The following is a 246,558-nucleotide window of genomic DNA, read 5'->3' on the forward strand; positions in this document are numbered from 1 at the left end:
CAGTTGAGCGTCCGACTTCGGCTCAGGTCACGATCTCACGGTCCGTGAGTTCGAGCCCCGCGTCGGGCTCTGTGCTGACAGCTCAGAGCCCGGAGCCTGTTTCGGATTCTGTGTCTCCCTCTCTCTCTGCCCCTCCCCTGTTCATGCTCTGTCTCTCTCTGTCTCAAAAATAAATAAACGTTAAAAAAAAAATACAAGTAAGTAACCTTTAGTATGTTCATAATGTGCAAACATCACTATCTACTTCGAGAACCATTTCGTCACCCCAGAAGGAAACTATACACACTAATCAGTCACACTCCGTTCCACCTCTCCCCCAGTTCCTGGCAACCACTAATCTGCTTTCTCTCTCTATGGATTTCCCTATTCTGAATATTTCATGTAAATGGGATCGTATAACATGTGGCATTTTTTTCCTAGCTCTTTTCACCTAGTGTGATGTTTTCAAGGTTCATCTATGTCATATAATTGATCAGTACTCCATTCCTTTCTACAGTTGAGTAATATACCACTGTAGGGATAGACCACATTTTGTTTTTTCATTCATTAGATGATGGACATAGATAATGGGCATTTGGGTTGTTTCTTCCTTTAGAATGTTGTGAATAGTGCTATGAACATTCACATAGAAGGGTTTTTTTTTTGGACACCTGTTTTCAATTCTTTGGGGTGTATATAATTGTCTTAGCCTGCTCAAGCTGCCATAACAAAATACCACAGGTGAGATGGCTTAAACAAGAGAAATGAACTTTCCAGCAGTCCTGAAGGCTGGGAGTCTGAGGTCAAGGTGCCAGCATAGTCAGTTTCTGGTGAGAGCTCTCTTCCTGGCTTGTCGATGGCTACCTTCTTGCTATATCATCATATGGCCTTTCCTCAGTGCATGCATATGGAAAGAGAGAGAGGGTGAGCTCTCTGGGTATCTCTTCCTATAAGGACACTAATTCTGTCAGACCCACCCTTGTGACCTCATTGAATGTTAATTACTTTCTTAGAGGTCTCATCTCCAAATACAGTGACACGGTGGTGGGGGAGGGCTTCAACATATTCATTGATGGGGGGAGGTGGGACACAAACATTCAGTTCAAAACAATACTCAAGAGTAGAATTGCTGGGTCATATGGTAATTTTATGTTTAACCTATTGAGGAGTCACCAGACTATTTTTCACCGCAGCTATAACATTTTACATTCCACCAACAACCTAGGAGTCTGAGTTTCTCCACATCCTCACCAACACTTTATATTTTATGTTTAAAAAAACTATTAGCCGTCCTAGTGGGTGCTAAGTGGTATCTCACGGTGGTATTTATTTGCACGTCCCTAATGACTAATCATGTTGACATCTATTCAATTGCTTATTGGCAATTCATATATCTTCTTTGAGATACACCTGTTCAAGTCCTTTGCCCATTTTTAATTGACTTTTCTTTTTTTGTAAAGTTGTAAGAGTTTTTTATATACTTATTACTATATATTGATAATAAAATAATAAATATATATTTAATAATTTATAATTATGGTTTATTATTTATTACAATACTTTATTATACTAAGAATTTATTATTTAATAATAAAACATATAAATATATACATATTTATATATATTATGGATAGGAGAACTTTATTAGGCATATGATTTGAAATATTTTCTCCCATTCTGTGGGTTGTCTTTTCACTTTCTTAATTGTGCCCTTTGATGCATGAGAGTTTTAAATTTTGGTGAAGTCCAATTTATTTTTTTTAATTTGTTACTGTGCTTTGGTGTCATACCTAAGAAACCATTGCCAAATTGTCGTGAGGATTTACCTCTATGTTTACTTCTAAGAGTTTTATGATTTTAGCTCTAATATTTAGGGTTGTTATCCATTTTGAGTTAGTTTTGTATATTGTGTGAGGTAGACGTACAGTTTCATTCTTTTGCATGTGAATATCCAGTTGTCCGAACACTATTGTTGAAAAGCCTATTCTTTCCCCCATTGAGTGGTCTTGACGCACTTGTCAAAAATCAATTGGCCATTGATGTCCATATATTGGAGTCTCAATTTTATTCTGTTGATCTGTATGACTATCCTTAGCCACATTGTTTTCTTAATTTTTTTAAGTTTATTTATTTATGAGAGAGAAAGCACGAGTGGGAGAGGGGCAGAGAGAGAGGGAGACACAGGATCGGAAGCAGGCTCCAGGCTCTGAGCTGTCAGCACAGAGCCCAACGCGGGGCTCGAACTCACGAACCGTGAGACCATGACCTGAGCCAAAGTCGGATGCTTAACTGACTGAGCCACCCAGGTTCCCCTATCCGCATTGTTTTTATTACTATGGCAGGTTTTGTTATCAGGAAATGTTAATCCTCCTATTTTGTTCCTCTTTTTCAAGACTTGGCTACTCATGGTCCCTTGAATTCTGTAAGAATTCCATAAGAATTTTAGGATCAGCTTTCTTATTTCTGCAAAATTAGAAAGGCCATTGGGATTTTGATAGGGATTGTATTATATCTATAAATTTAACTACTGGCTCTTAGCAATATTAAGTCTTTCAAGCCATGGACATGAGATAGTTTTCCTTTTAGGTCTTTAATTTCTTTCAATGTTTTGTTGTTTTCAATGTACAAGATTTAACCTTTTTGATTAAATTGATTCCTAAGTATTTTATTCTTTTGATGCTACTGTAAATGGAATCCTTTAACTTCCTTTTTGGATTTTTCATTGCTAGTATAAAAACTACAACGGATTTTTGCATGTTGATAATATGTTCTGCAACTTTGCTGATTTTGTGTATTAGCTCCAATAGCTTTTTTTGTATGGGGATTCTTTAGGATTTTCTCTATTATAGAAAGATGTCATCTGTGATTAGAGATAATTATACTCTTTCCTTTCCAATTTAGATGCCTTTATTTCTTTTTCTTGCCTAATTGCTTGGGCTAGAACTGCCAGGACAATGTTGAATTTCAGTGACAAAAACAGACATCTTTGTCTGGTTCCTGATCTTAGACGGAAAGTTTCACCATTTAGTTTGATGTTTTTTATTATGTTAAGGAAATTTTTTTCTATTCCTGGTTTACTGATTTTTTTTTTTTTATCATAAAAGGGTGTTAGGTAATGTCAAATGCTTTTCGCTTTTCTGAAGCCATTGAGATTATTATGTGGTTTTTCCTTCATTCTATTAAGGTGTTATATTACATGGATTGATTTTCGTATCTTGAATCATCCTTACATCCCCGAGATAAATCCCATTTAGTTATGGTGTGCAACCCTTTTAATATGTTGCTGGATTTGGTTTGCAAGTATTTTGTTGAGAACTTTTTTTTAAAATTTTTTTTAATGTTTATTTATTTTTGAGACAGAGAGAGACAGAGCATGAACGGGGGAGGGTCAGAGAGAGGGAGACACAGAATCTGAAACAGGCTCCAGGCTCTGAGCTGTCAGCACAGAGCCCGACGCAGGGCTTGAACTCACGGACCGGGAGATCGTGACCTGAGCCGAAGTCGGCCACTTAACCGACTGAGCCACCCAGGCACCCCTGTTGAGAACTTTTTTAAGATTTTAAAATTTTATTTATTTATTTTGAGAGAGAGAAAGAGAGAGAGAGAAAGAGAGGGAGAGAGAGAGAGAGGACCCCAAGCAAGCTCTGCACTGTCAGCATGGAGCCTGATGTGGGGCTTGAACTCATGATCCATGAGATCATGACCTGAGCCCAAATTGAGAGTCAGATGCTTCACCAATTTAGCTACCCAGGCACCCTGATTTAGTTGAGAATTTTAAATCTATATCGCTAAAGGGTAATAGGTTGCAATTTTTTTTTCTTGGCGTTTCTTTGCCTGGGTTGGGTATCAGAGTGTTACTTCCTCTTTTGTCTTTGGAATAGTTGGAGAAGGATTAGTATTAATTCTTTAAATGTTTGGTAGCCCTCATCAATGATGCCATCTTGTCTTCAAATTTTCTTTGATGGAAGTTTTTTGATTACTGATTCAGTCACCTTACTTGTTATACATCTGTTTAGATTTTTTTCATTTCTTCTTGAAACAGTTTTGTTAATTTGTGTGACACTAGGGATTTGTGCATTTCATCTAATTTGTCTAATTTTTTGGTACCATTGTTTATAGTATTGTTTTATAAAACTTTTTATTTCTGTATGGTCAGTAGTAATGTCCTCATTTTCATTTGTCATTGCAGTTATTTTCATCTTTTCCCTTTTTTTCTTAAAGTCTAGTTAAAGGTTCGTTAATCTTGTTATTCTCAATGAATCAATTTTTAGTTTAGTTGATTTTCCTTATTGTTTTCTATTCTTTATTTCATTTACCTCTGCTCTAATTTTTATTCTTTATTTTCTTCTGCTAGTTTTGGATCTCACTTTTTTTTTTAAGTTTTTACTTACATTCCAGGTAGCTAACATACAGTGTGATATTCGTTTCAGGTGTACAATTTAGTGATTCAACACTTCCATACATCACCCAGTGCTCATCACAAGTGCACTCCTTAATCCCCATCACCTGTTTCACCCAATCCACTGACCCAAGTCCCCTCTGGTAACCATGTGTTTGTTCTCTATAGTTAAGAGTGTTTCTTGGTTTGCCTCTCTCTCTTTCCCATACGCTCATTTGTTTTGTTTCTTAAATTCCACATATGAGTGCAATCACATGCTATTTGTCTTTCTCTGACTTACTTCATTTAGCATAATACTCTCTAGCTCCATTTTTGTCCTTGTGAATGGTTAAGATTTCATTTTTTATGGCTCAGTAATATTCCTATATATATATATATATATATATACACCACACCTTCCTTATCCATTCATTAGTCAATGGGCACTTGAACTGTTTCCATAGTTTGGCTATCGTTGATAATGCTGCTATAAACATTGGGCTGCGTATATCATTTTCAAGGAGTATTTTTGTATTCTTTGGGTAGCTACCTAGTAGTGCAATTGCGGGGTCGTAGGGTAGTTCTATTTTGAACTTTTCGAGGGAACTCCATACTGTTTTCCAGAGTGGCTACACCAGTTTGCATTCCCACCAACAGTGCAAGAAGTTTCCCCTTCCCCTCCATTCTTCACCAACACCTGTTGTTTCTTGTGCTGTTGATGTTAGCCATTCTGACACATGTGCGGTGGTATTTCATTGTAGTTTTGATTTGTATTTCCCTGATGATCAGTGATGTTGAGCAACTTTTCATGTGTCTATCGACCATCTGGATGTCTTCTTGGGAAAATGTCTATTCATGTATTCTGTCCATTTTTATTTTTATTAAAAAATTGCTTTTAATTTTTTTAATCTTTATTTTTGAGACAGATGGAGTGCAAGCGGGGGAGAGACAGAGAGAGAGGGAGACACAGGGGTGCCTGGGTGGCTCAGTCGGTTAAGCGTCCGACTTCAGCTCAGGTCATGATCTCACGGTCTGTGAGTTCGAGCCCCACGTCGGGCTCTGTGCTGACAGCTCAGAGCCTGGAGCCTGTTTCAGATTCTGTGTCTCCCTCTCTCTCTGACCCTCCCCCATTCATGCTCTGTCTCTCTCTGTCTCAAAAATAAATAAACGTTAAAAAAATTAAAAAAAAAAAAAGAGAGAGAGGAAGACACAGAATCTGAAGCAGGTTCCAGGCTCTCAGCTGTCAGCACAGCAGGGCTGGAACTCATGAGCTGTGAGATCATGACCCGAGCCGAAGTTGGACACCTAACCAACTGAGCCACCCAGGCACCCTTTTTCTGCCCATTTTTAATTGGATTGTTTTTTGGGTGTTTAGTTTTATAAGTTCTTTACATATTTTGGGTACTAACTCTTTATCAGATGTGTCATTTGCAAATATCTTCTCCCATTCCACAGACTGCTTCTTAGTTTTGTTGATTGTTTCCTTTGCTGTGCAGAAGCTTGCAAATAGGCAAGGAAGAAGTAAAAATTTCACTATTTGCAACATATAGTCTATATATAAAACACAAAAGACTCCACCAAAAAATTGCTACAACTGATACACTAATTCAGTAAAGTCACAGGAAACAAAATCAATGTACAGAAATCTGTCGCATTTCTATACACCAATCATGAATCAGCAGAAAGAGAAATTAGGGAATTAATCCCATTTACAACTGCACCAAAAACCATAAGATACCTAGGACTAAACCTAACGAAAGAGGTGAAAGATCTGTACCCTAAGAAGAGGACATAAAGAATTGGAAAGACATTCCATGCTCATGGATCAGAAGAATAAATATCGGAGAGCCCGGGCGGCTCAGTCGGTTAAGTGTCCGACTTCGGCTCAGGTCATGATCTCACGGGTTGTGATTTCAAGCCCCGTGTCAGGCTCTGTCTCCCTCTGTCTCTCAAAAATGAATAAATGTTTAAAAGAATTTTAAAAAAGAAGAGCAAATATTGTTGGGTTGGAGGGATGGGCTAGATGGGTGATGGGTATTAAGGAGGGCACTTGTTGTGATGAGCACTGGGGGTTATATGTAAGTGACGAATCACTAAATTCTACCCCTGAAACTAATATCTAATATAACACTATATGTTAACTAACTACAATTTGAATAAAAACTTGACACAAAAGAAGAAAAGATAGTCTTAAAATGTTTATATTACCCAAAGCCATCTACACAGTTAATGCAACCCCTATCAAAATACCAACAGCATTCGTCATGGAGCTAGAAGAAACAACCCTAAAATTTGTGTGGAACCCCAAAAGACCCTGAATTAGCCAAAGCAACCTTGAAAAAGAAAAGCAGAGCTGGAGGCATCACAATTCCAGACTTCAAGTTATAGTGAGCTGTAGTGAGCAAAGTAGTGTTGTACTGACACAAAAATAGACACATAGATCAACAGAACAGACTAGAAAACCTGGAAATGAACGCACAGCTATATGGCCAATTAATCTTCCACAAAGCAGGAAAGACCATCCAATGGGAAAAAGTCTTTTCAACCGATGGTGTTGGGAAAACTGGACAGCTACCTGCAAAAGAATGACACTGGACCACTTTCTTACATCATACACAACAAATACATTGGAAGAGGATTAAAGACCTAAATGTGAGACCTGAAACCATGAAAATGCTAGAGGAGAACACAGGCAGTAACTTCTTTGACACTGGCCGCAGCAACTTCTCACTAGACAGGTCTCCTGAGGCAAGGGAAACAAAAGCAAAAATTAACTATTGAGACTTGATCGATTGCTTTTCTTCTTCTGGTTTGTTAAAGTGTGAAGTTTGGTTGTTGATTTGAGGTCTATCATTTTTAAAAGTTTTTTTTTTAACATTTATTTATATTTGAGAGACAAAGAGTGTGAGGAGGGGAGGGGCAGAGAGAGAGGGAGACACAGAATCCAAAGCAAGTTCCAGGCTCCCAGCCATCAGCACAGAGCTCAACGCGGGGCTCGAACTCACGAACTGGAGATCACGACCTGAGCCGAAGTCGGACGCTCAACCGACTGAACCACCCAGGCGCCCCTTTTTTTATTATTATTTTTTTAATGTTTATTTTTTTTGTAACAATTTCTTTTTTTTTTTTAATTTTTTTTTTTAACGCTTATTTATTTTTGAGACAGAGAGAGACAGAGCATGAACAGGGGAGGGGCAGAGAGAGAGGGAGACACAGAATCTGAAACGGGCTCCAGGCTCTGAGCTGTCAGCACAGAGCCTGACGCGGGGCTCGAACTCACGGACCGCGAGATCGTGACCTGGCTGAAGTCGGACGCTTAACAGACTGCGCCACCCAGGCGCCCCATGTAACAATTTCTTTAAATGTTTATTTGTCTTTGAGAGAGAGAGAGCAGGGGAGGGACAGAGGGGGGGGCATGGGCAGACAATCTGAAGCAGGCTCTGCACTGTCAGCACAAAGCCTGATGCAGGGCTCGAACTCATGAACCGTGAGATCATGACCTCAGCCAAGATCAAGAGTCGGATGCTCGACCAACCGAATCATCCAGGCACCCCCTTTGCAACAGTTTTTTACGCAAAGTGTATGCTGTGTGAGATTAACATAGCCATCTCGTATCTTTTGGTTACTTTTGCACAGGATATCATTTCCTACCCTTTCACTTCCCCCCACATGTAGGGTTTTTTTTTGTTTTTTTTTTTTTTAATCTAAATGGATTATCTTGTAGACACATATTGTTGGGTCATGTTGGGTTTTTTAAAAATACATTCTGCCAATGTTTACCTTTTAATTGGATAGTTCAATCCACTTATATCTGAAATGATTACTCCTGAGGAAAAACTTCCTTCTGTCACTTTACCATTTGTCTTCTATATGTCATTTTCATTCATCAGTTCCTTCACTACTGCCTTCTTTCATATTTCATTGATGTTTTTTCTCCTAGTGTACTGTTTCGATTACTTATTCACTCCCCTTTCTGTATATTTAAAAAAAATTTAATGTTTCCCCCACTTGTGTTCTGTCTCTCTCTCCTCTCTCTCAAAAATAAATAAAAATGTAAAAAAAATTTTAAAAAGAAAAGGGGGCGCCTGGGTGGCTCAGTCAGTTAAGCGTCTGACTTCAGCTCAGGTCATGATCTCACGGTCTGTGAGTTCGAGCCCCATGTCAGGCTCTGTGCTGACAGCTTGGAGGTTGGAGCCTGCTTCAGATTCTGTGTCTCCCTCTCTCTCTGCCCCTCCCCCACTTGTGCTCTGTCTCTCTCTCAAAAATAAATAAAAATGTAAAAAAAATTTTTTTTAATTTAAATGTTTATTTATTTTTGAGAGAGAGAGAGACAGAGTCGAGCAAGAGAGGGGCAGAGACAGAGGGAGACACAGAATCCGAAGGAGGCTCCAGGCTCCGAGCCATCAGCACAGAGCCCGACGCGGGGCTCGAACCCACGGACCGCGAGATCGTGACCTGAGCGGAAGTCGGACGCTTAACCGACTGAGCCACCCAGGTGCCCCTTATGCATTTGTCTTTTCAATCATTTTGGGAAAAATAAGAAAAGTTCCAAACCAAAGATACAATCATACTGGCTTTTATAATTATATATGTAGTTGCAGTTACCGTCACTGGTGTTCTTTATTTCTTATATGGCTTCAAGTTACTGTCTAGTGTTCTTTCGTTTCATCCCAAAGGACTCCCTTTAACATTTCTCACAGAGCAGATCCACTAGTGGCAAACTTCCTCAGCTTTTGTTTAACTTACTTTCTCTTTCATTTTTGAAGGATACTTTTGCCAGATTTGGAACTCTTGGTTGACAGGGGTTGAGTACTTTAAATATGTCGTCCCACTGCATTCTGGCCTCCAGAGTTTTTGATGAGAAATTGGTTTTGATTTGAGGTGAAATCAAGAGTTCAACCCTCAACTGACTGAGCCACCCAGGTGCCCCTGAAATGTTTTATTTCTGCCCCTCTTTCTTTTTCCTCTCCTTCTAGTCAGTTTCCACAGTCCCCAAATGGTTGTTTTTGCAACTTTGTTAGTTTTATCATTGCCTTTTGATGAAGGACTCTGTTGAGTTTCTCACTAAGCCATGTTGGAAGTCCCACCTCTGAAGTAGCTGGTTTTTTTTTTTTTTTTAATTTCTTTCAACGTTTATTTATTTTTGGGACAGAGAGAGACAGAGCATGAACGGGGGAGGGGCAGAGTGAGAGGGAGACACAGAATCGGAAACAGGCTCCAGGCTCCGAGCCATCAGCCCAGAGCCTGACGCGGGGCTCGAACTCACAGACCGCGAGATCGTGACCTGGCTGAAGTCGGACGCTTAACCGACTGCGCCACCCAGGCGCCCCTGAAGTAGCTGATTTTAATACCTAATACTTCCACGTTAAATGCTAACCACCAACCGCAGAAAATAGAAGGCCAGTGGTCCTTGGAAACTGCTGCTTGTTAAAACATTTTAAAGGACACTTGGTCTGAATTGCCCATTGAAAAAAGTGTCTCTTCAAATAAAGTGGTAATATTTGCCTAGGTGATCCGGTAATCCTTCACTGGCTGAGCTAATGTCATCATCTTGCTAAAAGTTATATAGTTCGAAGTAGGTAATCATGTTGACTAGAAACAATATTCACACAACAAAGTTGAATTGTACATATTTTCTTCCTCCAGCAGATGGTGATATTTTATAGACTATGGATAAATTGTCCAGAGGAGCCAGCAAGCTGAGTGACTAGAATAAAATTGCCTCTATTTCATTTTTCCTTTGTCGATTTCTTGAACCCCTTTACAAAAAGGAGGATTCATCAAGAAGTTATATCTGTAAAAGGAAACTAAGAACAATAAAAAATTATGATTAATACAGACAGTAAAAATCTTCAACTTCTTCAATGCCTAGCTGCATAGTGTTTTTACCTGATATTTTCTCATTTGGCATTAGGTCACAAAAATAGGGGCGCCTGGGTGGCTCAGTTGGGCATCTGACTTCAGCTCAGGTCATGATCTCACGGTTCGTGGGTTCGAGCCCCGCGTCGGGCTCTCTGCTGACTCTCAGAGCCTGGAGCCTACTTCGGATCCTGTGTCTCCCTCCCTCTCTGCCCCTCTCCTGCACATTCTCTGTCTCTCTCTGTCTCTCAAAAATAAACAAACGTTAAAAAAAAAGTTTTAATAAAAAAAAATAAAACAGTGGGGTGCCTGGGTGGCTCAGTCGGTTAGGCATCTGACTTCAGCTCAGGTCATGATCTCATGGTTTGTGAGTTCAAGCCCCGTGCCAGGCTCACTGCTGTCAGTGCAGAGTCTGCTTTGGATCCTCTGTCTCCCTCTCTGCCCCTTCCCCACTCACTCTCTCTTTCAAAAATGAATCAACATGTATAAAAAAAATAGAACAGCAATAACAGAATGCTAACGGGGGGTACTCTGTGTTTAAATAATGTTCACTTTTTTTTTTTCAACGTTTTTTATTTATTTTTGGGACAGAGCGAGACAGAGCATGAATGGGGGAGGGGCAGAGAGAGAAGGAGACACAGAATCGGAAACAGGCTCCAGGCTCCAAGCCATCAGCCCAGAGCCTGACGCGGGGCTCGAACTCACGGACCGTGTGATCGTGACCTGGCTGAAGTCGGACGCTTAACCGACTGCGCCACCCAGGCGCCCCAAATAATGTTCACTTTTGATTTCTCTTCATTTCTTTCTTCTATGCAAGCCCCTCCTTCCTTTCTTTCCCAAATTAGTTCCTCAGAATTATTTCTCCCTTCCTTGAAGCTCAACACATTGATGTCTTCCCTAGTTTCTAACTTAGCCTACAGCACCTAATTTAAATTCATTCTTTGGTGTATGTAATTAGTAGTCTCAATTTAATGTGCTAACTATACATTAGGGATAGGCAATTCACAAGTCGGAACCAAACATCAATTGAACATCTATTATGTTTTGGAGTTTAGTTGCAGAGTTCAGCGTCTATCCAGTAAAGGAAACAAAGTCACACAGTAAGCCGCTTTCCAGGTCAGGTTTGCGCAAGATTCCGTGAGAACCCAGGAAATGAATTATCAATTCTGTTGAAGGGACTCCACAGGTGAACTCCAACTCTGAGTGGGATATCACAGACCGAGCTGTGTACACAAGGCATGTCAGGTAGGAAGAACAACTTGAGCTCAGACTGAGAAGCAGGCATTTTTGCTGAACTGAGAATAGCTTGGATAGAACCTACAGCATAAATCACACAGCGTGCCAACACAACTAGAACGGAGGATGAAAGAGAAAGAATCAGGAAGTGGTGGGAAGTGAGAACATAGAGGTTGGCTGGGGCCAGACTGCGAACCCCTTAGAAAGCATGCTAAGGAGCAAGGACAGCACTATGAAACCCTTTATGGGGTGTGCTGAGTCTGGAATCGATCTTGTAGGCCTCAGAGAGCTGTCTTATAAAGGTACGGAGTCACTAATAAGAGATGATGGATCACACAAAGCTAGAGAGGAAAAACACAGTGTGGATTGACGAATGCGGGGTCAGAGGGGGGAAGGCTAAGGATGAGGCCTATTTAAGAGAAATTCACATGGTAGACTTTATGGGTCAAGGTGAATGGCTGGATGTGGCGCCTGAGACTATGAGGTGTCTAATTCTGGCATCTTGGTGTATAAAGATTGGATTGTTCAAAACAGGAAATCCACCAAGAATAGTAGATTTGTGGAGGGTTGTAGAGAATTTGGTGGCGGGGAGGGGTGAAAGAAATCTGAGGTGCCTGGCAGGCGTCCAGGTGAAGGTGCTGAGACCGAAGTGGAAATACGAGCCTAACTGGAGTTCAAGAAAGAAATCTGAGAGTGATACTGGAGCGAACAATGTGAACTCGTTGGAAGAGACCATCGTGAACGAGCCTCAAGGGGTTGAGCACAATGAGAAGAGGGGCCCAGGGATTGGGTTTTGGGGATTTCCAGTATTTTAGGTTAGGTGGAAGATATAAGGAGATTAAGAAGGAGCAGCTTGGGAGGTAGCAAGGGAACCACAGGGAATGGAGTCACGTTTTGTTTTGTTGGGTTTTTTTCAACATTTATTTATTTTTGGGACAGAGAGAGACAGAGCATGAACGCGGGAGGGGCAGAGAGAGAGGGAGACACAGAATCGGAAACAGGCTCCAGGCTCTGAGCCATCAGCCCAGAGCCCGACGCGGGGCTCGAACTCACGGACCGCGAGATCGTGACCTGAGCTGAAGTCGGACGCTTAACCGACTGCGCCACCCAGGCGCCCCTGGAGTCACGTTTGAAGCACAAAGACGGTAGGTAACCCTCCTCTCACAGCGCAACCTCCATATTTGTGCGAAATGGATTGCTATACGCTGATATCCTCCCAATCTTTCTGGAATACTCCCTGCCTCATTTTGGCCGTGGGAAGCCTGTCCAGGCCTCACCATGCTAGACCGTCAACATCCTAAGGATGCGGAGAAGTCAGCGTATTATGAAAGACGTCCTGACCTACCGCACGTAACGAATGTTTCCTCTGTGATGAGAAAAAAAGTTGAAACTAACAAACTTCGCTAAGTCTGTTCCGCTAAAATGTATGCCTTCTTCCCCCCCCCCCAAATATACACATAACAAGATAAGGAGGGAAAATGTGCAAAATCGGAAGAATTCCTGTGAAAAGACACTCTTTGCCCAGAAAATGTTTGCAGATTTGTGTTTCTATTAGAAAATACCAAGGGGTCTGGTAACTGAGTCGTAATTGGATTTTGACAGGGAATCGCCATTCCTGCTGCCTGGATGCTGTTGCCCTCCCCTGCCCCATGTCTTTGGGGTCCGTTTGTCTGTCTTTTCATTGTTTATATATATATATATATATATATATATATATATATAGTAAAGTACCTTGCCCAGGGCCCACCCTCCGTCCCCACACTGGGGTTAATTTATCTGTCATTAAAAACGAGGCTCGGGGCGCCTGGGTGGCGCAGTCGGTTAAGCGTCCGACTTCAGCCAGGTCACGATCTCACGGTCCATGAGTTCGAGCCCCGCATCAGGCTCTGGGCTGATGGCTCCGAGCCTGGAGCCTGTTTCCGATTCTGTGTCTCCCTCTCTCTCTCTGCCCCTCCCCCGTTCATGCTCTGTCTCTCTCTGTCCCAAAAATAAATAAACGTTGAAAAAAAAAAATTAAAAAAAAAAAAAAAACGAGGCTGTTCTGTTCTAGCCTCTTCTTCTGCCGTATCCCTAATAAAATGTGGAGGACCCTCCTTGAGAAAAAAAAAATCTTAGAAAATGTCGGAGTGTGGTGGATACCGTCCAGCTTCTCCTTCGGGAATAAAGGAAATGTTCCCCAGCTGCTGGGAGTGGTGCCCACAGAAAGCCCTCAGCTGTCAGCCTCCTCAGGGACTAAGCTGCATCCTTCGATGGGCCAGCCTGCATCTAATAACCGAATGTCATGGGGCCTGTTCCCTCAACTTGGGACAACACTGAATAGCCGTTACAGCTGCAAAGGTCCCCATGCGGTAAAACCACAGGTGTTGCTGGGGTCCTCCGGCCACCCAGCCTTACCCTCTGTCCAGCCCTGCACCCTTCCCTTCAACAGGTGTCGATCTCAGCTCTCTCTCTCAAGAACTCTCTCGACTACATATCCTGGGGGCTAATCTCCCTCTCAGAGGCTGCTTCAACAGAGAAGTCAGTCTCTAGCGGAAGAAAAAAAGGGGCATTCCCTCAGCGTCTCTTCAGCCAACAGACGCACCGGACTTTGCGATATGTGTGGGGAAAAAAATCGTCCCTAGACCTAAGCAAGACACAGTGCAAACAGCCACTCTCTGCTCTGGTCTTTGGCAATGGCAATACAGTTTGCCTGGGACAACTGCTCTAAGGGTTGAGGATTGGCTTGAACATTTAATTTGTTTTTAATTTTTTTAAAGTGTTCATTTTATTTTGAGAGAGAGCGCGCACGCACGAGCAGGGACGGGGCAGAGAGAGAGAGGGAGAAAGAGAATCCCAAGCAGGTTCCATGCTGTCTGCACAGGGCCTGACACGGGGCTTGAACTCACAAACCGTGAGATCGCGACCTGAGTGGAAATCAAGAGTCGGACTCTTAACTGTCCGAGCCACCCAGGTGCCCCTTCAGTATTTAATTTCTAAAGGTAGTGATGAGGGGCCAGGGCTGTGATAATTCTATGCATTACTTATTAGCCCTTTGGACTCTTTAAAAAAATTTTTTTTAATGTTTATTCATTTTTGAGAGACAGAGACAGAGCGCTAGCAGGGCGGGGTGGGGGGAGCAGAGAGAGGGAGACACAGAATCTGAAGCGGGCTCCAGGGTCCCAGCTGTCAGCACAGAGCCCGACGCGGGGCTCGAACCCATGAACTGTGAGATCATGACCTGGGCCAAAGTCAGATGCTTAACCGAATGATCCACCCAGGTGCCCCTATCTCCAGTTTAATGTTAATTGTGGAGATAATGGATTTCTTTACCTTGTTCTTGATCTTAGCAGAAATTTGTCTAGTGTTTCAAGAATAAAAAGGGTAGCAGACATATATACAAGATTAGAAATTACATGGGGGAAATAATCATTGACACAAAAGAAAAATTTTAAGTCATGAGACCTTTTGTAGCCTTCTCTGCAAATAAATTTGAAAAACATAGATAAAACGGATAACTCCCTAGGAAAACACATGTGCTAAAATTGACACCGTTAGAGAAACAAAGACTAAACAAATCCATTTCTTTAAAGTTATAGGAGAACTACTTCACAAAACAGCAGTTGGCCCATATGATTTTACAGGAGAAATTTGCCAGACATTTAAAGATAAGATGCAAAATTAAGGAAAATCTTTATTTTCTTTTTTAGGAAACAAGTATAATCTTGATACCTAAACCTTATAAAGACAGCACAACAAAGAAAATTACAAACTAAATCACTTCTGAATATCGGTGCAAAAATAGTAAATGAAAAGTAAGCAGACAGAATCCAACATGACGTTAAGTAAATAATACTCCATGTCTAATTGGAATTTGCATTCAATATTATGAAATTCATTAACATAATATCCTATATTAATACATCTAAGGAGAAAATTCATATGATTATCTCTTCTTTGAAAATTTTTTAATGGTTTTATTTATTTTTAAGAGAAAGAGAAACAGAGTGAGCAAGGGAGGGGAAGAGAGAGAGGGAGACACAGAATCAGAAGTAGGCTCCAGGCTCTGGGCTGTCAGCACAGAGCCCGATGTGGGGCTCAAACTCACGAGGTGTGGGATCATGACCTGAGCCGAAGTCAGACGCTCAACTGACTGAGCCACCCAGTGCCCCATGATTATCTCTTCTTAAAAAAAAATATCTTCATAATTAGGCTTCATGCCCAGTGAAGAACCCAACACAGGACCCGAACTCACGACCCTGAGATCAAGATCTGAGCTGAGATCAAGAGTCAGACACAGAGGCTCCTGGGTGGCTCAGTCCGTTAAGCGGCAGGTCAGGACCTCATGGCTTGTGAGGTTGAGCCCCGCCTCCCCCTCTGTGAGGACAGCTCAGAGCCTGGAGCCTGCTTCCCATTCTGTGTCTTCCTCTCTCTCTGCCCCTCCCCTGCTTGTGCTTGCTATCTGTCTCTCTCTGTGTCAAAAATAAATAAACATTAAAAAAAAATAGTCAGACACTTAACCAACTGAGCCACCCAGCCACTCCTGGTTACTTCTTTTGATGCTAAAAAAAGCCTTTGACAAAATTTAACTTTCTTTCCTGATTTTAAAAACACTCAAGAAAATAGAAATTGATGGATACTTCTTTCACATGATGTCACATGTATGCATGTGTGAGTGCACACACCTTATCCTAAATCCAGCATCTTGCATAATGAGAATCACTAGAGGAATTTTGGCTAAGATCAGGAACAAGGTAAGGATACTTATTACCTCCATGAGTATTTACCATTAAACTGAAAGTAATAGCCAATAGAAGTAGACAAAAGAAATTAATTAGTGACATAAGAATTTGAAAAACAAGTAAAGCCATTTCTATTTGCAGATGACATAATACACGTGGAGACCCTTCCCGAATCAGTAATAAGAACTAACTCAAACAATGAAAGAATTCGGTAAGTTAGCAGGATATGAAATTAACATATAGGGAGGTACCTTGGTGGCTCAGTCGATTAAGCCTCCGACTCTTGATTTCAGCTCAGGTCACTTTCTCACGGTTCGTGGGTTCGAGCCCCGTGTTGGGCTCTGTGCTGACGGTGCAGAGATTCTCTGTCTCCTTCTCTCTCTGCCCCTCCCCAAAATAAATAAACATTTTTAAAATTAAAATAAAATTAACATATAGGAATCAAGTGCTTTATGTACACAATAACCAAGCAGCAGACATAATCTTAGAGAAAAATCCATTTGCAATAGCAACCAAGAAGATAGAATACTTAAGAATAAATTGAACAAGAAATATGCTCATTCTCACCATGAAAATTTTAAAACGCTCCTGAAAGGCACAAAAATAGTCTTAAACAAATGGAAAGACATGCCTTCATCTTGGATAGGACAAGCCAATATCTTAAAGATAATTTTCTTTCCTAAGTTATTTTAAAAATTTACCACACTCTTGGTAAAAATACCTCTAAGCTTCTATTCGGGACCTCGATAAGTTGATACTAAATTTTACATGGAAACATTAATTTGCAAGAATAGCTAAATGGCCCAAGTTTCTTGAACTGGCTATATTCTCTTCTTTTGTTCCATTCTCACCTCAGTTATTTTTTTAATGTTTATTTATTTATTTTTGAGAAAGACAGCCCACAAGTAGCGGAAGGGGCAGAGAGAGAGGGAGAGAGAGAGAATCCCAAGCAGGCTCCTGTCAGTGTGAATCCTGATGTGGGGCTCGAACCCACCAACCGTGAGATCGTGACCTGAGCTGAAATCAAGAGTCGGACGCTTCCCCGACTGAGCCACCCAGCTGCCCCATGCATACTTTTGAATAAATATCAAGATGTGAGAAAAACCATGAATGGAAGCTGCAGCCATTTTTGAGGAAGTTTGGTCTCCAGGCTCAGGGTTTTTAAAGCTTTAAAGAAGATGGTTTTGGGAAAGTCATTGCTGTTAATATGACTTCCCCCCTCCTCCATAAAAATAGTGGTCGGGGCGCCCCGGGGGGGCGCAGTTGGTCAGGCGTCCAACTCGGCTCAGGTCATGATCTCGAGGTTCATGAGTTCGAGCCCTTCGTAGGGCTCTGTGCTCAGAGCCTGGAGCCTGCTTCAGATTCTGTGTCTCCCTCTCTCTCTGCCCCTCCCCTGTTCATGCTCTGTGTCTGTCTCTCTCAAAAATAAATAAACATTTAAAAAAAATTTTAAATAGTCAGTGGTTTGCTTTCAAAGACCAAAGGTAAAAAAAAAAAAATGCTTCCTCTCAGCTGTCAAGCGGACAAAAGGAACCTATTGAACATCTGCTATATACTGGACACCCTCGTAAGCTCTTGCACTCAAGACCCCTCATGACTCACTTTACAAGTCTTAATGATTATCTTTTTTTAAATGTTTATTTACTTATTTTGAGAGGAAGAGCCAGAGCAGGGGAGGAGCAGAGAGAGAGGGAGACAGAATCCCAGGCGGGCTCCACGAACCGTGAGATCATGACCTGAGCCGAAATCAAGAGTCAGACGCTTGACCAGCAGAGCCACCCAGGCGCCCCAACCAATTGATTATCTTTAAGACCCCAAATCAGAGGAAGGCAGAGTGGACACAGAGACAGGCTAGGCAGTTGGTAGAGACTCACCTGGGCTAGGGTGTTAGTACTGGCAATGGAGACACATGAATGGATTGAAGGTAAAACCAACCTGACTTGGTGATGGGTTGCCTTGAGGGAAGGGGGCTGACGAAGAGGCAGGTGCTATAAATCAACTTCTTCCTACATTTCCGATTGCATAATAGGAGATGATTCCCCCATTCACACATTAACCTCGAAATGCCCTTGAGGCGACCAAGAAGGAACATCAAGGAGGCAGCAAGGAGGCAGCTGGATTTCTAAGTTCGGAGCTCCAAGGAGAAGTCTGGGCAGGAAATGTCAGTCTGGGCTTATTGAAGACACCATAGAGTGAAAAGGGATAGGGCCTAGGGCTGAAGCTGAAAGATTTTTTTTAATTTTATTTGTTTTGAGAGAAAGAGAGAGAGAGAGCAGGGGAGGGGCAGAGATAAGGGGAGAGAGAGAATCCCAAGCAGACTCCAGGCTGTCAGCACAGAGCCCAACGTGGGGATGGAACCCACCAACCCTGAGACCATGACCTGAACGGAAACCAAGAGTCGGACGCTTAACGGACTGAGCCGCCCAGGCGCCCCTGAAGCTGAAAGAATACAAACATCCTAACATCGAATGGCCGGGTGGAAGAGGATGAGCTTCCCACAACAGCGACAACAAAGACTGGAACTCATACTTGATGCTTTATTTCATCTCATGCACTGTTGTATCCTTCTATCTATCTGTCTTGGAAAATTTAATTCTTCCAATAACCCTGCAATAACCCTACTAGCAGTAGCATCCCTGTTTTACAGAGCCTGGTCTCCCAAACGCTTTGCTCTGAAGGTGCAGCTATGAAACGACAGGAGAACTGGGCAAGCGTGATGTCCTAGAAACGGAAAGAAGACAGTTTGGAGGCGGGAGCTGTCAAGGGTTAAATGCTACTTATTGAAAGGTCAACCAAGATGGGACATGAAATTGTCCTCTGGATTCAATAACGCGGAAGCCACGGAGAAGCTTAGAATGAGCTGTTTATGCAGCAATACGGGGCCGGAATCCAGATTGGAGTGTGCTGAGGAATGAGTAGGAGAGAACAAGTACAAAACAACTCCAGCGAGAAGCTGGGCTGTGAGGCTCGGGTGGAGGAACCCGCGGCAGGCCGGACAGGGGCGCGGCTAAGGGCGTGGCTAAGGGCGTGGCCAAGGGCGGGGCTGAAGGACGCAGATCCAGGCTGGAAGCCAGCCGAGCTCTGAATTTGAGCTTTGGCTTGGGGCCAAAGGAAGGGGTACCTTTTTCAAGGTGCTCGGTCCCATTTTTGCAATTCATCTGCCTGGTGAGGGCACCTTCTGATTCCCATAAGTCTCTGCGGCAGTTGTGCTAGGGGAGGGTGTGAATCAATGGGATTTCTTTTTTTCCAAAGAGAGAGACATTTGACTATGTTTAATTCTCACGTTGGTGAGAACACTCTGGTTGAGAGCCTGTGGTTGAACGAACAGGAAAGAGAGGTGGTGATTGAGAGCAGGGACTAGGCATATGCGATTGTCCCAGAAAGGAAAAAAAAGGGGGGGGGGAGTACCAGGTCTACTAAATTAGGTGTGCTAGAAGTCACTTTACAGAAAACCACTTTTTCTTTTCTTTTCTTCAATTGAACTATAGGTGACACACAATGTTACATTAGTTTCAGGTGTATGGCATAGTGACTGACAGTGCTATCCATTATGCTGTGGTCACCACAAGGGTAACTACCAGCTGTCACCATACAATGCTATTACGATACCATTGACTATATTCCCCACGCTGTGCCTTTCATCCCCGTGACTTATTCATTCCATAACTGGAAGCCGGTACCTCCCAGAAAACAACTTGATTTCTTAAAAAAAAAAAAAAATCTTTTAAATGTTTATTTTTGAGATAGCACAAGCGGGGAAGGGGCAGAGAGAGGGGGACAGAGGATCCGAAGCAGGCTCTGTGCTGACAGCCAGCAAGCCCAATGTGGGGCTCGAACCCACCAACCACAAGATCGTGACCTGAGCTGAAGTCAGACACCCAATCGACTGAGCTACCCAGGCACCCCAGAAAACAACTATATTTCTGATTGAGCTTTCTGCTGGGCAATTTGCCTTGGTAATTCCTAGGGTTTCCCTACTCCTACGGTTGTGCCATAGACCTGGGGTCTTAGGATCATTGGGTCTTGGTCCACATAGGTGCCTCTGAAATGTCACCTACACTGTCTCTGCGACCCTTCTGCTGCCTCCAAGTTGCATCTGGGGCCCAGGAACGTTTGGGATAGTGCCTCCGGTCATCTGTCGAGATGAACCATACAGATACTCCATGAGTTCTGCTCTTCCCTGACTCAGTGTCAGGAAGAAGAGCTCAGGTGCTTTTTGCCGTGGGGTCCAGAGACTTCTCTCTCCCTTCACCCACCCCCAACCCAGGGGAAGAGCCAGTAGAGTTCTGCTCTTTCCCCAGAGTCAGTGTAGACAGACACTGCCAAAGGGCGCAGTGAGAGGAGGGGGAAAATTTGTGGCTATTTTAAAAACCGACCACACCCTCCGCGCCTGAAGTTTAGGCTTTTGGAAAAAAAATACCAGAGACTTTTTGCATTTTGCCCAGCCACATCCCTCCCTTCAGGTGAGCAGGGAGCCATCCAGTTGCTTAAAAGAGGAGAGGAGGGAAAAGTAAAAATATAGGGAAGGAAAAAGTTATACTTTAATATTGGAAAATAATATCCCTGCCACCAAAGAGAAGATGGGGACAGAGGTAAGTGGATATATGGCTCTATAGTGGAAAGTGAGAGACCATCTAATAGTTTCATTTTCTCTATGTAGTAGGAGGGAAGTTCATTTGTTGAAAACAGGGGAGAGGGTGCAAAGAGCGATATCAGAGGTCTGAGGTGAGCAGACCAGGTTTGAAATAGTCATAATGGAACCCAAGACTGGGAATTGACATGGAAAGTATAGGATTTCAGGGATCACTTGAGGTTGACGATTATGACTTATCTGCCCCGTGGGGAAACTTCTTGCAACAGTGTTTGCAGGCACAGAGAAAGCCCAAGGCAGGGTTTAAACGGGGCGGGGTGGGGGTGGGGAGCTGTTGCCAAATGAGTAATGAAAAGCCAGAAGGTCAGGGAGTTTAGGTTATTGGCAGAAGCATTATTAAAACAATGGTCTGGGGTCTCTTTGCCCAATACGAAAAACTGAGACCAAGGTGGACGCAGTGGTCAATGAGGCTGGGGAACAGAGAGGATTTGAACGAATGGCTAGGGAGAGGCAAAGTGTGGGCAGACAGCAGGATGCTTCAGCTAATGATTTCAGAGGTGAAATAGTTTCCGTGATGAAAAAGACCAGAGATCTTTGGCGATGTTCTCACTTTTCCAACTGGAACACCTTCCCCAGATGGAGGTGAGTAGATTTGCTTTCTATCTTCCATTAACCTTACAACAGCTTCCTCCAAGGGGGTGTTCACTATCCTGCTGAAACAGAGCAAAATTATCCTTTTTAGTTCTCTTGTAGATTTCAGGAACTTCAATCTGCTTCTCGGACTTCCTGTCACGTTTTCATCCATCCTTGAGTACATATCCCTGCTTATGGGTCCTTTTAAACACTGATCTCCCGAGACAGTCCACCATCGTACCACTCTAGTTCTGTAAATGTCTTTCGCTCACGCGTCAGAACGGGCTAGGTTATGCAGGGGTAACAGGTGCCCCCCCCCCCATCTCACAAGGTGAGGACGTACAGGGGTGCTAAAAATCATCTGCATTTTACAAATGAGTAAACTGATCTTTGGTGTCTGAAAAGGTGCATAGCCCTCAGCGGGCAACACCCTAAGGAACACAACACTTCACAAAGGCTCCTCCTGACCAATTAATTGCGCTACGTGAATACGCAGCCTCCAATTCCTCCGGTCCACCATGCAGCGTGCAATTGCGTATCTTTATCTTAGCGGAGAAGTTTTCCCATCCAGAACTCAGGAACACCCACCCCGGGGGCCGACGGGGACGCTGGATGTGGATAGTGACCAGGAGCCCCGCTCTAAATAGTGTGGGGGCGAGTCTGCCTACGACAGAGACGACCAGGCGGGGGACATAAAACAGAAGAGTCGGTGGAGTTCTCCGGGTGGGGTCCACGTCCCGTCACTGGGTACATTCTGTACACACGAGCCCCTCCCTTGCCTGAAGTCGATTCCTGAAGACTTGACTTCACTACGGAGGAGTTGGGGAAAGGTGGGGTCTGGCTCGGTGCGCCCCAACCACGGTCCCCACCCCGCAGCAACCCCGCCCAGATCTGGCAGAGCCCTGGGCGATCCCGGGCGGGTGAGGAGGCGGGGAGAAGCTGCGAGGTCGAAGGCGGGGCGGGCGGCTGCCAAACCAGCCAATAGGCGGCTCTCCAGCGGCTGAGCCGAGAGAGGGCAGGGGCGCCGACACCAGCACCATCGCCTCCTAAGTTTCCCCTTGTGGATGCAGGGCGCGGGTGGCTCCGCTCCTCCCGGCGCAGAGGGCCCCGAAGAGGCCGGAGGAGAGGGCTCGGGACGGGATTTGTGAGGAAGGGGAGAGGACGGGCGCCCCACCCGCTCGCAGGGTGGGGGGCTCGGTGAACGATGAAGGGCCGGCGGCGGCGGCGCCGGGAGTACTGCAAGTTTGCGCTGCTGTTGGTGCTCTACACGCTGGTGCTGCTGCTCGTCCCCTCCGTACTGGACGGCGGCCGCGACGGCGACAAGGGCGCGGGGCACTGCCCGGGCCTGCAGCACAGCCTGGGAGTGTGGAGCTTGGAGGCGGCGGCGGCGGACGAGCGCGAGCAGGGCGCCGAGGGGCGGCCGGCTGCCTCGGGGGGCGCGGGCCTGTCCCCCCCGTCCCCGGGCAACCTCAGCGGCGATGTCGCGGAGGCGGTGTCTCGCGAGAAGCAGCACATCTACGTGCATGCCACCTGGCGCACCGGCTCGTCGTTCTTGGGCGAGCTCTTTAACCAGCACCCGGACGTTTTCTACTTGTACGAGCCCATGTGGCATCTCTGGCAGGCGCTGTATCCGGGCGACGCCGAGAGCCTGCAGGGCGCGCTGCGCGACATGCTGCGCTCCCTCTTCCGCTGCGACTTCTCGGTGCTGCGGCTGTATTCGCCGCCCGGGGACCCCGCCGCGCGCGCCCCGGGCGCGGCCAATCTCACCACGGCCGCCCTCTTCCGCTGGCGGACCAACAAGGTCATCTGCTCGCCGCCGCTTTGCCCCGGCGCGCCCCGTGCCCGCGCCGAGGTCGGCCTCGTCGAAGATGCCGCCTGCGAGCGCAGCTGCCCGCCTGTGGCTCTACGCGCCCTGGAGGCCGAGTGCCGCAAGTATCCGGTGGTGGTCATCAAGGACGTGCGCCTCCTCGACCTGGGTGTGCTGGTGCCTCTGTTGCGTGACCCCGGCCTCAACCTGAAGGTGGTGCAGCTTTTCCGTGATCCACGGGCCGTGCACAACTCGCGCCTCAAGTCCAGGCAGGGGCTGCTGCGTGAGAGCATCCAGGTGCTGCGCACCCGCCAGCGGGGCGACCGCTTCCACCGCGTGCTGCTGGCGCACGGCGTGGGCGCTCGGCCCGGGGGCCAGTCCCGCGCCCTGCCCGCCGCACCGCGCGCCGACTTCTTCCTGACGGGCGCGCTCGAGGTCATCTGCGAAGCCTGGCTGCGCGATCTCTTGTTCGCGCGCGGAGCTCCCGCCTGGCTGCGGCGCCGCTACCTGAGGCTGCGCTACGAGGACCTGGTGCGGCAGCCGCGCACCCAGCTGCGCCGCCTGCTGCGCTTCTCCGGGCTACGCGCGCTCGCCGCCCTCGAAGCCTTCGCGCTCAACATGACGCGGGGCGCGGCCTACGGCGCAGACAGACCCTTCCACCTGTCGGCGCGCGATGCCCGCGAGGCCGTGCACGCCTGGAGGGAGCGCCTGAGCCGAGAGCAGGTGCGCCAGGTGGAGGCGGCCTGCGCTCCAGCGATGCGTCTGCTGGCCTATCCTCGCAGCGGAGAGGACGACGACCTGGAGCCGCCTGTGGATGAGGAGAAGCCGCTGGAGACCGAGGCCGACGGCGCCACGTAGCCCCCCGTCGTGCGCCCCCGGGACGGATCCGGGTAAGGTTCGGGCTAGGGAAGGGCCTCTGGGGAGCTCAGACCAGCCTGCGGGGGGGGGGGGGAATGGGGGTGGGTGTCATCCCAGATCTCACCCTGTCTGAATAGATTCGAGCGGGTGGGAAAGCGCTGCTGGTAGAATTTGGAAGAGAGTGTCGGGATCTCCAGCTTAGCCACTTGCCCCCTCCGAGGAGGGCCCTGCGGCGAGAAGGAGGGGGTTAAGTTTGGCTGAGGCGGAACATAGGTCCCCTCTATGAAGTAGGAGGGGTCGGTCACCTGTTGAGCACCTGTTGAGCATGGGGCAGGAGAGGGAGGGGGAAGAGAGGGAGAGGAGGGAAGAGGTCTGAAGAGAGCAAAGATTTGAAACAGTCATAATGGAACTTGAGACTGAAAATTGACATGAAAAGTATCGGATTTCGGGGACTATTTGAAGCTGGTTTTGTTGTTGTTGTTTTTTAACCTTGACACCGCTCTGTCCTGTGGGGAAACTTGGCAACACGGAGAAAGCCCAAAGCCGGGTTTGGTGCACAGTTATGGGCTCCTCTCCTCCCTACCCCTAATCTGTTTCATACTTCTTCTCTGTCTCTCTCTAATGCTCAGCTCCAGGGCTTTCCTTCTAAGTTACCAAGCATACAGGTGCACAAAGGCCTCTCTTGAAACGGTTTTTGCACGTGTGTGTGTCTCAGGGTCTGGTATGGTCGCAGAGAATGGACTCTGCTTTCTCCTGACTCCTGTAGCATTTTCCTTCCCCCCGCCCCCCAAAGGCTGGCGTTTGCAGGATATTTGACCACATCCCATTCACATCAGGTCACAAAAGCTGCCTGGTCAGCTTCCTCTAGCGCCCACGAGACCTTAGCGCCGGGCTTCCCGCATTCTGCCGCATCCCTTTGAGAGATGGAACCTTTAGAGGGACAGTAGCACCTTTGGCTGTGAAAAGACAGCCCCCACCCTCGATTTTTTGTTCTTTATAAGGCATGTGTCGTAAGACGCTAAGATGGGTCATAAATGACCTCAAAACGTGTTCAGTGTCCGTACATGGTTGGGCTGAGGGAAGAGTTTGTTCTGCATGATGCTGACCTTAGGGGTCTAGTTAGTGGCATGGGAACGTGTTTCCCCAAACTGAGTGCGACTCTGTGCCTTGGGAGGGTGCAGCCTTCTGCACTGTGCAGTCCGGAGGAGGAGGAAAAGCCAAGCCTCGAGGGCGGAAGTGACTTAAGTTTCCATTCATTATTTTATGGTGTAATTCAGTATTCCCCTGGGATGAAGCTCTGAGGACAAAGTGGAAGATGTTAATAAAGACGGATTTTGTTGTTCTTTAATAGACCAGGGTTGCAGAGCGATTTTGCTCCCAGCAATCAAGTGGTTTTCTGGGTCAGTTTCTGTAATTGCTAGGAAGTCTGTGTTCTTTCCTGATTTCCAGAGCAGAGGAAGGTAAGGCACAGTGTGACTTGTCACGTCTTAACAAAAACATCCTTTCATCTGCTAATCCTGTTTTTGCAGATGTAAGTAATGAACCAGCCCCTCACCCTCTCTCACAGGCCTGAGGGAAGAAAGCCTCTCCAGGACGAATTCTGCAGCATTTTATGACTTTAAGAAGGTGGGGGGGGGGCCTGGGTGGCTCAGTCTTTTAAGTGATGGCTCAGGTTATGATCGCACAGTTTGTGGGTTCGAGCCCCACATTGGGCTCTGTGCTGACAGCTCAGGGCCTGCTTGGGATTCTCTTTCTCTCTCTGCCTCTCTCTTGCTTTCTCTCCCTGTCCCTTCCTGGCTCGCATGCTCTCTTTCTCTCTCTCTCAAAATAAATAAACTTTAAAAAAGAAAAGAACTATCTCCCAGACACCTTTATGGTTTTTATTTTTACTATCAGTTATTCAGCTCTGGCTGGGGCAAGGTAAGAAAGAGAACAGAGAGGAGGACAGAGTGTATAATCTTCACCCTCTAGGAAGTTAGAATCCGTGTTGGTAACAGTGATTATGGAGCAGATGCTGGTGCTGCTGTTTGGAAGGCCAACGAGGCTCCCTTTGCAGGGACATTTGGGAGCAAGCCTCAGGCTCTTCCGTACGTTAGTGACTGAGCCCTCCTTCCCACACTTCTGCCGAAATTATCGGCCGCTACCATGTCACCCCCAACGAACCAGTGGATTTGTTAAAATGCATGTATTCCTGGTTCCTAGAAAGGTAACGTCGCTGGCCAGGACTTTCCAAAAACCTGTCACGCCCTGCTCTAGGGACACATGCATCGAGCTAAGCACTGTACACGTGCCATTACTTTGGTCTATCATCAGTTTTACGGATGACGAATCCAGGACTCAGAGAAGCCAGGTGACCTGCCCAAAGTCACACCAGGGCTGGGGAGGGTGGGGTAGCCTTGGTGTTAGACCCCAGAGCTCAGAATCTCTCCTTCTCTGGGCCCCTTGGCTTCCCCTGGCCGTACCTTTGGCACCCCGGCCAGGCTGGAGTGGGAAACACAATTAGCTTTATTGTTAGTGAGTTCCAGCCACTGGACAAATCCATAAAACGTCCCCGGGCTGCCCACGGCACCTATTCACCTTCCCCCTGGCTGTCCTTCACATGGGACGTCATCGCGTGCCCTGTGACCCGACCAAGAACCGAGGGGGGTTTGCTCCTTGCTGAGTCGCAAACACACCGGGTGGAGTTGTTGCACAAGGGAAGCTTTATTTGCATCAAGTAAGGAGAGCACGGGAATAACTTCCAAAACCATGACTCCCCAAGGGTCAGGACGAATATTTAGATGGGGGAGCCTGGTTGGGGGGGGGCGGGTGTCGCTGTGCACGGCTTCGCCTGCGCCTTAAGGAAACATGCGTATCCATGCTCGGTTATGTCAATGAGGCTTATGCGGAGACTTTATATTACAATGAGGTACTGACAGTTGTAGGTCATTTTAGAGGTCGCTCCGGGGTCCACAGGTGCGAGTGGGGAGGGGTTAGGCTCAAACTGGTCAGGGTGGTTTTGGTTCCCATTTGCCTAAGAGAGAAGCTGGAAAGAAGAGTTTAAGGGAAAATGTGGAACAAAGGTCAGTGAGTACATGCAGGTGGCAGTAAAAGTCAGGCATCGGGGTCTAGCTGGTGACACCCCTAGCTCAGCAGGGAAGGGGGAAGGGTGCACCCGAGTACCTTCTGGATGGTCCATCCCGGACAGCCAGGATCTGGTAGGGAGGGAGGGAGTGCACTTTTTTTCCGGGCTGGGTGGGGACCAGAGCGCCATCCACCCGAGTCCCCAGGGACTCTTCCATCTTTTCCACCTTCTCGGCTTTCACTTACCAGCTTATCCTCCCAAGGATAAGGCTACAAGATCATAGCCTCGGCAACGACCATCACTTCCTCACACAAGGACGCTGCAGCGTTGTTAAAATGCAGGAAGGAAGCTGGTTAGCGGGTAAGGAAGGGGTGGAGGAGTTTTCCCTCGCCTGTCTCTCCTTCAATCTGGTTATAAAACCTTCCCAGAACCCCCACCCCCAGCCGACTTCCTTTGACCTCTCACTGGCTAGCACTTGGTCACATGACCGGCACTAGCCCATTAATTGGGGAAAAGGAGGGGGCTCCTTGTGATCGGCTTAGACCCGAGATTCTCAGCCCCCCCGAACAGTACATTCACCTGAGGAGCTTGATTGATTGATTGATTGATTTTCAAATGCTAGTACCTGAACTCCACTCCCAGATATTCTGATTTAACGGGTGTGGGGTGGGGTCCAGGTACTGGAATGTTTTATTTACTTATTTTTTTTAATGTTTATTTATAGTTGAGACAGAAAGAGACAGACAGATCGCGAGTTGGGGAGGGGCAGAGAGAGGGGGAGACACAGAATCTGAAGCAGGCTCCAGGCTCCGAGCCTGCAGCACGGAGCCCAATGCGGGGTTCAAACTCACAAACCATGAGATCGCAACTTGAGGCAAAGTCAGATGCCCAACTGACTGAGCCACCCAGGGGCCCCGAGGCACTGGGGCGTTTTAAAAGCTCCCCAGGGGATTGTACTGTGCGGCCAAAGTTGAGAACCACGGTGGGACCTGGACTGGTCATGGGTCATCGCCCAGGCGGTGCTCTTGCCCCTGGAACAAGATCCAGATAGGGACTGAAGGGCTGTTGATGAGCAGAGAACTGTGGGCCACAGCAATTTAAGTAAAGGCACTTGGAGCTCTGAGGTTCCAAGAAGCTGGAGGGTGTTAATATGGAAAGGGAAAAACATCTTCAATTATTCATGGCCCCGTTTATCACTCTCTTCCATTCCTTCGAATGCTTTGTTGTCTCTAGCTTCTTACTTAATAATCCATCATTGTGCCCGCGATCCGGTGCTGTTCCAAACAGACCCATGCGCTGTCCTGTCCTTTTCAGCGTGTGTCCCTTTGATTTCTGCCCTTGGGAAGCCCCAAGATGTCATTCCTGTAGGCATTTAAGAGGCCTTGGTCTTAGGGTGCTTGGGTGGCTCAGTCGGTTAAGCGTCCAACTCTTGGTTTTGGCTGGGGTCATGATCTCATCGTTCCGAGTTTGAGTCCTCATTTGGCTGCCAGTGTGGAGCCTGCTTGGGATTCTCTCTCTCCCTCTCTCTCTCTGCCCCTTCCCATGCACACACACACACTCTCTCTCTCTCTCTCTCTCTCTCTCAAAATAAATAAAAAAAAAGACACCCTGGTCTTTGTTCTTGACAAGATATAGATGGGCCCTTTGAATGAATTTAGAAAAGGAAGTAAGCGCACTGTAAACTAATAACCCAACGATCAGAAAGCTTTCTAAGGACACTATCCAGACAGAAAAAGAAATGACCAGCCACCACCAAATCCCCAACAAAGCATTTTTTTAAAGATTTTTTTTTTTTTGAGAGAGAGGGAGATGGAGAGAGAGAGCACACGCTAGGGAGGGGAAGACAGGAAGTCAGAGCATCCGAAGCAGGTTCCTGCCCATTGTGGGGCTCCAACTCAAGAACGATGAGATCATGACCCCGGCCCACGTTGGATGCGTAACCAGCTGAGCCACCCAGGCACTGAAAAGTGAAACAGGTTTTTAAAACGCGTCCACATCCAAATCCTTAATGTCCCCTTGTGAGGTTAGTGCTGCCTCTGATCAAGACATTCTCCGAGCTCCCCTGTGGGTGGGGCTGCCTTCCCAAGCAGGACCCCCTCAGTTGGTGGATTTGGTGTTTAGGAAAAATCCAGACTCGTCAAGCGTGGCAGGTGAGGCAGGGGAAGAGGCTGCTCCTGCGAAGTGAGGTGTGGCCATAAGGTAGTAACCAAGTCATTTCTTGGCACATATGAAAATCCATTTTTGTGTTAAGGTGCAGGAACCCAGGATTTTCAGCCTGGCCCTTCTGGTTACCTCTTTTTTTTTAAATGTTTATTTATTTTTGTGAGAGAGAGTCGGCGGGGGGTGGGTGGTGGCAGAGGATCCAAAGTGGGCAGAGAGCCGATGCGGGGCTTCAACTCACGAACTGTGAGATCATGACCTGAGCCAAAACTGAGAATCAGATGCTTAACCGATTGAGCCACCCAGGCACCCCTCTCCTGGTTACTTCTTTTTAAAAAAAAAAAAAATTTAATGTTTATTTTTGAGACAGAGAGAGAGAGGGGGGCAGAGAGAGAGGGAGACAGAATCTGAAGCAGGCTCCAGGCTTTGAGCTGTCAGCACAGAACCTGACACGGGGCTCAAACTCACAAACCGTGAGATCATGACCTGAGCTGAAGTCGGACGATTAATCTACTGAGCCACCCAGGTGCTCCCTGGTTACTTCTTGACTGACCTTGGGCAAGTCCCTAAACCTTTTTTGGCTTTAGTGTTCTTACCAGTAAGAAGAGGAGGTCAAGAGGATTTTCAGGGCTTCTTGGAGCTGAGGGGAGGCGACATTTATTGTGTGCCTAGTTTGTGCACTGTTACATGCTTAATGCGTGTTGTCTGTGTCTTCACCTCAGCCTTATGAAGTACACAGTATGCCCATTTTTGGATGGTGAAACCAGCCCAGAGAGGTTGGGTAACTGTCAAGGATAACACAGCCGGAGGATTGCAATCAGGTGCTATCTTGAAACTAGCATCTAAAATTATTTTAGAAATAACATAAGCACACGGTGGAGAAAGAGCTTAAAACTTAAAATAACCCGCCAGTCTTACTTCCCAGAAGCAACCACATGTGTTTCCTAGAAGACAGACATGTCTTGGGGTATCTGTCTAGAAACGTTTTATGTGAAATCAAGCATAGTTAGCCTTTGCAGTCTAGTTCAGTCTTCTTATTTTTATTTCCTTAAAACATTTCTAATTGAGAGATAATTGACATAGGACACCGTGTTAGTTTCAGGTGAACGACGTACTGATTCAATATTCGCGTACATCATGAAGCGATCACAGTCTAGTTAACGTCTGCCTCCGCTTGTAGTTAATTTGTTTTCTTCTGATGAGAACTTTTAAGATCTACTCTTACCAACTTTCAAGGGTACCATACTGCATGTCCACGACTTATTTATTTCATACCTGGAAGTTTGTGCGTTTTGACCCCTTTCGCCCATTTCGCCCGCCTGGCTCTGGAAAGTACCAACCTGCTCTCTCTCTGAGTGTGTTTGTTTTTTGGATTCCCCACATAAGTAAGATCATACAGTATTTGTCTTTTTTCCATCTGACTTATTTCATAAGCATGATGTTCTCAAGGGCCATCCATATTCTCGCAAATGACGAGATTCCCTTGTGGTTTGTGGCTGAATAATCCTCCATCGTGTATATCTAAGCCGTAGTTTCTTTATCCATTCCTCTATTGTAAATAATGCCGCAGTGAACACGGAGGTGCAGGTATCTTTTTGAGTTAGTGTTTTTGTTTCCTCTGGAGAAATACCCAGAAGCAGGCTTCCCCGATCACGTGGCGGTTGTGGGTTTACCTTTTTCAAGGAACTGCCATACTGGTTTCCGTAGTGGCTGCACCAATTTCCATGCTATCATGCATTTTTGCTTCCATCTGCTTAAGTCCAGAAACATGACGGCTCTGATGAGACTAATCAAGAACGTGAGTCTGAAGAAGAGGGTGGAGAGAAGTCACAAGTTCCAGATTCTAAATCGCTATTTTGGGCAAGTCCTCGAAGTCCGGCGCTGGACAGAACACCCCCGGGGAATTCGTCGGCTGCTGTACATTCTCTCTCCGCCAGCCCCTGGCCACCAGCCGAGGGCACGGATGTCACCTGTGTTTTGGAGAGTCTCAGTAGTGATTGCATTTAATAAATATGAGGGCAGGGCCCCTGGGTGGCTCAGTCAGTGAAGTGTCTGACTTCGGCTTAAGTCTTGATCCCGTGGTTCGTGGGTTCGAGCTCCACGTCCGGCTCTGTGCGGACAGCTCAGAGCCTGGAGCCTGCTTCGGATTCTGTGTCTCCCTCTGTCTCTGCCCCTCCCACACTCACATGCACACTCGCTCACTCTCTCTCAAAAAATAAACATTTAAAAAGTTTTCAAAAATAAATACAAAGCCATATTTTTCTTTCCATAGGCTATTTAGGGACATTTTTAGGAACTCTTTCAGTATCTCTGTGCTGGGGAAAAGACGGGAGGGGAGGTTGCTTTTCATTCTGAAAGCTGGGTTTTTAAAAAATGTTGACTGTTTCGAGACTAAAATTGTATATGCTTTCAGGAATTTGAAAGTCTGAGAATACTGGCTGCTGATGGTTGCCATTATGTTCTTACAAAATTATTTTCTGTTTTTCTGTGGAATGTTCCAGCAGCTATCCGTGTCATAAAGTACTGCTGAGTTCATGCACTTATCCTTTAGAGGATCAGTAACGTTTAGGGAAAGATTTATGGGCTTAAGCAAGCAACTTAGTACCAGCTCGCTGTAATAAGTTTTTACCTGTTCAGATTAAACTTCACAATTCTTTAGCTTTTGTTTAGGGGTTTTTCTGATGATCTTTTACGAAGAATCTTTTCTAAGGCACTGTTCTCTTACCTTTTTTGTGCCAGTGTTTCAGAAAATCACGAACTGCATTCCTCTGCTTCCACTAATCCAGTTGTGACAAAATCTAATGTGTGAGGTATGATACAAAGGGTACAGGAATCGGGGCACCTGGATGGCTCAGGTCATGATCTCACGGTTTGGTTCACGAGATCCACCCCGTCACTGGGCTTGTGCTGTCAGCGTGGAGCCCGCTTTGGATGCGCTGTCCCCACCTCTCTCTCTGCCCGTCCCCTGCGTGCACGCTCTCTCTCTCAAAAATAAATTAAAAACCAGTAAAGGTTACAGAACTAAAATAATGAAACTTGGTAAAACATTATAGAAGTGTACTTTAACATATTTCATTAGTTCCCAGTCCCAACGTGACATTGCTACGTTTTTTCATGTTTATTTATTTGGGGAGACAGAGAGAGGCAGAGAAAGAGGGAGAGAGAGAATCCCAAGCAGGCTCTGTGCTGTCAGTGCAGAACCTGACGCGGGGCTCAATCTCGTGAACTGTGAGATCGTGACCTGAGCTGAAATCAAGAGTTGGGACGCTTAACTGACTCAGCCACCCAGGCGCCCCTCATTGCTACGTTTGTAATCGTGCGTAAGTGTTAAGTATGTGTCTAAGAAAAACGCTACAGTAGGATGGCTTAACAGGTGACCTTGCATAGCAAAGGGTGCACACTTTTTACATTTTGAGAGGTAAAGTTCTTTGAAGTTGCTCTAGTGTTCACTCCCAGCGTTTCTGGGAGTGTCTGTTTCCCAGACTTTCAACAACGTGGATTTTCCCTACTTTTTTCATCTTGGCTAGTGCGATGGGTGGAAAAACGCTTCCCCCCAGAGCCCGGGCTCTCTCTGATCCCACAGCGCCTCTCAGACCGTAAATAATTGCCTACATGTCCAGTTGTGGTGACCAGGATGCCCCGACGAAATCGCCTTCTTCGCCTCCTGGACTCCACGTGTATTTGGCAGGTGTCGTTCCCATGATCCCTTCTGAAGGACTGGGTACGCTGTGAAATCAAAATGATCATCTTGATATAAAACCAGGCAGACACGTGACCGCCGGCTTAGGACTGGCCTTGTGGTGCTGTTGCAGTGGGTTCTACCTATTGACTTTGAACTTCCACTATTTCGGGACGCTATCACTGGGGGGATTTGGCTGATTTTAAATAAGGTTTAACCCGTTGTGCATGGTCTCGGTGCTCCTGAGAGCCCTCTTTGTTGTCTGGGGCAGCGGGAGGGCACAAATGCCCCTTTGCAGTTGTTGAGGAAGGATTCAGAGGGTTTTCAAAGAAGTTTTTTTCAGTCTGGGCAGAGATTTTCTTCCCATGAATACAAATGTCATATAAATAGTCCGAGCGATGCTTTTAAAAAACATTTATAAGCAGCTGGCTTAAAATTCCTCAGTATGCCTTTTCTCAGGCTGCTGGCAGCACGAACAGCCCGGAGAAGACCAGAAACTGAAAAACGCACAACCGGTCTTTTATGGGTCTGAGTTCCAGCTGAACAAAGTGACTTAGAAATGAACCTCTCTCCAGGCACCTGGGTGGCTCAGTCGGTTAAGTATCTGGCTCTCAATTTTGGCTCAGGCCATTGTCTTGTGGTTTGTGAGTTCGAGCCCTGCGTGGAGCGTGCTTAGGATTCTCTCTCCCTCTCTCCCTGCCCCTTCCCCACTCTCTCTCAATAAACTTTAAAAAAAATTTTTTTTAATTTTTTACTTATTTTTGAGACAGAGAGAGACAGAGCATGAGTGGGGGAGGGGCAGAGAGAGAGAGGGAGACACAGAATCCGAAGCAGGCTCCAGGCTCTGAGCTGTCAGCACAGAGCCCGACGCGGGGCTCGAACTCACAAACCGTGAGATCGTGACCTGAGCCGAAGTCGGATGCCCAACCGACTGAGCCACCCAGGCGCCCCTAAATAAACATTTTTTTAAAGTAAAGAGAAAAGAAATGAACTTCTCTCTTTTTCTTTCTCTCTCTCTCCCTCCCCCTCTCTCTCTCTCTCTCTCTCTCTCTCTCTCTCAGAGGTCTCCTGGCTCGTCATTCTCTTGCTTTGTAGTGGAACTGAAGGAATTGGCTCTATTGAGAGAAACATTTCTGCCTAGGTGCGGTATAGAGTAAGAACAGTAAGGACTAAGAGATAGCCCTGGCCCAAGTTCAAGAACATGGGGAAGTGGAGAACCCTTTGGGAGCCGAACAGGAAGCAGTTTCAATTGGAGAAAAGTTGCAGAGCTCAGGGATGTCTTCATGAGAATTGGAACACTTCAGCTTTGCTCCCTGCCTACCCCCCCCTCCGCCCCCGGCCCCGCAGGCACCACGCCAGCATCCGGGTGTGACAGCTTCTGCAGCTGCCCTCGTTCACATTAAAGACCGTCGTGCTGGATGCTGATAGCGGATATTTCTCAGTGAGGGGGTTAAGGGGCTGTGAAGGGCGACCACCACGTCTGACTTCAAGGATGACCGCGTTCAGAGTGAACAGACTGCCCTCCCCTGAAATCAACATGAGTAGCAAGGAGCTTTGCTGTAGGGCGACATTCTGGAAACAGCCACTGAGGCAGAACGTGTGTTTGTGCGTGCAATGGAAGCCCTTTCTGTTAAGCCTTTCTTTCGGACAGCAGTGCTAAAAGGAGCCCCAGAAGGCACCGGGCGAGCCGTGAGGACGCAGGGCAGTCCCTGGGCCCTGCTGGCCAGATGCCGCAAATCCGGCCGGAAATGAGATTGTCTAGAAGGCCAGCTTGGAGAGATTCATATGGTGTGATTCATGTCATTTGGTCGTGGCAACCAGCAGGCCAGAAGCAGAGGAACCAGCCTACCTGAAAAGTCAGAAATGGAACATGACAGAAACGTTTGTTAAGGTGTAGGGAGCAGGTGGGGGCTCGGGACCGTGAGTTCTTTTGTAAAGGTGGCAAACTGAGGGAAGTCGGGAGCAGGTGCCAGCGTGAACTTGGGAGGAGGCCAACCGAAGCAGTTTTTACATACCAGACAGATCAGGTGAGCTGCAGGGAGAAAGACCCCAGAGCTTTTGAGGTCACTCTCCCCATGGCTGAGACCAGACTTTACGAGAAAGGACTCGTCACCGTTTCAGAGAGATCATGGGAACAGTAAGCCAAAACTACTAAAATCAAGAGTGTTTTAAAAATAGGACTTCCTTTCAGACAGCCTAGAGCTGGCATATGTGAAATGTACGGATTTTAGAAGCAATGAAAGTAGATGGCCCTTTCTTGCTCTAATGAAGCATATCACCAACGTGGATGTAATAAAGGAAAATAATACATTTCTTCAGGTTCTGCAAACAATAAAAAAGGTTACCCTTTGTTGTCTTTCTGTGCCCTCTCCCCCCCACTCACCCACCCCACCCCCAGCTAGGGATGGCAAAGGGGACTATCTCGCAAAAAAGGAGGTGGTTGGCTGAAAAAAAACCCACACAAGCACACCCTCCCAAAGATAACAGCATTCCCAGCACTACTGAATTCCTTTTACATTTCTTTTCTTTTCTTTTTATTTCCCAACAAAGGGAAAGAGAAATAGTTTTGAACTCAGGAAAAATTCACATCCGGCTCCTAAATATGGCAATTTCCGGCAGTCCTATGAGCCCAGGGGAAGAGTGGTTTCCCCACGCCGACACCCTGTGCCAACGTGAACCTGCTCTTGGCCATGGGGCCATTTTATCCCCCACTGAACTCTGGACAGGGCTAGATCCGGGTAGAGCTGACACGGTGCCTCATTCTACAGGAGGAGATGGGCACGGACGCCATATACTGGCTAGACATCCTAACCTGTGAACCCTAAAGTTGATCGGGGGGGGGGCACCCCAGGGACCCCGTCCCCCACCTGCAGCCAACTCCACGGACCAGTAGCCCCAGTGGGGGCCAAAGGGCTGCCTGAATGACAGATCCAAGCTCCCTCACTTCCTAGCCACACCAACCCGAGCCGCCCCCCACTTGGTAGATGACAAACATGTGCAGGTGGGCGATCAAATCTATGTTCTAAGATCCTGACTCCGTTCCTTTACTTGAGTCGGGAACAAGTTTACTCACAAAAGCAATTATGTATGCCAATTAAAACTAGACCTCGGAGCAGCTCAATGAAAGGAAAAAACAAAAGCCAACTTAGGCAGACTTAGCGGTTTCCAAGTTTTATAAATACTGGTTTGGAGTACATTTTCATTTTGTTCTCAAGCGAGCTCAGAAACTTGGGACATTTTTCGCTGGGGGTGGGCATGATAAAACTAGAAACATGCCATTATTTGATCCCGTTCTATTGGGGAAGTATAATGGCCATTTAATTTGGGCTCCGGCTGACTCTGGAGCTTGACCAAATGACTCGCATGGGTTGAGGTTTTCCTTGGAATTCTGGAGTGGAGAGGTGAGTCCTTTTCTCGCACCGTGAGCAGGGAGGGGGGCGGGGGGGGCAGTTCAGCTCCTGGAGGGCTGCCAGCAAGTGGCTTCTCCCCTAGTTTGTCCCCCTACTCCCTAGGCACGCGTTTTTGTGTGTTTTTTTTAATTTATTAATTTATTTTTTATTTACAAAAACTTTTTGGGGGGCACCTGGGTGGCTCAGTCAGTTAAGTGCCTGATTTCGGCTCAGGTCATGATCTCAGGGTCTGTGAGTTCGAGCCCCGCATCGGGCTCTGTGCTGACAGCTCAGAGCCTTGGAGCCTGTTTCAGATTCTGTGTCTCCCGCTCTCTGCCCCTTCCCCGCTTGTGCTCTGTCTCAAAAATAAACACTAAAAAAATTAAAAATAAATAAAAATAGAAAATATTTTTTTTTTAACATTTGTTTATTTTTGAGAGACAGAGCACGAGCGGGGGAGGGGCAGAGAGAGAGGGAGACACAGAATGGGAAGCAGGCTCCAGGCTCCGAGCTGTCAGCACAGAGCCCAGTGCCGGACTTGAACTCATGAAGGGTGAGATCAGGACCTGAGCCCAAGTCCAATGCTTAACCCACTGCCCCACCCAGGCACCCCTGTGGGGTTGTTTTTTTTTTTTTTTTAATTCAGTCCCTGTTTTCAACTTAAGCGAGAGTTGCTTCAAGGATTAAATCCCACTAGTGCAAATATAGTGGCAACACCCCTCCCCCTCCGCCCTGCCACTTGATTTGTCAGACGGAAAGTCTGGAAATAATTTATAACGTTTATGCTATTTAAGTACATTTCTAGCTATTTGGGGGGTGCGGTTGTATTAGCAAACTAAATGTTTCCTATTACATTTCGCTTTAGAGTCACAGTGAGGGAATGCTTGCCCTTTGACATTTCTGGGGTTTCAAGTATTATTTTAACATCATCCCCAAGCATCTTCCTTAAAAAAAAAAAAAAATCTTAATGGCCCTATTGTCGTAAACACTGTCAGTCATTTCCGTTTTCCTTAGCGCCGCATTTCACCCATTGAGGGTTAAAACAGGAGGGTTAAGAAAACTTAAAAACGGGTTGACAGATAATGTCAGGAACACCGTCCACAGAGGGTGAGGCCGGGCTGGGATGTTGGGAGAAGACCCCACGAGCACCCGTGGCCACTGAAAAGGAGCCTAACGCCCGTCCTCAGCCCATCTGCCCTGGAGGGGATCCAGGAGGAAGGCTGTTACAATGGGCTGGAAAGTAATTCACCCGTGACAGCGGGGCCCTGCTGAATACCCGGAAATCTCAGCCCCCCCCCCCCCCCCCCCGCCCAAGCACCACGTCGTCGCACCGAATCATAGCATCTGGGAAGCAGCTTTCGGGGTGATCAAGCCGGGGTGCCTCACCTGGCACAACTGTGTGGGCCGGGACACGTGCGTACCTCCGGAGGTGAAACGAAGAAAAACTTGGAAAAGGGCTGGGTGGGGGCGGGGGGAGGAGGGGGCGGCGATCTACAAATGCAGTGGGAGGGGGAAGTGAGCTGTCCCGTGCCCCTGGGGGAGGCCGTACCTGACTCCAGCCGGGCCAAGAAGGCCACCGAGAGCGGCAGGGCTGCAAGTTCATTTGGTGTGGCCGTTCTGTCGTCAAACTTGCAAGCCAGCAGGAAGTTGATTTTCCCCCCTCCCCCATGCCAGCTTCGAAGGTTGGCAGAAGTGTGATTAAAATGCTAAGCGTGTGCCTCCCAGAGTTATTCTACCGGAGGGCAGGGAGCCTCGGCCAAGCCAACTGCACGCAATCGCAGGGAGGCTCCGTTCCCTTTGATGGCACCGAGGCTAGCCAACCAGCTGCGTTTAGGGCCCGGCTGCTCATTTAAATAATCAGGGAAACTGCCGCACAGGAGGAAAAATACACGCAACTCTTGGGAGTATGACTTTGAACCTGTAAGTAAACGATCGTTTCTTTAAATACATTTTTTAAGTTTATTTATTTTAAGACACGGAGAGGGAGAGTGCGCACAAGCGGGGGAGGGCCAGAGAGAGGGGACAGAGGATCTGAAGTGCTGACCAGAGAGTCCCATGGGGGGACTCAAACGCATCAACCCCCACGACCTGAGCTGAAGTCGGATGCTTAAACCAACTGAGCCACCCAGGCGCCCCAACAATCCTTTTCCTAAAAGCGCAAGGTGGGGGCGCCTGAGTGGCTCAGTCAAGCCTGACTTCGGTTCAGGTCATGATCTCTCAGTTTGTGGGTTTGAGCCCCAGGTAGGGCTCTGTCCTGAGAACTCAGAGCCTGGATCCTGCTTCGAATTGGGTGTCTCCTTCTCTCTCTGCCCCTCCCCCACTCGCAGTCTGTCTCTCAAAAATGTTTAAAACATTTTTAAAGAAGTAAAAGTGCAAGCAAATTTGTGAATTGAGCATGAAGGAAAGACTTCACACTTCAAGGCCACATTTTCTTAAAACAAACCTTTTCCACATGCTTCACAAAACAGTAATGTACTGAAATCTCTATACTTCTGGAAATTAGTTGCACTAACTTTTTCAAATTATCTCTTTTCAGGGCCCCTTGGTGGCTCAGTCAGTTAAGCGTCCAACTCTTGGTCTCAGCTCAGGTCATGATCTCATGGTTTTGCCGGTTCGAGTCCCACATCCGGCTCTGCACTGTTAAGTGCGGCGCCTGCTTGCGATTCTCTCCCCCTCTCTCTGCCCCTCTCCCACATGTGCTGTCTCTCTGAAATTAAATAAATAAATAAATAAAATCATCTCCTTCCTGTTATCATACAGAGTAGGTCTTTTTTTAAATTGAAGTCTTAGGTTCCAGTATTGAGTCCACATTTATATACATTACAAAGTGATCTCCATGATAAGTATAGTCACCATCTGTCACCATGCAGCGTTATTACAAAATATTATTGACTACGTTCCCTATGCTGTACTTTGCATGCCTGTGACTTAGTTATTTTATCACTGGAAATTCAGTGTCCTTAGTCCCCTTCACCTATGTCACCGATTCCCCCACCCCACCCCCTTTCCTCTGATAACCACCTGTTTGGTCTCAATATGAATGTGTTTTGTTTGTTCCTTTACTTTTTTAGATTACACAGTATTTGTCTTTCTCTGTCTGACTTACCTCACTTAGCAATAATACCCTTTAGGTCCATCCATGTTGTCACATATGGCAAGATCTCATTTCTTCTGGTTAATATTCCATTGTGTGTGTATGTTTGTGTGTGTATCTATATATGTGTATCTATATATGTGTATAGATACATATATGTATACACACATATACACATGTATGTATATATACACACATACACGCACAAAAAAAATACACACACACACATATACACAACATATCTTAAAAAAAAATTTTTTTTAATCTAGGGGCGCCTGGGTGGCTCAGTTGGTTGAGCGTCCGACTTCGGCTCGGGTCGTGATCTCACGGTTCGTGAGTTCGAGCCCCGCATTGGGCTCTGTGCTGACAGCTCAGAGCCTGGAGCCTGCTTCGGATTCCGTGTCTCCCTCTCTCTCTGCCCCTCCCCTGTTCATGCTCTGTCTCTGTCTCAAAAATAAATAAATATTTTAAAAAAGTTAAAAAATTTTTTAATGTTTATTTTTGAGAGAAAGAGGGGATGGAAGGGCACAGAGAGGGAGACAGGATCCCATGCTACAACAGAGAGCCCGATGCAGGGCTCAAACTCACAAACCTTGAGATCATGACCTGAGCCAAAGTCAGACACTTAACCGACTGAGCCACCCAGGAACCCCAAGATTTAATTTTTAATCTTTTCAAAGAACCAGCTTTGTTTCATGGATTTTCTCTAATGTTTTTCTGTTTTCAGTTTTACTGATTTCTTGTATTTATTTTCATCTTGTTTTTTGAGGTGGGTGTTGATCATCCATCTGAGACCTTACATCATTTCTAGTAAGCATCTAATACTATAAATTTCCTTCTCAGCACTACATTGTCTGTGTCTCACAAATTTTGATATATTGCGTATTCATTTTAATTCAATATATTGGTGTTGTTTAATATTCCAAGGATTATTTACAAGTGTGTTCTTTAATTTCCAAGGGTCTAGAGAATTTCTTGCTCTTTTTCTACTATAGAGTCTTAGTTTGATTCATCATTAGAGAACACATTCTGTATTATCATTTCAATTCTGTGAAATTTGTTCAGGTTTGTCTTATGAACCAGGATATGGTCTAGGTGGTGAATGTTCCATGCGTGCTCAAAAAGAATGTGTTTCTATTGTTATTAGGTGGAATGTTGCATGTCAATTCAGTCTTGCTTGGTTGATGGTATTATTTCGTTCTTCTATATCATTGTTGATTTTCTGTCTAGTGAATTGTATCACTTGTTAGAGAGGTACTGATGTGTCCAACTATAGATGTGAGCATGTCAATTTCTCCTTTCTGTTCTTTCAGGTTTTGCTTTTAAAAAATTGAAGTTCTGTTGTTTGCTGCATATATACACATTTAGGATTGCTATCTTGTTGGTGGGTTGAACCTTTTACCATTACATACTGTTCTTTGCTGCCCCTGGTAATTTTCTTTGCTCCAAGGTTTATTTTACCAGATATTAATATAACCATTCTTCCTTTTTTCTGATTTTTAAAAATTGAGATGGAATTCACATACCACAGTTCACCCTTGAAAGTGTTCGATTCAATGGCTTTTAGCACATTCGGAAGGCTGTACATTGATCACCACTATCGAATTCCTGTTTGTCTGATTATTATTTAAAAGTAGCAATTTATTGGGGCACCTGGGTGGCTCAGTCGGTTGAGCGTCCGACTCTTGGTTTCAGCTCAGGTCAGGATCTCACGGTTTCGTGAGTTCGAGCCCCACATCGGGCGCCCAGCAGAGCCCGCTTGGGATTCTCAGTCTCCCTCTCGCTCTGCCCCTCCCCCGCCTGCGCGCGCGCGCGCGCGCGCTCTCTCTCTCTCTCTCTCTCTCTCTCTCAAAGTAAAACTTAGGGGCGCCTGGGTGGCGCAGTCGGTTAAACGTCCGGCTTCAGCCAGGTCACGATCTCGCGGTCCGTGAGTTCGAGCCCCGCGTCAGGCTCTGGGCTGATGGCTCAGAGCCTGGAGCCTGTTTCCGATTCTGTGTCTCCCTCTCTCTCTGCCCCTCCCCCGTTCATGCTCTGTCTCTCTCTGTCCCAAAAATAAATAAACGTTGAAAAAAAAATAAACTTAAAACAAAATTTATTTAAAAAGTAGCAATTTATCAACCAAGTCATCAGTTTTCACACGATTTCAATAACTGTAGCAATTTCCTCCAACCACCTGTAGAAATTCTGAAATGATGGCATTGTTGTTTCAAAGCACTTGTTCTTTACTTGACCTGAATGATCCCCCACTTTTAGCACTGCTGCAACCTGTAAAACCTGTAAGCTGCTTGGTGACCTTGGACTTGGCTATGGCAGCAGCTCACTAGACCCCTCTGTGGCAAGTGTCTGGGTCTCGCACCACCGATTCCCCTCTCAATTAATGTTTGTATGGTTTAATCCTTTTCATTCTTTGACTTTTCGACCTACCTATAAGGTATTTGAAATGACTTCCTTGTAGACAGCATATAGTTGGGTCATGTTTTTAAAACCATTCTACTGGTCTCTTTTTGGTTTTGTTTTTGTTCTTTTTGAGAGAGAGAGAGAGCAAGAGCACACACACTGGAGAATTGGGGAGGGGCAGAGGGAGAGGGACAGAGAGAGTCTTAGGCTCCACACCCAGCTTGGAGCCTGACTCGGGCTCGATCTCACAACTGTGAGATCACGACCCGAGCCAAAATCAAGAGTTGGATACTTAACCCACAGAGCCACCCAGGCGCCGCAGCTCATCTCTTTTTGTGTATCTGTGAACTTAGACCACTGATACTTAATGTTATTATTGATATTATAGGGCTTCAATTTGCCATTTATAAAACTTAATTACTGTTTGTTCCCTGTTTTTTGTTCCCATTTCCCTTTTTGTGCCTTCCTGTTAGTTACTTGAATATTTAAAAAAAAATTCATCTTTGGGGCGCCTGGGTGGCTCAGTCGGTTGAGCGTTTGACTTCAGCTCAGGTCATGATCTCAGGGTTTGTGATTTCGAGCCCCGCATCGGGCTCTGTGCTGACAGCTCGGGGCCTGGAGCCTGCTTCGGATTCTGTGTCTCCCCCTCTCTCTGACCCTCCCCTGTTCATGCTCTGTCTCTGTCTCAAAAATAAACGTTAAAAAAAATTTAAAAAAATTCATCTTATTTGCAGTTGTTTTTTTTAAGTTTATTTATTTTTGAGAGAGAAAGAGTATAAGCCAGGGAGGGGCAGACAGAGGGGGAGACACAGAATCTGAAGCAGGCTCCGGGCTCCAGGCTCCGGGCTGTCGCCGCCACAGAGCCCGACATGGGGCTCGAACGCACGAGCTGTGAGATCATGACCTGAGCCGAAGTCGGACGCTCAACCGAATGAGCCACCCAGGTGCCCCTGCAGTGTTTTTTTTAATGTCTATGTTGAGAGACAGAGTGCGTGTGTGAGCAAGCACGAGTCGGGGACGGGCAGAGAGAGAGGGAGAGAATCCTAAGCAGGCTCTGAGCTGTCAGCACAGAGTCCAACTTGGTCACAAACTGTGAGATCATGACCTGAGCCAAAATCGAGAGTCAGACATTTAACCGACTGAGCCTCCCAGGTGCCCCCCATCTAGTAGGCTTTTACAATTTTGGTTATTGTACTTGACAGCTCTAAACTTTCCATTTGGTTCTTTTTTTAAAAATATTTTCCTGCCAAGAATTTCTATTTTTAAATTTGTATCAAGTGTGTTCCTGATGGCTAACTAAAGCATAGTTATGAGAGTGGCTTAACATCATTTGCAGATAATTCCAGAGTCTGTGTTGGTTCAGTGTTGGCACCTATCACTTACCTTTTCTCATTCAAGTTGAAATTTCCCTGGTTCTTGGCTCGATAAGTGATTTTTTTAATGTTTATTTGTTTTTGAGAGAGAGGGGGAGGACAGAGAGAGAGAAAGAGCATGAGTGGGGGAGGGGCATACAGAGAGGGGGAACAGAGGATCCCAAGTGGGCTCTGACATGGGGTTCGAACCCACAAACCATGAGACCATGACCTGAGCCGAAGTTGGACACTTAAGAGTGACTGAGCCACCCAGGCACCCCTGCAGTGTATTTTTTCCCCTCATGTTTATTTATTTTGAGAGAGCAAGCAAACAAGTGTGAGCAGGGGGGAAGGCAGAGAGAGAGAGAGGGAGAGAGAATCCCAAGCAGGCTCCAAGTTGTCAGCACAGAGCCTAAGTGGGGGCTCAAACCCATGAGCCACGAGATCATGACCTGAGCCGAAGGTGGACGCTTAACTCAGCCACCCAGGCGCCTGGACAAGTGGTTTTTAAATTGTATCCTATTTGGGATACATTTGAATCTCTGAATTTTATTTAGATCTATTTTAGCAGGTCTCCACGGACACTGCTGGGGGAGGAAGGGGTGCACCACCTGGTTCCTGGCAGGTGGGGGCGGTAATCTAGAAGTGTGTGTGTATGTGTGTGTGTGTGTGTGTGTGTGTGTATGTATGTGTGTGACCATTTACGTTTCCGGCCTGCTGGCATCTTCAGCGTCTATTCCGGGACACAGGGGAAACAGAAAGGCAACCCAGGGAACTCATGGCTCCGTCGTCCCTTATTGTCTGTGGTCGCTCCACCTTCTTTCCCCCACCCTTTAGAGTTTTATCTCTGTCTTACATATCATGTGGGGGGATTGTAGTTACACTTTGTACAAGGAATAAGGAGAAGGGTGTTTACTCTAGCTTATCTGGAACTAGCGCTAACCCTTCTGGAAACAATTTTTTTTTAAATATTTATTGATTTTTTGAGAGAGAGAATCCCAAGCAGGCTGTGAGCGGTCCGCGCACAGCCTGACTCGGGGCTTGAACTCACAAATCCGTGAGATCACGACCTGAGCCAAAACCAAAGAGTCAGACGCTGAACCGACTGAGCCAGCCAGGCGCCCCGAAATTACCTTGTCCATGTGAATCTTTAGGGCACACGTTTCATCATCTTGAAGACGCTTCTTTCCCCAGGCTCGGCGTCACTAGTTGGCATGATTTATCGTGCACGTGTGAAGGATGGAGGGTGCCGTGGTCAGTGCCTGAAGGTATCGCTCTGATCCCAGGCCTTCCCCCGCTCTGCGCAGCTGGTCTCAGAAAGTTCTCTTCTCGGGGCGCCTGGGTGGCTCAGTCGGTTGAAGGTCTGACTTCGGCTCAGGTCACGATCTCACCGCGTCGGGCTCTGTGCTGACAGCTCGGAGCCTGGAGCCTGCTTCGGATTCCCCGTCTCCCTTTCTCTCTGCCCCTCCCCTGCTTGTGCTCTCTCTGTCTCAAAAATAAACATTAAAGAAAAAAAAAAGAACGTTCTCTTCCCAACAGGTGCCCCCTCCAGCAGCAGTTGTAGAAAGCGCAGTCATGCGGACGGGGGTGCCCATCGTTCTCCTATCTTCATCCTCACCAAACACCTCTTGGGACACATTTTCTCCTGGCCTGTCCTCACAAAGCAGAAATGACAGTTACTGCCTCGGTGTGGATTCCCAGCACTGGATGATGCAGCTTCCATACGGAAGGTCACAGGCTTCATGTTTAAGAGGACTTTACGCCGTCAGGGTTCAACAGGCTTTTCTGTCTGTGGATTTCTGTGTCCTGAAGTTCAAACGTCCTTTGTTCCTTCCCTTCCAGGTCAGTCACCATGAACCGGGGCGCTCAGCATGTTGCCCCAGCACCGGAGAAGCCACACTGTGGAGGCGGTGTCTCACGCTGTCACAGGCTGCGACTTGGCTTGGTACCCACGGCTGTGCAATTCTGCAGCGCGGGGATATCGTGAGCTCTTAGATAATGACCGATGCGTTGGTTGCAACGCAGTTGTCAGTAAGGAAGTGACCGCACATTGTGGATAATTATGCCCATAAAATAGGAAGAGCTTGAGTTCCCAGCCCGAACCTGCCTCTCCTGGAGCCGATGCAACAGCACGTTCTCAGGACAAAGAAGAGATGCGATTTGGTTTAAAGTGGACTCATTCGGCTTTTCTTCAACTAGCCCCCCCCCTTACACCTGCCCCCAAACCAGTTTTTGAAAAGTAATTTCTCTCCTTGGGGTGGGAGAACCCCACGGACCCGAAACAAGATTTTGCTTTCAAGTTTTTCTGTCTGGTGGTGTTGTTTTTGTGCTATTAAATGACCCCGGGGTCGTTGTTAACGACAAGATTTGTTTTGTTTTGTTTTGCTAGGATGCAGATTTCATGATGAAGTTCAGTTGCGTGGTTGGGGGGGTAGGGTGGGAGGGAGAAGCTAGTCTACATGCAAAGGAATATGAAGGAAACTATACTGAGTTCAAGAACCTTAGCAGTTATCCAACACTCAAAGCCTGTTAACAACTGTTGTAGGCCAGAAGTTACAACACAGACCAGATTTAAAGTGTTTCTCTTAATCCTAAGGCACATTTCAAAAAAATCTCCGAAATCTGTTGCTGTGATTAAAAAAATATTTTTTTGGGCGCCTGGGTGGCGCAGTCGGTTAAGCGTCCGACTTCAGCCAGGTCACGATCTCACGGTCCGTGAGTTCGAGCCCCGCGTCAGGCTCTGGGCTGATGGCTCAGAGCCTGGAGCCTGTTTCCGATTCTGTGTCTCCCTCTCTCTCTGCCCCTCCCCCGTTCATGCTCTGTCTCTCTCTGTCCCAAAAAATAAATAAACGTTAAAAAAAAATACATTTTTTTAATGTTTATTTTTGAGCCAGAAAGAGACAGAGCTTGAGTGGGGGAGGGGCAGAGAGAGAGGGAGACACAGAATCCAAAGCAGGCTCCGGGCTCCGAGCTGTCAGCATAGAACCCGACGCGGGGCTTGAACCCACGAACCATGAGACCATGACCTGAGCCAAAGTCAGAAGGCTCAACCGACTGAGCCACCCAGGCACCCCAGTTGCTGTGATTTTTTAGACCCTGTTTTAAAACTTAAGGTTTAAAGCACCTGAATTGGGGGGTTGGCAAAAATCCTTTTCCGTAGAAAGTCAGATAGTAAATGGTCTGGGCTTTATGCACAAATACCTGCTCACTTCTGTCACAGCTACCCAGCTCTGCATGAAAGCACTCACAGACATTGTGCAAATGAAGGCGCCTAGGGCATTCCAATAAAACTTTATTTACAAAAATAGGTGGTGGGCCGGATTGGGTCCAGAGGGGCTGGCTAGTGTCTTAGAAACACACTGAGAAAAGGATCACACAGCATTCTTCTACTAACTGACGATACTTATAAAATGCAAACACAAGATGAGCTCAGCCAGTTAATCTTTTTATTTTGAGTTTTGTAAAAAAAAAAAAAAAAAAAAGCTTTGAGAAAAACGTGTTAACTACCAGTCAAAGGCCAGAAGACGTGTGGCTAGATTTACAATACCAATCTAAACATATACACAAAGGCAAACGTTAAGTAAAATGCTAGGGAAAGTTAGCACTTTGGGGGCCTAACCTCGGTTTTCCTTATTGCACATAAAGGTTGCTGACAACTCCAAGTCCTCACCTTTTCACAGTTAAACATACTTTTATTTCATGGACATGTTTATTTATATAACATACTATACTGTTAATTTTATAAAACCACCGGTTTGCTACTGATGAATGGAAACAGAAGATAACATTCTCCCCAGTTACATTATGGAAGTGCTTTATAAAAAGTGCCCCCACCCCCACCCCGGACAGTCCTGTCGTCCCACGGTAAATCCATCCTATTCTATTTTTAAAAATTGCTTTGCAGCTATTAAATGAATCTTGGTGGCCTTCCCATTCGATCATTTTATTGGACACAGTGAAACTTCCTAAGTAAAAAAATAAAAAGACAACCTAGGAGGAGGTGATCCTGAAGTCACAGGCTTTGAAGCAGTGATTTCAGTGCTGAATTCCGAATCCATAGACTTCTCACCCATACGACTGGAAATCATTCCTCTGCTTCCCCGAAGCCCACAGCTGGAATCATCGCAACAGAAGTCCACCCCCAAATGTCCAAGCCGTCGGACGGTCACCCAGTAGCATGGGGGTCTCAAATTTTCAGTGCTTTAGACAGCAGATGCGGAGTTCCTCCAACGTACGTACACGCCCAGTCGTTTTCCACTGACCCTGGCAACTGGCAATTCTGTGTAACCTGTTTTAAAAGGCGGCCATCCGAAAGAGAAGACGGCCCCTGCCGGGTGCTCTGATGTGCATTTCGGGGCTTTTCAAAATGCGGCAGAAAAGTGGCTGCCTGTGTGCTCCATGTGGGCCATGGTTATAACCCTGCTTACAAAAATAAAACTAACATCAAAAGCTTTGGTTTTGCTTTTCACGATTGCTGCTAGCACTGGGTGACGAGACGTGTTAGTATATATATATATAAAAAAAAAGCTCTCCTTATGAAAATCGAAAGAGGGAAAAGGCGTTGATTTCTAGGTGTGGTTTTGAAAAAGATTGTCAAAGAGAAGAGCCCTACTTGCTTTTCCTAGTGAGAGACTAGCAGAGCTTTCTAGAGTATGTCTCTGCGTATTGTCCTTATTGGGTTTTAGAAAGGGGAAGGTCTCTTCAGCTACTATGAAAGCACATTCAGATTAGAAAGCTTGTTTCTAACTCTTGGCCACTAGGTTCCTTCGACTGACTGTGTCGGAGCGCACAGCACCGGACATGGGCAGGGCCAGAGTTTCACTTAAAAACCAACGTAAGAGATCAGAAGTCAGCGATACCACTTTCATAGCATGTGACAGACTCGCTCCTACACGAACTCATCTTCAGAATCAATGTCAAGAGGCAGGCGTGAAACGTGAAACGTGTCAAGTTCCCCGTTTTTCCAAAGTGGAACGGGAAGCCACATGCTTATTGGATCAGCAAGCTGACCTTCCAGAAGCCCTCGTTCCAGATTCCATCTTACAACAGATGGCACGGTCGGCTTTGTGATGTGCCTCTTAGGACTCACAGTGGGGACCAAGCTAGGTGTCTGAGAGGATGATCCCCCCCCCCACATTGGCCCCGCCACCAGTCTCCCCTAAGGGCATCAGTGGTGTTTCTACCTTTAGAAATCATCCTGTTCGTATTGAATATCTGACATGGTGACATTAACTGCCCCTGTGGACAAAGAAAGGGGGAGGGAGAGATGACTGGGGGTGGGAGGATGTCATGAAACAGCCCTCTACTTTGGAAGGAGATCGCCCTAGACTGAAATGTACATGGACAGCTCAGCTAACACTTTTCACGTTTTCCAGAGAGACTTCATTTGTCAACCAAACCACAGAGGGCATTTTCGGGGCCGGAGAACACAGCCTGAAAGCTCCTTGCAGTCTGCTTGATGAGACATTTGATGTCGCAGTGTGGTTTTCGGCTGCAAGGCGTCAGTGCTGTTTGGCCGCCCCAGGGAGTACCCTGCATGGGCAGAGACCGTGTAGTCACGTACTCGCTCTTCCTAGATTGGCTTCCTAGGAGGAAACGCAGCCTCGTTTAAAGTCCAAATTGCCCTCCGGGGGAGACAAAGTTCGGGTCGCCTTGTAGTGCTCGAAAAGAGTATTAAAAGGGACAGCCGGGCTTCATGCCTCCCCTCTGGCAACGCCGGTGCCTCGTGAGCGTGAGCGCGAAGGGGTCACAAGCTTCCACTAACCGCAGGCCCGACCTCTACCCTGAGGTCTCCAGCGTGGATGCAGGCAAGTGGGGGGGGGGGGGCGGGGCAAGCTGAGTGTGGCCAGAAAGAAAGCTGACTTGGCCGCAAAGGGGACCCCGTTTAGTCACACGTTGAGTGGAACAGCCAGCTTCTCCCAAACCTTCCACCTGAGAGTTGGCTGCTCGGTTAAGACAGAACCCCTTTTCTTTACACAAGCGGGGGCAAAGAGGAGAGGTGTTGCATCCCGCCCCCCACCCCGCCCGAATACATCCCCTCACATCACCCTTCTCTCCCTTTCACGCACTAAGGTTTTCAAATGTGACGCCGTCAGTTGTACTTTAGGGAGAAAGTTCTGGAGTTCTGCCAAGAGTGTCTACACGAAACTCTTTGACGGCCGTCAAGGCTGGGTTACTGGTCAACCCTCAGGGTGGTCCACGTGACTTGCAACTAAAGAAACTTAATTTGCTAGGCCATCCTTTAAGGTTCCAAATAGGGTCCACTGCAAGGTGTAGGCTATAAGGCTCTTAACTCTGGTTGTGCATTAGAATCCCTGAAGATCCAAAACAAAGCACGGAAGCCAGGCCCCACTCCAAGCCTCCCGAATATGAATCTCTGAGGATAGGGCCCTTGCACTGATATTTAAAAAAAAAAAAAAACAAAAAAACTAGCCAGGTAATCCTAATGGGCAGCCATGGTTGAGAACTTGTGTGCTAGAATTATCCAGCTCTGCTGAACTGTCACCCGCCCCCCCCCCGCCTCCAACCTGGAACAAATATGTTTATAAGATGTTAAACGTGTTAAAAAGACGTGAAATTGGATGCATTCAGCCGTTTCAACCTGATTTAGGCCAGGCTGGCTGCAGATAGTTGGCCTTGTGTTAGTTGGTTTCTGGGCTTCGTGGCATGCACTTTCCCCCACTCAGCATAGGCATAGTACTTCTAGAAACACGGAAGCGTTTCAATGAATGGACTCATTTCCCAGGACCTCTAGTAAGGTCAGGATTATTCCGCACATCTTGCAAACAAAAATTAGAACCATAGGTCAGTGACTTACTCCTATCCACTGAAGAAAAAAATCCAACCAAGTAACTACAACCCTAGCAAAATTTTGGTCTTGGCAAATCTCCACTTGCTTATATTTAAGTAGGTCCAAATAAAAGGTTTGCAGTCAAGACTACAAGACCCTTTTGGGGAAAACACAACAATCTGTGGATCGACGTAGGCCTCGGATGGAGAACTCTGGTTATTTTTCCTCCTTGATTTCTTATTAAGTTGCCGAAAGCTTCCTGGAAAACCATTAATGACAACATAGCCTTGACGTTAATTAAGACGGGGGGGGGGGTCCCTAAACAGCCAGGGTGGCTATTTTCATGAATCATATCAGGGTTTTTCCGGTAGTTTCTCTCCTCCAAAATTAAACAAGTAAGCGACATAAGAGATAAACAAGGCTTTATAAAGACCCAACCAAAGAGCCGGCCAGCCTATCCATCTCTGCAAATACCCAACACACACACAAGCCTCACCTTTATAGGCTTGACTGGTCATTACTGAGAGAACTCCACCGAATAAAACTTCTGCCGGTTCTGGGCGCGGGCACATATGCACATCTCCAGCCTGGCAAGCTGCTCTCTGCACTCTGACACAACACCCACGACACAATGACCTCCCATCCAGGGGCTCTCTAAAAAAGCGGTTTCTCTGGCTGTGGCTCGTAGGTCTTCTTAAGTCCTTCACTAGCCTAGGTAATTCTGAGCCTCATGGGGTTAGATATGTGGTTTAGCTTGTTTTTCAAGCTTACAAATCCCACGGGTGCCCCTGATAAAGTCAAAATGGACTTTAGGGTAGACAGAAAGGAAAGGGGGGGGGATAAAAAGCATCTAATTATATCAAACCATATGAAACTGCCATTTGTTTTTTTCTTTTTAATGGTTCAATATCAGCAATTTCATATGGCTCAACCTAGTAATAATTTTTGCCTGGTTTGCACAAACTATCACAAACTATGTTGTCTGCCACAATAAGAAAAATGCCCACATTTTATGAAAGCGTTTTTTTTTTAATAAATCGGGTTTTCAAATAACCTAAATTTCAAACCACGCTCACGCATTCAGCTGGTGCAAGCCTCCCCGGATACCAAGAGGACGACCCTTCTTCCATGGCACTCAAGTGTCAAGACATCCGGAGACTTAACCTTACAGTAGACAGAACGTTCCACCGGACTGAATAATGCTTAATTTTCTAGGGACTTGCCTCTAATTTCTCACGTGGCCGCTGAAATCTCATGCATTCGTTGGCTCAAGGTTTGGAATTCTACTCGGGCCTTTAGAACAGTATCCTGTATTTCGTTTTTGCAGTTAATTTTGTTCGCAGTGTGATTCCCACCCCCGCCCCCCAATACTAGCCTACTGCCTCCTAGGCTTGTTTTTGCTTTCTCGTCCCCAGATAAAAGCATCCCAACCAATTTTGGTGTTGTTCCTAAACCCACAGTAGGTATCTCGGCCCTCGGAATCATTTGCCAGGCAGTCAGCTTGTACGGTGGCCCTGAAGAATTGACTGATTTTTCATCATCCGTTTCTAACCAGTTTCTGCTGTTCCCAGAATGTGAAAACCCCAACAGTGTAACACGATTTTTGCCTTTGGTTTTGCTTTTGGTAGCTTCTTCTGGATGGAGGCTTCCAGAGAAGGAATTCTAATTCTTTCCCCATGTCAAAATGTTCACGGATAGATTTCCATTCTTCAGTCTAGAGGAAACCCGGGTTGCAAAAAGAGTCCAGAAGCCTGACGTGAGGTCACAGTCCCGCAGCCCTCGGTGCCAGAAGCGCCCGCCCCAATTGCTTCTTCGTGAGTTCCGTCCCATTTACCACCGGCTTCCCGTCATCCGTGGAGGTCCGGTCTCAGCTGCCTTCCTTCTCGATCGTTCTTCTAGCCTGCTCTCCTCCACCTTGCTATTCCTGCAGCCAGCCAGGCTTGCACTGCTGTGTACGGATCTGAAGCCTCTCCTGGGGGGACTCCAACCCCCCCCCACCCGCCCCACACCTTGTTCAGATACTGCAGGTGAATGAGTTAGACCATTAAAGCATGCTATTTGTTTGTTTGTTTGTTTAACTCTGAACAGCACACTACTATGTGAAAAAGTGGGAATAGGTCTGCATCTGTCTTGATTTAGAGACACTTTAGCCCCACCATCTTGGGTTAAATTGTAAAGGTTATTAAGATAGCTTCAGACCCCAATAAAACAGAAGCATTAGTTCCACTCAGTCAGTGCCCCGCCTCAAACAACCCTGGGGCTTGCAGCCGTCCTCACCCTGCCGGTGGGCCGCCCCCGCCCCTCAGCCCCTCATCGCTGCAGGCTCTGGGGTGGGGGGAGGGGGGAGTCACGCATTGTCCTCCAGGGGGAACACTAGGCGCGTGCCCCGGCTCGAAACCGGCTGGTCTCCCATCCCCAGGGCTCGGTCCAGCACCTCCTCGGAGCTGCTCTTGGTTCTCCGACTGCCCTCGAGACTCGTGGAGGCCGTGTGGGAGCCTGAGGAGCCGTTTGCAGTCACTGTGCTGTCCCCATAGGTCAAGGTGAGGTCGCCCTCGGTCAGGATGAAGTCGGAGTCTTCCTCTCTCAGCGGCTCTTGGTTCTGAAAAGTGCAACGAACGACAACGACAAATGGGAGACCGGCATCTTCTAAGGGCTGGGGCCAACCCCCGACCTCAGCTCCTCGTCTGAAAACCCGGGGCCCGTGAAACTTGCCTGCCTGGAGCCTCTGGTGTGCATGAAGGTTGCAAACTGTAGTGTGCTATTCAAGGCAAGGTGCTGCTGCCGGAAACCAAGCCTTTGAACCCCAGGAAGCAGTTCTGATTTCAAATGCCTGACAGCTGAGGTTAGTGACACAAGGGGAGAAAGGGAGGCCAGCTGGGGCTTTCAGGTTCCCAGCCCACAAGGGAAGGCAGGGCAAGGTCACTGGGTGAACTTACAGATAGGTTTCAGGGCCCCCCTTCCCTGGGCAGGAGGCCCCATAAACCACCCTGAACCCACCTGATTTACATCTGAGCCGCTCTTTGTCCCAGTGAGCGATTGAGGGAAGGGGTCAAAGCATAATTACGATATCCTTCCTGTCCCCACAGAAACCCCCCCTGATGGGAAATATCCTGTCCGCACAGAAAACCCCCCTGATGGGAAGCCCGGCGGCACAGATGCGGCGGGGCATCCAGAAGGAGGGTCTGTTTTCTCAAACAATCTGTTCTATGCCTGCCGGGAAGGTCAGGGAAGGGCTCACTTGATCCTTACCCCTCCCTGCCTGTGAAGGGCGGGAACACTCCAGTCACAGAGAAGAAAGCCTGGGCTAAGACAACCTCGGAAATGTGCCCGAGGTTTCCCCAGCTGGTGGGAAGCAGAGTTAGGATTTATGCTGGTCGGACCCAGGTAAAGGATGTGAAAAAATCACCCCATCGGGAGGAGGATGGACAAAAGCCGCAGTGAGAGTAAAAAAAAACCAGGCAAGGCGGAGCAAGGCAGGCGTTCGTTCTAGCCAGAGTGGCAGCCTCCGCAAATGACCACACCGTGGGGGAGAGCTCAGGAAGCAGCCCCGGGGTCAGACACAAACCTTTCACCCTCTAATGGGTTTAACCAGCAAAACAAGGGGCGGTTCGCTCCCCTGCCGTCCCCACTGCACACAGGGTCAAACGCCGCGAGCGCCTCTCTTGAATGGCAAACACGTTTTCAAAATGCTCCGGCACACCGCTCTTGCTCTCCTATCTGCCATCTGTTCTTCAAAAGGCACCTGCATCCTCTACGCGTCAGGGTGTCCTCGGGGCAGGACGCGGGAACCTGCCTCCCTGACAGCCTCCTGCTCCCTCCTCCCCTGTCCGCACCAGTCACCCTGCTGCCCAAGGCCACGGGCAGATTCTCCCCAACCATGCCTGAATTCCCATCTAGGTGAGAAACCGGCACAGCACGTGACCGCATCCTCTTGGCACCCTTCCTCGAGATGCTTAAGTCACAGGAGGTGCCAGAGGAGTACCTATTCAATGCCCCGGCCTAGGAAGGGCTTCTGGGTCTGCCTAGCTCCTTCTCCTGTCCCAGCCTGTCTGGGTGCACTCGCTGGTAACAAGCTCGAGCTTGTTTTCTGCGTTGCTTCTCAGTGATGACGGCTGCTCCACGCTTCACAGCATGACTCCACTTAGCCAGTGCTCCCCGGCTTTTTTGGATAGGCAAGCCCGCGCCTCCTCTCGCTTGCTGCCTCAAACCCTCGCGGAATGAGGCAGGGCGCACACGTGCAACTAAATAACAATCCTGCACTCAGGCAGAGCGTTCATTCCAAAACTCACTCCAAACTCCCCAGATTCCTACTCTCCACCAGTGTTGAGAAAGGCCTGAAATTCGATCTGTTCTGTGATAGTTTTCTTAACAACAAATGAGATCACGTTCCCTGGTTTAGCGTTAACCGTGTCTCCGTTCGCAGGCGGTGTCTGCAAATGGGGCCACGCCCTCTACAGCAGCGCAGAGGAGGCCCCCAGACACCAGCCCCTGGGTGACCCTCGCTGACCCCTGGCAGGGGAAAGCAGGGCTGAAATTCACCGGCAGGAGGAAACGGGACTGGATGTTGACCCGTTCCATTACGAAACTCACAAGCCCGGACAAAGAGTACCCAAGGAAAGGTCATTCCGAAACAAGGACCTAGTAAAACCCAGTGGAGAGGGATTTCCAAGTCAGAGCCTCCAATTCTAGATGACAAGATCAACAAAAGTTTTGTTAAGCTGGAGGCTTGTAATAATTATGTAACGGGCTGTCCACTGAAGGCTGCTAGGAAAATGCTGTGGAATAACCTTGCAAACGCGCGTGTTGCAGGAACGTGGGCGTTTGAAATAACCAGAAGTCACACTTTCCTCAATGGAAGGACACGGTTTCCTAGGTGCCTGCAAACAGTGAATAATGAACATCTTCAAGATCTCCTAAATAAACCGGAAGTCCAAACGCCCTCTAGGTGATGGGTGAGGTCAACAGTGCGTCAAACAGCCACGAGAGCCGCCCAGCCCAAGACCCTCACCAGGCTCAAAAGCCTGCAGGGAGCCCCTCCACTCTCTCACCTGTGGCTTCCTCAATTAATTTTTCAAAGACCCTTTGCTCCTCCTCTCTCAACAATAGCAACCCTCACCGTGTCTGGAGCAGACTGAGACCCTGGTAGGGACCCCAGCCCAGCTACAGTGTCTACTTTCCCCTCCGTACCATCCGAATGCAACGGTTTCCAAGCCCGCTGCCCTGCCCCGTTACCTGATCAGGACCCTTCTGGCTCAGACCTGGGCTTTGCCTTCTGCTTTCTCAACACTAACCAAGTAAATTGCAGGTTATTTACTAATACTCTGAAACCTGCCTTAGGGTCACAGCTCTGTCAATTACCAATCCTGGGACCTTGGCAGTTTCTTCCTCTGTAAGATGGTAGTTATCTGCCTATTTACGGTATGGCCGAGAGAGCCATTTGTGAGCTGGAAAGCTCTACATAAATATAAGGAGTTCTTTTCTCCCGGGTATAATGGTTATGTAGGATGGTGGAGGAGAGAGAGGAAGAAGGGCCTTTCCCCTCTCCTCCAGTCCTTCTATGGAGGTAGGTTCTTGCTTTCTCCACAACCCCTCTGCCCAGCAACCCCCGTGAAGAGCTCACGAGTCAGCCCCAAAGCTCAGATGTCCACCGGTGTGGATATTCTTTTCGTACTGTGCTGAGTCTGAATCGGAAAACGGAAAGGACCTAACCATCTCAACATAAAGACACCATTTGCAAAAGGAATCTTCACGTTTGCTAAACACTTTGTGATTCACCATATGTTTCCATACTTTAGCCTTTAATCTCACAGCCAAGCCCAGGCGACGAGGCCCACTTTACAGACAAGAAAACTAAGGCTGCTAAGAACACTTAGATGGCCTCAGGGCTTGGATTTGAATGCAGCTGTTCTGTTTCCAAATCCAGAATTCCTACACCATGGCTGCAGACACCGCAGGGCCCCACAGCCCAGGTACAAGGTTTCTCCATTACTGTGCAAAATACACAAACATATGTTAACTTGGCCATTTCTAATCATCTTATTTAGAAAAGCAAAACTTGTGGGTTTGGAGGCTTGCGTGCAACACGTTTCCTCTTCCTGGGGAAGACAGTACCCTGGCTCTGTGATCAGGAACACAACCCTGACGTGCTGTACTTACGTCGTACACCTGGGGACTGGTCAGACACCGAGCGAGCAGGCCACACCAGGCGGGCAGCGTGGTGGTTAAGGGGGGGCCGGTGTGTGTGAGGATGGGCTTCAAGTAACTTTGAAAAGAGGATTAAGGAAAATGCCTGCAAAGAGAACACACACCCAACGAAACATGTTCAGAAATCCCAAAGAGTAGGGGTGCCTGAGTGGCTCAGTCGGTCAAGTGTCCAACTTCGGCTCAGGTCACGATCCCATGGTCTGTCAGTTCGAGCCCTGCGTCGGGCTCTGGGCTGACAGCTCAGAACCTGGAGCCTGCTTCGGCCCCAATGGCAACCACCAATCTGTTCGCTGTTATCTGTGAATCTGGGTTTTATTCTGTTTTGTTTTGGTTTTTAGACTCCACATGTAAGTGAAATCATGTATCACGGAGCATTTGTCTTTGTCCGATTTATGTCACTTCGCACGATAGCTTCAAGGTCAATCCATGTTGTCGCAAATGGCAAGATTTCATTCTTTTTAATGGCTGAGTAGTATTCCACTGCATGTGTGTGTATGTGTGTCTTCCTATTTATTTATTCTTTCTTTCTTTATTTTTTCTTCCTATTTATTGATGTATAAACTTTAGTCAGAGGTTTTTAAACCCCTCCTGTGAAAGACGGTACATTTAATTCATTTATACTCCAGCTTTTCTTTAAAAAAATTTTTTTATGTTTATTTATTTTTGAGACAGAGAGAAACAGAGCATGAGGAGCATGGGGAGGGGCAGAGAGCGAGGAAGACACAGAATCCCAAGCAGGCTCCAGGCTCTGAACTGTCAGCACACAGCCCGATGCGGAGCTTGAACTCACGAACCGTGAGATCATGACCTGAGCTGAAGTTGGACGCTTAACCGACTGAGCCACCCAGGCGCCCCTATACTCTGGCTTTTCCATTTTTTCCTGATTTTTATTATACTTAATTTTATACTATAGACATGTAACATTTGCATTCTATTCTATAAGTCAGAAGTAAAGCTTCTGTGCTTTGTCTACGGATTGAGTCTAAATGTTAAAAGCCAGTAACTAGCATTGGTAATATTATTAACGAATACTATTCGCTAGTAACCCAGCCGAGTGGTTAGAACACTATTAAAGGAAATGTGATACAATGTCATTTAAACTTTGTTCCTGAGAAGAGAACATGAGCTAAATACAGGCTCTTCTTTGAATTTCCTTTTGCTCTTGTACATTTCTTGTGGGTTATAACAAATCATTTCTTCTTCAATGTTGTCTCCTTAGCTGGGTCTGATTTTGATTGTGTTTGATCCTTGTGTTGTTGGTGGTTTTTTCCCCCCCTTCTACTAGAGTCTGCACAGTGCCAAACTTTTGTGAATTCCTGGGTGTCTGAAAGCCACCTGTCTTTTTTTTTCTAGGCTCAGAGTTTTTTCTTTTCATCCTAGAACTCTGGCAATGCTAGATGGTATTCTAACATTCAAGTTTGCTGATGCCACATTGGGTTCTTCTCTTTATTTTTATTTAATTAATTAATTTTAATGCTTATTTTTGAGTGAGAAAGAGAGAGAGACAGACAAAGTGTGAGTGGGAAAGGGGCAGCGAGAGAGGAAGACACAGAAGCCGAAGCAGGCTCCAGGTTCCGAACTGTTAGCACAGAACCCGACGTGGGGCTTGGACCCACAAACTGTGACATCATGACCTGAACCGAAGTCGGATGCTTAACTGACTGAGCCGCTCAGGTGCCCCTGGTTCGTTCTCTTTAGAGGATGCCAGTTTTTCTCTTTGGAAGCCTTGAAGAGCCCCGCTTTTCTTCCTTAGTTTTGGAATGTTCTTTCATTCTTTCTTTGCTTCTTTTTTTCCTCCATGGTTTCTATCTTCTCCTTTCATATTCTGTTCAAGGACTGTGGGCCTTCTGGCTCTAACCTCCCTGTCTTGCAACCCTTTCTTGCACATCTCTGACTTTGTGCTTGAATTCTTACAGATTCTCTTCCTCAACTTCATCTTCCAGATCAACAGTTTGGTCTCCACCATGTAATTAAACTATCCATTACACTTTGGGGTTCATTTCAGAAACTTTAATTTCTAAGAGCTTCTTCTCATCTGAGTGCTTTTTCTTTTTCTTTTTAATTTTTTTAATGTTTGTTTATTTTTGAGAGCGAGCGAGCAAGCAAGCGAGGGAGTGGGAGGGGCAGAGAGAGAGAGAGAGAGAGGAAGACACAGAATCTGAAGCAGGCTCCGGGCTCTGAGCTGTCAGCACAGAGCCCAATGCGGGGCTCGAACCCATGAACCACGAGATCATGACCTGAGCAGAAGACAGACGCTTAACCTACTGAGCCACTCAGGTGCCCTGAGTGCTTTTCCTAATAACCCGTTCTTACATCGTGACTGGAAAAGCCTCTCAACTCCAAGGCTTTTATTAGAACAATTAAAAAAATAGGGGTGCCTGGGTGGCTCAGTTGGTTAAGTGTCTGGCTCTTGATTTGGGCTCAGATCATGATCTCACGGTTGGTGGGTTCAAGCCCTGCTTCGGGCTCTGCGCTGACAGCTCGGAGCCTGCTTGGGATTCTCTCTCTGCCCCTTCCCTGCTTGTGTTCTCTCTCTCTCAAAAATAAACAAACAGACATTAAAAAATTTTAAAAAAGAAAAATTAAAAAATAACTATCTGGTAGGGTGCCTGGCTGGCTCAGTCAGTAGGGCATGCAACTCTTGATCTGAGGGTCATGAGTTTGAGCCCTGCATTGGGCATAGAGTTTACTTAGTGAAAAAATATACATATGTAAGTACACACACACACACACACACACGCACACACGCTTGGAATTAATTCCTTTGGCATGCCCCCCTCCCATGTCTTTACTCAGTTTCTCAGTTCATCAAGCAGGTGCGGAAGTCTACCACTCCAAAGTTGGATGGTGGGGAGGTTACTCTAGGGAGAAAAATCTTTGGTGGCCTCAAGATCTGTTTCTCTACCAATCCCTCCCCAGGCAGGAGCTCTCCTTTCTTTAGAGAGCTATGGCCCGAGGAGAAAATTAACAGCTATCAGCCGATCTGCTGACACAGAAAGTACTGGTTGCAGTCGTCACTAAACAACATTCTTTAATAAATCAGCTAGACAAACTGGCTCAAGACTCGAAGACAGATGGAGTCGGAGCAGAGAAAACTACAGCTTTGGTCTTGCAAGCAGTCACGAAGAGCTCTTCTGTGATTTCCAGGAGCCCCGGGAGAGCTGTATGTGCGCACTGAGCCTCTCATCTTACATCGGAAGGCCATCGATTCCATTTTCAGGCTTGTTCCGGGAAGGAGGTACCACGCTTCCTCTTGCCGGCTTGTGGGGATCATTCCCGCCCAGCTGAATCCTCTTCTGTTGTAGCCAAAGCCAAGCCTTCTCATTTAATCATCTCTGGAGCTATAGAATGAATCGTGGGCACCTTGCTGGTATAATTCCTCAGACGCTTTCCGTTCTTGGTCTCCCACCTCCAAACTAAACAAGTAGAAATCCCAGTCACTAAACTTTACATTCAGAGACTTCAGAGATCACTCCTGTTGCCCCGCAAAGAGTCAGTTTCTTCCGCACTCAGCTTCACTGAAGTACGACTGACAAACACTGAATGCATGAAAGGTGTACAAGATGTTTAGATACGCGTATATTGTGAAATGATTGCTACAATCAAGCTAATTAACATATCCATCACTTCACATGTTACCATCTTTCTGGCTATGTGTGGTGCAAACGCTTAAGATCTACCTTCTCAGAAAATGTTAAAATTTCCAGCATACAATACAGTGTTGGTAACACTCAAGTTGTTGCCATATCTTCATTACTGTGCCATATCTTCATTACTTCATTGCTGTGAACATGGGAGTGCGGATTTCTCTTGGAGAAATTTTTTGAGGAACCTCCATACTGTTTTTCCACCGTGGCTGCACCAATTTACATCCCATCGACAGTGTAGAAGGGTCTCCTTTTCTCCACATCTTCCCAACTTGGCTTGTTATTTTTTTCCCATTTTGATAACAGCCATCCTAACAGATGTGAGGAGAGATCTCATTGTGGTTTTGATATGCATTTCCCTGGTGATGAGTGATGTTGAGCAACTTTTCACATATCTGTTGGCCAAGTGTATGTCTTCTTTGGAAAAATGTCTATTCAGGTCCTTTGCCCCTCTTTGAATTGGGGTATTTGGAGTTTGGCTGTTGAGCTATAGGAACTCCTTATATATTTTGAATATTAACCCCTTATCAGATATATGGATTGCAAATATTTTCTTCCATTATACAGGTTGTCTTCTCATACTACTGATGGTTTCCTATGCTGTGCAGAAATCTTCTAGTTTGATGTAGTCCCATTTGTCTATTTTTGCTTCTGCTGCCTACGCTTGTGGAGTAAAGTCCAAAAACGCACTGTCAAGACCAATGTCAAGGAGCTTTCCCCTGTGTTTTTTTTTTTCTAGGAGTTTTATGGTTCCAGGTCTCGCACTTAAGTCTTTAAACATTTTGAGTTTCTTTTTGTGAGTGGTGCAAGATAAGTTCCAGTTTCATTCCATTGCATGTGGATATCCAGTTTTCCTGACACCATTTACCAAGGAGACTGCCCTTTCCCTATTACATATTCTCAGCGCCTTGGTTGAAGATTAGTCGATCCAACATGTGAGGGTACATTTCTGGGCTCCCTCTTCTGTTCCACTGGTCTGTATATCTGTTTTTATTTTTTAACGTTCATTTGTTTCGGAGAGAGAGAGAGTGCGAGTGGGGAGGAGCAGAGAGAGAGGGAGACACAGAATCTAGGCTCCAGGCTCTGAGTCGTCAGTACAGAGCTTGGCATGGGGCTCAAACTCACGGACCAGGAAATCATGACCTGAGTCGCAGTGGGATGCTTAACTGACTGAGCCACCCAGGTGCCCCTGTTTATCTGTTTTAATGCTAATACCATTTTGATTACAATGCCTTTGTAATATAATTTGAAATCACGAAGTGTGGCACCTCAGCTCCGTTCATTTTGCCCTAGATTGCGTTAGCTATTCACAGTATTTTGTGGCTCCATACAAAGTTTAGGATTGTTTCTTATTTTCTGTGAAAAAAAACAAAACACCATTAGAATTTTGATAGAGATTTCATTGAATCCATAGATTGCTTTGTGTAGTATGGATATGTTAACAATATTAATTCTTCTAATCGATGAACACAGGTATCTTTCCATGTATTTGTGTCCTCTTCAATTTCTTTCATCAATGTTTTTCAGTTTTCAGTGTACAGATATTCACCTACCTGGTTAAATTTATTCCTAAGTGGTTTACTGTTTTTGACGGTATCATAAGGAGACTGTTTTCTTACTATCTTTTTTGGATAGCTCATTGTCAGTGTATAGAAATGCAACTCATTAGTTTTAAAACAGTTTTCTGGTGGAGTCTTTAGGGGTTTCTATATATAAGATCATGTGATCTGCAGAGATAATTTTAATTCTTCCCTTCTGATTTGGAGGCCTTTTATTTCTTTTTCTTGCCTAATTGCTCTGGCTAGGACTTCTAATACTGTATTGAATAGAAGTGGCAAGAGTGGGTGTCCTTGCCTTGTTCTGGACCTTAGAGGAAAAGTTTTCAGCTTTTTGCCCTTGAGTATGATGTTGGCTGTGGGCTTGTCATATAATGGACTTTATTATGCTGACATACATTCCATCTGTATCTACTTTGTTTATTTTTTATCATGAAAGGCTGTTGGATTTTGTCAAGAGATGCTTTTTCTGCATCTATTGAGACCATATAATTTTATTTTTTATTTTGTTAATGTGGTGTATGTATCACATTTATCAATTTGCTTATGTTGGACCACCCTTGCATCCCAGGGATAAATCTCACTTCGTGTATGATCCTTTTAATGTGCCACTGAATTCAGTTTGTTAGTGTTTTTTTAATGTTTATTTATTAGAGAGAGAGACAGCATGAGTGGGGGTGGGAGAGGGAGGGAGAGAGAGAGGGGAAGGGGGGGGAGAGAGAGAGAGACAGAGAGACAGAGAGAGAAAGGGAGAGAATATATCTGAACTGTGAGATCATGACCTGAGCGGAAATCAAGAATCTGACACTTAACCCACCAAGCTACCCAGGTGCCCTAGTTTGTTAGTATTTTGTTGGGGGTTTTTACATCTATGTTCATCAGGGAGACTGGCCTGTAAATTTCTTTTCTTGTAGTGTCCTTGGGCTTTGATATCAGGGCAATGCTGGCCTCATAAAATGAAGTTGGGAGTGTCCCCAACTTTTCAATTTTTTGGAAGAGTTTGAGAAGGTATTAATTTTTTGAATGTTTGGTGGAATTCACCAATGAAGCCAACTTCATTATGGTGACATACATTCCGTCTATATCTAATTTGTTGAGAGTTCTTCCTTTTATCATGAAAGGAGGTTGGATCTTGGAAGCTTTTATTTGTTGGGGGTTTTTGATTACTGATTCAATCTCCTGCTTGTTATTGGGCTATTCAGATTTTCTATTCCTTCTTCATTCAGTCTTGGTTAAGCTGTAGGTTTCTAGAAATTTATCCATTTTTTCTAGGTTATCCAATTTTTAGTGTATAATTGTTCATAGGAGTCTCTTATGACTCCTTGTATTTATGTGCTATCAGTTGTTATGTTTCCTCTTCCATTTCTGATATTTATTTATTTATTTATTTATTTTTATTTTTCTCTTAGTCTAACAAAAGGTTTGTCCATTCTGTTTATCTTTTCAGTAAAATAACTCTTACTTTCATTGATCTTCTCTATTGTTTTTCTAGACTCTATTTCTGCTCTGACCTTTGTTACTTCCTTCCTTCTGGTAACTTTTGGCTTACTTTCTCCTTCTTTTTCTAGTTCCTTGAGGAGTTAGTTTGTTTAGTTGAGATCTTTCTTTCTCCTTAATGTAGGCATTTATCACTATAAGCTTCCCTCTTAGAACTGCTTTCACTGCCTCCCATAAGTCATATGTCTGTTAGGTCCGTTTGGTCTACAATGTAGTTCAAGTCCAATGTTTCCGTACTGATTTTATGTCTGAACAATCCACCCGTTGTTGAAAGTGCAGGACTAAACGCCCATAAGAATCAATTTCTTATCACGTTCGCAGTTTGTCACTCTTCTGTGAACTCTCTCCAATTTTCTCCATGTCCTTTCCAAGCCCGGGGAGTAACATGCATTCTGAATCATGATGTAGATAAAGTACATATGGCTTTTTAAAATCCCTGGGTGTTCTATTTCAGTTAATAGCAAACAAGATAATTTGAACCACTGTTTCCACTGAGAGCAACTACAAGAGCTGGGCAAAAGATAAAAACATAAAATAAAACACAACAAAATCGGCTGCTTAATGGCATCAGATAGATGCCATGGCAGTGACGAGGGCCAGAATCTGGTGGAAGACATCCAAGAGGTGAGCCTGGTACTTGGTGAGCCGCATTCCCCCAAAAGGCACCCGAGAAGCTGAGTAGAGCATCTGACAGACTGACAAAGATAGAGTGAATCTGACAAAAACTGGAGTCCTATCCTTCTGAGGAAGACTATGGAAACGCCTTAGGCTCTGCATTAGAACCTTAGGGAAAAAAAAGGCCACCAGAAAACAGACTAATCCTCACAGGAATTGATTCCTGGCTTCAAATCACCTTTACTCCTGACTGGGCTACAGTGACCTGGAACTGCTAATGCCCTTGCCTAGCCACTGACCAGATGTAAGTTCATCAGCTCTGAAGGATGACAGCCTCCTCAAGAGCATCTCAAATGATCTCTACACTTTTTTGTTGCCTGTGTCCATCACTCAGTAAAAAAAAAAAAATAGATGCGCAGAAGATAAACAATAAAGTTTCTAGAAGATAAGAGAGGAAACTGGTTTCGTGACTTTGGCGTAGAGAAAGATTTTCACAACAGGACACAAAAACTACTAACCAGAAAAGATCAATAAATTGGATGAAGGCTTTTTGTTTATCAAAAGATTCTATTTAGAAATGAAAAGGCAAGTCACAAGGAGAGATTTTGGTATCACATATAATTAGCAAAGTACTCACATCCAGAATACCTAAGGAATGCTTACAAAATGGTAAGGAAAAGGTAGGCAGCCCAAAAGAAAAATGGGCAAGAGACTTGAACAGGTGCTTCATAAAGGACCACACCAAATGGCCAGTAAATATATGGAAAGATGGTCAACCTTATTAGTCATCAGATAAATGCAAATTAAAACTATAATAAAATACCACTATAAACTCAATACAATTGCTAAAATTAGCAAGACTGACAACACCAACAGTCAGTGGGGATGTGGAGCGACTAGAACTCTCATACCCTAGAGGTGAGTGTGTAACGTGGTACTACCATTTTGTAAAACTGTTTGGCACTATCTTTTAAAGTTGAACCAATGCATGTCCTATTACCCAGCCATTTCACTCCTGGGTATATTCCCAACAAAAAAATATATGTATACGTGCACCAGAAGACATGGACAAAAATGCTCATAAATAGTATTCTTTTTTGAGATGGGGGGGAGGGGCAGAGGGAGAGGGAGAGGGAGAGAATCCCAAGCAGGTTCCATGTCAGCCTGACGCGGGGCTCCATCTCATGAACTGTGAGTTCATGACCTGAGCCAGAATCAATAGTCAGACGCTTAGCCGAATGAACCACCCAGGCGCCCCTGTAGCTGTGTTTTTCATACTAGCTCTAAACTAGAAACAATCTACGTGTTCATCAACTATCAATGGTAAGTAAATGGTGGTATACTCATACAGTGAAATACTATACGGCAATGAAAACAGGTGAACTAGAGCTACACGTGACAACATGGATGAGTCACACAAATGATGTCAAGCGAAATAAACCAGACACTAGGATATATATAGTCTGTAGTCCCATTCATACAGAGTTCAAGAATTTTTTTTATGTTTTCCAAGACTGTATGCGAACTACCTACCCATTAGATCATGATGTCAAGTTAAACTATGAGAATGAACTTTCGGGTTTTTAAGTTTCACCTGAGGGCCAAGCGAATCTCCTAGTGTAGAGTTGGCCATGCAGGCGGCCCACAGAAGTGACCTTCCCCACACGGATAAACTGCTCAGGTTCTACTTTCCTTCCCGACCGCGGCACCTTTCATCGTGTGATTTTAACTAATTCACCTACATAGGCTTATTTCCCTTGGTCATAAGAGCCACCCAAGTCTACCAGGCTGTGGGGTAGCTACCCTAATGATGTACTAATGATTCCTCTTGGCCAGAGAGATGTTTGCCGGGACTACCTATGGTTGAACGATCATTGCCTGTGGCCCAAGAGAGGCATGACTGCACCTTATAGCACGCACACAGCCTTCCTTACTCGTCAGAAGTTGTTCACGGATGACTCAACAAGAGAATTTCATCACCGCTGTTTCACGAGTACAGGGAGGTCACTGAAAAGGATACTTGTGGTCAAAGCTGTACCACAGCCTGAAGAGCCACGCACTCTCCTGCTTCGTCCGGTTCCCTCTGGCAGAATCTGGACCATCCTAGGAACAGACAAGAGGACAGACGCTTAGTTGGAGAAAAGGGAATGAAATGGGGTGTGGGGAGGGGGGCGGAAGCTTCTTTTTTAACCGTAAGTTTTAGAGATTTTGAGCTCAGAGTCAAACATCCTATATCACCAAAGTTTTAGATACACTAGGAGGTAATGCCATTTTTAAAATTTAAATTCAAGTTAGTTAACATATAGTAGAGTATTGGTTTCAGGTAGAATTTAGTGATTCATCACTTACATATAACACCCAGTACTCATCACGAGTGCCGTCCTTAACGCCCATTGCCCATCTAGCCCATCCTAACCTCTCGCCAAACCCAATGCGTTACCATCACCTGGAACGCTGCAGCTCTTGTCGAGGAGACTCGGGTAGGTCCCAAGAAGGACCATTACAATGAGTAAAGCAAAGGAAAGCTTTCTTTCTTTTTTTATTTTTTTTTATTTTTTTTCAACGTTTTTATTTATTTTTGAGACAGAGAGAGACAGAGCATGAACGGGGGAGGGGCAGAGAGAGAGGGAGACACAGAATCGGAAACAGGCTCCAGGCTCTGAGCCATCAGCCCAGAGCCTGACGCGGGACTCGAACTCACAGACCGTGAGATCGTGACCTGGCTGAAGTCGGACGCTTAACCGACTACGCCACCCAGGCGCCCCGGAAAGCTTTCTTTCTGAAGACAAAGTAACAAAAGGTCTTCAGAGAGCTCTGCCTGCCGTCCACAAGGAAGATAAACGGACCTTGAATGCAAGAAACTAAGAGACACCTTGTAGCCCTGAAATGTTACGAGTTGTAAGTTCCGAGCAAATATCAGGTACGACTTTGTAACAGGGGTGCCTAACAACTTCTCGTTCTGAGAGATGGTGCCAGAAGCAGGACTAGGTACAGGAAGAATGTGGATAAATCCACGTATGGTGGCTTTGGAGAAATCAGGGGAAGTGTCTGCCCACAGACAAAGCGGGGACCTGCTCTCTCACCATGCCCCCTCCCCAAACCTGCATTCCCACGGGAGGGTTTACACCCCATGTCGTCAGCGCAACATCCTTTCGTACGGTCACCTTCTCCCACTGACAACACCTTGCCGGGGCGATCCCTATTCATCCTTCAGGGCTGGGTACGAGGCTGGGCTCTCTGAGAAATGTTTCAAAGGCAACACAGCAGTCCAAGGGGTATACGTAATGAGTGTCACAGGCTTCCTCAACCAACTATGGGGGTCCAGATCCTAATTCTACCCCTGGCTGTGCCATTGTCTTGTTGTGTGACCCTGTTGTATGATTACCACTGTAGCATTAGCGAACATCTATTTCTTGTCACATAATTATCAGTTGTTTTTTTTTGTTTTTTTTTTGGCGACACAGTGCTGTTGATTGTACTTCTTATGTTGGGCATGAGATCTGCAGCACATATTTATCTATTAGCTGCAGATCTGTCCGCTTAAACATCCCCCCAATTCTCTCGCCCCCGAACTCCTGGTCACTCCCATTCTACCCTCTGTTCTTGTGACTTACACATGGGATTTATTCTTAAACTTTGTATTGACCTTACTGAGAGAGAAGCCCCTTGAAGAAAATACCGCTGGCTCTCCTTATCACCAATTTTCAGGGATATAACAATGAGTGTATTTTTTTTCCTGCATACGTTAAGCACCTACTGTGTGCCAGGCACCATGATGGGTACTGGAGACAAAAAGGAATGATGTTAGCGCTTGCCCCTCAAGGAGCACGTTTCTGAGGTGGGGGGGCGGGGCGGGGGAGAGCGGGGGAAGACAGACAGATATGTATACAGTGACAAGTGTGATGAAGAAAAAGAAAGCAGATTAAAGAACTGAGTTGTTACTGTTAAAAGATAGGAAAGTTTAACCTTAAGGTCCGTAGAGTAGTGAGAACAGCTTATGGTTTTTTTCAGAGGTAGAGCAGTACACTGCCCCCCTCCCCTGCAAAGATTTCTATCTCCGAATCCCTGGAGCCTGTAAGTTATGATACCCGGCAAAAGGGGCTTTGTAGATGGACTTACAGTTTTCTAGGAGGCCCAGTGCAATCACACAGGTCCTTAAAAATAGACAAAGAGGGCAAAAGAGAGAGTTGTGGTGGAAGAAGGGGCAGGAAGGATTCGAAGTGTGACAGGGACGCACCCTGCTGTTGCTGACTTTGAAGACAGAGGGGGCCACAGAGCAGGAAATGCACGTGCTTCTAGGACATGAGCTTGACCCTGGGCCAATGGTCAGCAAGGAAATAGGACTGTAGTCCTATAACCACATGGAACTGAATTCTGCCAGTAATCTGAATGAGTTTGGCAGGGGGTTCTTGCCCAGAGCCCAACCCCACCCAACGCCTTCATTTTGGCCTTGAAATGGAGAAACCAGCGGAGTCCACCAGACTTTTAACCTACAGAATATAAGACTGTTGGTTGAAGCCACTGAGTTTGTGGGGATCCTTTACGGTGGCTCTAGAAGTCTAATGCAGAACAAAAGAGTAAAATAAGTGATATGACCCAGTTTGGGCCTTTTTCATGTCCCTGGGATGGTGGGGCCAACGCTTCTCTGAAGGGAGTATAACAGGTTTTAAAAATGCGGGTTCAGGTTCAGTGGGTCTAGATGGGTCCTGACAGTCTGCATTTTTACAAGCTCTCTGATGATGCCCAGGCTTCTGGTCCATGGGGACACTCGGGGCGGCAAGGACACATCTACTGATCTCACATCTGGCAGTCGCCACTCTTACCCTTCACCACATTGTCACCACACCCTTAAGGATGCGGATTCATGTGTCCCCTTTGCAGATGTATCCCCAGAGCCTGAAAGAATGTCTGAAATAGAACAGGTGCTCGGTACGCATTTGTCAAATGAGTGAATTAATGTCAATTGTGAACTTCGAGGAAAAAAAAAAAAAGAATAGCCAAAAGGGAAATTAGGGACCAAGGGAGGCAATCAGAACAAAAAGAAAAGTGTGGTGGGGGTGGGGGAGTCAAAGAGTAGGAATTTGAAGAAAAAAAAAAGGCACTACAGCAACTGTTTGAAATCAAAGATTTAAGTGACTGGGTATCAGATATCTGCCTGGAGGAAAGCTGGAGAAGGGCCCAGAAGAGTTATAGGTCAATAACAGCTGATTTTCTGCTCGAGGGTGTGCGCGCACCCGCACGGTGCTGTCCTTTCCTCCACATTCCATTAATATCCTGCTTGTGATCTTGCCCTGCTGAGATGAGAAAGCCAGGATAAATTCAGAGTCAAAGTGCTCCTAGCTACTCCAAAGCGGCCCCATCGACGAGTGCTCTTCTGTAAACTTGGGGAAGGAAGTGAATGGTTTGTCTGCACGTCCGGCCAACGGCCAACGTCAATCTCAGCTCTGTCTGGCAGGAACAGCTCCCCCCTTGAATGGGGTGAGAGGCCACCCCCAGGCCCAGGCAGCTTGCCTCCAGCTGGGCTTGTTTTTGTTTTGGTTGCAAAGTCACCAAGACCTCCGGAGAAACAAAGCAACTGCGGTTTTTGTTTTGTTTTGTTCTAATGAGTCAAACTTGCCAGGGAGGTGAAGCCGAAGTCTGCCCACGATATTCTTATGCTTCCCTCACAGAAAAGCCAAAAGTCCTAGCCAGAAGCCCCTTTCCCTCGCTCACATGAGCTAACATTCTGGGCTTCTAGCTCCAGTGAGGAAAACCGCACTGTCATAACAAATTCGCTCCCGTCAGATGTCACTTTCCTGTTTGTTTTTCAGAAGATCATTTGGAACATGCGGTGAAGAAAGCTGCCCTTTCTTTGCTAATGGGGAACAAACATCTGGACTTCCCCCATTTAGGATTTCAGTTTCATGACATCACTGAGCGTGTGACCTGGATCCCTTTCAGGGGAAACTGCAAGAACCCAGGATTTCACCCAAAAATGAGGAGCCCATTTATTTCTCTGTTTTCCTGTTGCTCGTGACCACTGAGTGCTCCCAGCCCTGCTGTTAGCGCCTCGCTGGACCGAGAAGGTCAGGCCAGGAGGACTGAGAGAAATAAGGCCCTTGAGATACAAGGGCATGAGTCACCTTTAAGAAGGTGCCCCGGGAAACCAAACTTGAAGTTCGCCTTTTCCCCCCCTAGTCTGACAGCAATCTTCAAAGACTTTCAAAATGCCAGTGGAACTCATTTTGACGGCCCTCTGCATGACTGTGTGAGAGGCTTGGGAGGAGGGAGGTCAAGGGGCTGATGTGACAGCAGATCCTGGTTAGAGGCAGCCAACGGGTGACACTGGGAGTTCAGCAGAAGTCACCAATGCCTGCCCATTCACAATTGGCCCAAAGGGCCCTCCAGGGAGCCATCGGGAACACCGATGACCCCTCCGGACCCATCTAGGGAGGCTCCTGAAACTCACCCCGCCTGGGGCAGGGTGCATTATCTTAGCTGTCACTGCATGGGCTGAATGCAGTGCCAGAACACTTAGCACTTGGGACCCACAGCTTTCTCAAACATTTGCATGGAGAAGTGACAAGCCAGTTTGTTTCTAAGTCTCGTTACAAGCCAAGCGTTGCCATGTGAATTTCTTCTGAGATGAACAGTAGGTTCCGCCACATGAAACCAACCAAACCATTTCAGGTGCTTCCTTTCAGACATGCTTAAATCCAGAGGCAGGGGCAATTAAAACAACAACAACAACAACAACAACAACAACAACAGCAAAAGGGCTGGGAAAGTTTGACTCATCTGGAACTTACAAGCTGAAATCTCTCCAAACCCTGGCTATCCAGCTAGAATTGGCCTGTTTTTCTCACAAAATTCATCTTGACCAGCCGCGGTCCTGGAGAGGAGGCTTTGGAATAGGGCAGTCATATCCCACCAGAGCCATTATTTTCCATTGAGTGAAATAAAGACACTTCACCCAGGGTTTTCTTATAGTGAGTTTCAAGATCTCCCTAAGGGTTATACACTAAAGTTTATTTATTTATTTTTGAGGCGGGGGGAGGAGGAGGGGGGAGAGAGGGAGACACAGAATCCGAAGCAGGCTCCAGGCTCTGAGCTGTCAGCACAGAGCCTGACGCGGGGCTCCAACTCACAAACCGTGAGATCGTGACCTGAGCCGAAGTCGGACGCTCAACCGACTGAGCCACCTGGGCACCCCTAAGTGTTATACTCTAAATTAGCTTCTAGGTGCACAAGTCCCGAACGCTTGTTTTCCAAACTCCTCAATCAAAACTAGAGTCCAATGGCAACTTTTCACAAAGAATTTCTCATTGAAACTTCAAGCTCCCAACACAACGGCCAGTTCTAATAGAACCTCTTCTAAAAATGTCCAGGTCTTTCAGAGGTCGTGGTTTTGTGTCCCTGAAGGAGCATCACCACCAAGATGTGACCACCCCTGAGAAGGAGATCCAAAAAAAAGCCGCAGCGGCACCTCCCGGCCCGGCACAGCACAACACTTTGCAACACTTGCTAAATCGGGTGTGCAGGATGGAGCCGTTTAGAAGATCCCCTGGAATCTTCAATATGTAGCCTGGATTTAGGATTCGGTGCAATTCCAAGCTGACTGGAAAAGAGGGAAATGCCCGCCATGGCTTCACGCACAACACACACGAGGGGTCGGGAACTTTGCCGGCGGTACTGTTAACTCCTGCCGTCCCCCCATCTGCCCATCAAATAACCACCGAGAACACCCCACCCCACCCCCCACCCTCGTTGCCAGGCACTGTGCTCAGCGCTGGAGATTCCATCCCAAATAAAAGACTTCCTGATGCCTAAGGCCAAGTAATAGCATTTTGTAACAAATGTCTGCTCCTGTCATAACCCTTCTTCCCCCAACCTTGCCTGCTCGGGAAATGCCAGCCTCGGGAAGGGGCGAACCTGAACACACGACAAGGGTGTCGCGGCGGCTCAGAATCACGTCTGCCCCTTTGTTGACGCTCCTCCCATAAAGAGGTGACAGTCCCTCTCCCCTCCCCCTTGAATCTGGGCTGGCTCGAGCAGCTCACTGTGACCGCCAGAAAGTCACAGATGTGACGCCGGGAGACATCCAGGGTCAGGAATGGCCATGTAGCTTCCACCTTGCCTGCTGGGACGCTGGCTTTCGGAACCCTGAGCCATCGCGTAAGAAGTCCGATACCCCGAGGCCACGTGGCGGAGCCAGGCGCAGGCATTCCGGCCGGCTGCCCTAGTCTTTGGGGTTCTCCCAAGCCCAGGTGCCAGATACAGGAGTGAATGAGTCTTTGGATGATGCCAGCCCCCAGCTTTCTACTCGGAGCAAAGGCAAGCAGCCCGTATTCTGCCCTTTCCGACTTCCTGGCCTCGAGAATCCATGAGCCAGAGGATCTGCTGCTCACTTTCCTATGCCTGGTGCGGTTTGTTATATGCAGCAACAGTAACCGGGGCAGATTCTCTGCAGCAGCGGGGACGACTCTTCCCTGCCAGTCACACTCGATGCTGCCACGGGGCTCCTCTGCTGGCAGCCTCGACAGCTGCCCTCCCTGGCACTCTGTCCCAGGCCGTCCCGGCTGGCACCACCCCGCCTAAGCCTTAACCATTATGACCTTCAGCCCCTACGGTGGGAGGTGGGGGGTATGAGTCTTGTTCTCTGCCGTTAGCGGGCTCGAGGGGAACTCAGTTGTAGAGGATTCCAGCCCCTGGAGAACAGGACGGCCTGTGATCAGCCACATCCTTCTTCTCTTCCTCAGATTCCCTGCACTGGAGAGTCAGACCCCAGCCCTCTCCTTCCCCTGTGTGGGCACCACTGACGGACTCTGACCCAGTGACGGCGAGCCCACCACCAGCGTATTCAAATACCCATGCTCGGAAAGTAGGCAGTCAGGGACTTAGCTTGAATGCTCTTCCTGGCCGGCCTACCCCTCAATATGTTGTTTAAGAACGTTGACTCCACGGTCAAGTCCCGCCTTCTTGACTTTCTAATTCTCCAACTGTAGACGACTCACTTAGACTCTCAAACTCCAGCTTCTAATCTGTAAAATGGGGATAACGGTACCTACCTCTTGAGGTTGGTATCATGCTCACAGTGAGGGAATCCATGTAAAGATGCCTGGCATGTAGTAAATGCTCAATACCTTGTAGCTATTTCAAAAAAAGTTTACTTATTTTGAGAGAGAGAGCAAACATGCATGTGTAAGCAAGGGAAGGGCAGAGAGAGAGGGAGAGAGAACATGAGCAGGGGAGGGGCGCAGAGACAGGGAGAGAGAGAATCCCAAGCAGGCTCTGCGCTGTCAGCACAGAGCCCAACGCAGGGCTAGAACCCATGAACCGCGAGATCATGACCCGAGCTCAAGCCGAGCTGGATGCTCAACCGACTGAGCCACCCAGGCGCCCCAACTTTAGCTGTTTTTAACAATGTCTTCCCCTGGAAGGCGCATCTCTTGTGACTTACCCCTTGTAAGACTTGAAAGCTGTCATTGTTGGGTGGTGGGTCTTGATCTGGGTCAACACCGACTCTAGAAGCCGCCAGGGAGAAAGACAAGGAGAAAAACGGAGAGTGTTAGCTTGGACCGTGGCGGCCATGCTGGCGGCAAGTAGCCAAGAGGACTGACCATCTCCCGGAAGCGGAAGGAGTAGTTAGCTAAAAGAAGAGGAAGGCCGCCATGCAAAAGTCGTGAGAAAGAGGTCACGTACCATGCCAGAGCCCAGGGGGCAGAAGAGGTAAGAAGTCCCGTGTGCTCACACCCTACCCTGGCCTCTGGGGAACGGCACCAGATGGTCCGAGTTATCCGAGGGGGGATCCCGCTGCCCCCCACCTTTTCCTTTCTGCTGCTTCCTCCCCTCTGCCCTGACCTTTGAATTCCCCAAACATCTGGTACGGGATGTTTCACATGTCCAGGGCAGTGCTGGAGGAATTCATAGTGAACACCTAGACGCCACCGTTGATATTTTGCTGGAGTTTCTTTATCGCATATCTAGCCATGTCTCTATCGGCTAATTTTTCAGAGGCGTTCAAATAAAGTTGCAGCCGTCCGTACACGTCGCCTCAATACCCGAGCGTGCACATTAACGTTTTGTCCTGGTGGCCCCCGCGTCCTCCTGCAGCAGAGACGACCTGAGAACTGGCACATTCGAGATCAACAACTGAAGGCAGACGGAAAAGGCCAAGTGGCGAGATCCGCTCACAGCAAATCCCATGCGTCTACTGGGGTTGAGCTGCCCTGTACCTTCCTCACTCGGAGGCAGAAAGCTGTGATGCCCATGACACGGAGAGCATGGGGAAATGGGGGAGAAAACAAAGAGGCCAGGAACATTCTCTGTCTTCCCTCGCTCCCTTGGGTGCTGCAAAGAACTGTAAACTGAGAACGCGGCTTTTTTTGTTTTTTGGGGTTTTTTTTGGGGGGGGCAGGTGTAACTTGAGCTTAAAGGGAGGTACCAAGTGGCCTCAACCAAGGGTCTCTGCAGCCCCGTGTGCACACCTTACTTTTCTCCCTCTCCCTCCCTCTTTCCCACCTGTGAGGCCACGTCACGTCTTGAAAAAAGAGACGAATGGAAAAGGGAAATAGAAGACAACCTCCTCACAAAGCCAACCTCCGCCCTGTCTCATTCCAGGTCTGTCCGGCACTCACCCAAGGCGTGGAGCCCTGGAAAGGGGCGCTCTGGAGGGAAAAGGGGACAGATCTCCCAGATGTCGCGGAAGGCGGAGTTGAAAACCACAGGATGAATGCACACATCTGGCAAATATTTGCTGAGTGCCTACTCTTCTAGCTAAAACCTAGTGTACCTGACACAAGAGTTCCTCCCTACGGGCCTGGGGCTTGGGAGGACCTTTGCAGGGAGTTAGATGGACTTTGCTCTGTGTCTAGGAGCTGCCTCCAGGCAGGAGGTTCTGAGGCTTGGAGGCTTGTCGTCATCACCGGACGTTATCCGGGGGACCTCCACGCAACAAATCTCACAGAGATTTTCTGACCGGAAATCCGTCCAATTCAGGGGCCTCAGGGCTGCCCCTTAAAAACGTCACACCAGGGCCTCCATGTACCCGATGTGTCTAACGCATCAGAGTGCTAGAGGAGGGGTCGCATATGGGCTTCCTCGCTCTTGATTTTGAGCCCTCACCTGTTACAGAGACTCTGAACGAATGAACATACAGTTCGCAGAGAAAAGTCCTCTGTATGGTGAGTTTGTCAGCGTTTGTAAGATCAACGGCTAGGAATCCAGTATGAGGCCTTGCTCTTTGGATTCTACAGCAGCACGAAGCCACTTAATGGCAGGCTAGTTCACTTGGATGAGCTCCCCCATGCAGACTCAGAGGGGCGGAGCAGCGGTTACCCCGGCATTTCTCAGACGGCCTTTCACAATGCCAGGTGACACAGCTGTCCTTGGCCTAACCAAAAGGCCTAACCATACCGTGGGGCAGGAGCAATGAGATTATGGGATCTGAAGGGCATGGAATGCAGTATGGCCAAGGGCATGGAATGCAGTATGGCCAAGGACATGGCGGCCCAGACCTGCCACTCATAATCTCTCCTTTCTGTACTGTGAATTTCGAAACAGGTGTAATGAGCCTTCATAAGTGGCTTCTATGTCAGCAAAGACGAAACAAATGGACTTTGCTGGCCTAGATGAAATAGGAAGGCGACGGGTAAGAGAAAAGGTCACGTATGCCCTGTATTACGATAACGAAAACAAAACCAAATACAATAAAAGCTGCCACATGAAATTTAGCCCCCTCTATTCTTTTAACGAATCTCTATTAAGAGGAAAACAACTTGTTTCACATGAATCAAATTCTGTGGAACAAGAGCTGCTTAGAAAGACTAGGTGGTGACTATTCTCACTCGAGTCCTGGCAATGTCAGTGGAACTCTTTCTCCTGGGCCCGCCGTGGCCAGGCCGGAATGCAAAACAACAACGCACAACACGTTGAAAGGACTTGATAAACTCACAAAAGTAGGGCCACCTTAACCTCATCTCAAACCCGTAATGTTCAATATTTTGTTTGGGGGAACCTGGGAATGATTCCAGATCCACGCTGTCCAGCAGAACTTTCTCCAACGATGGTAGTGGTCTAGATCTGCGCTGTCCAATGTGCTAGCCACGGGCCACATGGGGCCGGCTGCTGAGCAGTTGAAATTTCACTCAGTTTCACACCAAAAGAGAAAACAAAGCAAGCAAACGAGTGTGCTCATTCTGGAATGAATAAATACAGAAAGAAGGTGAATAATTTCCCTTCTGGTCTAAGTACCTTGGGATCAGCTGCTGTATAAAATGCCATGAAATGCCAGGAATTTTAGAAGTGTTCCACTTTAATCGATAACTTTTCAAAAATTTGAATGGCTGAGGTCCTAAATAATTGGAGGACCATGAGACACATACTTTCATGCAAAACCCTGAACACCAGATCATAGTCGGAATTCTCGAACGTCCCAAGGGTAATAACTTGTACTTTGCCCAAAGGACCTTCCTTCCTGAAGGTGGGATATTTCAAAAGAAAGGGTTTCCTCTGCAACTTAACTGGTACCTAGAGTCAGGTCTCCAAAAGTTAACGTGTGTGTGTGTGTGTGTGTGTGTGTGTGTGCGTGTGTTTGCGCACGCATGTGTATTTTAAACAGTAGAGAAAAATGTGAACCCAGGGAATTTAACAGCTTCCTTTAATTATATGCACATCATTACAGTATATCTGGAGCCCGGTGATATCGTGATGAACATGCCTGATGACAGGCATCGCTATTCTCTCTGCTGCCCTCAGTGACGTACTTTCACAGTGGCGAGAACAGAGTTCAAGCCTATTCTGCGCTGGTTTATCTACCAGCATTGAGAATCAGATCAGGAAGGAAAAAAAGAAACATTCAAGTCTTTGCTCTGCTTGCTCAACACTGCCACTCTTAAGCCTAATCCAATCGTAAACTTGGATGAACACGGAGAAACAAACCGCATTAAAAGAGTCTTTATCTTCTGGTTTAAAAAACAACTCTTTTTTTAAACCAGAAGATAAAGACCTTTTGGGATGAGCACTGGGTGTTGTATGGAAACCAATTTGACAATAAATTTCATATAGTGAAAAATAAATAAATAAAATAAAATAAAATAAAAAACAGCTCTTTTTGTATCTTCTGATTCACCATAAGGTACAAGTACACAAATACAGACTTAAAAATCTAAGAGAGTGTTGGTGCCTGATTAAGACTGATTCTCCAGTCACGGCGGAAATATCAAATGCTAGTTCTCTTGGGGCGCCTGGGTGGCTCAGTCACTTAAGTGTCGGACTTCGGCTCAGGTCATGATCTCCTGAGTTCGAGCCCCGGGTTGGGCTCTGTGCTGACAGCTCGGAGCCCGGAGCCTGCTTCTGATTCTGTGTCTCCCCCACTCTCTCTCTCTCTGCGCCTCCCCCATTCGCACCCTGTCTGTCTCTCTGTCTCAAAAATAAATAACCATTAAAAAACAATTCTAGCTGTCTTTAGGAGTTAAAAGCCTTGTCTACTAGACCAGAAACAAGACTTTGTGGGAAAAGATCCGTGGCTCTGAAAATGGACTGCTCTCAACGCTAAGCTCAGTGGTAAAAGAAGGGAGAGACACTTGCCATCTCCGGCCTTGGTGTTGACACACGTTGTCCAATATGCAGGGCAAGGGGACAGAATCTCAGGAACACCGACACATCAATCAACCCAGAGAAAGGGCGGGAAAAAGGGTTAGACGTGACCCGACCTCTTGCCCTTTTGCTGGAAGGGGCAGGGGGTGGCACACACAGGGAGGAAGAAAGAGACAAAACAGCATGGAGAGAAACATCTCAGGTTAGGAGGAGGAGAGAAGCCAGGCCCGGTTAATTGGTTTCTGAGGACGCCCTTGTGTCACCTGAAGTACTGTGAGCGGCGTTCGTTCTGGTCCTCTTCGGAGGGCTCCTCGACGCCAACTCTGGGCAGCAGAAAAAGGGAGTGTGAGTGTGACAGGGACACGGGGGAGCCAGGAGCTACGGACACGGGACCGGGACCACGCCCATCAGAGAACAGGCTGGCTCACCTTGAATATAAATCTGGACCCTCTCTTCAGCTGTCCCCATTGGCTTAAATCCGGAGAGGCCGAGGGGCCACCAAACTTGGATTCAAAGCAACAATGGTAGGAGCTAGCTCAAATGAGGATCGACTCGGAAGGAAGACGAGCCTCTCAAGATATAACGGAAGGACATCAGAGGACTAAGTGCAACGCACAGGTGATGAGTTCCTACTTTTCAGGAATTCATCTGTTTCATAAAGCAAGATCCATCCGTAGGAAAACCGGGAGACAAAGTTATCACTAAACACACACTTGAAGTGTTTACACGTATTTTGACACATATTGGACAGAAAGAGCAAAAAGTAAACCATGTTGTCCACAGGTTTGACCTGAAGGTCAGGAGCCCAACTGCTGCTATTCTCTTTGTCTTGTGCCTTAGAGCTGGCACGGCCCATCTGCACCTTCCTTAACAATTTCTGGGTTATTCAGGGTTCATTTGAACTTTGCCATCGTGCTCTAGGAGCAGGGTTTCACCATCTTGGCGCTGTTGACATTCTGGGCCCTGGCCTCTGCCTACGAGATATCAGTAGCATCCCCCCTGCCCCGTTGAGGCAACCAAAAATATCTCCAGACATTGACAAATGTCCCCTGGGAGGCAACCTGCCCTTGGTGGAGAACCACTGCGCTAAATCATGTGCAATACCAATTAGGGGTGCTATTGCCCCCACGGGTGTGAAAATTGGTTCTTAGGAGACAAAAAAAAACCCCTTTAGATAGTACAGTGGTTTCTAGCCCTCTGGAGCGTGATAGCACATAAACAGGTACATAGCAGATCTGTGGTATTAAGTTTTCGCTGGAAGAGGTCTTTGGGAAAAAGACATTTTTGAAGGACTCCTTGTGGGGGGGGGTGTGGGGGGGGCAATAATGAAAACCAGAAGGGCAAAGACAATGACCAAACTCTCATGCTACTAACATCCCCTGAAATATATGAGTGAGAATGTGATGCTTCTTCAGGTGCTACTTTTAACTAGTCACACGTTCAGAACGTGACTTAAACCAGACTCTGTATTTTACGGGAGCATTGAAAAAGCGTAACAAATTCCAGAAAAGCGAGCCGGACTCCACCAGTGTAAGAGTCACTAATGACCAGAACAACAGCAAGCGTAGCAGTACTAACGGTGATAGAAGAGCTAAAATACAACAAATGCTTACCCTGTGCCAGACGGTACGTTTAATGAGCAAATTCTTTATCACATTTATTTGTCATCCCATTTTGGCCTCACGCTAGTGTCCCCATCGAAACCGGTGAGGGAGAGTGAGTTGACGAGCCTCAATAAGTTGCCCAAGGTCACAAAGGTAGAAAAATGGTGGAATCGCGATGGCGGCGTAGGAGGACGCTGGGCTCACCGCGCATCCTGCTGATCACTTAGATTCCACCTACACCTGCCTAAATAACCCAGAAAACCGCCAGAAGACTAGCAGAACGGAGTCTCCGGAGCCAAGCGCAGACGAGAGGCCCACGGAAGAGGGTGGGAAGGGCAGAGAGGCGGTGCGCGCTCCATGGACTGGCGGGAGGGAGCCGGGGCGGAGGGGCGGCTCGCCGGCCAAGCAGAGCCCCGAGTCTGGCTGGCAAAAGCGCAGGGGCCGGACGGAGTGTGTTCCGACAGCAAGCGGGACTTGAAACCTAGAAGGTTATAAGCTAATAGCTCTGCTCGGAGGGCGGGAAGGCTGGACGACAATGGGAGGGAGAGTTGTGGAGCCCCGGACGACACAGCTCAGCTTGGCGGGGAACAAAGGCGCTCGCCAGCGCCATCTCCCCCGCCCATCCCCCAGCCAAAATCCCAAAGGGAACCAGTTCCTGCCAGGGAACTTGCTGGCACCGCGCAAACACCCAACGCTGTGCTTCTGCGGAGCCATCCCTCCGGTGGGTCTGACTCCCTCCCGGTGCCGCAGGGCCCCTCCTGAAGTGGATCTCTGAAGGAAAAGCAAGCTGAGCCTGCCCCTCCCACCCCTGTGCACCTTGCCGATCCACCCCAGCAAATATGCCAGATCCCCAGCACCACAAGCCTGGCAGTGTGCAAGTAGCCCAGACGGGCCACGCCACCCCACGGTGAATCCCGCCCCTAGGAGAGGGGAAGAGAAGGCACACACCAGTCTGACTGTGGCCCCAGCGGTGGGCTGGGGACAGACATCGGGTCTGACTGTGGCCCCACCCACCAATGCAAGTTATTCAAGACAGCACAGGGGAAGTGCCCTGCAGGTCCGCACCACTCCAGGAACTATCCAAAATGACCAAATGGAAGAATTCCCCTCGAAAGAATCTCCAGGAAATAACAACAGCTAACGAACTTATCAAAAAGGATTTAAACAATATAACAGAAAGTGAATTTAGAATAATAGTCATAAAATTAATCGCTGGGCTTGAAAACAGTATAGAGGACAGCAGAGAATCTCTTGCTACAGAGATCAAGGGACTAAGGAGCAGTCACGAGGAGCTGAAAAACACTTTAAATGAAATGCAAAACAAAATTGAAACCACCACGGCTCGGCTTGAAGAGGCAGAGGAGAGAATAGGTGAACTAGAAGATAAAGTTATGGAAAAAGAGGAAGCTGAGAAAAAGAGAGATAAAAAAATCCAGGAGTATGAGGGGAAAATTAGAGAACTAAGTGATACACTAAAAAGAAATAATATACGCATAAGTGGTATCCCAGAGGAGGAAGAGAGAGGGAAAGGTGCTGAAGGGGTACTTGAAGAAATCATAGCTGAGAACTTCCCTGAACTGGGGAAGGAAAACGGCATTGAAATCCAAGAGGCACAGAGAACTCCCTTCAGACGTAACTTGAATCGATCTTCTGCACGACATATCATAGTGAAACTGGCAAAATACAAGGATAGAGAGAAAATTCTGAAAGCAGCGAGGGATAAACGTGCTCTAACATATAAAGGGAGACCTATAAGACTCGTGACCGATCTCTCTACTGAACCTTGGCAGGCCAGAAAGGAATGGCAGGAGATCTTCCATGTGATGAACAGGAAAAATATGCAGCCGAGAATCCTTTATCCAGCAAGTCTGTCATTTAGAATAGAAGGAGAGATAAAGGTCTTCCCAAACAAACAAAAACTGAAGGAATCCGTCACCACTAAACCAGCCCTACAAGAGATCCTAAGGGGGATCCTGTGAGACAAAGTACCAGAGACATCACTGCAAGCATGAAACCTATGGACATCACAATGACTCTAAACCCATATCTTTGTATAATAACACTGAATGTAAATGGACTAAATGCGCCAACCAAAAGACATAGGGTATCAGAATGGATAAAAAAACAAGACCCATCTATTTGCTGTCTACAAGAGACTCATTTTAGACCTGAGGACACCTTCAGATTGAGAGTGAGGGGATGGAGAACTATTTATCATGTGACTGGAAGCCAAAAGAAAGCTGGAGTAGCCATACTTATATCAGACAAACTAGACTTTAAATTAAAGGCTGTAACAAGAGATGAAGAAGGGCATTATATAATAATTACAGGGTCTATCCATCAGGAAGAGCTAACAATTATAAATGTCTATGCGCTGAATACTGGAGCCCCCAAATATATAAAACAACTACTCACAAACATAAGCAACCTTATTGATAAGAATGTGGTAATTGCAGGGGACTTTAACACTCCACTAACAACAATGGGTAGATCATCTAGACACAGGATCAATAAAGAAACAAGGGCCCTGAATGACACATTGGATCAGATGGACTTGACAGATATATTTAGAACTCTGCATCCCAAAGCAACAGAATATACTTTCTTCTCGAGTGCACGTGGAACAAATCAGAAGACTATAGATGCCGGCGAGGATGTGGAGAAACGGGAACCCTCTTGCACTGTTGGTGGGAACGCAAATTGGTGCAGCCACTCTGGAAAACAGTGTGGAGGTTCCCCACAAAATTAAAAATAGATCTACCCTATGACCCAGCAATAGCACTGCTAGGAATTTATCCAAGGGATACAGGAGTACTGATGCATAGGGCCACTTGTACCCCAATGTTCATAGCAGCACTCTCAACAATAGCCAAATTATGGAAAGAGCCTAAATGTCCATCAACTGATGAACGGATAAAGAAATTGTGGTTTATATACACAATGGAGTACTACGTGGCAATGAGAAAGAATGAAATATGGCCCTGTGTAGCCACGTGGATGGAACTGGAGAGTGTGATGCTAAGTGAAATAAGCCATACAGAGAAAGACAGATACCATATGGTTTCACTCTTATGTGGATCCTGAGAAACTTAACAGAAGCCCATGGGGGAGGGGAAGGAAAAAAAAAAAACAGGTTAGAGTGGGAGAGAGCCAAAGCATGAGACTCTTAAAAACTGAGAACAAACTGAGGGTTGATGGGGGGTGGGAGGGAGGGAAGGGTGGGTGATGGGTATTTAGGAGGGCACCTTTTGGGATGAGCACTGGGTGTTGTATGGAAACCAATTTGACAATAAATTTCATATATTGAAAAACAAAAAGCCAGAAGACAAAGCTGAAAATGAACGTAAATGCTAATTTACTACATGCTATAAAATAGTCTAAAAAGAGAAAAAAAAGAAAAAGAAAAAGAAAAAGAAAAAGAAAAGAAAAGAAAAGAAAAGAAAAGAAAAGAAAAGAAAAGAAAAGAAAAGAAAAGAAAAATGGTGGAATCAACGCTGCGACACCGAGGCTCTTAGACCCAGGAGCCCAATTCCCTCACCTCACAGAATCTGCCCTTTGATTACATGCTGGCGTCCTTAAACTCTCTTAAAATAATCCAGTTACAAATGCTATTACATAAAGAGCTCAGGGCTTTTCTCTGCCTTTATTCTTCAAGTTATCTCGCAAAGAGCTTTATCGTAAATTCTCTGTCTCACAGGATTACCCTTACTTGTCCTTGAGCGTTTGCGTTCCTGCACACTGGGCTGTGAAGGGCAACTGCTCATTGGACTGTGTCACTTGAAGCGGGGGCTCCAAAGAGAACAGCCACCATGCCGCCAAAATGTGCTCTGGGCACATACGAGACTCCTCTGCTGAAGCAGTCCTGTGGTCACTTTTTTTTTTTAATTGCCAAAATTATGTCCTTTGTGAATAACAACACCTGCTCAAGAGACTGAGAAAAATATGCAGTCTGTGCATTAACAGAAAACCACTGGAGCATTTTTGCTATTATGTTTTAAAATATCAATCACGACCTACCACTTTAGAAAGGTAAGCTGGATTTCTGGAAAGCAGCCACCTGCCTGTGGGTTTGTGTTGTATTCGTTTTTATGTTATGGACAGATGAGAATTTAGCCATGGTTAAAAATCACAACTAACTCCCAAGGGGCCCTTGGGTGGCTCAGTCGGTTGAGCATCCGACTTCAGCTCAGCTCATGATCTGGCGGTTCGTGGGTTCGAGCCCTGTGTTGGGCTCTGTGCTGACAGCTCAGATCCCGGAGCCTGCTTCGGAGTCTCTGTCTCCCCCTCTCTCTTTCTGCCCCTCCCCCGCTCTGCTCCACTCTCTCTCGCTCTCTCTCAAAAATAAATAAGCATTCAAAAAATTTAAAAGCAAATCACAACTAACTCCTAATTATTTATGGTGGAACTCTGAGACCCACCCTGGGCTTCTGATGTTGAGCAGCCACTTACCACCTCATCAGGGCCTCTGTCAGCAGCCTAGAGAAGTAAGGGACAAGTAGGTATTAAGTTTACCGAGGTCGCGGAGGTCAAAACCCCACACTGAACTTCACAGGGTTTCTGAATCAATTTAGAATAAGAACCTGGTTCACATAAATGATTCATGGCCATCAGGTAACATCACAAGCCACAGGCCAGAAAAACCAATCAATCTCATTAGTTTCTTTGTGAGGGAATGTCTTTCCGTGTAATCTCTACATATGTCAGTTTCCACACTTACGTAATCACTATTTATACACATCAGGAAAATGCAATGAACTAATGCCATGTGTATTTTTCACCAATTTGCTTCATGACGCTGTCTGGGTGGAGTTGGTCAGAAAGAAGGAAAGAATAAAGATAGGGGCAGAAACCGGAAAACGATACAGAAAATCAAGGCAATGAAAAGCTAGCTCTTTGAAAAGATCCACAAAGTTGACAAACCTCTGGCAAGACTGAAAGAAAAAAAGAGAAAGATACAAATTACCAATATCAGCAGCGAAACAAGGGATATCACCGTAGAGCTCACAGACATCAACAGTTTCACAAACTACCATAATTCACCCAGAAGGAAACAGATCATCTTAATAGCCCTATAAGTATTTTTTTTTAAATGTTTATTTATCTTTGAGACAGAGAGAGACAGAGCATGAACGGGGGAGGGTCAGAGAGAGGGAGACACAGAATCTGAAGCAGGCTCCAGGCTCTGAGCTGTCAGCACAGAGCCCGACGTGGGGCTTGAACTCACAGACCGCGAGATCATGACCTGAGCCGAAGTCAGACGCTTAACCGACTGAGCCACCCAGGCGCCCCAAATAGCCCTATAAGTATTAAAGAAATTGCCTTCACAATTTAAAAGCTCCTGAAAAAGAAGTCTCCAGGACCGGACGATTTTATACGAGAATTCCATTAAACTTCCAAAAAGAACTAACACCAATTCTACACAATCTCTTTCAGAAAACAGAAGAGCAGGGAACATGTCCCAGCTCATTTTGTGAGGCCAGATTACTCAGATACCAAAAACAGACAAAGGTACTACAAAACAAGAGAAAACTACAGACCAATATCCCTCATGAACACAGACCACAAAAATCCTTAACAAAATAACAGCTAATAGAATTCAGCAGTGTATTAAAAACTCATACACCACGACCAAGTGGGGTTTGTCTTAGGGAAGTATTTTACTTAATTGATGTAACCCACCATATTAACAGGCTAAACAAGAAAAATCATATGATTATATCAGTAGATACAGGAAAAGCATTTGAGAAACTTCAGCATCCGCTCATGATTAAAAAAAAAACAACCAACAAAACCTCAAAAATCTAACAATAGATAGAAACTCCCTCAACTTGATGAGGAACATCTACAAAAACCCTACAGCTAATATTATACTTATTGGTCAAAGACTGAATATTTTCCCCTTACGACTGGAAACAAGATCAGGATGTCAGCTCATGTCACTGTTACTCGACATCATATTGAAAGTCCTAGCCAGAACAGTAAGTCAAGAAAGGGAAATACAACGTACACTGATTGCAAAGGAAGAAATAAAACTGTCTCTGTTTGCAAATGATGTGATGGTCTATGTAGGAAATCCCAAAGAATTTATAAACAAAACCAAACAAAAGCCTCCCAGAGCTAACAAACGAGTCCAGCAAGGTCACAGGATACGAGATCAACATACAAAAACCCACTGTATTTCTATATCCTAGCAATGAACACATGGAGCCTGAAACTGAAGACAGAGTAACATTTATAATTGCTCAGAAGAGAAGAAGTACTTAGATACAAATCTCACAAACCCTGAATAAATGAAGAAACGTGCCGCGTTCATGAATTGGAAGACAGAAAACGAGATGGCAGTTCTCCCCAAACTTACTATAGGCTTAACGCAATCCCTGTGAAAATTCCAGCCAGGTTTTTTTCTTATTTTTTAGAGATGGACAGGCTTCTTCTAAAATATATATGGAAAGCAACGAGAACAGCTACGAGAGTTTTGAAAAAGAATAACGTGGGAGGGCTCCCTCTACCTGATGCTACAGCTTATTACATAACTATAGTTATCAGGACAGTGTGGAGGGGTGACCACATTCATCAGTGGGGCAGAATACACACAAACCCACGTGCATCGAGCCAACTGATTTTTGGCAAAGGAGCAAAAGTAATCCAACAGGGTAAGACTTGTCTTTTTAACACATTGTGCCAGAACTACCGGATGGCCAATAGGCAAATAAAAAAGATAATAAAACCTAAACCTGAGCCTCGCAGCTTATATAAAAATTAACCCCAAATGGACCACAGACTCAAATGTCAAGCATAGAACTAAAAAAACTTTTAGAAGATAACGTAGAAGAGGGGCGCCTGGGTGGCTCAGTCGGTTGAGCGTCCGACTTCAGCTCAGGTCATGATCTCGTCATCCGTGAGTTCAAGCCCCGTGTTGGGCTCTGTGCTGACAGCTCAGAGCCCGGAGCCTGCTTCGGATTCTGTGTCTCCCTCTCTCTCTGCCCCTCCCCCGTTCATGCACTTGCTCTCTCTCAAAAATAAACATTTAAAAAAAGAAGATAACACAGAAGGAAATCTTCACGGCCTAGGGCTTGACGGAGAGTCCTTACATATAACACCAAAGGCACGATGTGTAAAAGGGAAAAAAAAAGATAAACTGCACTCCCTCAAAACTAAAACCTCTGTTCTTCGATGACTCTACTAGAAGGATTAAAAGACAAGCTACAGACTGGGAGAAAATATTTGCAAACCACATCTCTGAGAAAAGACTAGTATCTATAATAAATAAAGAACACTCAGAACTCAATAAAAAAAAAAAACCCAAACAATCTGATTAGAAAATAGATGAAAAGTGTGAACAGGTGTTTCACCGAGGAAGACAGATGAATGGCAAATGGGCACATGAAGAGATGTTCAACAGCATCGGTCATTAGAGGAGTGCACATGAAGGCCACGGGGAGGTATCCCCACCCACCTGTTAGAACAACTACAATGACAAATGGTGGTTAACACCAAATGCTGGCGAGGAGGCGGGGGAACTAGATCTCTCGTACACCCGGTCACACACACACTCATTTCCGGGCCCCTCAGTGTGTGCTATGTTCTGGGTGCTATCTATATGTTACATCAGTATTTCCACAACACAACAGTGATTATATTTGTACACGTACGGCTCGTGTGCCTCATGGAAAGCTGCCCACACTCTCAGCTCTGGGTAGGGCAGTTTTGATGGCCAGATTTAGAAAAGGGTTACCAGAACTGCAAAATGTCCCCAGTCACCTCTCTACTCTCAGTGGAAAAGTATTCAGTCGTATCTGTGTGGGGTGGGGGAGGGTGGCTCTGAGCATCCAGGGTACCCACGGAGTGCCCCAACAGGAGCAGAACGTCACCTCGGAGGTCACCGAATGCAAAGGTCCTCAAGTGTGTGCGGGGGACAAGCCTCCTCTCTTGCGCTTATTCTTACACAGAACAAAGATGGTACCGTCTTAGGTCTCAGAGTTAGCGCCAAAAATCTGTCCATTTTCTTCTTTAGGTTTGTATTCCCACAATGAATTATTTTCCCTAGAGACTCGTGCCAGGAGATCGAAATTCTCATCACCCCCCATTTCACGACGCGGCGGCAGTCCCTAACACAGCCGACCTTCTTAAGGTTAAGGCTGTGGACTGTGTGGCAAGACTGCCCGGGTTCAAGTCCCAGCTCATCCACCAAAAGCTCTGTGACCCGGGCAAGTTATTGCCAGCATCGCAAGTGTTAGCTATGATACGACTGTCTCTGACCCCCCCCCCTCCCGCTAGGTTCTGCAGACCCACCAGGATGCGAGGCTGAGACTCGCTAGCCCAGAAATGGTGGGGCTGGCAGGCGCCAAGCCCAGGAACCCCTGCCCGCCATCGATACAAAAGTCCCTGATGGTGGGGGAGACTGTTCTCTCAAATTCCAGCTTTCTCCCAAGTTCCACGTGTCCCCCTCACCCTAAGGATGACTACGAGATCTTTGTAGGTCCTCTCTCCTCCAAAGGTAGGTATGCTGGACACCGTTAGGCCAGTGCGCTCTGTATTCCAGAGAAGGGAGTAGGGATGAAAGGCCAGGAGAGAAAGGAAGAAACAGTGCCACCTTGTGGCTTTTCGGAGGATCCTTCACACCTAAGCACTCAACCTCTGCAGACCCAAAACTGAGGGGCGCGGTGGGAGCCCCTCTGGGGAGGCAGAACTTCACGTCCAGGAGAACCGAGGCCCAAAGACGTGAAGGGCTTGCCTTGAACCAGAGCCGGGGTTAGGCTCTGGGGCTCTTGACCCCTGCTCCAGGCTCCTCTGTCCCCTAAGGAGCTGGGGGCGCAGAAGCACACTCTGGAATCCAAACCCTCTTTGAAACAAAATCAAATTTAGGTCAGTTGCTCTCTCTCCCGACACAGCTGCCAAACCACAGGCAGGGGACATCCATGAGGCTGCAACAAATAAGGGTTACGCAGGAAATGCCACACCTCTTTTGTGCACTCAAGCGAGAGGAGACACGGTTTCCTCTGAAAAACAAAACCCTAATTGCCTCTTTTTATTTCTTCTTATCATCTGAAGCGGATGAGCTTCTTTTGAAGGCCACAGGTTTGGTTTCAGAGGAATGTCAAATGCCAGACTCTGCCAGCAGCTTTGAGGCTTTTGAATTCTGGCCCTGTCGCTGTTCCAGCAAGGTCCAGGTGTCTCTAATGCCCCGTGCGTCTGTACTCACAAACATTTTACACGGCAACCCTTTTTCTCATGGAAAACTCAATACTCTGACTTTTCAGTTATTGCTTTTTATTTTTAAGCCCTCCCGCAAACCCACAACAACAACAACAACAACAACAACAAACATAAAAACCTTCCATGCACTGAGCTGTCTCCCCCTGTGTGTGAGCACAGGGACATAGTTAAGACGCAAAACTGGCCGTGCTTTCAAACTGACCTTATGTTAAGCCACGACAGCATGGGTGTTGTGCCTCCGCCAATGATCCAGACAGTGAAGAAGACGATGAGGAGGGTGGTCGTGAACATCATCTGGCGAGCGTAGGATGCCGTGTCACGGATGGCCAGCGCAAATGCCATCGCGCCCCTGAGGCCTGCGGGGACCAGAGAGGAAGATCTGGTTATAAGGGCGGATGACAATGTGTCCTCAGATCCGTTGCTGCCACTCAGGGCTAATAAACTATAACATCCACATATGTTTCGGGAGTCAAACTGTCTTATTCAGAAAGAAGGACCTTAAGGGAATGTGGTTTTCTCTTGTTTGAAGTCGTCTTTTGCAAAATGCCCAAATGCGATGAGAAAAACACTGCACTACTTTGTCCGGCACATTCTAGAACAATAACACTCTTATTACGGAGATCATTCTCCTGCTAGTAACATGAAATAAAAAGAAAGATAAATAAGAACTAATGAATATAAGCTCTCTAGGTCTGTGATTCGTTATAAACTGAAGTAACAGGCTAGGTCTGAATACATCAAATACATATTTGTGATCTGTGTCCCAGGACCCACAGAGCAGCCTAGCATTTCCTTAGCAAAGCTATACAGAGAAGTAACAATACAACCTGATCTACGTCAAGCGTTGGCAATTTTTTTCTGTAAAGGGTCAGATAATACATATTTTAGGCTGTGGGGGTCAAGAGGAAAAATCAAGGCTATTTTGTAGGTACTTACATAGAAGAGAAAAGCAAAAAAACCCAAACAAACCCAAATTTCTACCAAATCTTATGGGCAAAAACCAAAAAGAGAATAATTAACAACACAGTATAATGTACTGTGATATAGGTGAATTCTTTTGGAGGACTATATTTCACTTAATTGGATTTCAAAGTTAGTGTCCTCTATCGTCAAATAGATTTTAAATGTCCATCTGTAAAAGCCACTCTTAGCCGTGGAGTATATGAAAATACGCAACAGCCAGATTTGGCCCAGGGGATGTAGTCTGTTGGCCCTTTTTCTACATTAATGGGTATTAAGACTAAGCGCCAAACACACGGTGAGTACAGCATAGCCTGGAACGAAGTTGAGTCATGATATTGGACATCTGAAACTAATATAACACTATGTGTCAGCTATCCTAAAAAAACAACCCGGGGAGATAGAAATTAAATGTACGCAGTTAAGTATATTCATCTTTGCGTTTAAATTTCAGAGCAGATGCTGTGACCTACAGAGTGCAACACTCACAAAGGAACTGAAACAGCAGTGAATTTTTTTAAATGTTTTATTATTTATTTTTGAGAGAGAGAGAGAGAGAGAGAGAGAGCACGAGCGAGTGGGGGAGGGGCAGAGAGAGAGGGAGACACAGACTTCGAAGCAGGCTCCGAGCTGTCAGCACAGAGCCCGACGTGGGGCTCGAACTCACAAGCCTGGAGATCATGACCTGAGCCAAGGTCAGACACTTAACTGACTGAGCCACCCGGGTTAATATATATTCACAAATATTTGTTCTCCTTTTATGCGAGTTCTCATATTTTCATCTTATGCTAGATTTTAATTACATTTAATAAAATGCTGTTTGCTTAAAAGATTAAGCTCCCACATTTTAATGTTTACCTTTCTAAGTTCTTTTGTTCCTTCTTCATACCATGCTCACCATTTGTTTTACGGTAAAGGCCGAATCCGTGGTCTTTAATAGACATCTGGTATAAGTTCCTATTCACCTTTGGCCAGACTGTGTATATTATATGAGAGAATAAAAAGCAATACCCACTGTATCTGTTTGCATATTCTCCCGCCTTTCCTAACAGTTAGGTAAATTCCCTCATCTGCGAACTTCACAATTCACTAAAACATGATTCAAAAAAGTTACATCAAAGGGGCACTTGTGTGGCTCAGTTGGTTAAGCAAGCATTTGACTCTCGCTTTCAGCTCAGGTCATGATCTCGTGGTTCGTGAGTTCGAGCCCCGCCCTGGGCTCTGCTCAGGTAGTGCGGAGCCTGCTTGGGATTCCCTCTCCCTCTCTCACTGCCCCTCCCCTGCTTGCTCTCTCTCTCTCTTTCTCTCTCTCGAGATAAATAAATAAACTTTAAAAAAGAGTTACGTTAAAAAACAGAGCCAAGTTAATGTTTTCTATTAATCCGTACTTGGGAAATAACACACACATCTAGATTGCCCTATAGCCAGCTTCGTCACCGATGAATACTTCGGCCTCTAAAGGGATGTTGTCTCAAAGAAGAAAAGTTAGGGGTCAGGGAGAGACAACGTGTGCTGCATTGTCTGGAGTTCCTTTTGATGGCGACATTGTTCCCAGCAGGAAATAATCTTTATAGGAGATGCCTTTAAACAGCACTGTGTACTGCCTTTTAGCCCAGAAAATAGTGGACATATTTTAAGTTTATCTTGGTGAATGAGTTCTCTCCAACTCATCTTGCTCTTCTCCACTAGAACTTTCTCTTTTAGGGGGGAAGGGGGTGCCTGGGTGGCTCAGTCGGTTAAGTGTCTGACTTTGGCTCAGGTCATGATCTCGCCGTTCGTGAGTTTGAGCCCCACGCCAGGCTCTGTGCTGGCAGTCAGCTCAGAGCCTGGAGCCTGCTTCGGATTCTGTGTCTCCCTCTCTCTGCCCCTCTGCCCCCCCCCCCCAAAATAAATAAACGTTAAAAATTTTTTAAAAGAACTTTCTTTTTTCTAATATTTATTTTTGAGGGAGAGAGCACAAGCAGGGGAGGGGCAAACAGAGAGAGAGAGAGGCAGGCAGACAGACAGACAGACAGCTCTGGTGGAGAAGAGCAAGATGAGTTGGAGAGAACTCATTCACCAAGATAAACTTAAAATATGTCCACTATTTTCTGTCCTTTCTCGCCTCAGCGGCTTCTGCACACTTCTCAGCTTTAGAGTGGAGAGGGGGGCATCTGGGAGACAGTATAAATCAAGCAGAATTATCACGGCCATTAACTTCCGGTTTGGGGCTCATCTTTGCTTACTCAAGTGAATTTTATTTTTTGCCTCACGGGAAGTTGGAGCTAGGAGGAAGCTCAACAATTAGCTCAATTTCATTATTTTCCAAGAGTGGATACTGCAGCTGGGAGGTACTTAGTGATGTGGCCTGTGTTCTTTCTCATTAAAGGCCCATTTCCCGGGGCACCCGGGTGGCTCAGTTAGTTAAGCGTCTGACTTCGGCTCAGGTCATGATCTCACGGTCCGTGAGTTCGAGCCCCGCGTTGGGCTCTGTGCTGACAGCTCAGAGCCTGGAGCCTGTTTCAGATTCTGTGTCTCCCTCTCTCTCCGCCCCTCCCCTGTTCATGCTCTGTCTCTGTTTCTCTCTCTCTCTCTCTCTCTCTCTCTCTCTCTCAAAAATAAATAAACATTAAAAAAGATTTTTTTTAAACAGACCTATCTCCCTTCTAAGTTTAGGTCTGAATAAACATTAAAAAAGATTTTTTTTAAACAGACCTATCTCCCTTCTAAGTTTAGGTCTGGAGCCCTTCTGGAAGATTAAGGGTTATGCACATCAACTAGAAAACAATCAAGCACTTTAAATACTCCTGTATCGCCAGGCCCCGTGGGCGGTAGATAAACATGAAGACGCGGCTGTTTTAGGGGAGAATGTTCACATTTGGTAGTATGGTTCGCAAAATCGATATTACCTCTGTGTGACGCATAGGTTGGTCTACTCAGCACTGTGGGAGAAGCCAAAAAGAACCAGGAATTTTAACTTCTTTTTACGAACCTTATCCATCATAGTTTAGTCACGCTGACACGCCTGCTGAAGAAAGCTCATTTTCTTTACGTTCCCGGGGCTTTTACCTGAAAACATCATCATGTGTTGAAAGTTCCAGCCAATCTTATGCCTTCTGCCCAAGTTGAGGAAGAAGGAGAGCGGGTAGATGTGTGCAGCTCGGCCCAGGAAGATGGCAACCTGACCACCAGGTGGAGGTTAAGGGCCCAACAGGTTTCTAGAACGGCAGCTTCGCCCGGCCTCTGGTGGAGCAGAGAATTTTAGGAATGCTGGGACACCCTGTGACCAGGAGCTAACCGCACCATGATCAGGAGGGATGCGCAAGGCAGCCGGGCTAGACCCGGTGCCCTCGGACCGCGTGTCAGCTACAAGCAGGACGCAGGTGGCCACCTTTCCCGACCTCCTGGCTCACAGAGGTAATGCCTGGCCTGCTAGACGCACTGTTGGAACTTCTTGATTTAATTAAGCAGGTGTGGACCAAGTCTCCCCCCTATCTACACCTAAGCCGAGGAGCCCTGGCAGGGGTGGGGAGTTGAGAGGAGCAAACAGTGGCTTGGGCTCCGTTAGAAGAAGGAAAGTCATGGGGCGCCTGGGTGGCTCAGTCGGTTAAGCGTCTGACTTCAGCTCAGGTCATGATCTCGCGGTCTGTGAGTTCGAGCCCTGCGTCAGGCTCTGGGCTGATGCTCAGAGCCTGGAGGCTGCTTCCAATTCTGTGTCTCCCTCTCTCTCTGCCCCTCCCGCGTTCATGCTCTGTCTCTCTCTGTCTCAAAAATAAATAAAACATTAAAAAAAATTTTATAAAAAAATAAAAAAAAAAAGAAGGAAAGTCACGAGAAGAACAAATCTCTAACCCGTGGGTCAAGAGCTCATAAGCTTTAGTTGGAAGTAAACAGGAGGGACTCAAAATGACCAGGAAGATGCTACGGCTAAGAGGTGGGGAACCTTGGGAGCACTTGGGACACTTCAGATGCATTCATGTCCTTCTCAAGACTCAAGAGTGGATAGATGTCTCTACCCGGGTGGCTCAGATATCTTTTTGGAGGTGTGAGCCCATGGAGGCAGAGGAGTGTGGCAAGCAAAAAATTCAGGGAAACGGGCCATTCGTCACTCGCTGAGTGGACAACAGAGCCCGGCAGGGAGCCACATGCTGTCGTGGTTACAGGAGGAAACTGCCATGGGACCCGAGGGGACCGGGAGCTTCCGTTCCAGCTGAGTGCCAGCTGCCCAGGGCCGCAGCTGTTTCAGACAGAAGCCAGGGCGGAACTGTCCTCTGCCTTCTCCAGGGTAAAGGACGGGCTGTTTTTCTGCTTTTAGCTTTTTTTTTGTTTTGTTTTCTCCTTTGGTGTTGTGTTGTGTTGTGTTGTGTTGTGTTGTGTTGTTTAGAACGGCAGGAAAGCAGGTAGCGCTCGGAAAGCTCGATTCCATCCCAGAAGCCAGGCAACCATCCTCCAGTGGGAAGTGGCCTTTGAGATTCCCAGGGGACCCGTCTTGCCCCCCCCCCCCCCCCCCCCCCCCCCCGCCGCGAGGCCCTCATCTGCAAACAAGGGCGGTGCTCTCACTATCCCTTGCAGGATGCCGTGCCAGGAATACAAATCCAGGAGGCATGTGAGGAGGTCTTTCTGAATCGAGAATAAAAACACTGATCCCCTTAGATTTGCAGCTGTCACTCTGGTGATAAACCCGAGAAAGGAGCCCCGGTGGAAGCCGATTAACACTCTAACTGGAAGGCCTCCACGTGGCATTGGGCCACTTATCGCTAGCTAGCTGCTTGGTGACGGTCAGCTATGCCTGCACCATAAACGAAAAGCCCAGAAGAGAAAAACACTCCTTTTTTTTTTTTAAGGTTACCCACGAGGCCTCAGAAAAGGCAAGAGTATGGGCGTCTGGGTGGCTCAGTCGGTTGAGCGTCCGACTTCGGCTCGGCTCATGATCCCGCGGTTCGCGGGTTCGAGCCCCGCGCCGGGCTCTCCGCTGATGGGGCAGAGCCCAGAGCCTGCTTTGGATTCTCTCTCAAAATAAATGATAAACATTAAAAACTTTCTTACAAAAGGAAAAGGCAAGTGCAAATGCCCAGCAATAGGGGACTCCAGCTCCAGGCTGAGCTAGATCACTCCAGTTCCAAGGCCCTCCTGACTTGAGAGAAGCCAATCCGCTAAACTGTGTCTCTCTCCCAAAAACTGTGCTCACAGTGGAACTGAGTCAGGGAAATGAGTATTTTTCTATTTCGTGGTCTCTTCCTTTCCTTTTTTTTTCCCCCCTTGGGGTGGGGGAAACGTCTTTTCCACAGTGAGCTGTCACGGTAGGGATGCTCCCATGAAAGCGTGCTTATAACGCCTGCGGGCTTCTCTGGGCAGCCAGAGGAAAGGCTGCTCGCTCCCATGTGCGGCTGGGAGCAAGACTAACAGAACCTTCGGGTCTTTGGAACTGGAACCTCCTGGATTGGGATTCGTGCAGCACTGAAGTAAAAATGATTCGGGGACTGATGCAGATCCTGAAATACGTTTAGGTCTACGAACCCACGTAAGCCTTCTTTTTTCTCATCATGAAAACACCACGAACTAGCTTCCCCAGCGGCGGTCGCCTGTCCACGCAGAAAACAGCAGAACCACACACACACACACAAAAGGATACAAAAGCTCCAATGATGAAAACGGGGCTGAAGACATGCTTCTGGAAGGTAAAGAGAGCCAGGCCCATGTAGGAGAAGATGAAGTTCTCTGCCAGGAAGTGTAACACCTCAAAGAGCTGCACAGAAAGGGAAAAGGAAGCCGTAAGTCGTGTGGGCCCCCTCCCTGCTAGTCACAGGGCACTCGTGAGGACCCAGGGCCCGCTCTCACCTGCTTCGTTCGACTTCTTGATTCCACCGACAGATTGTTGTAGGTGTAATGAGCCTGCGTGATGCCACAGAAAAGGACAGCCACAACGCCTGGGGCGGGGTTGTTAAAAAAGAAAAAAAAAAATCAATGATGAAATAAAAAAGGAAGCAGGAAAAAAATCCCCGCTGAAACAAAAAAGTTAGGGTAGGCCCAACATATCCAGCTACTGGAACAGTTTGGAAAAGTTTCCTATTCCTGAAGGTTCCCCCTGCCCCCACCACTCCTACCAACCTTTCCTTCTTCTCATTCTGCCCGCCTTCAAAGCCAAGGTCCTTGACTTCCCTTCTTGCTACAGTTTTAAGGGCATTGTCTCCCCCTCCTCTAAACTGCTCCCGAATTTGGCATTTAGCGTTCATTTCTTCAAAGAGGCCATGAGGGCCCATCATGCCCTTTTGTCCTGTTCCTCTCGGTTCTCAGAAGCCAGGGATTTTCATTCCAGGCAAACGCTTTCTGTTTTTGCCTCGTCTAGGGCTTGAGACCAAATGGATCCAGAGTACCGTTCCATTTATCCAAGCCTTCATTACCTCGATTTCTGATTAATGGTAACCATTTTGTTGTGCAAGACAGCTGACACGGGGGCCTTTGCCTATACATTTACAGATAACTGTCAAGTTTTAAAGAACTGGGATATTTTACAATGCTGCCTATAAATGCATGTTGCACTATTTTGAAAAGAGGATAAAAGGGCTCCCCCAACTACCTGGCTCATGTATACTAATTGTACTTGATTTTCTAGTGGAAAATTTCATGGATTTAATAAAAATGTTTATTTATTTTTGAGAGTGAGCGAGCAGCGGAGGGCCAGAGAGAGAGGGGGACAAAGGATCCGAAGTGGGCTTTGTGCTGTCAGCAGAGAGCTGACGTGGGGCTCGAACCCACAAACTGTGAGATCACGACCTGAGCTGAAGTCACACGCTTAACCGACTGAGCTACTCAGGTGCTCCTGTGATATTCATTCATTCTTTCTTTCTTTCTTTCTTTCTTTCTTTCTTTCTTTCTTTCTTTCTTTCTTTCTTTCTTTCTTTGTTTTCTCTTTCTTCCTTCCTTTCTTCTTTCCTTCTTTCTTTTCTTTCTTTTGTTTCCTTCCTTCCTTCCTTCCTTCCTTCCTTCCTTCCTTCCCTCCCTCCCTTCCTTCCTTCTTTCCTTTTCTTTTCTTTTTTGACGAGAGATTGTGAGGTGCTAAAACCACACAGTTACTTACACTAATAATTCATGAAACTGGCATCATAAAAACACAGCACTGAAACACAGCCCCCGCTACAGTAAGGGGAAGGGCAGCCCAAGGGTAGTGTGAACCCACCTGTAAAGCCACAGGCTTCCGCCAAAAGGAACGTGCTCCAGGACATCAGGAAGAAGAGTGCCGTCTCCAGGAGGGGGAAGCAGTGCAGCTTGGTGAACTTGGTCACGTGGGCCCCCCCGTCAAGGAACTCGGCTCCAGGAACAAGTTATCAGGGCCACCAAGAACCACGCTCCATCAGCCCGGGACTCCCCTCCCCCTCCCTAAGGGCTATCCTTTCCCTCCAACGCTCCTTTTGGGGGCCCCACAGCTGCTGCTCGGTTCTTAAAGTCATAAAAACTGAGTTCTTTCTAGCAGGAAAGAGGTTACTGAGGGCTGGGAGAGAGGAGAAAGCGGGATACCGTTTCTTGGGTCCACGGTTTCTGTCTGGGATGATGCAAAGGTTCCGAAAAGAGACAGAGGGGATGCTTACACAATGTGGATGCACGTAATGCCACCGAGGTGGACACTGAAAAGTGGTTACAGGGGCAAACTGTGTTATAGGTATTTTATCGCAATTAAAAAAAAACCAAACAAACCGATAATGTAGCATACCGAAAACCAAATGGGGTGAATGGCACGCTATGTGAATTTTATCTTAATAAAGCTGTCTTTAGAAACTGAACTTTCTAAGGAAACCAGAAAGAGGTCTTCTGTGGTCTTTGCAATACCCCCTGGCTCTGAGGGGCACGATCTTGGCCTGAGGGGTGACTGGCAGGTCAGTCTTAGCAGTGCCGGGGGGGGGGGGGCGGGTACCACAGGCAGGCCAGGGGAGAGTAGGCCAGTGAGACTCTGACCTCTGTGGGCCACCAAGACCAGAGTTCACAGCAGGTGTCTCATGAAGGCATGACACACTAAAAAAAAAAAGAAAAAGAAAGAAAAAAAAAAAGAAAGCACACCCCCAGGGGCAACTACAAGGTGCTTGTGTCACTTTCTGGGACCAGAGATTGCCCTCATAGCACTGCCCTTCCACAGTGGTCCAGCACGGAACTATCTCACGAGTGCTTTCACCGAACAGTGGAAGTCCCCGGGGCATCTAAAGGGCCTCTGTGAAGAAAGCAACTGGATCCGCGCCATCCAATATGGCAGCCGCTAGCCACACGTGGCTGCTGAACGCGTGGCGTGTGGCTAGTCCGAACTGAGATACGCGGGAAGCGCAAAATATGTGCCGCGTCTCAAAGATTTAATATACAAATGAATGTATAAAGTCTCACTGATAATTTGTACAAGATCGGAGGCTGAGACGATGCGGCCGGCACGTGCGACTCCCGTTACCTTGTACTGGGCAGTGGCGCCGTCGAAAGATATGACGAAGGACTCAGCACACCTGCCCGGGGGCCGCCTGCTCATTCCACACTGTGCTTTTACGTCACTTGGTCGGCGTTTAACTCAAGATGATACCATCCTTCGCTTGAGGGGGGCCACCTTGCAGTAATTCCCACCAATGGCTGCAGGTGGTTGCGGCCACAGTAGCCGGCGTGACCCGTAACAGTAGGTGGCAGTGGCGAGCTGGAATCTAAAGTACTTCCCAGCCTGCTCCCTCCCGGCCTCCTGTGTGGTGGTCCCTGACCCCCTGCCTCCTCCTGGCTCTTTTCACCACCGCCCCCTAAAGCCAATGTTTTCTCTGAACTCGCATCCCCAACTGGTTCACAGCAGGGAGCCAATGCAAAGGGGGGGCACCGAGCTTCGGCCAGAGTCACACTCCGCAACCTTTTCTCGGACTCTTAGCTACACGCTCGACGGTCACGTTTGACCAAAGGGACCCATTTCGGGAGCCTCCAGAAAAAAAAAAATCCACCTCTGAAAGGGAGAACCGAGACCTTGTTGTCGCGAGCGCGACAGCACACGATCCCACCCGGGGCGGGCACGATGACCACAAAAAGGATATTAGAGCCGTCACGACGCCAGTTACGGCTCCCATGGTAAAAGAGCCACTGAATATACCTAGGAAGATGCCCACCGATTTAAAAAAGGCAGCAGCATCAAAGGCATGAGTGTTCAGCCCCGCTGGCTGGTAGGCAACAATAGACCTGGGGTTTAAACAGAAGAGAGAGTTAAAACGGAGCGCACTGTCTTTACACCACGGTCCCCCAAAATACCCACAAACATAGGCATCTACACTCTGGTATCAGCATTCAGATCGCTGCCAAGCGGACAAAGCAACATAACTTTTATCGACCAAGCTGATAAAACCTCATTTAAAAAAAACCCAGCCAGTTCAATGTTGAACGCTTTTAAGATAAGCCTCTGAATTTGGCCCAGAGCATTCAGGAAGCCAGACTCTCTCTTCGTCGGGGAAGAAATGCTGTTACTTACGAGGACAGGACGATGGCAACAGCATCATTGAGGACGCTTTCTCCAAACAGGAGTGCGTAGAGGTCCACGTCTGCGTGCAGTTCGTTAAATATCGCCAGTACGGTCACTAAAAATGAGCACAAAGCAAATAAATTCGTTTCAGTTTCTGACGTTAAGCCACTGATGACAAATGCAGAGAGGCAATTCCTGCCTTTGGCGGGACAGGGTGGTTTGGGAGACAGTAAGGGAGTCACGGACAGGTTGTGTATCTGCAGGATAAATGAAAATGACAGTCTTCCTGGTCTGGATGAGGTCTCATGTGGTGCTTGATTCTAGTAACACTGCACTGCGACTCTGCGCTTTCTACCGCAATCCCATCATGCTTTGAAAATACCGCTATTCCAGAACTTAAGAAAAATAACCACAGTTCATGGGATCTGGCTCCACTGGTGGGTTGAAATCTCTTTGAAGGCAAAAACCTTGTTTCATTGACCACCGCGTCTCCAGAACCCAGTATAGGTACGGAGAAGGCTTTAGTAAAGGTCTGTGAGATAATGGAAGTCTTCTTTTATGACAGAGCAGATGTCTGTCATAGCTCATAGTCTTGACATGTCTTAGACATTTAAAAAACAGCTATTCTCCAGGGGTGCCTGGGTGGCTCAGTTGGTTAAGCACCAGACTTCGGCTCAGGTCATGATCTCATGGTTCATAAGTTTGAGCCCAGCGTCGGGCTCTGTGCTGACAGCTCGGAGCCTGGAGCCTGCTCTGGATTCTGTGTCTCCCTCGCTCTCTGCCCCTACCCCATTCATGCTCTATCTCTCTCTCAAAAACAAATAAACATTGGGGCGCCTGGGTGGTGCAGTCGGTTAAGCGTCCGACTTCAGCCAGGTCACGATCTCGCGGTCCGGGAGTTCGAGCCCCGCGTCAGGCTCTGGGCTGATGGCTCAGAGCCTGGAGCCTGTTTCCGATTCTGTGTCTCCCTCTCTCTCTGCCCCTCCCCCGTTCATGCTCTGTCTCTCTCTGTCCCAAAAATAAATAAACGTTGAAAAAAAAATTAAAAAAAAACCAAATAAACATTAAAAAAAAATTTTTAGGGGCACCTGGGTGGTTCAGTGGTTGGGTGTCCGACTTTAGCTTGGGTCACAATCTTGTGGTCCATGGGTTCGGGCCCTGCGTCGGGACCTGTGTTGACAGCTTGGAGCCTGGAGCCTGCTTTGGATTCCACATCTCCCTCTCTCTGTACCCCTCCCCCATTCACTGATTCATTCATTCATTCATTCATTCATTCATTCATTCATTCTCTCTCTCTCTCCAGAAAATAAACATTAAAAAAAATTAAAAAAAAATTTAATGAATAAAAAGCAGCTATTCTCCAGATGAGCAGTTCTCAAACTTTTGGTCTCAGGACTCCTTTATACTCTTAAGGATTATTGAGGCGCCTGACAACCTTTAGTTTTGTGGGCTATAACTATCGATAGTTACTGTATTAAACAAAAATTTAAATACTTCTGCACTTAAAATTACTAACGAACCCATCATATGTTAACGTCCATGTGTGTAACGAAAAACAATTATATTTTCCAAAACAAAACAAACTTAGTGAGAAGAGAACCACTGTTCTACAGTTTTTCAAATCTCTTTACTATCCAGATTAACGGGAGACAGATGGTTCTCTTATGGTTCTGTGTCCGATCAATAGATAGTCAGCACTACATGTTATGTAGCCTCTGGGAAACTCCACAATACTGCACGCTCATGAAAAAAATGGACGTTAAGAAAGACAAATAACGTATTACTATTATTAAATCAGCTTGGAACTTATGCAGACCCCCTGAAAGCTTCTCAACATTCACACCCAACTACCTTCTGCTTTTTTTTAATTTTATTTTAGAGAGAGCACAAGTGAGTGGGGGGCAGAGAGAGGGAGACAGAGGATCTGCGCTGACAGCAGAGGGCTCGACGTGGGGCTTGAACCCATGAAACGTGAGATCATGGCCTGAGCTGAAGTTGGACGTTTAACCGACAGAACCACCCAGGTGCCCCTTATTATTATTATTTTTATTTGAGAGAGAGAGAGAGAAAAAAAAAAACACGCGTGAGCCGGGGAGAGGGCAGAGGGAGAAAGAGGGAATCCCAAGCCGGCTCCACGCTCAGTATGGGGCCGAATGCCGGGCTCGATCCCATGACCCTGGGATCATGACCTGAGCCGAAATCAAGAGTTGGATGCTCAACTGACAGCCACCCAGGTTCCCCTAAATTTATTTTTTTTAATGCTTTTTTACATCTCGTTTACTGCCCAGGTTCCTTGTCTGTTTCTTCCTGTCAACTCTTTCCATAATGCTCCAGTGTTTTACCCCTCTAATTTCTGAATTTTCCAATCCTGAGATATACAGTTCTTTCATAACCTCTATTGCTTTCTCAATTTCCTTTAGCTTCTATTGGAATATTAGTCTTCGTGTGCTTTGGTACCCGATTTTGCTGATACGACTTAATTATCTGCAACTTTATTATTCAGAAGGGCGATCTTCATTTTTTTCTTACAACATGCTTGCGTCCGATTCACCAATCTGTGTCTGCTGCTCCCTGTTAGGTGAGATGGGAAGACCCAGAATAGCTTTTCTCCTTTCATGGCTCTAGGGCTCCCTCTGCTGGTTTTACATTGAAGTATTGAAAATATGGCCCCTGAGGGTAGCCACACTCTCAATAATTTTCTTAAAGTGTTTATTTTTTGATAGAGAGAGAGACAGAGCGCAAGCAGGGGAGGGGCAGAGAGAGAGGGAGACACAGAGTCCGAAGCAGGCTCCAGGCTCCGAGCTGTCTGCACAGAGCCCGACGTGGGGCTCGAACCCACGAATGCGAGATCATGACCTGAGCTGGGAGTCGGACGCTTAATCAACTGAGCCACCCAGGCGCCCCGCCACCTCCTCAATATTCAATGAAATCTACTTCCTCTGTGTTCTATTGGCATCTGAGCTTGCTTTCTCCTTTAATGCCCTGTCAAGCAGGGTCCATGGTCCCAGCCGTTCATTTTTAGGGAGTGGCTCTGTCCTTCCAGAGAGATTTTCACCAGGTGTTTTTTTGAGAGCCCTGAGGGCTCAGGTCTCTCTAGCAGCCTCACACCTCCTCCAGTGTCCTCGCCCGTTGTCAGCCACAAATCAGAGCCTGTAAAGCACCTCCCAGTTGTAACGGTTGTTATCCGATATGCCTACAAAGTTCTTTACTCCAGGCGGGGACCCCTCCTTTTGAGGGTGAATACTTGTAGGAACGTTCCCTCCTCTTCTCACCTCTGCTTCCTCCTGCACAGCTGCCGTTAAATACAGTTTACTGGGTGACACATTAGGAAAAAATCTTTAGGGATTTGACTGAAAACATTTTATTTTCTGGATTATCTATCTATCTATCTATCTATCTACTATAAGAGTACGAGTTGGGGAGGGGCAGAGGGAGAGGGAGAGAGAGGATCCCATGCAGGCTCCACGCCCAGCACACAGCCCGACCGAGGGCTAGATCTCACGACTGTGAGATCATGCCCTGAGCCGAAATCAAGAGTCGGACCCTCAACCAACCGACTAAGCCACCCGGGCGCCCCTGGATTATTTACTGCATGAACAGTATCTGTGGCTCCTTAGAGAAAATCCGTGCTGGTTAATTTTATGGGCCAACCTGACTGGGCCATGGGGACCTCAGATATTTGATTAAACATTATTCTGGGTTTGTCTGTGAGGTTTGGGATGAGATTAACACTTGAGTTGAAGGCAGAAGTCTCCTGCCTTTGGACTCGGCGTGGGACTATGCCATTGGCTTTCCTGGTTCTCAGGCCTCTGGACAGCAGATGTGGGGACTTCTCAGCCTCCATAATCACAGGAGCCAATTCTTTATAACCAATAAATCTCTTTTCTCTCTCTCTCTCTCTCTCTCTCTCTCTCTCTCCACATACACACATACACACACACACACCTATATATTCTGTTTCTGTGAAGAACTCTAACACAAAACCTTTATTCTAGTACCTCATCACTCTGTGACAAGAACTCTCTTTTTAAAAAAAAGTTTGTTCATTTTGACAAAGAAAGAGAGAGAGAGAGCAGGAGAGGGGCAGAAAGATAGGGAGAGACAGAATCCCAAGCAGGCTCTGCCATGTCGGTGCAGAGCCAGACGCAGGGCTCGATCTCATGAACCGTGAGATTGTGACATGCGCTGAAATCAAGAGGTAGACACTTAACCAACGGAGCCACCCAGGCGCCCCAAGAATTATCTTGTTTTAACCCAATACGAAAGAAAAATTAACAATGCTAATAATAATAACCACAATTACTAAGGGCTTACCATGAAGCAGGCACTATGCTAAACATTATTTTTAATGCTTATTTTTGAGAGAGCAAGAGTGGGGGAGGGGCAGAGAGAATGGGGGACAGGGGACCCAAAGCGGGCTCTGCACTGACAGCAGAGAGCCCAACGTGGGGCCGGAACTCACGAACTGCGAGATCGTGACCTGAGCCGAAGCCGGATGCTCAACCGACTGAGTCACCCAGGCGCCCCTCTGCTGAACACTGGACAGTGTCATTTAGGCCTCACAAAACCCTAGGTGGGCAGTACTATCATTTCCGCTAATTCAGAGATGAGAAAACGGGTCTGATGGGCTGCTTTCTGCTACAGCATCCAAACTCCTAAAATCTCAGTGGTCGAACCCAGGAGAAGTTCTATCTGTCATTCCTATGACACGTCCACTGGGGGGCTGGCACCGGAGGCCTGTGGTCACACCAGTCACTCAGGGACGCAACACTGCTAGAGGACTGGGCGGCCCAGGAGACCTGGGGCCCAGGACTTTATCAATCAGGGTCCTGGCAGGAAACAGCACCCTTGAACTGAGCAACTTGAGAAGCATTTGATAAAGGGATTATTTACAGAAGTGTGGGCAGACTATGGGGAAACCACAAGAGAGAGAGGACAGCACGTGTGGGTGAAAACGGGGAGCTTTTATACCATCCCTCGGCCTGGAGGGTCCAGAGGAGGCGTGACTCTGCCGAACCAGGAGCTGGTCTGTGTCTCCACCCTCCTTCTGGTCTCCCACTGGTGGTCCCCTGTGGACACATCCCAGGGGAAACCAGCAGGCAAAGGGACTTTGAAATCTTCCACACAAACCAGCGTCTTGGTGCCAAAAGGTGAGTAAATCTGGAGGGGCAAAGAGGAGCCATCCCACGTAGCCGCCAACTGGCTATGAGAGCTTAGCACACAGCAAAGTCCAAAGATTTAGTGAAGTGGGGGGTTTAAGCTCTGTGATTTTCCAGAGCCCCCGTGACTTTATTTTCTTTTTAGGAATGTTTTTTTTTTCTTTTTTTACAGTTTATTTTGAGAGAGAGAGGGAGAGGGCGCACACATGAGGAAGGGGCAGAGAGAAAGAGGGAGAGAGAGAGAATCCCAAGCAGGCTCCGTACCACCAGCGTGGAGCCTGATGTGGGGCTCGAACCCACGAACTAGGAGATCATGACCTGAGCTGAAGTCAGATGCTTAACCACCTGAGCCACCCAGGTGCCCCCCTTTTGACTTTAAACACTATTTTCCTAAAATACTAGTTACTGGAAGTAAAAAAAAAAAAAAAAAAAAAAAAAAAAAAACAGTTAACTCACCCATAACCATAAAGGCTAGCTTGCGTGATTAATACTAATCACAATGAACATTTACACAGCCCTGCTCTGAATGTGGCTGCTCTGGTTTTCAGTCTCTCATCCTCCCCGCCCATCACTTTATAAAACAAGGCACGAACCCCGCAAGCCTGTGCACGGCCAAGAGGAAGGAGCACTGTGGGTATGGACCACCAGAAGATGATGGGGCGGGGGTGACCTACTTGGTGAGTGGCTTCTCAAGGCGGGGAGTAAACAGACTGCTCCCCTGTACAGTGGGACCCCCGAAATCAGGGACAGCAGGATCACAACAGCTGTTTCTAACCGGGCGCGGACTAAGGAATGACAAGTAGTTGACCGAAGGCCTCTGGTACGGGTATCTAAAAAGTAGCGGGGGTAAAAGAAGAGAGCAGACAGAGGAAGAAGGGAAAACCAAGAACCGGGATTTGTTACCTCGACTAACTTGGCCTGAACACTTCACGTGTGTACTAAAGGGCACTTAGCACTTGCGAACCCTCAGTACACAGTGGTGAGTAGCGTTAAGTACAAAATAGGCTCGACTCAAGAGCCGTGGGCGCGAGTCACTGGAGGAGGTAGGGGAGTGCGTGTAGGCAGGTGGCAGATGGGACCTGAGCCTCAAAAGACAAGCAAGAGACTGACTGAGCAGCCCGGGTGATGCGACTAGAAAATTACTGGCGCCACCGATCACCGATCACCGATTTGGAAACCTGTGTCGACATTTCAGAAAGATTTCCATTAAAAAGCAGTTAAAGTTAATGTCCTAGGGGTGCCTGGGTGGCTCAGTCGGTTAAGCGTCCGACTTCGGCTCAGGTCATGATCTCACGGTCCGTGAGTTCAAGCCCCGTGTCGGGCTCTGTGCCGACAGCTCAGAGCCTGGAGCCTGTTTCAGATTCTGTGTCTCCCTCTCTCTCTGACCCTCTCCCATTCATGCTCTGTCTCTCTCTGTCCCAAAAATAAACGTTAAAAAAAAATCAATCAATCAATAAATAAATAAATAAAAACATAGAGGGGGGCGCCTGGCTGGCTTGGTCGGTAGAGCACGCAACTTTTGATCTCAGGGTCATGAGTTCGAGTCCCATGTTGGGTGTAGAGATGGCTACAAAAAGAAATAAGCTTAAAAACAAAACAAAACCAAACAGAACTGGGATAGCGAAACCAAAAGGAGAGACCATTTTTTTTTAAAAATGGGGAAAACAAAGAAATTTCTGCCTGAGCCAGATGTGGATAGAGACCAACGTGATTAGCAGATGCTATGGTCAGTGCTTTATACCTGTTAGTTCATTTACTATTCGCAACAGCCCTGGGAAATAGATATCATTACTCTTAGTTCATGAATGCAGCAACTGACATGGAGCAGAGAAAGTGTGCCCAGGCCACCCTGGTCAGTGACTGGCAGGGCTGGAGCTCAAACTTACCCCTGTAACTCCACACCCCGTGCTCTTTCTCAAAAACCAGGGTGCTTCAACCAGCCGAGCCTTCGATATCAATTTGCTTAGTGCTTTTAATAAGTTATGGGGCTAAGAGAGGTCAATGGTTTTTGGAACAGTGACGTTTTTCAGACCCATACGACTGTCTAGGGCCGTGCCATCCAATGTGGTAGCCAGTGGGCACAGGTAGCTATTTAAGTTGCTTAACATGAAATAAAATTTTAAAATCGGTTCTTCAGTTGCATTACCCCATATTTTAAGTGCTCAACAGCCACACGTGGCTACTGGCTACCATACTGGACTGGGCACAGAACATAGAACATTTCCACCATCGCACTGACCTAGGGGACTCCCCCGAGAGGTGGTGCAGTTGTGTGGTGGGGAGAATCTTAGTAGCTTTAAAATCATCGCTGTCCAGAAGGTTAGCGGGCCTTTCCACCGCCACTCTTGGGCCTCCACCATGTCTCTGCAAATTCTTCGCCTACGATGTACTCTCGGTGGTTGACATTATAGGAAGGAATAGCTGTGACTACTTTATGCGAACTGATTTAATTGTAGGTTCCACCTTTGAGAGGAGAGGGTTTCTGTTTGTTTTTGAGCTGCGGAGGAAGGGGGGGCATATAATAATTCCACTTTTAAGAACTGGCTCAACTAACGCTTGAAAAATACAAGGTAAGAGATTTATTCATAGGAACCAGGTGACAGTATGCAGTCATTGCAGGAACACGGAGCAAAGGAGTTTACAAATAACATTACATTCACTCCAGTGGTACCAGAGTACATTTCCACTACAAAAAGGGCTTATTTATTTTTCATTTTATTTTAGAGAGAGAGAGTGCCAGTGGGGGAGAGGGCAGAGAGAGACAGAGAGAGAGAGAGAGAGAGAGAGAGAGAGAGAGAGAGAGAGAATCCTAAGCGGGACCCACGCTCAGCACAGAGCCCGACATGATCCTGAGCCGAAATCAAGAGTCGGACCCTCAACCGACTGAGCCACCCAGGCGCCCCAAGAAAAGGCCTTATTTAAATGAAATGATGTATTTCCGGGGCGCCTGGGTGGCTCAGTCAGTTGAGGGTCCGACTTTGGCTCAGGTCATGATCTCACGGTTCGTGAGTTCGAGCCCCGCGTCGGGCTCTGTGCTGACAGCTCAGAGCCTGGAGCCAGCTTCGGATTCTGTGTCTCCTCTCTCTCTGGCCCTCCCCTGCTTGTGCGTTCTCTCTCTCTCTGTCTCTCAAAAATAAATAAATAAACATTAAAAAAAAAAAAGAAATGATGTATTTCCTAAATGAGGCCAAAGGCAAGGCACGGAGGAAGAAGACAGTCTTTGTGCGGAAATTATGACCAAATTAGACATTCTGAGATGAAAGACAAAAGGGAAAGAAATACAGGTGGAAGCAACCCAAGTGTCCCGTTGCCGATGGACGGATAAACAAAACGTGGTATATATGCACAGTGGAATATTATTCAGCTTTGACACCTGCGACCACAGAAATGAACCTTGAAGATGTTACGCTGAGTGAGATAAGCCCGGCACAAGAAGACAAGCGCTGTACGATTCCACTTCTCTAACACATCTACGGTAGTCGAAGTCACAGGGACAGAAAGCAGGATGGTCGGCTACCAGGGACTGGAGGCAGGTGCAAACGGGGGAGTCACTGTTTAACGGGTACAGAGTTCCAGCGGTGCAAAATGACAGCCGGCAGCCTGCTTGGGATGCTCTCTCTCTGCCCCGTCCCCTACTCCCACGTACCCAACCTCGTAACAAATAAACTTTAAAAAATTAAAAAAAAAAGAAATAAAAGGGAAACGCACACCCTTCTTAGAAAAGCCATCTACCTCTGTTAGACCACTTCCGGTCTCTTCCTCCACCATTCCGTGCTACTTCTATTTAGTCTCTGTACCGCAACCAGAGTTAATGATCGCTCTGTACGTTTTAAGATGTAACTACTGGAATATCGGGATGACGAAGCCAATATGCGCAAAATACCTGGGTCAGTGGCAGAGATGATGGCTCCGAAAAAGAGACAGTCTGTGTAGTAAAACTTATCCGAGAGCTGCCCCACGACCTTCATGAGCTTCACTACACCGTACATGAGATTCCTGTAAGAAGGGAAGGTAAACTGCGTCAGAAGAGGAAACGAGACCCCGCCTGGGTAGCCCAGCCGACACGCGAACCGAGCAGCACCGGAATACCGCAGTTCGAGAGTGATCTGTGAAAACATCGGGCAGCTGTTGTGGTTGGACACTCTCGCCAGGAACACGTGCGGATAAGGCTTTGGCACCAACAAATGGTTTGCTATAAAGCGCGGGCCTCGGTTAGCAACGACTTTAAGGCATCTTAAGCAGCTGGGTAACGGAGAAGAAAGGAAGAGGAAGCACGCTGCATCGTGGGTGACAGATTGCCACGAAACTCACAGGGTTCTAAGACAGTGTGTGTAACGCTGTGGAAATGAGTGCATGGGGCGAAGCTGGAGAGAGAGAGAGAAAAACCGGGTGGGCCACAAAGGTCTAAGTGTTCCACCTTCTCGGCTGGGACGGGTTTCCAAATTCTCTAAATGTGGTAGTGAAATACCAGTGCACCCATCGACACATGCGGCCTCTCCTTCTCTGCGTGGCTTGGGCAGGCCAGCCACGGCTCTTCCTGTACCGTGCAGGATGCGCCATGGCCCGAGACAGGCCACCAAATTAAACATTTCAACTTGGCTACAGCACACTTCCTACAGGAGAGCTCACAAAATGGGAGGAGTGAGGAGTGTTCAAAGGCCTAGTACATGTCACTAAGGGTGTGTGTGTGTGTGTGTGTGTGTGTGTGGTGATGGCAGCTGCAGGGGTTAGGGGAGTAAAAATAACCACAGAATAGACTCATTGTACGCTACAGCTAACACTCTCATGATACTCTTGCTGGTAAGGGCCACGTCGTGGCTCCTCTCCTTTGCACCCCGGGTGCCCAGAACGATACACTGTTCAATTTTAATTCCCAGTAACTCTGAGATACACGTTTGATTTGCCTTGTGTTGCTTGTCAATTACCTTTCAAGCATTTCCTGAGAACCACACGTGCCTCTCCCTTTCCTTCTCCCCCAGACTTAAGACTCGGGCGCTAGGCTTCTCTCTGGCAGCCTTTTCCCATCTGGCCACCCATGCCAGTCATCTAAGCTGTCACTCTTCCATGGTTCGTCTCTCTCAAAAAGGACAAAGCCCGAGCCCCTTCTATTCTGGCCACATGGAAAGCCCTGGCCTTGTATCTCCAGCTTTCCGGCTAAGTTTTTAAAAATTAACTAAGGTCCACACTTTCTTCAGATTTTCTTAGCTTTTACCTAACGTCCCTTTTCTGTTTCAGGATCCCAGCCAGGATACCACACGACACTGAGCCCTCACGTCTCTTTAGTCTCCTCCTGGCTGTGACAATCTCTCAGACCTCGTGTGGTTTTTGATGACCTTGGCAGTTTTGAGGAGCACTGGTCAGGCGCTCTGTAGAATGTCCCTCAGCTGGGACGTGTTGGACTTTTTTCTCATGACTACACCGAGGTAATGTGTTTGGCGGGGGGCGGGGGGTAAAGTGCCACTGTCATCACAAACATCAAGGGAGCAGAGTATCAGTGCGATTTACCACTACTGCCTGCAAACCCCCCTCCCTGTACTCCATGGAAGGAAGGAAATCACTGCGAACAGCCTGCAAATGGAGCAGGAGGGGAGGTACATTCCTTCACCTGCGGGGTGGGGGTGGGGATCGACATACCTTATTTGGAACTCTTCTGCACAGGAGATCCGTCACCTCTCCCCCATTTATTTAGTCTCCCAATCATTTATTTATTTTTTTATTTTATTTAAATGTTTAATGTTTATTTATTCTTGAGAGAGACAGAGCATGAGCAGGGGAAGGGCAGAGAGAGAGAGGGAGACACAGAATCCGAAGCAGGGTCCAGGCTCCGAGGTTTCAGCACAGAGCCCGACACAGGGCTTGAACCCACAAGCCGCGAGATCATGACCTGAGCCGAAGTCGGACGCCCAACCGACTGAGCCACCCAGGCGCCCCTCGCCCAATCAGCAGTGTCTACATCAGTAGACACTCAGAGGTTTGCTTCATGGTTTGGGACCAGTACGATGTTATTTTGTTGTTCTTTGGCCATTGGCCTTGGGGAACTTTCAGGTTGGCTCTGTGTCTCTTTGACATGCTCTAAGTTCTTCCATGTGTCTGTTTTCTGGGCGCTTTCTTGCTTTTTTGGCACTGTGCTATGCCCTGTTCTTATCTCATGTATTTGCTGCCCTAGCCCTAGAATCTGCGATTTCGGCAAGGTGTCCTGCTTCTTTTTATTGGAGAATGTTATCAGGAATCAAGATTGGGGGACTAGGTGTAATTTTATTTCATTTTAATTAAGCCTAGTCTTAATTTAAATAGCTACGTGTCATAAACATCAAAACATCATCATAAACATCAAAATCCTGGGCTCTGCTGGTGTTCAGGGGCTGGGGTGGGGGTCAGGGGACACGGGGAGATATTGCTCAAAGGGAACAAACTTCCGGTTAGATGATTAACAAGTTTGGGGATCTAACGTACAACGTGGTGATTATAGCTAATAATACTGTATTGCATACTTGAATTTTGCTAAGAGAGTAGGTCTCAAATGTTCTCATCACAAGAAAGAAATGGTAACGATGTGACAGGCTGAAGGTGGTAGCGAATACTATGGTGGTAATGACTGTGCAATTTCTAAATGTATCAAATCAACGCACTGTCCACTTGAAGCTCCCAGGATGGAATGTGTCAAGTGTATTTCAGTACAGCTGGGGAAAACACCAACTCTGTGGACCCATGTGGATCTCATCTCTTTGGGAATGTTAATTTGGTTAATGACAAAGAGTAACTTACCCAATAATGAAGCAGGAAACGGCAGTCCCCAAGAAAGCATAAGCCAGAATAGACCCGAGATTTCTGAAAAAGTGTCTCTACAGAAAACAAAAGGCAGGAATCACATTGTGATTTTTGATACTGAGCATGAGAAACACAGTAAAAGTCTCTTGAAAGTGAGACTTTACTTACTGCCTCCATTATAACAAGAAGTGAAATTACTCCTGAATAAAGCTGTTTAGCTATAAACATTGTGGTTTTAAAATATCCCTTGTCCCACTAATCACTGAGGAAACAAGCAAGGGCTTGGTAAATTTCAGACAAAAGTCCCCTGATTATATTAAAGTACACGGAGAGAGAGAAAGTGTATGTGAGAGAGTGAGTGAGTGAGTGTAAGTAGACCAATCATTTTCATAGATTTAGCCCAATCTGTTTACTGGTAACTTCTGGTGGTGGTGTACCTTAGATCATTACAGACATAAGTTTCAAACTGATAAAGTATGAAAGTGCTGTCTAAGGAGCTTTCTGCTTAATTCAGTATCAGAAAACAGTGTCCTCAGTATCCGCCTCATGGCATCGGAAATATCTCCTGATATTCTTCTGGATTTATCTTTGCAGCCTGGGAAAGAGGGCCAATAAAAACAGAAGTGGAGAACTGAAACATAGGTAGCTCCGTTTAATCTGGGCCCATTTGTAAGTTTATATATATATGTGTATAAGTTTATATGCTTATACCAATGTAAGATCTAGCAATTATTCAGAAATAGATGGCAAAATTGTAATGCTCTCAATGCTTCTGTACATTCACTGGTTACCTTCACACACACACACACACACACACACACACACACACACACACACGGCTTTAGTTCTTATAAGTTATTATGCCCATGGGACATTCTGATGTGGAAAGTCCCTGTCCTTGGGGTTCTTAGGACCCTGAGCCATGGTTCTTACTCGTCAAGGCATAAGCTGCTCTCATCGGACAATGAGAACTATTTAACAAAACCAGACGAACCCTAAACCCCCAAACACCCTAATTCGATAGGGGCCAGGAAGACTTCATCTAAGAATTTTAAAAGGCAGGAGAGTCCCAGTGTACCAGCTGAGCGACATCAGGGAAAGACAGGGCTTGGGAAGAACTCAGCATGATCAAAGGAGCCACCACGAAGTGCCCAGTGCTTGGCCCTCTCTGAAGCTGTGAAGAAGGTGTCAAGGAAGGCCTAGGGCCCCTAAGCCACCTGCTCAAAAGAGAATCCTCCAAGGGCTTGCCACACCAGCAGTCACCAAATGGGGGTGCTGCCTGTATATATTATGCACACATTATGTCTGCCTTTTAAATCAGTCACTGTCTCAAGTCTTTTTTTTGTTTGTTTGTTTTCTTCTGGGTAACCATCCCTAGGGTTACTTTGAATATGTTAAGTAAATTCATGTCCGTGATTATTTGCCCAAACAAAACATTAGGAATATAAATCTGCCACCCCAAACACCCCCATGACATATCCTAAAATCTCACACACACACACACACACACACACACACACACACACACACACACACACAACTACCCGTCTCTGTTCGTATTTGCTGATATGAATTGGCATACCTGAAAAGAAAGGTATGCCAGGCCACTTATTTGTGTCTCATTACACCCAATACTTAATTATGTGCCTCACAGCTTCCAAAGTGCTTTCACATACAGTGTAGATGCAAGACGTCGAAGGGCTCCAGAACCACATCCTCGTAGGGAAGAAAGCGCAGCACCTCCTGGCCCTAGGACCGGATTCTGGTGGAATCCTCTGTCTTTCACCCTGTTCTCATTTGGCCAGTCATGTGTGGCTCCCCATGGCCGGGACCGAATCAAAGCTAATTCCAATGATCGTTTGTTCAGGTTAGGGGAAAAAAAAAAAAAGGCCCACGTCCCCCTGACAACTATATGTGTGCATAGGTCAAAGGGTCTGAATATCTGTCTCCGTAGCTGCCGTTAACTGGTGAGTTATTACACATTTAACTGATAACAGGTTTAATCACAGGTGGCAAAACCAGACAAAAACCAGCTATTTCAGTGCCTTTATAAGGACTATCTAAAAAGGAAAGTGACTGAATGAACAGCGGGCAGCCTGAAAGACTGCCATCTTAAAAACTTAGGCTCAGGTGGTTGACTGTTGCTTTCGGCTCAGGTCGTGATCTCACAGTTCATGAGTTCGAGCCCCGCGTCGGGCTCTGTGCTGCCAGCTCGGAGCCTGGAGCCTGCCTCGGATTCTGTGTCTCCCTCTCTCTCTCTGCCCCTCCCCCGCTCGTGCTCTGTCTCTCTCTCTCTCTCTCTCTCAAAAATAAACGTTTAAAACATGTTTGAAAAATAAAATAAAATTAAAAAAAATAAAAACAACTTAAATTGGTAACTGGCAAAGCCTGTTATTTGTTCTCCTTCTGAGGAAATAAGTCTGATACAGGGAAGGCTCTGCAGAACCCAAAGTGTTTTTCAGCCATTAGAGCAGCTCTCACAATCAGTGATTTGTATTTATTTATTTATTTATTTATTTATTTATTTATTTATTTATTTATTTATTTATTTATTTAGAGAGACAGACACAGAGTGTGCAAGTGGGGGAGGGACAAAGAGAGAGGAACAGACACAATCTGCCACGGGGCTCGAACTCAGGAACCATGAGATCACAACCTGAGCCGAAATCACAAATTGGGCGCTTAACTGCTTAACTCACTGAGCCATCCAGGTGCCATACCTTATGTAACTGTAGTACAATATCAAAACCAGGAAACTGGGGGCACCTGGGTGGCTCAGTCAGTTAAGCATCTGATTTTGGCTCAGCTCATGATCTCGTGGTTCGTGGGTTCGAGTCCCGCGTCTGGCTCTGTGCTGACAGCTCGGAGCCTGGAGCCTGCTGTGGATTTTGTGTCTCCCTCTCTCTCTCTCTGCCCCTCCCCTGCTCAGGCTCTGTCTCTGTCTCTCTCTCAAAAACAAATAAACGTTAAAAAAATAGTTCTATGTCATTTTATGACGTGTAGACTTGCGTATCCATTGCTGTATCAGGATATAGAACTTTTATAGTCACACTCCCTACCTCTACCATCCCGAGCCCGAGGCAGCCACTAATTTGTTCCCCGTCCCTATACTTTTGTCATTTCTAGAATGCTATTACATGAAATCATACAGTCTGTGATCTTTTGAGGTTGGATTTTTTTTCCCACTCACCATAATGCCTGTGAGATCCATCCAAATTATTGCATGTATCAATAGCCTGTTCTATTTTATTGCCGAATAGTATTCCATGGTATGGGTGTTTGATTAACCGTTCACGTATTGCAAGATATTTTGGTTGTTTCCAGTTTGGGGCTGTTACAAATAAAATTGCTACGGAGAATCGTGCACAGGTTTTTGTGTGAACGTAAGTTTTCATCTCTCTGGGATAAACCCTCGGGAATAAAATAGCTGGATCGTATGGTGATTGCAACTTTGGTTTTATAGGAAACTGAAACTGTTTTCCTGAGAGGCTACACCATTTTATATTCCTACCGGCAATGTGGGAGCACTCCAGATTTTAAAAGAGAAACCAATCACTGATGATGAGACAAATATAGTCTCTGAGTGGGTGCAGAACACAGTGATAAGCAATCTGGGAGAAGGGAAAAACTAGAAAATTGTGTAGGTACATGAACGCAGAGACTCCCATGCTTTAAGAAATACTGGCAAAAATCTCTTACCTTCTTTAAACTGTAGCCGGCATGGAAAATAATCGGAGGCAGGAGAATGTTGAAAAAGACCTCTGGATCAAACGTTACCTGAAAGTTTAAAAAGAAAAAAAGTCAATTTCCAGTTTAGTACCAGTTGGTGCTATAATATTTGCTTAATATTTTAAGCCACTGACTAAAGTTTCAATGTTTAAAGCAAATAAGACAGATGTGAAAAATCATGGACTCATCACAACAGAGAAGCCACTCCTGCTCTTGGTATGTTGTTTAATACATATTAAGAAACAACAGTTTGGGGCACCTGGGTGGCTCAGTCGGTTAAACGTCGGACTTTGGCTCAGGTCATGATCACACAGTTCGTGGGTTCGAGCCCCCGCGTCGGGCTCTGTGCTGACGGCTCAGAGCCTGGAGCCTGCTTTAGATTCTGTGTCTCCTTCTCTCTCTCTCTGCCCCTCTGCCACTCATGCTCTGTCTCTCTCTCCCTCAAAAATAAATAATCATTTAAAAAATTAAAAAAAAAACAGTTCAGTGCGATCTGAGATTTCCCAGAAAGCTTCGGGCCAATGGTTTGGGGGTTTTTTTGGCCAATGTTTTTATTTATTTTTTATTTTTTTATTTTAACGTTTATTTATTTTTGGGACAGAGAGAGACAGAGCATGAACGGGGGAGGGGCAGAGAGAGAGGGAGACACAGAATCGGAAACAGGCTCCAGGCTCTGAGCGGTCAGTCCAGAGCCTGACGCAGGGCTCGAACTCACGGACCGCGAGATCGTGACCTGGCTGAAGTCGGACGCTTAACCGACTGCGCCACCCAGGCGCCCCTGGCCAATGTTTTTAAACAAGAAATAAAAAGTTTGATTTTTATCAAACCTTTATTCAAGGTTCCACTGCAATAGAAGATGCTGTCAGGGTTCTTTATTAATTTTCTGGATCCTCCCACAGATTCATTTATAGACATAATTCTACTGAATTTAAGTCTCTTTTGAGGACCAGCCTTTTGTGAGACTTGATGTTGCCTGGATCAAAGTCTACAATGACACTAGAGGCTTTCTGAACATCAACATAAAAATTCAACAGCTCTAGGGCAACTGAAATTACCTTCTAGGCTTGATACGGGGAAATCACCCTGAAACTATTATAAAAGAGCAAAATCTTATCACATCTAGAGAAGAATGAAGCAGTCTATAAACCTCCCAAACTTCAAGAATTTGTTCATGTTGGCAGATGGACGGGCTCTTACTGAAATTAACCTTAAAGCTTCACTTTAATTATTAAAAGCCAAGTTAGCATGTCTCTTTAGAAACTGGAAATGTTAAGCAGCCTAATTAAAACTGCAATGCTTCTGGGCACCTGGGTGGCTCAGACGGTGAAGCATCCAACTTCGGCTCAGGTCATGATCTCGCAGTTCGGGGGTTCGAGCCCCGCGTCGGGCTCTGTGCTGACAGCTCGGGAGCCCGGAGCCTCCTTCGGATTCTGTGTCTCCCTCTCTCTCTGCCCCTCCCCTGCTCTCACTCTGTCTCTTTCTCTCTCCAAAATAAAATAATCATAAAAAAAAAAGCTTCCTAAGCCAAACTGAGAGCCAGGAATGTTACCAATGCTCCAGGAGTCTGAAAGGATTTCTCTCGCCAAGGTCGACATGGAGTCGGAAAGTCAAACACCCCTGGCAGGGCAGCAGTGGCTGAGCGTCCCCAGCTCACCTTCCTCAATATGTCATTCTGCTCTACGCTGTTGATCTTGCCAGGGCCGATTTCTCCTTTCAGGGTGTATTCGAAGAACTTCCCACTGACGTTCACTAATAAGGTGCTGAAGGCCCTGTCTTCCTGAGTACAGCTCACTGACTTGTCATGACCACCGGTGGCGGGGGTGCCATACCTCAGGATCACGCCCACGATGAGCCCTGCAACAGAGTGGGAGAAAAAACAAAAAACCACATCAGGCCTGGGGAAAGACAGACAGAGAGCAGGGAAAGAGAGACACGGTCGACCGGCAACAACGAAGAAGCCCAGGAGTCATCTCGGAGCCCAGGGACAAGGTGTGTATTTAAGAGCGGCGGCGTAATCCTTCCGAAGGGTTAACATCCTCTCGTACAAGTCCCTCGGCCACCGGGAGGACGAGGTAGGGCAGTACCTTCCCTGGTTATTACGGCGCCGAGTAATTTTCACGAGTGATCACATCTCACTCCTCGGGCTTTTGGCGGAGGAACATGCAATGATAAGGAGCACAGTGTTTTTCTGCCAAGGACAGCACAAAGCACAGCCTCTGAGCTTTGATCTGGTCCGGCAACCTTCAGGCCAGTCCTGCTGCCGTCTGCCAGCACGGACTGGGCCACAGGAATTTCTAGCTCTTCCAAATGTAACGTTGCTTTGCCACACACCAGAGGGAGGGGGAAGGGGGTATAAAAAAAAAGAATGAAAGAAAAGAAATGCTTTGGTTTAGGTCGCTTCAAGTACTGGGTGGAGGAAGTCATTACGTCCCTTGGGGAGCTGCACAGCACAGTGCAAATGCTTGCAATCATGACTCAAAGGGTGTAGAGCTGGCTTCTTGGACCTGTGGCTCTAATACAGCTCAGATAATTAGCTGCAAGTCTTATTTTTTTTAATGTGTATTTATTTTTGAGAGAGAGAGACAGAGCGCGAGCAGAGGAGGGGCAGAGAGAGAGGGAGACCCAGAACCCGAAGCAGGCTCTAGGCTCTGAGCTGTCAGCACAGAGCCGGACGAGGGGCTCGAACTCACGAACCGTGAGATCATGACCTGAGCCGAAGTCAGACACTTAACGAACTGAGCCGCCCAGGCGCCCCCTAGCTGCAAGTCTTTAAGTCTCATACCGTTCTTAGGAGGGGTTTCCCATTAGGAAAAAACAAAAACAAAAACAAACCCCAGCAAAATCGTGTATAAGCATCTGATTCCACAGTGAAGGAATGTTGTCCCCCTGGTCCTGGACATGTGACATGTGAAGAAAACATAAATCACCACGAGACACTTTCTATGATTCTCTTTTAGGAGGAAACCTTCAGATCTCTCTCCGTATTCCATTCTTTGCTAGCAGTGTTAAAAGACAGAATGGTAAAATGCTCTGCCATCTCATTTGGCCATTAATGGAGAAAGTTCTGTGAGCACAATGTTTACTGTATTCTGTGCATAATGTTCTATAACGTCTCTTATCACCAAGACATAGGAGAACCCACAAGACATTGCTGAAGAATAATATATGAAATCTAGAAAAAACACAGGTCCTTTAGCCAAACTCTGTCTGTACTGCATTATTAATTATTATTATTATTGGGGCACCCGGGTGGTGCCCCAAGCGTCTGACTTCGGCTCAGGTCATGATCTCGCGGTTTGTGGGTTCGAGCCCCGCGTCGGGCTCTGTGCTGACAGCTCAGAACCTGAAGCCTGCTTTGGATTCTGTCTCTCCCTCTCTCTCTGCCCCTCCCCTGCTCACGCTCTGTCTCTCTCTCTCGCTCAAAAATAAATAAACATTTATTATTATTTTTTTCCTTCCCCTCCCCATGGCCTTCTGTTAAGTTTCTCAGGATCCACATAAGAGTGAAAACATATGGTATCTGTCTTTCTCTGTATGGCTTATTTTGCTTAGCATCACACTCTCCAGTTCCATCCACGTTGCTACAAAGGGCCATATTTCGTTCTTTCTCATTGCCACGTAGTACTCCATTGTGTATATAAACCACAATTTCTTTATCCATTCATCAGTTGATGGACATTTAGGCTCTTTCCATAATTTGGCTACTGTTGAAAGTGCTGCTATAAACAAAGAGGTTAGAGAGGGAGGGAGCCAAAACATAAGAGACTCTTAAAAACTGAGAACTGAGGGTTGATGGGGGGGTGGGGGGGGAGGGTGGGTGATGGGTATTGAGGAGGGCACCTGTTGGGATGAGCACTGGGTGTTGTATGGAAACCAATTTGACAATAAATTTCATATAAGAAAGAAAGAAAGAAAGAAAGAAAGAAAGAAAGAAAGAAAATAAACATTTAAAAAAATCTTTAAAAACATGTCAGCTGGTGAAGAAAGAATCCCTGACTTCACAGGCATAGGACTAATATCAGGGAAGAATTTCGTTTTAAACTTTTAAAGGAAGCAAACATGGATGAAATTCCTTTGACATTTAATAAGCTTTAAACAAGATGGCGAGGGGCACCTGGATGGCTCAGTCAGTCAAATGTCTGACTTTATAGCTTATGATCTCATGCTTCATGAGCTCGAGCCCCACTCTGTGCGGACAGCTTGGAGCCTGGAGCCTGCTGCAGATTCTGTGTCTCCCTCTCTCTCTGCCCCTCTCCTGTTCTCTCTCTCTCTCTCTCTCAAAAATAAATAAAACATTTAAAAAACTTTGTAAAGAAAAAATACCAACTTCCTTCACAACTGCCAACTTTTCTAATTTTTAAAAGAAAGACATAACAACAACAACAACAACAACAACAGCAGCAGCAAAATAACCGCTCTCTACAGTTTATATATATGCCCATCCAAAAACTGATGGTATGAGGAAGGAATTTAATTATGGACAAAGTGTGGCTCAAAAACCCCATGAGGCCATTAAAGAAGTTGGCCTCCATTAGTCTGGTGCCAGTTCCTGCTTTTGTGATTGAAGTTGTTGGGAAGAGAGTTGAGCAAGTCAACACTCAGCTGTAATTCGAGACAGCCATCCACCTGCTGTGATATTTAGATGTCTCTATTAATAAAAGCCTTTGTTAAGGAGCTGGCGAACAGGTGCATGGATACACTGTTCTCCTCTAATGAGATTTCACTTCCATCCTATGAGCCACTGGGAGTAGATGATTGCCAGTTCTGTCTGGCTACCACTGTGGGCTTGTTTGCGGCACCCTCAGAGTTGTTCTCAGCTTGAAAGCTTCATCTAACATGCTGAGAAGAGAAAGCACTTCATTCCACACCCAGTTACACGGTGTGCGAAGAAAGCGAATACAATCTTGAAACGTCTCCATTTGTAATCACTCTCTATTTCCTGCTCTCCGCCTCAGGCAATTACTGATCTACTTTCCTATCTCTCTAGATTGGACGTTCCATATAAATGGAATCATAGGGGCGCCTGGGTGGCTCAGTCGGTTAAGCGTCCGACTTCGGCTCAGGTCACGATCTCGCGGTCTGTGAGTTCGAGCCCTGCGTCGGGCTCTGTGCTGACAGCTCAGAGCCTGGAGCCCGTTTCAGATTCTGTATCTCCCTCTCTCTCTGCCCCTCCCCTGTTCATGCTCTGTCTCTCTCTGTCTCAAAAGTAAGTAAACGTTAAAAAAAATTAGAAAAAAATAAATGGAATCATAAAATAGGGAGCCTTTTGTGTCTGGCTTCTTTCACGGAGCATCATGTTTTCAAGGTTCACCTGTGTGTAAGGAAGGTCATAGTACTTCATTAGTTTTGATTGCTGAGTAGTATTCCATTGTAAGGATATGCCATATTTTGCTTATCCATTCACCAGTTGATAAGCATCTGGGTTGTTTCACTTTTCTGCTATTATGAATAATGCTGCTGTGGATATTTGCATACAAGTCTCTGTGGACATAGGTTTTCATGTCTCTAAGGCAGATACCCAGATGCCATTTTGCGACAATCCCTTTCCCCCCGGGGCAATGAATGAGAGTTCTAGTTGCTCCCCACCTGGTAAGTCTTGATAATACACCAGAAAAGCTGTGAATCGCCACACGGCCAGCCTGGGAGTAATACTTCCCTGCCAGAGGATGACTTTGATGAAAGAAGTAAAGTGAGCCCATAGCTCTTTAAGACCCAAGTTCTGTCTTGTCCCGACCAGTATATGAAACACTAAAATAGTGAAAATCAAGCCCGTCGGTCAAGCGTTCGGCCTCCAATCCAATGCCCCTCTTCTTTAGCATCTGACATTTCTGAGGTTTGATTAAGACCAAGATGGAACACGTTTTTGTGACTCGAAGCCACTATCCGTTATAAGTAGTGTCCCCAAATATGGAATGTCACAGTCAGGAATAAGAAGAAGAAGATTTTAGGTCTTAGAGATCTGCTTAACAAAAGCAGACACGGAGAAACCGTTACACTGTCCCATGAAGTTCTTGGAAGAGGTTTTTATTTTTTTTTAAGTCTATTCATTTATTTTGAGAGAGACCGAGACAGCACGAGTTGGGGAGAGGGAGAAAGAGAGGGAGAGAGAGAATCCCAAGCAGGCTCTGAGCTGCCAGCACACAGCCCGACATGGGGCTCGAACCCACGAAACCACGAGATCATGACCTGAGCAGAAAGTAAGAGACGCACACCTGACTGAGCCACCCAGGAGCCCCATTTGGAACAGGTTTTTATTGGAAACTAGGCCCAGGGAGGTAGACACGGCTTGATGGCTGGACTTTTTTAAATTTTTTAATTAAAAAAAATTTGTTTAATGTTTTTATTTATTTTTGAGACAGAGAGAGACAGAGCACGAGCGGGGGGGGGGGGGGCAGAGAGAGAGGGAGACACAGAATCCAAAGTGGGCTCCAGGCTCAGAGCCCGACGTGGGGCTTGAACTCACGGACCGCGAGATCATGACCTGAGCCGAAATCGGACACTTAACCGACGGAGCCACCCAGGCGCCCCAAGAACTTGATGGCCGAACTTTTAACTAGAGGAGTCCAATATGGTACCCACATGTAGGCTGAGAGCCTGGAGCCTGCTTCGGATTCTGGGTCTCCCTCTCTCTCTGCCCCTCCCTTGCTCATTCTCTGTCTCTGTCTCTCCCTCAAAAACAAATAAACATTAAAAAAATATTTGAATGCTTTTAAAATAAAATTCACAGATAGGTTTGAGCGGAAGATAATGGGAGGTCAGCAAATCCCTGGATTAGGTCTGAGGACCTTTCAAACTACGGTGCTGGCTTTCTGCTTTAGATCAGGTATATGATTTATTGGCTTCTGCTTCATACTCTGACATTTCCCAAAATCAAGGACAGCACCCGTGGGCTAAGTCGTCCCTCAACACATTTTAATTGCTGTGCTGTATATCTCTCCTTCGATTAAACACATCAATCAAATCCACGTCAACTGCCAAGGGACTAGACTACAAAGGTTACCACAGCAGATTATCACACACTTCCCTGACCTGTCTGCCACTCTTTGAAGGCCCAGCCGAGACTTGCAGATGAGCATCAACTGCCCTTTGAAATAAATTAATCAATCTTTCCTCTGAGCGTCTGCCTGGAAGTCTCTCCCCCACTCTGTCTTTCCCTAGTCATCCCCCACGGGGTTTACTCCGACTTTTCCTTCAAGTCACAATATAGTCCTCACTTCTTGCAGGCAGGGAAGCCCTTCGTGACACCTCAGGACGGGGCACAGTCCACAACCAGGGCTGTCGTCACAGCATTCGACATGAAAGATGCTCCTTGGAATTGTTCAAGGCACACGTACACAACCATATGTGGCCGCCCTCTTCATGAAGCATCTCTAGAACACGGTCCCTCCTGCGCTCCGAATGCCTTTTACCTGCGTGTCCCCCAGCCCCGGGACTAATTTTCCCGAGGGCAATGCTCAGTGAGTGCTCGCCAGCCATTCCTGCACCTGACCCACCATGGCCACGCAATAAATGACGGCAGAACGATGGGGCCGTCCGTCAGTAGCCATCTGTTCACCAAGAATTACCTCATGTGAGTTATAGAAAAAGATACTTAGTTCTGAACTCTAAGAAAGCAACTACAATTAGTTTCAACCTCTTAGCTGCCATAAAAATCCAAGAACGCCCACACTGATCAGCCTTTAGAATTGGGCCCAAATTAATGACCACAAGTCGAGTACTCTCATGGGTTAAAAACCTTCCAACGGTCTTATGAGGCGTATCATGGAATCCACCTTCCTAGAGGCTCTGAAGTTAAGTAACGTTGCAAATAAACAGATGCGCTGATCGTAGTTACCTTAGACAGCCATGAAACTGGGACACACAACAGCAACCACATTTGCCGCTCATGTTACTGGAATCACTGAGGGACGGCCGAGTCTTCAACGGAAAGAAATGCAAACATATGGACACACACGAGTGAGGAGGTAGGGTTTTTGATAGCACCGGGGAAAAGAAAGGAACAAAATAGAGCTTGTACTTACCTACGTTTTAACTGAGGATGGTCTATTTTTGAAAATTAAAGAAAACAAAACCCATTTAAGAATTCACCTGAATTCAAAGGCTAGCAACCAAAAAAAGTTGTCTGCTGTGGAATGAACTGTGTTCTCTCGAACTTCGTATGCTGAAGCCCGAACCTCCCCGTGGGACTGTATTTGGAGATAAGGCTTTCAAGGAGGAAATAAAGGTTAAATGAGGTCATAAGCGCGGCTCTGCTCTGACAGGACTGGTGGCCTTATAAGAAGAGGAAGGGACACCTGCTCCCTCTTCCCGTGCACACGTACACAGAGGAAAGGCCACAGAGGACACAGTGAGAAGGTGGCCGTCTGCAAGCCAGGAAGACAGGCCTCACCAGAACCCAACTGGGCCGGCACCATGATCTTAGGACTTCCAGCCCTCAGAATTGTGGGAAATAAATTTCTCTTGTTTGAGCCACCCAGTCCGTGGTATTTTGTAAACAGCAGCCTGAGCTAATACACTACCTTGCTGAGAAATTCCAGGTGGCTTCTCTAAACTATCAACAATATCCTTTTGGCTAATGCACACCTGACCGCACCACTAGGAAACTTTTCTTTCACAGATGAGAAGTTGGGATCCCACTGCTCTAACACAGGGTCCTTAACCCTTACTCCAGAGATGGTTTTTGTCTGTCTTTCCTTTTCCCATATTGACCTCCCGGCATGAACTCAGACTTTTGTAGAAAGTATTATCCTAGGGCACTAAGAAACTACCATACATCTGTTCTCCCTGGTCAGAACTGATGGGGCCAGACAAGAGATAAATTTCCATTAATGCTTTTAAAACATCATCTTGGGAAGATGTTGAAATGTGTTGTGTTTAGAAATCTAGTTGTAGGCCAACAATACATCATTTTTTTAAAAATGTTTATTTATTTTGAGAAAGAGAGAGAGAGTGAGAGAGAACATGACGAGCAGGGTAGGGGCAGAGAGAGAGGCAGAGAGGGAATCCCAAGTGGGTTCTGCACTGTCAGTGCTGAGCCCGATGCGGGGCTCAAGCCCACGAACCAGGAGATCCTGAAATCAGGAGTCGGATGCTTAAACAACTGAGCCATCCAGGCACCCACACAATACATAATTTTTAACTCAGATGATCAATGCAACAATTCTAAAAAAGGAGGACAAAGGTTTAAATTTAAATGGATGATTACATATATTAGTAAGTTAGCTATAATAAGACTATAAAAAACTTTATTAGGAAATATGTCAGATACCCCAAAATATAAGTAGAGTACATATAAGGGGAAAGAGAAACATAGTTAGGTAAGAATACGTGGGGGTGTTCAAAGGTACTGGTAATTTTCTGTTTCTTAAGCTGGACAATAAATACAGAGCCATTTATTCTACTTTTTAGCTTATATACACTATTTTGTATACTCAATGCAGTTCACAGGAATTTATCAGGATAAGGGCCACCTGGGTGGCTCAGTGGGTTAAGCATCCGACTCTTGATTTCGGCTCAGGTTGTGATCTCCTGGTTCGTGGGATTGAGCCCCGCGTCGGGCTCTGCACTGACAGTGCGGAGCCTGCTTGGGATTCTCTCTCTCCCAGTCTCTCTGCCTCTCCCTCGTCCACACTCTCTCTCAAAATAAATCAATACACATTTTAAAAAAGGGAACTTATCAGTAAGAATGGTCTACCAGACATCTCTGTGGCTATCACTCAGTTCAATAGCACACTGCCAAGAGATCTAAGCATGCTTCGTATTCTTCCCAGTCAAGACGTGAACTTGCCCCCCACGCCCCCGGAAACTACTACCCTGAACTGGGTGTTCACTATGCTCTTAGAGTTTAATTGAGGCCATACGTTGCCGAATTTTGCATGTCTTTGAATTAATTACGTGTGATGTGAATTATTCGGGGACTGGCTTTTTTCACCCCATAATACGCTTATGAGAGTCATCCATACTGACATCCGGCTCTGGGGCAGGATTCTCACTTCTTAAAATTCTAATTTGGTTCTTTTGCAAATACGCTGGACTTTTTTGTTTGTTGACAGAATCTGCACTGAGGGGTGACTATGTTTACGACCGTCACTTCTGTACTCTGTGACTACTCGTCGCTTACTCCAATCGGCTTCACGGGGTGGATAACAACGCACTATTGTAAAAGGCTCAAATGCTTCCTGCAAAGGGTACCGGCTAAATAGTGTCCCTTCACGTGGCGGAGTCCCTAACCACTGTATTAAAAAGAATGCAGCAATGCCACATCCTACTGTGGCTCAGGTCACGATTTCACTGTTGGTGAGTTCAAGCCCCGTGTCGGGTTCCGCGCTGCCAGCTCAGAGCCTGGAGCCTTCTTCGGATTCTGTCTCCCTCTCTCGCTCTCTGCCCCTCCCCCGCTCACACTCTGTCTCTCTCCCTCTCTCTCTCAAAAATAAACATTAAAAACTAAAATATATAAATAAATACAAATGACAGCTAAATACTAAAGGGGAGCCAGGCCATTTCCTGCCTCTCTGCTCTTGGCACCTGCTGTCTATGCTACCCGGTCTGTCTCCCAGTTCCCACCATGCCCCGCCCCCCCAACCCTGCCCTGTCTACCTGGTCACTTCCTATTCATCTGCAGGACTAATCTGAAACCACACCAGCTTTGGCACAAAGTTAACCGCTCCTTCCTCTGGGCTGTTGGTGCGTGTCTATTCTCCCCAGGAGATGGCAAACTCCACGGAACCCAGCACAACGTCTGGGACGCGGTCATCGTTCAATAAATGTTTGCTGAAAGAATGAAATAACGAAAATCAAAAACTGTGGGGTGCCTGGGTGGCTCAGTCGGTTAAGCGTCCGACTTCGGCTCAGGTCGTGATCTTACGGTCCGTGAGTTCGAGCCCCGCGTCGGGCTCTGTGCTGACAGCTCAGAGCCTGGAGCCTGTCTCGGATTCTGTGTCTCCCTCTCTCTCTGACCCTCCCCTGTTCATGCTCTGTCTCTCTCTGTCTCAAAAATAAATAAATGTTAAAAAAAAATTAAAAAAAAAAAGAAAAAGAAAATCAAAAACTGTAATGTGACTACAAATAATGCTAATAGATTACACACATATGGAAGCATCGGTTCCCCAAACACTGACCATATTGCCCTTTCCCTCCCTGCAACTTACATCTAGGGTTTGGCAGGCAACAAAGCGGCATCCGAAAAAGATTGCTTTTGTATTTGGGGTGCAATTTCTTGAGTCATGAAATTGGTATCTGGGAAGTATCCAAAGTCAACAACCAGAGGCGACATTAATGACACATCAAGAAACACGTCACACCATGCGCCCGGCAGAATCTTTTATGTGTTTATGAGGGCAGAATAAAATGTAATTACTCGGTAGTTCAAGTTTGACCCAGCCCGAAACTATATCGTATTTAACAGCCTACTTGGTAAAATTATTTTATAACAAAACACACACTGGAGAGGCTATAACAGAAAATCTGGGGGCGCCTGGCTCACTCAGTTAGAGGAGCATGTAACTCCTGATCTCGGGGTCATGAGTTCAAGTCCCACGTTGGGTGTAGAGTTTACCTAAATAAACTTAAAAAAAAAAAAAAGAAAGAAAAGAAAATCTGTTTTTCGTCCTTCTGAGAGCTTGTACCGAACAGGTGTATGCTGTATTCCAGGAGGAGAGGGCTTTGGGCTGGGTGTTAAGCAGGCATGGAGCATTTAGCCTTCTGAGCCCCCCCCACCAACACCACACACACACACACACACACACACACACACACACACACACACACACACACAGCCTGGGAACACATAACTAAGGATAAAGCCAGCCAAAGTGACAACCACCATAAAACAGGCACATAAAGGGGCGCCTGGGTGGCTTGGTCGGTTGGGCGTCCGACTTCAGCTCAGGTCATGATCTCATGGTCCATAAGTTTGAGTCCCACGTTGGGCTCTGTGCTGACAGCTCAGAGCCTGGAGCCTGTTTCAGATTCTGTGTCTCCCTCTCTCTCTGCCCCTCCTCTGTCCAGACGCTGTCTCTCTCTCACTCAAAAATGAAATAAACACTAAGAAATCAATCAATCAATCAATCAATGCATGCATTCATGCATGTCAGGGCGGGGCGCCTGGGTGGCTCAGTCAGTTAAGCATCTGACTTTGGCTCAGGTCCTTATCTTGCAGTTCGTGGGTTCGAGCCTCACGTCGGGCTCTGCGCTGACAGCTCAGAGCCTGGAGCCTGCTTCAATTCTCTGTCTCCCTCTCTCTCTGCCCCTCCACACTCACGCTCTGTCTCTGTCTCTGTCAAAAATAAAATAAACATTAAAAATTAAAAAAAGAAAACCAGAGGCATAAAAAGGTGATGCGGTAAGGAACAGAATAAATAATTGTTTCAGGTGAAACAAGTAGTAGAGGAAAACTTCACAGAGAAGGTGGCTTTCTCAGTTGGGCCTTTCAAGATGAGTCAGACTTTCGTGGATGAAGGAAGAATGAGGTGTGAGCTAGATTTCAGAGAAAGCCCTCAGCATGATGTGGGGGAAGCAAACGTTATAGCCAGACCAGCGTGGCTGGAGCACAGACCATGTTAGGAGAAAGAGGAAGGGCAGAGACCGTGTGCCAAAAGTGAGGTTGGCTCGAGCTCACAAGGACAGACTTTAACCCACAGAAAGGAGACACCACAGACTTCTGGGCTAAGAAGGGGCAGGATCAGGCAGCAGGAAGACGTGGAGACGGCTGCAGGAAGAGAGAGGCTACAAGTATAAGAACTTTATCAAGCTTTCCTAAAAGTATCATGCCTCTCGGGGAAAAAAAAAAGATAAAAATCAGAGTGCACACAAATTGAGGGAGAGGGGCAGAGGGGCAGAGAGGGAGAAAAAGAGAGAAAGAGAGAGAGAGAGTGCACAGACCCTGACACGGGGCTCAATCCCACAACGTTGGGATCGTGACTTGAGCCAAAATCAACAACAGTCAGATGCTTAACCAACTGAGCCACCGAGGTGCCCCTTGTAGGTGTGTGTGTGTGTGTGTGTGTGTGTGTGTGTGTGTGTGTGTGTGTGTGTGTATACATGTATTTAAAGATTCTTTATCTTTTGGAAATAAACACTGAAATATTTACCAATAAAATTTGGGATTTTGTAACCACTGAAGTCTACTCCTGAAACCAACATTGCACTGTATGTTAACAAATTAAACTTGAAATTAAAAAAAAGCTTTTTTAAAAGTTGGGATTTTGTATCGGCGACGTGGGTAGCTTTGAGGGGTACAGGTTAAACAAGATCGACCATGAACTGGTAATTAACGAAGCTGGCCAACGGGTACATGGGTTGTGGTTTACTATATTTCTGTGTGGGGTTTTGTTTTGTTTTGTTTTGTTTTCATACTGTGAAACAATTCTCTGACGCGAGCCGGGCGTCCCACAATTCAACTCAATTCTGACACTATCTGCCTGGAGATGACGTCAGTTCCCACAGGGTAACGGCTCAGTCCCACAAGACTGTCCCCCCTCCCCCCAGCCCACTTCACCTGCCAATCACAAGTCCAGGTGGTCACCTGTGCTTCTGACCAACCGGCTACAGATGAAAACTGTGGATCAGAGCTCCCTCTAACCCTCCCCTTGGATTCCATTCATTTGCTAGAGCGGCTCACAGAACTCAGAGAAACATCTTACTTACTGGATCACAGGTGTATTATAGAAGGCTAGAACTGGGGAAGAGCCAGCTGGAAATGATGCACGGGGCTGTGTGGGGAAGGATCCAGGAGCTTCTAGGCCCTCTCCAACTGCGCCACTCTCCCCAAGTGTCCATACATTCACAACTCAGAAGCTCTCTGAACACCAGCCTTTTAGGTTTTCATGAAGGCTTCGTTACATAGGCATGGCTGATTAAACCATCGGCTGTCGGTGAGTGATTCAACCTCCAGCCCCTGTCCTCTCCCCTGGGGTTGGGGGTGGGGGGAAACCTAAAGTTCCAACCCTCTAATCACAAGGTGGGTTCCCAGTCCCAGGTGCTTTCCTAAAGTCCCCTCATTAATGTGAACTCCAGTGTGTTTGAAAGGGGTTTTGCTACCTCAAGGCTTTTAGGAGCTCTGTGCCAGAAACAGGATTTATTTATTACAAATCACAATACTAGGGTCTCGACTTTTATGTGTTTGAAATTTTCCATAATAAAAAAATTTTTAAGTAAAAAAGTCATCCAACCAACACGAAGCTGTAAAGCAGTGATTCCAGGGGCTCCGGGGTTAAGCGTCCGACTTCGGCTCAGGTCACGATCTCACGGTCGGTGAGTTTGAGCCCCGCGGCGGGCTCTGCGCTGACAGCTCGGAGCCTGGAGCCTGCTTCTGATTCTGGGTCTCCGTCTGTCTCTGCCCCTCCCCTGCTCTCACTCTCTCTCTCTCTCTCTCTCTTTCAAAAACAAATAAACATTAAAACAATTTTAAAACAGTGATTCCAGCAACTGTAGCTCCAGCAGTCTTTCCACCTCCCCACCCCCACTCCAGACACCCACAGCCAAATCCCCCCAACACCTCAACCTCCCCAGGTGCAAGAGGTAGCTGTCACTCCTCCCTGTGAACATCCTTGTCCCCGTGAGTGCCAGGTCCCTGTGAGTCAGCCCCATGTCATTCGCCCACGGGCAGCCACCTATAATGCACAGTGGCAACCATTCTTCTCACATGGATTTTTCTGGCAGCCTCCTTAAGCTGCCCCGCATCCACCTCATGCTCCTCTCGTCCATCTACCTCCAAACCACTGCAGGGATGGCCACTCTAAAATAAACATGTCTGCCTACCTTGTTTTGTTTTTTTTTTTTTTTTTTGGTAAGTAACTTTAATGTTTATTTATTTATTTTTTTGAGAGAGAGACTGAGCACGAGCAGGGGAGGGACAGAGAGAGAGGGAGACACAGAATCTGAAGCGGGCTCCAGGCTCTGACCTGCCAGCGCAGAGCCCGAGGCGGGGCTCGAACCCACAAACCGTGAGATCGTGACCTGAGCCGAAATTGGATGCTGAACCGACGGAGCCACCCAGGCGCCCCACATCTCTGCCTAGCTTAAAGTCTTTCCGGGGCTCCTCACCATCTAGGAAACAGAAACCTCTGCTCCCTGGAAAAGCCCAATCTGTTGATCTCTTTGTGTTGGTCTGATAAGGTCCTGAGGTCTTCCTGATGCCACCTTAGCGACTTCAGTCTTCACAAAGGACACAGACTCCATTTTCCAGCTGAATGTCTGAGTCGTGCAGTGAACGGCACAGTAGTGGGTCTCCTGAGGCGGGGTGGCCGGGCAGCCCTTACTGAAAAGCAAGAGTCACCATTCAGCCAGCGTCCTCTCAGTTCTGTACTCATGCCAAGGCCTACCTGACCGTCCCCACAGGAGATGGGCTTCAAGGCTCGTATATTCACAGCAGCTGGCTGACTAGATGGGCAAAATGTGGCCACAAACCAGAAGTTTTCTTTGTGAGGCTAAATGATCTGTTTAAGGCTCTCACTCAAACCCAATCAGCTGGCCTCCTACGTGTCAGAGTGACGGCACCTAAGCAAAGGAATCCAAACAGAAACTAACCATAAAAGGAGGAGAATTTAAGCCACAAAAAAGACATAAGCTGTCGTAAGAATAACAAATTGCAAAATACAGCAAAATACAAGTGGAGAGTGTTTGGAGAAATAAGCCAGCCACTGGAAAGCTGCGCCCATGATGTCTTTTTCCAGCACCATTGACTATGTGGTCAATTTCTTCCTCCCATGAGCTTCTCAGTCACTCAGTGCCAAATGACAGCTTTTGCCTGCAGAGAGACAAAAAAAATGTCTTTCTTGCCTCAAAGCACTCACGCTAAGTAACACTGGACAGAACAAAGAGATCTAGGATTGGTGACAGTAATCAATTTAATGACAGCACACCTGACTGGCACCTCACCAGGTTGGACATTCAACAAATACTTAGTGAGCAGCTTACCACATGCCAGGCACTGGCAGTCAATAGGGCAGTCAAGGGGCACCTGGGTGGCTCAGTTGGTTGAGTGTCCGACTTCGCTCAGGTCAGGATCTCACGGTCAATGAGTTCGAGCCCCGAGTCGGGCTCTGGGCTGATGGCTCAGAGCCTGGAGCCTGCTTCCGGTTCTGTGTCTCCCTCTCTCTCTGCCCCTCCCCCGTTCATGCTCTGTCTCTCTCTGTCTCAAAAATAAATAAACGTTAAAAAATTATTAAAAAAATAGGGCAGTCAACAAGAGTGATAAAAGTCCTGCCCTATGTGGGCTTACATTCTAGTAGGGGAAAGAATGCTTTAAGCTTACATTCTAAAGATGTATGTGTGTGGTGTTTTTTAAGTAATGTCTACACCCAAGATGGGGCTCGAACTCACAACCCTGAGATCAACAGTCATGTACTCCGGGGCTCCTGGGTGGCACAGTCAGTGAAGCAACCAACTCTTGATTTCGCCTCAGGTCATGATCTCACAGTTCGTGAGTTTGAGCCCTGTATTGGGCTCTGTGCTGGCAGCGCTGAGCCTGCTTGGGATTCTCTCTCTCCTTTTCTTTGCCCCTCCCTATTTGTTCTCTTTCTCTGTCTCTCTCTTTCCCTTTCTCAAAAAAAAAAAAAAAAAAAAAAGAGTCACGTGCTCCATTGACTAAGCCAGCCAGGCATCCCTAACCTCACATTCTAGCAGGGGAAAGAATGTTTTAAAAACAAGGCAAATAAATAGTGCATTATGATGCTAAAGAGGAAAATAAAACAGGGAAGGAGCACAGGTGGTGTTGTGGGAGGTCCTGGGACTGGACAGTGGTGCAACATCACAGAGCAAGGACGGAAACAATGCCGATGAAAAGAAAGGGTAACAAACGCTCATAAATCTTATCTTCTTGCCACTGTGTTCTCTACCACTTATTTTTTTTTTCCGTGTTTTTAAAAACAAAATGCCCATGCCTTATTTAAACCAACCAAAAACGGCGTTTGGCTCATCATTTGCCAAACATGTATTGAGAACCGGCCTACGTATAAACAAACCCGTGTAAAGTGCTGAAAGGAATATACCAGGGCGAGTGCACGATGATTTCTGTCCTCTGAGAGGCCATCATCCGATTGAAGGTTACGTTACGGTAGTGGACGTTCACAGTCCTTAGGGGAATCATCAGACAGTCAAATGCTGTGTGGGCAGGGAGGTCACCACACCATCTGGAAAAGTCTGTTGCAAAATATACTGTGAAGAATAAGTCAGTGGAATATGGCAAAAAAAAAAAAAAAAAAAAAAAAGATTGGAACGGGCAAAAGGGGAAAGAGAAGTAAAAGAAAACACCAAGGCCTTGAGCTTTAGGTGGCTGGCTAAGATACAGACAGCATTTCCAGAAGGGAGAATGTCCAGTGGGAAAGCTGGTGTCAAAAATGGGAGGCGCAGGGGCACCTGGGTGGCTTCGTCAGTTTAAGCATCTGACTTCAGCTCACGTCATGATCTCACGGTTTATGGGTTCGAGCCCCACATCGGGCTGCATGCTGACAGTGTGGAGCCTGCTTGGGATTCTCTGTCTTTCCCTCTTTCTCTGCTGCTCCCCCACTTGCCCTTTCTCTCTCTCTCTCTAACAAAAATAAATAAACTTAAAAAAAAAAATGACACCTACACTGTCATCATCTACAGATTCCAGGGCACGGCACGTTCAGGGGGAAACGGCCCAAACAATGAGAATGTTTGCCTCCAAGGAAAAGAATGGGATAAATTTCTTTTTTTTTTAATTTTTTTTAATATTTATTTTTGAGAGAGAGAGAGAGAGAGAGACAGAGCATGAACGGGGGAGGGGCAGAGAGAGAGGGAGACACAGAATCAGAAGCAGGCTCCAGGCTCTGAGCTGTCAGCACAGAGCCCGACGTGCAGCTCAAACTCACAAGCCGCAAGATCGTGACCTGAGCCGAAGTCGGACGCTTAACTGACTGAGCCACCCAGGCGCCCCAAGAATGGGATCAATTTCTATCCAAGAATAAGGAAAGGCCTTTTTTTCCACTTGTCTCTTCTTGGGACTTTTGCATGTTGCACTGTGATCTGTATTATGTTCCCCCAAAATTCATTTAAATAAGTGATGAGTTTCAGGACTATACTGTAGGAATTCCATACAAGACTAAATAGAAAGACCTGTAAGCCAGCTACATAAACATGGCATCTGACGCCATGGATCAGAGAGTGAAAGAAATTGATCAGATCAAGGTCTGGCCTCTGGGCATCTCCACGTTTAGGCAAACAGAATGAAAGCAGGGACAGCTAGCTGGATAGCGAGAAGACCCTCCTATGTGCCAGGAAGAACCTCACTCAAAAATACTTCTAAAAGCATCATGGAATGCACTTGGAATGGTGGGGGCAGAAGTGAGGGTCCCCAAGATTTAAAGGTAAGAGAATGAAGGTTTTCTCAGGTAGCCAGCAAAACTGCCATATGTTAGATGTGACTGGCAAATTGTGGAAGTAAACCAGGAGATCAGCTGCCCATGTGCCCTGAAAAGCCTGGGGATCCCCAGACCACAAAGTGACCCAGATGGAATGCACCTGAGATTCATCTGGGGGGAGTCCAGCGTACTGTGTGATATCCAGTTTGAAAAATACCGTGAAAAGAAGAAGAAAAGCAAATCTCCAGAAGTCAGATGGTAAGATAACCCACATAACCACTGGCTGACAGAAAGGATACGGTGCCTCACCTAAACCAGTTTCAGCGGGGGGAGGGACAAGGCTGTCCCTACTAAGGAGACAGACCCATCGGTCGTTTCCAGTCTAGATATAAGCAGATCACAACCAACTGCTTCTGTTTTTATTCCGTCTTCTAAGCAACCTTCTGACAACAACTTGGGATCTACACAGAGGGATCTGCTGCTTGTCTACACACAGAAAACAGTCTGCTCTGTCTGAACTTTGCACTCTGGTTAGGTTCAGACTCTCTGAGCCTGGTGAACATCAGCTTGGCCCTGAAGGACAGAGTCCCTCGGGCTGCTGACAGTTTCAGCTTTTCAACGGACGACATCACTGTCTAGAGTCTGGGCCAAGGTACATCCTACCGGTGTGGCCTCTTGCAGCCTGCCAACCTTCTGCTGGTGACATCTGTGCCACAGGCCTTAACATCACCCTGCAAAAGCGTCTTTTCCCCGTTTCCATTTTGCAGCTCCCTCCTATCATGACAACTATGTCTGTTTTCCGGGGGACCCGATAATACCAATATTTTCTCCGAATCCAGTCACTTCATACACAGACAAGTCACTGTTAAAAGCCATCAGGAGGGGCCACCCCTAGGTGGCTCAGTCAGTTGAGTATCCGGCTTCCGCTCAGGTCATGATCTCGTATTTGTGGGTTCAAGCCCCGCTTCGGGCTCAGCTGACAGTGAGGGTCTCACAGCTCAGAGCCTGGAGCCTGCTTCGGGTTCTGTGTCTCCCTCTCTCTCTCTGCCCTTCCCCATTCTCTCTCTCTCTCTCTCTCTCTCAAAAATAAATAAATATTAATTTTTTTTTAAAGCCACCAGGAAACAGCTGGGCCTAAGCAATCACAAAAATCTCACACTGTTAAAAAGCCATCATGAGGGGCGCCTGGGTGGCGCAGTCGGTTAAAGCGTCCGACTTCAGCCAGGTCACGATCTCGCGGTCCGGGAGTTCGAGCCCCGCGTCACGCTCTGGGCTGATGGCTCAGAGCCTGGAGCCTGTTTCCGATTCTGTGTCTCCCTCTCTCTCTGCCCCTCCCCCGCTCATGCTCTGTCTCTCTCTGTCCCAAAAATAAATAAACGTTGAAAAAAAAATTAAAAAAAAAAAAAAAGCCATCATGAGGGGCCCCTGGGTGGCTCAGTCAGTTAAGCACCGACTTCGGCTCTGGTCATGATCTCGCAGTTCGTGAGGTCGATCCCCGCGTTGGGGCTCAGAGCCTGGAGCCTGCTTCGGATTCTGTGTCTCCCTCTCTCTCTGCCCCTCCCCCGTTCATACTCTGTCTCTCTCTGTCCCAGAAAATAAATAAACGTTGAAAAAAAAAATTAAAGAGTCAGATGCGTAACCGACTGAGCCACCCAGGCGCCCAACACCTGGGACTTTTAAACCCACTCCATTTACAAAGCATTTGGATTACATCAGGAGAAATGTTAAATTGGCTAAATGCTAACGTATGGGTCAGTCTCAGGTACAGGCTAGTTGTTTTGTGAAGCCTTTCAAGTCCCCTCCAGCAAGCCAATTAAAACAAAAATTGGTAATATTAAACTATATAGAAGGAGGAGTTAATTTTATGGTCCTCCTTGGCTTTCTGTTATTGTAATAAAGCATTAAATGGTGTTCTGGGTTTCTTGACAACTGAAAGAGAAAGAAAACATTGTGCACCACTCGATTCACATCATCTGAACAAAGGGAATAAGCCCGTTATGAGAAATAAATGCTTGATCCTAATTCTAAATGTTTTTTTTTAACGTTTATTCATTTTTGAGAGACAGAGAGAGACACAGCATGAGCAGGGAAGGGGCAGAGAGAGAGGGAGACACAGAATCCGCAGCAGGCTCCAGGCTCCGAGCTGTCAGCACAGAGCCCGATGCGGGGCTCAAACTCACGAACTGTGAGATCATGACCTGAGCCGGAGTCGGACACTCAACCGACTGAGCCACCCAGGCGCCCCGCTTGATCCCAATTCTAAAACAAATCTGTCCCATGAGCCCTTATCTAAAGCTCAATTAGCAAAAAGAGAATAACGTCTTTAACAACCAGTTATGTAGCAAATGTACAAGGCTTCTCCAGGAGAATGTTTTCGTTGGTGGACCCTTAACGGGCAGAGGACTCAACATGAAAATATTTTCTTCCGAGGGTCAGGCTAGCGCCCAGGTTCACGTCAACACGGGATTCCTGCCTGGAAGGGGACACCCATGAGGATGTCAGGAAAGGCTGATTTCCCCCGGAGCCTGGTGGCTTCCCAGTGGTTCGGTGCTTTTGGAGGCCATACTATGAGGGACTTCGGTCTTATTAGGGGATTTTCCTCTCTTCTGTTAGCTCAAAGTTAGCTCAAAGTTTCAAACCATTTTGGAGAAGTGAAAAGATACTGGTTATGTCTGTGAGTTTTTTTCATGACTGTGAAGCATCCAGATATGGTATCTTCTTTTCATTTTTACTCATATTCAGTATTTTTCCTAAGCCACAGTTCTGATACATTACCCCAGGGTTGTTCACCTCTTCCTATTACTATAGTTTTCCCCAAATAGAAAAAATATACTTTAGTATGTTAAGAAACAATAATTATTATTATTCTTTTTGAGAGAGAGAGAGCATACGTGCGAGAGGGAAGGGGCAGAGAGGGAGAGACAGAGAATCTTAAGCAGGCCCCATGCCCAGCACAGAACCCAATGTGGGGCTCGACCTCAACTGTGAGATCATGACCTGAGCTGAAATCAAGTCAGATGCTTCACCGACTGAGCCACCCAGGTGCCCCTAAAAGATAATACTTTCACATCAACCCATGCAGAATAAGAAACACTTATTGGATATCTACTTGACTCTAAGGGTTTTATTTCTAACATTATCTCTTAATTTTCACCACAACTTCCTGAGGTAGGTGGAGTATTTTTACAGTACTTTATAGTTCAGAAAACTAAATTGTTAAGAGTAAGGAACTTGCCTAAGGTTACATAGCTGATCCGGTCACAGGAACTATAGGATTCAAAGGCATGTACTTTAATTCCAAAGCAAAAGTTCTTTCTGTTATTTCCTGATGCCTCCCAGATGACAAGTGAATTACAGGTAAGATTTTGCTCAGCTTGATGAATAACGTATGTGCCTACTGTAGTGAACGCCTTAACCTTCCCTCAAAACATACTACCCTGATCTGGTCGTAATGAATACATCCCCTGTGTCTTATTTCCTAGTGTGCTCTACAAGGACCTCTCCCCTTGGGGCGCCTGGGTGGCTCAGTCGGTTGAGCGTCCGACTTCGGCTCGGGTCATGATCTCACGGCTCGGGAGTTCGAGCCCCACATCGGGCTCTGTGCTGACAGCTCGGAGCCTGGAGCCTGCATCCGATTCTGTGTCTCCCTCTCTCTCTGCCCCTAACCCACTCGCATTCTGTCTCCATCTCTCTCAAAAATAAACAAACATTAAAAAAAAATTAAAAAAAAAAAAGGACCTCTCCCCTTGATCTGACCTGACAGGTTTCATCAATGCCACCGCACTTACGGACCACACATTTGTTCAACAAGTTTTCAGCTCTTACTATGTCTCAAGCACTGTTCTAATCCTTGAGGATATATATCAGTGAACAAAACAAACCGAAATTTCTGCTCTCATGGAACTTTACATTCTACTAGGAGGAGAAATTCTCTAAAGTTCCTTAGTCACGTTGATATCTCATTTATCTAAACAAATACCCTACATATTATTTTAAAATAATCAATATGTATTTTCATCACAGATTAGCCCAGTTCTTATGTTATTCCACACCCCTAACTAGACTGTAAACTCCTTGAGAACTAGGGTCTATAGATTTCTTTTTTTTTTTTAATTTTTTTAATGTTTATTTATTTTTGAGACAGAGAGAGACAGATCATGAGCGGGGTAGGGACAGAGAGAGAGAGGAAGACACAGAATCTGAAGCAGGCTCCAGGCTCCGAGCTGTCAGCACAGAGTCCGACGCGGGGCTCAAACTCACAAACCATGAGATTGTGACCTGAGCCGAAGTTGGACGCTTAACTGACTGAGCCACTCAGGCGCCCCTAGATTTCTTTATATTCTATTCCCACATGGAATAGCATAGTACTAAACGTACAGTAAACACCTGACTGCCCCAACCACTGCTAAGTAGCTAGTCAACCTTGGGCAAAATTGCTTGGGCCCTCCTGGCAGCCAAAGTTAAATGAGCTCTATTTGCCAAGCCAGCATTGACAGGTCTACTTGAGTGAGATTAAGTAGGTGAATTCCTGCTTCAGTTTGAATCTCTGCTTCTCAATTACTAGTTTGATGACTTCACTTCTAATACCTGTTTCCTCTGTTTTTTCTTTTTTTTTTTTTTTTTTTAACGTTTCACTTGTTTTTGAGAGAGTGCAAGTGGGGGAGGGGCAGAGAGCGGGGACAGAAGATCTGAAGCGGGCTCACTGCGCCGACAGCAGTGGGGTGGATGTGGGGCTTGAACTCGTGAACAGTGAGACCACGCCCTGAGCTGAAGTCAGATGCGCAACGGACTGAGCCACCCAGGTGCCCCTCGGTTTCCTCATTTGTAAAGCAGGTATGTTACCAAGAGTACTTGCCTTGTACTGTCGTTGATCTCTGTAAGTGTAAGAGTCATGGCGCACTTGGGTGGCTCAGTCGGTTAAGTGACCTACTCTTAATTTCAGCTCAGGTCATGATCTCACGGTTGGGGAGTTCAAGCCCCAAGTTGGGCTTCGCACTCACAGTAAGGAGCCTGCTTGGGATTCTCTCTCTCTTCTTCTCTCTCTCTTTCTCTCTGCCTCTCTCCCTTCCCCCCCCCCCAAAATAAATAAATAAACTTTAAAAAAAATACTTAAAAAAATGTAAGAGTCGTGGTTCAGAATCCACTCACATCAAGGAAGAAAAAAAAAACCCAGGAGCTCTGAAATAAATGTGGACAATAAAAAACCAATGTGATCAAATATCGAATGGTATTGAACACATGTAAAATGCCCTATCAGAACAGATAACTATAGAGGTTTCCCACTATGTACTTTCTCCTCATCCTCTAATCAATCCTACCTGTCATCAAAAAGTCAAGAAAAGGGGCACCCGGGTGACTCAGTCAGTTGAGCGTCTGACTTCGGCTCAGGTCATGATCTCCCAGCTCGTGGGTTCGAGCCCCGCATCGGGCTCTGTGCCGACAGCTTGGAGCCTGGAGCCTGCTTTGGATTCGGTGTCTCCCTCTCTCTCTGCCCCTCCCCTGCTCGCATTCTGTCTCTCCCTCTCTCTCTCTCTCAAAAATAAAATAGACCTTAAAAAAAAAGTCAAGAAAAAAAAATTCCTTAACATGATCTTTAGGGGCAACTGGGTGGCTCAGTTGGTTAAGCAACTGACTCTTGATTTTGGCTCAGGCCATGATCTCATGGCTCGTGGGATTGAGCCCCAAGCTGGGCTCTGCACTGATAGCACAGGGCCCGCTTGGGATTCTCTCTCTCCCTCTCTCTCTCTCTGCCCCTCCCCTGCTCTCTCTCTCTCTCTTCCCCTCTCTCAAAATAAATAAACTTACAAAACATTACCTTTAAATTACTGTCACTACAACAGCCTGATTTTCTAAACTTTAATTGAATGTTTCACTAAGTACACCATGGACTAAAGGTATCTGGAGGGGGGGTGCTGGGGCTTAACTGCAGTACATATTATTTCTTGGTTCTCATTTTTGTCAAAGTATAAATTTCAAAGAGTCAAAAACAAGAGTCTCACAAAAATAAACGGTGAGCAAATGTCAAGGATATTTCACTATTTCGTTAGGAGGCAAACAGAATGGTAAAAGCTGGTGCCTCGGAGGAAAAGAGAGACCACCACAGATGCTCAATGCTGAAAAAAAAAAAAAGATTGCTACATTAGATTTTAAAACACGGATTTCTATGGTCTGAATGTGTCCCCCACCCCAATGCATATGTTAAATCCTAATCCCTGGGCCTATTGTGAAAGCACTAACTTCTGGTTCAAAATATCCAGTGGCAGATTGGAGGTGCAAATGATTTACACCCAAACAGGATGGATGACTGTGATGTCAACAAGGAAGTGATTCCCAGGTGGCTTTCAAATCCTACCTGAGGCTATTCTGATGATCAATTAAATTCTTTTTAATGTTTATTTTTGAGAGGGAGGGAGAGAGAGAGAGGGAGAGAGAGAGAGGGAGAGAGAGAGAGAGAGAGAGAGAGAGAGAGAAAGAGACAGAGAGAGAGACACACACAAGGAATCTGAAGCAGGCTCCAGGCTCCAAGCTCTGAGCTGTCAACACAGAGCCCGACGCGGGGCTCGAACCCACAAACCGCGAGATCATGACCTGAGCCGAAGTCACACGCTCAACCGACGGAGCCACCCAGGCACCTCTATTTTGATGCTCATATAGATTTTCGTAATTTAGGTTTTCCTTTTCTTTCTTTCATTTAAAATTTTTGTTGTTGTTGTTTCGGATTCCAGTTCCTTGATGTTTTGGGAAGGGGAAATCACCCTGTCCTGAAGTCAGCTGGCTTCCAGACAAAGCCAGAAGTCTGATCAAAAGGAGAAAAGGGGCTGCCCAGGACCAAAACAAAACAGAAACCCTAAGGCTTGGTTCTCCATCCCGGGAGTCTGGTCACATGAGCTTTGCGAAAACACGTTGACCACAATCACGTATTTGCATTTTCCCAAAGAAACAATGAAATAAATGGGAAGGAGGTGTCTATACTCCCGGACATACTCAACTGGTTCTCCACATCCTATAAAATGGACACATTTTTTTTAATACGAACTCCACAGGACTATTAAATGACTCTAAATCCTACAGAGTACCACAAAATTGCTTTAGTATTTCTTTTGCTAATTTCCATTATGTTTGGGTAATAAAGTGTTTTAATGTCATTAAGAAAAAAATGGTCGTTCAAGGAAATCTAAGCAATCCTCTTAAATATCCTAATGTATACTGGTGTAGGGTCATCCAAAGTTTTCATCCTCCTCAGAATGAGTGAATACTATTCCGACTGATTAAAGTAGAAACACAAATCCAGTTAAAACATCAATGCACACAGTAAGACAAAGGATAGAAGAAAAGCCATAATCAAACAAGTTATCTGAGGAAAACCAGAGAGAATCAGTTTAAAGCTTTGTGCACTTTTTGGACAAGAGCAAAAAGGAAAACACAAGAATAAACATGAGTCTCTTATTCTAGCCTAAGTGTTGATAAATCACAAAATTATTGTGTTGGTCCTGTACTCCAAGAAGATTCTGTCTCGGGGTTTTTGTGGAATCTGGGGAGAGGGGAGCCACGAAGGTCAACAACAGCTTTCATAACATTTTTCTCCAAAATACAAAGGCATTCCACAAATAAGTAACCCTCAGAGAAAACTAAAGGCATAATGTTAGTTTGGTTCTACGAGGGCAATTCTGTGGACGGAATATTGGAGGGAAATAGTATATGGTCCAATGTCACTTCCTGATGTTTTGGCTAAAATTATTTTTTGAAGAATTAATACGTAATATATTCCCCAAGAACATTCCTTTTGCAAATACCAACATTTCCAGCTAGGCTTCTGACGGACAAGATGAATGACCAACACGACTAAGGTCACTTAATAGCTGTACGAAGCTACCCTTTCAGGTGTGTTAGTTGTCAAGCTATTTGCTACCAACAAAAACAAAACAAAGATCTTGATGTGTATATTCCTGCCTGTTGAAGGGAGGTTGTAAAATCAAGCACAAGATTCTCCTCAGAAAGCAGCTCTTGTCCAGGCATGGATGCAATTACTTGATTCTAGCACAAAAGCTTGGTGGTACCTTTCCCGGTCCTGCCAACCCTACTTTCCAAGCACTCTTCCTGTTCATCCCCAATCCAACTTACCATCGTTACTCTGGTTCAAGTCTCCTGCTCGACTTTCCACAATAATTTCTTAACTATCCTCCCTGCCTCGCACCTGGTTTCCCAATCATCCATTCTCCAACCACCACCTAATTTCTCCGAACCACAGATAAGGCTTGTCATGCCAACGGTGATGGAAACAGGACATTCAAGGACCACAAAGTCCTGGCGTCTGCCCCTCTCTCCGACTTCACTTCCTACCACCGTCTGCCCCTCACGTGTAAACATTCGTCACAGTCGTCACAGTCGACACTTCAGGATTCCCTGCACAAACCTCCCTATCATGTTGGCAATACTGTCCTCCAAGACCTTCCTCACAGAGAATAGAAAAGAAAAAATGAAGACAAGAGAAGAAGAGAGAAGAGAACCTACCTATATTCTGAATTCCCAGAGCAAAATCTCTCAAGCAAAAAAAAAAAAAAAAAAAAAAAAAAAAAGCATCACGTGAGTGGATGTTAAAGGTGAGACCTCGTGGTACAAAGAAATCCAAACTTAAGAATGAATGGACTGAACAAAGGACTTCAGATCACCATTCCCACCAGAGGACTATTTCTAGTCCAAATTCATACAACGGTATTAAGTACAAAAGTATATTTTCTGGGGCGCCTGGTTGGCTCAGTTGGTTGAGCGTCCAACTCTTGATTTTGGTTCAGGTCATGCTCTCATGGTTCGTGGGTTTGAGCCCCGCGTCGAGCTTCGTGCTGGTGGTGCAGAGCCTGCTTGGGATTCTCTCTCTCTCTCTCTCTCTCTCTCTCTCTCTCTCTCTCTCTCTGCCTCTCCCCTGCCTCTCTCTCAGAATAAATAAATAAACTTAAAAGTATACATATTTGTGTTTTAAAAAGCGTATTTTCTGACTGTGTCGATTATCTTTGTGATCCTATCTGAAGATACAGTTTAACTTTGAGTTGGTCTTCCAAAATTCCAGGAAGTAATTTTTATTCTCAATAGAGTTTAATGTAACAGTCTGCTTAGATTCAAGTGCTCCAATAGATAGGGCACTTCCCATTCCTAAAATTAAGTCATTTAATGAGAATTGCCAGAAAGAGACTTTACTAACAGCTCTCCAGAATGGCAGAGAACACATAAGACATGTTTCCACTTTACCGCTCTCATCAGCCAGAACCGGTAGAACTTTCAAAGATGCCAATGTCCTGTTATCTTGGACCGAGATCAGAGCCACGAGAGAAGAGGAGACTGAGGCAAAAGGGCACACCCCTCAGCCTCTGGTTTCCCTGGCTTCCAAGCCAGAAGCAAATGATTCTCTTTTTTAGAACTCACCCATTAAGCTCCCGAGACTTAAACTGTTTGCTTCAACATTCATTTTCCTGTAGCGTCGTCTTCAGATGCTGCGCGGTTTTAAGTTCATGACCACAACACAGGTTGGCTTCCAAAGTGAAGGTCCGGGATTCAGAAAAGACCCTCCTCTCTACATGGCACCACCAGCCCACCAAAGACTACAGAGAATCTCATACGAGCAAGGGGAAGAGAGAGAGGGAGACACAGAACGTGAAGCAGGCTCCAGGCTCCGAGCTGGCAGCACAGAGCCCGATGCGGGGATCAAACTCACGGACTGTGAGACCGTGACCTGAGCCGAAGTCGGACACTCAACAGACTGAGCCACCCAGGCGCCCCGAGAAGCATTTTTTTCCATTTTGCTTCCTACATCCTCAGACAACATATAACTTTGTGGTTTGAACTATTAATTGTCCGAACACTAGATTAAACATGGGTTTACTATTCTAGTCTAGGGGTTGATAAACCAAAAATCTATTTTGATGATCTTCTGCCCCTCAAAAATTTGCCTGTTTTTTTGGGGGGGGAGGTGGAGGGTAACTGGGTACCAGGGTCAACAACAGCCTTAATAGTACTTTGCCCCCAGATGCAAAGATGTTCCATGCAGAAGTAGTGTATGAATATGGGTTGCAAAACAAACCTAAAACTTTAACTTAGATTTTCATTATGTTTTAGAATCGTCACTGCCTTAATGTTTAAACACCTGTTTAAACCCTCTATTAAGGGGAAAATGCCCGTTTGTGGCTTTTGTAAATATAAATGTCGTAATCTATGGCTTTTAAAGAAACATTTTGTTTCTGTGCCGATGTTTGCTAATCTAGCTAATAGTTATTTCCAGAAAAATGGAGCACAATACCGAGTAACAGGGACTTTTTCATGTACGAGTAGGAACTGTTTCCTCCTCAAGCCACAGTTACTTGAATTATTCTGAGATTAATCGTAAAAACTACAATTCAGTGAAGAAATACAAAGGGTTTTGTCAACCCCATCTATGATGCTTGATTTAGGCAAGGCACATAAAGAATTGCAGTATTAAAGAAAGTAATAAAATAAGATATGGATGCTGAGGAGAGTCTTCAGGCACGTATACTGATAAAACCATTAAAAATGAGGTGAAATATGGGGCGCCTGGGTGGCGCAGTCGGTTAAGCGTCCGACTTCAGCCAGGTCACGATCTCGCGGTCCGGGAGTTCGAGCCCCGCGTCAGGCTCTGGGCTGATGGCTCGGAGCCTAGAGCCTGTTTCCGATTCTGTGTCTCCCTCTCTCTCTGCCCCTCCCCTGTTCATGCTCTGTCTCTCTCTGTCCCAAAAATAAATAAACGTTGAAAAAAAATTAAAAAAAAAATGAGGTGAAATAGAGGATCTGAGAGCTCCAAAACTTTCTATGACAAAGTCAGCCCTTCTTTGTGCCTGCAGGTCATTTTAACAGTGGGACTGTCATTTTCTAGATGCCACACACGAGTTGTGTTGCAGGCTCAAAGCAGAGGTGTGGGGGGAACTTCCAGAATGTTCTTCCCTGGCAAGCAGGTAGACCTTCTGTCATTTTAGGCCACCGCGTGGAAACGACTGACACTCACAGCTTCGGTCACAGAGTGGGGACCGGTCACGCTTCTTTCGAAAGAAAAATAGGACAGCGAAAATACCAACAGCTTGATCGGTGGGTGGGGGCAGCCTGTGCTCAGCCAGCAGGGTGAGGAAGCTGGTTCCCTGTGATAAAACATCGGGCTGCTTCCAATGTCGACTAGCGACCACATCACTGTTTGGTAGCAAAGAACAAAAACCATGATGAGAAGGCTGTATTCGATCTACCCACCTAGCAAAAGAAAGGGGAATAAAATACATAACTCACCACCACACATAAGTGGAAGGACTTCATAGAAGAAGTCTTTGCTATGATTAAAGGGCCTGGGTGAGGCAGCCCACATGTGAACACGGAGAACTGCTTCCAAGAACAGGCGAAAAATGGTGACAAAGCAATGTCTGAACCCCTGAGCCAGCCCCAAACACACACCCGTTGCTCAGACCTTGCCTGGGTTTCCTCCAAAAGCAAACTCACTCACTCCTCTCTGAAGAGGCAAAGCAGGGGGTCCCAGGGGCATCACAGCTGCGAGCCCCAGGAAGGATCTAAAGATCCAAGACGGGGCGGGGGGGGGGGGACATGCACCTTCTGATCCCAAGAATTTTGAGGATGGGGCTGTCTCACTAGCAAAGGTCAACAGATGCGAAGTGTGGCTCTACAACCATAACGCAGGGCTTCCCTGGGAGTGTGCCAGCCAAAGGGTAGGTGCTGCCCTCACCTGCACACCACGTGAGGGGTCTGTGCTCCCGGACACTGCCCCGTGAGATGACCCTGGGCGGCAGTCACCTGCATAAGCCATCCGATTCAGTCATCAACAGTGACATTTAAAAAAAGAAACCACTGGGGCGCCTGGGTGGTTCAGTCAGTTGAGCGTCCGACTCTTGATTTCAGCTCAGGTCATGACCTCTCGCTTCGTGGGTTCGTGCCCCGCATCGGGCTCTGTGCTGATGGCGTGGAGCCTGCTTGGGATTCTCTCTCTCTGCCCCCCTCCCTCCCTCCCTCCCCCCCCAGAATAAATAAACATTACAGAAAATAAAATAAAAATAGGGGCACCTGGGTGGCGCAGTCGGTTAAGCGTCCGACTTCAGCCAGGTCACAATCTCGCGGTCCGGGAGTTCGAGCCCTGCGTCGGGCTCTGGGCTGATGGCTCAGAGCCTGGAGCCTGTTTCCGATTCTGTGTCTCTCTCTCTCTCTGCCCCTCCCCCGTTCATGCTCTGTCTCTCTCTGTCCCCAAAAAAATAAATACATAAACGTTGAAAAAAAATTTTTTTTTAAAAAGAAAATAAAATAAAAAGAAACTATCCCACTTGTGTCCTGTGAGGAAGAATGCAGCACAAGACTAGAGGAATGGGAGGGGCTCACAGCAGGGACACCAGAACCACACTGCCCAAGTTCAAATCTCAGCTTCACCCCTGACTAACCTACTCTACTTCTTTGTGCCTCACCGTTCTCATCAGTAAACTATAACCACTAGTGACTTGTTACGAGGAATTAAATGAGTCATTATTTATAAAGGACCTGGGAGGACACTTGGCACATGTCAAGAATCTGTTACATTTTTTTTTTTTACAAAGAAAATTAAATAAAATGAAAATGTTTACACAACTAGGGAGAGCCCCTGGCCCCATTCAGACTTCTCACCAGAGCTATAGAGCTGGAGTTCTTTTTTTTTTAATGTTTATTTATTTTTTGGGGACAGAGAGAGACAGAGCATGAACGGGGGAGGGGCAGAGAGAGAGGGAGACACAGAATCGGAAACAGGCTCCAGGCTCTGAGCCATCAGCCCAGAGCCTGACGCGGGGCTCGAACTCACGGACCGCGAGATCGTGACCTGGCTGAAGTCGGACGCTTAACCGACTGCACCACCCAGGCGCCCCATAATGTTTATTTATTTTTGAGAGCAAGCATGCACAGGCACATGAGCAAGCATGGGTGGGGCGGGGGTGGGGGGGAGAGAGAGAGAGAGAGAGAGAGAGAATATGAATGAATGAATATCCTAAGCAGGCTCCACAGCAGAGCCCAACGCGGGGCTCGAACCCACTAACTGTGAGATCATGACCCGGGTGGAAATCAAGAGTCGGACGCTTAACCCACTGAGCCACCTGCGTGCCCGTTACGCAGCTGGAGTTCTCATCTCCCTTCTGCCCTAGATCATCTGCTAACAGGTGTCTCGGGGCTTGTCGAGAGTGCAGGTGTTCACGTCTCACCTCCTTGCCGCTATAATCCCGATTCAGGTCCCCGTCATCCCCAACACGACTACTCTAAAGGCATCTCCCCAGCCTGTACCGCTCGTTTTTCATTCCAAGCGGTGATGGGTTCAAGCCAGCAGCTGGACTCCTGGGACCCAAACAGGTTCTCAGCTAACACAACATTTACTCGCCTCTAGAGAAGGAGATACATCAGGGACGGCGGCTCCATGGGAGGCCCAGGAGCCACCCAGGCACACGGCTTCTTCTATCCCCTCACCCACGCAGCTTGTCGCTACGGAGAAGCCACAGCCCCTTTTCCCGCCGATTCTGTATGCCACCCGCGTGCAGGCCAGAAGTCCACACCTCCCCACAACAAGCAAGGCAGACACCATAGCCTCTAGTTGCCTTAACTCTACTGTCTTCAAAGGCACAGAGTATGGGAGACCAAGGTCATTGCTCAGGCAGGCCTAAATCAACGCAAGCCTCCACTCACAAATTCAACCCGATTCTTAATGAAACGGAGCCCCGGGGCTCCAAAAGGGCAACCGAGGCCCACACTCTGTTTCCTGAATACGTTTCCCGTATTATGTCCTACGGGTGATGCCCACATGCCCTAACCTCAGCCACACAGCCCGACCTGGCTTTTGGTGCAGTGACTCCCAGTGAGGGAGTCAACTCATTAGGGGCAAAAACCTTTTCTTTGTTTCTTCTTCCCACACCTGGCACCCTAGCGTAGTCTCTTAAATACAAAAATTTCCAACCAAACATTAACCGCATTTAAGCGACAAATAAAGCGGAGTCACAATTATTCTGCTCCAGTGAAGGAAACTCATGCGAGTTTTCAAAGTTTCAATTATCTGCACGACAGTAAGGATGCACAAGAAATATTAAAGACCACAGCCTCATCCAAACCCCTCTCTCAATTTCCAGAGGAGGAAGCAGCAGCCCCAGAGGGATCATAAAGGGAATTGTTCTTTTTTTTTTTTTTTATTTTCGTAACGTTCATTCATTTTTGAGAGACAGAGAGAGAGCTGGGGAGGGGCAGAGAGAGAGAGAGGGAGACACAGAACCTGAAGCAGGCTCTAGGCTCTGAGCCGTCGGCACAGAGCCCGACGCAGGGCTCGAACCCACAAACTGGAAGATCATGACCTGAGCTGAAGTGGGACGCTTAACCGCCTGAGCCACCCAGGTGCCCCAAAGGTAATTTCTTAATAACCCGCTCCACACAGCGTTCCCATAGCACTCACTGTGAGTAGGGTGTGCATCCCTGTACGACAGTCACAAAAACTTGTCAATATGACTTAATTTTGTGAAAATCATGATTGGGCTTACTTGGGTCTTTTATGGGAAGACTGAAAGCTACAACTAATAGACAATAACAAAATAAACACACACAGGAAAGCAATCCATACGGGGGGGTGGGCAACACAGGTGAAAGGGGGAGGAAGGTACAGGCTTCCAGTCGCGTAATGAATAAGTCACGGGGATGAAAGGCACGGCACAGGGAATATAGTCCATGGTATTGTAATAGCGCTGTATGGTGACGGGTGGTAGTTACTCATGCGGTGAGCACAGCATAACATACAGACTTGTTCCATCACTATCCTGCACACCTGAAACTAACATAGCATTGTATGTCAGTTGTACTTCAGTGAGAAAAAAAAAAAAAACACCAATCAATATACATTAGGGCTATCCCACAGTTTGACTTAGACAACAGTCAGCTTTGGTCTTCAGAAGTCACTGAAGATCTCTTGCAATGTCATTTTCGGTATTCCTTAACTGTTCACGACGAATGGCGGCATGGGTTGCCATCACATGTGACCAGCATAACAGTTCCTTTGTACTTACTATCCAGTCTGTTTGTAACTTGGGAGCGCAGATTGCCTTATGTGTTTTACGTGGAGAAATCCCATCAGTCTCTTGAGTGCTATATCCTTTATTATCCTAAGAATAAAATAATGACTGGGAGAGTGGTTAATTTTATATACGAAACGGTTAGCTTGTTAAGAATGTATTAAGATCGACACGAAAAAAAAAAAACAAGCCACAAAGGAAGAAACTGACAAACTGGACTTTATCAAAATCCAAAACTTCTACTCTTCCAAAGACAGGGTTGAGGAAATGAAAAGCCACAGGGAGAAAATACTGCAAATCATTTATCTGATAAAGGTTTTGCACCCAGGAAATCTAAAAAATGCAACTCGATAAGAAGACCAAAAAAAAAAAAAAAAAAGGATTAAAAATGGGCCATAAATACGAACAGAGCACTACAGAAGATACACAGATGGCAAATAAGCATAAGAAAAGATGCTTCACAGGGGAGGTGGGTGGGAGGAGGGGTGAAATAGGTGATGGGGCTTAAGGAGGGCATTTGTCCTATTGAGTGCACTGAGTGATGTATGGAAGTGTTGAATCACGATATGGTGCGCCCGAAACTAACATAACACTGTATGTTAACTACACTGGAATTTAAAACACAATTTAAAAAAAAAAAGAAAGAAAAGATGCTCCACATCATTAGTCATTAGGGAAATGCAAATTAAAACAACAATAAAAATACTACTCCACCCTCGAATGTGCTAAAATTAAAAATTTCTAAATGACGAAAGTTGGTAAAGGGTGTAGAGCCATTGGAAATGTATGCACTGCTGCTGGGAATGCAAAAACGTTCGGTCCCTTTGCAAAAGGTTGCCAGGTTTTTATAAAATTAAACATACACTTGCCATGCAACCCAGAAATCTCTCTTGGGTATTTATCCAACAGAAATGAAAACACATGCCCACACAAAGATGTGTAGGCAAATGTTCACAGCAGCTTTATTTATAATACCCAAAACTGAAAACAACCCAAATGTTCAACGAATGGGGAATGTGTAAGTAAACTGTGATCCAGCCACACGGATGAATCGCAAAAGTGTTATGCTAAGTGAAAGAAGCTAGACACAAAAGGTTACCTAATGTATGATCACATTTACACGAACTTCTAGAAAAGGCAAAAAGTGCAGTGACAGAAAACAGATCAGTAGTCGCCAAGGGCTAGAGTGAGAGGAGGGCATGACAGTCTGCAAAGGTGCGTCAGGACTTTTCAGGGGGACAGAAACGTTCCGTATCTTGACTTTGGTGGTGGCCACACAAGCGTATACATCTCTCCAAACTCGTCAAACTGTATACTTACAAGGAATGCATTTTATTGTATATAAACTGTACCTCAATAAAGGCACCTGGGTGGCTCAGTCGGTTAAATGTCCAACTCTTGATTTTGGCTCAGGTCACAATCTCACGGTTCGTGGGATGGAGCCCCACCACAGGCTCTGTGCTGACAGGGCGGACCCTGCATGGGATTCTCTCTCTCTCTCCCTCTCTCTCTGCCCCTCCCCTGCTCACTCTCTCTTCCTCTCTCTCAAAATAAACAAATAAACTTAAAAAAAATTAAAAACTAAAAAGGAATATATCGAGAAATAAATAGGCAAACAGACTATTTGTTGAATGAATTAAGGAATGCAGAGTGCGATCACTGAATAACATAAGAAAAAACAATATATCTGGTGAAGCCAACCAATGTCTAAAACTTTAAGTAACAACACAAGATAGAATAATAGAGGGGCGCCCGGGTGGCTCAGTCGGTTGAGCGTCCGACTTTGGCCCAGGTCATGATCTCACAGTTCATGAGTTCGAGCCCCACGTCAGGCTCTGTGCTGACAGCTCAGAGCCTGGGGCCTGCTTTGGATTCTGTGTCTGCCTCTCTCTCTCTGCCCCTCCTGCTGGTGTTCTGTCTGTCTGTCTCTCTCTCAAAAATAAACATTAAAAAAAAAAGAATAATAGGTATTCAATCATAACATAATTCTACTCTTTGTCGAACTGCTTGGCACAATGCCGTTCAAAACATCACAAAGCAAACTTCTGGAGTTGCATTTAATTTCTAGTTATCTCTTTGGTATCAGCCTCATATGACCTAATGAACTCCCATGCAATCTAGCCGCTGATAGTGCTGAGAAATTATGCTCTCTAGTGTCAAACTTTAAAAATACGACTAGTGACATTTGGAATTGTACTGCAATTTATAATGTATTCCTGAGTATAACTGCAATTTTATTTAATTCAGAGGTTCACTCTAAGCTGGTGATAGTTTGGTTTGATCCTGGCCACATACTGATCCTTAATACAAGTGATCAATCTATTAACTTTCGGGGTCTCAAGTTCTGGTTCACGATCAGCCAGCTTCCACGAAAAGCAATGTCAAAATACACTCTGGGCTCAACCTTCTCTGTCTTCAAGCACCTATGATAAACCCCACCATTACCAGCATTTACACTAAAAACCCTAATTCATCTTTGGTACTTTCATTTTTTTTACAGTAATTTTCAAGATACTTCATTACAAGGCAGAAACACAGTAAAAAGCACTTGGCAATTTTCAGGTAATATCCTGGGCTATTAAGATGAAAGAAAACAAAAAATAATGTGGCTAAACAAATTTAAAAGGAAAGCAATCCAGAACAACAATACGGTTTAAAGATATGACAGACAAGAGGGGCACCTGGGTGGCTCAGTCGGTTAAGCGTCCAACTTCAGCCAGGTCACGATCTCGTGGTCCGTGGGTTCGCGCCCCGCGTCGGGCTCTGGGCTGATGGCTCAGAGCCTGGAGCCTGTTTCCGATTCTGTGTCTCCCTCTCTCTCTGCCCCTCCCCCGTTCATGCTCTGTCTCTCTCTGTCCCAAAAATAAATAAAAGTTGTAAAAGGAAAGCAATCCAGAACAATAATATGGTTTAAAGATATGACAGACAAGAGGGGCACCTGGGTGGCTCAGTCGGTTAAGCATGTGACTCTTGATTATTGGCTCAGGTCATGATCTCACGGTTCGTGGGTTCTAGTCCCACGTTGGACTCTGCCCTGACAGTGTGGAGCGTGCTTGGGATTCTCTCTCTCCCTCTATCTCTGCCTCTCCCTCTCAAAATAAATAAAGAAACTTAAAAAATTTTAAAAGGTATGACAAACAAGAAAACACCATTTGTAACAGTAACAAAAACATAAAATAGGAATAAGGGTAACCAGAAATGTATAATACTTAAGAGGAAAACTCAGAAACACTCCTGAGGAACACAAACGTCTTGAAAAATGGAAAGGCGTAAGAAGCCCTTGAATATGAAGAATCAACATTGTAAACATTTTTCTTCCCACATTGATTCCCAAATCCAATGCCATTCCAATAAAAATACCAATAAGCCTTAGGCAGGAACTAGACAAGCTGATTAGAGAGTTGTTTGTAAAACTAAACAGATATGAAGAACCAGGAAAACTCAGGGTGGGGGGGGGGTGGAATGAACGTCCGTTGGTTGAGCATCCGACTTCGGCTTAGGTTATGATCTCGCAGTCTGTGAGTTGGTGGGGGGCATCAGCTCTAGCAGATTTTAAAATACTCTAAAGGCCTCAACCATTGGTATTAATATTGGTACAATATCAATATTGGTGGCATCGATTCATGAGTAGAGGCATACCAATGGGTCCGTATAAAAAGTCCAGAAATACATACAGGTATTTGGTGCATGACAGAGAAAGCATCTCCAATCAGCAGGCTCAATATGGACTTTCTAGTAACTGGTGTTGACAACTGGGTAGGCATTTGAGGAGTACCCTTGTAATGAAGTCCAGACATCTTAAAAGAAAAATTTGAACACTTCAACTTCTTGATAACAACAACAACAAACTTGTAAGAGGGAGAAACACATGATCAAAGTTTTTTTTAAGACAAAATGAAAAAAAAAATCGTAACTCATCACAGATAAAGGCTAATTTCTCTAAGTACAAAAAGCTCCCAGAATCAAGAAAATGACAAGCCTGTTAGGAAAAAAAAAAAAAAATAGGCTGAGAAAATAAATACACAATTCAAAGAAAAAAATACAAATGGCTCTTAAGCTTTTGATAAGGTATTATTTGTAAGAGCAATACAAATTAAAATAATTCCAAGACCACATTCTTACTCTCAAATTGACAAAAATCCTAAAGTTTGACACCATACCCTGTTGGCAAGATGTTGCTGCTAAGAGTGAAAAATGGTATAACTTCTAATGGGAAGAATCTGGCAATATTATCCAAAATAGCAACCGTATTTACCTTTTAATCCAGGATTCCTACTTCGAGGAATCCATCCCACAGATACAGATAGGAAATGTTCAAGGTTATCTGGTGCAGTAATGTTTGATTACGATAAGACTGGAAACAAACCTAGAGCCCATCGACAAAGGACTAAATTATGATACCTCCACACAACAGAGTATCTTGCAGCTATAAAAGAATGAAGGGAAAAAAGGAGGCAAAAAAAAAAAGAATGGAGAAGACTTCTCTGATCTAATGCGGCAACATTTCCAGGATAACGTACATGAAAAGCAACAGGCGCTATAGTATAGGACACATGGTATACTGCTTCATGCAGGGAAAGGTGGAAATTAGCACATACACTTGGATTTGCTTGCATTTATGAAAAAAAAAAACACAAGATGAAACAATGAACTAACAAAAGTGGTTACTACAATGTCAAGGAGAAATGGATGGGGGGGAGAGGGTATAACTTTTTCAAGGTGTCTCTTTTAAATTTGCTTTTATACTTGTACCGTGTATTCAAAAAACATGCGTATTTGCAAAAGAGACTCAGCAAGGACAAAAACGGGCAAGACTCAACAATGTATTATTAAGGGCTAGGTATACACATCATAAGCTTACAAAGTCTACTCGGACATTTACCAAATTTCTTTTGTTGTTTCTGAGTCCATTTTTATTCATTTATTTTTTAATTTTATGTTTATTTTTGAGAGCGAGAGAGACAGAGCCCAACGCGGGGCTCAAACCCACAAACTGTGAGATCATGACCTGAGCTGAAGTCCGGTGCTTAACCGACTGAGCCACCCAGGCACCGCTTTGAGTCCAATTTTAATTCCTTTGAGGTCAGAGAACATTCTTTGTAGGATTTCAATCTTCTAAAATTTAATAAGACATGTTTTATGGCCAAGTGTGAAATCTATTCTGTAGAATGTTTCACGTATGTTTAAAAAGGACGTGGGGCACCTGGGTGGCTCAGTTGGTTGAGCGTCCAACTTCAGCTTGGGTTATGATCTCGCGGTCTGTGAGTTGCAGCCCCTCATTGGGCTCTGTGCTGACAGCATGGAGCCTGCTTGGGATTCTCTCCCTCTCTCTGCCCTTCTGCCACTCTCTGTGTCTCTCACAATAAATAAACTTTTTTAAAAAAAGGATGTATATTTTGCTGTTGTTTTGCTCTGTAAATGCCAGTTAGGTCAAGTAGGTTGATGGTATTGTTCAAATCTTCTATAAGCTTCCCGACTTTTTATCTAGTTGTTCTTTCAATTATTGAGAAAAAGGTATAGAAATCCCTACCCTCTCTAGTTGAATTGCTTATCTGTCAAGTCTGTCGTTTTTTGGTTCATATATATGGGGGCTCTGTTTTTAAGTGTGTATACCTTCAGGGGCACCTGGGTGGCTCCGTCGGTTAAGCGTCCAACTTCACCTCAGGTCATGATCTCACGGTTTGTGAGTTCGAGCCCCGTGTCAGGCTCTGTGCGGACAGCTCAGAGCCTGGAGCCTGCTTCCGATTCTGTATCTCCTCCTCTCTCTGCCCCTCCCCGCTCACACACACTCTCTCTCTCTCTCAAAAATAAATAGAACATTAAAAAAAAAGAGTTGCATGCTCTAAATAAATAAGTAAATAACCAACTGTGATTCCATAAAATTCACCCAAGTGTATAATTCAATATTTGTTAGTAAATTTACCAAGTTATGCAACCATCACCACTATTATCCCAACGAGATCCCTTGGTACCAGCTTACAGTTAATATCCATCTCCACACCCAGCCCCGGGCAACCACTAATATACTTTGCTTATGTGCATTTGCTTTTTCTAAATATTTCACGTAAATTGAATCACACAGTAGCTGTCCTTTTGTGCATGACTTCTTTCATGTAGTGTAATGTTTATGAGGTTCATCCAGATTTCTGCGTGAATCAGCATTCATTCTTTTTAATTGCTAAACAGCACGGGCAGTCCTGCATGGTGGTGGGAACTACAAAGCTGACTATGCAAGCTGAGAGCAAGAAAAGCAATCTTAATAATTAATCGGAAACAAATATTATTGTCCCAGAGTCTCTAAAAAATTTTGTCTGGGGTGCCCGGGTGGCTCAACCAGTTAAGCCTCTAACTCTTGATTTCGGCTCAGGTCATGATCTCACAGTTCATGAGATTGAGCCCCGAGTTGGGCTCTGCACTGGGCATGGAACCCGCTTAAGAGTCTCTCTCTCGGGGCGCCTGGGTGGCGCAGTCGGTTAAGCGTCCGACTTCAGCCAGGTCACGATCTCGCGGTCCGTGAGTTCGAGCCCCGCGTCAGGCTCTGGGCTGATGGCTCAGAGCCTGGAGCCTGCTTCCGATTCTGTGTCTCCCTCTCTCTCTGCCCCTCCCCCGTTCATGCTCTGTCTCTCTCTGTCCCAAAAAAAAAAAAAAAAAAAAAAAAAAGAGTCTCTCTCTCAAAAAAAAGAAAAGTTTGCCAAGAGTTAAAGACTCTTACTCTTGGTTATAAACGTAAGGAGAAAGTGAAAAGATGATAAGACTAACTTTTATTTAATGCCCTGTAACTTAAAACATCAGAAACACTGAGAACCAAAGTTTATTTCTTTGTAAAAAACTTATCCAGAGTAGTCCGAACGGTGCTTGCTTTTTCTCATCCTATAGCTTACAATATAAAGCAAGCGTCTTTTCTTCTTTTGTTTTAAAAATTTTTTTTATGTTATTTTTGAGAGAGAAACAGAGTGCAAGCTGGGGAGGAGCAGAGACAGAGAAGGAGACACAGAAACTGAAGCAGGCTCCAGGCTCTGAGCTGTCAGCACAGAGCCCGACACGGGGCTCGAACTCACGGGACTGCGAGATCACGACCTGAACCGAAGTCCGACGCTCAACCAACTGAGCCACCCCAGAGTCCCTAACATTTGACTCCCCCAAAACGTAACTACTAACAGTCTACTATTGACCAGAAGCCTTAGCCATAATGCAGTCTGTTAACACATACTTTGTATGTTGTATTATATGCTGTATTTTTACAACAAAGTAAACTAGAGAAAAGAAAACATTAGTACAAAAATCATAAAGAAGAGAAAATATATTTTCTTATTGAAAAAAATCCACGTATAAGTGGAACTGGGCTGTTCAAACCTATGTTGTTCAAGGGTCAACTGTAATTCTGTTTACGTTTGATATAAATTTCTCTTCCAGTGTTCTCACTTTTTCTTGCTTTGCTTTCATCTTTGTTGGCCAATTTCCTCTCTCAGTTACCTACATTTGTAAAATGTCACACGGGCTTATCACTGGGAGACAAAGAGACAACACAACTGCATGCTCTGCTGCCTGTGTGTGGACTGAATCACAGAAGGACAGTAACCAATAACACGCAGACTGTGAATGAAATGACATGGCTGGTCACGGATCTTGACGTGCATTTGTTATTTGCGTAGTGATTTCTGGAGCGAAGAACTGCCAGTAAAGTGTACCCTTTGTGCAGTTACAGTTAATATACCATGGTACCCCCAATTTGAATCACGTTGCGAGGATACTGGTGTTATTTAAACGATGGTAACTGAAATTCATACATGCCAGACCGATGAAGGTGGGACTGCCTACATTCTGGGTGGGCGGGGCTTAGAACTTGCTTCTAACCAAAAGAATATGGCAAAGGTGATGGGATATCATTTCTATAATTATGGTACATTATATGGCAAAGTTAAAATGATTTTGTAGGTATAAAGCCCCTACTATTCCTTTTTTTTAAGTTTATTTATTTTGAGAGAGAGAGAAAGAATGCGAGTAGGGGAGGGGCAGAGAGCAAGGGAGAGAGAATCCCAAGCAGGCTCTGCACTGACAGTGCAGACCTCATGAACGGGAAGATCATGACTTGAGCCAAGATCAAGTTAGAGGTTTAACCAACGGAGCCACCCAGGTGCCCCCCTACTGATTCTTGCTATGAAGTCTACTTCATTGGAAATTAACGTAGCTACTTTAGCTCTTTTGTTTAATGTCACATAGTGTATCTTTATCCTTCCTCTACCCATGTCTTTATAAAGTGGGTTTCTTATAAACAGCATATAGCTGTCTTCTTTTTCTTAATCCAATCTGACAATCTGTCTTTTAGGCCATTCACATTTAAAAAAAAAAAATTTAGAGAGACAGAGAGAGCCTGAGCAGGGAAGGGCGACAGAGAGAGAGAGAGAGAGAGAGAGAGAGAGAAGGAGGGAGGGAGAATCCTAAACAGGCTCCACACTCAGAGCAGAGCCCAATGCAGGGCTCGATCCCTCAAACCTGGGATCACAACCTGAGCTCTAATCAACAATCCGGTGGACTGAGCCACCCAGGGGCCCCAGGCCATTCACATTTTCATACTTAAAGTGATTGCTGATATGGTGGGATTAAAATCTATCTTGCCGGCTGTTTTTCATTTGTCCCATTTGTTGTTTCTTATTTTCTCTTTTTCTGCTTTCTCTCCATTGTGTTGAGCGCCTTTTATGATTCCATTTTATCACTTCTATTGCTATTTTTACCTGATGCTTAGTAGGGCTTAGATGCTTAGCTCAGTAGTGGGGAGGTGGGAGATGGGGGCATTCTTTTATGTTCCAATGAAGCCTCATTATTAGGCAGCACTGTGACCCTGGGTCTTAGGGCTGTGGCCTTCATAAGCATTCCTGATCGTCCTCAAAACACAGTGCCATCACTTTTTGCTACCCTTCCTCCTGCAGATTAAGACTTTTGTTCCTTAGGGAGATAGGGAGACGTGTCTGGGCAGAGTTGGGCATGGCTGTTGCTCCCCTCTCCCAGCCAGCATATGGGACAAACTTTCTCCATAATCTTCCCTGTGAGCTCCTGGTGGGGATCTTGGAGGAAAAGTCTGCAAGAGCAGGAGAGCCTCTTCTACCTCTGTCCACCCCCCCCCAACCATTAGCAATTCATTCAAAAGATGCTGGTTTAATCAGGGGCACCTGGGTGGCTCAGTCAGTTGCACCTCTCACTTTGGCTCAAGGTCATTATCTCGTGGTTTGTGAGTTGCAGCCCCAAGATGGGCTTGCCGCTGTCGGTGAGGAGCCCACTTCTGATCCTTTGTCCCCCCCCCTCGGTCCCTCCCCCACTCATGCTGTCTCCCTCTCTCTCTCTCTCTCAAAAAAAAAAATACTAGTTTAATCTTATCCAGCAGTGTCTGTGCTGAGTAAGCAAATGCTCGAATCCGATTTCTCCCTGCACTGGCTCCTGTATGCCTTGAAATCTCAGTTTTCTGTGGCCAACTCAAGACAAGTCGCTGCTCTGCAATGTGTGTGCGGCTTTCTTCTTGTTGTAAGGACGGGAGCCCTAAGGTGTGCATCCCGGAGCTGAAACCAAAAGGCTTTTCATTGGTGCTTCAAGTGAACTTAGATCGTATATGCAGCCTTTTCCCACAAAGATCAGATATCTGACATACTGAGAGATGGTGTCAGGCGAATTATAATGCGCTAAGTAACAATTTGCGGAACATTCGGTTAAACAGATAAACAGAGAGAGATGGGAAATTCCTATAGTGTTAATATCTAATCAAGGATTCTGATCAATGGGCTAGAACTGATTTTCTTATCTGACTTGCTCTAATTCCAGTGAAAGAAAGAACTTGTTTTCATAAACTTGTTTTTTTTAATTTTTTTTAATGTTTATTTTTTTTTTTTTTTACATTTCTTTATTTTTGAGAAACACAGTGAGACAAAGCATGAGCGGGGGGGGGGGGGGCAGAGAGAGAGGGAGACACAGAATCGGAAACAGGCTCCAGGCTCCGAGCCATCAGCCCAGAGCCTGACGCGGGGCTCGAACTCACGGACCGCGAGATCGTGACCTGGCTGAAGTCGGACGCTTAACCGACTGCGCCACCCAGGCGCCCCTGTTTATTTATTTTTGAGAGACAGATAGACAGAGTGTGAGCAGGGGAGGGGCAGAGAGAGAGGGAGACACAGAATCGGAAACAGGCTCCAGGCTCCGAGCCATCAGCCCGGAGCCTGACACGGGGCTCGAACTCACGGACTGCGAGATCGTGACCTGGCTGAAGTCGGACGCTTAACCGACTGCGCCACCCAGGCGCCCCAAGTGGGTTTTTTTTTAATGCACATACTTAACATTTCAAATGTGAACAACTGTTTATCATAATTACGTCATCCCATGCTTTAGGCATATATTCCCACAGCAAATACAGCTTGTGCCTCAACACCTAGCTTCCTTCAGCCCGATGAGAGGGATACTGAGTCCTTTGAACCTGACCACGCGGCTTTTCTCCTCCCTTCTGGGCCTCAGGTCGACGTTCTGCCCTTTCTTGCACTGCTACACGCCGCAGGGGCACAGGGAGGGAAAGGGGGGGCAGCACTGGGAAACCGCATTTCCAGGCCTCCTTCCAAGTGGCTTCCAGCGAGATGCATCCAATGGGCAGCGCAAAGAGAGACTAGAGCGGGCGAGAAAAGAAGCCAAGGTATCTCCATCTCTTTGCCGTGTGCATACATGCATGCGCTCTCTCCCTCTCTCCTTCTGTCCCCTCTGCCCCCCACCCTCTCTTTCAAGTAATGGCTGTGTGATCGCCATGGCCGAAGCTTCCAGCAGACAGCCCTCCCTATAGTGGTTCCAGTTCCCGCCAGGTGACCTCTTTCCTGGGTTCTGTGATGCTACCTTCTCCCTACGCCAGCCCTAGGGGTGACAGGTGGCTTCCCGCTGTTACTTATGTCTAGGTGGCTTCAGGGCACCCTGTCTGGCTTCTCAACTCTTCCAGTGCCTTGGTTCATAGCTGCCCCCTGCCGAACTACTTGCCTCTTTTTCCCTGAGGGGATAGTGGAGGGGGAGGATTTCATCTGCCACATCAGAGCCCCGCCTTTTACCGGATTTCCCCCCCCCCGCAATGGATACAAATCACTACAGATGACCATCTTGACGGTGTCTCTCTCCAGTGCCATCACAAACACTCCAACAGCCCACTGCCGCTGAAAGTAGACAGTTGTCTCATTCATGCCACTGAAGAGAATCCCTCTGGCTCATTCACAGCCTACTCTGTTAATGAATGCCATTGTTTCTTTCCCCAGTTCTCTCAACGGCAAAAATGTACCGCAGCCGACACATTCCTAGACTAGAATATGACAGTCCGTGGTAGGCTTGTGTTCAGTGTGTGTCTGCATAAACACACAGACACACACATGAAGTCCACGGCTCAAAAAGAAAAAAAACACCAAAAGGGGCGCCTGGGTGGCCCAGTTGGTTAAGCATCCGACTTCGGCTCAGGTCACGATCTCCCGGTTCGTGGGTTCGAGCCCCACGTCGGGCTTTGTGCTGACGGCTTACAGCCTGGGGCCTGCCTGTGTCTCCTTCTCTCTCTGCCCCTCCCCTGCTTGTGTGCTCTCTCAAGAATGAACATTAAAAACAAGCAAATATATAAATACCAAAAGACAGAGGGTACATGTATGGGTGTTACAATGACACACACACAAAAAGACCAAAATCCCTTTACGGAACAAAGGCTTCCACTTCCAGACAAGACAGAGAAACAGGGACTAGATTTATCTTCAGGTCTAAAACAAAAACAAAGAAATACATGGGGTAACGGTTTTCAAGACACCAGAAGTCATGCTGAAGAACTGATCCCTGAGTGATGGGGAAAAATGAGGTGAGCGCTATGACGGCTCCAGCCTACTGCCTTCAGAGAATTTCCAAGCCACAAAGTAGGGAGGGGAAACCGAGACAGAGGTCTAGCCAACTCTGTAAACTGACAAAGCTGAGGGTCTAGATACAAGGTGAAGGTGGCTTAAGTTCATGGGACAGGGGACTGGCAGAGAGAATCTGAATAGAGAGAGAATCCTGGAGATCCACAGAGGGTCTCTCCCCTCCGGTATTCAGGAGAGACCAGCATATGCGTATGAGGGAAAAGAACAATCTGAAAGGATTAGGGATGGCAGTACCTGGCTACAGGGACAGTGCCTGCTCCCACAAGCCAGATTGGAATTCACAATTCACAGGACACGTGGGTAGAATATTCAGGATGGTCTTGCTTCAGTAGTGGGAATTACCAGCACTGCTCCAGACCTACCTAACAAATCATGAAAGCAAGACCCCGAAGGATCAAACTCTTTTCCAGTGAGTTAACTGCATCTAGGTACAAAGTGCAAGACGATTTGTAGGAATGCAAACACGTCCGGCACTTAACAAGGTAAAATTTACAATGTCTGGCATCCAACTAAAGATTAGCAGACATACAAAGAGGCAGGAAAATGCAACCCATAATTAGGAGGATAGTCAATCAATTAAATGAAACTGACCCAAATTTTAGAAGCAGCAGGGAAGGGCATTAAGACAGCTATTGTAACATATCCCATATGTTCAAAAAGTTAAGCAGAGACGTGGAAGAACTTCTGAACATAAAAACTACAATGTCTAAAATGAAAAATGCACTGGATCGGATTAATTGAGATTAGATACTGCAGAAGAAAGAGATGAGTTAATTTAAGGGCCCAGCAAAAGAACCATCCAAAATGAAACACATGGAAAAAATAATCTCAAAATAGGAAAAGGCACCAGTGGGCTGTGTAACAATTTGAAGGGGTCTAATATACACGTGACTGGAGCCCCTGAGTGGGAAAAGGAAAGGATAGAAAAAATATTTCAAAAAATAATGGCCAAAAATTTTTACAAACTTAATGAAAACTATAAAAAACACCCCCCCCCCAAAGACCAAATGAATCCCAAGCACATGATACATAGACAAAACTACACCAAGGTAAACGGTAATCAAACTGCTCAAAACCAGTGATAAACAGAAAATATTAACGGCAGCCAGAAGAAAAAGACATGTTACATACACAGGAACAAAGACAAAGATGACATTAGATTTCTCATCAGAAACAATATAAGCAAAAAAATGCCAGAGCAGAAAATGGAGACAGGAGAAAAACAAAATCACTCCAGAATTCTATACCCAGCAAAAGCATCTTTCAAAATGAAGGTGAAATAGAGACATTTACGCATATGCCCACACAAAGAAAGAAAATTGATAAATCTAAAAAAGTAATGGTTTTAAAAATAAGAGTGTGGATGAAACTAAAGAAATCTCAGGAACACAAAAAGCTAACAGTCCACTGACACCACGTGTTATTCTGCAGGAAAACGTTAACCTAACAGGCCTGATGTTGTGATCTCTAGGAGGGCCAGCTTGCATGACTGATCCTTGTAACACCTCATGGGAACTTGGTGTATAGAATACTCCCTATGCTACTAATTGATAAGGCTGTTTTTGTGCCTAGAACACTAAATTCTGCCCTACCAGCCTGGCTGTTGTTTTTGCAAATGTGATTTACGGCAAACACCTGCTTTCCTTCTGGGAGTCAGAAATTTCGGTAAGAGTCCTGATCAGCCCTTAATTTAAAAAGTTGAGGGGCGGGGTACCTGGGTGGCTCAGCCTGTTAAGCATCCGACTTCAACTCAGGTCATGATCTCACGGTTTGTGAGTTGAGCCCTACATCGGACTCTCTGCCATCAGCACAGAGCCCACTTCGGATCCTCTGTCTCCCTCTCTCCCTGCCCCTCCCCCACTCGTGTTCGCTCCCCCTCTCTTTCTCTCCCTCTGTCTCTCAAAAATAAACATTAAAAAAAGAGATGAAGTCTTAAGCAAGCTTCTCTGGGCAGAAACACTGCACATGTGTTGCTGTATTTAATTACTGGAAGAAGCGTGTCCTGTGAAACCCTACCCATAATCCCCCAAGGGAGAACTTTGGAAGCCCACATCTAGACTCTTCCAGACTCTACCCATTACACCTTTTCCCACTTGCTGATCCTGCTTTTTATCCTTTCGCTGTAATAAATCATAGCTCTGACTATAAATGTCTGTGAATACCATGAGTCGTTCCAGCAAATCATCAGATGTGTGGGTGGTCATCATATGCCCAAACAGTTACCAAATATAAGTGGTACCTTTTAAAAATGTTTTTAAGTTTATTTAATTATTTTTGAGAGAGAGCACAAGTGAGGGAGGGGCAAAGAGACAGAAGTGGGGGGAGACACAGAATCCGAAGCAGGCTCCAGGCCCTGAGCTGTCAGCACAGAGCCCAACACGGGGCTCGAACCCATAAACCACGAGATCATGACCTGAGCTGAAGTGGGACGCTTAATCGACTGAGCCACCCAGGCGCCCCTATAAGTAGTACATTAAATCTTCACTCTTTCTTCAAACCCTTCCTGTGGACCTGAACTCCCTACTCTTTGGCCTCCCCTAGAATCCCAAGCAGTGCCTTATCCACTGTAGTCATGAACATCTGCATCAGGTCCTCAAAACAGCCCCATATATCACACTCCAGTTTCAAGTGGAACTCAGAGCAGGTGTAGAAGTTACAATTAGGTTCATCAGCAAATAACAAACACCGACTTCCAGGCTCCTTCTGAGCCATCAGCACAGAGCCCGATGTGGGGCTCAAACGCACAGACTGAGATCATGACTTGAGCCGAAGTTGGACGTTTAACTGACTGAGCCACCCAGGCGCCCCATGTTGGCATTATTCAAAATACGTTACTAAAAGTTTAAGATGTTAAGTGAAATCTCCAAGATAACCAGCAAGAAAATAACAATATACAGAAAAGGAAAGGATCAAGACTGTACACTATAAAAAAATCACTAAATACACAAAAGGCAGTAATGGAGAAATCGAGGAACCAAAACCATATAAGTCATAAAAAACAAATAGCAACAAGGCAGAAGTAAGTCCTACCTTATCAGTAATTACTTTAATATTAATGAATTAAACTCTATTATTAAAAAAATCTGAGATTGGCAGAATGGGTAAAAACACGTGATCCGTTTATATGCTGTGTATAAGAAAGTAACTTTATTATTTTTTTTTTAATTTTTTTTTAATGTTTATTTATTTTTGAGACAGAGAGAGACAGAGCATGAACGGGGGAGGGGCAGAGAGAGAGGGAGACACAGAACCGGAAGCAGGCTCCAGGCTCTGAGCCATCAGCCCAGAGCCTGACGCGGGGCTCGAACTCACGGACCGCGAGATCGTGACCTGAGCTGAAGTCGGACGCTTAACCGACTGAGCCACCCAGGTGCCCCAAGAAAGTAACTTTAAACACAAAGACACAAAGAGGCTAAAAGTAAAAAGAACAGTCTATGCAAATAGTAATCACAAGGGAGGTGGGATGGCTATAGTATCTGACAAAATAGATTTTAAGTTAAAAATTACAAAAGACAAAGAAAGATCTATGTTGACAAAATCTTCAATCCATCTAGAAGGTACAACAATTATAAACATACACATGCCTAAAAATGGATTTCCCAAATACATGAAGCAAAATCTGACAGGACTAAAGGAGGAAATAGTTCTATAATAATAGTTGATTTCAAAAACCGACTATCAATAACATATAGAAAAAAGAGACAGAAGGAAGATCAATAAAGAATTAGAGGACTTGAAGAATACTATAAACCAACTGGGTCTACAGACACATACAGAGCACTTTGCCCAACAACAGCAGAATACACATTTTTCTCAAGTACATATGGAACGTTCTCCAGGACGGACTCTAAGTTAGGTCACCAAACAAGTCGTAATAAACTTAAAGAGTCTAAAAGTATATGTAGTATCTTTTCCAATCACAACGGGATGAACTAGAAATCAGCAACAGAAGGAAAACTAGAAAACTCACAAATGGGTGGAAAGTGAACCACAGACTCTTAACCAATAAGTCAAAGAAGAAATCACAAAGGAAATTAGAAAATACCTTGGGAAAAATGAAAACAACATGATGTACCAACAGTTATCAGATGCAGCAAAAGCAGTGCTCAGAGAGAAATTCTTAGCTGTAAGAGTCTACATTAAAAAAGAAGAATGATCTCGGAGCACCTGGATGGCTCAGTCAGTTAAGCATCCGACTCTTGATTTTGGCTCAGGTCATGATCTCACAGTTCATGAGCTCGAGCCCCATGTCAAGCTCTGCGCTGACAGTGTAGAGCCTGCTTGGGATCCTCTCTCTTTCTCTCTCTCTCTGCCCCTCCCCCACTTGCGCAGGCATGCACTCTTTCTCAAAAATAAATAATCTTTTTTTTTTTTTGAAAAAAGAAGAATGATCTCAAAGCAGTAACTTAACTGTACACCTTAAGGAAGTAAAAAAAGAAAGAGCAAACCAAAACCCAAAGCTAGAATAAGGAAAGAAATGAAAAGATTAGAGAGGAGATAAATAAATAATAGAAGAAAAAAAGCAACAACACCAAAAGTTGGTTCTTTGAAAAGATCAACAAAACTGACAAACTGTAGCTAGGGTAACTAAGGGGAAAAAAAGACTCAAATTACTAAAATCAGATATGAAAAAGGAGACATTACTATCAACTTTACAGAATTTAGAAAGATTACAAAAGAATACTATGGGGGCCCCTAGGTGTCTCAGTTGGTTAAGTGTCCAACTTCAGCTCAGGTCGTGATCTCGCAGTCCATGAGTTCTAGCCTCACATCAGGCTCTGTGCTGACAGCTCAGAGCCTGGAGCCTGTTTCAGATTCTGTGTCTCCCTCTCTCTCTGACCCTCCCCCGTTCATGCTCTGTCTCTCTCTGTCTCAAGAATAAATAAATGTTAAAAAAAAATAATAAAAAAAAAAAAGAATACTATGAACTGGATAATCTAGATGAAACTCACACATTTCTAGAAACACACAAACTATCAAAACTGACTCAAGAAGAAATAGAAAATCTGAATAGACCTATAACAACAAGGAAAGTGAATCAGTGATCAAAACCTTCCCAACAAAGAAAAGACCAGGACCACATGGCTTTATTGGTTAATTTTACCACACATTTAAGAAAGAACTGACAACAATCCTTCTCAAATTCTTCCAAAACCTGAAGCAGAGTGAATACTTCCTGACTCTATGAAGCCAGCATTACCCTGATATCAAAGCCAAATTCATGACAAGAACAGAAAACTACAGACCAACAGTCCTTATAAATGCAGATGCAAAAATCCTCCAACACTGGATAACCAGATTCAGCAGCATATTAAAAGAGTTATATACCATGACCAAATGTAATCTATCCCAGGAATACAAGGGTGGCTCAATATATGAAGGCCAATCAGTGTAATATACCACATTAATAGAATGAAGGAAAAAACCCACATAATCACCTCAACTGATCGAGAAAAAGCATGACAAAAATAGTATCTTTTCATGATAAAAACACCCACATAAACCAGAAATAGAAAGGGACTTTCCCCATGTGATATAGGGTATATGTGAAAAACCTGTATCTAACATCATACTTAATGATGAAAGACTGAAACCTTTTCCCCTAAGATCAGGAACAAGACAAGGATACGCATTTTCACCATTTCTATTCAAGACAGTAATGGAAGTTCTAACCAGAACAATTAGGCAAGAAAGGGAAATAAAAGGCATCCAAATTAGAAAGTAAGAAGTAAAACTAACTCCATGTGCAGATGACATGACCTTGTATATAAAAAACTCTAAAGAATCCAAAACACTGTTAGAGAAAATAAACAAGTTCAATACAGTTGCAGGAGGCAAAATCAACACCAAAAAAAAAAATCAGTCATATGTTTATACATTAGCAATGAACAAGAAACCTAAGAAAATAATTTCATTGATAATAGCATAAAAAGCAAGAAAATAGTTGAAAATAAATTTAACATTTAAGGACACGTAAGAGTTGTATACTAAACCCCAAAACATCACTGAAAGAAATTAAAGACCTAAATAAATGAAAAGATATCCATGTTATGGACTGTAAGACTAAAAATCATTAAGATGACTGGGGCACCTGGGTGGCTCAGTCAGTTAAGTGTCCGACTTTGGCTCAGGTTATGATCTCACGGTTTGTGAGTTTGAGCCCCTCATCAGGCTCTCTGCCATCAGCACAGAGCCTGCTTCGGATCCTCTGTCCCCTTTCTCTCTGCCCCTCCCCTGCTCTCTCTCTCTCTAAAAATAAACTTTAAAAATCATTAAGGTGACAATACTACCCAAAGCAATATATAGACTCAATGCAATCCCTATCAAAATCTTAATGGCAGAAGTGAAAAAACACTTCCCAGTTTCAAAACTTATTACAAAGCTATAGTGGTACTGGTATAAGGACAGACATATAGACCAGTGGGATAGAATTAAGGGTACCAACACCATTCAATGAGGAAGGGACAGTTTCTTCAACAAATGATGCTGGCATAACTGAACATCCACATACAAAAAAAAATAAATTTGGACCCTTACCTTATACCATATATAAAAATTAACTCAATATAAACCAAAAATCAAAATTTAAGAGTTAAAACTATAAAACTCTTCATAGAAACAGTAAGAGAAAGCTTCATGGCCCTGGTTTTGGCAAAGATTTCTTGGCCTAGGCAACAAAAGAAAAAATAGGTAACCCGAATGTCATCAAAATTAAAGCCTTTGTGCATCAAAGGCCACTATCATAAAATAAAAAGGCAACCCATGAAATCGGAAAAAGTATTTGCAAATCATATATCTAGTAAGAGATTAATATCCAGAACATATAAAGAACTCCTACAACTTAGCAACAACATAAAAATAAACAACCCAATTCAAAAATGGGCAGAGGACTGGAATGAACTTTTCTCCAAAGAAGATGCCCATGAAAAGATGCTCCGCACCATCAGTCATTAGGAAAATGAAAATCAAAACCACAATAAGCTACCACTTCACAAGTACTAGGACGACCACCAAAAAAGACAACAACAGAAAATAACAAAGTATTAGAGACGCTGTGGAGAGACTGGAACGCTTGTGCACTGGGGGTGGGAATGTAAGATACGGCAGCTGCTGCGGAAAACAGTTTAAGCAATTCCTCAAAAAGTTAAACAAAGAGGGGCACCTGGGTGGGGTCAGTCAGTTAAGCTCCTGACTCTCAATCTTGGCTCAGGTCATGATCTCATGGTTCCTGAGATCGAGCCCTGAGTCGGGCTCTGTGCTGACAACACGGAGCCTGCTTAGGATTCTTTCTCTCTTTCCCTCTCTCTGACCCTCCTCCACACGTGCTCTAGCTCTCTCCTCTCAAAACAAATAAATACACTTTAAAATAAAAGTTAAACTTGGGGGCGCCTGGGTGGCTCAGTCGGTTGTGGGTCCAATTTCAGCTCATGCTTCGTGGGTTCGGGCTCCATGTTGGGCTCTGTGCTGACAGCTCAGAGCCTGGAGCCTGCTTCAGATTCTTTGTCTCCCTCTCTCTCTGACCCTCCCCTGCTTGTTCTCTGTCTGTCTGTCTGTCTGTCTCTCTCTGAAAAATCAATAAACATTAAAAAATAATAATAAAATAAAAGTTCAACACAGAACTACCATATGACCCAGCAATTCCACTCCTAGGTGTATATTCAAAAGAACTGAAAACAGGGGCTCAATCAGATACTTGTATGTTCACGGCAGCATTATTCATAATAGACAAAAGGTGGAAACAACCCAAGCGTCCAGGAACTGATAAATGAATGAACAAAATGCAGAATGGAATACTATTCAGCCACAGAAAGGAATGAAGTTCATATATATGCTATGACATGAACGAACCTTGAAAATATTATGCCAAGCAAGGAGCGCCTGGGTGGCTCAGTCGGTTAAGCGTCCAGGTCATGATTCGTGGGTTTGTGGGTTCGAGCCCCACGTCGGGCTCTGCGCTGACAGCTCGGAGCCTGGAGCCTGGTTCGGATTCTGTGTCTCCTTCTCTCTCTGCCCCCACCCCCCCCCCCCCCGCTCGTGCTCTGTCTCTCTCTCTCAAAAGAAATAAATAATAACACATTTTTAAATTTTTTTTTAAAAAGAAAATATTACCCCAAGTGAAATAAGTCAGGTACAAATAAGTCATACACGTATATGAAATGTCCAGGATAGGCAAATTCATAGAGACAGAAACCCGATTAGAGGATACTGGGGAATGGGGGGCAGAGGAAGGAAGGAGACATTGCTGTTTAATGGGTACAGAGTTTCTATTTGAGGGGATAAAAAAAAATTTGGAGACAGCGGTGACGGCCACGCAATGAAACACATTTTAAACCACCATGTGGCTTATCAGCTGAATACACAATTGTCTGCAAACGTACTCACCTATCCCTTTGTGCTCCTTCCTGAGACAGCTCTTGCTGTGATTCAGGCAGATGTTTTCACACACACACAGTTTTCCCTCTCAGAAACTCCTTTCAATTTTTTAGTCGCTGGGGCCGTGCTGCAATGTACTGTTTCATTTTGTGAAACTGAAATCTGGTTTAATTGATGTTTGCTCAGAAAAGGCAACATCGTCTCGTAACATTCTGTGTAATTTTGCGGCACGAGAACCTGAAGGACCTTTCATGCGAAGCAGGGTTACGGCCCCTTCTTTTTGTTAGACAAAACAGTATCTGTTGAACATTTCCATGGTGCCTACTATGTGTCTGGCGCCATTCTCGGGACAGAGGAGACGGGCAGTGAACAAAAGACAGATACGCCTGCCCACCCAGTCATTCAGGCTTATGTTCTAACGTCTTTTGGAAGAGACTGGTAGGCCTGTGGGAACCAGCACTGTAAGAGTAGTGAGACCTGGCAGTTCCACAGACCCAGTTCTACCTGCCTCCCCAGCTCTGTGACAGTGACCTACAGACGAGGGAGATTTTAAGCACCTGCTCCCACCTGAGAAGCTGGCATGGCCACTGTGAACATCCCTTGGCAGTTCTTCTGGGTTTTTCCCCCTTAGCAACTGGTAGCTTCCTGCCATATCGTCTTGGTCAGGGCCGCGATAACAAAGCACCATAGAGCAGGTGGCTTATACATCACCGAAGTGTATTTTTCCTCACGGTTCTGGAGGCTGGAAGTCCAAGATCACGGTAGTAGAATGGTCAGGTTTCTGGTGAGAGTCTCTTCTGGGTTGCAGACTGCTGACTTCTCACTGTATACTGTATACATGGTGGCAGAGAGAACTCCCAGAGGTCTCTTTCAAAATCCCATTCTTTTCTAATCGCATTCAGGAGGGCTCCCAAAGGCCACAGCTCCTAATACTATCACACTAGGGGTTAGGATTTCAACATATGAATTGGGGGAGGCCCAACCAACCAATGTATACCACATATCAATGGGGTAACACCTGGAGTGTGGCCATTGGGATGAAAATGAACAGGCATTTTGGCCCCACTAGGATCCAAGGGCCCCAGGCCAATCTAGCACCGGAAAAGCCAGTCTTCCAAATTGGTCAGCCTCACTCCTTGCACCAGTACACTGGAGTTTGGGGCCAAGGCCCCAGCTAATAATAAAGGGACGCTATGGTTTGTTTTATCCTCTGAGCATAGCTTTCCCTCGGGAGACCCCCTGGAAGCGGGGCATCGGGGCCGGATTCAGGTTCTGCCGTACCCGGGCCAAACACATCCTGAACCGTATTGATCTCATCCTTTAGGGTACCCCCACTTACCAATCTCAAACGGGCGACCCTAAACGAATGAGGTGCTAGGCCTAACTTTTGATCTCTTTGTCTGGCAAAACGGGACCCACAACACGGCCAAACGGCTTAAAGTATGCAAAGTCCTGAACACAGTGCCCGGCCATCATAGCAGATGCTAAAAAAAAAAATAGTTGCTATTTTTCTACAGTTATTTAATTACAAGCAACATAGTGAATATATTTTAAAGGGTGAAAACTTAAATAACAACAGTGAGTTTCGAACTTCAACTTAAAACGACAAAAACAAAACCCTGCTACCGTAATGAAACACGGATTTCTGGGTCCCACTCTGAGGCCGGACCTTCTAGGTCTAACGAGCTCCCAGGTGATGCTGATAAGTGCATTGAGACAACTTCACAAACTCCAGATGAATACTCTCTCCAAACTGGATTACTTAAAAAAACTTAGCTTGTGCTCGCTTCGGCAGCACATATACTAAAAAAACTTAGCTTAGCAGCAGCAGCAGCAACCAAACCGCATGCAAATTCTCCCACTTCTCTTTTCTGGATTATGTGGGAGAAAGTACTCATCAAATACTGCATCGGACGTTGGCTGGCTGCTCTCCACCCTGGTCCCCTTCCTCCAGCTAGACTACACTGCCCCGCCTCTCTTCCAGTTAGATGTGGCCTCATGACCAAGCTCTGTCCAACAGAAGTGGGCAAAGTGACACGAACCACTTCCACACTTAGCACGCGGTCTTCCCGTGTGATCCCCTTTTTCTTTCCTCATTCACTGGCCGGAGAGAGAGGATTTCAAGGAAGCCAGAAAATGGAGGACGCCTGGCTCCTGAACGACCACACCGAGAACCACCTGCCAGACCCTTGCACTGAACTCTTCTTATGTTAGGCCACTGAAATGTGGGGTTGGTCTGTTCTAACTGCTAGCATTACCCTAATACAAATATCCACATTGATTAAAAGCCAGGTAGCATGTTTTACCCAAAGGAGAAAAGTCTCCTAATACCTGTTCTCTTGCAAGTGGAAGAGAGGCAATTTTTCAAAGGGCATGTGAGCTTTAAAATGAAACCAAAAGGGGCGCCCGGGTGGCTCAGTCGGTTAAGCGTCCAATGCCAGCTCAAGTCATGGTCTCGCGGTTGGTGAGTTCGAGCCCCGCGTCGGGCTCTGGGTGGACAGCTCGGAGCCTGGAGCCTGCTTCGGATTCTCTGTCTCCCTCTCTCTCTGCCCCTCCCCCATGCTTTGTCTGTCTCTCTCTCTCTCTCTCTCACTCTCAAAAATAAATAAGCATTAAAAAGAATGTTTTAAACCAAACCAAAAAATTAAAATTCAAAAGAAGTTACTGATTCTCAAGTCGTGAAAGCCTAACACATCTCATAGCAACTAACGTCAAACAGCATTCCTCAATTTCAGAGTTCAATGAGAGTAGCGGGTTGTATACCGCCTCACCTGTACAACCTTTCAGGGAGGAAAGTTAACAGGTTACCAGCTAACAGGTTAGCAGGGAGGTTAACATTGTCCCCAGTCCTCTATTTTAATGAAAATTTTGACACACACAAAAAAGTTGAAAGATGAATAGAAAACACACCCTTTCATCCACCACCCAGGTGTAGCAAGTGCTAGCATTCTGCCATATTGGTTTCCTCTATATATGGGTGTATTTTTTTGACTGAACTTTTTGAAAGTAAGCTGCATGTGTCAGGACTCATACACTTCACCCTTGAATAATTCAGCCTACAATTCCAATGAGTACGTACGTTCTCCTGTATAACCTCCATTATCTCACCTAAGAAAAGTATCAGTAATTCCCTAATGTCATCTAACACCAAGTCCATGTTCAAATATCCCTGATTGTCCCCCCAAACATTCTACAGCTTATTTTCATGAACCAGGAGCCAATCAAGCTCCCTGTGCTCTGACTGCTTATATTTGGTCTCTATGAGCTTAGAACATGGTCTTAGTCTGCTCAGGCTGCTAGGACAAAATACCATTGACTGGGCGGTTTAAACAACAAACATTTATTTCTCACAGTTCTGGAGGCTGGAAAGTTCAAGATCAAGGCGCTGGCAGATTCGGCGTCTGACTAGAGCCCTCTTCCTAGCTTGTAGATGGCTGGCTTCTCACTGTATCCTCACATGGTAGAGAGATAGGGGGCTCTTGTCTCTCCCTCTTCTTATAAGGGCACTAATCCCATCGTACGGGTTCCACCCTCATGACCTCATCTAAACCTAATTACCTCCCCCAAACCCCACTTCCAAATAGCATCACATTAGGGATCAGGACTTCAACATAGGAATCTTGGCTGGGGCAGGGGGAGGGTACTACAATTCAGTCTATAACAGACACTAATCCTGCCTTTTTGTTTCCCTTTGACACAGCCTTGTTGAAGAGACCAGGACAACTTGTCTCGTAAGTTATCCCGTATTTTGGATATGTCAAATTGCTTTCACACGGTACTTGATAACTTGTTTCCCTCTCCCCTGTATTTCCTGTAAGCTGGAAGATGTGCCTAAAACCTCGATTCGATTCAAACAGAACATCTGGAGGATGAATCCGACAGGGGTAAAGCTGTAGAGCTTCACAAGGAGCAAGGATAAATTTGACGGCTCAGCTATAAGACAGTGGCTGCCAGACCTCGCCATTACAAAGATATCTTCTTTCCTTCGCAATAGGCGAGTAACCTGTGGAGTTATCCTTGGCATCGTGTAAGTACCGTGTTCCCCAACAACTTCTCACCTAGGGCTTTGGAATTCCTTGAAACTCCTTGTCTAAGGTGTTGGGGGCTGTGAGACGGTGGTTTTCTAGTGACATCATTCCAGAGAGGTTAACTTCTGAAGGTTCTAAGAAACACTTTCAGGAAATGTCATTTTCTAATTTTAAGACACGTTTTGCTTCCGTGTATTACTTTGAAATAACTAAAAGATTTCCCTGTGCCCAGAGATTTCAAAAAGAACATCCTGATAGCCAAGGAAAATGCTACCCAACCACATAACTATGTTCTCTTAGTTCTAATGTATTTTTTGCTACACAAACGCTGTTTGCTTTTATTTTTACTTTTTTAACGTTTATTCATTTTTGAGAGACACGGAGAGACAGAGCATGAGCAGGGGAGGGGCAGAGAGAGAGGGAGACACAGAATGCGAAGCAGGCTCCAGGCTCTGAACTGTCAGCCCAGAGGCAGATGTGGGGCTCGAACTCACAAACTGTGAGATCATGACCTGAGCTGGAGTCAGACACTTAACCAACTGACCCACCCAGGCACTCTTTTTAAATTTTTTTTAAACGTTTACTTATTATTGAAAGACAGAGAGAGACAGAGTGTGAGCAGGGGAGGGGCAGAGAGAGAGGGAGACACAGAATCCGAAGCAGGCTCCAGGCTCCGAGGCATCAGCACAGAGCCCGATGCAGGCTCGAACTCACAAACTGTGATATCACCACCTGAGCCGAAGTTGGAAGCTTAACTGACTGAGCCACTCAGGCGCCTCTGTTTGCTTTATGTTTAAACAACATTTCAATTACAAAAGTAACGTGTGCCAGTATGGTAGAAAATTCAGGCCATTCAGAAGAGTACAAAGGGAAAAGTAGCATCTCTCTTCCCTCTCTCCCAACAACGGTTTCCACAACCAAAGGATAACCACTGCTAAGTTTGTGTATCCTTCCAAAGAAGCACATATGTCATATAGAAATGTGTATACATCATGTTTGTATACACATATTCCATAATTTTTAAAGCATAAATGAGATAATACTATCCAGACTGTTCTGCCCATTCTTTTTTCCCCATGGCAGTATGTGTGGACGGGGTAGGCATATTGTAAATATTTTCTAGGTATTAACAATTAGCCCCCCCCCCCAAAAAAAATCAAATGTTCCTCATCCCTACTAACTGTATCCAAATGCATTTTTAAAATTTTTTTTTAACGTTTGTTTATTTTTGAGACAGAGAGAGACAGAGCATGAAGGGGGAGGGTCAGAGAGAGGGAGACACAGAATCGGAAGCCGACTCCAGGCTCTGAGCTGTCAGCACAGAGCCCGACACGGGGCTCGAACTCACGGACCGTGAGATCATGACCTGAGCCGAAGTCGGTCGCTTAACCGACTGAGCCACCCAGGCGCCCCTCCTAATGCATTTTTAAATTACAGGGGTGCCTGGGTGGCTCAGTTGCTTAAGCAAACGACTCTTGGTTGCGACTCAGGTAATGATCTCACGGTGCATGAGTTCGAGCCCCACAGTTGGCTCTGCGATGACAGTGAGGTGCCTGCTTGGGATTCTCTCTCTCTCCCTGTCTCTCTGCCCCTTCCATGTACGTGCTCGCTCTCTTTCTCTCTTAAATAATTTACAGCAGGCCTCTACCTGAATTAACCTCAAGTAGCAAAGCTGGCCAAAGAATCATGAAGTCTAGAGTGAGAATGAGAATTCATATCTACCAAGTGTTTAAGTATCAGACACTGCACTTGACCTTTATGATATCTCAATAATATAATAATCCTGTGAAGTGAGGGATACTGTCTCCATTTTTGAAAAGAGGAAACCAAGACGTAGAGAGCTTACCCAATGTTACACAGCTTTATAAGTAACACAGCCAGCACGTGAATCCAAGGTATCTGGTACCCAAGTGAGACCATGTGGAGCTGCCCCAAACTGGGGCCAAAGTGAGGGACTCAAACACACACACACACACACACACACACACACACACACACACACACACACATAAATGAGGGCTCCCGATTAACCAAGAACAGCGTGGTTCCAAGATGTGTGCTCGCAAGGCTCAAACGTTAATTTTATGCTACTGTGCAGAGTCCTATTTCCCCTTGCAGATTTCGCCCATGAACCCACTCTCTCACGCTGCGCTTAGCAATTCGGCTCCAACAAAGCAACAATGAGCCCACGGTCCACAGAACCTGGAGGGGCTGACCAACGCGTACTTGGAAAGTTGATAGGCGTGGAGGAAGCGAGAAGCAGGTGGCAGGCTGCCACGGCCAAGTGAGATATTTTGGACCTGTATCAGTTGCCACAAAAACATTACGGGGGAAGTGGAACTAGCGTACGCATGAGAGAGAACCACAGTTAACTGACACAGTCTGTTTATACCACCTTTCCCTGCCTCAAACACTTGCTATTTCTGCTGCACAGACTTGCTGGGCCTGATAACTTTCAGATGGCACTTAGTCACGTACAGAGGCAGACAGCTGGGAGCTCCCTGCCCTGACAAAACAGGTCAGACTGGTGCCAGGTAAGCTCCTGGTCCACTGCCCTGCAGCTTCCATCAGGGCCTGGGGTGGGGGCTGCTTTCAACTTCCCTGGAGAGTCTGGTCTGTGGTCACCCTCCCTTATGGCTACCCGGGTCTGTTGTCAGGGAGGGGTGCTTGTAACCGCCCCTTGCAATTTAGATGTCGAGCATTCACTGTGTGTCTCTTATTGTCCTTAGATCCCTTGCATCTGAGCAAGCCCTTATTATGGGATCTATTTGTTGTGCACACCACTCCTAATATAGCATCAACTATTTTGGGGGGATAATGAAATAAAAAGGAGAGAGGGAAAGGAAGGAAAATCTCCTTCCCCACGCCCCATTTTGTCTCCATTCCAGGCACGGGGCTCCAGAAGTTCCAGGGGTACAATCCACCATTGAAAGGTCACAGAAAATCGGTAACATAATGTAATTTAAGGAGGGAGAAGTGGGCATCACAGTGGATGATTTGAGAAGCATCTTAAAAATGCCATCACGAATGCCACAGAACGGAGGCAAGGACACGCTAATAGGTAATTCGGCTCCCATAATTCAAAAATCGAAAAGCACGAAAGAGTATACAGTGTATTTCCCTGCCACCTCATGTCACAGCCACCTAGCTCCTCCCCCACACACAAAAAAACAACGTTACTAGTCTATTGCCTGTCCTTCCAGAGATATTGTATACCAACAAATATATATAATCACAATTTATCTTAATATATGACTCTATATAAATATATATTTACCATAACTTTTTATAAACATTAAAGCCTTCCCTTTCAGATTAAAGTGCCACTTAAATATTTTTTAAAGGGGCAGAATTTAACTTTTTTTTTTTTTTTTAATTTCGGACAGTTCTGAAACTTGCAGTTGACCTCTTTCACTCATAAAACTTTACCAACATTAAAAAAAAAAAAACTGCCCCCATTTAAAAATTTAAAAAGCAGATACTGAACAAATGTTTCCTTGCGTCTTTTTGTTCTTTATTACTCAGAGGCAACAGGACAATTACTCACTTCCTCTACCGATATCAAGAAATGAAATCTGTTTTCTTACTATTATTAACAAAGAGAAGTCCTGAAAATCTGTACTGTATTGACTTCAGCGCTCAAAGATTTTCATGCTGAATTTTTAAAAATCAGAATCCCTATCCCAATAGCCTTCAGGAAAGAATGAACAATTAGCTAATCAAATGACATTAGAATTCAGATGGGGCAGGAGGGCGCTAAAACAGAAAGAAGACTAAATATCCATGAGACAGAGAAATGTTTTCTCACGGTTACAGGCAAGATATCCACATCAAAATAGCAATATGTATCACATATTGGCAGACAAAATATCTTCGTATATTTCGAAGTAACTCTAAAACCCAAAGGCAGAGCAAAATTACACAGAATGTTACGAGACGATGTTGCCTTTTCTGAGCAAACATCAATTAAACCAGATTTCAGTTTCACAAAATGAAACAGTACATTGCAGCACGGCCCCAGCGACTAAAAAATTGAAAGGAGTTGAAACCGTACACATCAGCAAAGGAAAATTCCACTATTGTTTGGAAGCCTCAAGATAACGGTGACTGCGCTAAGAACATGGAGTAGTCCTCAGGAAAAAAAATATTTTTAAATCCTCATTTATTTTCCATGCACTTGAACATGTATTCGTGAGCCTGTCAAATCTACCTTCTAAAAGTATTTCACGCTGTGATTTAATGAATTGGATCTAGAGGCCATAAAATAAAAAGATTTTCATGGTTATCTATAGACATATAAGGGTGATCTTCATTTGCATTACGTCTCAGAGTCAACCACCCGAAATGACAACACGCTTCAACTCCCCACTCTGCTACCTGCTCAGTACACCTCCAGCTCTGGCCTCCGTCACTTGTCACCCACGGACACAAACCCCAGAGCTCAAGAATGGCCAGGTATCGAGGCCAAAGTCTGAGTTCACATCTGTAATTTGCAAAAGCCAAACTCGCTTTTAGACCTGGTCCTGTTTCAGTTAAAGATCTGTTTAGGCCTCCACCTCTTTAAAACTAGAGGGCCTCCCGACAGCACTCCATAACCTTGGAAGCCACCAGCCTGGGCTGTCAACGACCCATCAAGAACCCTGAGAAGCGAGGCCCAGGGCCAAGGGTAATTTTCACATTAAAGATTAAGGCATCAGCTTTCCATTCTTTATCAGGGAACCCTGAATGGAAATTGAGTGGAGAGATCCCTCCAGTAAAAGCAATGAAGTAGAATGCTCCCTATTGGGAATAGTCATGAAGCGGGCTCATCTATTTCACATGAGGATGCCAACCTGGGCCTTAACGCCACTGAATTCAATTCAAAAAGAGAATACTGGGTTCCAGTCTGGAGTCAGAATGGGGGGTGGGGGCGGGGAGAGAGGGATGATTCAGATTACAGCTAACTGACATCCGTGTGACAACAGCAGATTGGTGCTGACCGCTCCGCGGGTAACACACCGGGTGCCATTAAATCCACAAAAAGATGATGGCATCAGCCCACCCTTCACAACAAAAGACGGCTGGCTCCAGGATTAAAACCACTACTTTTCCTCTTCATGCACTTATAAACGTGTCTTCAAAGTCAGGTCCGCGTTAAAATCTGAAGAACACAAATCTCGTCTTTGCTTGGAGAAGCCAAGTAACTGGGTAGAACGTCCCACCTGGACAGACGGGTGGGAGGCGTGCCCACATCCCCGACTAGGCCCGACCGTGGCAGTGCACCACACTGGATCCTGGACCCCGCTCATTTTTCACAGCGCTTCACACTCTGACTTTACCAAGAGACCCAGGAACGTGGATTTCAGAAGTGGGCGCCCACCCGGGGTGACCATGGATGTGTGCATCCATCAGGCCCCGCACGCCAAGACCCAACCCCAGAAACCCTCAGTCCTCGCCCCCACCCTCACTGTGGCCTGCCTCCTGGGGTGACGCGGTCCCCAAGGAAGTCACCCACCCTCTGCCGCCGCGGCACACGTACCCTGTTGAGCTGAACTGGGGCGGGAGGTGGGGGGAGGCGAGTGCGGAAGCGCGATGCGGGGAGGGGGGGGCAGCGCAAAACAGAACCCGGTGGGCAGAACCAGGCCACCTCTGTGCCTTTCATTATCCTGGTTCCCCGATGAAGACACAGCGAAATGGGGTGGAATTCTTTTTAACGGGAATAGAAAGCCAGAAAAAATGCAGACAGTTGACCTTGGGAACCAACCCCGTCGCAGCGGGAAACGGAAAAGAAACACGTTGGCAAGGGAAGGGGGGAGCGCAGCGCAGAGCGGGGCGGGGTGGGGGCAGCGCAGCGGCCCGGCCGCCGGAGGGGTGTCGGGGTGGTGGGCGCGGTAGGGGGTGCTCACCGTAGATCATGGCCAGCCCGGTCTCGTGCAGGAAGCGCACCCGGCGGTGCTTGAAGAGCCAGATGGTGAGGATGGTGAGCGTGAGCAGCAGGATGAAGGTGAGCAGGCTCACGCTGTCTTGCCGGTGGCTCTCCTCCGCCTCCTTCTCAGTGGCGAGCTCCTCCATGGCGCTGCTGTCTTCGGCCGCCGCCCCAGAGGAGGAGGCCGAGGCCGCGGCGCGCAGCCCCCGACCCAGCAGCAGCGGCAGCAGCGGCAGCAGCAGCAGCCGCGGTGGCAGCGCCCGGGCCGCCCGGCCCCGGCCGAGGCGCGCCGCGTCACCAGGCTCCATGGCCCCAGGGCCGCCCGCGCCTCCTGCGCGCGGGGACCAGCAGTCCGCGCCGTCGGCGGGTTCCCGCGGCGCCGCCGACCTGCCCGAGTGGCCGTGGCCGCGGCCGCCGCAGCTCCTCCCCCCCGCGCGCGCCGGGCCGGGGCTGCGCCGGGAACCGCGTGGGGGAGGGGCGCGCGCAGTGCGCAGGATCCCCAAGCACCGCCCCCCGCCCGCGCACCTGTTCGGCCCCCAGCCGCGCCGCACCGCGCCGAGCGCCCTCCTGGCCGCCGAGGCCTACGGGGCCGGGGCCGTCCGACTCGGGGGCCGGGTCGCGGGCCCCGTGCCTCCCTGCGCGCCTCACCCGGTCCTGGCGTACCTGGCCAGGCCGTCCGGGGTCGCGGGGCCGTTCCTGGGCTGACGCCGCCGCGCTTCCTAAACGCGACGCCAGAGGTCGCCGGTGCCTGGCAGGAGCATCAGCTTGGATTCGCGCGGGCCGGCCGTGCGGTGTGGAGTCCTGTCTCTGGGGCCACCGCCAAGTGTTCGATCTCAGGCCGGTGTGTGGTTGCCCTGAGCCAAGGAACGAGGGGGCTCTGGGGGACGCGAGGTTTCGCGAAGCAGGGTCACCCCCCTTCGCCTCTCTTTCCACGATTTCCCCCCCCCCCCGTGCCTTCCAGTTTTGGGGGCTTAGCAGACTCTGCCAGGCTTCATTCAAACCTCTGCTCTAAGTCTGTCCCAAAGTGAGGCCTGATAAGGGGTTGGAATAGGGTGCAAGCATTAAAATATCTCCTTAACCACTTGGGGAATAGACTGACTTCTTATCGTGGACTGTGTAAGTAACCGTCTTTGGGGAACAAGGTTGAACCGGAAGGAACCAAACACTTGCCAGGGGTGGGGATTACCCTGGTGGCCCTTTTACGTTGACCTTCTGGTAGCCCCGGGAGTTTCTGGATGATTCTCAGGACGGCTCTGAGAAAAAAAAATAAAGTAGACTCTGGAACAATAACTTAGGAACTAGAATTTTCAATCCACCTTGTTCCCCTGGTCAAGGGAGAAAAGAGAGATTGAATTCTTTTCTTAAGATTTTTAAAAAAGTAATCTCTACACCCAACATGCAGATCGAACTTACAACCCCGAGATTAAGCATCACATGCTCTACCTACTGAGCAAACCAGGTGCCCCCAGAGAGATGGAATCCTTAATCACTGAATCCCCAGCACCTAACGCTGTGCTCATAAGTGTTCGTTGAACTGCTCTGAAATCCGTACCAACCTCTTCATCGGGATTTTAGCTAGCATTGTTCCCTATTCGTCCAGACTATCACCCAGCCCCTGCAAAATTCCATATTCCTGAAGTTCCATGCAGGTTCCCAATGAAATTGCAAACACTAAAAACCTGGAGAGTCGCAGAAAAAGTTATACAACAACAGGAAAACTAATTTCTGGAGATTCACTAAAATCCAGGTTTGCTGAAAACTGGTTATATTGATCATAATATTTAATATTACACCCTCTTGGGTTCCTGTAAGTCAAGGACAGCATTTCTTTCTGCAGACTTCTTTTATTTTTTTTTAGTTTATTTATTTATTTTTGAGAGAGAGACAGTGTGAGTGGGGGAGAGGCAGAGAGAGAGAGAGACAGAAAATCCCAAGCAGGCTCCATGCTGCCAGCGCAGAGCCTGACACGGTGCTCAGACCCACTAACCGTGAGATCGTGACCTGAGCGGAAACCAAGAGTTGGATGCCCAACCAACTGAGCCACCCAGGCGCCCCTCTGCAGACTTCTTAGTACTTCCGGCAGATTGTATTTTCAAAAAATGCCCACAACCATATTTCCAATTTCAGATGCCTCTCAGAACCTTGCCACTCCCCCATCAAGAGGTGGCATCTGTGTTCCCTCCCCCTTGAACTTCAGTGGACCCTTGTGACTGCCTCAAAGAATAGAATATGTCGGGGCGCCTGGGTGGCGCAGTCGGTTAAGCGTCCGACTTCAGCCAGGTCACGATCTCGCGGTCCGTGAGTTCGAGCCCCGCGTCGGGCTCTGGGCTGATGGCTCCGAGCCTGGAGCCTGTTTCCAATTCTGTGTCTCCCTCTCTCTCTGCCCCTCCCCCGTTCATGCTCTGTCTCTCTCTGTCCCAAAAATAAATAAAAACATTGAAGAAAAAATTAAAAAAAAAAAGAATAGAATATGGCAATAGAGACCACGTAACTCGTGAAACCAGGTCGTAAAAGACAGTCTAGCTCCCGCCTGACTCACTCTCACACTCTTGTTCTCCACTCTGGAGCCCTGAGCTTCCGTGTGAAGTATCTAGACCACAGTGAGCTGTCACACCTGTTAGAAAGGCTACCGTCAAAAAGACAAGGGATAACAAATGTGGGCAAGGGTGTGGAGGAAAGAGAGCACTTGTGCACTGTTGATACGAATGGAAATTGATACAGGCACTATGGAAAACAGTAAGGGGGGGGCGTCAAAAGATTAAAAATAGGACTACCATACGATCCAGAAATTCTACTTCTGGATATTTATCCGAAGCAAATGAAAGCAGGATCTCAAAAATACATCTTCATTCCCATATTTATTACAGCATTATTCGCAATAGCCAAGATAGGGAAACAGGTATCTGTCAATAGATGAATGGCCAAAGAAAATGTAATGTAGATAGAGAGATCGCGATATATAGACATAGCTATGTACACACACAATGGAAAATTCAGCCATGCGAAAGACATTTCTGCCATTTGCAGCAGCATAGATGGATCTTGGGGGGCCTGTAAGTCAGTGAAATAAGTCAGAGAAAGACAAACACTGTATGACCTCACTTATACGTGGGATCTAAAAAAGCTGAACTTGTAGAAGTGGAGAGTCGAATGTTGGCTACCAGGGGCTGAGAGGCGAGGTGATCGGGGATATGTTGGCCAAAGAATACAAACTTACAGTTATAAGATGAATGTGTTCTGGAGATCTAATGCGTGGCGTTGTGATGACAGATAGCAATTCTGTACTATATATTTGAATGTTGCTAAGAGAGTAGATCTTACATGTGGTCACCACAAAAAAGAGAAATGATAGGGCAGCTGGGTGGCTCAGTCGGGAAAGCGTCCAACTCTTGATTTTAGCTCAGGTCGTGATCTCACGGTTCGTAAGATTGAGCCCCGCATCGAGCTCCAGGCTGATACCTCCATATGTTATATGTCAATTACATCTCAATAAAGCTGGAAAATGTTTAAAAATCTATCTAGAAGCTTCCATGCTAGAGAAACCATGGAGAGACAACATAGCAGTAGAGACAGACACCATAGGACCGGCAGCTTTTTCAGTGTTGACAGCCCGGATACCACACCTGATGAGTGAGCCTTCAAATTCTTTTTTTTTTTTAACGTTTATTTATTTTGGAAGGAAAGAGAGACAGAGCATGAGCGGGGAAGGGACAGAGAGAGGGGGAGACACAGAATCCGAAGCAGGCTCCAGGCTCCGAGCTGTCAGAGCAGAGCCTGACGTGGGGCTCGAACTTATGAACCGTAAGATCATGACCCGAGCGGAAGTCAGTCGCCTAACCGACTGAGCCACCCAGGCGCCCCTCAAATTCTTTCCTTTAATGTTTTATTTCTTTTTGAGACAGAGAGAGAAAGAGCATGAGCAGGGGAGAGGCAGAGAGAGAGGGAGACACAGAATCAGAAGCAGGTTCCAGGCTCTGAGCTGTCAGCACAGAGCCTGACGTGGGGCTCGAACTTATGAACTGCGAGATCATGACCTGAGCTGAAGTTGGATGCTTAACCGACTGAGCCACCCAGGCGCCCCTCAAATTCTTTCATTCCAAGCCTCCATCTTACTGTAAACCTCTGAGAGACACCCAAGGAAGAACTACCTAGCTGAGCCTAATCAATGCCTGAATCTATGAGGTAACAGTGATTTGTGTTATTTTAAGCTACAAAGTGTGTGTGTGTGTGTGTGTGTGTGTGTGTGTGTGTGTGTGTGTGTGTTTTGAGAGAGAGCTCAAGAGCTCAGCACGGAGCCCAACACGGGGCTCGATCCCACGACCATGAGATCATGACCCGAACCGAAATCAAGAGTCGGACGCTCAACCGAGCCACCCAGGAGCCCCTAAGCTACTAAGTTTAAGTGTGATTTCTTCTATAGCAGTAGATTACCAGAAGAATATGTATAGTATAAAGTGGTTGCCTCAAATAGAGCATGAAAAGATTTGTCCCAAGTATTCACAAATATACAGCCAAGAAAATGCTCCATTACGTATATATATTTATATATGAAGACTAACCTATATAATACAAGGGTTCTGATCCCAGCTAACACAGAATAATCACATTCAACCCATTCTCTCCCACTGGATGCAGCGATAAAACCTGAAAAGAATGTGTGGATCAGCTATTTGAGGACCCTAAGAAAATTGTACCAGGTAAATTGAGGAAGAGCAGCAGAATTTGAAGTAAAACAACAAGCAGGCAGGGAGTTTGCCATTTTTTTTCCCTCCAGGAGCCACTGGGCTGAACTCAAGGCAGCCCAAAACCCAGAAGGGGACATTGACATGGACAGCGAGAACACCAGGAAGAACAGGAAATAGAGCCCCTAATGTTCGGAGAAGGTAGGGAAGTACACCAATTTTCCTTTTCCCTGTTCTCTCACACCCTTGCCTATAGTCACCTCCCCCCCCCCCACTGCATCTGAGTCAACAGTGACAGTGAGGGAGCAGTGCTGACGGAGGGGGGATCTTCCTCTCTGGTCTGGAATAGCTGTGGTCCCAAGACAGTGGGGGCAAAGGCCCATTGGTTTGCCTTTTTTCTCTCTCTGTCCTCCTGCTGCTTGCCCCCAGACATGGGTGACGTTGCAGGAAGTGGACGGCAGAGAGAAATATACTCAGATTTCTCGCCGAAGGATTGAAAAGAAGAACTCCAAAGAACTGCAAAGTCCCAGGGAGATTGTGGAGAGGGAAGAACTTGGGAAAACAACCCCATAGAGTGGTTTATGAGCTCCTAGATTCACCCTAACCTGCGTGTGGATCTTATCCTAAAGGACATACCAAAGACTGTGAAAACTGAACTAAGAAACTGATCGCCACCCAGACCCTAGACTGGCCACTGGATAAAACACTAGTGGGACAAATCAAAATAGCTCTGCAAAAGTTTTGAAGATTGAATTGACTTTGGAACCATCATCCACCAAAGGAAGGTCAGAACTCGCGATCTGGACCCCCAACCATGTTGACTACAAGCTAAAACAAAAATATAAATATTCCTCCATGGGATTAAAACAAAACATAAGGCCCCATAACATACTACCAAAAATGTCCAGGGGTGCCTGGGTGGCTCAGTTGGTTAGACGGCCAACTTCAGCTCAGGTCATGATCTCACAGTTTGTGAGTTTAAGCCCCACATCAGGCTCTGTGCTGACAGCTCAGAGCCTGGAGCCTCCTTCAGATTCTGTGTCTCCCTCTCTCTCACTCCCACTCACACTCTGTCTCTATCTCTCTCAAAAATAAATAAAAACATTTTAAAAACAATTTATAAAAAGTGTCCAGGATACAACCCCAAATTATCCAGCACATGAAGAACTATGAAACTCTCAACTATTGGTTGCCTATTGAAAAGGCAATCAATCGGGGCCCCTGGGTGGCTCAGTCGGTGGAGCGTCTGACTTGGGCTCAGGTCAGGATCTCATGGGTTCATGAGTTTGAGTCCCACGTCCGGTGAGCTCGAGCCACGCTTCAGGTGAGCCTGAGCCCCACTTGGGGTGAGCCCTGCTTCTCTCTTCCCCTCCTTTTCTCTCTCTCTCTCTGCCCCTCCTGGGATTCTCTCTCTCTCCCTCTCTCTCTCTTTCTCTCTCTCTCTCTCTCTCTCTCTCTCACACACACACACACACCTGTGCCCTCTCTCTCTCTCAAAAAAAATAAATGTTAAAACTGAAAAATATAATAACCAAGATTTTATTCTTTTAAGAGAGAGAGGGATTGATTTATTTATTTTGAGAGAGATACAGTGAGCAAGAGAGGCGCGGGGGGCGGGGAGAGACAATCCCAAGCAGGCCCTGCTCTGTCAGTGCAGAGACTGAGCCCACAAACCGTGAAATCACGACCTGAGCCAAAACCAAGAGCCAGGCGCTTAACCAACTGAGCCACCCAGGCACCCCAATAACTGGGATTTTACAAGGATTAGATTAGAATGGAGATGAGAGAGTCAGTAAATTTGAAAAGAGATCAATAGAAACGATCCAATCTTAACAACAGAGAGGAAAAATTGAGAAGTAAACGAAATAGCCACATGGTCCTGTGGGATATTAACAAAAGCCTAGCATTCACGTCTTTGGAGCCCCCAAGGCAGGAGAAAGTGTGATGCAGCAAAAAAATACAAAGATATAAAAACTGAAAACATTCCAAACTTACCAAAAGATGGAAACCTGAAGATTCAAGAACCTCGGCTCACTCCATACAGGATAAACTCAAAAGAACCAATGCCCAGACATATTATATTCAAGCCGGTGGCAAGAAAGACAAAGACAATACATTTAAAGCAGAAAAAGAAAAAAAATGGCACATTACCTCGAGGGTAACAGCAATCCAAATGACTATGAATTTCTCATCAGAAACCAAGAACGTCATAAAGAAGTGCACAACATTTTTAAAGTGCTGAAGGAACTGTCAACCCAAAATAATACATCCAGCAAAAATAGCTTTCAGGAACTACAGTAAAAGAAAGACATATTCCAAGAAAGGAAAACTGAGAGACTCCATTGCCAGAAGACCTACTATAAAAAGACGGCTAAGCGAAGTTCTTCTTTTCACCAGTTCTTTAAGATATGATCCGCGATTGAAAACAAAAAGTATTTAAAGAAGAAAACAAAAGTTGTAACATGGCCTAATGGAATTTTCAAATTATGTAGATGCAATTCACAAGCACAGCATAAAGGGAAAACGAAAAAGGGACCTACAGATTAGTGTGTTTTTCATATTACCCTTGAATCGGTAGATGTTGATTCCAGGTTGATTCTAAAAGCTTAAGTATGTATATTGTATTCCCTAAAACATACAAAGAGATACAGTAAACACATAGTAGATAAATTAAGTGGAATACTAAAAAATGGTAGGGGTGCCTGGGTGGCTCGGTCGGGTAAGCATCCAACTCTTGATTTTGGCTCAGGTCATGATCTCACAGTTCACAAGTTTGAGCCCCGTGTCGGGCTCTGTGCTGGCAACGCAAAGCCTGCTTGGGATTGATTCTGTTTCCCTCTCTCTCTGCCCCTCCCCCAAATTAAATAAATAACCTTTAAAAAAGAGAATACTAAAAAATGTTCAAGGAAACCTACAAAGAGGCAGGAAAGAGGAAGCAGAGGAACAAAGAACAGAGGGAACAAACAGAAAACCATAAAATGTTCCACCTAAATCCAAACGTGTCAATAACGACATTAAATGTAAACAGTCTTAACAAATCACATTAAATTTAAACAGTCTTAACAAATCGATTAAAAGAAATCTCATAATGGGTTTAAAAAAAAAAAAAACAAACTAGGACCCCAAAAGGAGTGTTCACAAGAAACTCACGTCAAATATCCTGACAGGTAGGTTTAAAATAAAAGGATGAAAACATTTATACCACGTAAAACATTAGTAATAGCTAGAGGGGTGCTTGGGTGGCTCAGTCGGTTGGGCGTCTGACTTCAGCTCAGGTCACAATCTCGCAGTTCATGAATTCGAGCCCCACATCGGTCTCTGTGCTGACAGCTCAGAGCCTGGAGCCTGCTTTGGACTCTGTGTCTCCCTTTCTCTCTGTCCCTCCCCCATTCACGCTGTCTTTCTCCGTCTCAAAAATAAGTAAACATTTAAAAAATTAATAATAGAGAGCTAGAGTGGCTTTATTAATATCAAATAGGTTAGACTTCCCAGCAAAACAAATTACCAGGAACAGAGAGGGACATGACGCAATCACAGATCTGCTCGCCAAGAAGACATTACAATCTGTATTCATTTTCTAGTGTTGCAGAACAAATTACCACAAACTCAGTGACTTCAAACAATGCACATTTACTATCTCACAGTTTCTGTACGTTAGGAGTCATGGCACGGCTTAACCGGGTTCTGTGCTTTAGGGCGTCTACAATGCAGGTGTCTGCTAAGGCTGCAGTATCATCGTAAACTTGACTGGGAAACGATCCACTTCCAAACTCATTTGGGTTTCGGCGGAATTCATTTCCTTGAACAGAGCTTAATCAAGAGCATGACATCCCATCGCCATTGCCGTCTTCCACTGGTCAGAAGCAAGTCCCAGGTCCTGCCCCAACTCCTTCTAAGGGACTGCCTACCACACAATCCTAGATGCATCCAATACCAGAGTTGTTTGTTTGTTTGTTTGTTTGTTTCAATACCAGAGCTTTAAAATACATGAAGCAGGGGCGCCTGGGTGGCTCAGTGGGTTAAGCGTCCGACTTCGGCTCAGGTCATGATCTCACGGTTCGTGGGTTCGAGCCCCACCTCGGGCTCTGTGCTGACAGCTCGGAGCCTAGAGCCCGTTTCGGATTCTGTGCCTCCTTCTCTCTCTATGCCCCTCCCCCACTCGCGCTCTGTCTCCCTCTGCCTCAAAAACAAATACACATTTAAAAAAATTAAAATGCATGAAGCAAAAGCTGACAGAAAAGAAAGGAGAAATAAGCATGTCCACCATTAGAGCTGGAGACTTCAATACTCCTCTCTCAGTAAGAGCTAGAACTTACAGACAGAAAAACAGTAAGGCTATAGATCTGAACAACACGAGCAACCAACTGGATCTAATTGACGTCTATATAACACTCCACCCAGCAACACCGGGATACACATTGTCTTTAAGTGCACGGGAGACAAAAGTCTGAAATCGGTTTCACTGGGCGAAAGCCAAGCAGAGCTGGCTCCTTTTGGAGGTTCTAGAAAAGAATCCATTACCCTGCCTTTTCCACTTATGGAACTGCATTACTTGCCTTATGGCTCCTTCCTCCATCTTCAAAGACAGCAGCGTATACACTGGGCGGGGGGCACCTGGGTCAGTTAAGCGTCCAACTCTGGATCTTGGCTCAGGTCATGATCTCACAATTCATGAGTTTGAGCCCCACGTTGGGCTCTGCACTGTCAGTGCAGAGCCTGCTTGGGTTTCTCTCACTCTCTCTCAAAAATAAATAAATAAACATTAAAAAGTGGTGTTTATCCTAAGGCTGCAAGGCTGGTTCAATGTCAGTCAAACAGCCAATGTAATCCACTGGGATACTGGGATCCTGACTATCTAATGAAATTTTTTAAAAAAGCACATGATCATGTTGATGTAGAGAAAGCATTTGACAGAATTCAACATCCATTCACGATAATAACTGTGAGCAAAGTAAGAATAAAAGGGAACTTTGTTAACCTGATAAAGAGCTTGTACAAAGACAAACAGAAAACCCACTACTCCTAACATCATTCTTACGGTTAAAGACAGAATTCTTTCTCCTAAGATGAGGAAAAAGGCAGGAAGGTCCACCATCGCCACTCCTATTCAACATTGTATTAGAATTCCTAGCCAGTGGGGCACCTGGGTGGCGCAGTCGGTTGAGCGTCTGACTTCAGCCAGGTCACGATCTCGCGGTCCGGGAGTTCGAGCCCCGTGTCAGGCTCTGGGCTGACGGCTCGGAGCCTGGAGCCTGTTTCCGATTCTGTGTCTCCCTCTCTCTCTGCCCCTCCCCCGTTCATGCTCTGTCTCTCTCTGTCCCAAAAATAAATAAACGTTGAAAAAAAATTTAAAAAAAAAAAGAATTCCTAGCCAGTGAAATAAGCCAGGAAAAAGAAATAAAAGGCACACATGTAGCAAAAAATCACAATATATAAATTTCAGTGGAATATTGGAGAAACAGAAAAACAAACAACCCAGAAGGAACAAAAAGAAAGAAAAGGAAGGAAAAAAGAGTTTTCAAAGGATGTTAGAAAATCTCTCCTATTTAGAGATGACATGATTATCTACTTAGAAAATCCCAAGGAATCTATAAAATCCTAGTACTAAATAAGTGAGTTAAGCAAGGTGTCAGGATACAAGGTCAGCACACAAAAATCAGTCATATTTGTATATACTAGCAATGTGCAATTTGAGATGAAAACTTTTTAAATATGTAATTTATAATACTGGAAAACGAAATACTTAGATATAAATTTAAGAAAACATGTCCTATATGCTGAATACTACAAAATGCTCATGAAAGAAATCAAAGAAGACCTAGATAAATGGAGAGAACTACCATATTCATGGATTGGAAGGCTAACCCTAGCAAAGGTGTTAATTTTCTCCAAAGTGATGTACAGATTTAATACAACTCCTATCAAAATCCCTGCAGAATTTTCTGTAAATCTAGACAAGGAAAATCTAACATTAGTAGAAAAATCAAAGTGGGACATCTGGCTGGCTTAGTCAGAAGAGCATGTGACTCGGGGCACCTGGGTGGCTCAGTCAGTCGAGTGTCTGACTTCAGCTCAGGTCATAGCCTCGCGGTTTGTGAGTTCAAGCCCCATGTCAGACTTTGGGCTGACAGCTCAGAGCCTGGAGTCTGCTTCAGAATCTGTGTTTCCCTCTCTCTCTGGCCCTCCCCAGTTCACACTCTGTCTCTTGCTCTCAAAAATAAATAAACATTAAAAAAAGAAGAAGAAGAGCATGTGACTCTTGATCTTGGGGTCATGACTTCAAGCCCCATGTTGAGTGCAGAGATTATTTAAATAAATAAAATAAATAAGTATGCCGAGTGGAAGTCAGTCTCCAAGGTTATATGCTATATGATTCCATTTGTACAAGACTCTTGAAAAGACAAAACTGTAGTTAAGGAGAACAGATCAGTAATGCCAGGGGATAGTGAGAGAGGGTGTAATTATAAAAGGATGACACAAGGGATGTTTTTGAGGTGACAAAACTGTTCTGCATCCTGATTGTGGTGGTGGCTACACGAATCTGTACACGTGTTAAATTCAGACAACTGTAAATTATGAGACCGGTGCTCTAACCCCTGAGCTAAGGAACCTCAGCCAGATAACTGTACATTAAAAAAATACATTTTACTGTGGGTCACCTGGGTGGCTCAGTTGGTTAAGCCACTGATTAAGCCGAAGTCGGTGAGGTCATGATCTCACGGTCATGATCTCGGCTCAGGTCATGATCTCACGATCCATGAGTCAAGCCCCGTGTTGGGCTCTGTGCTGACAGCTCGGAGCCTGGAGCCTGCTTCCAATTCTGTGTCCCCCTCTCTCTCTGCCTCTCCCCTGCTCATGCTCTGTCTCTCTCAGTCTCTCGATAATAAATAAACGTTTAAAATTTAAAAAAAAAAAGAGAGAGAGAACTTAGGCTGACCTGGCTAGTACATTTGTGATTTGCCCCTGCCTACCTCTCTGGATTCATCTCTGGCCACTCCCCCTACTCTTTCACTAGCGTCAAGAAATCCTAACATCTCTGGGCTACGGCATGTGTTCTGGGTTAGGTCTGTTTTCCTATATTTTCCCCCAAATACCCTGTGTTCACTTGTAATGTGGCGCTTCCCACGTTGTATTGCATTACCTGATTATTTATTGATATCCCCACTTTGCATTAAGCTCTTGGGAGGCAGGGGGTTGAGTCTTTTTGTTCTTTCTGTTGTCGCTGTATTCTTTACTGTTGCTTTTTGTGTTTGGTTAGCTCTTGCTAAACAATGCATTGAGCTCAATGCCTGATGCGTAGTGGACGTTCAAAACCACCTGTTGAGTAAATGATAAAACATATATAAATAAAACAAAGGATATGGGTTTTTTTTCAATGTTTCGCTAGATGCCTACAATGCCATTTAACTGGAAGTTGTTTTGTGAATTCTCTGTTTTTCTTTTTTTTTTAATTTTTTTTAACATTTATTTATTTTTGAGACAGAGAGAGACAGAGCATGAACAGGGGAGGGGCAGAGAGAGAGGGAGACACAGAATCTGAAACAGGCTTCAGGCTCCGAGCTGTCAGCACAGAGCCCGACGCGGGGCTCGAACTCATGGACCGTGAGATCATGACCTGAGCCGAAGTCGGACGCTCAACCGACCAAGCCACCCAGGCGCCCCTTCTCTGTTTTTCTAAGTTACCTCTTGAAGATTCTTGGTCATCTACACTGCTTAGAATTCATATCTTCTTAGTTACCATTTGCTTTTGTCTAGTGTATTTTCTGCCCCATCTTACTTTTGCTTCTCTGTTTCAGGACAGTCCTAGAAAAGGGTTTGAGGATCTTTTCTATATTTAACGCTACAATACCCTCCGAAACATGTTCTAAATTCAATAAGAGGTATCTTTAAATATAAAATCAAAGGTTTAGGGGTGCCTGGGCGGCTCAGTCGGTTTAGCATCCAACTTCAGCTCGGGTCATGATCTCGCGGTTTGTGAGTTCAAGCCCCGCGTCGGGCTCTGTGCTGACAGCTCAGGGCCTGGAGCCTGCTTCCGATTCTGTGTCTCCCTCTCTCTCTGCCCCTCCCCCACTCACACTCTGTCTCTCTCTCCTTCAAAAATAAATAAACATTAAAAAAATTTTTAATAAAAAGTTTGGAGTTTTCAGCTATTATATTATCCCTCAAATCAGAGTGTTTCATTCTTTATTATATTTCCAAGGACCAGAAATCCCTCCTGACTGAATTTCAAAATACAGTCACAATTCAGATTCTCTGGAACAAAAGCAAAGTCATTTCTAGGCACTCCTAGTTTTATGTTCCTCATTACACACACTGAGATTCCTCTAAATGTGAGTCATTTAAGCAAAGCTTTGGGGAACCTCCAGATTCCTTTTTAATTATCTTAAAGTAGTCTGAAAATACTTGAGCAAATCCTGGAGAGAATGCCCTTATTAGCAAGATGTTTTAAAATCAAAAAAGACCTTGTTATGAGCTCAAGATACTCCTTAAATCTTTTATTAACGGTTCGGGTTCGTCTCCTCTATCTGCCTGTCTCACACCATTAAGCAAAATGTAGGTATTGCTTTTTTTTTTTTTCTTTAGCTCTTTTTAGCATCCTCCCCAATACCAAGAAATACCAAGAGGGACAGAAAGCTGCGGGAAGACCCAGGCTTTCATGCCGGTTCAGAGCCAGCCAGACTGTACGTTTATGATTCGGTAGCCGTGCTAGAAAGTGCTGTCTTAGGCTGTAGTCAGAGGTTGGCCACAGTGTAGCTCAGGCTCCCCTTTTGCAAGCATCATCCTTCTCTCCCTGGCAGCAGTGGTTTCTGCCTCTGACATGTACAGGGAAACTGATCACTGAGAAGGAACTCGGCAGGTTCATAAGAAATACTGGGAACCCTGGGTGGCTCGGTTAAGCGTCTTGTCTTGCTTTCGGCTCAGGGCATGATCTCACGGTTCGTGAGTTCGAGCCCCGCATCGGGCTCTGCCGATGGCAACACAGAGCCTGCTTGGGATTCTCTCTCTCTCTCTTTGCCCCTCACCTGCTCGCACTCTCTCTGTCTCCCTCAAGATAAATTAATAAACTTAAAAAAAAAGAAATACTTTTGCTGGAAGTGGCAGAAAGCCTGTCTCCCAATGGCTGAGGCAAAAAGGCATTTCTCTTGTATAACAGTTCTCTCTGTAGGAAGCTGCTAGCGTGGATTCGATGCCTCAAGGATGTTAAGAACCTTATCGTCGCATAGTTGAGCCTTTGCCACGGAAATATAAACACTGCAGCTCCAACGGTCAGGGCAAAAATCAGAACAGGAAAAGACAGAAGGACCCCTTCAGCCTCCTTTATCAGGAAGGCAGAATCTTTTCCAGACCTATCTCCCTGAGACCCAGCAAGGTTTCTGCTTGGATCTCACGGCGCAGAGCTTGAGTGACTGCAAGACAGGTTGGGACATTGCTGCCTCAAAGCAAACGGAGGATCCATGAGCGATGAGGAAGGGCACTTATCCCAAGGGCTTGGTACTCATACCAACGTCTGTCTCAGCAAGAACGTTCGGGAACACTGTACCCAAATGTAAGGCAACCGATCTTGGCTAGGGCCTTTGTTCAGAATGTGGCACGGAGAGGTAGTACGGCACCTGCTGAGAAGATTCTGCCCTTGCATTCAGACATAGAACAAAGGAAAACACAAACACATGCTACAATGTGGAAACATTATGCTAAGAGAAAGAAGCCAGATGCATGTGATAAGATTCCATTCATATGAATTAGGCAGGATAAATGAATCTATAGAGACAGAACACAGATCGGGGGTTACCAGGGGCTGGGGAAAATGAGGAATAAAAAATAACTGTTTAACGAATTTCAGGTTTCCTTTTAGGGTGATGAAAAAGTTTCAGAACTCGGTAGAGATGATGGTTACGCAACATTGTGATTGTACAGAATGCCACTGGGTTGTTTGCTTTAAAATGGTTTATTTGATGGGAGGACCTGGGTGGCTCAGTCGATTAAGCGTCCGACTCTTGGTTTCAGCTCAGGTCGTGATCTCATGGTTCATGGGTTCGAGCCCTGCATCAGGCTCCACGCTGCCAGTGTTGGAACCTGCTTGGGATTCTCTCTCTTTGTCCCTCCACCACTCGTTCTCTCGTGCTCTCTCTCTCTCTTTCCCTCTCTCTCAAAGTAAATAAATAAACTTTAAACATGGTTAATTTGATGTTATGTGAATTCCTTTTGCCTTCTGAAAGAATTAAGACTAGCTTTGTGCAACTAATCTTTTTTTTTCTTTTTTTTTATATATGAAATTTATTGTCAAATTGGTTTCCATACAACACCCAGTGCTCATCCCAAAAGGTGCCCTCTTCAATACCCATCACCCACCCTCTCCTCCCTCCCACCCCCCATCAACCCTCAGTTTGTTCTCAGTTTTTAACAGTCTCTTATGCTTTGGCTCTCTCCCACTCTAACCTCTTTTTTTTTTTTTCCTTCCCCTCCCCCATGGGTTCCTGTTAAGTTTCTCAGGATCCACATAAGAGTGAAACCATATGGTATCTGTCTTTCTCTGTATGGCTTATTTCACTTAGCATCACACTCTCCAGTTCCATCCACGTTGCTACAAAAGGCCATATTTCATTTTTTCTCATGTGCAACTAATCTTTAAACAGCATTTATTCTTCAGCTCCTACAAACCCAGGAGTTTCAATAAGCACCACTTAGTTGCAACTGAGGCAGAGATAATTAGTCAGCCTTCAATACCCGCTTCTATCCTTTTCTTCCATAGTAACTGAAACCAATGTGCCTAGCTAAAAATCAAAAACAAAAAACTATGTTTCCCAGCCTCCCTTGTAGCAAGGTATGGCCACAGGACTAAGTTCTGCTTAGCAAAATGCAAGTTCCCATTTGCATTGGGTAGGTCTTCCAGGTAGGATCCTTAATGGTGTAAGACGTTTTGTCCTTCCTCTTTTATTTTCTTTCTTCCAGCCTGGAAGATAGACTTGATGGCTGGAGCACCACCTGCCATCTTGGACCATGAGGTGACCTTGAAGATGGAAACTATATGCTGAGTACGGTAGGACAAAAAGGGAAGAGACTGTGTTCCCAATGACAATCCAAAGATCCTATACCATTCATGGAGAGCCTGCTTTCAGATTTCCTTCCCCCGAGAGAAATAGGGTAGAAAATTCTAATGTGTTATTTGTTAAGGGGGAGGAGGTTGTTGTTTGCAGATACAGCAGCATAAACTTCAGACGATTCTTCATTCTTGAACTTATTGTTTTTTACATTTATTTATTTTGAGAGAGAGAGAGAACTAGAGACAGAGAGAATTCCAAGCAGGCTCCGCAATATCAGTGCAGAGCCTGATGTGGGACTCAAACTCACAAACTGTGAGATCATGACCTGAACCGAGATCAAGAGTTGGACACTTAACTGACTGAGCCACCCAGCCGCCCCCCGCCATTCTTTAACTTATTTAAGATAGCACAGCCCAGAGTGTGAGTAACATACTCCACTCCAAGGTTAAAATTGGGCCACAGCCTGTTCCATAACAGGTGTTGCTGCCACTTACCTGGTCTGTCCAATGGGTACATCAAGTGTCCATTTCTATCAACAGACCTCAGAGGTCACAGATTAGCCAAACCCATTCTATAAGGATGTTTTGTTTAACCAGCACATTTATTTTGTTACTAATACTGTTGTCATTCTTTTTTATTATTTACTTAAGATACTTGAATAGGGTTGAAGGGCATGTACTCTCTAGGTTCCCATGACCCGCTCACTCTGTATTTTCTCAGACTGACTGCCTCACTTATGTACACAACCTCCTGGGCTCCTGAAGGCATTCATGAGGACCACCCTTGGAAATGATTCTTTCAACCTGCGACTTTACAAATGGAGGGAGTGGAGAGAATTCACCGAGAATGTTTCAGCTTGCACTAGGAAATGATTCACTAGCAATGAACCGAAATACGGACGCACTGATAACAGACAACAAGTAACACAGCGCGCGGCTCCAATGTTAATTTCGAATTTCTCTCCATTAAGAGAAAGCCATAGGATTAAGGAAGCATTTCTCAGTCATGCTGGACTTCAATTCCAATTGGGTCGGAGTCCGTATTTTCTTGTATCTGGACTTGAAGGATTTTCAGTCTGTCTTTATCAACTATAGACTGTTCACTCATCAACTATGGGTCCAGACTTCTAACTACTGTTGCTTCCCGGTTGCTGCTGAATAGATCGTACAAGGTGGGATATCAGTTGGCCCCACTTGAATGGAAGCTCTTTGAGGCCAGAAATCACGTCTGCTGTTCTCACCACCGTCTCACCAGCACCAAGCATACGGGGCCTGGAGCATAGCGGTCACCCAGGGCTTCAGGTATGTTTATGCGGGTCGTTTTCAAGAGTGCACACCAAGGGGACAGCAGGTTAGCCGGGACTGAACTACAGCCCTTTCTGCTCACCAAGCCTGCACCCTGGTGCGGGATACCTCCAATGGGAAAAGGGGACCTTTTTTTTAATTTGCACGAAGGTCGTCTGGGCTCCCCAGGCTGAGTGAGAAGAGCTACACCAGCGACGGGGTGAGCAGTCTTGTATTTCACACAAAGGTTCCTTTTAGAGTGGCAACAGCCCAGAGGCTCTCAAAACAGTTGTGAAACAAATACAGTAAAACCTTGGATTGCGAGTAACTTGTTCCACAAGTGTTCCACAAGGCGAGCAAACATTTCTAATAAATTTTAACTTGAGAAACGAGCGATGTCTTGCAATACGAGTAGTACAGGATGCCGAAAGTCACATGATTACAACTGAGCCAATGGTTCTTTTTTTTTTTTTTAATGTTTATTTATTTTTCAGAGAGACAGAGTGTGAGTCGGGGAGGAGCAAAGAGAGAGAGAGACACACACAGAATCCAAAGCAGGCTCCAGGCTCTGAGCTGTCAGCACAGAGCCCGTCGCGGGGCTGGAACTCACGAACAGTGAGATCATGACCTGAGTGGAAGTCGGACGCTTAACCGACTGAGCCGCCCAGGTGCCCCTCATTGTAGTTTTGCTTTGTATTTCCCTAATGGTAAGTGATGATGAGCATCTTTTCCTCTGTCTGTTGGACATCTGGATGTCTTCCTTGGAGAAATGTCTGTTCATGTGTTCTGCCCTTTTTTAAAATGGATTATTTGTTTTTTTGGTGTTGATTTGTATAAGTTCTTTATAGATAGTGGATACTAATCCTTTATCAGATATGTCATTTGCAAATATCTTCCTCATTGCATGAGTTGCCTTTCAGTTTTGTTGATTGATTCCTTCACTGTGCACAAGCTTTTTAATTTTGATGTAGTCCCAATAGCTTATTTTTGCTTTTGTTTCCATTGCCTCAGGTGACATATCTAAAAAAAAGTTGCTATGGCCAATGTCAGAGAGGTTACTGCCTGTGTTCACTCCTAGGATTTTTATGGCTTCAGGACTCACATTTAGGCCTTTCATCCATTTTGAATTTATTTTGGTGTATTGTGTAAGAAAGTAGTCCAGTTTCTTTCTTTTGTACGTTGCTGTCCAGTTTTCTCAGCAACATTTGTTGAAGAGAATGTCCTTTTCTGACTGGATATTTTTTCCTGCTTTGACAAAGATTAATGGACCATATAGTTGTCAGTTTCTTTCTGAGTTTTCTATCCTGTTCCATAGATCTCTGTATCTATTTTGTGCCGGTCCCATACCCGTTTGATTACTACAGCCTTGTAATATAACTTGAAGCCTGGAATGGTGATGCCTCCAGCTCTGGTTTTCTTTTTCAAGGTTGCTTTGGCTATTTGAGGTCTTTTGTGGTTCCATACAAATTTCAGGATTGTTTGTTTTGTTTTAGCTCTGTGAAAAACGCCACTGGTATTTTGATAGGGATTGCATTGAATGTATAGATTGCTTTGGGTAGCATAGACATGTTAACAATATTTGTTCTTCCAATCCATGAACATGGAATGTCTTTCCATTTCTTCGTGTCGTCTTCAATTTCTTTCATCAGCGTTGTTTAGTTTTCAGAGTAACAAATCTTTCACCCCTTTGGCTAGGTTTATTCCTAGGTATTTTACGCTTCTTGGTGCAATCATAAATGGGATTGTTTTCTTAATTTCTCTTTCTGCGCCTTCATTATTGGTGTATAGAAACGCAACAGATTTCTGTACATTGATTTTGCATCCTGCGACTTTACTAAATTCACTTATCAGTTCTAGCAGTTTTTTGGCAGAGTCTTTCAGTTTTTCTATATACGGTATCATGTCCTCTGCAAATAGTGCAAGTTTTACTTCTTCCTTGATGATTTGGATGCCTTTTATTTCTTTTTGTTGTCCACTTTCTGTGGCTAGGACTTCCAGTACTATGTTGAATAGAAGGGGCGAGAGTGGACATCCCTGTCTTGTTCCCGACCTTAGGGGGAAAGCTCTGAGTTTTTCCCCATTGAGGATCATGTTAGCTGTGGGTTTTTCGGATATGGCCTTTATTATGTTGAGGTATGTCCCCTCTACACCTACTTCATGGAGGGTTTTCATCATGAATGGATGTTGTACTTCGTCAAACGCTTTTTCCGCATCTTTTGAAATGATCATATGGTTCTTATCGATGTGATGAATCATGTTGATCGATTTGCAAATATTGAACCACCCTTGCCACCCAGGAATACATCCCACTTGATTGTAGTGAATGATTTTTTTCGGTGTATTGTTGAATTCAGTTTGGTAGTATTCTTTTTTTTTTTTAATTTTTTTTTCAACGTTTTTTATTTATTTTTGGGACAGAGAGAGACAGAGTATGAACGGGGTAGGGGCAGAGAGAGAGGGAGACACAGAATCGGAAACAGGCTCCAGGCTCCGAGCCATCAGCCCAGAGCCTGACGCGGGGCTCGAACACACGGACCGCGAGATCGTGACTTGGCTGAAGTCGGACGCTTAACCGACTGCGCCACCCAGGTGCCCCAGTTTGGTAGTATTCTATGGAGCATCTTTGCATCTGTGTTCATCAGGAATATTGCCTGCGGTTCTCTCTTTTAGTGGCGTCTTTATCCGGTTTTGGTATCTGGATAATGCTGGCCTCCTGGAATGAATTTGGAAGTTTTCCATCCTTTTCTATTTTTTGGAATGGTTTGAGAACATTAGGTATTAACTCTTTTTTTAAGTGTTTGATAAAATTTGCCTGTGAATCCATCGGGTCCTGGACTTTTGTTTGTTGCAAATTTTTTGTTTTTTGGTTTTTTTGATTACTGATTCAATTTCTTCAGTAGTTATCAGTCCGCTCAAATTTGCTAATTCTTCCTGTTTTAGTCTCGGTAGTTTACACATTTATATGTTTCTAGGAATGTATCCACTTTTTGTAGGTTGTCCAATTTGTTAGCATATTGTTTTTCCTAATATTCTCTTACAATTTTTGTATTTATGTGGTATTGGCTGTTATTTCTCCTCCCTCATTTGAGATTTTATTTATTTGCGTTCTTTCTCTTTTTTTTTTAATTTTTTTTAACATTTATTTATTTTTGAGACAGAGAGAGACAGAGCATGAACAGGGGAGGGGCAGAGAGAGAGTGAGACACAGAATCTGAAACAGGCTCCAGGCTCTGAGCTGTCAGCACAGAGCCCGACGCAGGGCTCGAACTCACGGATCGTGAGATCGTGACCTGAGCCGAAGTCAGCCGCTTAACCGACTGAGCCACCCAGGCGCCCCTCTTTTTTTCTTGACATATCTGGCTAGAAGCTTATCAATTTTATTAAGTTTTCAAAGAACAAGCTCCTGGTTTCATTAACCTGTTTTTTTTTTTTTAATTTTCTATATCATTGATTTCCACTCTAATCTTTATTATTTCCTTCCTTCTGCTGGTTTTAGGTTTTTTTTTTTTTTTCTTTTTCTAGCTCCTTTAGGTTAGGTCGTTAATTTGAGATTTTTCTTGCTTCTTCATATAGGCCTGTATTGCTATAAACTTCCCTCTTAGAACCATTTTTACTGCATCCCAAAGGTTTTGGACCATTGTGTTTTCATTTCCATTTGTTTCCATGTATTTTTTTATTTCTTCTTTTATTTCCTGGTTGACCCACTCATTGTTTAGTAGCATGTTTTTAACTTCCACATATCTGTGCTCTTTTCAGATTTTTCTTGTGGCTGACTTCTACTTTAATAGTGTTGTGGTCAGAAAAGATGTATGGGTATGATTTCAATCTTCTTGAACTTGTTGAGATTAGTTTTGTGGGCTAAAATATGACCTATTCTGGAGAATGCTCTGGGTGTACCTGAAAGTAATGTGTATTCTGCTGTCTTAGGATGGCATGTTCTGAATATATCTGTTAAACCCATCTGTTCCAAGCGTGTCATCCAAAGCCATTGTTTTCTAGTTGATTTTCTGTTTAGATGATCTGTCCATTGATGTAAGTGGGGTGTCAAAGTCACCTACTATTATTTGATTATTATCCATTACTTCCGTTATGTTTGTTAACTGTTTTACGTATTTGGGTGTTTCTATGTTCGGTGCATAAATATTTACCATTGTTATACCTCCTTGTTGGATTGTCCCCTTTATTATTATATAGTGCCCTTTGTCTCTTCTTACGGTCTTTGTTTTAATACATTTTATTTTTTTATTTTTTTTAACATTTAATTATTTTTTGAGAGACAGAGCACGAGCAGGGGAGGTATAGAGAGAGGGAGACACAGAGTCGGAAGCAGGCTCCAGGCTCTGAGCTGTCAGCACAGAGCCCGACGCGGGGCTCAAACTCATGAACCGTGAGATCATGACTTGAGCCGAAGCCGGTCGCTTAACTGACTGAGCCACCCAGGCGCCCCTACAGTCTTTGTTTTAAAGTCTGTTTTGTCTGAAATAAGTATTGCTACTCCAGTTTTCTTTTGACATCCATTCGCGTGATAGATGTTTCTCCACCCCTTCACTTTTAATCAGAAGGTGACTTTAGGTCTAAAATGGGTCTCTTGTGGGCAGCATATAGATGAGTCTTGTTTTTTATCCATTCTGTCACCTTGTGTCTTTTGACTGGAGTGTTTAGTCCTTTTACATTCAAAGTAATTATTGATAGATATGTACTTATTGCCATTTTATTACTTGTTTTGTGGTTGTTTCTGAAGATTTTCTCTGATCCTTTCTTGTCCTTTCTTGTCTTTCTCTTGTTCATGATGTGCTGATTTTCTTTAGTGATATATTTGGATTTCTTTCTCTTTATTCTTTGCATGCTTCTTACTGGTTTTTGATTTGTGGTTACCATGAAAGTTTGTAAATCAGCGTTTCTGCTAATAACAGTCTATACTAAGTTGATGGTCATTTAAGTTTGAACCCATTCTTTTCTCCTCGCCTCCCCACAGTTTATGTGTGTTATTGTATTTTGTATCTTTTTTGTGAGTTCCTTGACTGACTTTTTAACAGAAATATTCACTTTTACCCTTTTTGTGTTTTCTACCTCTATACTGTCACTTTGGGTCTCTCCTTTCCACTCAAAGTGTCCCCTTTAATATTTCTTGCAGGGCTGGTTTAGTGGTCACATGCTCCTTTAGTTTTTGTTTGTCTGGGAAACTATCTCTCCTTTTCTGGATGATAGCCTTGCTGGATAAAGTGTATTCTTGGCTGCAGATTTTTCTCATCCAGAACTTTGAATATATCATGCCACTCCCTTCTGGCTTGCCACGTTTCTGTTGAAAAAATCCCCTGCTAGCCTTATGGGTTTTTCCTTGTAAGTTGATGTGTTCTTTTGTTTTTCTGCTTTAAGGTTTTTTTCTTTATCACTATATTTGCAAACTTAATTACAATAACTCTTGGAGTGGGTCTGCCTTTGTTGATTTTGATGGGAGTTCTTGGTGCCTCCTGGATCTGGATATCTGTCTCCTTCCCCAGACTAGGGAAATTTTCAGCTATTATTCCTTCAAGTAAATTTTTTTGCCCCCTTTTCTCTCTCTTCTTCTTCTGGGACTCCTATAATAGAATGTTATTCTGTTTGATGAAGTCACTGAGTTCCCTAAGTCTGTTCCCATTTTGTGTAATTCTTCTTGGAATATTTTTTGTTATTCAGCAATAGGTAACCACAACACAGTTCTCAACCTTAGCTACACTCCGAACACCTCCCCTTGAGGATAAGTTAATTAGTCAGGGGTATAGCCTGGGCATCGGGTTTGTTTTTTTTTAAACCTCCCCAGGTAGTTCCACTTCTCAACCAAGTTTGAGAATCCCAGCTCCTTAAGGTATTATCTGTATGATCTTAGACATATCACTTTACCTTTCTATACTTAGGTCTCTTGGATTTCATCAACTGAAAATGGGTGCGATTACTTTTACACCAGAATCACTGGGGTAGCTACCTAACCAGCTCTTTTTCTTGAAACACATATTTAGTTTCTCCATAATCCATGAGGGTCTAGTAAGTTTTGGTGTTGAGACAGACATTATAGATTGACTGACACAAACTCTGTTTTCCTTTGCCTACTTCTACTGCAGACTGTGAAAAACTAAACACTCCATTTCCCTCTCTCCACCACAGCTGATAGTCGCCATGTGACATTTACAGATGATTTCTAGTTTCTCTTCTTCCTCTTCCTCCTTTTTCTTACTGGGATGCAGATGTGATGGCTGGAGGCGTTGTGGTCCTTTGCAGCCACAAGGCAAGGAACATAAGGATGGAGGCAGAAACATGGAAAGGATTGCATCTTGACAGTATTACCAGATGGCTTTATTGCTCCTCGGCTGGATACTAGTTATGTGATGTAGTGGCCACATGTGACTATTTAAACTTTAATTTGAATTAATTAAAAATAAATTAAATTCAATATTCAGTCTTCCCATTTGCCCATAGCCAAATTTCAAGTCTGCAATAACCACATGTAGCTAGTGGCCAACGTGTTAAACAGCCAGAGTTTAAGAACATCTCACCAAGGGGCGCCTGGGTGGCTCAGTCGGTTGAGAGTCCGACTTCGGCTTAGGTCATGATCTCGCGGTCTGTGAGTTCGAGCCCCACGTTGGGCTCTGTGCTGACAGCTCAGAGCCTGGAGCCTGCTTCGGATTCTGTGTCTCCCTCTCTCTCTGCCCCTCCCCTGCTTGTGCTCTGTCTCTCTCTCTCTCTCTCTCTTTCCCAAAAATAAATAAACATTAGTAAGTTAAAAAAGAACATCTCATTGAGAAATCTCTGCTTGACGGTGCTGGCCTAAAACATCCCGCATGGATACAGTATATTTTGAAAGGAGCTTAGAAAAGAAAAGGGTGTTTTTTAAATCATCTTCCAAAGACAAAATTGTGTGCCTTTTCCTACAAGATCTAGGTTTGTTTCTGATTACAACGGAAGTGAGAGGTTTTTATTCTGTTCCTCTTTTCACCAAACCAATGTTGTTCCATGATCTCTCAAAGCCAGGAAACAAAAATGTCTCTGAAATTATGTGAAGCCACATCTAGACCTGAAAATAGAGCAGAGTGTTGCAGAAATACATGTGAACAGCAGGAAGGGGCACCTGTTTGGCTCAGTTAGGCAGCCGACTCTTGATTTCCACGCAGGTCACGATCTAGAGGTTTGTGAGTTCGAGCCCCACGTCAGGCTCTGCGCTGACAGTGTGGAACCTGCTTGGGATTGTCTCTCTCTTCCCCTCTTTCTTTGCCCCTCCACCACTCGTGCTTTCTCTCTCAAAATAAATAAACGTTTTAAAAAAATGGGAAGTAATGAGCCAAAACAAAACAGACCTCATCTCTATTTTATTCTATTCTATTTTCTAATAACCACCCTTGAATGGCATTTAATGGGCTTTTAGAACTACCTGATTTTAGGTAAAATCAGGTTAACTGTAAGATCTTTCTAGCTTAGAGCCCAGGCTTCATGTATAATAAGCATAGCCTCACAGAATAAACTGCTATAGCTTCGCATTTTATGGGCATCTGTCACCTGGATGTTTTTTCCTACCATAACATTGTAGTAAGATATTGTAAAAATAAATAGACAAAGCAGGAACAAAAGAAGAAACCTCATATCCAACTATTATCTGTTTCAATCTTTACTTCTTTCAGCTGTGTTTGAACTGACCAAGAGAAACTTCCTCTTCTGCCATTAAATTCAGTTTATCCGTGGGTAGGGTCAAGCCATGTTTACAATCAGATGCATGCACACCGGTTCACACAGAACATCACCTTCTTTCACACTTCCGTACATCACCCTGTGCTCATCACAACCAGCGCACTCCTTGATCCCCCAACCCCTCTTTAACTAACTGGAATTAAAACAAAAACTTAAAAGAAAAAGAAAAAAAAGAACATCACTGATTCATGTGCAGCCTGCTACTTACTGATGCGTGGACGAATGTGTGCTCAGCCCTGGAAAAAGTGTGTCTTTTGCCCCAGGTTTCTTCCTTCCCCATATTCAGCCACACAGATCATGCAAGAACTGTTCTCAAAGTGTTCCTCTTAACTCTCCATTTCGCCAAATACTGAAATATCTGGGGGTCAATCACACATATGCACTGTAGTTTACAGTGGACATTCAAGTTTAATAGAATCACTTTCACTAGTTGACATCTTTTCTCCAAATAAGGAGTGTGTTGGGGGCCCCTGGGTGGCTCAGTCGGTTAAGCGTCCGACTCTTGGTTTTGGCTCAGGTCATGATCTCACGGTTCATGAGTTTGAGCCCCACGTCGGGCTCTGTGCTGACAGCTCGGAGTCTGCTTGGGATTCTCTCTCTCCCTCTGCCTCTCCCCCACTCGTGCTGTCTCTGTCTCTCTCAAAAATGAATAAATTAAAAACAATTAAAAATAAATATGGGGTATGTTGAAAATAAGTATCCACACATCAAGGAAAACTGATATTGATGAAAACTGCAAAAAGCTAACAGCAATGAAAGCCATAAATAATTGCTTTCTCTATACACTTATAATAATCACTAATTATTTTTTCATTGACTCAGGAGATATTGAATGCATTTCTCCTGCGTACAAAGCTCTGCAATTAAGTTAGCAAATTCAGTGACCTCAAAGACCTTATCATTCTTTTTTTTTTTAATTTTTTTTAACGTTTATTTATTTTTGAGACAGAGAGAGACAGAGCATGAACGGGGGAGGGTCAGAGAGAGGGACACACAGAATCCGAAACAGGTTCCAGGCTCCAAGCTGTCAGCACAGAGCCCGACGCGGGGCTCGAACTCACGGACTGTGAGATCATGACCTGAGCCGAAGTCGGCCGCTCAACCGACTGAGCCACCCAGGCGTCCCAGACCTTATCATTCTTTATAGGTCAGGACTCTTCTGTTCCAGCCACAGATGTGGGGTTTCCATAGAACCAGCCGCAAGGCTGGACTATCACACTCAGAAAAGGGGCAGAGACCACGGGAAGTTAGGCAGCCAGGACAGGCCCAACTGTGCCCCCCAACAGCGCCCCTGTTGCTTCCTGTGACTCCTGGAGGCTGCAGTTTAGACCGTGACCATGGGGTCCTGGCGTCTCATTGCCATTGCTGCCCCGGAGACTGGGTGTTGCTGCCACCGTCACCACCACCCGAGACAGTGTTGCTAATTATTTACCTTTCCATACAATGTGCTCGGAAGATGTGTTTCATTGGCTGGGCATTCAGGGACGCCTGGGTGGCTCAGTCGGCCAAGCGTCTGAGTCTTGATTTCAGCTCAGATCCTGATCTCACAGTTCTTGAGTTCCAGTCCATGTCGTGCTCTGTGTGGATAATGTGGAGCCTGCTTGGGATTTTCTCTCTCTCTCTCTCTCTCTCTGCCCCTCCCCCGCTCCCTCTCTCTCAAAAAAATAAACTTTTAAAAATGTTAAAAATAGGGGCGCCTGGGTGGCTCATTCGGTTAAGCGTCTGACTTCGGCTCAGGTCATGATCTCGCCATCTGTGAGATGGATTCTGTGCCCCCCTCTCTCTCTCTGCCCCTTCCCTGCTCATGCTCTGTCTCTCTCTATCTCTCAAAAATAAGCAAACGTTAAAAAAAAATTTTTTTTAATGTTAAAAGTAATGAGCATTGAAAGGAAGGAAAGATTACTTCTCACTGGTGCAATAGAGAAAATTGGCTCCAAAAGATGATTTTTAAGGTGAATCTCGTGGGGTGCTATGGTTTGGATTTGGGAAGATGTACCGAAGAGCATCACAAGTGACGGGGTCGCGGGAGCAAACAAATATCGAGTTGGGGAGATGTGGAGGCAGGAAATGACAGGGGTTTTTTTTTTTAATTTTTTTTCAACGTTTATTTATTTTGGGACAGAGAGAGACAGAGCATGAACGGGGGAGGGGCAGAGAGAGAGGGAGACACAGAATCGGAAACAGGCTCCAGGCTCTGAGCCATCAGCCCAGAGCCTGACGTGGGGCTCGAACTCACGGACCGCGAGATCGTGACCTGGCTGAAGTCGGACGCTTAACCGACTGCGCCACCCAGGCGCCCCGACAGGGTTTTATTCCAGCAAGCATTTATTTCACATATGCTGTGTACCAGGCGCTCTGGCACCGGGGCTGAGATGTAAAAGGCACACTCTACCCCTCAGGTGTTCAGGCTGGAGGGAAGAGACCACGTGAAACTAAAATGCTTCTGCACAGAAAAGGTAACAATCAACAATGAAAAAGCAAATTGGAATGGGAGAAACTTTTTATCATTTTTTTTTTCATTTTATTTATTTTAGAGAGAAAGAGTACGAGTAGGGGAGAGGGGTGGAGGGAGAGAGAGAAATTTTTTAATGTTTTTTTTTAATTTTTATATGTTTTTTATTTTATTTTTGGGAGAGAGACAGAGAGACAGAGAGACAGAGCACGAGTGGGGGAGGGGCAGAGAGAGAGGGAGACACAGAATCCAAAGCAGGTTCCAGGCTCTGAGCTGTCAGCACAGAGCCTGTCGCGGGGCTTGAACTCACAAACGGTGAGATCATGACCTGAGCCGAAGTCAGACGTTTGACTGAGCCACCCATGTGCCCCTAGAGAGAGAATTGTAAGCAGGCTCCACGCTTAATGGGAAGCCCAGTAAAGGACTCGATCCCACAACCTCGGGATCATGACCTGAGCCAAAATCAAAAGTGGGACGCCACCTGGGCATCCTGAGAAAATATTTTCAAACTATCTGATAAGGGGTTAATATTCAAAATGTATAAGGAACTCCTTCAGGTCAATAGCCAAAAGAAGAAAAGAAGAAAAGAAAAGAAAAGAAAAGAAAAGAAAAGAAAAGAAAAGAAAAAAAAGAAAGAAAAGAAAGAAAAGAAAAGAAAAGAAAAAAGAAAGGAAGGAAGGAAGGGCCAATTAAAAGGTGAGTAAAGGACTTAAAGATTTCTCCAAAGAAGACAGACAAATGACTAACAGGTGTATGAAAAGATGCTCAACATCACTAATCGCCAGGGAAATGCAAAGCAAAATCACAACGAGGGATCACCTCACACCCATTAGGGTGACTATTAACAACCACAACAAAAGAGAACACACGTTGGCAAAGGTATGGAGAAATTGGGACCCTTGTGCCCTGTTGGTGGGAACATAAAATGGTGCAGTCACTATAGAAAACAGTAAGAAGGTTCCTCAAAAACTGGAAACTAGAGCTACCTTATGATTCCACTTCTGGGTATATATCCAAAAGAACTGAAACCAGGATCTGGAAAAGATATCTGCACTCCCATGTTCACTGCAGAATTATTCACAGTAGCCAAGATGTGGAAACAATCTGATTTTTTTAATGTTTATTTGTTTTTGAGACAAAGAGCGCAAGTGGGAGAGGGGCAGAGAGAGCGAGGAAGACACAGAATCGGAAGCAGGCTCCAGACTCTGAGCTGTCAGCACAGAGCCCGACGCGAGGCTCGAACTCAGCTGAGCCGAAGCCGGACGCTCAACCGACTGAGCCACCCAGGCGCCCCGATGTGGGAACAATCTCATGTCCCTCAATGGATGAATGGATAAAGACAATGTGATACAAACATACAATGGAATATTATTCAGCCCTAAAGAATAATTGAACCATGCCATAGGTGACAACATGGATGAACCTGGAGAACATGATGTGAAGTGAAAAAAAGCCAGTCACAGAAGGACAATATTGCATAATTCTGCTTGTATGAAGTATCTAAAATAGTCAAACACGTAGAAGCAGAGAGTAGAACGGTGGTTTTCAGGGGCTGGGGGAAGGGGGAAATGGGGAATTGGTGTCCAATGAGTATAAAGTTTCAGTTATACCATATGATTAAGTTATAGAGAACTGTTGGGGTGCCTGGGTGGCTCAGTGGGTTAAGCATCTGACTTTGGCTCAGGTCACGGTCTTGCAGTTCGTGAGTTCGAGCCCCACGTTGGGCTCTGTGCTGACAGCTCAGAGCCTGGAGTCTGCTTCAGATTCTGTGTCTCTCTCCCTCTGCCCCTCCCCCACTCGCACTCTGTCTTTCTGTCTCTCTCAAAAATAAATAAACATTTAAAAAAAATTAAAAATGGGCTCCTGGGTGGCTCCGTCGGTTAAGCGTCCGACTTCGGCTCAGGTCATGATCTCACCGTTCGTGAGTTCGAGCCCCGCGTCGGGTTCTGGGCTGACCGCTCACAGCCCGGAGCCCGCTTCAGAGTCTGTGTCTCCCTCTCCCTCTTTCTCTCTGCCCCTCCCCCGTTTGCACTCTGTCTCTGTCTCTCACTCAAACATAAACAGTAAAAGCTTTCTCAAGTTTGTAAAAAAAACAAAATAAAAATAAAAAAGTTCTAGAGATCTGCCGTGCGACGTAAGACCTATGGTTAAAATTGCTGTATTGTTAAAATTTTGTTAAGAGGGTAGATTTCATGCCAAGTATTCTTACCACAGAGAAAAAACAATTTTAATACACCTGGATAAGTGTGTAGGGAGGAATCACAGACCAGGGCCACTGAACCAGCTTGAAGGGAATTATGGGAGTTGGTAGATTCAGTGTGAAGTCGGAAGTTTGGAAAGCCATAGACCGGCTGGCTTAAACAACAGACATTTATTTCCCCACAGATCGGGAGGCTGGAAGTCCCAGGTCAAGGCGTTGGCAGAGAACTTGCTCCTATCTATGTCCTAACCTCCTCTTTTTTTGAGACACAGAGAGGGCACAAGCGATCCAGGGGCAGAGAAAGGGAACCCCACAAGGGGCAGAGAGAGAGAGCCAGAGAGAGAGGGAAGCGGGGCTCACACTCAGCCAAAGTGAGGCTTAAACTCACAAACCATGAGATCATGACATGAGCCAAAGTCAGATGCTTAACCAACTGGGCCACTGGGGCGCCCCTAACCTCCTCTTCTTACAAAGGCAATAGTCATATTGGATTAGGGCCCACCCATATGGCTTCATTTTACCCTACGTACCTTTTTAAAGGCCCGACCTGCACATACAGTCACGTTCAGTGTGTGAATTTGCAGGGCGGGTGCATGAGTTGGCCCCACACAGGCATCCCCAAAGGCATGGAGGCGAAAATTACATTTTCTCCTCAGGCAACTGCCGGAAATTATGGGGAAAGAGAAGACAAGATGAGATGGTTCCTCTCTGTTTCCCATGGGCTCCCACCCTCTAGCAGGCTAGTCTGGCTTTGCCCACATGGCAGTGGTGGTAAGGGTTCCCGCAACAAGACTGGAAGCCCACAGGTTCCCTTGAGGCTCCCACCGGACATTCACACAATTGTTGGCTTCAGTTGCACATCAGGTCTCAAGGCCAACCCAGACTCAAGGACTGGAGAGAGAGATTCCATCTCGTGGTAGAAGGAGCTGTGATCCCTTGTGGCCACTTCTACGAGTCACCACACCAGCTGGGAGACAGATAGCTTTTTGTAACTCAGAAGGAGATAAATGAGGGGCGCCTGGGTGGCTCAGTCAGCTGAGCGTGCGACTCCTGATTTCGGCTCAAGTTGTGATCTCGGGATCATGGGATTGAGCCCCACATCAGGCTCCGTGCCGAGTGTGGAGCCTGCTTAAGATTTTCTTCCACTTCCTCTACCCCTCTACCCCACTTGCGCTCTCTATCTCTAAAAGAAAAAAAGAGAGAGAGAGAAAAGAATGATAAGAACCAAACGAAAGTCATGAGCATGAGGATGAGCGAAAGACTGACTTAGGACAAGGGATCTGGGACTTGGTGATTGCATGGTCCTCCGGCCGTGGCTTCGGAAATGAAGCGATTGGTGGCAGCATTTGGAAGGCGAGTATGGTTTGGATCAACCCCCACTGCAGTTCTAAATTCTTGCTCTTTGCACATACAGTCTTTATAGTTTGCCGTCCGCACGAAACATGGCTATCTGCTCGTGAACGAAATAAAATAACAGAAATGTGGGAAAGCTGGGTAGTAGTTTTCTGTTACTCCAGCAAAAGATAACTTCAACTGTGCCTTTAAGTAGCAGAGGACTAGAGAAGAGGCATGATTTCCCTCAAATGCCTACCCCCTGTTCCTTCGCCTGCCCCCCTGTGTCTGGCTCCTTCTTATGGTCCCAGCCTCAGTTTACATGTCATTCTCGCGAAGAGACCTTCCCTGAAGGCCCTACCTAAATGCTACTCGTGTTCTACACCTGCCAGCTACTTTTTATTACCGTGCCTTGTTTAATTCTGTGTCGGCAATGTTCACAATCTGTTGCTTTCTTGGTTTGGCTTATTTATGTGTTCTGTTTCTTCCATTACCATACACTGCCAGGTTTGAGATCAGGGATATTGTCACTTTTTCTTCTCACATAGGGCCTGGCACATTCGAGGTGCTCAATATACGTTCATTGAATGAAAACATGCTATTATCTCCATGGCCGGAGGTGTTCCTTAGGTGTTGTGTGTGGGTTTTTTTAATGTTTATTTATTTTTGAGAGAGACTGCATGCACATGTGAGCGGGGAAGGGACAGAGAGGGGGGAGACAGAAGATCCCAAGGGGTCTCTGTGATAACAGCAGAAAACCCAATGAGGGGCTCAAACCCACGAACCACGAGATCATGACATGAGCCAAGGTCGGTCACTTAGCAGACTGAGCCACCCAGGCGCCCCAGGAGTTCTTTCTTTAGTTCTGTAATATGAGTTTAGAAACACCTATTGGGGTCACCTGGGTGGCTCAGTTGGTTACGTGCCCGACTCTTGGTTTGGGCTCAGGTCACGATCTCACCGTTTGTGGGTTTGAGCCTCGCGTTGGGCTCCATGCTGACAGTGCAGAGCCTGCTTGGGATTCTCTCTCTCCCTCTCTCTCTCTGCCCCTCCCCTGCTCACTCTCTCTGTCTCTCTCTCTCTCTCTCTCTCTCTCTCAAAAATAAATAAACTTTTAAAAAAACACCTATTGAAAAGTACAGGGAAGCTTTTGATAATGAAGATGTGAGTAAACACTGGAATGATTGACTAATACGGTATTTACTGAATTACTATGCCTTTGAATGTGTTAACTCATCTAGGAGACAGGGAAGTAGGTGCTATCATTATCCCCATTTCACAGATGAGGACAGTGAGGCACAAAGCAAGTAAATACTTTGTCTAGGGTCACAGAGATAGTTCATGATGGAACCCAGACTTTAATTCAGGTGGTTTAGCATTAAAGCCTGTGCTCTTAACCACTATATCATTGCTTCTTTAAGAAAAGTCTACTAGTCCCTTTTAAAAAGCCCGCTATGGGGGCGCCTGGGTGGCTCAGTCGTTTAAACATCCAACTTTCAGCTCAGGTCACAATCTCGTGGTCTGTGAGTTCGAGCCCCGAGTCGGGCTCTGGGCTGATGGCTCAGAGCCTGGAGCCTGCTTCTGATTCTGTGTCTCCCTCTCTCTCTGCCCCTCCCCCGTTCATGCTCTGTCTCTCTGTCTCAAAAATAAATAAACATTAAAAAAAAATTAAAAAGCCTGCTATGAGGGTGCGTGGGTGGCTCAGTCGGTTAATTATCTGACTTCGGCTCAGGTCATGTTTGTGTGTTCGAGCCCCATGTCGGGCTCTGTGCTGCCAGCTCAGAGCCTGGAGCCTGCTTCAGATTCCGTGTGTGTCTCTCTCTCTCTCTCTCTCTCTGCCCCTTCCCTGCTCATGCTCTGTGTGTGTGTGTGTGTGTGTGTCTCGCAAAATAAATAAACCTATTTTTTTAATTTTAAAAAATTAAAAAGCCTGTTATCTATTTGTCTAGTATAGGTCTGCTTAGAGACCGGAGCTGAATAAATATTCTATGAAGTTCCCTCCCAGCCCTATGAATTAGTAAATGTACTGCCATCTGAAATGCATCTTAACTTTAGTTCTTGTTTCTTTATATGGATAGCCAACTTGAACCAAGCAGTGAGAGTCAAAGCTCCAAAAATTTGGCTACACTATCAAACCAAATGTTTGAACCAGTCAAAGCAGTGTTCTTGAAATATGCTACATTGGATACGACACCAAAGGCACAAGCAATAAAAGCAAAAATAAACACATGGGACTACATCACACTAAAAAGCTTCTGCCCAGCACAAGAAACAATCAACAAAATGAAAAGACAACCTGCGGGATGGGAGAAAATACTTGTAAACCATTGATCGTATAAGGAATCAATATCCAAAATGTATGAGGAACGCCTACAACTGAATAGCAAAAAAAAAAAAAAAAAAAAAGACTCTGATTTTAAAATGGGCAGAGGACCTGAATAGACAGTTTTCCAAAGAAGACATACACATGGCCAACAGGTATGTGAAAAGGTGCTCAACATCACCTGTTTGAATGGCTAGTACCAAAAAGACAAGGGGCGCCCGGGTGGCTCAGTTGGTTAAGCATCCAATTTCAGCTCAGGTCATGAGCTCACGGTTCATGGGCCCCGCATTGGGCTCTGTGCTGACAGCTCAGAGCCTGGAGTCTGCTTCGGAGTCTGTGTGTGTGTGTGTGTGTGTGTGTGTGTGTGTCTCTCTCTCTCTCTCTGTCCCTCCCCCGCTCAGGCTCTGTTCCTCTGTCTCTCTCTCAAAAAGTAAATAAACATTTAAAAAAAAAAAAAGATCAGGAATATTGTCTCTTTTTCTTCTCACATAGAGCCTGGCACATTCGAGATGCTCAATATATGTTCATTGAATGAAAACATGCTATTATCTCCATGGCCGGAGATGTTCCTTAGGTGTTGTGTTGTTTTTTTTTTTTTCATGTTTATTTATTTTTGAGAGAGAGAGAGACTTCAAAAAAAAAAAAAAAGACAACAAGTGTTGGCAGGGATGTGGAGAAAAGGGACCACTCGTGCACTTCTTGGGGGGGGGGGTGTGGAATGTAAATTGGTGCAGCCACTGTGGACAACAGCATGGAGGTTCCTCAAAAACTTAGAAAATGGAGCCGCCATATGATCCAACAATTCCACTTCTAGGTATACATTCCAAGGAAATGAAATCAGAATCTCAGAGATATTTACACTCCTGTGTTCATTGCAATCCACAATAGCCAGGATATGGAAGCAACCTAACATCTGTCAAAGGATGAATGGGTTATAAGAGTAACACATTTGGGGAATCTAATGTACAGTACAGGAGTTATAGTTAATACTGTATCATATATTTGATAGTTGCTAAGAGAATAGATCTTGGGGCACCTGGATGGCTCAGTCTGTTGAGCGTCCGACTTCGGCTCAGGTCATGATCTCGCGGTTCGTGAGTTCCAGCCCCGAGTCGGGCTCTGGGCTGACCACTCGGAGCCTGGAGCCTGCTTCGGATTCTGTGTCTCCCTCCTCTGCCCCTCCCCTGCTGTTCTCTGTCTCTCTGTCTCTCTCTCTCAAAGATAAATAAACATTAAAAGAAAAGAGAATAGGTCCTTTTTTCTTTTGTTTATTTTATTATTATTTTTTAATATGAAATGTATTGTCAAATTGGTTTCCATACAACACCCAGTGCTCATCCCAACAGGTGCCCTCCTCCATACCCATCACCCACCCTCTCCTCCCTCCCACCCCCCATCAACCCTCAGTTTATTCTCAGTTTTTAAGAGTCTCTTACGGTTTGGCTCCCTCCCTCTCTAACTTTTTTCCTACCATGGGAGAGGAGAATAGATCTTAAATGTTCTCACCACACATACAAAATTATAATTATGTGAGGTGATGAAGGAGTTGACTGAGCTTACCGGGGTAATCATTTTGCAATACACACGTGCATCAACTTGTGTTATACGCCTCAAACTTACACAGTGTTATTTGTCAGGTATATCTCAATAAAGCTGGGGAAGGGGGGGAAGGTAGATTGTTAATCGAGGCACTATCCTACAATCCGATTAGGTTTTATTTTTATTTTTTTTCAATATATGAAATTTATTGTCAAATTGGTTTCCATACAACACCCAGTGCTCATCCCAAAAGGTGCCCTCCTCAATGCCCATCACCCACCCTCCCCTCCCTCCCACCCCCCATCAACCCTCAGTTTGTTCTCAGTTTTTAACAGTCTCTTATGCTTTGGCTCTCTCCCACTCTAACCTCTTTTTTTTTTTTTCCTTCCCCTCCCCCATGGGTTTCTGTTAAGTTTCTCAGGATCCACATAAGAGTGAAAACATATGGTGTCTGTCTTTCTCTGTATGGCTTATTTCACTTAGCATCACACTCTCCAGTTCCATCCATGTTGCTACAAAGGGCCATATTTCATTCTTTCTCATTGCCACGGGAACCCTCTTGCACTGTTGGTGGGAATGCAAACTGGTGCAGCCACTCTGGAAAACAGTGTGGAGGTTCCTCAGAAAATTAAAAATAGATCTACCCTATGACCCAGCAATAGCACTGCTAGGAATTTACCCAAGGGATACAGGAGTACTGATGCATAGGGGCACTTGTACCCCGATTAGTTTTTAAAAAGAAATCTGCTGCAAACTATCAGCGAAAGTAAGCTGATTTTCTTAATTCTCTTAAAGGTACAGCTCCTTCGATAGATAAATAAAGATGTTTATTCCTTTCAAGAAACAAGCCTTATCAGATGGGCCCTTATCAGTTATCTCTTATCATATAACAAACCATCCAAAACTTGGTGCCTTAAAATGAACATTTACTTAGTATAGGTACACCTGGCAGGTATCATGTGCGTGTGAAATAAGCCGGTCACTAAAAGACAAATATTGTAGGATTCCACTTCACGTGATGCATCTAAAATAGTCAAATTCATAGGAACAGAAAATAGAAGGGTGGTTGTCCGGGGCTGGGAAGAGGGGGAAGTGGGGAGTTGTTTAATGGGTACCGATGGGGGGCTCGAACCCACGAACACGAGGTCATGACCTGGGCCGAAGTCGGACGCTCAACTGACTAAGCCACCCAGGTGCCCCAAAGGGTCATTATTCTTTCTTTCTCACAGTTCTGGGGGGCCGGAATTCAACTGGGTGGTTCTGGTAGTGTGGCTTGGGATGGCTATGTAGCTATGTTCATCTGCGACCTTTGACCTCTAAGGGCGGCTGCGGCTGAAAGTTCTAAGACCGCCTCTAACCCTTCAGTCGTATAACCTGGATTTCTTTATGGCGTGGCCCACTCTACCTGTCTTTCCCACCGAATGCAGCTAGAAATCAGGGGTCGACTGCATGGGGCAGTTATTTCAAGAATCAAAAAAGTAAATGAGAGTAGGCACTTTGGGAAAAGGCCAGAACTCAAAGCATCATGGAACCAATGGGGAGTGTACTATTTTCTTTTTTTCCTTTCTCTGCCGTCCCCTGTCCCGAGTTTTCAGTGCAGCCCAAAACCCATCAGCGGGCTTCGGCACTGACAAAGAGAGCTTCAAAAGAAGTCTAGTTGAGGCTGGAGGGGTGGGAAAGGAGTCTTCTGAAACTCAAAGAACGGAAATCTTCAGTTCTGTTTTTCTTTCGCTTTCTTGGTTCTTTTACACCTGGCCTAAAAGCAATGGGTGATGGCAGTAATAAGGCCTCTACATTTCACTTGAAAGAAAACAATATGTTGATTCCAAGTAGTGTGGTGAAACTGAGCATTCTTATCTTGTTTCTGATCTTAGGGGGGAAAGCATTTAGACTTTCACCGGTAGGCATGATGTTGGCTAGAGGCTGTCGCACGCACGCGTGCGCATGTGCGTGTATGTGTGTGTGTGTGTGTGTGCCCTTTGTCAGATTGTAGAAGTTGCTTGTCTTCTCCGATTTGCTGAGAGTCGTGTGTTGTTGTTGTTGTTATTCTTTAATGAGAAGATGTTGGATTTTGTCAAAAGATTTCCTGCATAAATTGAAATCATCACGTGATTTTGGTCTTCTTTTAATATGGTAGAATTCACCGGTCGATTTTGAATATCGAATCAGCTTTGCGTTCCCAGGATACATCCCGTGTGCTCATGGTATATTATTCATCATGGTATCTACAAATAGGGACGGTACTGGAAGTCCTGCCAATGCGGTAGGCAAGATAAATATTTAAAAGGATACAGATTGCAAAGAAAGAAATAAAACACTTGCTATTTATAGACAACATGATAGTTGTCTCCATAGAAAATCCCCAAGACTCCATAAAGTGACTTATAACTCATCACTGAGTTTAGCAAAGTCACTGAATACAAGGACACCACACAGAAACTTTTAAAAAACGAATTCTATTACACTAGTAATAAACAATCGCAAATAGAAGTTGAAAAAACAGTACCCTGCATCATTCACCATGAAAAGTGGGATTTACCCCCTGGCTGCCAAGATGCTTCAACATACACATATGAATAAATGTGATACACTGCACTCACGGAATGAAAAATAAAAATCACGTGGTCATTTCAACAGATACAGGAAAAGCATTTGACAAAATACAACATCCTTTCACGATAAAAAGTTCTCAACAAATTGGGTATAGGAGGAACATACCTCGACACAACAAAGACCACGTCTGACAAGCCCACAGCCAACATCAAACTCAATGATGAAAGTATATGAACGCTTTTCCTCGAAGATCAGGAACAAGACCAGAGTAGCCACTCTCACCACTCCCATTCAGCATAGTTCTGGAAATCCTGGCTAGAGCAATCAGGCAAGAAAAAGAAATGAAAGGCACCCAAAGAGGAAGAAGTAAAATTGTCTTTGTTTGCAGATGGTATGACCTTAGACGTACAAAACCCTAAAGACGCCACCAGAAACTGCTAGAAGTAAAAACGAATTCAGGAAAATTGCGGGACACGAAATCAACATACAGAAGCCTGTTGCATTTCTCTACTCTAACAACAAAACAGTTATAAACGGAATAAGGAAAATAATCCCACTTACCATAGCATCAAAAACAATAGAAGACTTAGGGGATAAATCCCACCGTATTTTTTTGAACACTACATAAATAGGAAAAAAAAATCCTAAAATTTGCATGGAGCCAAAAAGACCCCGAATGGCCAAAGCAGTCCTGGGAAAGAAGAACAAAGTGGGAGGCATCACACTCCCTGTGTGCAAACTCTACCACAAGGCTAAAGTACAAAAAGGTATGGTACTGGCATGAAAGCAGGCACGTACAACAATGACACACGATCGAGAGCCCGGAAATAAACCTCCACATATACAGTCAACTAATATTTGACAAGGGAGCCAAGAATACTCGACGAGGAAATGATCATCTCTTCGAGAAATGGTGCTGGCTTCAGCAACAGTTTCCTGGATATGGCAGCAAACACACAAGCAACAAAAGCAAAAGTCAACAAGTGGGACCACATCACACTAAAAAGCTTCTGCCCAGCAAAAGAAACAACCAGTAAAACGAAAGGCGACCTGCGGAGTAGGAGAAAACATTGGCAAATCACATCTCTGATAAAGGGTAAACATCCAAAAAACCATAAAGAGCTCATACAACCCAATAGCAAAAAAAATTAAAAGCCCAATTTAAGAAACATGGGCAGGGGAACCGAATAGACAGTTTTCCAGAGAAGACATCCACATGGCCAACAAGGACATGAAAAGATGCTCAGCATCACTCATCATCAGGGAAAACCACAATGAAATATCCCCTGACGCCCGTTTGAATGGCTATCATCAAAGAAAGAACTGTTGGCAAAGATTTGGAGGAAAGAGAATCCTGGTGCACTGTTGGTGGGAATGTAAATTGGTGCAGCCACTATGAGGGTGCCTGCATGGCTCGGTTGGTTGAGCATCTGACTCTTGATTTCAGCTCGGTAGTGTGGGGAAAATGAACATTCATGATCCCAGGGCCGTGGGATCGAACCCCGCGTCGGGCTCTGTGCTGACGGCTCAGAGCCTGGAGCCTGCTTTGGATTCTGTGTCTCCCTCTCTCTCTCTGCCCCTCACCTGCTTGCGCTCTCTCTCTCTCTCTCTCTCTCAAATATAAACATTGAAAAATAAAAAGATTCTCTCTCTCTCTGTCCCTCTCCCCCACTCTCTCTAAAAAAATAATAAATAAAATAAAATAAAATAAAATAAAATAAAAGCAAAATAAAATAAATAAAATAAAATAAAATAAATCGGTGCAGCCACTATGGAAAACAGTATGGAGCTTCCTCCAAAAATTAAATTAAAAATAGAACTACCATATGATCCAGCAATCCCATTTCTGGGTATATATACAAAAGAATTGAATTTCAGGTCTCCTATGTTGCATTGCATTCGAGATACGGAAACAACTTAAATTTCTGTCAGTGAATGAATGGATAAAGATGTGGGGTGTGTGTGTGTGTGTGTGTGTATACATATATGTATGTGTATATATGTATACATATGTATGTATACACACACACATACACACACACACTGGAATTATTATTATTATTATTCCTTCTGAGAAAGAAGGAACTCCTACAATTTACAACTTGGATGAACGTTGAAGGAACTGATGTTAAAGTCTTCAGAACCAGGAATATTGAGAGTGGATAAGGTTGATGTCCCAGCTCAAGCAATCAGGCCGGAAGGGCCAAATTCTTTCTTCCTTCACTTTTTTGTTCAATTTAGGCCCTTAGTGGGTTGGATGATGCCCGTCCACAGAGGGAAGGGCAAACCACTTTACTGACTTCACCGGTTTCATTGCTGATTTCATGCAGAAATGTCCTCCCAGACACACCAAGAATTAATGTTGAGCCAAGTATCTGAGCACCCCATGATCCAGTGAAATCGATGTATGCGATTCACCATCACGCGCATTCGCAAATTTTTTCATTCTCCTTCCATCAAGAAGTGTGGCCGGGGGCACCTGGGTGGCTGAGTTCGTTGAGCATCTGACTCTTGATCTCGGCGCAAGTCACGATCTCATAGTTTCGTGAGTTCGAGCCCCGCATCGGGCTCGGCTCTCGCAGTGCGGAGCCTGCTTGCAATTATCTCTCTCCTCTCTCTCTCTCTCTCTCTCTCTCTCTCTCTCTGCCCCTCTCCTGCTCGCTCACTCTCTCTCCATGACTCTCAAAATAAAATAAATAAACATTAAAAAAAAAAAAGAAGTATGGCCTATGTCCCCTTTCTTGAAACTGGCATGGCTTGCGATTCACTTGTAACCAATTGAATGAGGCAAAAGTTATAGTGCGCATTTCTGAAGCCAGGTCAGAAGATGGAGTGCCACTTCTGCCTTTTGCTCCCTGGGACGTTCATGTTAAGGCCCTGACTCACCCTGTAAAAAGGCAGACTATCCCGAGGCCACCATGCTGTGAGGCAGCCCCGGTCGCGTAGAAAGGTCACGTAGTAGAGTTTCTGGTCAACCCCCTGCCCTGACCAGCCAACAGCCAGACAGGCGCGTGAATGGTGATGCCTCCCTATGATTCCAGCCCAGTCTCCCCAGCCGAGGCCCTAGACATGGTACAGCAGAGAGAAAAATGACTCTCGCTGTGCTCTGTCCCGATTCCTGACCTATAAAACTAGTGGGCATGATGAAATGGTTATGATAAGCCACTCAGTCTTAGGGGTAATTTGTTACCAAGCGGTGGTAACCAGAATACATGACTTAACAAAGCTGAGTGTGATTAAGTTCTCAGCACGGGCTGTGCACTCTTACCGAATATGTTGCTCTGCCTCTTTGGGCTCTGCGGGAGCCTGGAAATGGCCTAGAGAAATTCTCCCTTTTGGAGAACGGGAAAGGGGAATTTCTGGATCAGAAGCCTGATTTCGAAACGTCTGACTCTTGATTTCAGCTCAGGTCATGGTCTCACGGTTCATGGGTTTGAGCACCACACTGGGCTCCACACTGGCAGTGCAGAGCCTGCTTGGGATTCTCTCTCTCTCACTTAAAAATCCAAGAGTGAGGGGGCGCCTGGGTGGCTCAGTCTGGTTAAACGTCCTACTTCGGCTCAGGTCGTGATCTCATGGTTCGAGGCTCTGTGCTGACAGCTCAGAGCCTGGAGCCTGCCTCGGATTCTGTGTCTCCCTCTCCCTCTGCCCCTTCCCCGCTTGTGTGCTGCCTCTCTCTCTCTCTCTCTCTCTCTCTCTCAAAAATAAATAAACATTAAAAAATTCCAAGAGTGAAGATGTCTCCGGGGAGGCATCGGTCATCAACCACACAGGTTTAGTTTCTGATCCTAAATACTGTGTGAATGTTTTACAATTTAATCTGGTTGCCATTAGGTTCTTGTTTATTTTTGTAGCGACTGAGCATAAAATACAGGTTGGTCCAGTTGTGTTAGTCATAAAATATATCAAGTGATCTTAGTTAAATAGTTTCTAAAGTTCAGAATTTTCTCCCTGTATAAGATAAATTCCTTTAGTTAATATTTTCAGATACACTCAAATGACCAGTGCCTATCAGTGTTTGAGAAATCTAAATTCAGGAAGTTCTCTTGTTTTCAGAGCAGCTAAGATACTTGATATTGTTAACAAACAGAAGAAGTGAGAAATTCCACGTTAGGTTTTAATTAGAACGGACTCGGTGAATAGAAGGAACTGAAAACCCCATTTCCAGAAGGTCAGAACGGACCCAATGTAACAAGCATTATCTCTTGAAATGTCAGCCAAATCTTCCTGGTGTTCAACATGGCTACTATTCTCTGGGCTGGACTTAAGAAAATTTCTACCTTATAACCCAGAATGTCTCCCCAGCTATTGTAAGCAGGTACTTTAGGGAAATTGTCAGGTCAGCTACAAGAAGCACCCTGGAAGGTTTCCACCTGACCTCTGAAAAGTTTCGGGAGGCAGCGAACTCCACACTCGCATCAACTGTTTTTCTTCTAAACCTGGAAACCATCAGGATGTTTTACAAAACCTGAAACCTGTATGTTGCAAACAGTGTCTTTTCCTCCTTAATGCCTTCAGCGATCTTCTCAAGAATGCATGTGGTGGCAAGACAAATCAGAAGAGGCAAAACCTCAAAGAGGTATTCCCCATCGCTTCAGTCACTGGGGGACATTTGTTCTTGAGGTCATAGGGCTAGAAAAATGAACAGAGAAAAAAACGCGTTGGAGGCTTGAAGTGTCGGGAACTCTTTATCATCGGAGGGGCAACTAAAGCCAAGAGAGATAGCTAACCTGCCCAACTCTGAGCACAGGCACCTTTAATTATGGAGACGTCCTGCTTCTCAGAGCGGAGCGTAGAAACAGTAGGAAACACTTGAATACATAAGTGACCACCTATCACATCCGGAGAAAAACAGAGGAAGCAAGTAGATCGTGAGCTGTCGCTTTGCCTCTTTCGACTTCCATTTCTGCCACCTGCCCACCAAGTCTATCATGTGTCCCTTTACTCCGTGTTAACCCTGCTTTTCCTCCACGTAGCCCACCCGCTTACTTTTAAGCCAGAGACCCCACCTGCCGCCATACTGGTTGCTAGGAGGACCTGACAAGGTAAGGTATTGCCGCAGTAGAACTGTGTAAATTGCAAAGTGCGATTTAAACGTGAAACGTTATTGGGGCACCTGGGTGGCTCAGTTGGTTACGCATCCAACTCTTGGTTTTGGCTCAGGTCATGGTCTCACGGTTCATGAGATCAAGCCGCATGTCAGGCTCTGCACTGTCAGCACAGAGCTTGCTTAGGGTTCTCTCTCTCCCCGTCTCTCTGCCCCTCCCCCACTGGCGTGCGTGCGTGTGTGTGCACGCGCTCTCTCTCTCTCTCTCAGAATAAATACACATTTAAAAAAGTTAAAAGAAAGTGAAACATTATTTTCTACGCTAACCTGATGTCAACATCCTGTCCCACCCTGCCTGGAATGGTCTACGTCTCCTAGAGAATCAGAAGAGATGGAACCTTATTTACCGTCTTTACCATTTTTAAGTATACAGTCCAGTAATGCTAAGTATATTCCCATTGTTGTGCAACCAACCTCCAGAACTTTTGCATCTTGCAAAACTGAAATTCTATACCTGTTAAACAACAACTTCGCATTCCTCGCTCCCCTTAGCCCCTGGCAACTACCACTCTACTTTCTGCCTCTATGAATTTGACCATTCTAGATACCTCATGTGAAGTAGTCATATAATATTTGTCTTTTTGTGACTGGCCTATTTCACTTCGCATACTGTCCTCCAGGGTCATCCATGTTGTAACATGTGCCAGAATTCCCTTCCTTTATTATTATTATTTTTTTAATGTTTATTTATTTTTGAGAGACAGAGTGTGAGCAGGGGAGGGGCAGAGAGAAGGAGACACAGAATCCGAAGAGGCTCCAGGCTCTGAGCTGTCAGCACAGAGTCTCACGCGGGACTTGAACTCACGAACCGTGAGACCATGACCTGAGCCAAAGTCGGATGCTTCACCGACTGAGCCACCCAGGCACCCCAAGAATTCCCTTCTTTTTTAAAGCTGAATAATATTCTACTGTGTGGATTTACTAGACTTTGTTTATCCATTTATCCGTTGAGGGACATTTGGGTTGCTTCCACTTAGAACATTTCATTTTTTTTATTTAAAAAAATAACGTTTATTTATTTTTGAGAGAGAGTGCGAGCAGAAGAGGGGCTAAGAGAGAGGGAGACACAGAATCCGAAGCAGACTCCAAGCTCCGAGCTGTCAGCACGGAGCCCGATGTGGGGCTCGAACTCATGAACCGAGAGATCATGACCTGAGAGGAAGTTGGATGCTTACCCGACTGAGCCACCCAGGTGCCCGTCTTAGAGCATTTTAAAATCAGTGCCACCACCAGGTCACACAAAAAGCAATGACCCCCACCCTCTCTGACCTGCTTCCTGCTCTCCGCTTTCATCTGTGTGTCAGAGGCTGACCCTCGCCTGCTCTTTCTCCTACTCCTTGACTCCTGTGCCTCCCTTGCTCTCTTAGTCTTGCAGGCTAAGACAGCCGAGGGCTCTGGGCCCTTCAATGTATTTGTTCTTTATTTTTAAATACTCATCGAGGTGTAATTGACATAGAACATTGTGTAAGTTTCAGGCGTAGAACATGTAGATGTGACACATTTATGTATTGCAATATGATCACCGCCATAGTGTTAGTTAACCCCTCCATCCCATCACATAATTATCCTTTCTCTTTTGTGGCAAGAACAATTAGGATCTAGTCTTGTAGCAACTTTCAAGTGAATAATACAGTATTGTGGAATATAATTGCTATGTGGGCCCTTCGTTTTAGATGCCAGACTATATCCCTGGAAGACTCTGGCACTGTTTTTTTTCTCTTTCTTTTCTGATGGGAAACGCCTCATATCCTCTATCAATTCTCCCTAGATGCTGGTTCCTAGGCCCAAAGGTCCAAGGAGGGACTTTGCAGGTGGGTAAATTCTCCTGACGTGGCCCCCTGCTGCCATCTGCTGGCTGTGGTCATCAATGCTTCTATGGGCCCGTTTTCTGTTCAAAGGCTTTAGTCCTTTCCATCCCATCATCTATCCTGGGATAAGACTTTCAACTACTTAACTTTTTTCCTGCCCATATTTTCACTCTGTCCTGTTTTTTTATTTTTTTTAATTTTTAACGTTTATTTATTTTTATTTTATTTAAAAAAATTTTTAACATTTATTTTCGAGAGAGAGAGAGAGAGAGAGAGGGACAGAGAGAGAAAGCACAAGCAGGGGAGGGGCAGAGAGAGGAGGGAGATACAGAATCCGAAGCAGACTCCAGGCTCCGAGCTGTCAGCACAGAGCCTGACGTGGGGCTCAAACCCATGAACCATGAGATCACGCCCCATTCACTCTGTCCCATTTTTAAAAGAAAGATCTTTTAGGGGCACCTGGGTGGCTCAGTCAGCTGAGCGTCCAACTTCGGCTCAGGTCATGATCTCGCGGTTGGTGGGTTTGAGCCCCGCATCGGGTTTTGGTGCTGACAACTTAGAGCCTGGAGCCTGTTTCAGATTCTGTGTCTCCCTCTCTCTCTGCCCCTCCCCCACTCACACTCTGTCTCTCTCTATTGCAAAAATAAACAGTAAATAAAAAATTTTAAAAAAGAAAGACCTTTTAGTTAATCTGTGTGCAGGTTACACATAGTCTCATCTGCCTTGTCTGAATAAAGAGAAGAAAAATCTTCTCTCCAAATTTGGGCACTTCATTTTGCCAAGACACCAAAGAAAAGTCCCAAAATGTATATCAGTTCTCCTTATCCCCCTGGAAGCAGTTATATTGCATTCACGTAAGTTGAACTGTGGATAGTATATAAAATACCAAGTACCAAGTATTCTTTGATACTCATAAAATGTTCAAAAGTGTTTTGAAAACATTCCAACATAAAACAAGATTATGTATTGTTAACACAGACATAAAAACGAAAGCTACACAAACACAACAAAAATTACTTTACAGACTCCTGGGCCATTTTGAAGTAAGGTGAGCCAAGAACGGAGAGTAGATTTTGTGTTTACAGACAAAACTAATTTGTTGGGCAAAACTGAAAACACATAAATGTCCAAGCCCAGGCATTAGAGGTAAGGGATTAAAATCAAATGATGCTGACTATATCCTTATACATTATAAAATGTTTCTTTTGCCTCCCCTGCACTGTCCTGCTTGCCTGCTTTATCTTCCCCACTTCACATAGGACTTGTGCCCAGCACATGTACACAACAGGGGTGGTCAGTGGCCCACGGTTTTTTTTTTAATGTTTCTTTAATTTTGAGAGACTCGGGGAGGAGCAGAGAGAGAAGGAGACACAGAATCTGAGGCAGGCTCCAGGCTGTCAGCCCAGAGCCTGACGCAGGGCTTAAACTCACAAACCGCAAGATCATGACCTGAGCCGAGGTCAGACGCTTAACCAAGTGCGCCACCTAGGCGCCCCTCGGGGGCGCATATTTTTAAGGGTGGTGTATGAGTTGGGAAAAGAGAGGAGTGTCAAAGTTGATGGGAGGGTGCGAGTAATGTTCTGGAAATTCAGCCTCAGGAAACATAGTAGCTTTCTTGTGATTAGGGAGAAGGAATCGGATCATTCTGGAATCTGAGGAGCCAGATTTCAGGTGGTGATTTCAGAATTTGCCACGATACTGAAGGGGCTATCTGACGGAAGGTCTTCTAGGGATCCTCTTGGAGCTGCATTTTACCAGTTAACCTAAAACTGAGAAAGCGTCAGTCACTGTTCGAAAAAAAATGGGAGGAGCTGAGGAAATTTATGAGGGGGCGGGGCTTCAATTCTTTTCCTTGATCACTGCATCTTGCCGCATTCTGCTCTGGTCAGAGGTAGAGAGGTGAGAAATTGGACTCTGTTCAATTTCAAGGGGGACAGTGGAATGTCCGTGGCTGTGCGGAGACCGGTCTCCTAGCTAGGTTGAGCTAAAGAAACAAATGAAAATTACTTAACATTTCTGTTGCCTGAAGCCTATGCGCTCTGCTGGAACTCTGGAGCCGCGCTAAGGTTGGGTTGGATGAGGGGAGTCAACCTAACAGACATCGTCCTGAAAGGTGAAGAAAGGATTGAAGGTCTTTAGTCAGTGTTATCATGAAAATGCCATCCGAGCTTTGTTACTTCCAGGCGGAGGGGCCAGGCGGATCAGCCCACGCCTTGTCAGGTAAGCTTGCTCTTGTCATAGAAGTCCGGTGAAGGGAATGTCTGGTTGTTTCCACTGACAAGTGTCGCTGCTAGCAGAGGAAAACATCTGCTAGAAGGCCGAGTCAGTGGGAAAGGTCTCAGGAAATACTGTCAAATCCTAACACAATGAACACGATTATTAATTAAATTCGGTATCACAAAAAATCCAATCCCCGGTCAATGACTTACCAGTGGCTTTGAGCCCTTGTTATGTACTGTGCTTTAGCATAAAGCATCTCTTTTAACCTTCCCAACAATCCTATGAAACCTGTAGCATCCTATCCCACCTGTACCATCATCATCATTGTCACTGTCACCGTTTTACATGATAGGAAAGTGAAGTTCGAGAACGTTAACTTGCTTGTGGTCACAAGGTTCCTGGCATTCAGACTCTGGCAGTGTGACCTCAGAGCCCATGCTCTTAAACACAGTGCTATTTTGGCTTCTGAGATCCCTATATTTATTTATAAAACTTAGAAAATAGTTATATACTTATGTAATATTTATATACTTATAAAACACTTATAAAAGAATGCGGGGCCCCTGGGTGGCTCCGTCGGTTGAGCATCCGACTTCGGCTCAGTTCATGATCTCATGGTTTGTGGGTTCGAGCTCCCCATCGGGCTCTGCACTCGGAGCCTGGAGCCTGCTTCGGATTCTGTGTCTCCCTCGCTCTCTGCCCCTCCCCCGCTTGTGCATGCTCTCTCTCTCTCTCTGTCTCTCAAAAATAAATAAATATTTAAAAATATAAATTAAAAAAAACCTTTAAGAACTCTTTAAAAGTCCATTACAATAAAATGTCTACATGTGCACCTCACTCTGGAATAAGCATATATGGTGACACGGTTGGTTACCTACCCAGCATCCGTCCCTCGTCCAGCTTCTTGAATTTTATTTAGGTATCTGCCTGTTGCTGTTGAGCCCATGTAATATGGACGAAGGTGATTCGACTTGACAGGTGGGTGCTGAGAAGCCTAGGCCAGTTGCACTGTCCCCTTTGACCTTCCCAGGGATGCAAAGTCCCGGGCTTTAATCAATCAATCCTGCATTTCCCCCTCTGGAAGTTGGTAGTGCTCCAGAGGTGGGCTCATGACCCAAACTGGCCCCAAATGTGTCAATGTATCAAGTAGAGAGCATTTATCCCTTGGGTGGATTAAAGATAACTCTCTCTCTTTCTTTCTCTCTCTCAGTCCCCACCTGTCTATCTCACTCTCTCTGTCCCTATCTTACTCACGTGAACGCACACACACACACACACACACGCACACACATGCACGCACCTGTCAAAATGAGATTGCCCATTGCATCAGCCATCCAAGAAAGAGCTGAAAAACTGGACCTATCCCAACCATCCCAAAAGAAAGTTTTGCAAACAATTCCAGAGAAAGAAAATTGCAATGTGACTCAAGACCAAAGTCACATACACTTCTCTTCTCCTTGCCCCAGGACAACTCCAATCCTGCGTGGCTCTAGCGGTTACCTGATTTCGAGGTGTTCTCTGACGCACAAGAGCTGTATAAAGCCCTTTACCCTCTAGTTGAGTCATTTTCTTTGTTTCTCTGCGACACTATCTAGTTGTCCCAACATAATGTATTAAAGATTCCATTCAGCAGTATTCCACAGAAGGGGCAGGTGGGAACAGTCCACCCAGCTGCGGGAGTGAAGGGAGAATTTTGTTATTTTATCACTGACGTGGTTTACAATCGATGATGCCTGATAATGATAGAAAGCGGGTTGATTTAGTCACTCTTATCATTGTTTTATAACAATGAACCCACGAGGTGAGCCATTCCCACTGTCCCACCTCCCTTGGTACCTCACTAAGTTCATCTTTTTTCTACTGGTTCAAGATATCACTGTCATTATGAATCAATTTCCCTTTCTGGATTTTCTATCCTATTGGTCTGTCTCTTCATTCGCTAGTTTCACCCTAATGCCTTATGTTTTAATAGCTGTTGGTTCTGGTCCCCTATCATTGCTCCTTTCTGTTTTTTGGCTTTGTTTTCGGCTTTTCAGATTTTTCGAGTGGCTTTTTTCCATATGAAGGTCGGGATCAGCTTGTTTAATTCCAATCCTCAACTTCTTTACTTACAGGTTTTTTTCCTCAGGGTTTTCTCTTTAGCCGATAGTTGAGCCATGTGGCTTTTGCTTTTAACTATAATTTTTAATCAAGTTTAATTAGAATATTTGAAGCTTAGGTTCTTTCACTGGACATTACAGTCTTTCCTCTGCCAAGTTGGGGGGCAATCCCTCGATCATTGTATTCATTATGATTTAAAACTTTTAAATTTTAGTTGTCCTTTGAGCAGGTGATAAGTTCCCCAGGTACAGAATTCAAAAGGAGAAAAAGGATTTCTAGTGAAAAGTCTTCTTCTCCCTCCTGTTTTCCAGACATCCAGTGTTTTTCAGAGCTTTTTTTTTTTCACATAACGAGCAAACATATGGATATATTTTCTCTTTTCTCTTTACAGGGGGTAGCACGCTTTATGCCCTGTTCTGCACCGCGCCTTTCCCACCTACCAATAGCTTTAGGAAGTCACTCCAAATCAGTACATAAAAAGCTGACTCCCCGTTCCCATGGCTACATGGCATTTCATTGACTAAAGATACCATAAAGTACCCCATTGCTGCACTTCAAGTTAAAGATCTATTGCTATTATATACTGTATGATTTCATTTGTATAGAATTCTTTCTTTAATGTTTATTTATTTTGAGAGGGGGAGGAGGGGCAGAGAGAGAGGGAGATTCCCGAGCAGGCTCTAAGCTGTCAGCCCAGAGCCTGATGTGGCGCTCGATCTCACGAACCGGGGGATCATGACCAGAGCCGAGATCAAGAGTCAGATGCTCAACCAACTGAGCCACCCAGGCGCCCCTCATTTGTGTAGAATTCTAAATATTACAAGAGAATCTTACTGTGGTGACAGAAAGCGGATTGGCGGTTGCTTGGGAATGGGACACAGGGATAAAAGGGGATATGATGCCTGCTGAAATTCATCGAGTATAGTATACTCACCTATACTTTAGGTGAGTATAGTTTGTTGTACCTAGGCTATACCCCAGTGAAGTTGCTTTTTTTTTTTTAATTTTTTTTAACATTTATTTATTTTTGAGACAGAGAGAGAGCATGAACAGGGGAGGGTCAGAGAAAGAAGGAGACACAGAATCCGAAACAGGCTCCAGGCTCTGAGCTGTCAGCACAGAGCCTGACGCGGGGCTCAAACCCACAGACCGCGAGATCATGACCTGAGCCGAAGTCGGACGCTCAACCGACTGAGCCACCCAGGCGCCCCACCAATGAAGTTGCTTCTAACAAATTTCTTGCCACTGCAAGTAATGCTGTAATAAAGAACCTGTACAAATGGGTCCATTCTATCGCCACCTCCTGTTTTCTCAATGACTCACTACAATGTCACAGCATTTAATTGTTCTTTTGGAAAGAATGATTTGGTTGCAAAATCCAAAAAAAGATGCTCATTGATTTAGTTGTCCATTGGTTTTTGTCTGTCTCCCTCACCGCACTCCCTGCCCCGAGGAGGGAACAGGACCCTTGTCTGTTTCATTCACTACCTTATCCTCGGAGCACAGAATGGTGTCTAGCACAAAGCAGGTGTTCAATAAAATATCTCTTGAAAGAAAGAGCATTAAAATGTGTATTTTCAGGCTTCGCTCCTGGGGATTCTTTTATTTTTTAATGTTTATTTGTTTTTGAGACAGAGAGACAGAGCGGGAGCAGGGGAGCAGCAGAGAGCGAGGAAGACACAGAATCCGAAGCAGGCTCCAGGCTCTGAGCTGTCCACACAGAGCCTGGCGCGGGGCTCAGACTTACGAGCTCTGAGGTCATGATCTGAGCCGAAGTCAGCCGCTTAACCGACTGAGCCACCCAGGCGTCCCTGGGGATTCTGCTTCCATAAAACTGTGATAGGTTCTGGGAATCTATATTGTTAATAAGCTCTTCCAGGCAATTCTAGTGATCAATTAGGTGGAGAACAACGCTTTAATTCTGGCCACGCTACTTGTCACCCAGGTCACTGCGGGACCCTTCTTCCTCCTTCCTGCGAGCAGCACCCCTTCGTAAAGCATTGCGGTGCTGTGGTCGATACTTCCCAGGATGGTGACCGCAATCCCTTCCATCCTGAATGCCTTTCTTCAATGCGATCTTTCAAGTCCTCCCATCAAGAGGGGGAACTCACTTCTCTGCCCTTGAATCGCATCTGGTTTTGTAACTGGCTTTGACCAATAGAACGGGAAACAAATGATGCTGTGAGGGTTCGTGGCCTAGGCCTTAAGAGGCCTTGCAGGTTCCAGTTTTGCTCTTTTGGAAGCTGTGTGGTGGAGAACAGAGGCATCCAGCCACAGCCTGCACCAAGTTCCCAGACATAGGAGCGAGTGAGGCCATCTGGGATCCTTCAGCCTCTGTGGGGCCATCTCAGCTGATACCTCACAGAGAGGAGGCCAGCTGCCTTTGCTTAGCCTTGCCCAAATTCCTAACCAACAGAATCACGAGCAATTAAGTGGTACTTGTATTAAGCCCCTCAATTTTGGAGTGGATTGTTACAGTTACCGATAACTAAAACATATGTTATTACACAGATTTCAGGACAAAGTCCTAAACCCTTAAAGGGCTTGAAAGGTCACCTCTCTAAACTTACCTCCTGCTAACACTCCCCAGTCCAGCAAAGCTCACCTAAACCCCTAGGCTTCAGATGCTGTTTCACTGTGCTCTTGACTTTGGAGTAAGATAGCCCTGGGGTTGTCCAAACTGTCGGACTTTGGTTAAGTGACCAAAACTCGCTTGGTTTTAGTTTTCTCGTCTTCGAGACAGGAACATTAATAGCACCTGCCTCACAAGACACATGACTGGTGTGAATTCATCAGGAGAATGCATAACAAGCATTTAGAACAGCACCTAGCACATAGACAGCACACGATAAATGTTAGTAGTAGTAGAAAATAATAATAATAATAATAATAATTACATTGTCTTGTGCTTGTCTGTTTATATGTTTTCCCTATAGACTGTAAACACTGTGAGAACAGCAGAGACCATACTTTGTCCATTATTGTGCCCCTAGTGTCAATAAATAATTGTTGGAGACGTGAATGAATAAGTAAATCGGTGGATGAATGAATGAATGAATCAGCAAGAGAATAAATCAACGAGCTTGCTTGTGATGTGATATAAATGAACAGAACTGCTAAACTACATAGATTGGTGTTCCTTAAGAACAGAGCTTCAGGTGGTAATTAACCCTACAGTGGTAATCATTTTGCAATATGTACCAAATCCACATCTTACATGCTTTAAACTGTTTTTAAATTTTTTTGATGTTTACTTATTTTTGAGAGAGAGAGAGCGTGAGCAGGGGAGGAGCAGAGAGAGAGGGAGACTCAGAATCCAAAGCAAGTTCCAGGCCCTGAGCTGTCAGCACAGAGCCCGACGTGGGGCTTGAACTCATGAACCTTGAGATCATGACCTGAGCCAAAGTCGGATGCTCAACTGACTGAGCCACCCAGTCGCCCGTTATATACCTTAAACTTAAAGAATATGTCAATTACATCTCAATAAAGCTAGAAAAAAAGGAAAGAAAAAAAGAACAGTGCTTCAGGCATTTGTTAGCTCCACTTATTACGAAAACGTAATGAAGTTGTCTCAGGATCCCGATTAGACAGAATCATGGTGAGTGTGGAACCTGATTCTTTGATTATGGGGGTTTTTTGACTTTTTTCCTTTCAACATAAATACTATAGTTGCGATCTCAGCTCATTGTTTTTCTGAAAGGGGCACATAAATCTCTTAGTTTTGATATTTCTTAGGGCTTTGTCTTCAACGTGTATCATTTATTTGTTCATAACAAACTGTACTGTTATTGTGGGGGAGGCGTTTCAGTGGGGCTTTTTTTTTTTTTTTTTTTTTTTTTGCTGAAGAAAGGCAACTTTCTAGTTACCTTCCAGTTAAGCTTCTGCATGGCTCTTCATTTCTGTTTTTGACAACAAACATGAAGAACCGCCGGTAGTCAAGGAGACAGGATCATTAGTGTAGTCTGAGAGCTGAAAACATTCGGATGTGTCACATTATTAATTAATCTGCCACATTATTTTTCGATCTTCTCTTCACACACGGTCCCTTGCTACCCTGGTTATTAACAAGGAGTATAATTTATCCCTCAGAGGCTCTCAGAGTGACATAATTATATTTTTAAAAACAGAGCCACAAAACGAGGCAGGAAAACATCATGTATTTTATAGCCCCAGAGCCTACTTATAAAGTTCGATAATCGGGTGTTTTAGGTAAATTTAATGGTGACTTACAATTATTATATAACATGAAAACGAGCGTGTGAGATGGAAATTATTGAGTTTGGGTTTTTGTTTTTGTTTGTTTGCTTTACAAAAAAAAAAAATCTTAACTTTTTCCACACTCTACTCGTTGTTTCCACTTCCTTTCCCGCCAGTCCCTCTGGCACAAAATCCAGTGCGGCTTTTGTCCCTACTTCTGTACTGAAACTACTCTTGTCTAAGTCCTCAGTGGCCTCCATGTAACCAAATCCCATGGCCATCTTGTTCTACCTGAAAGACTTTCTTCCTTTGGCCTCTGGGCTCTTCTCCTACTTGCTGGTTATTCGCTATTAGTTTCTTTTTAATGTCTTAATTCTGGAATAATTTCAAATTCACAAGTAGTTACAAAAATACTATAGAGAGTCCTGCATACCCTTAATCCAGCTTTCCCTAAAGATAGCATCTGACGGGGGCGCCTAGGTGGTTCAGCTGGGTAAGCCTCCGACTTTGGCTCAGGTCATGATCTCATGATTGGTGGGTTCGAGCCCCACGTCGGGCTCTGTGCTGACAGCTCCGAGCCTGGAGCCTGCTTTGGATTCTGTGTCTCCCTCTCTCTCTGTCCCTCCCCCACTCATGTTCTCTCTCTCTCTCTCTCTCTCTCTCTCTCTTTCGCTCTAAAATAAATCAAAACCTCAAAAAAATTTTTTAAAGAGTATGATATAAACGGGATCTTTTTAGATTGACTTTTTCTCACTCAGCATAGTATCCTTTTCAAATCATTGTGTATATCAAGAGTATATTCCTTCTTCTGGCTGAGTGGTATTCCATTGAATGGATGTACTGGAGTTTATTTGCCAAGTGAAGGACATTTAGAGTTCTTGGCCATTACAAATAAAGCTTGCATGAACATTACCTATAGGTAATGCATTGTTTCTCTCTGGCTGCTTTCAAAATGGTTCTGCCTTCGGTTTTCAGAAATTTGGTCTGTGGATTTCTTTGGGTTTATCCTGTTAAGAGTTGCTCAACTTCTTGGGGCGCCTGGGTGGCGCAGTCGGTTAAGCGTCCGACTTCAGCCAGGTCACGATCTCGAGGTCCGGGAGTTTGAGCCCCGCGTCAGGCTCTGGGCTGATGGCTCAGAGCCTGGAGCCTGTTTCCGATTCTGTGTCTCCCTCTCTCTCTGCCCCTCCCCCGTTCATGTTCTGTCTCTCTCTGTCCCAAAAATAAATAAACGTTGAAAAAAAATTAAAAAAAAAAAGTTGCTCAACTTCTTGATTTCTTAGGTTTATGACGTTTATTAAAGTTGCCATTGTCCTACAGGCCCCCAAGGCTCTGTTCATTATTTTTCAATCCGTTTTCTCTCTCTTGTTCACCCATGGGCTTGTTCTCTCTTCGTGTTCACACTCGGAGGTCTGCCCAGGATTTCAGAATTTAAAACATCCTTTTCTTTCGCTCTCGTCTCTCAGTAATCCTCCCTCTACTCTCTAGGTGGGGGAGGGGGGAAGAGGGTGGCTTTATTTGAGATGTTCACCTGGAAATGAGCACGAGGTATAATCAAAATGTCTCTGTCCTGCAGAGCCACACTTTTCCTGGTTCTTCAGCCACAGAGAGTGGACTTTCTTTGGGATATTTTTTTTTTTGAGAGAGAGAGAGAGTGCACGCAAATGGGGGAGGGGCAGAGGGAGAAGGAGAGAGAGAATCTTACGTAGGCTCCACGACCAGACCCGGGGCTCCATCTCATGACTCTGAGATCGTGACTTGAGCTGGGATCAAGAGTTGGGTGCTTAGCGAACTGAGCCAGCCAGGTGCCCCCTCTTTGGGATATTTTTACCTGTGCCCATTGACATGTCTGGACTGTGGGCCTCTGCAGTGCCCAGGCCATGATATATAGGAGATCAAAAAACACAGAGAACTCACCACTGGGTTGTTCATTAAGTTCTGGTTCCCAATCAGCGTACCTTTCCTCCACCTTCTGGAGTCTTCTGTTGTTTTATCAACATCGTCCAGGGATTTTTTTTTTTTTTCTAATGACTGGGTTGACTAAGGTGGATGGTGCTTACTCCATCCATTATCATGTTTTTTTAACGTTTGTTTATTTTTGAGGGAGAGAGAGAGAGAGAGACAGAGCATGAGCGGGGGAGGGGCAGAGAGAGAGGCAGACACAGAACCTGAAACGGGCTCCAGGCTCTGAGCCGTCAGCCCAGAGCCCGATGTGGGGCTCGAACTTGGGAACGGCGAGATCACGACCTACGCCAAAGTTGTACACTTAACCAACTGAGCTACCCAGGCACCCCATTATCAGGTTTTGTTTTGCTGGTTCTTTCTGGTATTCCCCAAGGTTCCCTCTTCAGACCTCTTTTCTTCTCCAGCTACATTCATCCTTAGGTCATCTCATCAAATACTGTGACTTTAATTAGCATCATAAGTAGCCGTCAACCAAGAGTGCTCTCCTGAACCCCAGACTCACATATTCAACCACCTTAGACGTCTAATAGATACCTCACACTAAACACTTCCGGAACAAAATTAATGATTTTCTGTGCTCCTTACTCATTCTTCACCATCTCAGAAAATAGAGATGTCTGGGGCTTCTTCTGTCTGGTGCTTAGATCACCTCTGAGTCCTCTCTTTTTCTCCTTTTTTTAAAAAATGTTTATTCATTAAAAAAAATTTTTTCTTAATTTTTTTTTAATATTTATTCATCTTTGAGAGACAGAGAGAGCATGAGCATGGAAGGAGTAGAGAGAGGGAGAAACAGAATCCGAAGCAGGCTTCAGGCTCTGAGCTGTCAGCCCAGAGCCTGACGCAGGGCTTGAACTCACGAACTGCGAGATCATGACCTGAGCTGACGTCGGACGCTCAACCGACTGAACCACCCAGGCGCCCCTTAATGTTTTATTTATTTATGAGCCAGAGGGAGGCAGAATGCAAGCTGGGGAGGGGCGGGGGGGGGGAGGCACAGAATCCGAAGCAGGCTCCAGGCTCCCAGCTGTCAGCACAGAGCCCGATGCGGGGCTTGAACCCACAAACCGTGAGGTCATGACCTGAGCCGAAGTCCGATGCTCAACCGACTGAGCCACCCAGATGCCCCTCTTTCTCTCCATCTTAATTCAATTCATCAGTACATCTTGTTGGCTCTACCTTCAAAATAAAACCAAAACCCAGCTTATATCCACGGCTACCTACCTGGTCCAAGCCAATATCTCTCACCTGGGTTATCAGAATAGCCTTATCTAGCTAGCTGCCCTGCTTCCATTCTTGCCTTCCCTACATTCTGTTCTTCACTCCAAAGTAGCCCTTATTGCATGCAAATCTGATCGTCTCACCTCTGCTCCAGACTTCTGAGTCCAACTCAGAGTCCGTATCGTGTCCCTACCTCATCTGATGCTGCCTCCCTTCTCGCCTAGATTTTCTGCCGATCTCCTTCTTGCTCACTGTGCTCTACCTACACTGGCCTTTGTGCTGTTCTTAGACCATTCCAAACATTTTTCTGCCTTTCAGCGCCAGCGTGTACTGTTGCTTAATCCAGATAGCCAAATGGTCTGGTCCCTCATCTACCCCCAGGTTTCAGCTTAAATATTTCCTTATCAGCGGGGCCCTCCCGGACCACTCTTTCTAAAACAGTACCCCTGCCTCTCCCCCATCTCTTTATCCTGAGTGAGCCTTCTCCTGAGCATTGGCCCCGGCTATCTGTTGTTAGGAAACAAACCACCCCCAAAACTTGCCACCCCCAAAACTTAGCGGCTTAACACGACAACCATTTTATTTATTCAGAGCTTTGTGGGATGGAGAGCCGGGCTTTTCAGAGCCTCAACTGGGATGGAGTCAATGGCTGGGAGCCGACCTCACGTGTATAGGACCGCACTTCTTGCTGCTATCCGGGTTCCCCATTTCTCCTTCATGCTGGACTCACCCCATGGCTACCTTGGGATTCCTCGCGGAGCGGTGGTGGCCTTGCGGGTAGCTGGACTTCTTACAAGGGGGCTGGCTTTTACCTTAGATGAAGTGAAAATCACCAGGGTTTTCAATTTTTAAAAAAAAAAATGTTTACTTTTGAGAGAGACAGAGAGACAGAGCTCGAGCGCAGGAGGGGCAGAGAGAGGGAGACTCAGAATCCCAAGCAGGCTCCAGGCTGTCAGTACAAAGCCCGATGCGGGGCTCGAATTCACGGACGTGAGATCATGACCTGAGCCGAAGTTGGACGCTTAAACCGACTGAGCCACCCAGGCGCCCCAGCCAGGCTTTTCAAAAGCCAGACTCAGCATTAATATGGCAGCGCTTGTGGTGTTTAAGGAGAAAAACAGGGCCAACCCCGGTAGAAGGAGGGAGAAACTAGGCCCCACTGCGAGGTGGGAAGAGCAGCGTACAGGTGCAGGGAGGGAAGGAGCCGATGGTGACAACGGCTATCTTCGAAGATCATTTGCCACAGCACTTATCCCCCCCCGCCCCGCCCCCGACACCATTCACGTTTGTTTACCGCACTAGGACATGAGCTCCCTGAGAGCTAGAGGTTGTCTGTTTCACTTGCTAATTTATCTCCAGGGCTGAGAACAGTACCCAGCGTATAGTAGATACTCAATAATTATTGTGCTCATACATTCTAAGAGCTGAAGCACGAGGACTCCTGACTCAAAACAAAAACTGAATTACTCTCCCGATGATTGTCAAGCTCTTTTGACACGTGGTCCGACCATATACGCCTTTAATTCCAAACTCGCCACACAAAGGGGCGTTTACAGATTTTACCTGTGGCGAAAGAGGGGGCCTTGGAAGAACAGGTCCGTGGGGGTCCGTGGACCTGGAAAGAGGCCCTCTGCTTGTCCATGCCAAAGCCTTAGGATAGTACATGGTCGTTACGTGAGCCTCTTCTTACAGCAAAATCACAGGCAGAGCCAATGAGAACTTTTCCTAGCCCAGCAGATAAGCCAGTTACAGTCCCTACTCATTCTTAACCTTTCAAGAGGTTTCCAAATTTCTCTTTTTTTTTCAATGTGTACTTATTTTTGAGAGAGAGAGACAGAGCATGAGCAGGGGAGGGGCAGAGAAAGAGGGAGACACGGAATCCGAAGCAGGCTCCAGGCACTGAGCTGTCAGCACGAAGCCCCATGCAGGGCTCGAACCCATGAACCATAAGATCATGACCTGAGCCGAAGTCGGATGCTTAACCGACTGAGCCACCCAGGTGCCACCACCCCCCTCCCCCTTTTTTTTCCCCAAAATTTCTAAGATAATTAAAGTCAAGGAAAGAAGATATATAAGATATTCGGGTAACAATAAGTAAACAGGAACTGAGCCACTGAGTTAATTGAATGCCAGCAGGCATGGGACTTTGTATGCATGTGGGTCCCACCCACGGCTTCCACTCAAGGGGTAGCCCTTGTGTGTGCACCATTAGGTCCTGTGATGGCCCACTAGCCACATATGTTTATTTTTTTCAATATATGAAGTTTATTGTCAAATTGGTTTCCATACAACACTCAGTGCTCATCCCAAAAGGTGCCCTCCTCAATACCCATCACCCACCCTCCCCTCCCTCCCACCCCCCATCAACCCTCAGTTTGTTCTCAGTTTTTAAGAGTCTCTTATGCTTTGGCTCTCTTCCACTCTAACCTCTTTTTTTTTCCTTCCCCTCCCCCATGGGTTTCTGTTAAGTTTCTCAGGATCCACATAAGAGTGAAACCATATGGTATCTGTCTTTCTCTGTATAGCCACATATGTTTAGACTGAAGGTCAGGGACTCATCTGACCCAAAAGCAACAAATCAATAAGCCAGCAATCGAGGATCTCCCCTACCAAGAGATTAGCTGGGTCATATTCCACTCTGAGGAATCTAACTGGGAAATACCAAAATAATTGGACAGTAGGTGGCCCCAATGAGAGAACAGAAACTATGAATAAAGAAAACTATGAGTGGGGATTCCCTGCGGCAGTTAAAAATAATGTAGTGGGGGCGCCTGGGGGGCCCAGTCGGTTAAGCATCTGGCTTCAGATGCTTCAGGTCATGGTCTCGTGGTTGGTGAGTTCCAGCCCCTCATTGGGCTCTGTGCTGACAGCTCGGAACCTGGAGCCTGCTTCGGATTCTGTGTCTCCCTCTCTCTCTGCCCCTCCCCTGCTCATTCTCTGTCTGTCTGTCTCTCTCTTTCTCTCTCAAGTGTAAATAAACATTAAAAAATAGTTTTTTAAATAATGTAATGAAAAGATGAAGTTCTGGGGATCTCACGTACAGCCTGGTGACTGTAGTTAACGATACAGTATTATATTCTTGGCACTTGCTGTGAGAGTAGAGCTTTAATGGTCTCGACATAACAACAAAATGGTAAGTAATTATGTTAGGCGAAGAATGTGTTAACTAGCCATATCATAGTAAACATTTTGCAATACACACACACACACACACACACACACGTATCCAGTCATCACATTATACACCTTAAACTTACACAATGTTAATAATGTCAAATATATCTCAATAAAGCTAGAAAAATCGAAGCTCTGTGTACTGGGAAGAGATAGATTGGGGAGACAAACTGGCAGTCAGATAGAAATGAGCAGACTTTCGGAAAGTAGCTTAAGCATAATGAGAGCAGAGCACTAGGGCCACAACTCACGCTGTGCCTCCTGCCCTCTTCGATTCCTTCCACCCTGAGCCCCAATAAAAGCCTAAGTAAGGCTCATGCTTCAAGACCGTGTGTGGAAACAAGGGGAGCCTGGGTGGCTCAGTGGGTTAAGGGTCCGACTCTTGATCTCGGCTCAGGTCGTGATCACAGGGCTCGTGGGATCGAGCCCCGCTATGGGCTCCATGCTGACAGTGCAGAGCCTGCTTGGGCTTCTCTCTCTCCTTCTCTCTCTGCCCCTACCTGACTTGTGCTTGCTCTCTCTATCTCTGTCTCTCCCTCTCTCTCAAACTAAATAAGTAAACAAACTTTTAAAAATGTTTTAAAAACACTGCGTTTGGGAAGAGCTTTTCCTGTGTTCATAAACACTGCTTGAAGGAGCTTTGTAAACTATAACCGAAATATTTCAACTAGTGATTTCTTCTGCTTATTTTCCAAACCTGCTAAGCACCAGAAGAGCAGAGGAAAAGCTTATCCTCTTGGTACAGTTCCCAGGAGTAAGAGAAGGAAGGGCAAGTCGGATTGTGTCCCTTAAACCTCGAGCCAACCAAGAGAAATCTGGCATGACAATGAAGTTGCAATGATTTTGATGAGAGGCAAATTGTATGTGCTTGACTCAGTTCTTCCCTTCTACTGCCCCTTAGGGTGACAAGACCCCCCAACAGTGCTACAAAGAGAGAAAATACACTCCCTTCCTAGATTTTATGAGGGTTTCCCTGGACGCCACACGAGAGGACTCTGGCTACCATCATGAGTGCGTGCATGGAATACCGATTCACAGAACCCCTGGTTCTGGACCGGGCTACACAGCTGACTTGGCTTCTCTTCCCTCAGGGAGGTTGGGACGGGTGTGGCTATTAATCGGTGAGGAACCCAAGCCTCCTGGGTCCTGCCTCGCTGAATATTAACCTCTTCTGCTTTTTGTTGCCATTCAGAATCAATCTACCACGACTCGGAAGTTCAAGGTCCCTTTCAGACCTCGGCGTCGACAACTGAGCGGGACAAAATTCTCCATTGTTGGGCTGGTAGGGAACTCTGCCTATTGCATGGAACAGAAATAACGAATTGGTCAATATATACCAGAAATGTAGGATTTTCTTTTTTTTTTTTTATTTTTTTTAAACGTTTATTTATTTTTGAGACAGAGAGAGACAGAGCATGAACGGGGGAGGGTCAGAGAGAGAGAGGGAGACACAGAATCTGAAACAGGCTCCAGGTTCTGAGCTGTTAGCATGGAGCCTGACGCAGGGCTCGAACTCACGGACCGTGAGATCATGACCTGAGCCTAAGTCGGACGCTTAACTGACCAAGCCACTCAGGCGCCCCTTGAAATGTAGGATTTTCTAAACGTGGAAAGGCAGAGGTGGGGGTAAGACGGTACTGTTGATGAGTACAGACACATACACATACACACACACACACACACACACACACACACACAACACACACACACACCTCATAACCACTGTGAGAGAAAAACATCCATGGGGTAACTCAAGTTAACGCAGTTGTCAGAGGCCTCCCATTGCCTCCTTCCACTTCTGAGACCCGGGACAGGAAGGCAGGAAGCTGGACCAAAGGAAGCTTCTGAGGCAACACAGTCATGGACTGCCCAATTCCAGTGTCTTCTCCCTGCTTCTACCACACGCTGCTTGGTCTCATCATTCATGCTCTTCCCTTGGGCATCAGTCTGCTCAGGCTGCCATAACACAATACCACAGACTGGGTGGCTCACACAACACAAATGTATTTTCTCACAGTTCTGGGGGCTGGTGGTCCAAGATCGGGGTGTTGGGTTTCTTCTGAGGCCTCTGTCCCAGACTTGCAGATGGCCGCCTTCTCGCTTTGCCCTCACACGGTCTTTCCTCCACGTAGGAGGATGTCTGTGTCTTAATCTCTTCTCTTTTTTTAAAAAATGTTTGTTTATTTATTTACTTATTCATTTATTTTGAGAGAGGGAGGGAGGGAGTGTGTGTGTACGAGTGGGGGAGGGGCAGAGAGCGAGGGAGAGAGAGAGAGAATCCCAAGCAGGCTCTTCACCGTTAGCATAGAGCGCGATGCGGGGCTCGAACGCACAAACCGTGAGATCGTGACTTGAGGTGAAACCAAGAGCCAGACGCTTAACCCACGGAGCCAGCCAAGTGTCCCTCATTGTGGACACCAGTCATATTGGACTATACCACTTATATGACCTGGTTTTCCTTAATTCCCTCTCTAAAGGCTCTATCTCCAAATACAGTCACATTCTGAGGTACTACAGGTTAGGACTTCAGCATATGTTTTAGGAGGACATAACTCAGCCCATAACACCTTGCAAGAATGCTTATTTCATGTAAAAGAATGCCAGAAACCTCCTCCCACCTGCTTCTTGCCTCAAGATCAGCAACCTCCAAACATTATGTCGATGTTGGAGAAAGTCATAGAAGCTGAGCATTACGCTGAGGCAAGGGTGTGAGGGATCTTTTCGTGGTTTGTCAAAGTTAGAACCTTCTTAGTACTCCTTGGTGTATTCAGCTTTGGATCCCTGAGACGGATGGTTATAGAAGCTTGTTTCTCGGGCCCTGGGTGACTCCAGTTAAGAATAACTTGTGGGAAAGGACACCAATGATCCCAGGAAGGAACTCACTGGGAAGAAAGGAGAAATTGGGATGAAACCCAAGCCCAGGGGCACCTGGGTGCCTCAGTTGGTGAAGCATCCAACTCTTGACATTGGCTCAGGTCACGATCTCACTGTTGTGAAATCGAGCCCCCACGTCAGACTCCGAGCTGAGCACAGAGCCTGTTTCCAACTCTTTCTCCCTCTCTCTCTGCCCCTCCCCCACTTGCTGACTCAAATCTCTCTCTCTCTTTCTTTTTCTTTAATGTTTATTTATTTTTGAGAGAGAGAGAAAAACAGAACGTGAGCAGGGGAGGAGCAGAGAGAGAGGGAGACACAGAATTCGAAGCAGGCTCCAGGCTCTGAGCTGTCAGCACAGAGCCCGACACGGGGCTCGAACTCACAAAGTGTGAGATCATGACCCGAGCTGAAGTTGGATGCTTAACCGACCGAGCCACCCAGGCACGCCCCCCGCCCCCGCTTTCAAAATAAATAAATAAATATTTAAAATGATGTGATTTTTGACATAATTTGGTGACGCAGGTTATAACTATAATACATACCCATTTTTATTTGGAACATACAAATAATTAAATAATAATCACTACATCTCTACCATCCGCAAGCAGTTAATATTTTAATATGGCTCCTTGCACATTTTGTCAATGCCTATATAACTTTTACATTGATTTTTTTTCATATCACTATGCAATTTGTGTTCCATTTTTCACATGGTATATGAATGTTCTCCCACACACACTTCAAAAATTTTGTCAACATAATTCTAAATACTTGCATTAAATGGCTGTGTCCTGATTTCCCCATAGTCACAAGTTAATGAATATTTCATGTATCCATTTTTAATTATTGTTTAAAAAATATCCAATAGGAACCCCTGTAAGGCTCAGTCGGTTGAGCATCCGACTCTTGATTTAGGCTCAGGTTATGATCCCAGAGTCATGAGATTGAGTCCTGCATTGGGCTCCACACTGAGCATGGAGCCTACTTAAGATTCTCTCTCCCTCTCTCTCTGCCCCACTTCCCGTCTCCCCCCCACTTTAAAATTTAAAAAAAATTAAAAATCACAATAAAAATTTTTGGTCATAAATCTTTATCCCCATTTCTGGTCATTTCCTCACATCAGATTCCTATCAATGAAGTTACTGGATCGAAGGAAACATTTTTTTTTTTTATTGAGAGAGCAAGCGAGAGCATGAGTAGGGGAGGGGTAGAGGGAGGGAAAGACAGAGAATCTTAAGCAGGCTCCACACTCAGTGTGGAGCCCAAAGCGAGGCTCAGTCTCATGGCTGCAAGATCATGACCTGAGCCGAAATCAAGAGTCCAACGCTTGACCAACTGAGCCATCTAGGCATCCTGGAAATAGACAATTTTTTAAGGATACAGCTGTATCCTCTTCTTCACTTTTTTAAAAAATATTTTATTTTTGAGAGAGAGAACACAAGTGAAGAAGGGGGACAGAGGTTCAGAAACAAGCTCTGTGCTGAGAGCAGAGAGCCCGATGTGGAGCTCGAACTCACCAACCATGAGATCATGACCTGAGCCGAACTCGGGCACTCAACTGACTGAGCCACCCAGGCGCCCTAAAGATAGACATTTTTAAAGCTCTTTTTACATATTGACAATTTGCTTTCCAGAAAAGTGATACCTACTTGCCCCACTCCAGACTCCTTCCAGCACTTTGCTAATTTGGTTTTGTTTAATCTCCATATTTTCATTACTAGTGTGATAGGCATATTTTAAATATTTAATGGCTCTCTGCACTTCTGTGATTGTGAATTGTTTATTCATGTGCTTTGCCCATTTATTTGCTCTTCATTTCAATCAGATGCCACGTAGATGAAAATATTAAAGGAATGTGAGTAGGGGTAAGTTTTGGGAAAGAAAATGAGGGTGCTGTGATTTGGGAGTTGGAAGACACACTTGGATTTGCCCCAGGTAAACCTTTTCCACATTCCCTCTTCCCCCAAGACCCCAGCCTTTGTGTCCGGCTGGACGGCAGGTGAAGCTATGTGTCAAGCACAAAGCAAAATCAGACCTGACCGATTCCGTTGGTCAAGAAATAACAAGCCCTTTTCATTTTTATTTTTTTTAATGTATATTCATTTTTTGAGAGAGACAGCATGAGCAGGGGAAGCATAGAGAGAGGTGGGGACAGAGGATCTGAAGCAGGCTCCATGCTAACTGCAGTGAGCCCGAGGCGGGGCTCGAACTCACAGACCGCGAGATCATGACCTGAGCTGCAGTCAGACACTCAACTGACTGAGCCCCCCAGGCGTCCCTAACAAGCCCTTTTCAGACTCAGTTCCTTACTCACAAAGATAGTGAAAGGGAGGGGGTAGTCAAAGGTGCCGGCTCCCCAAGGCCAGTGAGCAGGGCAGCACTGAAACAAAAGAGGCCAAGTGACCATGACACAAATAATAGGATTTTGTTGCTAAGGAGTCTATCCTAGACTGCAGCATGGTTTTATAGCCTGCAGCTCTGCCCGAAGGGGACAAGGCAAAAAGCCTCTTACCTGTCAGTACCCAGGATATGATAAGGCAGGTCCTTTCTCATGGTTGAATAATATTCCTGTGTGTGTGTGTGTGTGTGTGTGTGTGTGTGTGCCATATCTTCTTTATCCATTCATTCATTGATGGGCGCTTAGGTTATTTCCACAACATGGACAGATCTGGAGGACATTATGCTAAGTGAGATCAGTCAGACAGAGAAAGACAGATACTGTACAGTCTCGCTTATACGTGGATTCTAAAAAAAAACAAACTCGTGAAAACAAAAAGTAAAATGGTGGGTACCAGAGGATGGGGGGTGGGGGTGAAGGGATAGGAGACACGCTGTTTGAAGGTATAAACTTGCGGGGCGCCTGCGTGGCTCAGTCAGTTAAGCGCCCGGCTCTTGAGTTTGGCTCAGGTCGTGATCCCAGGGTCGTGGGATCGAGCTCCAAGTCGGGCTCTGCGCTGGGCACGGAGCCTGCTTGAGATTCTCTCTCTCCCTCTGCCCCTCCCCCACTTGCTCACATGCGCATGTGCGTGCGCTCTCTCTCTCTCTCTCTCTAAATAAATAAATAAAGGTACAAACTTCCAATGAGTAAGAAATAAGTCCCAAGGATCTAATGCACAGAATAGTGAATATTCATAATATTATAATCATCAAACTGGCTGAGAAAGTGGAGCTAAATTATTCCAACCGCTAAAAAGAAATCTTAATTATGCTACTTGATAAGGTGCTAATTATTATCACAGTGGCAATCATATTACAATATACAAATCAATCAAATTAGCATTGTGTACATCTTAAATGCACATGATGCTATATGTCAAATATATTTTCCATGAAAAAAAAAAATATCGTATGACAGTCTCCCAGGCTGATATCTCCCGGGGGAGGAGGGGCAGGGAGGTGAGTGGCAAAATGGCTTCCAAGCAGCTTCTCACAAGCCTCCCATGTCTCATGTTCCAGAAGGATCAGCGGCTTCGTGCCAAGACTTAGATCCAGAGGAATACAAGCCTTGTCTATGTAACCTATGTGGATACGTGCAAGGTTACCAGGGCACCATATGGTATGCAGGTGAAGGGTCTTGGAATTCTAGACCTTTTTATAACTTGCAGAGTTAAGAGAAAGCTTCACTAGTGTTAAACAAGCCACGGTCCTCACTACCTACAAGAGCGATGAAAACTCTGCACCTACAGCAATTACTCTGTTGCCAGAGAGATCCTAATTGTTGTGGATCGGCACCTGTTTGAACCTCGTTAACACGACACCCTCCTCGGCTCTTTCTGTGGCTTTGAGCCGTAATATGGCCCAGAAAGCGGGTGCGTGGGGCCAGTTCCGAGCACCCCCTCGTAGCCACTGGCCTCACGAAGGCCTCTGACGTTCTCAGTAATGTTCCTGGGGCTTGGTGTGCGCTGAGAATGTGAGGACTTATCCTCAAGGAGGATGGTACATATAAACTAGCGTGGCCAATGTGCAAATGGAGGGAAACAGGACTTCAGAACTTGAGAGTGTAATCCCGTGACTCCTGTTGATAACTGTACCAAACCTCTCACACAGAGAGATGTTGCGCCCTGATCATAAGCCTGAACAAAATCAGATCATCATTCCACATGATTGCAGAAGGGAAACTCCCACAATCAGCCTAGGGCCTCCAAAATAAATTACCACAGACTGGGCGGTGGGGGGCTTAGACAACAGAAATGTATTGTCTTACAGTACAGTACCCGAGGCTGGAAGTCTCAGATCAAGGTATTGGCAGAGGTTGGTTCCTTCTGAGGGCTGTGAGAGAAGGATCTGTCCAGACCTCTGTTTTTGGCTGGTAGGTAGCTGTCTTCTCCCTGTGTCTCTTCACATTGCTTTCCCTCTATGAGTGTCTGTGTCCAAATTTCCCGTTCTTGTGAGAACAGTAGCCATATTGGATTAGGGCTCACCCTAATGACCTCGCTTTCGCTTACCTCTATAAAGGTTCTGCCTCCAAATTAGGGTCCCATTCTAAGGTACTGGAGGTTGGGACTTCAACATAGGAGTTTTGAGAGGACACAATTCAATCCATACATGACACAGCCTAAGATTTTCCTGATTTTTCTGCCACCAGTTTTGCTCAGTTTGGCTACTTTGGTCCAAGTATACCCTTGGACCAAGAAGTTAGAAAAACGAATCACGAGGAAACATTCTTTTGCAACCCTAAAACCCAAAGAAGAGTTAACCAACAAGGCTTCAAATTCCAGACCAAAATTCTTCAGGGACACACTCATACCAATCTTCAAATCTTGTGATTTAGCTGTTGATTACTGGAAAAATTACATACAATGTGGAAATAAGCAGGGTGGTTTCGTGGCCTTTAAACACCGTTCTGGAGGGGCACCTGGGTGGCTCAGTCGGTTAAGCGTCTGACCTCGGCTCAGGTCATGATCCAACAGCTCGTGAGTTTGAGCCCCGCATCGGGCTCTGTGCTGACAGCTTGGAGCCTGGAGCCTGCTTCAGATCCTGTCTCTGTCTCCCTGCCCCTCCCCTGCTCGCTCTCTGTCTCTCTCTGAAATATAAAACATAAAAAAAATTTTTTTTAAAGAACAACACCGTCCTGGAGCACTGTCCTATGAGCTTGACTAAGGTTCAGCTGACTCTCTAAGGGAATGTGACTTGTTTGGTATGTAGTGTGCTACTGATCAGTACTCAGATATTTGAGAAATCTGTAAAGTTAGAGGCCAACTTACAGAAAACTGGTAAAGTGTGATGATTTTCTTTTCTGCCCAGTTGAAAAGATCCTAAAACTTATGTGTCTTTTTCTTTTATAAAGTTTATTTTTTTTTTCAATATATGAAGTTTATTGTCAAATTGGTTTCCATACAACACCCAGTGCTCATCCCAACAGGTGCCCTCCTCCATACCCATCACCCACCCTCCCCTCCCTCCCACCCCCATCAACCCTCAGTTTGTTCTCAGTTTTTAAGAGTCTTCTATGCTTTGGCTCTCTTCCACTCTGACCTCTTTTTTTATAGTTATTTATTTTGAGAGACAGAGACAGCAAGCAGAGGGGGGCAGAGACAGAGGGAGAGAGAGAGAATACCAAGCAGGCTCCGCACTGTCAGTTTGGAGCCCAATGCAGGGCTCGAACTCATGAACCTGAGCCAAAGATCAGATCATGACCTGAGCCAAAACCAGGAATCAGATGCTTAACCGACTGAGCCACCCAGGCGCCCATAATGCGTCTTTTTCCATTTAGGACATTAACCAGATTTGTATCCATGGTAGCAACGTTATTTCAATAGTCCTTTTTCTTTCCTAACTATATAAAGCCCTACTTCCCGTATCCTCTTTGAGCCAGCTGGTTGACCTTTTGACTTCCTCGTTAATGATTTAAATAAATATCGGACGCTGGGTCACTGCCAGTTGGTATAGGAATTATGTTTTTAATATTGTGAAAATTAGGCTTTGTTAGTACCCTCTTCAAGCAAGGATTTTCTTATCAACTAGGAGACAATATGGTAAGTCACTATAAAATTGAATGTTACTTTTGTTAAAATAAAAAGCTGGACAAGAGTTGTAGGTATCGAATTTATTTCAGCTTGAAAGAAAGAACAATACAACAGGTTTGATAACAGCTTACACTGTCTCAACAGAAAGTGTAAGCATCAGTCTTACGAACGGTTTGAGAAAAGAAAAATCTGTAGTCATTCCAATTTAGAATTGAAATGCTGGGCCTGCGTATAAATGTCAAGATCCTAACTCATCTTTCTCACTGGAAAGGTTTTAAGAGTTTGACCAAATCAGTACGTCTGGTCGTCTGAATGTCTCATTGTCTCTGCGGATGGTTAACAGAGCAGTATAGTTTGCAGCAGGAATCGTTCTTTGCTTATCTGACTCTAGCAGCTGATTTTTTTAAGTTTACTTATTTGTTTATTTGAGAGACACAGAGACAGCGTGAGTAGGGGAGGGGTAGAGAGAGAAGGAGAGAGAAGGAATCCCAAACAAAATCCACACTGCCAGCCCCGAGCCCGAGCCCGATGCTGGGGCTCGAACTCAAGAAACCAGGAGATTGTAACCTGAGATGAAACCAAGAGTCTGACGCTCAACGGACTGAGCCGCCCAGGTGCCCCTCTAGCAGCTGATTTTTGAGTGGCTTTCATCAGGCTGCACCAGTTGACTTCCACTCCCATTGAGGTTTTTCGTAAGTAGTTGGCAATTCTACAACATTACAGTATAGCTAATGAAACATAAGTTGTAGGGCCCTTCAGTTGTATGGCTCCTGTACGTATCCTAGAAGGGGCCCTAGCAATTTGCTCTTCATAATTTTGTATTATTTTTCTTAAAAAGGACCCAACCGCCCCCCGCCAAAAAAAAAGAAAGAAAGAAATCCTACTCTTAAAAGTCCCAGGAAGTATCAGGCCTGCTTAGTTAGGTGTTGGCCATCTATGTGATAACCATTTTCTTGTGTAAGATTTAGGAAATGTTATCAAATATCCTTTCACTAAAACTTTTGCCTTGTGCATCAGTTATTTTGCCCAAATCTTTCTTTTTCACTATTGTGGAATTATTTTTATATGATACAAATGTTGATGAGTAGCCACGATGTGGGTTGGGATCTTCTAGATGTCAGATTAAGACTTTTTTTCCTTTTTTTTCTCCACGGGTAGAGGAGACCAGAAGATGATCTCTCATTTAGCTTGGGTGAAATGGGAAGTTGCTCTCTTTTGTTAATAAAATCGCAAGGAGGGGCACCTGGGTGGCTCAGTCGGTTGGGCTTCTGA

The 246,558-nt window shown here is 45.6% G+C and overlaps 2 protein-coding genes and 3 long non-coding RNA genes across 9 annotated transcripts; 2 read left to right on the forward strand and 3 right to left on the reverse strand.

Annotated features, from left to right (window-relative positions):
- Nucleotides 1-22,313: 22,313 nt before the first annotated feature.
- CHST7 (carbohydrate sulfotransferase 7) lies at nt 22,314-45,558 on the forward strand. 4 transcript variants are annotated; one of them, XM_045050858.1, is made up of 2 exons: nt 22,314-24,091; nt 31,048-31,326. In XM_045050858.1, exon 1 carries the CDS (start codon nt 22,599-22,601, stop codon nt 24,057-24,059), a length of 1,461 nt encoding a protein of 486 aa, XP_044906793.1. In that variant the 5' UTR covers nt 22,314-22,598; the 3' UTR covers nt 24,060-24,091; nt 31,048-31,326. The 4 variants fall into 4 exon arrangements, with proteins under 4 accessions (XP_044906793.1, XP_044906792.1, XP_044906791.1 ...); XM_045050857.1 differs by lacking the exon at nt 31,048-31,326 and adding an exon at nt 34,024-35,311 and having other exon boundaries at nt 22,315-24,091; XM_045050856.1 differs by having other exon boundaries at nt 22,315-24,091; nt 31,043-31,326.
- LOC111558667 lies at nt 26,744-27,647 on the reverse strand. The gene is made up of 2 exons (XR_002739772.2): nt 27,369-27,647; nt 26,744-27,084 (listed from the first exon to the last, which is right to left on the reverse strand). It is a non-coding gene; the product is annotated as an uncharacterized LOC111558667 (long non-coding RNA).
- On the reverse strand, nt 32,646-38,077 carry LOC123383372. Its single transcript, XR_006593053.1, has 2 exons — nt 37,901-38,077; nt 32,646-33,009 (listed from the first exon to the last, which is right to left on the reverse strand). It is a non-coding gene; the product is annotated as an uncharacterized LOC123383372 (long non-coding RNA).
- A 1,065-nt stretch (nt 45,559-46,623) lies between the features above and the next one.
- Nucleotides 46,624-177,972, reverse strand: SLC9A7 (solute carrier family 9 member A7). 2 transcript variants are annotated; one of them, XM_023249454.2, is made up of 17 exons: nt 177,519-177,972; nt 115,608-115,807; nt 113,924-114,001; nt 110,222-110,298; nt 107,340-107,452; nt 98,307-98,412; nt 97,879-98,020; nt 96,015-96,120; nt 94,676-94,764; nt 94,470-94,583; nt 91,907-92,018; nt 88,101-88,254; nt 77,342-77,401; nt 72,943-73,006; nt 65,524-65,606; nt 56,141-56,246; nt 46,624-52,583 (listed from the first exon to the last, which is right to left on the reverse strand). In XM_023249454.2, exons 1-17 carry the CDS (start codon nt 177,844-177,846, stop codon nt 52,332-52,334), a joined length of 2,184 nt encoding a protein of 727 aa, XP_023105222.1. In that variant the 5' UTR covers nt 177,847-177,972; the 3' UTR covers nt 46,624-52,331. The 2 variants fall into 2 exon arrangements, with proteins under 2 accessions (XP_023105222.1, XP_023105223.1); XM_023249455.2 differs by lacking the exon at nt 77,342-77,401.
- A 15,191-nt stretch (nt 177,973-193,163) lies between these two features.
- On the forward strand, nt 193,164-195,094 carry LOC123383460. Its single transcript, XR_006593206.1, has 3 exons — nt 193,164-193,258; nt 193,983-194,563; nt 195,040-195,094. It is a non-coding gene; the product is annotated as an uncharacterized LOC123383460 (long non-coding RNA).
- Nucleotides 195,095-246,558: the final 51,464 nt, after the last annotated feature.

Source organism: Felis catus, chromosome X, assembly GCF_018350175.1.
Source record: "Felis catus isolate Fca126 chromosome X, F.catus_Fca126_mat1.0, whole genome shotgun sequence".
NCBI lineage: Eukaryota > Metazoa > Chordata > Mammalia > Carnivora > Felidae > Felis > Felis catus.

What these genes read in the sequence shown, in the direction of transcription:
- CHST7 (XM_045050858.1), top strand. Translation starts at nt 22,599, where the DNA reads ATGAAGGGCCGGCGGCGGCGGCGCCGGGAGTACTGCAAGTTTGCGCTG.
- SLC9A7 (XM_023249454.2), bottom strand. Translation starts at nt 177,846, where the DNA reads ATGGAGCCTGGTGACGCGGCGCGCCTCGGCCGGGGCCGGGCGGCCCGG. An exon ending in AGAATGACATATTGAGGAAG is followed by an intron (nt 114,002 to 115,607) that starts GTGAGCTGGGGA and finishes TTAAACTTTCAG; the next exon opens with GTAACGTTTGATCCAGAGGT. An exon ending in CATCTCTGCCACTGACCCAG is followed by an intron (nt 98,413 to 107,339) that starts GTATTTTGCGCA and finishes GCTCATTTTTAG; the next exon opens with TGACCGTACTGGCGATATTT.